Consider the following 288,358-nt stretch of genomic DNA (forward strand, 5'->3'; position numbering starts at 1 on the left):
CCTCTCCAGGTCCCCAGGACTTAAAAATTCTAAGACAGAAGAGGCATTTATGGAGGTGGTAGTATGGTGGTATCTCTCAATATTTATGAGACACAAACACTGCTTCATGTATTTTAATGATAAAGAAATAAAAATACAGGTAGTTAGGGAAAAAACCTTCTAAAGTCAGGTTTATATTTTACCCATATATTTTTTAAATAAAATATTTGCTTGGAATCATTTCATTTTGTAGAACTCAGAAAAAAACAAATCATCCAGTTTAATTCTTTAATTTCTAAAAGAGGATTCTAAGACAAATAAAGTTAAGTGACTTGCATATTTGACCTTAGTTCTGGCACTTTCTAGGCCATAAAAAATGTGAGATAGCTTCAGAGAGTGCTATGCTTATAGCCAAGTGTATGGAAAAGAAGAAGAAAAGAAAAAGGTTATGCCTCTGCCAGAAATGAGTATTATTTCACCTTTCCTTTGTGTCACACAGGAAGCAGGTATAGGACTGGGAAATAGAGCGACGGGCTCAGGGCAGCGTCAGTGTTCATTCACAGCCAGCTCCAAGCCAGCGGTTCCTAAAGATGCAGGGAAGCCAGTCAGGCACACTACCGATGGGTGGACTAGTTTTATTTAACAGTTTTGAACAGCTGGAGAGCGCAGAGCTAACGACCACTTGAGCTTGAAAGTGTCTGATGATTGCATATAAAATATGGCATGCAATGAGGAGAAAAGGTAATAACAATATACAACAGAACAAATGTGCAGTGACAGTTCAAAACATGTAAATTGCATAACAAATTTTAAAAGAGAACCCTCGTTGTGATGTGCATTCTTATAGTAGGATATTTCTTTCAAATCAGAAATAATTTAAACAATTAGAGAAAATCTCTCTTTTCAATCACCTCAGAGCTACGTGAATGGAAAATAATGCAAAGTTAGCAATAGAGAATCAGAAAACCCCAAACAGGGAGATTTGTAGGTCTGGCCGGAGTTTTTCAACAGCGTTTAAGCATCATGTGAACAAAAATATTTATGAGAAGAAACAACCCTCTGGTCAGAGTACCTCTTACCTTGCAGAAAGGGAAAGCTATCAGCAACAAAGCAAGCAGAAGGCAATGCTGAATTCCAAATGCTTTTGCAGGGTGAGCTGTACTTTTAAATAACCGCATATGTGTTTTTAGAGATTTGTCTCATGGCTCATGTCTTTTTTTTTTTCCTTCACACGACTGTCAACTATATCAATGATGAAAATGAAAAATGTATCACTCAAAACTATTTTTTTGCGTTTTCTGAACTGTACCTTATCTAGTGAGAATGAAAGTTCTCTCTCCCTTTTTTCCCTAAGAAATACATTTCTGTAACACTTCTTCACTATCAAAGTACAGCAACAAGTTGAAAGGAAAAAACGGGACATAGACAGATAACCACACAGCAACCATTTCTTTGGGAGCTCACTAGGTGCTCCAAAGTATAGTAAGGGACAAAATCCAACATAAAGAAGCAGCGTCCTGTTTTGAGAAGTAAATCACTTTTGGACAAATAACACCACCTTCTCTGCATTGTTTCCTCCATAGCACTTACTACAACCAGCCATATTAAATATTTCTGTTATTTAGATTTTTATTGTCTGATCCCCTCTCTAGAATGTAAACTCCATAAGGTCATAGATTTTAGTCTATCTTACATATGGATTTTTTCCCGCTGCTTCAATAATATTTAAATGGATCAATAAAAAATATCAAATATTGCTGAAATTTGTTTAATCAAATTGTGAGTAAACAACATAAACAAAGGGGGAGGAAAACATAAATTCTCTGAGACATTTAATGTCAGCTATGATGAGGTGGTCACAGAGGTATGAGGATCCTATGTCAGTACACAAAATTGCATCGGTATCTCCATATTAATCACCACACAAAGGCAAAGTCTAAATCAGTTCAGTGTATTCCTTGTCTCATTAACTACATCCAAAAGTTATTTTCTTTCTTCTTAAAAATAATAATTTTGTAATTTCATTTTTGAGATTCCATATTTGGAAAGGAACTTTTAGAAGTTATCTCTTCTAAATGCTTTTGATCAAAGCAAAATAAACTCAAGAGGTATTAAGATATGTGTTAAAAAGTCCTTGATTGATGAAAAGGGCAGGACTGGGACCCATATTCTGAAGGCTTACTTCTTCTATTATGAACTTCTATGAACCACTTGCTTGAATGTTCTCACACAATGCTGACTGCATTACCTCAAAGAAATACAGTAAAGCTAGAAAATGCTCACAGAAAGACAACTAAACTATCATTAAAGAAATGGAGCCACTTTGTATAGAAAGACCTTAAAGATTCGAATCTTCAGTCTGGAGACTCTGACATCTATTAAATCATGAAGAAGGTGGCTAGTGTGAAAGCCAACTTCTCCACACACTTCAATTATACCAGGTCTGAGGGCACTCTTTGAAGTTTAAAAGAGATAAATTTAGGACAAATAATGCAAAGTGTCATAGTACTTTATTTATTAGGTGGAGTGCTCATGGAAGTAACACAGGCGGAGAATATAATAGGTTCATAAAAGCTTTAGATAAAAAACATACAATAAATCAATTCTAGACTATTCAAGGGAAGTGGCCCAATATACCATTAATACTGCTTTTATCTTTGCCAAAGTACAGGGCTCTCCTTGTTCTGTAGTTATATCTGAAGTGATTGAGTTTGAATATTTTCAGACTGAAATTAAAGAACCAGGTGTCTTGGTAACATGGGCTAAATAGCAAGAGTTGATGAGGTGCCATGCTCTACACATAACAAGGTCCCAATGGCTGTTGAATAAATTAATTTCCTGAAGTCAGGGTATAACTTCCAAATGAGCATTATGAAAATGGGATTATATATATTCACAAACATGAAAACATACCAAAGGCTATCTCAACCAGAGAGGCATTCTAGATTTTGGTACACAGAGAGGTTTGTTTTGAAGCATCTTAGTCTTTTGGTTTTAGGGATCTATCTTCTCTCACATCATGATGTCCATCGCATTTTAAAACGTTAATCTTAGCTTTAGAATAAAATGCCATCATTATGTATTACTCTCCCTCAGTAATTTTTTAATTGCAACATTTTTACTAAGTATTGAAGGATCATCTCAAATTTATCATGGGCGTTTATGTTGAATCGTGTTCTCTTATGATAGTTGCTGCTTCATTGATGTGAATGACTTGCAGAATAATGTTATTGGAACATGTATAAACTAAGCATAAGAGCTTATATATATTTTTTGTAAAATGATAAATATTTGTGCCTATAATACAGCATAAAAAGTAATATCTGCAAGCAAAAATCTCAAAACTAATAGCATTCAAACTAATATTAATTTTATGTAAGAGATTCTTTTGGTTCACCAAAACTAAGTGCTTGATAAGTGTGAATATGGCACCAACAATTAAAATGAAAATTCTTTAGAGATTAATACACATAGAGCAAAGTAAACTCTTGGTTCACTTTTCTCTAGGTGGCAAAATTTTCAAATAGTTCACATAATTCATTGCAACATCATTTGAAGCTCATTTGGCAAAAACCTATAAGATATAAAATATTGCCACCTCTGTTCTTTTTGCAGAAACCTAAAGGTGGTATGAAAGCAACAATGATCACAATAGAAAAGTGGATCCTGAAATAACATGAGAGTTACTTGTTACAAGATAGCTATTCACCTTAAATATATGATTATGTGAAGTATATTCACATTATCATATGAAAGCGCACAGCTTTCAAATTCATATAACCTGAATCAGGTTTGAGAAAAACTGGGCATTGTCACAACCTCAACATGAACTTTTTAAAAAATATAAAATCCTTCTTATGATTAGAGCCACGTGGGGAAGAAATGTTATTGAGTGTTTTTCTCATAATAATTACTCAGTTTACTAAAACTCAGTGAGTAGTGTGTCTGCATATACAAGCACTTGTTAGTTGTTTTTTTTTTTTCCTTTATATAAAGGGACAATGAGTGGGTCATCTTATGCTATGAAGAAAAGTTTAAGAGTTTGGAATCTTTCATTTTTCATATGCTCAAGAGGATTCATGATGAGTGACAAGCTTTTTTAAAATTAAATTTTTTTTTTCAAAAATTAATCCATATTCATGATAATACTTTCTAACGAAATTATGTGTATACAATGAAAATGGTTCTCTGTCGACACATGAATCCCTTACTTCTGTTCCCAGAAGCAATCATTGTGACTATTTTCTTATGTATACTTGAAAAATATCTTAATGTACTTCAAAAATAGCATTATATGTTTATTTCTCCAACAGGGAGCATTAAGAAAAAAAAAAAAACTACTACATAATGCTAAGAGAATGATACGAAGTCCACTGAGGAATTTATGGCTACTTTGTAAGTTATGGTTTTTTTAAGTTGTTTTAGTGAACCTTTTCCTACCTACAAGGCAAGTCTTTCTTCATCATTCACAAATTTTGACAACTCAATTGTACATGTTACTAGAACAGTGTTTAAAATATGGCACATTTGTTGTACTTTTACATCCTAAAATCCTACTTATTTTTAGGCCAATGTTATCTCATTGAAAAAGAAATAATAAAAATAAGTCATTAATAAGTAGAAATTTTATAAAAGGGAAAACAGGAGTAGAAATAAATAGATGCTATATCTTCTCCTGTCAGGAATGCACATATGACTTACATAAATATGGGGTAGAGGTTAAGAACAGAAGGGCAGGGACAATATTATCAGAGTATGCATTCTGGGTCTCTCACTAGCTTTGTGATTTGTGAAAGTTATCTAACCTCTCTGTGCCTCAGTTCTCTCATTTATAAAATGGAGACAATAATATTACCCATTTCCTTTAACATGATGATTAAAAGAAATACTGGACAAATCATTCTGTATAGCGTCTAGCACTTAACAAGCTCTCAATAAATGATAGTTATCTTTATTATGTGTATTATCAATATTTAATCATTTGCTTAAAACTTTGTAATACCATAACTAACATCTCTTACAAATAATCACTATTAGTGAAAGCAAAATGATAGCTTTAATTATCATATTAAGAGTATGTACTGTACACCACACAGCACTAGCATATTTCACGTATTATCTCAGTTAATTACAAAAAAAAAAGTTATGAAGTTAATATTGTCTGAGTTTTCATTTTACAGTAAGGAAAGCTTTGATTATTCCTATAACGTTGTAATAATAACACAGGAATGGGAGTTTTAGGACATAAGTTCTACTTCGTATTTTGCCAATAACTAGCTATGAGATTAAGAGCAAGTTGTTTTCTCAGGAAAAAAACAAAACAGTATTTGAAATAAATAATCCCCAGTCACACAAATGAGCTTATACTAAAGGAGAATTTAAACAAAACTATCTGATACATCAAAGATGCTAATTCATTAGTGTGACCATCAGTAGTTTTAATAGCTTTGGACACCAGAACATTATGACCATGCACAGACCAGAGAAAATTACACTTTCATTGATGGGAGAAAATGCTAGACAGAAATCAATGTTGAGGAACTATATATGAAGTGGAGGAAAATGGCAGACATCAAATGGTAACTCACAGCATACATGTATTTGAAAGCACATATAAGAAAATTGCTAGGGATGGAGAATGGGCAGAATCAGACATGGTATTTATTAGGATAATTCCATTGGCACTCTCAGGTTGGTACTCGCGGAGACAAGAGTTTTGGGTTGACTTTGAAGCATTTGGATTTACATTAACCCCACCATTTGAGGCATATAAAATACTAAGAATAATGGTTGATTCTTTTTTTTAACCTTATTCATCCCAATGAGTTCGTGGTAAAATAAGACTTTTTAAATGGACTTTTAAAATGGTAACTTTTTATGAACTTTTTAATCATGTCTAAAACCCTTAGTATTCAAGTTTCTTCATAAATATAGTTTTCTCAGCATAAATCCAGCTTGGTTCCTTAGTGACCAACCAAATCCCCATGTTCATTCTTGTCTCTGCTCACAGTGACAGAAGCTCTGGAATACCTGCCCCTTGCATACACTCTATGTATCCTCCAAGCCAAGGTCAAGTAACAATTTCATCTCCCTCATTACTTCAGCTTTCTGACTTATACTAATGAATCCTAATACTTACTGGTTTAGAGTCATTTTAATGCTTAACTACATACCACAGCCTGTGCTATTTTGCTTCTCAATAACATAATGTTTCTTACTTGTTCTATTATACTCATCTTAGTGTACAACACGAAGCTCTGTACATATGTGCTTAAACCAATAAATGGCTATAAAGCAAGAGTCAAAAAAAGAATAACATAAGAATATGCATATTTCAAAATGAGTAATGTCCCCTTTAATGCACCTGCCTTCAAAAAAATAAATTTTAAATGTATTTATGAAACTTTCCTTTTAAAATTGATTTTAGAATCCGTTTGTGGGTTTAGACATTGAAAACAGCATAGTAATTTCTAGTTACAGTTATTTATCTGATGTGCACATTCAAATAACCCAGGAAAAAATTTTAAACATATACAGCCATTCCTTTAATAATTAGTGATGTTGAGCATATTTTCATGTGCCTCTCGGCCATCTGTATGTCTTCTTTGGAGAAATGTCTATTTAGATCTTCTGCCCATTTTTTGATTGGGTTGTTTGTTTTCTTCATATTGAGCTGTATGAACTCTTGGTATATTTTGGAGATTAATCCCTTGTCGGTCGCATCATTTGCAAATATTTTCTCTCATTCTATAGGTTGTCATTTCTTTTTGTTATGGTTTCCTTTGTCATGCAAAGGCTTTTAAGTTTAATTAGGTCCCATTTGTTTATTTTTATTTTTATTTCCATTACTCTAGGACACAGATCTAAAAAGATATTGCTGTGATTTATGTCAAAGAGTGTTCTGCCTATGTTTTCCTCTAGGAGTTTTAGACTATCTGGTCTTACGTTTAGGTCTTTAATCCATTTTGAGTTTATTTTTGTGTATGGTATTAGAGAATGTTCTAATTTCATTCTTTTACACGTAGCTGTTCAGTTTTCCTAGCACCACTTATCGAAGAGACTGTCTTCTCACCATAGTGTATTCTTGCCTCCTTTGTTGTAAATTAATTGACCTAGGTGTGTGTGTTTATTTCTGGGCTTTCTATCCTGTTCCATTGATCCATATTTCTGTTTTTGTGCCAGTACCATACTATTTTGATTACTGTAGCTTTGTGGTATAGCTCAACATTGTTAATTATTAAAGAAATGCAAATCAAAACTACAATGAGGTATCACCTCACACTGGTCAGAATGGCCTTCAACAAAAAGTCTACAAATAATTAATGCTGGAGAAGGTGTGGAGAAAAAGGAACCTTCCTACACTGTTGGTAGGAATGTAAATTGGTACAGCCACTATGGAGAACAGTATGGAGGTTCCTTAAAAAACTAAAAATAGAGCTACCATAAGATCCTGCAATCTCACTCCTGGGCATGTATAAAGAGAAAATCATAATTCAAAAAGATATATGCACTCCAATGTTCACTGCAGCACCATTTACAATAGGCAAGACATGGAAGCAACCTAAATGTCCATCAACAGATGAATGGGTAAGGAAGATGTGGTATATATGTTTTTATATGTGGTATATATGTTTTATATGTTTTATTTATTAGCCATAAAAAAGAATGAAATAATGCCATTTGCAGCAACATAGATGGACCTAGAGACTATCATACTAAGTCAAGTAAGCCAGACAAAGGCAAATATCATATGATACTGCTTGTATGTGGAATATAAAAAAAAATGACACAAATGAACTTATATGCAAAACAATAATAGACCCATAGACATAGAAAACAAACTTACGGTTACCAAATGGGAAAAGAGGGAGGATAAATTAGCAGTTTGGGATTAACAGATACACACTACTATATATAAAATAGATAAACAACAAGGATCTACTGTATAGCACAGGGAACTATACTTAATATTTTGTAATAACTTACAAGGGAAAAGAATCTGAAAAAGAATATATATATACAACACATATATATCAATATGTGTGTATATATATGCCATATAACTGAATCACTTTGCTGTATACCTGAAACTAACACATTGTAAATTAACTATACTTCCATAAAAAATAAATAAATAAAATAAAATATGTATGGCCATACCATAACTCCAAAAATTCTGATAAAGTAGGTCTGGGGTGGGCCAATTGTGAATGCTAAATGAATAAGATAATAATCAGTCAATCAATCAATCTGGATGAGAAAAAAGCTGCTTTAGAGTTTGTATTTGTAAAAAAAAAATTGCTTTAGGGTAAAGGAGAGATCCAGAATATTATCCAGTGAAAAGGAAGAGGCCTTTTGTGTTTTTAACGGTTGTTTAATCTTTCAATTACTCTATGGTAATATGTCTATAAAATGTAAACCATAATATATGTTGTACTTATCTGATGCATGAATTTCCTTATCACACATCTGCTACTATGTGGGAGTTACTGAGCTAAGTGCTGGAGTTGTAGATAAAAATCAACATAATCCTGGTTTTAAGAAAGTAATTATATATTAAAAAAAGAAATAAGACAAACACACAAAAAAAATTCAAGGCAGATGATTACCCATGGTAAAGAGAGGTATGAATAAAAGGTTGTGAGTTTTCTCAAAGCTAAAGAACCCTTCTAGCAGGAGAATGCAAGGAACAACTTAAGGAAAAAATAACTTTTGAAGCCTACCTGAGTAGTATGAGTTTTACCAGGCAGAGTCTAGGGCCAGAGTGACCAATATAAACAAAGCTAGAGAGATAAAAAATAATAATAATAAAATAATACATAAAATAAGGACAATTCACCTGAAACTGAGAGCTGGTGAACTTGTCTTTACTAAGAGGCAAATTACAGGGGTTTGGGCAGAGGGACTTACAATGATTTAAAAGAAGAAGGAAGAATTAGATCATATTAGGTTAAATAATTTGGATTTTACCCACAAGGAGTAATAATGCTGGGAATATTTATTAGGAATTTATTAATTACAAAACAAAAACAATTTACTAAGTGCTTTATAAGTATAGTTTCATTTAATCCTTTCAGCAGGTTTAAGAAGTAGCCATATTATCTCATCTTCCAGACAAGAAACTGAGGCTTAGCTAGATTAAATATCTTGGCCGAGATTCCCAAACTCCTTGGTGACAGAAGTAATACTCTATGTAGACCTGCCCAACTCTGGAGAACAATTTACCACTATGTAGCAATATCTCTCAAAATGGACTTGTGCAGAAAAATCTTTGAGCGTATGAGTGACACAAAGTGTCACAGCTTTAAGGGCTTAGCTTTAATCTCATCCCTGAAGGAGTCAGTTCTTGGACTCAAACATTGGCATATGCCCACATCTTTAACGTCATAGTACCCTGTGCTGACACTGTTCCTTGCAGTTATCAGACTATATTTTAACTTCTGTTTGATTGTCTCCTGTAAAGCACCAGAAGGCATTCAAGGTTTAAAAGTTTGAATATGACTTATTTTCCATCACATCTTGGTCCCTAACATACTGCCTTCTCCATAATGGAAAATCGGTAAGTATTATTGAATGAATAATTATATGAATAAATAAATTAAGAAAAATATATTTTAGGAAGGGTTAGAGGGGAAAGAGAGAAGATCAGCTAGGAGGATTTTGGATGTGCAGAAAGCTGTTTCTTTTCTTTTTTTTTTTTTTAAAGTTTGGGTTTATTTATTTATTTATTTATTTATGGCTGTGTTGGGTCTTCGCTTCTGTGCGAGGGCTTTCTCCAGTTGCGGCGAGCGGGGGCCACTCCTCATCGCGGTGCGCGGGCCTCTCACTATCGCGGCCTCTCCTGTTCCGGAGCACAGGCTCCAGACGCGCAGGCTCAGTAATTGTGGCTCACGGGCCCAGCTGCTCCGCGGCATGTGGGATCTTCCCAGACCAGGGCTCGAACCCGTGTCCCCTGCATTGGCAGGCAGACTCTCAACCACTGCGCCACCAGGGAAGCCCAGAAAGCTATTTCTTATTTCATTAATTTCATCTCTTAATAACCAATGAAATAACACTCACCTTTCAAGCCCCCCTTCAGCTCCCCCAGGATTAAATTGCCATGTTCCCCCACCTACATTCCCCTAAAATTTCATTCATCCTACAAGCAAAACACTAATTTACAATGTATTTACCTTTAAATGTTGCTCTTTCCTAATATATTTTCATTTCATTGAGGAAGGGACCATATTATCTACAACTGTATCTCAAGTTCCTAGCAAATTCTATAATATATATTAAGAACTCTAAAACATGATTGAACTGTGAAGGAAAGATGTAATTTTAATCTCTTCTGTAGTATTGAGTTGAAATTTTAAAAAGACCAATTTTATATTTGTTATACAGTTAGAAGTAAAAGGATTTATCAAATAAGCATATTTGGGGGGGGAGAGTTAGGATTAGAGACAATGCATTTTTAGCTCTAGGACAGTGAAGAAATTTTTAAGAAGTTTAAAAATGGTCTTAGGATGATGGTTAATTATGGAAATCTCCCTTACCACTTGAAGCTAAATTATCTTGGTCAAATAGGTATGCTACGTTTTAGACTAAAATTGAGAAGGAACTAGAAATTTCTAGGTAAAAGTGTCTTGAGTTATTTCTTGGCTTTTACTCACCAGAGGAGAGATTTCTATATGTTTCTTTCAATATCTATGATTATCCGTTTACTATTCATTCTGCAAAAAAAAAGACTTTGCCCTAAGCAATAGCACTAAATGTGAATATGACATCATTACAAGGTTTCTTCTAAATTTTAAACATTTCTAACCTCTTAAATACACCATTTCAATTTCTGTCTCCCTTTTGGAGTTGAAATATATACTTTACTTATTTGTTTAAATTACACAGTGTGCACCATTGCATAGAATGAAAACCCTAGCAGTCTTTTGAGAATAAAGACAAATCAATAGTAATATCTCTTAGAATAGAAGCACTTTTGTTGACAGAGGGAACATGGTTTAATGGGAAGCAAAGTAATCTTCATTTTCAGTGAGACTGTTGGGCTGTGCATGAGAAATGACGTGCTCTGACCACCTGTTTTACATCAAGAGCCAGCCTGGCAAGTTCAAAACAGAGAGAAAATGATTTGTTTTATAAAGATGGGAAACTCATGGCTTTAACACAGAACATACAGATAATCTTCACAAGACTTTTTGTTATTTTATAAATTTGTCTTCAGTTCCCATTAAGTTCCATTCTTTTAAAATTAATCATCCCAGTGCCCCAAAGAGAGGCAGTTCAGGAACTGTTGACACTGGAGCCTGTAAATATGACTAGGCGTTTTCATGTCCAGTCTTGGAACTGAAGTCTTACTCAGGTTTTAATGATAATGATGATGAATGGTAATATTTTAGGATGGTAACATAAGTGTGCCATCCTAATAGGTAGGTAGGTAGAGATAGAGAGAGAGAGAGCTATAGATATAGCAATAAATTAGAGAATTTCTTTTGCTCATCTATTGCTATGGGTGATGTACAAAGAAAATTCATTCTGATCAAATTTCTTTATTTTTACCCTCAGATAATAAACTAGATAATGAGGAAGAAAACCATGTAAGAAATCAGTGAGGGTTCCGGATTTAAAAATCTAGAAGTCTTATTTTTGGTTTCAAGAAAATAATAGTATTGTTTTATTTTTAAATGCAGGTACTTCCTTGTAAAATTGTAAGAGAAGCAAACAATGGGCCCTACTCTCATGAAAGTGTGTTGTTAGGTTACAAAAAACTTAGTAAAAGAGACAACATTTGGTGAATATGTATATTACACTATGCAAATTATAAATTACTCTAATATTTACGAAAAAAATGAAAGCAAACAATTTGTCTCTCTGAATTTCCAGTGAGCCCCCTGAAAAACACATTCAATGACCAGGGGTTACTGGCAGTCGTTTCATGCTTTTCATGCAGGCTGCATATTTACATTTAAGTTTTACAAAATGCAAAAATCACAATAATGCAGCCCCTGGTTTCTTTGTGCTGCACACCAGAGGATACTGGAAGGAATTTTGCCTTGAGAACATTAAATGTTTAAGGAGTCATTAGTGTAGACTTGCAGCTGCACAGTAAAAATATATTTTGGTTTAAAAATTATATCTTGCCTGAAAAGTGTTGTTTAAAATACTTTGTTTAGATTTTTGAAAAACAATATTTTTGTAATTCATATAGACATGTAAATATTAAACATGAACCATCTGTAATGCCATTGTATAGCCCTTAATATAAGTTCACATTGGTTTCAATGCTCCCAAGTGCAGCGTTCAGTTGGCAAAGAATCTGAAGGGAGGGAATTTTCCCTAATATACTATATGATGGCCACAAGGGGGCGCCAAACACCTAAGTATGTTTTACCTCTTGTCAAGTGAATAGAATTTTACCAGAAATGTTAGCAGCAATTTACCCTATAAATGGGTCAATACCTCAGAAACATAAACTCATTTCAACCTTCTGATTAAGTTTTGAAGTCGAATTTATATTATTTTAAAATGCAGACTTTCAAAACAACACATCAAATGGTTGAAAACCTTGAAGAATTTGATGGATTTTGAAAGGAAGTGATTTAGTCTGCATACTTACTCAACGTTTCATTTATTTAGGTTTTAAAATTAATTTCTCCTGTAGTTTCCCACAATTTTATTCTTACTTGATTCCCGGTTAAATGAAAGTAAATATATATGCGAGTGAATGAACTTTTTCTCTAGCATAATTAAAGAATTTTAAAACTAAAGAGAAAGCATGCCTAATTTTTAGCCCTCGGGAGGTCTAATTCTAAAAGTGCATGCCTTTAGAAAGTCAAGTAAAATGAAGTATATATTATTATTAGAATATTTTAAATTAGCCATTCTAATCAATCAGCCATAAAGTTAAATCACTTAGCCAAAATTATAGTGAAGCCATGACAAAAAAAGTATTATCAAATGATCACAGCATTAATAAACACGTTATGAAGAAGACTGTGACTTTGATTAAATAGTAAATAATTAAATAGATAATAAATGTAAATATATAGCTATGACCAAAAATGAGAATTATCTTTACTATGTTCACAAAATTATATTTGTTGGCTAGGATTAGTAGTCTCTATTTTGACTCACCTCACCTCTACATGTGGGTGGATAAGATAAAGGGCTAAGTATCCTTTAAATATGTGAATTTCTAAAACAAATATATTAATGAGTCCGGAATTATAAATAAAACTAGAAAATCAAAAATGTGATATAATTCTGGATTTTTAAAATGAAGTTTTAAAAAGAAAGGAATTTATAGACTTTACGTAATTCCATAGAATTCATTCCAGATGCTTTTTAATATATCATATAAATAGAGCCACAAAAAGGCAGAAAAAAACAGAAACAGTGATTTTTCATTGATTTTCATATTACCTTAATTGTGAAGAATGAAAAAATGAGTTATCTAAGTAAAATCTGTTAAAATTTTCACATTTTGCAGCAGATTCTGTCTCCATCAGACAGTTTCTTGGACCTAGGCTTTCAGCTTGTAATACTTTCTGACCCACTGACCTTTCAGCTTGTAATATAGACAGCAGAACTATTCTTGAGATTTATAGGTATCAAAACTTTAATGGGATTATTTCTGTTAATGCACTGACTCTGTTCATCATTCTTGTTCTAATTTTCATTACTCTGACCTCAAGAAGGAGAATCTGTGAAAGGAACCATTACTGCAGTATATTCAGAAATGGTTCATGTTTCACCTGAGTGAGCTTATGTGGCTTACAGACCTCACAACACTTAGTGTCCATCTTTCTAATGCTTTCTCCCTCCTCTGTCCCCTTTTTAGGTCTTTCACATCATTTTCAAAATTTGAATCCATTAATTCCCTAGTTCATGTGATTAACTATATGTGATTCTGAGAATGTAGTTTAAGTTTTCAGGTTACATTCTCGCTTTACGCAACTGACATCTTCACAATGGTTAGGGAATGATTATATTTTAACAGTAATATATTGAGTCCTTTCCAGTTACAATAATAGGTTGTATTAGCCCTTTCCAATTGGAACAATAGATAAACTGTGTCCTTGGAAATTATTTGGTTCAAGCTCCCATTTTCACAAACAAACAAAAAAATTTGGAATGAGAAATTTATGATGTTGGCAGTAGAATTAGTGACAAAATCAGACTTAAAACGCCATGTAGTTTTCATCTCAACACAAATTATTACATGATACAAATTAAATTTGAATTTGGTAGCCCAAGTTGCATCATATGCTTTGGTTAAAATAAAACACACTCAATATTAATGAAAAAGCATAGGTCACATTAATTTACAAATAATAATACCAAAAAACACCCAAGGTGACAATAACAATAATACATAGCACTAGAACACCTATTGTGCGTCAAGAATTGTTAGTACTTTACAGTTATGGTTTCTTTCAGTCATGGCAACTGCACTATCATATAAGTACAATTATTAACCCCGTTTTACAGATGAAAAAACTACCAGGAATATTAAATATTAAATATTTGGTAAGTGACACAGGATTTGAACCCAGTTTGGTGCCACCTTCCATGCTTGTATCCTTGTGAGTACACTTAGGTAAGAGTCACTACATTTATTAAGAAAGGCAATCTCAGTGCTTCTGGCATGTAGCCTTATCACTGTGTCATCTTCCTATTAAACATGACCTTTATCAGGTCTCCTCACGAAAATAATATTATATAGAAGAAACTTTTTGACGGAGTGACCAAGTTTGAAACTCAGCGGCTTCTATGCAGTGAATATTTTGATTGCTTGTTGGGGTGTGGAAGCTTCTGTTCATAAGAATTTTGAGCAATACAATTTGCCTGGTCTTCAGATATGTAGGCTTTTCATTTAGGCTTCTGGTTTGGGATTGGAATATTAGTCTCAAATTTGAGTCCTTGCTGCAGGATGACAATCGGTTACTGCACATGTGAAGTGCAAACATGGGTCACCAACCACCATGGCTGCTCCTAACTGAAGCACCAATTCAGAATCCACCCTCGGGCCCCCACTGACTGAACCTGAGGCTACACAAATATGCATCTTAAACTAATCTGCTAACTCATTTTGATAGGTTCTTGAAAGATGTCATGTGGCCTTGAATACAATAATACAGCTTATGAAAATAGGTGAAATTAGAACCTCATGTTATTCATTTTAAAAGCACCTGATGGGCTTCCCTGGTGGCACAGTGGTTGAGAATCTGCCTGCTAATGCAGGGGACACGGGTTCGAGCCCTGGTGTGGGAACATCCCACATGCCGCGGAGCAACTGGGCCCGTGAGCCACAACTACTGAGCCTGCGTGTCTGGAGGCTGTGCTCCGCAACAAGAGAGGCCACGATAGTGAAAGACCCGCGCACCGCGATGAAGAGTGGCCCCCGCCCGCCGCAACTAGAGAAAGCCCTCGCACAGTAAGGAAGACCCAACACAGCCAAAAATAAATAAAAAAATAAATAAATTTAATAAATAAATAAAAGCACCTGATACTCATCGTTCTTGTATTAATCAAAACTAGAATATAATAAAAAGTAACGTGATTAATTATTTAATGCCTCACTGCAGAAAGGGTTTTTGTTTTGTTTTGTCTTTCTCTCCCTTCATTCTTGTATCTGGCTGTTTGCACAGTGTCTGGCTCATGGTATGCATTTAAAGGACAGTGAATAGAAAAATGAAAGAATTAATTAAACAAGATAGTGAGAAGTTTCTTAGGTAGTTTACATAACAGAAAATCAAAACCGAAAAATCTGTGTTAGGCAGAGGAATAGGTAACTGTCCAATGACATTCTGCTAATTTAATACTTTTCCATGATAACTGAAATATTTAGAACATAACTACTAATATTTCTATTATAAATCATATGATATTTAATTGTGAATATCTCACATTAAAACCACTTCTCAAGCACAAAATTTATATTAGATACATCCTTATATCTCTGGGTGTAGCACTAAGGGAATGGCTCATAGGAACCTCCCCCTAAATGAATAAAATTAATTAGAAGCTAAGAAAAAATTGAGCAAGTGATTGTTTACATACCAGGAGATCATTTAAATTTATTGAGTAAAAGGCAAAAGAAAAATATAACACGTGCAATATAATAAATATGTAGCTATACATGATAGCTTAAAATCAAAACACAGTTAATGATTGTGAATTTTGCATTATCGTATCTTAATTTACTAGCACCATTAAAAGCCGAACATTTCCATAAGGATTTTTGGGGGGCAGTGGTTTATATTCAATGTTTCAGTTTGCTTCTAGAAAAGACGAGGCTCTTCTCATTCATACTTTGTTCATCTTGGACCTACCTAGAAACTGGTTTGATCCAACCCCTACCTATAAAGTGGTGAATTAATGCCTTTGCTCTGAAGTCAAAGACAAGTCTGTGGTCACCATTTCTCTGACTTCACATCTCCCCGGGTCTAGATGCCCAGCAGAGGTTGTATGCCTAACACTGACATATCTTTGCCCTAAAATAGAAAACATGTTTTTCATCTACTTTGTTCAGATTTCATACTCAATTATGGAGGATAATCCAACTCCAAGAAAAAAAAGTCTAGCTAAGAAACCATTTTTCTTAACTTAGATTTTAGGGATATTTCATTTCCCCAGTATTTTTTTTTTTTTTTTAGTATTGAAAATACTTACTAGTGTCTCTTCCCAAGAGAGTGACATTTTACAAATTGATAATAATAAAAAAAGATTATGTAGAAGTATCTAGTTAAATATTGAAAAATCGGGGCATATTTTAAAGGGCACAGTAGCCAGAAGAGAATCTTAGAAAAATGTAGTTCTCTTCTAGATGCATCCATCCAAAACCTTGGTCAGTATGTTAAAACGTTGAAATTTTAGGTCAGGAGGTCAAAATGTAGAAATTCTATAGAAAATCTCCGTTCTTCACTCAATCAGGGGGCAAAAAAAAAAAAAAAGAAGAAGGAAAAGAAGAGGAAAAAGGGAAGGGGTTTCTAAGTATTTGCCTGTGGTTGGCATTCAATTCTGAACAAATCTCCAAAAGACTAACTGAAGCCTTGTTGAAGGGAGTGGATAAAGAAATAAAGACTTTCCATAGGTACTTATTCACTGGGAAAGGATTTTACTCAAATTTAGGAAGCTAGACGCAGACAGAATAAATGTGCACTACACATTAAAAAGTCACTCTGGTGACAAAATACAGTTCAAGACTACAGAGCAGGAACAACCCCCAACTTAGAAGGCTTCAGAAAGAAGTAAAACAAAATATTATATTTTACTAGGCTATGGTTAGTCATTGTGTACTCAATTTCTGCTTATTTGATTAAATAAGTTGATATACACTTCATTTTATTCTAATGTTTCCTTTTCTTTTTATGTCATTGCAAAAGCAAATAAATATCACACTGTTGGTATGAAAAGATTAGTAATTCACAGTCTTTATTTTATTAGCAATAGATTGAAACCAATGAGTTTGAAGGAATAAAATTTTAATTTTTTGGTCTATTTAAAGCAAATATTTTAAATAAAATAATTAATATACTATACACTTAGATTTACATGGTAAACACAAAACCATTAAAGTCCCTCAGATAGTTCAAATGCTTTCAAGTCAACCTATATATGAGGCTATTAGTTTAAAGCTGGTACTTAGAAGTCAAATTATCCAGAAACATTATGGTACTTCATCTAAATTTGAAGTCTGATCCAAGAATTATGGAAACATTCTTTACTTTTAAAAATCCCAGAAGTTACCATGGTTTTCACATGGGATTGATTGAACTTGATTTTATTAGGAGTAGAGTTACATAAAAAAGGAGAATCAGTCACATTTTTGAAACTTATGATACTAGCATTATGCAAAAAATACACTGAATAACCTAGGCAAATATATTGATAGCCTTTGATCTATTCATCTAACTCTTCCAAATTTCAACTTCAATTCTTGTATTTATAACTACCATGTGAACATTGTAGAGAATTACCAGAATAACCCAAGTTAAAACATTGACTTTATTCAGTTTATTGGTTATTTAAATTCCCCACATGTTCTGCTTGACTTGATTATTGTTACGGTTTTTGTTTCCCAAATTTTCAACTGGAAGCAAGGTAGGAGCAATGTAATTCTTTACTCTACAATATCTAGAATAGACATCTGCTCATTTTAAATCAGTTTACATTTTTAGATTACACACTGGTAATATCTGTATTTTGCAATAAAGAAGAGTCAACAAGTCTAATGAAAGACTTCTTTCTGAAAACACACAATTTATGTTTAATATATGTTTAAAATCAGGGCTCTGTCAAACTATTTCAATATTCTCTGTTCCAGTAAATCCACAAAGATTCCCAATCAATAACTGATGTACTGAGTATAATAACTTATGCCTATGCATCCACACTCTGATACTTAGGAGAAGTCATTTCATTAATAAACACTGAATTCCCATACTTTGCTTGCTAGTGCAGTAAACTACTTTGGTGCCAATTTCAATTCCTTAAAAGCCTAGGTGTTATAATGTTTATAAAAATTGCTTTCATTTGAAAGGACACGCTCTAGTCAACTGAACTCTCATATACTTTATGGTATAATGCAAAGGATAATGTAATCAATCCAACGTACAATGTGGCAGATGATAGAATACTGGCCATAAACATCACAAGATTTACAGAAATATTATTTCATATAGGATAATATAAAAAAGCACAAGAGAAAACTCATTCAAAGACGTCTGTTATTGTCATAAATGAAGAAGAGGAGAAGGAAGGAAGGGAGAAGGAATGAGAGAGGGAGAAGGAGGTGGGGGGCGGTGGAGGCAGGGAAGGTCAGCAGGCCTCTGAAATGTTTAGACATGTCATTAATACTGAATTTCCTGTTATGAAGCAATGTTGTTGTATGATACCTTATGCCTATTGCTTAATCCTGCCCTGAAAGTAGAAATGTTATTTAACCTTATATTTCTGCATCATATAGAGTATGTAGTATCAAGGCTTCTTTCTAAAAAGAACAAAGCCGGGCGGGGGGGGGGGGGGGATTTAAAATTGAGATCACATAGTTTGGTTAAGTGCTTTATAATGTTACTGACAAACTCTCTAAGGACATAATGTCCTCTGCTATAAGGGATTGCTATAAGAAGGCACTTCAGCCTCCCACAGACAGTCATTATTTTCAAGGAACGCTACACTTTATTTTGTAAAATGAAGTACAGTGGAATTCTATTTTATTCGTTCTTACTCAATTTTCAGTTTTCCCTTTCTTTAAATCCACCACCAATAGGTAATATTTAACAAATGTCTCTTAGTGATACAGAGAAATTCACATACATTGCAGGAGAGAAAAAGGATAAAAGTAAAAAGACTGGTGAAAACAAAGTACCTTTATTCTTTAAAAAAAATCAAGTTACTTTTTTGTGAGAAGTTGTTTTGAGAATAAAGAGTTAATCAAAAGTTACACAAACATTTTTTTAAACTCAGATTACTTTAACCGATCAATGCCAATATTACATTAAAATAATGCATTCCCAGAAATCTACAACTTTTAATGTCATAGATATGATTTTCTTACAATGTTTGCCTCGAGTTAGTTGGACAAAGAAGGTATGGCAAAGGCAAAAATGGCCTCACATGTTTTAGATACCCTTATGAAAGACAGCACAACTGCATTATAAAAGGGCTTGCAGTCTCATACTAAAATATCAAGTGAGCTGAAGCCACTCTAGGACAAGAAAGGAAGAGGAGAGAGGTGACCCTGAGCTGATATTGTTATCTTAGAAAACAGGCATTCCTTGTAGACTTGTTTGAAATTTTCTCATTCAGATGAGTGATAAAAAAAAAATCTGTAATTTTGAGTGTGGAACTTACTGGAGGTAAAAGCAGGGATTGTTATATCCCTACTGCTCTGTAGACATAATTCAAATGTTTTAATTAGAAAAAAAAAAGGCAGATTTAAAAATGCTTAAATTCAGAACTTATTTTCTATCTGCATATTTTAGGTTATTGTAATTATGAAAAAATAAAACTTTCTCCATGAACTCATTGGTCCGAATTAAGTGTGAAGAAAAGGAAAATGATTTTTTTATGTTAACTTTCATTTCTCAACTATGAATTCATAATGCTATTCTTTGGACTCTGATTTTTTTTCAAAATATTCATAAGAGGGACCATACACACTTAGTACAAGGCTTAATCTATGGCACCATTGCTCAGTATAAGCCTAACAAGAATGAGGGCACCTTTCCTGCTACTTGGGTTTTAACTTTAGCCTATTTCAGACATGACTATTAAATATAATATGGTTAGTGACGTGACTTTTCTGAAACCCTATTCCAGATAATATTTTAGGTTAATCAGAAGTAGAGTTTTCAAAAATAGACCTGGAATCTGGAGACCAAATAGCTGCATAAAATTACTTACGACTGGCATAAATAAGTTTTATATTTCTCTACTTAATACTTTGTCGTTTCAGTATTTTACGAGAACTTCTTTGTGGCAACAGTATTAGAATGTAATTTGCATGGTAGAAATAAGAATATATTATGGTCAATGCTTTTGAAACCCAAGGGCTAGACTAGAGGTAGTTGGTTTTACAGCCCCGCTTTGGACTAATTGTTTACTCTGCAATGCTATTACTGATAATAACATTTAACAGAAATATGGTTTGCTTTGCTGCTGAATCAGCATCGTCAGAGCGAATACTGTTCCTGTGCTGCAGCCTAGCGGAATGATTTGGTATAAAAATAACATATTCCAGGAGCACTGGTTCTATCACTTGCTGCAAAGTAGGTTAGGAAACATATGAAATAAGTCATATGCCCAGAAACTCCCAGATCATATATACTCTGCCTCAGTCATTTGTTTAGATGTGAAATTAAATGAAGACCAAAAAACGCATCCTAGACTCTGAACACATATGTTGGAATTAACCTTTCAGTTTCAAATATTTTGTTTTTCAACAGGGGAAAAAAAAAAAAAAAAAACATACCTCTTTCAGATACACCAACTTTCTTAATATTGTCCCAGAAATGCGTATCTCTCTAAATAGAAAAACAATTTTCTATCCCTTTTTTCTTTAAGAAAATCTTCGTGTAGGTAAAAATCTAACAGAACAATATTAAATTCAATACCTGTATAGTACTGTTCTTATCAATAAACAGCTAGGTTCTGTAAACATCTAGGAATATCACCTGAAGCATTAATCAGGTACCAAGCAATCTAACCACACATATACACGTGCATATGGATGTCATACAGGTTATGTGCTCCTTTCCTATGTCCCTGGGGCTTTTTTTCTCTTTTTTTTTTTCTTTTTCAGGCATCTAAGTGTATGGAATTCTATTCTTTGATTGGAGTCAGGGAAGGCATACACATTCACAAGGGAAGTCAACATGTTAGCAGCAAGTATTTGAAACCAAATAAGTATCTGATTTAATGAAAGCAGACGTTGACTCACACTTTAAAAACACATCCAAAAAAAAAAAGTGAAAGCAAATGAAAGAAGCATTTCTTTGTTTTCATCATCAGAATGGATTTGCATTTGATGTGTCCCTAAGCCACAGACACACTCTGCTTAGATTTGCGCACTTTCTAACACCTTTGCTCCACACCCACCCACCAATAAACCACTATTTCCTTATGCATTACACATTGAATACGTATGTGCCACCTTTACTATGCTACAGGGAAGGGAGGCAAGCAGATTATCTATGCAATTTACCATGTACCTATTTCCCTATGACACAGACCTCTTCCTATTTTCTTCATACTTTAACTAAAAATGAACCTAGAGCTCTTGTCCATGACATAATGTTTTCCTGAAAGTTCTACTAATTAAAAATCCTCACCATACCAGACCTAAAAAATGAGCACACTCTTGCCAAGTGTTATTCACCACAGAGAAGCTCTTGTAGCCACATTTTAAAGCAGGATAGAGAGGGGGATGCTGTGGAGGGAGAAACTCTACTAACATATACATTGAAGTATACCAGTTGTCAGCATCAGAGGGACAGATTATTTTTAATATAGATCCTTCAAGAAAAACACAACAAGAAAAAAGCATGCAGCTCCAAACAGCTGAGAGTAATGCCTGTGCCGTTTTGGATAACAGAAGCTCTTACTGGAATGAAGAACAACAATTATAGGAAATAGATCTACTTTTTGGAAGCAAAAGACAAGAGGTCAATTCTAAAATGACGTTTGCCTGTGACTGCACCTGTAGACCCCCCTTTTTAATGATAAGAAGATGGTAGGTTTTTATTGCAGTGGCATAAAAACACTTTCAGACTACTGCTTTTCCCCATACTTACAGGGCTATCAATAGTTACTTGTTGGGGACATGCATTTAGTCTTGCAATGTGCTGCATTAATTTAACACCACATAAAATATGGATTTTATTGCAGCAGAGACAATAATGCTGCAACTGCTGACTACATGCATTTAATCTCCCCTCTTCATCTTTCCCCTCTCATACTTCTGACTCAGATACAAAATGTGAATCTAGGAATTATGCCTATTCTATTTCTGATAAATGCCAATCTATCTTATTTATGTAGATGCTTAGTGACCACTGACAGGTTCAAGGCATCTGTCTTCTGCCTGTCATTCCTCCTTATATTGAACCTACAATGAATTATGACTATAAATAAGTGCAGAGTGGACCCACTCATATGGAATGCAAAGTAATGTTCCATGATACAGTTCATAGCAACAATGCTCTTTTCAACGGATTTTTAAAATTAAGATGAACAAGTATGAGCGTGACAAATTACACTCCATAATATATTTTTAGCATTTGTTCACAGTGAATGAATCCACAAACTCTAACATAATGACCCACTGTTGAGCATAATATGTAATTTATCCAGTTTTAGATTACCTCTTCAGATATTCAAAGCAGTTGTTTCTAGAATCCAATATATAGTTTTATGCTTAGTAATTTTCTATGTATTAAAGATAATTATTTGGAAATAACTGCTGAATACAACTTAAAAACAAACATTTTCCCCCAGGGAAAGAAAATAAGAGACCTTAAGGGAGTTAGGGGGAAAAAAAGAGAGAGAGAGATTGACAGCGAGAGAGAGAGAGAGAGAGAGAGAGAGAGAGAGAGAGAGAGATGAAGTCTTCCTACCTTTTTTTTATCAGCTTCTGGATAATGGAAGTTGGTTCCAGCCAAAATAACCCTGGAGAAATTGTCACTATGTCCCCTTTTTGTTTGTTTTCGGCTGTTATTTTCTATCACTGATTCTACTTCAATCTAACTCAAGCTTTCTCTCAGCATCACTTTTAACTCTGGACGGCAGGGAACCTAAAAAAACGGGGGCGAGCTCTCTCTGATTGGCTTTCATTCAGTGCTTCTGATTAAGGGGGGAAAAAGAAAGAAAAGAAAAGAAAAGGAAGGAGGGGGGGAAAAACCCTTCCTCACTCGGAGAGAAAGGTTCTGCTGATAGAGCTGCTGCACTCGCCATGGGAAGGTTAGAAGTGCTGGCTTTTGCAAGCACACAGCGATTTGCAAGTGAATGCGAGGGGAGGGCGCAGCGCAGAGGAGAGCTTTGGATGAAAGGCGTCCCCTCCCCCGCAGGGCAGAAAGACTCTCTGTTTCAAGGCTAAGGTAATCAACCCAATCTAATCCGGCTGTGTCCGTAATACAATCTCAGGAACAGGACTGCTTCTTGCAATTCTTTTTAATAGATACTTCTTCATCTGATATATCTATTCCTGCACCATCCTTACGCCAGACTACCGAAATACATGAACCGAGTGCCAAGTCACATTGCAACCAGATCTGACACGTTACCAGAGTGATTTTTGGTGCGGTTTAAATGATTTATTTTTGCTTTCAGTGAACTTTCTTTCCTTGATTCTCCAAACACCTTATTTTTGTTGCTTATTTTCATACGAGGGCATACCTTGCTCATCGTTTGGGGATGTCCGTGAGCCAGTCTTGTCTGCTTAATCTTACCTGCTTTGCCTTTTTATATTTTATAGATAAAATTTTATTCATAATGTAAATATGCAATTAACGCTATTAAAATATTTAGATTTGGGGCGTAACAGCATCTTTGTTTTTTTCTTTTAACTTTTTTTCTCGGAAACTTAAGTGTCATGCCCAAACGTGTGGGGGGCGGGGGGAGGGGAGAGATAATAAATACATTTGGGTGGTTCTGTTTACTTAACCATCTAACTGTTCATCTCCCTATTTATCTCTACATTAAGTTGGAATGAACCAAAACCTTACCAAAGGATGTCAGTATAGCTCCACAAAATAATGAGCGTCCTTATATTTTTCTGGCTACATGTAGATTCCTTTTTAAATAAATAAATTACATAAACGTGCCATAAAATAATAATATACTATAAATATAATCGTAAAGCTGGAGGAGGAATTATGAAGACAGTAACTTTTTTAGAATGCATGATTCTGCTCAGAAATGTTAAATGATTTAATTAAGGTCACAGAGCTAACTAGAGTTAAAACTAGAGTGACAGAGTTAAAACTAGAATGAATTTATATTTTATCTTTATATAAACATGTTTATTAAATATATAACATATATACTTATGTATATTTGTAATTCCAGTTTAGTACTGTTTCTGAGATGTCATACTACCTCCTGGTAGACTATTTTATTATTCTAACATCAGTAGACCCCTTATGTAATCAGCATAATGGGACAGGAAGGCAACTCAATCTGGGGGAGAAAAAGGGTGTGGGGATCCTAAATTAGATTTCAAAAAAGTTTTAGTATATGCAAGGTTATTATATGACCAATGTCACCAGCTAGTTTAATATTTTAAAATATCAAATATTTCAGTTCAACAAAATGATATTTAGAGCCAAAAGGGACTTTTGAAACAATTTTACAGATGAGGGCATCTTGAAGATTGTGATGACCCTACTAAAGTTGTGTGATAATAGAGCAAGAACTCTTACACTTGTCTCTAGATCACTTACCCATAGTTTTTTTTTGTTTTTGTTTTTGCTTTTGAACAGAGGACCTTAACTTTAGAATCGGATAAAAATAAATATTCCATTTTTTTCTGTAATGTATTTGTGTTAATATGATGTATGTGTGTGTTCAATATAATACTGCCATTGACATATTAAAGTTGGTTGTCAAGAGAAATTATAGAATGTCATAGTCTATATATAAATTATATAGTGTTTAATTAAATGCAACAGGTCAGGTGCATACATGTATGATGGCATCATACTAGATTAACTATTTTTGTATGTTTGTTTGTTGTTAGTTTCAGAATAAATGGCTGCATAGTATGAGGAGTTGCTTATATTACATTTTCATTGGTCCAGTTGAGAAAATAAGCAAAGGCTGATCTCATATGTAAAATGCTGTTTTATTAATGAAAATACATGTTGCAATGATGTATTCTCCAAATACTGATAATAGTTTTCTTTAACAAGATAGAAGTTTATTCTTCTCTTGCATAAATTTCTGAGTTGATATGATTTCTGTGCTCTGTGTAGTCATCAGAAACTTGGGTTCCTTTTCTCTTGATGCTCAACTAGTCCTGAGGAGTTGAACTCACATATATGATATAATAGCAATCACCCCCACATCCGCTTTCTAGAAAGAGGAATAAAATAAAGAAGGAAAGGATGCCGTCTTTCATTGGAATCTTCTATGGTTTCCTTAGCTGGAAATGAGACACTTGGCCACAAATTGTTTCAAGGGAGGCTTGGAAATGTAGTATTTACTCTGGAAAGCTATTTGCCCAGCTAAAACCACTCATACTATTAGAGAAGATGACAGAATTGGATAAAAATAGCAGTAGTGCCACCATATCTATGTATCATATAGCAGCATATTTTATTAGCTTTAAGAGAAAAAACAAAATTTTGTTCTGTTTAAAATTAAAATTTTGTCATAATGTTACAGAATGGTATCCATGCAATATAAATTTTACTAGCATTTAAAAACTTTGAAGTATGAAACAGTGGTATCGCCAGTTATCGCATTTTCTGTTTTATGATCAGATATGTATTAAGTAAATAATATACAAAACATCCATGTATCCTAAAATTCAGAATGTGTAGATACAGATATGAGAGAGAGAGAGAGAGAGAATTTGAACGAGTGCATTAAAATGTATCCCATTTTTCTTAATACCCTCTTTGTGCAAGAGAGACTCGTATGGTATCCTATTGAATAAAAACTTTAGTAATAAAAATTAAAATAAAGTATAAATGAAACATTGGCTAAAAATTAAAACCTCTGATAATTTTTGTTTTATTAAGCAATATCATTTTTCAGTTCCCTGTTTGTTTCATTCTATACATGGTTTAACTTGGGATTCTGCAAATTTCTCTATTTCTTTTGTTTTCTCTGGAAATCTTATGTAAACTAGTCCTGCACATTAGGTAAAGCTTCCCTATGGTCACGAATGTTAGGAAATGTTACCCCATGGAAAGTCAGAAAAAGGAACAGTAAACTCTGTATAAATGGGGCAAATGGGTCAGTGCCTTACACAAGTGTCCCTCGATGTAAGGAAAGGCCACATGACCATTATAAGCAAATAAAAGCTGATGAAAACTTTAAAAAATATATTTCCATAATTTAAAAACTAAATGTGAAATTGCACAGAAAATGCCTTACTATAGTAATAAAACACTCAAGGAATTGAAGAGCATGCTGTCATTATAAGGGACCCTCTGAAGGCTGACCCTCTTCATTGCAAATGTAAAAGACCCAATTTGGTTAAAATCAGTTAAGTAAAACAACCTTCCATTCCATGTGGAATTATATGCCTAAAAGTTGTCTCACTGTTGCTAAACAATAAGCATCAATCCTTAAGGTGTCACCTGCTAAACAGCTACATACTTGTTTTAAAACAACAGCTTCTCAGCTACCTTTCCAGGGTTCCTTTTTCTTTTTTTTTTTTTTAGAAGCAAGTTAATTTCACATGCATTTTTTTCTTTTCTTTTTTCTTTTTTTGAATTTTATTTTATTTTTTTAGACAGCAGGTTCTCATTAGTTATCTATTTTATACATATTAGCGTATATATGTCAATCCCAATCTCCCAATTCATCCCACCACCACCACCCACCCTGCCACTTTCCTACCTTGGTGTCCATACATTTGTTTTTGTTTTATACGCTATTTGTTTTTCTCTTTCTGACTTACTCCACTCTATGACAGTCTCTATGTCCATCCATGTCTCTACAAATGACCCAATTTCATTCCTTGTTCTTGGCTGAGTAATATTCCATTGTATATATGTACCACATCTTCTTTATCCATTCATCTGTCGATGGGCATTTAGGTTTCTTCCATGACCTGGCTATTGTAAATAGTGCTGCAATGAACTAGGTTGCATGTGTCTTTTTGAATTATGGTTTTCTCTGGGTATATGCCCAGTAGTGGGATTGCTGGGTCATATGGTAATTCTAGTTTTAGTTTTTTAAGGAAAAATAAAAATCCAGGGTTTCTTTTAATGGTATTAGAGATTATATCAATTTCCACTATAACAGGAAGTTAATCAAACCTAGTTCTCTCTCTATGGCTATGAAATGAGAATAGAGAATGTCTACACTGCTTCACTCTCCACAAATACATTGGCAGAGAAATAATTTGGCATAGTTTGTTTGACGCATTTTTTCTAATCTCCTACCAGCCTGCCTTACTAGACTCTAGAGGCTGGAAAATTTTAAAGTACATTCTCCCGGCAGTGAGTGGTCTGGGAGGGGGTAGGGTGATTCATATTCCATTTTTTAGGTGTCCTCATCATGTTAGAATTAGAAATTGAATTAAATAAAGAGAAAGGCAAGGTGAGAGGCATTAATTTGGCCACCATGGATAATAGCTGAAGAAGCATGGTTTTGCAGGCACCCTTACCTGAGGCAGCTGTTCGGATCACAGCAATGGATGTGTGATTTCGGGGCTAGAAGTGCTCTTGATAGTCACCTAATCCTCTCTTTCTATTCATGTTGTAAACTACCATCTATCACTCAAAATGAAATAATAATTATTATTATTATTTTACTTATTTATTTTGCCTGAAGTAGCTGGAGTAGTTTCTGTTATCTGCAACTGAACTCTTACTAAAACCTGTTTGTAATGATAACCTCTGTTACTAATACTATTTAACCATATGTCAACATTTCTTAGATCATGCAGTTTGGGAGTGGGACAAGGGAGGCTTGAGCCAGGAAAAATTAAAGTATCAAATAGCCAGTTATGTTTCCAAAAATATAATTATTATGAAAAACAATCAAGAGTTAATGAAAGAACATGTGATTTTAAATTTATTTTGACCCTCCTGCCCCCTTCTCTTTATAAGCCACCATGTTCTGTGTACTTTACGTATAAAGGTCAGGGCTCATTTTCTTCCTTAGATCAAACCTGAATCACATTGTTTGACTTTTTTCCTACTATTTTTAATGTAAAAATTTTTGGTGACACATGAAAAGATTTACAAGTAACTTGAATCTTATTGTCTTAGCGAGACAGAAAAAAATAGATTGAATAATTCTCATGCTGATTGAAAAGTAAATTCTTACTCAATCTGACTGCTTCTATCTCTACCTGAATAAGGATAGTGGCTTATTTTAAATTTTGAAACACTGGTGAAGTGAAAGTAATCAGGACTGAATTTTCCACTGTTTGGTTATGACTTAAATTTATGCCTGAGAAAGTGAATAAAAGGAAAATCTTTCAAATAAAAAAAGTGGAAAACAATAAATCATAATTCTAATGTGTTTGCAATTGCATTTAATGGACAAAAATATAATCTCTTATGTTAGATTTTAAGTTGTACTGTTAATACAGAGACTAGGTCTGAGTGGTAAAAACATTTTAATTAATATTATCACTCTGAAAAGAATTCTAAGAATTCTTAGAATCTTTTTAAGAAAAGGCAATATTTTTAAATAAACTAAATATCTAAGACTAGAAAAGTCACAACTATTCTTTTACTTCTTCTCTCTTAAAATATTTCATTCCTCCTCTTCCTTTCCTTCACTTATTATTTGTCAATAAATGTTAATTTTGTGACATTTTACCCTACATGTAAGCTATCAAATTAGCTGTGAGCTTGATGGATGTTGGCAGAAGACACGAGACTCCTAAGTCAGAGACTAAGGGCAATGGAAGCAGCATGGCTATCATATCTGTGTCCATGTTCTTGGTCTCCACATCTCATTTGGGCGATGCCTGAGATGGGCAGGTGGATGTTGCACAGGCAGTGGGTTTGCATTGTAACTGAGGGGACACCAAGGTTAGGGAGCACTGCTTTTTATATAATGGATTGTGAACAAAACTGCCTGAACTCCAAAGGGAGATATTACGTTTACGTTACTGTAAAACATGCAAATCCTTCTACACTGGTGGAAACAATAACTCATCATTCAAGGGTGTTTCTATACAAATGTCTTTAAAGAGATAGTTTAAAGGAAAGGGAGTTTAGTACAAAAATCTGAGAGAAACACATGGAAAATTGTCTCCCCAGATTATTATTTGTTGTTCCAATGAGAAATGTCAGCTGGAAACTCACCTATTTGCAGCATGCGGTCACCCTAGTCTTTAGGAAAATTCTGCACATAACTGGGCATTCAACCTATAGAACCAAATATGTGGCCTGTGACAAAGACTCCCTCATTGATCAAACTTTACTCAGGCTTCCCTGAACTCTTTTACAACTAGGCCTGACATTTGGACTTCCATGTTCAACTCTGCATTGTTCAATTTTAGCAAGAATCCTGCTGAGTCAATTTAATTAAAATCCCCACCCTCAGTATCTGATCACCTTCAAGTTCCTCATGCTCCGTCATCCCCCAGGTGATGTCTGATTACTCTGTTCTGCCTTTAGCAAGAATCTGATTAGGTCAATTTAACCAGAATCCCCCCTTACCCCTGATGTTTCCTCTTAGTAATTTTCCATCCACTGGCCCCATCTTGCTCCTTGGCTATAATTCCCACTTAACCTATGCTGTATTCAGAGTTAAGCCCAACCTTTCTACTCCACAGCAGACCCCACTGCAGTGGTCCCTATACCCATCTCGATGACCCCTTTGAATAAAGACTGCCTTACCATGCTTTAGCAAGTATCACTGAATTTTTTTTTCTGTAAAAACTTTCATTTATAAGATAAATAAGTACTAGGGATATAATGTATAACATGATAAATATAATTAACACTGCTGTGTTATATATGAAAGTTAAGAGAGTAAATCCTGTGTTCTCATCACAAGAAAAAATACTTTTTCCTCTTTCTTTCATTTTGCATCTACATGAGATGATGGAGGTTCATCAGACTTAATATGGTAATCATTTCATGATGTATGTAAATCGCAGCATTATGCCCTACACCTTAAACTTAGACAGTGCTGTATGTCAATTATATCTCAATAGAACTGGAGGAAAAGTAGTAATTTTTTCTTTAAATGTGTGGAACAATGGTTCACAAATGCAGTCTATGGGCCAACAACATTAGCATCATCTGAAACCTTGCTATAAATGCAGATTCTCATCTTCTCAGACCTACTGACTCAGAAACTAAGGGGGTGGTCAGCACTCTGTGTTTTCAAATGTCTCAAATTGATTCTGAGAGCTGAAATTTGAGAATCACGGGCCTACAGTTGCTGTAAAGCAATCTAGGAAAGGAAGAAACCCCAACTTAAAACTCACGATTTACAATTGAGAGAATTGTTTATGCAGTCACTTATTATTTTCAACACATATATTATATGCAGAAGCAGTGCAAAACATTGCGCTATTTATGAGATTGTAGGGGAGAGCTATAATCATGGTCCCGGCTAAATAAGGATTTAACCGTCTAATGAGAGAGACAGAAATGAAGACAAGTGATACACGAAAGTAAATGAAGGGGAAGAAGGGGGAATTTGCCAAGTGTGTGATGAATGTAGAAGTAGTTACTCTCTAGATTCCAAAATATAGTATTACAACTGCTATAAATGTCAGTTTTGGTTTTAATTTCAGCAGTCGACATGCTAGAGGGAGGATGGCAGTGAAAGTGCCTGGTGATGATGCTCTGTCCTGGCAGCATCTTGATTAAACAGAGTCCCACCAGAATTACCAGGAGAACAAACAGAAGAAGGAGGGGTTCTGAACTCCTTTCTTACAAGCTCCAGTGATGATGGTAGCTTGCTTGGCATGCAAATGTCTCTTCCTACCCTATACCCTCTTGGGATTACACTCAGTCCTGTGTAATCCTTCACGTGATAATATGGAAGGGCTAGAGGTAATGAAACAAGGAGAGGAAACAGGGGAAGGAGGAGAAGTTTCATAAAGTCAGATTCCAAAACTAAAGGAAACTGAAAATATCTTCCTCCTTATAGACAGGGCTGGCTTTGGGGGTCTGCATCCTGTGTAGTCGCACAGGGCCCCATGCTCAGAAGGAGCCCACTCTTGGTTTAAGGTACTGCTGGTGCAGTCTTGAGTTTCTTAATAATTTTTGAACAAGGGGTTCCACATTTTCATTTTGCTCTGGAGCCCATGATTTTGTAGCTGAACTACTTATAATGCTAATGCATTATGATGTCATTCATAGGCTGAAAAGTTCCCACGATAGGTGAGTCTTTGAACAGTAATCAGTGTTGACATTTAACAAACACATCAATAAATCTATTTGTCAATAGTAAACAAGGACAATAAAGTGTATTTGACTCCTGTTAAGCTGGGCTTGACTCTATAACATCTGATCTCTAGTGTCAAGTCACTGGCATCAGGCCTCAATGATATCAGTAGGTAAAGTTTCATTCATCCGTGTATTCAGTTATCCATTTTCCAGCTACTTATTGAGCTGCTACAATGCATCATATATTTTGCTCATCACTGGGGATGTGATGTAATCAATAGGTCACTTAGCTCTCAACCGCACAGAGCTCACTCTCTAGTAGGAGAAAAGAATAATTATTTAATCTCATAAATGATTATATTACTATTCACCGTGATAAGTACTATGAAAGAAGACACCATTCTATTGCATCTTATAAGGGTCTTGACCTAACTGGGGAGGGGCTAGGAAGAGGGTCAAAGAAGTTTCCTAGATGAGGCTGAGGCTTGAGGTGAAATTAGAAACATGATGGAATGCCCTATACTCCGGTGACTGTTAGAAGAAATCATTGTGTATGTTGCCTGGTAACACTTAAATCATGCCCTCCTAGCACCTAATTGGCCAAAGTAGTTTCCTTACTGCAGATATATGTAACCACTACAACAATGGATGCCTAATTTACCAGACATATTATGCATATATGTATCCTTTTTGTTGCCCTAAGAACATCTTGCTCATGCTATAGGTCATTGGAATAGACCAAAACACACTTCAACTCCTACAACGTAGCCCCGCAAAAGTACTTTAATCTTTGCCAGCTTTTCAACCACTTTTCAGCACAAGCAAAACACATCAAAAACAAAAGCGAAACAACACAAAAACAAACGCAAAACAACAACACCTATTGAACCACATGTATTTTAGGAAAATCATGGAGAAAAAAAAATCTGTGTTGGTGCAATTCATTTATATAGTGACTACACCATTGTTTAATTTTATGTAAAGGTTTATTTATTTTTGATATCATGGTCCCTGCATCAAGATATCCTTTGGCTGAAAAGTCACCAAGATTTATCAAGTATTTAGATTTCCTTAAACACAATCTGATACAGCCGACAGTTAGACCAAGGGCCAAAATAAATGCACCCTCATGAGAAGAGTTTTATTTTTAGATAAAGGTTTATATTTCATAAATTTCTTCATTTAACTGATACTGCAGCTATTCAGCTAGATACAAGATCTCAAGCTAAGTACTGTTGCTTAACATTTTGCATTTTTTATCCTAACTTAATGAATGCAAATGATTCAAATTCGTTGCAAAAAATACAAAATCAAAAGCAATTTCTGGGTGATTTGTTAAAATTATTAGCAATTCAATTACTGCCTAGTTTAAATATTAAATTAAGAAACAGGGATTTCCCTGGTGGTGCAGTGGTTAAGAATCCGCCTGCCAATGCAGGGGACACGGGTTCGAGCCCTGGTCCAGGAAGATCCCACATGCCATGGAGCACCTAAGCCTGTGTGCCACAACTACTGAGCCCGCGTGCCACAGCTACTGAAGCCCGTGAGCCTAGAGCCCGTGCTCCACAACAAGAGAAGCCACCGCAAGGAGAAGCCCGAGCACCACAGAGAAGAGTAGCCCCCACTCACCACAACTAGAGAAAGCCCGCACGCAGCAGTGAAGACCCAATGCAGACAAAAATAAATAAATTTAAGAAACAAAATAAATCAAAGCAAAAGAATGATCACTTGTGAAATTCCTGAGTTGGTTTCTGTAAATACTGCTCCAGGAGTGGAAATTTTTTAAGTGTGTTCTATATCAACTTTATTTTTGTTATTTGTCATCATTCTAGTATAGTAAAAGGGCCTTTCTGAAAAGTACAAATAAAATAATCAGTATTTAAGAAAACAAGAAAACAACATCATTTAACAAAATAAGTAGTGCTAAACAAAGAATTCCAAAACAGGGGGAAAGATTTATGATGCAGAACTATCCGTGACTTTCAACATTAACTCATATCCAATAGCATCATAATAACCCAAAAAGTTTTAAAGTGTTTGTACAGACATGAGACTTATAGTATCATAATCATCAAAGTATGTTTAAACATTATTACTTTTTTTTATTTATCAAAAAGAATTCCTTCCTGTATCTTAATCCTGAGCTGCCTTTCCCTCTCTCTCGCAAACACCCCTCTTTGTAAGCCGTCCAGACCTATTGACATTTTTTTGAATAAGTTCCTGGTCAGTCCAATATTAATCAATCTAGATGTTTTCAGCTCCTATATCTTGCACTGGGGTTGGGAGGGGACAGCAGCAAGGAGAGAAGACCTGAACTGAGGAGCATATGCAGGGACCCAGAAGTGGGAAAGAACTGAGTTTGAATCAAAGTCCTAGGATAGGGAGGCCTCCAAGCTTGGCTTCATCACTGGAGGCTTCTGGTCCTAGCTTGGAACAGGTGGTTGTCACCACAACAGTGGACTGTTCCCCCTCATTAAACCAGGATGTAGGATAAAGTGGACTAAGCTAAAATAACGGTTTAATCCTAGCATTTAATCTTAAAATTCTATGTACATTCTTAAGTATCTCTGTCTTTGTCTCTCTGATCAATATATTCTGTCATTTAATTAATTCTCCTTTTCTTTTGTTGTTAAGGGAGAAAATTATACAAAAATAGAAGCCACTAAAAAATTTATGAAATTGATAACCACATACAGGTAAAAAATTTAAATCTTTATTATATTAGCAGTACTGACACAGCTAGGTGAACCATACATAATATGTGGATGTATTCAAATTTAGCACAATATACAGTCACATATAAATGGCTATTTGATATCATAAAGAGAAATACATTCCAGGTATTAATTATTAGAGCTCTGAAAATCTTTCTCATGATATTATTACCTTTTATCCTCTGTGTTCTTCTTATTAGCTTACCATGTACAGTGCAAATAAGATTACAAGTCCCCATTTTTGAAGCCCATAGAAATAAATATGTAGTTTTTGTTTACATGCAATCCCTCAAAAATATAACACTGTTTATATGCAATTCCTCAAAAATAAAATGTAATCAAAAGTTAAATGATAAAATTTGAGATAGATTTATGACCGTAGCCAAAGGGAATAACTTCAGATGATAATTATTTTAATAAGTGTTAACACTCTTCAAAGAAAAGACATTGATGTGCAGTACTCTTCGTATGAAATGTTTAGACTTCATTGTTTTCTCCAGTGACCCTACCACCTACCCACTTTGGAATCTTCGGGGTACCATCTAGCTTAGCATTTAATATGCTATTGTGTTTTGTTTTTTTTGCAGAATTAAAGTGTCATCTGATAACAAACTTTCAATACGAGATTTGTTCATTTTTCTATACTTAACCTACCATTCCTTGGATGGTCATGGAAGAAGTGGTCCTTTGCTGACAGACGGCTATGATGAAAACGTAAGACATATTATTTCACTATACCTGCAAATTCTGTTCTTATATTCAAATGAAACCACAGATTTGTTTAGTAATAGTTCTTAATTTCAAAATCAAATCTACTATTCCTGCTCGTAAGTATCTATTTTAGTTATTAAATGCACCTGACTTATTTATTCATTGAACAAATATTTCTCTAATGCCTCTAATATCCCAGGGACTATTCTAGTCCTATTCTAGGACTTAGGGATAGAGCAGTAAAGAAAATATAGAAAGGTTTGTCTCAAGAAACTTGCATTCAAGTAAGGGGAGAATGAAAGTAAGCAAATAAACAAGCATATACTAATGCCAAAGATGGTGATAAGTGCTATAGGTAAAAATAAAGCGGGTAAAGAGAGATGGTAGACAAAAGAATGGCACCCAAAGATGTCCACAATCCAATATTTGAAATTTGTGAATATATTACCTTACATAGTAAAAGGGACTTTGCAGATGTGTTTAAGTTAAAGATCTTGAAATGAAATGTTTATCTGAATGATTCTGGCAGACTCAATATAATTACACGAACCTTTAAAAGCAGAGAACATTTCTCATCTCAAAAAACGATGTGAAAATAGAAGAGAATCAGTGAGACGGTGGTATGAGAAGATGGAGGAGCCAAGGAATGTGGTCAGTCTCTGGAAGCTAGAAAACACAGGAGAACAGATTCTGTCCTAGAGAGAAAGGAACACAAACCTTGTTGACACCTTGATTTTAGCCTAGTGAGACTCGTGTGGGAATGCTGACCTACAGAACTGTAAGATAATAAATTTGTGTCATTTAAGTCACCAAATTTGATGGACTTAGTTCTAGGAGCGATAGAAACCTAATACAGGAGATCGAGAGAAACTGGTAAGTATGTGCCTTTTTGCATAACACTGTTAGAAAAGGAGTCTTTGATGATGTGATGCTTGAGCAGAATTGAATGAAGCGAAACCAGCCATCTGCCTACATGTGGGAAGAACTCACCAGGCAGAGGGAACAGCAAATGCAAATGCCCAGAGGCAGAAACTTGCTCAGTTATTTGAAGAATAGCATAGAGACCATCAGGACTGAAAAGCAGTAAATTGAAAGTAAATAATTCTGTAATGAGATGAGTGCTGGCATCAAGGAGTCAGCCTTGTGGGGCTGGTTACATCCAGGCATTTTATTCTAACTGAGATAGGGAGCTTTTGCAGGTTTGGGGCAGAGGAAAAACATCATCTGATTTAGATTTTAAAATGGGTCATTTTGATCACCCCATGGAGAACAGACTGAAGGAAGGGGAAGAGTAGGACTGGTCAAGCTGAGAGACCAAAAAAGAGACTTCGATGATGTCCAAGTAGAAGATGATGATATCATGGAGGAACAGTTATATTTGTATATACTATAAGGATAAATATGATAGGACTTGCTGATGAATTACATGTTAGTGTTAGGGAAAATAAGGGAGGGATGACTCTGGCTGCCAAATAGAATCGCCATCCTGAGATGAGAACTGAGGGAAAAGTAGATTTGGAACCAACCAAAGTATTGGTTGTCTGTTTTGTGATTTTTAAACATTTCTTCTCCACACCTCACATATGTCGTATTTACCTGTCTTTTTCTCTGCCTTCAGTATCACACATGACTATTATTGTTTTCATTAATTTAAAATTTTCAGAATAAATAATACTTTAGAAGAGACCATTAGTATTTTCATACTGGACGCACCACTTCTGTGTTGCTCACCTGGAAATTCATAGCTTCAGCGTTTTTTGCTTACCTATCTTCCTAACCATCCTGCAAATCATACATTTTTCATTTGAGTATTTTCTAGATAAAACCTAATTTGAAAATCTAAATAAAAATGATATTTTGAAGGTATATGCAAATTCATTGAGATGAAATTTCAGAATTACAAAGTTCTGCTCTTTGATTTTCTTAGCCATTGCAATTGGTTCCCAGGTGCTAGGATGTGGGAATGAGCACTTCTGTTCTATTAGGTGATAGGTTTCAAACATTAAAAATAACTACTATCATTTTCATGAATTCAAAAATGTCAGCATCATATATTACAAAAACATTGTACTAGGAATGGTAGGCGTAGATTTGTATACTTAATATTAAACAGCGAATTAAGAAGAATAAAGTTGAAAGTAATTTGTATTTAATTAAAACATCTACAAGAATTGCCAATTGTTGAAAAGTAGATTTCAATAATAAACTCTCTCCAGACCCATATGAAGTACCTAAACATGTAGACATGAAATTAAAAATTGTACACAAAATAAGATTTACTTTAATGTAACTGAAATGTGCATATCTCTTACTATATTTTAGCAAAGTAGTATTTTTAAACATTTACTGATCAACATAAACACCCATTAAATCATCAGTTGAGAAAATAATTTTAATGACAGGTAATGAAATTATTTTGATTATATATTTTGTAGCTTATCATCAAGTATCTGAAGTATTACCAAGAGTTTAGATATTCTTAAAGAAAAAAAAATATATATATATTCTTCCCTACCTGGGCATGTGAGCCTTCTTCAGGCTTGCATGTGTTCCTACATTCACTGAACTTTGATGATGTCATGTAGGCATACACATCTGGGTGAATTCTTATAAGTATATAGTGTGAAGAGCAACACATAGATGGAAAAAAAGAATACTCTATTAAATAACAAATAGTTTATAATAAATATTAGTACCAGCTGAGTCATGACCTAGGTACTGAATTAATAACATAATAATAAAATATGTTCACTAATTTATGTCTAAATATAAAAATATAATTTATACCAAAAATAATACCTCATTCTGTTTCATGATAAAACATAGATATTCTACAAAATTCAGAATTTTAAAAATAGTAGAATTAAGTTACTATTCTGCTAATTTATTGAAATAATCTAAAAATATACCAACCCAGAATAGCTTTCATTAATCTGATTGTTTTTTAAAAATTAATGTGAGATGTGATCAACAGCCATGCAAGGGAGACCACAACGTCATCCACCTTAAGATCATTGTTAGTCAACAGAATTTTTTTTTTTCCTTTTCCTGCAAATAAAATTTAGTGATGTCAAAATTAAAATGTCCAGGTTTGCTTTCCAAATGTTTAATTAATGATTGTTCTGTATAGGCCTTTTTTCTTCACCAAATTAAATCACAAAGTTACTAATTTTAATTTATTCCATACATTTGTTATAAGACCTTTTAATTATAAGTCAAATCACCAGTTTTTATCTTAGTATTTGTCTATCACTTTAACTCAACAAAATTTTTCTGATGTCTTTTGAGAATGGACTAATTGTGCTATTTAAATATTCTCTGATTTCCTGCATGATTACTTTTTCTCTTAACTTTTATTCTTTGACTACATTATATGACCTCTTTTGTAACATATTAATTGTCAGCTAACTCACTAATTCATAAAACCTTAGGTCGAGTGGCAAACTTGAGAGTGAGCCTCTCCAAAATCATTGTTCGAGAGTTGAGTAAGAGGAGTCAGAAAAATATTAATTCTTGCATGAGACTAAAATGCTGATTTTTAGCAAAATCAAGACCTGTCAAACAACTGGATACTTAAGCACTTATTTATTCCTGTGCATGCTACCACAGAATTAGAAGCACACTAAATCACATGTCCTTTGGGTCTAAGGCACTTGCCAGCTTGGAGTTGCATGTTTGAAGTAGAGGATTAAATCTTCAAGAACACATGTGTGTGCAAATAGTGCACTCTTATGTAGAGCCCTTTGAGTGACACTCCTCATCAACCCCCTTTGTAGACTTTGCAGTTTTATCTCTATCTTTTTTTTACATGAAAGACTGGTGATCTATTTGCACACTTAACGTTTACCTCATTCCCAAAATCTAAGAAAATAAATATTCACGTTTTCAAGCTCACTTTCCAAGGTTAGGGTACCAAACTATGGCTGATGGATGGAATTAATAGGACAGTAGAAATCAAACCAATGACCTCGGCGGTTTTGTTTTGATTTAATGTGACCTCGCCAATTGAAAAACCAGTTTTTATGTACTCTGTAGAATTATTGTGGCTCTGTAGGCTGTAACTTATTTGACAAAGGTTAAGGCACATGGGTCAATGTAGACTAGAAAGAAGCTTTCATCATGATAATTTTTCCCTGAAATAGAGTTTTGAAATATTATTTTTGGTGCAGGGTATGTTTCAATTCCCTAAAGAAGTTTTTATATTTTTATCTACAAAAAGTACAGTATGGCACAGAATAATAAGTCCATAAAGAAACAAAAATAATATAGAGTTTTATCTTAAGGTAACATATCTTCTTTTTTTTTTCCCAAAAAAACAAACTCACAAACAACAACAACAAAAACAAAGTGTTTAAGAGGCCAGTGGCCTCTATTTTTCATGTATAAACTGGAAAGCGGCCGAGGGTGTTTGATTCTAGTTTCTTTACTTGCACTGCTTCCCTAAGAAACCTCATCCAAATCTAGGTTCTGAAAGTTTCTAATGTGTTGGAGTGAATGAAAGTAGGAACTATAATTAAGACCTGTGGGAGATTATTAGTTCAAGCTTCGGGATGTTTGTTTTTGTTTGTTTGTTTGTTTGTTTTCCCTATGTTTCAGTTTTTAAAACCCACACAGAGTTAGGAATTAAAGAGACTTAACATGAAATTATTATTCAGTACCATATTCTTATAGCTGACCCATATTCAAGCATAGAGTTATTTCTAGGTGTTTGTGTACTCAATATTATTGTCATAATAAAAGTCCTACTCATTTTCTGAAGGGTTAATACCAATAAAATTTTTAAATATTTGTTCTGAATAAAGTTTTAACAAAGGCAATTTGAAAAATGCTCCATATGCATGCACTCAGGAAAAATTTCTTCTAAGATAACTCTTCCAAATATTGTTCCATTTATAGAACTTTACATGGAAAAATTCCACTATAAATTGATCACCATCTGACAACATTTTATATTTTTTCTCTTATTTAAATTTTCATTACTGGTCAATTATAAATGTAAAACTGCCAAACAACCACTTACTCACTCAATAACACTTTTAAGGGACTGAAGAGATTATATAAAATAACACAATATATAGAAAATGTAATGCTATATAAAGCTATGCTTTGCTGCTTTAAAATATACCAGCTTTTATATTTGGGGCTGTATCAACCAAAGAACACAACAACTACTTGAAATTTTTAAAAAAGCAGTCAACTTTTTTTTTCAAAATGTTAAATAACATTTTTAACAGCTTTTGAAAAAACTCCACAGGATTTTAGTCCTGAGTTACACAAATTTTGATTTAATGTAGACACTGACTGGGTCTGTCTGGTGGACTAAGCATGGTTTCATTTAGAAAGGCCTATTTTGATTGAAGCATTTATATGTGTCTTTGGTGCTTAATTGATAACGTCTGAACTGAGATATGTTTGGGAGATAAGATATCAATCTCAGTATATCTGGAAAGCTAACTACGTTATGCAGAGCCCTGTATGTTATTTTTCCATGTCTCTTTTTTCTCTCATCTTGGGATCAATGATAGTAATACAATGGTGGTGATTAGAGTTTATCTTATCGATGGGAAAACAGGTGAAATGTTTCACCATACTACCTTACATTAGAGGATGTGTGCAGTAGTTCTTAGTTTTAGGGCTCTGTCACTCAGTGGCTGTTTGATATTGTGCAAGTGACTTAAACTTCCTCTACCTCTGTTTCCTCATCTATAAAATAGAGGGGAAAAAATGTCCCTATCTCAATCTGTATTATTTCTGCAATGTTAATACTTTAAAAATAAAACAGCTGCTATGGAAAATAGTACGGAGGTTCCTCATAAGATTAAAAGTAGCAGTACCATATGAGCCAACAATCCCACTTCAGGGTATATATTCAAAAGAATTGAAATCAGGATACCAAAAAGATATCAGCATCCCCACATGCCATCACTATGCACCATAGCTAAGAAGTAGAAACAACCTAAATGTCCATCAACAAATGAATGGATACCAATAAAAATGGTATAAAGGTACAACGGAATATTATTCTGACTTCAAAAAGAAGAAAATTCTGCAAAATGTGCCACCATAGATGAACCTGGAGGGCGCTATGCTAAGTGAAATAAGCCTGTCACAGAAAGGTAAGTACTTATCTGAGGTATCTAGAATAGCCAAATACATAGAAGTACATGTAGAATGGTGGTTGACAGAGGCTAGAGGAGGGAGAAATGGGGAGTTTCTATTCAACAGAAATAAAGTTCCAGTTTTGCAAAATGAATAATCTCTAGAGATCTGCCATACTACGTTGTACCTATAGTCAACAATAGTGTATTACACACTTAAAAATTTGTTGAGTGTAGATCTTATGTTAAGTGTTCTTACCACAGTAAAATACAACTTAAAAAATTACAACAGCCTGACAACATATTTGAATCATTAAAAGTTTTATGGGAATGAGCCCGGTAATCTTCCTCATCAGTGCAAAACAGTGTTGCTTTCAGAATATGCTTGCTAATCTCAATCAGTCTTCCTGAAAATCAACTGCTTCAGTGGAATATAGCAAAACCTTTCTGAAATTTTGGCTTACTTTAAAATATCTTCAAATTCATTTCAAAAATCTTTGAAAATAAAACCTAGTATATTATTCTTTGAAAACACATACACACATAATTTTATTTCTGATTTCAAAAATGACGACATGAATATTAGCTATCAGTAAATCAAAGGTAACTTTAATCAATGAAAATGAGTTACCATTAGTATGTTAAAAGGATTTTAGATTTCCTTCATTTTATGAAGGATAGGTAGACCTATCTGAAATCATTATTTCATTTAAATAAAATTAAAGATTTAATTAAAAGATATATAACCGTAACAGTTTGTTTCTTAGAGTTCTTGGAGGAAAAACCCTTAAATATCCATGACTAAATTATTTAGATTTAAGAATACTGTATTCATATATATTTCCTTGAAAAATAATTTTTCTATATTTACTATATATTCAATTTATGTTTATGTATCAATATTGCCAAATATAATATTTTTAATGGTTAGTAATGCACTTCCTTCCATGGAAGGAGCGAATTTTGTTGGATGATTATCATTGTAAACTAGTTCAGAGAGGCTTCTCATATGGTGGTTCAACTGGGAACTAGGTCTGAAGAAGCTGAGCATGAGCTAAATTGTATAGAAAAAAAATAGGCAAGAACTCCCATTTAAATCTCTTTGGAGGAAGACTCCCTAGGCAGAGCTGGTATGAAGTGGATGTCTAATGAGATTTTAGATAGGAAATGCTCTCTTGTGTAGTAAAACTCCATTCCCAGATACCCAGCAACACATTCACTCAAATCAACATTTTTCAATAATGACATGTACAATGGGTTTCATTTAGGAAAATGCTAAAGATGTACACTCCAGTGTTGGCTTAAAGCAGAAATAGGGGTTTTTTGAGAGAGGATAGCCATATCTGGCTCTCAATGCGTGTGTGCGCATGTGTGTGTATGTGTGTTTTCCTCATACAGTTCAAAATCAGAGTGTATTTCTAAGATACAAAATAATTTATCAACAATTCTCTGCTTTTAAATATATGTATTAAAACTAAAATAAACCTATAGTTCACAGAAATGTTTCTTAAACTACTTTTTTCTCTCTCTTCCATGAACTGCCCTCATACTCTGTAGCTATTCCTATACGACCTCAATTACCCTCTTAATCCACCCTATCCAAAAACGTCTTTCTTATTCTTCAGTTGAATGTATTGCTAATGCATTTTCCCTTTCTTTATCCTTCTTCCTTATGTAAACTGTATATATTTTTTCACTTTAACTAGGGACATACCAGGTTAAAAAAAATTAGCCATGTATCTGTCTATCCTGGTGGTTAGGAGTTTTAGGCACACATAAACACATACAAAGGATCAAATAACATTATTTTCTTTCAATCACTTTAGCAGCCTGAAGTTTCCCAGGGCCTAATGAAAAAGGAAAGCAAGAGATTCTTCAATCCCACACATCACGGCCATTTCAACATTCAGCTTCCCGTCTGTTCATGCTTAGCCACCTGCACTTTTGGAGCTCCTGTCCATGAAAGGACCACTTACTCTTAGGAAGCATAATTAAATGCTTAAAAACATGGATCCAGCAGCCAAAATTCCAGAGTCCAAATATTTGCTTTGCATCAACCAGCTATAAGATGCTAAGAAAGTTATTTATCTTTTCGGCAACTCACTTTTCTCATCCGTAAAATGGGAGAACATAATAGTCCCTACTTCATAGCCTTGTTTTAAAAATTAAGAGTTAAATTATACTCAGAATTAGGTAATTAGTGGAAATAAAAAGGAAGTACGTAAATCCATTTTCACCACACACAAAATGTGAAAGAAAATTGCCTGTATATAGAAACAAAGATTAAAACCCAGCTTATGTGTTTTCAAATGCAACGTTAGTAATCTATTGTCCAAAGAATAACGACAAAAGAAAAACAGTCCTTTACATTGTTTCCCACTTATACCATAGTATAATGTAGCACTCTTCAAATAAACTAACTGATAAAAATCGTATTTATCACCATCATCATCATTGTCATCATTATCTTCCTTCGAAAAGGCCACTAAGCTCTTTCTGAGCTTAGAGAAAAGAAAAAATGGGAACAAGGAAAAAAGAAGACAAGAAAAAAAATTCAGTCAATTTTTTATGTTCAGTAACAAAATATACCTTTTTTCTTTAAAAGGAAAATAGAGGGAAAGTTTCTATATTTAATGATTTCAAATTAAAATGTGTTCTAACGTTATCAATTTCCCCCTACATGTTTTTTAATAGCTATGAATGCATTGATCGAAACCTAGTATATCTCCCTGAAGTTTTCATTTAGTTATACTCTGAATGCTTGCAAATCTCTGTGTTTGATTAGAATTTCACAGAATTACAGATGCACTAATCCAAAAAATATAATTTCATTATACCATTTCAGTAAGCACGAACATGATTATGAAAAATCTGTTTTATCTTTCCATAATTGTCAAGATATGGCCTACACATTTTTCCAGATTTGTTTTCACCTAAAAAAGATCAATAAGAAGGCTGCAATTAACAGAGAGCTATGGTAAAATATAGGAAGATATTATGACAACATAACTAAATCAATTGAATGTTTTAAACTTCTCATCTAAATCATAAGCTAAATGTAATATGGCATTTGTGCAAATTATTTCACACTTTTCAGATGCTGGGCAAGCCAGAGTCTAGGGATAAAGTGTATCATATATAAGCTTATTTATCATGGCAATATAAATAAAGCACCATTCCATTTTCTCTGACTTTAATTATTATAGTTAGAGATTTTACAATTTAAACGATTTGCATAATAATTGTTGTTTTGGAAAAAAAAAGAAGACTGGTTTTCTCTCCCCCCCTTCCAAGCAAAATTTTCCTAAGGGAAAATTTCTAAATTTTCTAGTGCTCAAACTGTTTACTAAAAGGCAAACATTTCCATATATTTGAGGTAAAGTAAAAAACTGATAAAGCCTGGTAGAATTTCAAATCAAATTTAAAGTTTTAGAAATTCTGTTTCTCACCATCCTACTCATTTCACATTGAAATTTTTCAGCCATGGCGATATATCCAATTTGGTTTCCTGTGCAGGTCTTAAAATAGCTATTCAATCTTTATTGTTGATATCAGGGGTATATCATTTAGGAATATTATTCAAAAAGTGTGAATCTTTGTTGTTTGAAAGTGTTGCAATAAATAGAAGCACACAAATCTTTTTAGCTTTTAGCACTCACAACACACTGAGAATAGAATTATCACTCAATCAGCAAAGATTATTGAAAGAAAAGTATGTTTGCAACATTAATACATGATCCTAGAAAAATAATAACGTAGATAGACCAACTTACAATCTGCAGAACACTCTCAAGTATATTTTTCAGAAGGAGAAACTGAGGCCAGAAAAGTTAGAAAATGTGTCAAAGTTACAAAGCCAAGCGTTAAGCCAGAATTGCAACTTATATCTGTTTGAGTATAAATCTTAACCTCTTTTAATTCCTTTATGAACTGTTTAAAAAATAGCCTTTAACTTTGTACTTATCATGAAGAAGTATGCTCTCAAGTTGAGGTAGCATGAGTAATATATGACTCAAAGAGTGAGAAAGCTAAGCCAGTACGAAAAGTAGCGCTAAATCATGTTTTAAATATCAGGAGTGTTAACAGTTGTTGAATTATTCTTTATTTAGCAGATAGAAATTGAATTAGATCTTAAAGGAACAAACAATTTGAACAGTTTAAAACGCATGATTAGGCAAGGACCAGCTGTACTTACTTTGAATAGTGCTAATTGAATGGCATATAATAATTTCAGTACTTCCTCCAAGTACAGTTGTATGACATTCCATTTCTACTAAAGAGGTGTGTGTGTATGTATGCATATGTACATATGAATACATATGCAAGTTTGTGTGTGTGTATAGTTTGTGTACAAAATTCAACAAAATTAAATGAATTTCCAAATTTAGGGACAAACCACAATTAAAGAGTTATGATTATTTCTATTATTATCATAATCATCTAAATATTTGTTAGCATTTTAAGTAAAATGTCAATAGGAGGTTGCTATCAGTAATAACAACACGGGTCAGTATCACCTGCTATCAGACAAATCTTCTCACAGAGAGAAATTATAACCTCTGGACAAAATATATTAAATGAGTAAACAGATAAAATTGAACTATTTGAAGGAAGGAAATAGAAAATCACTAAAAGGAAAGCACTGGAAGAGAAAGAAAATTAGATAGATGTTTGAGTAAATGCAACCCTTTGAAAAAAGGGAAACGTACAAAGTGAAATTCTTAAAATGCTTTAAATTTGAGTGAAATTCTCAGTCCATGGGACACAAACTGACTAGAACTCAAGCAGAAAGTTGCAGTCTTAGTAATTTAACATGTTAGAAGATAGAGTTCTCAGCTGCCAGATTGACTGGAAATTGAGAAAGGAAATCCTGTAAAGAAAGAAGCCACCCGAAAGGAGCAATTCCACAATTTCCATACAAGTCTCTTTAAATCCTTAAATGAATCCTGGCTTACACATGTAAAAGACAGACTTCAAGAAGCCCATCAGAAGGTAACCACTCGGGGACATCCCTGGTGGTCCAGTGGTTAAGAATCCGCCTTCCAATGCAGGGGACGTGGGTTCGATCCCTGGTCAGGGAGCTAAGATCCCACATGCCACAGGGCAACTAAGCCCGTGTGCTCTAGAGCCTGCGAGCCACAACTAGAGAGCCCATGTGCTGCAACTACTGAGCACACATGCTCTGGAGCCTGTGCACCACAACTAGAAGCCCACGCACCACAGCTACTGAGCCCACACACTCTAGAGCCCGTGCTCCACAACTGGAAAGCCCACATGCTGCAACTACTGAGCCTGTGCGCTCTGGAGCCCGCATGCCACAACCGCATGCCACAACTAGAGAGCCCATGCGCCACAACTACTGAGCCTGCACGCCGTAACTAGAGAGAAGCCCGTGTGCTGCAATGAAAGATCCCGCATGCCGCAACGAAGATCCTGCATGCCTCAACTAAGACCCAACGCAGTCAAATAAATAAATAAATATTAAGAAAAGAAAAAAGGAAGGTAATCACTGGAAGGCTAAAACTCTAAGCTGTAAGAGAGACAAAATATGGAGTGTGAGCCCCAAAACATTAGAAGGGACATGGTTAACATTTCAGATTTATTATTTAAGACCCAGAGTTCCCACACCTTAAAAGTAAGACTATATTGCAGGACTAAAGGAGTGGTCCTAAAAAAAAAGCTTAATACTGAACTTCCATAAGTTCAAGGTGACAGTCAGTAATTTAATTTCATACTAGAAAAAAAACAAAACAAAACATATGTTCAGAGAAGATAATAGAATTCAGAGTCTCTACACCTTATCATACATACTATCCAGGTTATAGTGAAAAGTAACTATACATGAAATAACAGGAAATGTGATCAAAGATCAATAGAAGAAGCAGTCAATATAAATAGAATTGAGATAACATGGGTTAGTTATAATGAACAGACAAGAACTTTAAATCATATAGTAGGTAGAATCCTAAAATGGCCCACCAAGATTTTCTGTCCTAATTCCTGAGAGTGTATATATGGTAAGATATGATAATATGATATGATATGATAAGATATCACAGCAATGATTATATCATGGCAAAAGAGATTAAACAGATAAAATTAAGGTTACTACTTGTGGTGATTAATATTATGTGTCAACTTAGAGGGGGTGTTTGGATGAGATTAACATTTCAATCAGTGAATTTTGAGTAAAGCAGATTATCCTCCATAATACGGGTGGGCGTTGTCCAATCAGTTGAAAGCCTGACTAGAATGAAAAGACAGGCCTCCAGGACAAAGGAGAATTATCCAGCAGACTGCCTTTGGACTTTATCCATACCACTGACTCTTCTTGGTTCCTAGGCTTCTGGCATTCATACTGATATAGCATCATCAACTCTACTGCAGGCCCACACTGCAGAATTGGACTTGCTAACCTCCATAATCATGTGAGACAGTTTCTTATAATGAATTTCTTCATGTTTGTGTGTTTACATCTATATATCCTATTGCTTGGACCTATTCTAAGCAAATTCACCCTTTAAAAGCAAGCAGTTGTCTCCTTGCTTGATTTGGAACACAAGAAGAATCTGACACATCATTGCTGGCTTTTAAGATGGAAGGGCCATATATAAGGACTGGACCAGCTTCCAGAATGTGAGAAGGGTCTCTAAAAGCTGAAAGTAGCCCTAGGCCAGGAGCTAGAAAAAAATGGGTACTTCAGTCCTACAACCACAAATAAATTTATTCTGCCAAAAACAGGAATGAACTTGGAAGTGAATTCTTTCCTAAAATCCTTGGATAAGAGCCCAGCTCAGCAGACACCTTGATTTCAACCTTGTAAGACCCTATGCATTTAGTAGAAACTAACAGAGTACACCCAGGTTGATGACCTACAAAACTGTGAGATAATGAATAGGTGTTAGTTAAAGCAGCTAAATTTGTAGTAATTTGTTATGGAGCAATAGAAAAATAATACAAAGCAGGTATTATAAATTCTTAAGTCATGGACTTAAATGAAAATATAGTAATAATAAACAAACAGACCATTTCATAAAAGAAGTAGAAATTATACCAAAGAATCAAATGAAAATTATAGAAATGAAAACTATAATAACTAAAATTTTTAAAAAATGCATGGACTCAACAGTAGATTGGAGATGGCAAAAGTGAGGAATATGAACTTGAATGAAGATCCACTATGAAATAAAAAGAGAAACTCAAAACAAAAAGTAAAAAATAGAAAGGATCAGAACCTCAATGAGTTGTGAGAACTATCAACTGGACTAACATAAATCTAATTGGAGTAACAGCATAAGTAGAGTAAAAGAATGGGAAAGAAAAAAAATATTTGAAAAAATAATAACTGAAAGTCCTGCAAATTTTATGAAAACGTTATATTAGAAATCTAAGAAGCTCAGTTAAACTCATATAGGATGATGAAAGGACCATATAAACAAGCTACTGAAAACCAAAGCTAGAAAAAAATTTGAAATTGACTTTTTAGAAAAAGCACATAATATACGAGAAGCAATGATAGGAAAGACAGTAGACTTTTTAAATCAGGAATAAACCAGTACATAATAGAACAAAACAAAAAAGTAACTGCCATCCCAGAACTTAAGATCCAATAAAGACATTCTTCAAAAATGAACACAATATAAAGACAATTTAGGAAAAACAAAGGTTGAGGAAATGCCTGCACTACAAAAAAACGCTAAAGAAAAATTTTCAGAATAAAAGGGAAATTGCACAAGATAGAAACTTGGATTTATAGAACTAAAATGAAGAACACCCAGAAAAGTAAATATATGGGTAAATATAAAAGACACTACTTTTTTTTTTAAGCATCTTTATTGGAGTATAATTGCTTTACAATGGTGTGTTAGTTTCTGCTTTATAACAAAGTGAATCAGGACTTGAGGACACGGGAAGGGGAAGGGTAAGCTGGGACGAAGTGAGAGAGTGGAATGGACATATATACACTACCAAATGTAAAAAGGACACTACTTTTGTTTCTTTTAAATTACTTTAAAAAATAAATGACTGTTAATGAAAATATTAAAACATTTTAAAGATTCTGTAATGACACTGCAGTACTGACCTAAGATTTGTAAACTTCATCAATGAAGCAGAAGACAGTCTAGAAATAGCCCACATTTATACAGACAATTGATTTTCAACAAAAGTGCAAGAAGTTCAGGATAAAAGAATGTCTTTTCAACAAATGATGCTTCATCAACTGTTGAAAAAAAGATGATCCTAAATCCTTGCCTAATTCCACACAGAGCAATTAATTTGACATAGGTGGCAAACTGCAATGTAAATGTTAAAACTATAAAACTTCTGAAAGAAAATGTAGGAAAGAATTTTCATGACCTTGGGATAGACAAAGATTTCTTAGGCTAAAAAGAAAAAGTGTATAAATTTGGTTTTATAAAAATTAAAGTATTCAGATTTTGGATTTAAGTCCCAATATGTAAAGAGCTTGGAAGTCATCATATCTGTGTTTATATCAATAATTAAATTAACAGGGCTTCCCTGGTGGCGCAGTGGTTGAGAATCTGCCTGCCAATGCAGGGGACACGGGTTCGAGCCCTGGTCTGGGAAGATCCCACATGCCGCGGAGCAACTAGGCCCGTGAGCCACAGCTACTGAGCCTGCGCGTCTGGAGCCTGTGCTCCGCAACGAGAGAGGCCGCGGTAGTGAGAGGCCCGCGCACCGCGATGAAGAGTGGCCCCCGCTTGCCGCAACTGGAGAAAGCCCTCGCACAGGAACTAAGACCCAACACAGTCATTCATTCATACATACATACATACATACATACATACATACATACATACATACATAAATAAATAAATAAAGAATTAAATTAACAAACTGAAAATAAATAACTTTTCTTGGACCCATCAGAGAACTGAGGTTGCAGCACAAACCATCCACTCTGAAATCTGGAAAAAGAGGCAAATCCAGAGATTCACAGCTGAGATCTGCTTACTTGGAGAACAGTCACTGTAGCCATAATCTTGAAGGACATTTAAAGGTAATTTTGATGAATTTTTGGAGTTTAAATGTGGACTATCTTGTGAGTGAGAAACACCTGGGGCTATGGTCTTGGGGGGTTTCCACAAGTTTGTGGACTTTATCTTCAGAAAATTCACTAGGTTCTCAAAGATTCCCTCATAACTCTGACAGTGGGAAAAGATTAGTCATTGTAAAATATGCCTAGAGCATTCTCCATTACAAAAAAATTCTCCAGGGTAAAAATGTTTTATCAGAGCCTTATTCCAGTGAGAGAAGAGCTTTTCTTTCCTCCAAGTCCATCTCCCATAGACTTCCTGTCTCAGATAAGGGAAGAAAAATGCTATACCACCTAAAAAGCCACTTGTTAAAGTCACTACCCAGACACAGAAGCCCATTAAAACGCTAAGATTTAATCATAAGATTTTAGAATGCTTCCCTTCCCCCACACTTGACCATCATACCATCAGGGCTCCAGAATAATAATAGTGTATTGTTGCTGAAAGAGGGGCAAAAAGCAGACTGCCTATGAGGAGGAATATTGAGGGAAGCCCAATGTTAAGATAGCAACAAAAACAACAAAAACACTAGAGGTGTTGGAATCTTCTGGCACCTACAGCTCTAGCAAACATTAAACACAGTAACTCCTAGCCAGCATACACAAATCCTCATATTCAAGGCCTATTACCTCAGTTCCTAGAACCCATTAAACATGTATGGCTTTCAATGAATATTAGAAAACCTGCCAAAAGGCAAGAAAACATAAAATCTGAAGACACAGAACAAGTATCAGAACAGACTTGGATATGACACAAATGTTGAAATTATCAGACAGGAAATTTAAAGTAACTATGAATAATATGTTAAAGGCTCTAATGGAAAAAATATAAAATCATGTAATAGATGGGTAATATAAGCAGAGAGATGGAAACTGAGAGAGAATCAGAAGGACATTCTAGAAACTACAAGCACTGTAATAGGTTGAAGAATGCTTTGGCGGTTCTCATTAGCAAACTGACTTAGCTAACGAAAGAATCAGTGAGTTTGAAGACAGTTCAGTAGAAACTTTCTAAACTGAGACGAAAGATAAAAAATGACAAAAAAGAAGAAAAAGAACAGAAGAGAACATCTAAGATATGTGGTCTAATTTAAAATGGTGGAACATGTAATTGAAATACTAAAAAGAGAAAAAAGAGATTGGAGCAGAAAAAATATTTGAGTTAATGATGGCCAAGAACTTTCTAAAATTAAAGCAGACACCAAATTACAGTTTTAGAAAGCTCAGGAAACATCAAGCAAAATAAATTCAAAACCAAATAATGAACCTAGGTAAGTATATTCAAACTGCAGAAAACTAATGACATAGAGAAAACCTTAAATGCCAGGGATAAAAAAACCTTACCTGAAAAGGAACATTACAATGACCTCTTATCAAAAACTAAGCAACTATGCAAGCAAGAATAGAATGAATTAATATATTTAAACTGTTGGAAGACAAAACAAAAACAAAAAACTGCCAACCAAGAATTCTGCCAAAATTTTTTTCTGTTCAAAAGTGAAGGAGAAATAGACTTTCTCAGACAAACAAAAACTCAGAGATTTCATGGAGACCAGACTTGTCATGCAAGAAGTGTTATAAAAGTTCTGTAGGGGGGAAAGAAAACAAAGTAAGTCAGAAACTCAAATTTTCATAAAGAAAAGTAGAATGTCAGGGAAGGGGCAAATGAAGATAAAATCTTTTATTTTTTTATTCTTAATCTAAAAGATATTTGTTTAAGAGAATAATATATAGTAACAATGTATTGGGTGATTACAGCATATATAAGTGAAATGAATGGCAGTAATGTCATAAGGGATTGGAGGAAGGAATTAAGAATTCCTGTTTTATTCTGTTATAAGGTACTTGTACTTTATATGAAGTGGAATAGTGCCAGTTGAAAGTATACTTATATTAGTTAAAAATGTATATTGGAAACTTTAGTGCAACTACTAAAATTAAATGGAACACTATAAAAAGCTCAATTAAATCCAGATAAGGCAGAAAATAAAGGGAAAAATGAACAAAATTAATGAACAGAAAGCAGTTACAACATGGTAGATATTAGTCCAACTATGTCAATAATTATTTTAAATGTGAATTTTCTGAACACACTAAATAAAAGACAAATTACCAAAACGCATAAAAATAATAAGACCCAATGATTTGTTGTTTGTCTGTAACTCATAAATAAGTTAAAGTAATGGGATAAAGATATACCATGTTAACTCTAATAAAAAAGCTGGAATAGAAGAATAGCTATATTAATTTCAGACAAAGCAGACTTCAGAAGAAAATTATCAATAAAACAATAAAAAAACACAAGACATTATATTATGATAAAGGGATCATTCTCCAAGATGGCATAACAGTCTTAAACATCTATGCAACTAAAAACAGGACACCAATAGCATGAGGCAAAAACTGATAGAACTGAGGGAGGCATAAAGAAATCTACTATTATAATCGGAGACTTCAACAGTCTTCTGCCAGTAATTGATATATAAAGTAGGCAGAACATCAATAAAGATATTGTTGACTTAACAGCACCATCAATCAACTATATGTAATTGACACTTATAGAATATTTCATCCAACAACATTAGAATACACATTCTTCTAACAAACTGTGGTATATCCATACAATGGACTGTTATTAGTGATAAGTATAAGCTATCAAACCACAAAAAGCTTGCCTATTGGTAAGTAAAAGAAGTCAGTCTGAAAAGACTGCATTGTAGCCTGTATTATTCCAATTCTATGACATTCTGGAAAAGGAAATAATATCAAGATAGTAAAAAGAACAACAGTTTCTAGGAGTTTGGAGTGGAAGTGAGGTGAATAACTGAAGCACAGGGGACTTTTTAGAGAAATGAAACTATTCTGTGTGATACTGTAATGGTGGGTACATGACAGGGTACATTTTTCAAAATCACAGAACTTTACAGCACAAAGAGTAAAACGTTTATATATGCAAATTTTACAATATTTTTTAGAAGGTCTGAGTATATGAGAATGGAAACCAGAATGTGACCAAACAATCTACTCGTATTACAAATATATGAGACAACCTCACTGAAGGGAGTCAGGGAAAAAAAGTACTAAGAAGTAATTCTGGAAATGAGTGAATTCTGTAAGACTAAAGGCAAAACCAACTGTGCATAAGCATTTCCCTCTAGCTGATAAAGTTGTTTCACATGGGAGTAATGGTTAATAATTCTGATACCCCCTATACAGTATACTGTAATTGAACAAATAAGTATACTATTGCAGATTGTGGGAGCCAGGTTTCCTACTGATGAAGTGGGAAGTTAGAGTTAAACAAGGGTAGGAGGATACAATAATCTATGAACTCATGTTTAGCTTAATATAGATACAGAAGATTACATATAGCAATAAATATGGATGTGAATCTATACAGGTTAGTATAGACATATAAATGTCCTTGTTCTGTCAGCTGCGATGGCTTAGAAACAGTGACACCAGTAGTAACAAGCATGTCGTACACCCAGAGTTTGGTTTCTAATACCATTCTCCATTGAAAAGAACCAGGGTTCCTTAGAGAAATGGCTGATTCTAGGACATAGACAGAAATATATAAGATAACCCTGAGACATTCTGTAGTACCAGAAAGTAAGGCAGTGCTCAAAAAATGCATACATAAACATACAAGAAGATGTTCAGCATCATATGTCATTTGGGAATTACAAATTAAAGCAACAGTGAAATACTACTACATACTTATTAGAATAACTAAAATCCAGAACACTTATAAAACCAAATGCTAGAAAGGATATAGAGCAACAGGAACTCTTATTCATTGCGGGTCAGAATGAAAAATGTTACAGCTACTTTAGAAGCAGTTTGCCATTTCTCACAAAGCTAAATATATAGGCTTAACATATGATACAGGCGTCATTCTTTCAGGTATTTATTCAAATGAATTGAAAATGTATGTCCACACAAAAACCTGCATTAAAAAAAAACTTATAACAGGTTTTTTCATAACTGCCAAAAGTTAGAAGCAACCAAGATGTTCTTCAATAAGTGAATGAATAAACAAACAGTTGTACACCCATACAATGGAATGCTATTCAGTGATAAAAAGGAAAGCGCTATCAAGTCAAAAAAGACACGAAGGAATCTTAAATGCATATTGGTAAGTGAGAGAAGAGCATCTAGAAAGGCTACGTACTGTATGATTCCAACTATATGATACTCTAGAAAGGGAAAAACTGTAGAGACAGGGGAACAATCTGCCAGGGGTTCAGGTCAGAGAAGGCGACAAATAAATAGTTGGAGCACAGTGGATATTTAGGGTAGTAAAACTACGAAACTGTAACGATGAATACATGACATTATGCATTTGTCAAAACACATGGAATATACAACACAAAAAATGAACTCTATTGTAAACTAGATTAAATTTAGTTAATAATGTATCAAGATTCTCTCATCAGTTATAACAATATACCTCAATAATGCTAAATATTAATAATAGAGGAGACTAGGTAAGGGAGGAAAAGAGAAATACAAGAACTCTCTATGCTTTCTGCACAATTTTTCTGTAACCCTAAAACTGCTCTAAAAATAAACTCTATTAATTTTAAATAAATAAATAATAGACCATAAACACACACACACACACACACACACACACATATACACACAAATAAGGGAGCATGTCAAAGGGAGACAGAAGTCAACTGAAAGAGTTTCTGATAGCCAATGTCAACATTTTGAGCAACTAAATACATAAAGTATTGTTGTATTATAATCAAAAGTATTAAATATATGCCATGAGTCCATACTAATAAAAATAAATTATTGAATCAATAAATAACGGGGGAGAAGGCACAAATCTCCAGTGCCAAAGAATGCCAAATAATTGATGTAGATACTCCACCCTCAGGGTGTTGCATAACTTTTCACCCCTTAAGTTTGGGCCGTGTATAGTGAGAGTCTTCCAAAAAATACAGTAAGGACTGAATAGGGGGAAGTGGTGTAACTTGACAGGGGGGAAACCTGAAGAATATCACCTCAGCCAGGTCATCAAGGTCACCATCAACAATAACAAGTCAGGTTGATACTATGTATCCTATGATGTGATAAAAATGGCACTTTATCTTCATGGTCTTCCTCTCACATATTCATAACTTCAGTCTATTTATGAGAAAAATACTAGACAAACCCCACTTGAGGAACATTCTACAAAATCCTTGACCAGTGCGTCTCAAAATAGTCATGGACATCAAAAACACTTGAGAAACTATTACAACCAAGAGGAGCTTAAGGAGACATAGCTACTACATGTACTGCACGGTATTTGGGAATAGAAAAAAAGATATTAGGAAAAAAAAACTAAGGAAATAATAGTGTATTGATATTGTTTCATTAATTTTAACAAATGGACCATACAAATATAAGATGTTATTAATAGGGGAAACTGGATGTGGAATGTACGGGAATTCTTGTACTATCTTTGCAGTTTTTCTGTATATCTAAAGTTATTCTAAAATAAAAAGCTTATTTTAAAAAATATTCACTGCTTTTCAAAACTCCTTTAAGTAAATGAATAAGCACACCAAGAATATATATGCCAGATATTTATAGTCAGGATATATAAAGACTTCCTATAAATGAATAATAATAATAGAAAACAATAAAGTTGTCCAAAAAACATAAAGGAAATTATATGAAAGGCCAGAAGATTACATGAAAGACCAATAAGCAACTGAAAAAGTATTCAACATCATTAGTCATCAGAGAAATGCATATTAAACTATCTCACACCCAATAAAAAGGGTAAAATTTAAAATACTGTATGTGCCAAATTTTTATGAGGCTTGGAGCAACTAAATCTCACAAACATTGCTGATGAGAATGTAAAATGTTGCAACAACTTTGGAAATGTTCAGCAATATCTTATAAAGTTAAAAGTGCACCTACCCCATAATGCAGCAAAAACCCTTCAAGGTATTTAACCAAGTGAAATAACACCTAGGTCCACCAAAATGACTTGTTCATGTGTATTTATAGCAGATTTATTAATAATGGACAAAAACTGACAGCTCAAAATTCCTTCAACATGGTAATGAATGAATAATTGGTGTATATTCATGACACAATGGAATAATCCTCTGCAATGAAAGGAATGGACCTTTGGAACATGTAAAGCATGGCTGAATCTCAAAACGTCATGGTGAACAAAAAATTAGAAACAAAATAATACATACTCTACTATTCAACTTATATGAAGTTCAGGAACAAGCAGTTTATTGTATGTAAAATTTACCTTAATATACCATTTGTCATATTGGATGAAGAGCTACTAGACTATGTGTTATTTATAGATAACTATGGTTAATATTGAGAAAGAGTTTATTTTTGCCGCACTTTATTTGATTCTTTTATAAGTAAGTTGATGACAGATTCCTTTTTTGTTTGAAGTTTGTAAGACATGGCATGCTCACTTTCATAAATCACGAATTCACAAGGGATGGCGTTTAAAATACCTATATATGTATACATTTCGGGTTTTGAATTATTACCCTCTATTTATGCAATAGCAGTACCTGAAATGTGCCATGCTTTTCCTAAAAAAATCTTGCAATTCACACTGAGAAACTGAAGGCACAAGTAAATAATGGGTGAGATGTTCTAAGTTCCCTATTCACAAGAATAGTGCTTGTTGCATTCTGGGGAAAGAAATGTCAAAGTATATACAATAGAAAAAAAAGGATTAAAAATGTACTATAGAAATAAGGGCAGCAAAAGGACAGAAGGTCTAGAATGACAAACACAATTTGTAGGTTGCAGTACAATCTACACATTAGTAAGGGCTTACCTGGGTGATATGGTTATGTCCCTCAGGCAAAGAGCTCCTATGGAGGGCAGATGGCATGCTATTTCCCTGGTGTCAGAATCTAGGAATGTCTGTTTTAATGAGTTTATTTTAAATAAACATTTCTCCTTCTACTGAAATATTATACTATATACTGAAGAAAGCAGAAGGGATGATGATGCAGCATAAAAATTTGAAACAGCAATAAGAAGCCAGGGCAGCAGGTGCACTTGGCTGAAGAATGCAAAAGACACAGTGTGGCACAGACAGCAGGATATTAGAGGAAATACACAGGCATTTTATAGGGAGAAAAAGTTGGTAACAAATAGGTTGGAAAAGAGAACACATCAATATGATCTTGGATTGGGGTGTGAGAACAGAAGTAATACAGAAGTAATATTTATGTATTTATGTAGGGTAGAAAATCAAGTGTACATCTCAGAAACAAAAGCAAAGCAAAAGATAAAAGAGTTGGAGATAGAATCTCATTATAATTATGCAATTACAGAAATAATTGTAACTACTGGTATACTAATGCAGAGGTGGGCCAACTATGACCTACAGGCCAAATCTGGCTAGTGACCTATTTAGTATGGCTTAGGAAATAGGAATGTTTGCTACATTTTTAAATGACTGTAAAAAAGCAAACAGAGAGACAAACAAGCAAAATCCAAAGAAGAATATACAGCAGAAAATGTGGCTGCAAAACCTAAAATATTTATTTCCTATCCCTTTACTGAAAAAATTGTTCTCCCTATGGACTAGTCAATTATTCAATATTTAATTAATCCAATCATTGCTTTGACTCATTTTCTTGGACTCATTAATAAATATTTTTAGTGCCTACCATGTGCCAGACAGATAGTATGTCACATGCTGGGGGAACCATAAGGAAGGTGACAGTCTAGAATGCTGTCCTCCTGCAGGTAAAAGGACCAAAAGTTAACAAATATTTAGAATATAAGTAATTACAATAATGACAAATTCTGGATAAAAGCATATACATTTTTTAGCAGGGAGCATGTGTCACAGGATTTTGCCTAAGCTAGAAAACCATCCATGGCTTCCATGAGAAAGTAATCACTAAATTGCTGGCTGATGGATAAATATCCTTCATCCTAGTAAGGATGAAGAGGATAGAAGAAGGAAGAACATTCCAGGTAGAGCAGCATGTGTAAAAGTGTTTTGGAGTGAATGAGCTTTGATGCATTTAGGAAAAAAATAAGGTCAATCTATTTGGAACACAGATCATGAGGAAATAGAAAGAGTTGAGGTGAAATGTGACCAGAGAAGAAAGTAGGAATGAGATTTTGCAGTGTCTTGTGACTATGAGTGGTTGACAGTGCTTGTTTGTTTTTTATTTTTTTTGTCTACCCAGCTTGTGGGTGGGGCTAATCTTACACTGACTTTCTGTCTCCAGCCCAGAGATCAGCAGGAGACCCAGGCTTAGCAGTCCAGGGGTTGGTTCAGGGATGTGCACATAAACTATATTGAGATCACCTTATTTCTCTTTGGACATTTATCAGCGTGATGTATTGGGAATATAATTTCTCTTTCTCTGAAAACTCAAGCTATAACGTCATGAAAGTCTGGAGATGTCACTGGCATCTTGAATCCATATGCAGAGGTCTGCCTGAGAATAAAGTCAGTGAAAAGAAAAATATTACTGAGAGGGAAAAAAAAAATTGACTCAGATCCCTGAGGACCTAATAGGAGCATCTATTCAACCATGTCTGAGAAATATATCATTGGGTTTTTGTCAGCTTTGTGAAACAATAATTTAGTTGCTTATTAAATCTTCTGAGTTGGATTTTTGTTACTGACAGCTGGAAGAATCCTTAAACATTCTGGATTTTATAAAGCCATAGTTGTGGTAATTTTACCCCATGTTTCCTAAAGTGTTCTTTTTAATTTTCTCATTTTGAGGCAATTGGGAAGAAATGAAACAAAGTGGAAATCTGTGCAAAAGAATTTTCTTCAGAATGCTGTTCAAACAACAATTTCTCCCTCTTCCTAATGGAAGAGGGAGAAAAGTACTTAGGTGTACTTGTTCACTCAACATACATTTATTAAACAACCATTATGTACCTGACATTTTTCTAGGTGCTAAGGATATAAAAGCAAGTAAATTAAAAAAATTCCCCTGCCCTCAGACTCCTTGTTTTAGAGAACTTAAGTTTAATTATTGATAAGAGCTTAATTTAAAATACAAAATAAATCAGGAATAACACAATATAGTTCAGTATATATTGAATATTAAAACACTATAATTTACTAACTTTGCCACTATAATTCAATTCCAATTTCTATGATTGGGATTTAGAAGGAAATGAGCCAATTCATGTGGGCTCTGGCTTCTGATATAACAACCTTTTCAAGACACAAACACTGAGGTGATTATTCTGCTCTGATTTTCCCAAACTTGAGCTCCTACAATTTATATAATATTGCAAGACCTGAATGAATTGATCTAATTCTCTTTGGACAAAAACTAAATGGGGACTTATATGGCTGAATCAGTTGTTGCAGAGGAGCCAGTGCCAATGTATCATTAGTTACCTCCTCCCTCAGGAACAATTCCTCCCCGAGCTGAATAATGGAGATATGGGTAGTTGGTGTCACTTCTTTCTTCATTCATAGAATTTTTCATAGTGGGTCTATGCTAGTGCACTAGTGCTCTGATTCAGGGCACTCGAACCCCTGTGAAGGTTCTGGAGATGAAAGATATTTTGACATTGATGAAAGTAATTGAAGACGATACCAATAAATGAGATAGTCCATGCTCATGGAATGGAAGAATTAATATTGTTAAAATGTCCTACTAGCCAAAGCAATCTACAGATTTTCATTGCAATCCCCATCAAAATATCATTGACAGTTTTGACAGAACTGGAACAAATAATCCTAAAATTTATATGGAATCACAAAGACCCCAAATAGCCAAAGCAGTTTTGAGAAAGAACAAAGTTGGAGGCATCATGTTCCTTGATTTCAAACTATACTACAAAGCTAGAGTAATCAAAACTGTACTGACTCAAAAACAGACACATAGATCAATACAGCAGAATAGAAATTCCAGAAATAAACCTATACTTATATGGTCATTTAATTTATGACAAAGGAATCATCAATAAACAGTGGGGAAAAGACAGCCTCTTTAATGAACAGTGTTGGAAAAACTTGACAGCTACATGCAAAAGAATGAAACTGAACCACTTTCTTACACTATATACAAAAATAAACTCAAAAGAGATTAAAAACTTAAATGTAAGATCTGAAACCATAAAAATCCTAGAAGAAAACATAGGTAGTATGTGCTTTGACATAGGTCTTGGAAATATTTTTTTTGTATCTATCTCCTCAGGCAAGGGCAAAAAAAAGCAAAAATAAACAAATGCAACTACATCAAACTAAACACTTTTGCATAGTGAAAAAAAAATTAACAAAACAAAAAGGCAACCTACTGAAAGGGAGAAGATATTTGCATATAATGTATCTGATAAGGCGTTAATATCCAGAATATATAAAGAACTCACATAATTCAATATAAAAAAATCCAATTGAAAAATGGCAGAAGACCTGAATAGACATTTTCCAAAAGAAAATATACAGATGGCACATGAAAAGATGCTCAATATCATTAATCATCAGGCAGATTTAAATCAAAACCATAATGAGATATAACCTCACACCTGTCAGAATGGCTATTATCAAAAAGACAACAAAAACAAGTGTTGGCCAGAATATGGAGAAAAGGGAACTGTTATGCACTGTTGTTGATGGGAATGTAAATTGGTGGAGCCACTATGGAAAACAGCATGGAGTTTCCTCAAAAAATTAAAAAATAGAACTACTGCACAATCCAGCAATTTCACTTCTGGGTATTTATCCAAAGAAAATGAAAATACTAATTTAAGAAGATATATGTGCCCCATGTTCATTATAGCATTATTTATAATAGCTAAAATATGGAAGTAACCTAAGTATCCATTGATAGATAAATTGGATAAAGAAGATGTGAGATATATAGATATAGATATAGATATATAGATATAGATATATATATACCACATGGTTGCAACAACACGGTTGGATCTCGAGGGTATTATGTTAAGTGAAATAAGCTAGACAGAGAAAGACAAATACCATATAATTTCCTTATATGTGGAAACTAAACAAACAAATAAACAAAACAAAAGAGAAACAGATTCATAGATACAAAGAACAAACTAGTGCTGGCCTGAGGGACTGGGGGTGGCAAGTTGTGCAAAATAGTTGAAATGAATTAATAGGTACAAACTTCCAGATATAAAATAAAAAAAGTCATGGGGATGTAATATACAGATAGGAAATATAATCAATAATATTTCAATAACTTAGTATGGTGAAAGAGGTTACCAGACTTATTGTGATCAATTCATAATGTATATAAATGTTGAATCACTATATTGTACACCTAAAACTAATACAATATTGTATGTCAACTATACTTCAATTTTTTAAAAAGGTGATTTTGAACTAGGTGAATATGAGATATGAATTGAGTTAGGAACACTGAAGTGGCCACACTAGTGCAATTTCCTTTGAATTTGTTTGACCCTGCCCCTTTATCCTCTACCCCCCAAACCATTCTTAATAGGTTATAAGCCCCTAAAAGAAAAAGATTGAAATTTGTCCACTAGATGATGCCTAGTGTTTGGAAACAAACTTAACACCTCGTAGGTAACAGATGTGTTTTTAAATTAAATGAATGAATGAATGAATGAATGAGACCACCAAATGAGTAAGATTTGAAGGATATATCCAGATATATAGTTGAATGTTTAATAACATTGTAATGTCTAATAAACATTCAACTATATATCTGAATACTTTGTTCTAGAAATAGTGTGTGTATGATTGCACCATTTTAGTTGGCAAATAATTGAAACCAGTAATCTTTTGTGGGAGTAGAATATGAATCCATGAATACAGTATGATCTGGCCTGGTATGGGAGGAGGAGATAGGAGTAGTACAAGGCCTTATATCCAGAAACACCTCCCACTACAAATACTTGAATATTAAAATAATCACAGTGTGTTAACACAGCAAAGGCAGAGGCCTGATGAGGTTCCCCTTAAAATGCACATCTATTATCTGTAGGAAAGGAGAGTAACAAAGACCAGTGTTTTCCACAAACATATCAGTGGTCCCTGACATACTATCACAAATTCATCTATTATGAAAGCTCATCACCAGCTTAAAATGAGTGGAGTTTGGGTGGGAAGATATGGAAGGAGATAGAACAACAACAACAACAACAAAACGAGTAAACATAATCCAAGTTCAAGAATTGTGAGAAAATACAAAAAGTTCAGCAAAAAGCCTAGTATGGGACCTAAGTAGCACAAAAGTGTTCACTAAGCATTTGTCACTCCACTGATATTCAAAAGTGCTAAAGTTAATAATGTATTTAACCCCCCAATTAAGTATACTTTGAGTATATCTGCTGGGATATTCCTAGATAGCCAATGGAGCTTGTATGTTTCCATGTAGAGCACTGACAATAGCAACAGTCTCAGTAGAGACTTGTCCCAGATCTTCCTCTGCTGAGCCAGTAAATGATCCAAAGCAGCAATGAAGAATACATGCACTGAAGATTGGATTGACCAGGAGAGTCAGCTCTGTCATGGAGGCCTGTGTGTCATGCTCAGAGGGGGCCAGGCATCGATCAGGAGCTACCACCAATGGTTTAATGATCTTTTCATTTATTTCACATGAGCTGGAGTGGGGTTTTGCTCAGTGATGGAGTATAAATGGAGAGTGTAGGTCCCAGGAGATGATCATGGTCCTGCTTCAGGGTAAGCTGAGGCATGCATACCCACTAGTTTAAAAGAATTCTATTTTGTTTCAAAATGGCTTTGCAAAGCGTTATAAATAATACACTCAGCAGATGTCTAATATTATATACAAAATTTAAAAGGAGATTTGGGTATATGAGACTCTGTATAAGAACAAGTAACTCTTTGTAAAGAACAAGTAACTCAGGCTCTTGGTGTGTCTATCAAAACACCACTTTACTGGCACAACACTGATTGTCAAATGTCTTTTCTTTAGAATTTATACTCTGTCCCCAACCAGGAATCATCACTGGAACCTATTTACTCTTTTCTCAGCTCTCACTCTGCCTCCTCCTGCTCCTTATTCTGTCTCTTTTCATTTGTGGATTTCATCAGTTTACAGGGACAAACGCAGAATCAGTGTTCTCCACAGGTTAACTAACAAGACTAAAAGCTTATGGATTTAAAACAGCAGAGCTATTATGTAAATACTTACATATATGAAAAATATCCCTCTATGAGAGGGAATAAGTTAAAAGCATACAGCTTAAGTGCAAGGTGACCCTCGTATACTGCAAATAATATATCAGGGGAAATGCCACTTTTTTACATTCGATTTCACTGCTTGTGAGCACAGATCAATTAAAGACAGGGACCAGTAAAAATTTTGTGTTGATAATCTAGGCTAAATGCTATGCTTGTGTACAGATCCTTTGTTGTATTAGCTACACTGAACTTTGTGCTTCCCCCTGACACCCCGTTGGTTTCCAGCATATGTGTGTGTATGTGACCTTTTACTATTTACCACTTAAATATCTGTTCCCTTGACTTTTGCCAGCTATACGAAGTGATGTTCCCAGGTATATTTTTGGTCCTGTCAGCAGGTTAAGTATCAGAAAGAACATAGCTGTGGATTTCTCAAAAAATTCTCCTCTTTTTCCCTTTGAGTTAACCAGCTGACACTTGAATATAATTGATTACAAGTCTAATGTACGCTCTTACAATTGTTTATACTTTCAATTTTTTCTTCAATTTAATTTCAGTATCCAAACCATATATCTTCAAAGGGGATAGATCCTTGCAAAGAAAAGGGAGAGATAAGATGCACATTAAATATTTGAGACAAATTGCTTTAAGATAGTGGCTTGGTAATTTCTTTGTTGTGTTTTCTGCTTATTTCTCACTTTGCCCAAAATAAAATAATCTGAACTAGCTGTAAAATGAGGTAAATGGTGACATTAATGGGATTTGGGGGCCCTCATCAGGATGGAAAGGAAAGTCAGAAGTTCTTAAAGCCTTAAGTATGTCTCCTGTAAAACTAATTTCCTTTGGAAGTTATTTTAACTCCTTCTGGCCACATGAGTGTTATTTACTCTTGAGTTTGTTACTGCTCTCTTTATATATCCCTCCAGTGGTCCTAAATAGTGATTGAAGCCTTGAAATTTGCCTAAGTTGTTAAAGTATAAAAAAGAGTAATTTAGCTATGTGAAGTATGTGGCCTTGAAAAAATTACAATAAGCATTTCTCGTCTTTCATGTTGAACTTTTTTTTTTTTTTCGAAGACATTTTCCTCTTCCTTGAACAGGATAAATTTCAACTGGCAGAGCCACTAATACTCTCACCCTCACTATCTAATGATAACTGTATTCAGATGCAATGGTCTTTGACAAACTGTATTCTGATGTTGAATGTATCCAGAACTTCTTTGTTCTGAATATGGGAAGATGAAATCATATCTAAGAACATTGTATACTGTGGTATTTTTATAGAAAACTATGTTTTTCTCTGTTTATTTTGGGCAGCATATTAACATTACCCATAGACTGACTTTGAAAACAATAATCCTAGAAATTCAGTAAGCTATGATTTGGGCTATTGTTGTAAAGTTCTCTGATATCAAGACTCATAGAGAATGATCATTTTGCTTGGCAAATAACCATTTAATTCTAAAGGGAATAAAACTTACCTCTAAAAAATCAGATTTATAATCCAGATAAGAAAAAGACAATGAAAAGAAATCCTTGGAGTATGTTCAAGTATGTTCATCTCACATATTTAAATTTTCCAGCTGAGCTATCATTGATTTCCTGAAATAAATTTTTACATACAGGGGTAAACCGGGTTAAGTTTTTTTAAACCATGAAAAGATGAAATTATAATTTAAAAAAATTACTTTTTAAATAGAACCAATTGCAAATTTTATTTCTGGAAGGAAAATTACCTCATCTCTAGTTTAACCTATTTCATCTATAGACAATGGTATAATCACTGTTTTTAATTATGTTAGTACTGGATATATATATATAAACACATATATTTGTTTATATTATATGTATATAATATGTATTTTGAAATAATATAAATAAGGATATTGAATATTTACACTGCTATATAGTGTATTTAAAGATATATTCATTAATGTTAAAAGAATATAGGTGTTTTCATGAGTGTTGAGTGAATTATACTCTTCTCATTAAATATTATCATATAGTAAACTAGTGACATTATGCAGATAGTTGTTTTATATATTTTCTCAGCAAGAAATTAGCACTAATTGAAGCAAAAATCTTATCCGTTGATTATGTTTTTAAAACACTGTAGATGAGAAGATCCAAGAATAAACTTAAAGTCATTTATATTTGATTTAGTGCTTTCATATATATTTCTTCCTAAAGTGGATAAGTGATAATTATTTAGAGATTTTGAGCCCACTGAAATACTTGCCCGCAGTGATATCAGGAGAACTCAAATAAAATATATTTTTGCCAAAACTTGTGCACTCCTCTTTATCCAGGATTAACTAAATTTGAATTTTTCCCCAACTTTTATCATTTAAGCTTAGGCCAATTGAATGAATGACTAATCTTCCTAGTTGAATAGAAGGTATGTAGAGCTTTAACCCTTTTATACTACAAATATAATCCAATAGGGTTTTTCACAATACTTGACAGGCACAAATTACTCTGCTTTGTTCTCTGAGTATCCAGTTTCTATAAATATGCTCTTCAAGTTCAGACTCATGTACTAATCAGATAACAAGTAATCCAATATTTTAGCCGTCCATTACATTTTTTCAAAGATTTGTGGAAATTTAATAAATATTTCAATTTTACCAATAAAAAATTTAAATGTCCTTTTTCCAAAATCACTAGAATTAATACAAATATCATTACATCAAAAGACAAAAAAGATTTTGACATTGCAATTAAGTGTTACTATGTTTTAATTGTTACTATGTTACAAATATATTTCTAAACTCTTATAAAACAATGAGTGTAACAGCTAAAATGTTTCAGAAGAATAAATTGTGAGACTTGTCTTCTCTAGTGTAAAACCATAGAAGACACAGAATCATAATAGTGTAGCACTGTTGAAAATAGTTATGAGGAATCTGTGGAATAAAACAGAGTGATATAATTTAAGAGTCATCATACATAAATGAGAGAGGGACAACTGTTTAAAAGTGGCTCTTGTTAAATTGACTCTTTTTGTAATGAGAAATGGAATATTGCCTGCCATATCAGTAAACAAAGGATGTCACAGTCATCAGTGACTGCAGCTACAGCCCACGGTGATCTGGTGAGCCCTGAGGGGACTCAGGAAGGAAAAGGGTACCTGCCATCCATCTAGCAGCCATCAGACTACAGCCACTCCCCACGGTGAGCCTGAGGAAACTCAGGATGAGAAAACACAGGATACTGGCCCCAGATAGCTGAGGGGCATATCAAAGGAATGATTTCAGTGAACCCAGACTCTTGCATCTTCCCATACATAGAGAAACGCTAAATTCCTTAACTTGAGATATCTGGTTTTCTTTAGTTAACAATAATCTCTTGATGTTCAGACTACCTGCCCTTTGTTGCAAAACTTCTATATATTCTGGCTCCCCGCCCCCCGCCGTCACCTCCTCGGAGCAGTTTTCTCAGGGTTACTTGAGATGCTGCCTCCCAGGCTTGAAGTCCTAAAAATTCCCGCTGAATAAAACGTTAACTCTCAGCTTTTCAGTTGTGAATAGTTTTTTAGTCGACAGTAGTATCATTTCTGTATTAAGCCTTCCCCAGTGTCTTAGCTCAGGCTCCTCTAACAAATACCATGGGGTGGATGGCTTGACCAGCAAACGTTTATTTCTCACAATTCTAGAGGCTGGAGTCCCAAGATCAAGGTGCCAGCCAATTTGGTTTCTAGTAAGAAACCTCTTCCCAGTTTGCAGACAGACACCTTCTTGCTGTATTCTCACATGCTGGAGAGAGAGATCATTTTTCTGCTGTTTTCTTATACGAACACTAATCCCATCATGAAGGCTCCAACCTCATCAATGAATTACTTCCCAAAGGCCCCACCTCTAAATGGGGATTTAGGATTCAACATATGAATTTTAGGAGGTCACAAATAGTCCAAAGCACCCAACATCAAGTTAATAAATAAATAAAGTTTATAAATGAACACTAAAGAGTTAAATGTAGCCAATGAAATGATAAAATATAATGTTCTGACCTCCATTAAAAATAAGTAAACTCTTCTAAACAGAACTTCAACAAACTCCCACTTGCCTGCAAAAAAGAGAAGCAAGACCAAGGGATAATTGTTGAATCTGACAATCTACAAAGGAAATACAACAACAGTGTTACATATAAAACTAGGAAAAAATTTGCAAGAAAATATGAAAGGCAAAGTGTTAAAATTCATAGTATATGATCATTTTAAACTACCATCACCTAGGGAAAATGTACAGTTAGTCAATTCCAAGAATAAGAATCAAAGATATTCAACAAAACTTTAACTAAAGTAAGACGTTAAAAAACTACCCTTTTTATAATTACGGCCTTTGGAAAGAATTTATTTTATATTTTAAAAATAAGATATAGCTTGGGCTTCCCTGGTGGCGCACTGGCTGAGAATCTGCCTGCCAATGCAGGGGACACGGGTTCGAGCCCTGGTCTGGGAAGATCCCACATGCCGCGGAGCAAGTGGGCCCGTGAGCCACAATTACTGAGCCTGCGCATCTGGAGCTTGTGCTCCACAACAAGAGAGGCCATGACAGTGAGAGGCCCACGCACCGCGATGAAGAATGGCCCCCACTTGCCACAACTAGAGAAAGCCCTCGCACAGAAACGAGGACCCAACACAGCCAAAAATAAATAAACTAAACTAAAAAAAAAAAATATATATATATATATATATAGCTTTAAGTTGGTGAAAGGTGAACATGGCAGTATTAAAAATAATGTAGTAGCCCATATTAATTGAGCATGCATTATGTGCAGGACATTTTTCTAGGACTTTAGTTATAATGTATTACCAATTATTCCTCCCAACATCTTAGAAACAGGCATCATCATTAACATTAAATAGAGGCACAGAGAGGTTCAAAACTTGTTTAATTTTCATAATCTGTGGAATGGAAGAACCAATATTCCGTTTCAAGCTGTCTGCCTCCAGAGGACAAGTTCTCAACCACAAAGTAGAGCTTGTAAGTTTCAACAATGTTTACCAGTTATGAGCACTACATTTTGCAAGACATTATGGTAATCACTTATACACAGCATGTCAAGAAATCTCTAGAGTTTATGTTCTTCTTGGACTAGACAAGGGAACTGAAGCTCAAATAGTTAACATAAATTTCCAAAGTTGACAGGGGTGCTAAACAACGCAACTGGGTGTGAAATCCCATACTCTTGCAGTTTCATGCCCTTTCCATTTTGGTATATGGTCTTTCAATTTTTCTCTAAAGCAGAAGTAGACTATAAATAATTTTAAAAAATCAGTAATTTAGACCATGTTACTTCATTTGTAGGAAACTCTACTAGGGAAATAATAAGAAATGGAAATAGCATTTTATATTCATAAACATATGGCAACCATGATTGCAAAAAGATAGAAGCAATTCAAATATCTAACTATAGAGAATTACTAAGTCAAAACACTAGCTAATATGTAGTTATTGAAAATCAGGTGTTCAAAGAATATTTAATGACATATACATGTATTTTCTCTCTACATGTATGCACCAAGAGACAGTAATGGAGGGAAGTTCATAAAAACTATTAGTAGTAATTTACATAATATTCTATCACGTAATTTAATTTTTTCTTTGTAATTTCTCTTTTTTTTAAACTTTCCTGCTTCCTGTTATTTATTTTGTTTATGTGACCTAAGAAAGGAGAGGAATGGCAAACATAATAGCAGTATGCCAAAAATAAAAGGAAAATAATTAAAGAAGTTAAAACTAAAAAGAAAAGGTGTATTTCTTCTCATATAATGAACATCTCAAGACAATTGGGCAATCCATTGAGTCTTTAAATTAGAGCAGATTTGGATGATTCTGACAGTGTTCAGACTTTGTTTTCATCCTGTGAGATATTGAGATTCACTAGGGAAACCTAGCATTCCAAATGTGTTAGAAAATACATAATGTGTCAACACATTGTGACGTGGGAGTAATACTAGTAAAAGCTGTTTGGGTCTATTAATAACAGAAAACCAGTTCATTCTAATAGCAGGAAAAATATGAGCACATTCCAGGTTTTAGTCTTTGTTTCTTTTTCTCATTTTTTTTTGTGCTTATTTGCATCTGTAGCATTATTTTATAAATTAGAAGGAATGGTATATATTTTTTAAGACAGCTATGATTTTTATGGAAATTTCTCCCTCATTTGAAGGGGGTTATTTCCAAATTATAGCCAGAATTATTTTATCTATACATTGGTTTTTTTCCCATTTATATTACCTCATTTTCTCTCTCTATTGCATCATCTCTAACACTACCATTCAAACAATAAATGAGAGAAGAATATTTTGCAAAATTCATGAATTGGCCTCATATTGGTTCATGAAATTTATTTGTTGACTGATTCACTATTTCTGACTCTACCTTTTCCCAAGTAATAGAAAAAGGAGGAAACAAGAGCAATAGGTGGGTGAATCTGACCTTACCAATATGTGTCCAAAGGAGGCAATATCTACAGAGGTAAGTAGATACATCTACATTCAGTAGGTTCCTTTTTTGGTTCACAGGTGAAATAATTGACCTGCCTCTTCCAACTTTACCTCCATTACCTATGGGGACAAATTGCACAGAAAATACGCTTAATGTTAGCTGTATTATATTAGTTATTATTAGTCACTTTTATTGCTATTTCTTAAGTTTAAATTTGCTTAGAAGCATCGAGTATATCTCTTTTTCTCTCTACTGATTGAACTCTGAAGGTTCTAATCTTGGCCAATACATTGATTAGCTTCCATTCTGTCAGTAAACATTTTGGACAGATGACAGTGAAACGTGTCTGGATGTACACTGATGATTGCAGTTTCTGCAGAACTGTGTGTAACTAATGTGATGTATGACAAGGTGACCCAGTGATAGTGATGGTAGTGATAACGAGTGGACCAGAGATCCCAGCACAGTTGTCACCTCAATTTAGTAAAGCAAAAGGAAGCTCTGCAGGACTTTTTTCCCTTGGGTATCTTGTTTTTCACTTAGTTTGCTCTTTCATTATCATTATAAATTGAGATTAACATTTCCTCAATCTCATCGTTAATATGCTAAGACATGTCAAATATGTCTAATTACAATGAACAATTTGAATACATTCTATTTTAATCTTATTGATTATATTGATCTGTTCTAATCCTCAAACAACACAGCCAAAAATGTGCCATCCATTTCAGCAAATGAAACCTCTAGGTGAAGGTTAATTACAAGGCTTCTAAATGAAACAACTGAAGAGAGACAATGATCAATTGAAAATAGACCCTAATAGAGGATGAGCATTTTTCCTTACAACATAAGGGTTGGAATTATAAGCCACAGATGCCGGTTCCCAGTTCCCTATGCCAGCTGGGGGTACATTTGATCCCACTCTTTCCCACTGGATCTGAAAACTGCTTAATTATCCTTGTATTCTAATGACTGTGTTTGAAGCAGGGCATCGAGATCTAAATCCTTTCTCTGATGCAAGGAAGGGTTCAGTTTATGTGGCTAAAGAGAAGATTTTTTTTTTTCTTATGCAGATACATATTAGATTTTGATATGGTAAAAAAGAAAGCATATTTACATTCTTCCAATTAAAAAAAATGCAGTAAATCTGCTGTGTGTGTGTATGTATGTTTGTGTAGGGGATGTTGGGGAGAGAGAAGCAAACTGGCGCTTTTTCAGGGACAGTCTAGCTATTTGCTATTCCACAGTTGCTTCAGGCGTCTGTGGTGGCAGAGCTGGTAGTGCTTCTCTGATGGCCATGCTTCCAGGAAACAGCAGAGAGCTAAGACTTAACCTAAAACAATAAACTCAATCCTATTAACAAATTACTACTCCTCCCCCTTTTATACTGATCCCTTTCCAGAAAACATCTGTCTTCTTGGTCTCCCTTTTGGATGCATAAAGTCACTTCTAAAGTTCACAGCTTCCTGAATATTTTTCTGTTCTCTATTTAAAACTGTGTTTTTTCCCACCATTATCCGACAACCTTTCGGCAGCAGAAGTTAGTGCCGAATAATAGTGCCTACTATTTAGTTTTACTGTCTCTGGCAAGAATACTCTGCTCACATACTAAGCAATGAAGAAGATGCATGACTAATGCGGAGCAAATGTTATTGGGGGAAATGCTATGAAATAAGCTAAAACCTTTAGAGAAATTTCACTTTAATAATCTCATCCACCTCCTAGAGCCCTTTTTCTAATTTCTTATTTTGTGCTAGGATAGTATTTTATTTTATTTTATTTTAGCTCCAGGGTATTACTAGTTTTTCTCTTCTGTATGTTTTTTCTTTTCCCTCAAGAACCCCACCTTGCACTTATATTGCACATTTATCCATTTACAGTTAACTAAATACATTTCAAGACTCATTGATCTCTACCACTGCTTCCCCTCTCCTTTTATTTTCCCTGTTGAAATCCATGTTCTTAATTCAGATATATTTTGAATATATTTCTTTGAGGATTTTCTTCAGATAGATACCAAAAAGGTGCATTCTTTTAATTTTTGTTATTGTTCTAGATGCCTTTCTTTTGTCTGACACGTTTGGTATTTTGGTTGGGGACACGATAGTTGGATCACAGTCTGAACTTCTCCATAGGCTGTAGATGTTTTTCCTTTGTCTTCCACCTTCTGTTGCACATGAGAATTCCATTTATTTCTTTAATTTTTGCTCATGTGTAATCAGTTGTTATTGCCTGGAAGACTTTTCTTTTTCTATTTTTCTTTTATTAGTTTGTAAAAGATAGGATTTTTACCAAGCTATTGCCTCTCTTTTCTCTGTTCATTCTCCAGTAACAGCTTGATACATAGTAGGTACATGAGAAACACTCAGAGTACATAAACAAATAATTGCTGAGTGCTTGCTAATGCTAGCTACTCTGCTAGTTAACAAAATAGGTAACCTCACCCCCGGCTCATTGAGTTTGGACTCTGATAAGGAAAAGTGAAGTTAATCATTTAATTATGGTAAGAAATACCTAGTTGGAGCTCTTTAGGGATTCAGTTAAGTTTTCTCTGTAGAAGTAAATAAATGATTGTTTTAATGGATTGCGTAAAGTCATCTGGGCTTTTCCAAAAAACCTACAGTATTCTTTTCTCTGTTTACTTAAATCGTCGTAACCACCAAATAAGAAAGAAGGTGCTATTCTCCTATTTTGCATCCTTGTTTCCTTCATCATTTGGGCATCTAGTTGGTTAGTTATGCTAATACACACAGAAAGTGATTTTGCTGAACCTAAGCCAGGATTCGTGTCAATCTCCAATCTAGGAAAGATTTTAGGGTTCATCCAGCTCATGTGAGGAGCTAGAAAGTTATTAGATTTAGGGGTGGGGAGGAGTCAGAGACACCTGTAGACAGAAGAAAGAACATATGTGTAAGACTAGAAACAAAAAAGAATGAAAAGCAGGTAAGATATCAGGAAGTACATACAGTCATATTAAAAGTATGAACTTGAATGCAAGGAAGAGGGGCTGAAATGGATTCATGATGTGAACCGACCTGAAAAATCACTCTAGGAGGTTCTATGGACAAAAGCGATGCTGGACTGATCTGTTGTTACCTGATACACACACATGGAAAACATACAACCCTTATTTTTATGAAATGCTTTCCACTTAATCCAAAACAATAGCAATAAGGACAACTGTCTAAAAAATAGTCTAATAGTTATAATGGAGCCACTCACTTTTTGGAATGAAGGGAAATGTTCTCATATATTTTTGTACTTGATTCATATCTTGGCTGTCATAAAACATATTAGCCTTTGTTTAAGGTTTAGCTGCTTCTTCACTTTTGCAAGAATCTCTTTGGAAAACAGTTGGGTGTGGGAGGTTTCCTGAGACTTGCAGGGTATCTGCTGACGTTCTAACTGATATTTCCTTAAAAAATAAAATAAACCATGAGAACACTGGCCTGACCAAAATGGACAAATGTTCCTAACAAAATAGAAAAGCAGCTTTTTTTATTGATACACTTTAGCACAGTTGGCTAGGAAGAGGAGTATAATCAAAATACATCTTATTTGAGTATTTGTGAAACTTGAAAAGCTAATATTTTCAGGTTATTTAGAAATTATCACTTAGAGTAGTAATTTAAATGTTTGTATTCACATCTTCTAAATGTCAATTAATATTAAGATGTGTAATTTAAAAATATACAGCTGTTCCACAGAAAGCTTTTGGGGTTCTCTTTTCTTCATTGAGAAGATCACAGTCAAAAGCTAGTGCAACACATCTGAGTCTCTTCAAGCAATATACTCGTAAAGGCCAGAAAGTATATTCAACTTGTATGTGGTTTGTGAGGATATGTGTGTATGTGTTTGTATGTGTGCATGTGTTTGTATGTGTGTAGGCATATGTCCTACTGGGTTAGGTTGAAAGCTTCTTCAATAAAAAATTCTACAACACATAATTTTGGTATGCTCTTTTTCTTTTAACATGGACCCTTGAAAATAAAGGACAGCTGCTACTTTAATGATTGATTAGCTGACTGGCATATCTCCTAGTTCTAGTATCATCTAGCTTTTTATTTTTTTCAGTTTTACTGGAATCCTGTTTCACTGTTTTCTTTAATTTTAAAATAATATAGGCACTTTTTTTTTTCCAGAAAAAAAGGCAACTATCCTAGAATGGCTTAAAAATAATTTCAAAGTTCTTTCTCTTCAAATACACAACACTCCCCAGAGGCAAAAACATTCAACGGTTTGTTATTAATTCTTATAGATGTTATTTCGATTACTCTTGAATTATTAATTTTAGGCATTACTTGCTATTTGACTCTTTCATCCAATATGTGATTAAATAGAATATTATTTCTAGTTCTTCTCTCCTCAAAATATAAGATTCTATTTTTTAAAAAATTTTGTCCTTATCAAGATAATTTCTTTTGACTTGAAACTATGTAAGATGAGGACATTTGTTGCTCAGACTTCTATTCACCTCTCCTTTTCCCCTTAAACCTCCAAACCTGCATCAGCGACATCTTCAGTTTTATTGTTTATTTAAACCTGTTTGCACTTCTAATCAGAGTTATGCATTCTCCCTCCCAGAGAACACTATCCTCAAAATCTGTGGGGAGTCACTCTTAACTGTATTAAATTGTTTTCATCTACATTATTCCATCTCCCCAATTCAATTCTTTTTCTGTCACAGCCACCCATACTTATATATATAATGCATGTTTTTCCAAAACTTATCTGAATTTTTCCGCTTTAATGTTCTTCATTTGGTTTTTATATCAGAGTAATGTTGTCCTCCTAAAATTAATTTGGAAGTATTTCTTCCTCCTCCATTTTCTCAAAATATTTGCATAGGACTTGTAGTATTTCTTCTTTAAATGTTTGATCAAATTCATAAGCAAAGCCATCTGTAGAAAACTACACATTTCTTCCTGTAGGAAGAAAGTGTTTTATCATGTTTAATTTTTTAATAAACACAGGACTATTCAGATTTACTGTTTCATCTGGAGTCAATTTTGATAATTTGTGTGGTCAAGGAATGCAACCATTTATTCTAAGTTTCTAATTTATTGGCATTAACATTTTCATAATATTCCCATGTTATCTTTTTGTATCTCCAGTATTTGTAAAGATGTTTCCTTTTTCACTCCTGCTATTACTAATTTATGTTTTTCTCTTTTTTCCCATGATGAATGTATCTACAGATTTATAAATTTTATTAATACAAAAAATAAACTTGTTGTTTCATTGATTTTCTCTTGCTTCCTTTTTGTCTTGTCTTTATTATTTCCTTTCTCCTACTTATTTGAATTTAATTTGATTTTTTATTTTGTATTTCTTCTTCTGTATGTCAGTAGGGAAAAAAATTCTCTGAGCTTTCACTCATCTGAAATATAATTAATTTAAACAAAGTTTTTGTGATACAGAATTCTAGACTGACTGACACTTTTTCCACTTTAAAGATGTTATCCCATTGTCTTCTAATCTGTTTCTGATTAAAATGAAGCTATCATTAAAATTGCTGTTCCCCTATATTTAGTAAGCCTTATTCATTGTCTGCCTTTTCTTTTTTTTAAAGTTGACTTCCAACATGTTAATTATTATATACCTAAGTATCATTTTTTTAAAAAAATTATCCTTAGCAATTTGTCAAGCTTTTGGATATGTAGGTTTATATTTTTTCAAAAAATGTGTGAAGTTTTCAGCTAATATTTAAAAAAAATTTTTTTCTGCACAATTTTATTTCTGGGATTCCACTTCTGTTATAAAGCTTAATATTGTCCAAAATGAAACATTGTTCATTGCTTTCAAAAAATTTTATTTCTTGATTATGCTTCAGATTTGATAATTTCTATCAATCTAAATTTATTTTTTCTTCTGTAGTCTCCAATTTGCTATTATGCTCATTCAGTAAATGTTTCATATTCTACATTGTCATCTTCAATTTTGAAATTTTCAGTTGGTTCACTCATATTGATTCAGTTGCTCTGCTGAGATGGCCTTCATTCATTATGTCAGTCATTTTCTTCATATAATTGAACATGTTCACAACAGTTTTTTAAAGTCCTTGTCTGCTAATTCCAGTATCACACAGTTTGTTTTTTGAATTGATTATAATTTTTCTTACTTCTTCACATGAAAAATTATTTTTTCAACTTTATGCCGGACATTTATTATGACATGTTGGAAGTTATCTGAATAATGTGGTATCTCTATAAAAGGTGTTAAGTTTTGTTCTGGCAAAGAGTTAAATAACTGGTAAATTATTTTATTCTTCCACACTTGATTTTATTATTTGTTTGAAAATCCTATTTCTGTTTTGACCTTATTGTTAGGATCTGACCTTTATCTAGCACATGGACTTTATTTCTAAGGCATGGATTACTGTGGTGCAAATTAATTTATCCTCAGCCAGGGTTCCAACTTCTCCTAGCACTGTATGACCTTTGGTATCTTTATTCAGCTTGCAGCTCCAGTAGCAGTCCCTCTCTGTTAGCCTCATAAGGGTTTGGCACATAAAACCACAGATCAGCCTTAGGCAAAGATTCATAGAAATCTCCATGTAGACAGCTGGTGCTCACCTCTGTGTATCTTTCTCCTCTCTTTCCTCTTCAGCGTTCTGCCCTGAAAGTTTCTACCATTTCAATTTCTGCCTCTTCATGTCAGCAAGAGCACTGTGCTCTGCTTTACCTCTTTTTCCCTGTGCCCTATTCTAGGAAGCACTCCGAAGTAGAAAAATGGAGGACAGATGAACTTCAACTTGAATGTTTCTCTTCTCTCAAGGATAGCACTCCTTTTGTCCAATATCTAAAAATAGTGTCCTTTCATTTTTAGCAAGGCTGGTACCAGTTATTCCATCACCACTGGAAGTTGAATTTGAGCTCTCATTAGATAATTTGGTTAATACCAAAGTTTTAGCATTTGATGTTGTTCTAATAATGGAAGCTACAATCATAAATGTAACTGATCCTTCAGATTAAATCTTTGTTTTCTGTTTTTAAATTTTCACTCTTCAAATCTGACAATGCTATAAGCTATCCAAAGACATTTCCTGGGTCTTTTTTTATTGCTAGATTTCTCTAATTTAAACTATAACTATAATAGATGCGTCATATTTTATATAGAGTAGAAATTAATTAAACATATTGTTAAATTACTTATTGCATTTTAATATTCCTTATATCTATCTACTTCTCTCCATCTGTACTAACACCACCATACTTCACACCACATTTAGGTATGACTTTTTCTTGATTGCAATTTTATTTTCACTACAGTTGACTTTTCAACCAGGCTAGTTCATCAATAATGTATTCTTCACATTATAGTCATAGTGATTCTTTAAAATGTGTATATAATTATGCCATGTCCCCATTAGAAAACATTCAGTAATTATCTACTGTTTCTAATATAACATTCTATGACCTAGCATAACATTATAAATGATTATGAAATAATATCTCTTTAAAATCTCTTTTTTAAAATATATCCGATTTCCTCTCTTATCATTTCTCTATTTCCTATCCAATTCACATTCTATGGAATAGGCATACTTGAATATTGGCAGTGATCCTTAAAGCTCTGTTCTTTCTTATTAAACTTATTTATCCTGTATTACTTTAACATACTATTATTTCACTGTTTTAAATGCTTGTTTATTCACATTTCTTTACTCATTGTATTCTAACCCATTTGAGGACAAGGGAAGAACAATACTTAGTATGATTATTAGTCAATAAAACTTTATCAGTGAATAAAATCTATTGCATCATCAAATAATGTTATTTAAAGCTTGTTGAATTCATTCAGAAGGTAAATGGGATGAATTAAAGGTTCATATTTTAAGATATTTATAATTTTCAAATTACTAATAAATAGCACCCAAGCACATTTAAAAAATATAAGAGATAGAATGGGAAGTCATTAACCTTTAAGCACTGAATGAAATTGTTTAGTACAATAATTAAAAATAAAATTAATGTTAACATCTTGGTGAACTTCATTGCAAGAAGTAAATGTCTGCTTTCATAGTGTAATATCTTCTATATTTTTTTACTGAATCTTATTTTTTAGTTATAGAAAGCATGAATACTGATGGTTAATTACACAGAACTAAAAGAAATATTGGTGAATTACTGATCCTTACTTGTGGATAAACACTGCATTTTAATAAGAGAAAATGAGAACAATAAAATTTCAGTTAGTTAGATATAGATAACTATAAGTACTAAAGTATTTTTGTTGAATGAATCAGATAATAAACCAGTGCATAAAGGTACTTATAAGATTTCTTCTCCAACATGAATCCTGACAAATGGATTTGAAGTACAGATAATTTGGAGTGCTGTTTTCAGAAGGGACCCAGAAAAATATTGTTCAATTTGAGATCCAGGCAGTATAGATTCTGATAAAAGCAATAAAGTGACCTTCAATCAACACTATCTCTGTTTTCCTGTCTGATATTGTCAAAAATGTTGTGAGCAATAAGGGCAGAATGATCACACGAACAGATAAGAAATAGTAAGTTCTTAAAATAAACAACCATATGCTCCAGTTTTTGAGAAAGGAAGTAGCGTTTCCAGACAAAAATGGAGAAAATCTTTAAGGAAGTAGGCCAGGACAGAAAGAGATAAATAAAGAAAGAGGTATGGAAATATAAAAGCAAGTTTTTAAGAAGTTTGATTAAAATAGTGGCATAATGAAAAAAGAAAAATTATGCATTATTATACAACATAATAAAATTTTGTTATCATCTCATACTCTGTGCAGAACAGTACTGTCTTAGCCAGCTCTGGATACCATAACAAAATGCCATACACTGTGTAGCTTAAACAACAGAAATTTATTTCCTTATCGTTCTGAAGGCTGGAATTCCAAGATCAAGGTGTCAGTATGATCAGGTTCTGGTGAGATCTCTCTTCTTGGCTTGCAGAGGGCAGATTTTTTATTGAGTGCTCCCATGGCAGAAGAAAGATAGGAAGCAAGTTCTTTGGTATCTCTTGTTATAAAGGCTCTAAAACGCAATGAATTGTTTAACCCTCTGGAGTCCAAAAATTACTGAGGTCAGGGTTCTTAGAGAAATAAAAGGAGCAGGTAGTTGTGGAATGGAATTCTTAATTTTGAGGTTGTGGAGGATTATCAGTTATTGGTAACAAAGGTCCAGCTGTGACCATGCATAATGTGGATGGCAGATAAATTTATGTGATAATTCATTGGAGTAGAGAATATCAACTCCAGGATATTAGAAAGATCATCCATGGGGATATTAAAATCATCATGGTTCAGGACAGAAATATTGGAAAGGATGTCAGCAAACTAAGGGTCAAAATCTTCAAGAAATAAGGGCAAATGCAGATGACTCCAACATGATCAGGTAGTAAATGGAATAATCTGATAGCATTAGCTTCGAATATGGCTTTCATATTATGCTTAATCAGTGCTATATTTTATGTTGGGCATTATCAAACAGCAAGTGTCCAGAGAAATGTACTGAATAACATAAAGTACCTAGAGACACATTCTTTCACTTATTTCATATATCCTCAGGGAGAAGAACTAGTTATAATGGATATAAGTTATAAGGTAAATGTCAGCTCTAAAAATTCAACATTTTAAACAATGGTTTAGTTTAAAAAGAATGAGCCACAAGTCACCGAATGTTCAAACAAAGTCTGTATGACCATCTGTCAAGGATTCTATAGAGATTACTTATTTTCATGGGAAGTATTTTTTACCACTTCAGTATTTTACCCTTGTAATAGAAATAGTAGGAAAATACCACACATTGATCAAATAACACACACACTCTCTCTCCCTCCCTCCCCATCTCCTACCCTCCCTTCTTTCTTTCTTTTCATCAAGTTCCCGGTAGTGTTCTAGCTGCAGTGGATAAAGAGTTAAAAATACATTGTCATTCTAGGTACTATAATTTGAATGTAGGACCAGGAAATCAAAAAATGGGTATGCGTATCTTCAAATAGAGTTCTGTATATGGTACATGAAAGTACAGTCAAGGATGACTTTACAGAAGAGAAAATTCTAGAGCTGGCTCTATAGAATGAGGAAGATTTTGATGGTTTGAGAAAAGGAAAAGCAAATTATAGGAACCAGAAAAAGGATTTGCATAGATGTAGAGGCACGAAAGAGTAGATGCTAGGAAAAGGCCACGTTAACTTTGATGGGGGATATTTGGGGTGGAGGAGGAGAGTCATGAGGATGAGTGGAAGGAGATGAGGCAGGGACTTAGGCAGGAGCTTGATCATGAAGATCCTTACAGTTATATTCTGTAACCAGAAAGTTTATGCTTTGTTGGTTGGTTGATTGCTTGCTTATTTTTCTTAAAAATGCAAATGTCTTTAGTGGGACAGTGGGGTCCACCAAGCTCTTGTCCCAGTAATCCTCCTAAATTCCATCTGTACCGACTCTTCCTTATCCTTTTTAATGAAGGTAAAATCCTTGTGCTCCACCCCCCCATCAGGTTCTTCTAAAGCTATATGTTCTCTTTTGTCTCAGAGTCTGGTTAATGCTGTTCCCTCTATTTGGGACGATCATTTCACTCAACATTCTCCATGATCTACTGCCTTTTTTCTTGTCATCCTCAATTGGAAAATTCATATGCAAGTTTCAAATTATGGTTGATTACAAAGCCTTTGCCTGACTGAAGCATTGCTGGGTCCTCAATTTATGGACCTATATAGGAACTTTGCTTCCATTTTTATGGTACACATTCATTCCACATGTCATTGTGAGCTAAACTTCAGTGTTCCATCTTTGACTATAAACTCCAGGAGCTCTGTATTCTCTTTACTGTTGGAACTCAGCCTAATGAATGGATGTATGAATGGGTGGGTGGCTGAATGGAAATACAAATCAATGCTATGAGAGTGTGGATTCTTTTCTGCAGGTGATTCAAGAACAGTGGATCAAACAGGGAAGTGACTCCATCCAATGCGTGTTTTAGAAAATTGTCTTTAGTGAGCCTGGGGAGGAAATTTGGACAGAGACAGGATTAGAGGGCAACTATCAGTATATGAGTTAAGAAGATAGTTTAATAGTTTAGGAAAGGAGATTTTCAAGAAATAGCAGAGAGCATGAAGTGAAAGACATAGATTACAGAGATATTTGATGGTGTACAATAACTAATTGGATGTATAGAATGAGAGAAGAGTGATGGTGGTGGTGATGATGAGGATGACACAATCCTGGCTGATTAACTAAGTAGATGATGGTGTATTTCATTGGAACAAGTATTGAAATAAGAATATTGGTTCAAGGCAATAGGTCCAGTTTTCAATAGGCTTAAGCTATTCATGTAGACAGAAAATTGACTTTACAATAGATCTCTCTACATAAGTTTGGACAGGAAATCTAAATTATAGAATCAGTATATAAGAGATAATTTTTAAGTAATGAAATGAGTAAGGTTTTATCAGGCAGAAGTATAAAATAAGAAGGGAACTGGGTAGGACATTACATTGGGGAGCCTCAACCTAAAAGGATTGAAAAAAAAAAAGCTGAGATAACAAATTTTTTTTTTTTTTTAAATTATTTATTTGTTTATTTATTTATTAGTTATGGCTGTGTTGGGTCTTCGCTTCTGTGCGAGGGCTTTCTCTAGTTGCGGCAAGTGGGGACCACTCTTCATCGCGGTGCGCGGGCCTCTCACTATCGCGGCCTCTCTTGTTGCGGAGCACAGGCTCCGGACGCGCAGGCTCAGTAATTGTGGCTCACGGGCTTAGTTGCTCCGCGGCATGTGGGATCCTCCCAGACCAGGGCTCGAACCCGTGTCCCCTGCATTGGCAGGCAGATTCTCAACCACTGCGCCACCAGGGAAGCCCCTGAGATAACAAATTTATAGGACAACAAGGAGAAAATAAAATCTCCTGGAGCAACTGATCAAAAATATCAGATGTGGCAGGGAAGTCAAATAAAATAGAGACTGAAAAGTGCCCATTAGATTTCATCACACACAGGTTATTGCTGCCTATTGTCAGAGAGGTTTCAGTCAAATGGTAGGGCCAGCAACCAGACCACAAAGGCTGAGGAGTGATTGTGAGGAAAAAAGTTAATAAGAGGATTGGTTCCTCCATAAAGAAATGTACCTGTGTTAGGAAAGAGAAGGAAAACACCATAAGGCATTCAAGCTGGTGAAAGGGTGTTTGTTAAAATGGTATTAGCCTCAATTGCAGTGATATTCCAGAGCAAAAACAATTGTTTTGCATAATGGAACAATATCCACCAAATTCTATTACCTACAAAACGCAAAGTGCTCATTCTAAAAATATTAATGCTTGCCCTGTTAAAATGTATATAGCATCCATATTTTTGTTTCAGTATGAATGTACCAGTGTTTGTTATCTAATATTTTAATCTGAACCTTAAGGTGATAAAATCAGTTTGATAGGTACTAAAAAGTATTTTGTGATGTTGAATGGATGTTGAAATCTAAAACATCTCTGATACTCTTTCATCAACAACTAGTTTGGGGTGCTGAATAGATAACGCGTGTGTATGGGAGTTTACTTTTAAATGTCTACATACCATTAGGAGACAGGATTTCTGTCTTGGTTCCTCAGTAGACAATTTATCATTGACAGTCACTTCCGTTAAGACAGCAGTCTAATTTTTAAACACTCCTTTCCTCACCTTCAACTAGTTACAATGTCACTTTGTGTATTGTCATAAATATTTCAGGTTGGAAATGTGTCAGGAAGAGAAAAAAAGCAATATGCACATGGTTATTCCCCAAGGTCTATTCTCTAATACCTAAAGTCTCTTACAATAAAGAAATTAAGTAAATTATAGTACACTAACTTGGTAACATATTATTGTCTTTAAGATTATCGTGAAAAATTTTGTGACATATAAACATGATATAAAATTCCATTAAAAAGACTATACAATGATTTGGTCATTACTATTTCAGCCATAAAATATGCATATCCCTATTGACAATATTTGAAAGATAATATGCAAGTATAAAAATAGTTGAGACGTTTTTGATTTACAGGATATTTTATTTTCTTCAGAATTCACTTTGTTTTTCAATAAAAGACTTTGTCTTAAGCTCTGTTGCTGCTATTCTCCCAATTTATCCAACTGCATGTAAGAAAGCTAGGCAAAAATTGTCAGCAATTAATCTACAACACCAGTAATCAAGAGGTTTCTTAGTTTTTTCTAAATGATATTAAGGTAACACCTTAATATTATTTTCTCCACAGTATATTCATCAAAGAGTCACCTTTCTCTACATGTAAATGGGCCATACAAATCTCTTTTTCCCTAGGATTCCACAAGTGATCTCAATGATTCTTTATCTACGACAGAAAATCCAAAGACATTTTGGCTTTCTTGAAGATTGCATTCTGCTCTTGGGTTAAAGAATTGTTGGGCACAAAGTTCCAACTTCACAGATGGTTATTAGACTTGAGTTGCCCTGAGACAGAATCCTTATGTTGTTCTGTGTTATTCTATATTTGGAACTAATTGTATTTTCACTCAACAAGGGGTTCAAACACATGCAATTAAAAACAAAGTGCTATTCTTCCTTTGATCTAAATAGAACTAAAAGTCATGAATTTTTTTTGTTGTTGCTAGCTTTTAGAAATTTATTATTTAATTAATAGGCCTATAATTGGGCATCAAGCTAACATATATGAAAGTGAATTGAGAGAGAAACATGCAGCCCATGTCCTGGGTGAACTCATGGAGGCAGGCATGCATCAACGTCAGGTCCAGAGTGCCTTCAGACTGGTCCAGGCTGGTGGCCAGCAGGTGCGGGACTACAGGGTAGTCATGGTAGAATAGAGTCAGCAGGATGCCACTCACACTTCAGCTGGTTGCCCAGTAAGAGTTTCACCACTTGTATGTAATGGGACTTTTCTCACATGTTCACTTCTTTTAGCCTTTTGATTGCCGTCCTCAATATTCTTCCAAAGGAATTCTGGAATAAACACATTATGAAAAACTGGACCTTTTTTTATTCCAGGATTCCCAAAGTCAACCTAGCAGCATATTAGGACTAGATGTGATTTCAAGCAAATCCTTTGAAGGGTAGATAACATTGCCTCAGCCTTGCAGGGAAGCTGTGAAGACAGTGGAGGTTGCAGCATAGGAAACAAAGGAGCAGTGGTATTTACAGATACTGGTTAAAAGCCACCATGGGGTATGTAAATTCCAAGATACTTCTGGGATATACATATTCTCTGTGCATGTAGATAAACCAGGTTTTGGCAGACTGGGGGCAGCTGTCTGACAGAGATGCAAGTGCTGGCTGCTGGGAGAGCAAAGGGGCTGTGATAGTATCTGTTATGCCACAGTTTATATAACTGTAAGTATACATGCTTTTTTTTTCAGTTGTCTTTTCAATAAATATATTTCCTTATTTAAAAAAATGGGCCACGGTGACTTTGCTTGAAGAGCTATATACCGTGGTGACATTAATATGGCCTTCTTACGCTACTACCTTTCTCTGTAGTCCTTCTTGATCTCACATTCATAATATTGAGAAACATATCTCAGGAGGCCTGATGATGTTTTTTGATTTACTAGAAGATATCTTCCAATAACCCCGGGGACAAATACTGAACTAACATCTGGATGGATGGATGAGTTAACTTTTTTTTGACTAAAAGATCCAAAAGATAGGGCAGGATCAATGAGATAGGCTGATCATATCTAAGAGAGGCCCAGTGGTTTATCAACATCATTTTCTTTCTTGGCAAATCTCACTAAGCTCTGATACAAATTACTTAAGGTTTAATACAATATCAAATTTATGATTCTCCTCTAGAATATTAATTTATATGAAGTCACTGAATCATATAGTTTTGAAGTTAGAAGAAACTATGATGTTACTTAACTCACTCTTCTCATTTTAAAATTGAAGAAGCCATAGTTGAAGAGATAAAATATCTTCCCAGGAAAGTGTAGATTTAAAAATACGAAGGATGTTACTTTTGACTCTGCTCAATTATTTCCCTGACCCTTCTTCTTTACATGCTATTCAATTTTAATAGTGTTCCCCTCTGTCTTTCTGCAATGTGAATATGTTTTTATATGGTAGGCACTTATGGCTATATCAAAAAGAAAGTTCAAATCACGTTTCAAGTGGATGTGCCTTATGTTGTAGCTTATACAGCTTTCTATAGTATATTTTAAAAATTCCTTCTTATTCCATAATTAGCTCATATGGTAGTATAAGATTGATCGTTTGATTTTCTAAGTGGGTATAAAATTTTAAACATATACAGTGTTCTAAGGAAAAGTACCTTTTTTTTCCCCCTTCAAAATTGTTCTTCATAGTGATATGTGATCAGGAAGGCAAAAAATCTCAATTTTCTAAACAGCGTACATGCACAAGAGGTCACAGTTAAGGTTACCTTGGGAGCTCTAATTCTGAATTTCCTGAATTTTGTGGGTTTAAATCATAATTTTAATGTTCCATTAATGCAATGTGCTTTTTTTCTTACACTGAATTGTTCTATGTCTTTTATTCTGCACTAATGGACATTGTGTTGATTTCTGTGAATATCAAGGCGAGTTCAATATTCTGGTAAAACTCTGTTTAGTTCATGTTTTATTTTTTAAATCCTTTTAGTCGAGTTTGACTAAGACAATTTAAAAGCTGTTCTATCAATAACTATTTTTTTATTTTATAGAAAAAGACCGAGCAATATGGTTTTGTATATTTAAAATTAAAATGTGCCTTCTGAAAACTTTGAAAAATTTATGATTTATTTTATTGCTTTAGTAGGTTTAAAATACCATTAAATCATTAGACCAGTATCTTTGTCATTCAAATTTAAAACCATCAGACTGTCCATCATAAAAAAAACCAACAAATAACAAAAACTTCAACTGAACATGAATATGAATTACACTTACACTCACAGGGCAGCTCTTTAATTCTGAGATACTCTGTGAATTTCTTATAGGAGCGATCATGTTTTAATATAGTTTTGTATAATCAATCAGAGTTCTGAGTTAATTGCTCAATAAGTATTTATTGAACTATAGTTCTCAAGTTCCTAAACTTATTATGTTTATCTCTATTCTCTATCCAAAAATATGCCTCTTTATTTTAAGTCAGAGGTGGTACACACCAATTCCAGTTAGCTCAATGATAGTTCTAGTACTGGGCATTATTCTGCAGCAAATTAAAAGGGAAGAAAGATGTAACTTGGTAATTATCTATAAACTTATTACAAGAAGACAGACTCTCAGCTTCGTGAAAGCAAGGACTGTGTTTTGTTTACCACTCTGAGCCAGCAGCTAAAATGTAACGCTATTTGAAATTGGCTCCCGAGATCTCAAAATGGTGTGTTTACTACATATGACAAATCTAAGGTATTTCCTATACATATTTCACTTATAATTTTTTCTTAGAATGCAAATACTCGACATATAAAGTATATGAGTTTTTGATGCATTAGAATTAATAGCAACAGACAGAATCATCAAAATAATTAATGTTGTATGAAAAATATGGAGAAAATCTAAATAGGTAAGCTACTTTCAAAGGGCTACATACTTCCAATGGGCCAAATATAGATGACTCTTAATGTGCCACAGTATTTAATTCTCATGTTCACAAGGTTATTCTTTGTTTTTTCAGATGTGAAACAATATTTTGATAGGTTAAATATCTTGGCAAAGGATAAAGTGGGGAATCCAGGACATGGTAACATAAAAAACTAAAATGCACAGCAAAAAAAATACAGTTTTTGGCATTATCAAAGTTGAACATCTGTATATTCCTTGACCGACAGTTTTATTCCTAAGTGTACATTCAACAGAAATGTGTACTAATATTCACCAAAATTTATGTGCAAAAATGTCCATAGCCTTACTCATGATATCCAAAACTAAACTGCAAAATCTGCATATATATATACATATATATATATATATGTGTGTGTGTGTGTATATATATATATATATATATATATATATATATATATATATATATAAACTGGGTAGGTTCATACATGGAATATTATACAGTAATGCTAATGAACAAACTACACTTACATGCAATAAAAGAGAGAGATCTCAGAAACATAATGATGCACTGAAGAACGCAGATATAATTTTTTGCTATATGATTCCATTTACATAAATTTCAGAAACAAAGAAAACTAGTTTGTGATTTTGAAGTTAGGCAGTGACTGGAAGGGGAACTCTTCAGGGTAATTTTGACTGGTAATTTTGTTTCTTGCTCTGAGTTTTGGTTATACAATGTGATCAGTTTGTAAAATTCATTGAACTGTACATTTATGATTTGTGAATTTTCTTATAAAAATCTACACTAAAATTTCAGTTAACCAAAAAAATGCTAAAATGAAAGTGAAATATATTCTGGGGTCATGTAGATTTAGGTCCAAATATATCTCTAGTTTTACTTTAAGTTGCTTTCCGATTTCAAGTGGGGAAATGAGGGTGGACCACCTACATTATAAAATTGCTTTAAAGATTAAGACCAATGATTATACTACTCATGGCATAAAATAAATATTTAGGTAATAACTATTAGGTATTTGTTTTTATGTAAAAGTTCAAATGCATAGTGAGCACAGAGCTGGAAATCATATTTACATCTGATTCTAAAGCCCACAGTTTTTCCTTAGGTCATATTATCTCTCCTACTATGACTTTTCTCTTAAGGAAGAATTACACGTTACAGAAATTAAGGAAAATCATTATAGCCTGGTATTTTTAAAAGCATGAATAGAAAAAGAAATTCAACTATTACCAATCACTTTCAGCCTAAACTTTTTTTTTTTTTTCAAGTCTAGGATGAAAGAGAAACATATTTCAAATTTAATTTGTTTGAAATCTCAGTGGCCTCAAAATGACTAGTCATGCCAGTACCAGACATTCTCAACAGTGATTTTGATTTACCAGTTAGTATTTTCTTTCATGAGAGTTCAGGATCTGATGACTTGCAACTTAACTAAAAAAAAAAAAAAAAAAAAAAAGAAAAACAATTAAAGAGAGAAAACTTGAAAACGGTCTACATAGATCCCTTTATAATCTTGTCATTCTGTCACTGCACTCCCAGGTAACGTTGAGTTCTCTTGTATAGCAGCTTGTATATTTCTCTGTCTTCTGACAAAACAGAAAGATGCTGACAATTTTTTTAGGGTACACTTTCTCATCTGTGCAAAATGTCATGATTTCTTGTTTGACTCACCAGGTCTCTTGCAGGTGGCTTTTGAATGACTCCAATTTCTCCTCTACCAACTGATTTGTTGAAATTCAAAATAAGTGAGGTTCATTGAAGCTAGAATACAGAATATCTGCCTGTCCTCATTTTAAGAAAGTGTAAACTTCCTTGGCATATCTTGGATGTAAGTTAAAACATACAAATTTAACTGCATAGCAATGAGGGAAGACAGGTCAGGAGACAAATATGGAACCTAGTTCGAGAGCTGCCCACTAGTTCCCAGAAGGTTCTGAAAGGATTAATACAGATGTAGACACTGACCAATTAAAATAGTTTTGTGGGGATGAAGATTTCTCGCACATAATTCATTGCAATGCCTACCAGAGAAACCAGGGTAGTGATGGTGGGGTGTCAGGATTATAAGCACTGTGTGCGTTTACTACCCTGGGCCATAAATGGTTGTCCACTGATGAAGGTGAGTATTTGACATTTAGGACATGTATCCGTGAGAAAAAGAGACCTATTCTCTTACAGCTGTTCATCCATGAAGGTAAGGATGTGACATTTAGGACATATATCCATTTAAAAAGAGAAACCTAGTTCCTCACATTGATTCCACCTAGAATTTGTCATATAGTGAAGCCTTGGGATTGTGGATAAGACAGAATTAATGAATAAGAATAAAGTCCAACCAGGGTTGAGTGAAAAATTAACAACTGCAGGGAAAATAGATGCCTAGAAGATGTTTTTGTGACACTGGAACCATGTCTGATAAGCAGCAATGGAACACTGTAGAAATAAAATTTCAACTCTTTGTAGCCTAGTGCTGATAGTAAGACTATTCTAAGCAACAACAAACGAGGCCAGGCTCTTACAACACTTAGCATGCTTGTAAACTTTTTCTTTTCTGGGAATATAGGCAGGGCTGCTTCTCATGAAAGTTCAGATATTTGGAATTCTGGGCAACAGAATCAGGAATATGAAGTTCAGTCGACACTTTCCTAAAATATTTTTTAAAACATAATTGTATTCATTTTTGGAATAGATTTTTTTCCCCAGAAAAGTCAAGCCTATAGAATAAGAGAGTAAATTAATGGTTGCCTGGAGTTGAGTGTGGAAATAGGGAATGATTGAAAATGAACACAAGGCAGCTTTTGGAGTGAGGGAATTTTCTAAACCTGGTCTGTGATGATGGTTGCACAACTCTGTAAATTTACTTAAATTATTAAATTGTACAATTAAATGGATTTTAATGGTATGTAGATGGTACCTCAATAAACCTGTGTAAAACAATCTTTTAATTTAGACTTCTTTGGTTAACAAACTTCACTCCTCACTGTCTTTTCTTTATAATACACCATTTTCTTTACTTTTTCATTTTGTGTGATCCCTTATACTTAATAAAGACCCTCAAGAAAAAAAAATCCCAAACTAGACTTAAGATTCCTTGACATCACTAAAATTATCATTTTTTCCCTCTTTTCACGGAAAGCAGAATAGAAAGACAGATTAAATCAGTGTCTGTTTGTCTTAAGCAAGACACAAAAGGTCTCTGGGCTTTTACCATATATATAAGCCTGTATTCTATAATGAAAGTGAGACTATGCAGTGCCTGCCAATATCCTTTTATAATCCTTTTTTATGTTAAAATCATACTAGCCTGTTTTTTCACAGTTCCATAAAAGAACAGGAAAAAAGCCACCCTTTTTTGCCTTTTGTGTATGAGAGAATTGATATGGAATGACTAACCTTGAAGGAAAATAGAAAAAGTGTCAGAACAACACTCACTCTCACTTGAAAGCTTTCCTTGGAAATAAGTTTCACAATATGCTTTCCCAAAACTCCACCGTAGCCCACAGACGTAACTTTAACTTCTGCTCTACTTTTTCAAGTAAGCAAGGCCAATTCTTTGGGTCAAAACTATTTGATGATTGGACAATCCCACTTTCAGGCAGAGGGCTTAAAGCAGAGAAGATGACATTTGCATATACCATGCCCCTGAACTTGATAATATAGGAAAAGCCTATGGTAAAACACATGACACATCTTTATCTCTAAGATTTCTGCTTTTTTCTTGTTACCAAGAGCAATAGAATTTAAATTATGGCCTGGATTTTGTGTGGGATGAAGCTCTAAATTTGGAAAAAATCAAGGGCAATTTGAAATATTCAAGAAACATTTTCCAAGAAGAGCTACATGAGTGAAACTTTGACAGAACAATTGCATAATTGCAAAAGCTTTTGGAGACACTTTCAAGATGGTGGAGGAGTAAGACATAGAGATCACCTTCCTCCCCACAAGTACATCAGAAATACATCTACATGTGGAACAACTCCTACAGAACACCTACTGAACGCTGACAGAAGACCTCAGACTTCCCAAAAGGCAAGAAACTCCTCACGTACCTGGGTAGAGCAAAAGAAAAAAGAAAAAACAGAGACAAAAGAATAGGGATGGGACCTGCACCTGTGGGAGGGAGCTGTGAAGAAGGAAAAGTTTCAACACACTAGGAAGCCCCATCGCGGGCGGAGACGGGGGTTGGACGGGGGGAAGCTTCTGAGCCACGGAGGAGGAGGAGAGCGCTGTAACAGGGGTGCGGAGGGCAAAGCAGAGAGATTCCCGCACAGAGGATCGGTGCCAACCAGCACTCACCAGCCTGAAAGGCTTTTCTGCTCACCCGCTGGGGAAGGTGGGGGCTGGGAGCTGAGGCTCGGGCTTCGGAGGTCAGATTCCAGAGAGAGGACTGGGGTTGGCTGCGTGAACACAGCCTGAAGGGGGCTAGTACGCCACAGCTAGCCAGCTAGCCAGCAGGGAGTACAGGAAAAAGTCTGGAACTGCCTAAGAGACAAGAGACCATTGTTTCGGGGTGTGCAAGGAGAGGGGATTCAGAGCACCACCTGCCTAAATGAGCTACAGAGATGGGTGCGAGCTGCAGCTATCAGCATGGACCCCAGAGACAGGCATGAAATGCTAAGGCTGCTGCTGCAGCCACCAAGAAGCCTGTGTGCAAGCACAGGTCACTCTCCACATCTCCCCTCCCGGGAGCCTCTGCAGCCCACCACAGCCAGGGTCCTGTGACCCAGGGACAACTTCCCCGGGAGAACACACAGCGTGCCTCAGGCTGGTGCAATGCCACGCTGGCCTCTGCTGCCGCAGGCTCGCCCCACATTCCGTACCCCTCCCTCCCCCTGCCTGAGTGAGCCAGAGCCCCCTAATCAGCTGCTCCTTTAACCCCATCCTGTATGGGTGAAGAACAGACGCCCTCAGGTGACCTACACGCAAAGGCGGGGCCAAATCCAAAGCTGAACCCCAGGCCTCTGCGAACAAAGAAGAGAAAAGGAAATCTCTCCCAGCAGCCTCAGGAGCAGTGGATTACATCTCCACAATCAACTTGACGTAGCCTGCATCTGTGGAATACCTGAATAGACAACGAAACATCCAAAAATTGAGGCAGTGGACTTTGGGAGCAACTATAGACTTGGGGTTTGCTTTCTGCATCTAATTTGTTTCTGGTTTTATGTTTATCTTAGTTTAGTATTTAGAGATAATTATCATTGGTAGATTTGTTTATTGATTTCGTTGCTCTCTTCCTCCTTTTTCTTTTTATATAGATATATACATTTTTTTCTTTTTATTTTTTTATGAGTGTGTATGGATATGCTTCTTTGTGTGCTTTTGTCTGTATAGCTTTGCTTTTACCATTTGTCCTAGGGTTCTGCCTGTCCATTTTTTTTTTTTTTTTATAAAGTATAGTTTTTAGCTCTTGTTATCATTGGTGGATTTGTTTTTTTGGTTTGGTTGCTCTCTTCTTTCTTTCTTTTTTATTACTTTTTAACTTTTTTTATTTTTAATAATTTTTTTACTTTTTATTTTAATAACTTCTATTGTATTTTATTTTACTTTATTTTCTTCTTTCTTTCTTTCATTTTTTTCTCCCTTTTCTTCTGAGCCATGTGGCTGACAGACTCTTGGGGCTCTGGCCGGGTGTCAGGCCTGGGCCTCTGAGGTGGGAGAGCTGAGTTCAGGACATTGGTCCACCAGAGATCTCTCAGCTCCATGTAATATCAAATGGTGAAAGCTCTCCCAGAGATCTCCATCTCAACGCTAAGACCCAGCTCCACTCAACAATGAGCAAGCTACAGTGCTGGACACCTTACGCCAAACAACTAGCAAAACAGGAACACAACCCAACCCATTAGCAGAGAGGCTACCTAAAATCATAAAAAGGTCACAGACACCCCAAAAACACCACCAGACATGGTCCTGCCCACCAGAAAGACAGGATCCAGCTTCATCCACCAGAACAGAGGCACTAGTCCCCTCCACCAGGAAGCCTACACAACACACTGAACCAATCTTAGCCACTGGGGGCAGACACCAAAAACAACAGGAACTACAAACCTGCAGCCTGCGAAAAGGAGACCCCAAACACAGTAAGTTAAGCAAAATGAGAAGACAGAGAAATATACAGTAGATGAAGGAGCAAGGTAAAAACCCACCAGACCAAACAAATGAAGAGGAAATAGGCAGTCTACCTGGAAAAGAATTCAGAGAAATGATAGTAAAGATGATCCAAAATCTTAGAAATAAAATGGAGAAAATAAAAGAAACATTTAACAAGGACCTAGAAGAACTAAAGAGCAAACAAACAATGATGAACAACACAATAAATGAAATTAAAAATTCTCTAGAAGGAATCAATAGCAGAATAACTGAGGCAGAAGAACGGATAAGTGACCTGGAAGATAAAATAGTGGAAATTGCTACTGCAGAGCAGAATAAAGAAAAAAGAGTGAAAGGAATTGAGGACAGTCTTAGAGACATCTGGGACAATATTGAACGCACCAACATTCGAATTATAGGGGTCCCATAAGAAGAAGAGAAAAAGAAAGGGACTGAGAAAATATTTGAAGAGATTATAGTTGAAAACTTCCCTAATATGGGCAAGGAAATAGTCAAACAAATCCAGGAAATGCAGAGAGTCCCATACAGGATAAACCCAAGGAGAAACACGCCAAGACACATATTTATCAAACTAACAAACATTAAATACAAAGAAAAAATATTAAAAGCAGCAAGGGAAAAACAACAAATAATATACAAGGGAATCCCCATAAGGTTAACAGCTGATCTTTCAGCAGAAATTCTGCAAGCCAGAAGGGAGTGGCAGGAAATATTTAAAGTGATGAAGGCGAAAAACCTAGAACCAAGATTACTCTTTGCAGCAAGGATCTCATTCAGATTCGATGGAGAAATTAAAACCATTACAGACAAGCAAAAATTAAGAGAATTCAGCACCACTAAACCAGCTTTACAACAAATGCTAAAGGAACTTCTCTAGGCAGGAAATACAAGAGAAGGAAAAGATCTATAAAAACAAACTGAAACAATTAAGAAAATGGTAATAGGAGCATACATATCAATAATTACCTTAAATGTAAATGGATTACATACTCCAACCAAAAGACATAGACTGGCTGAATGGATACAAAAACAAGACCCATATATATATGCTGTCTACAAGAGACCCAGTTCAGGCCTAGAGACACATATGGACTGAAAGTGAGGGGATGGAAAAAGATATTCCAGGCAAATGGAAATCAAAAGAAAGCTGGAGTGACAATTCTCATATCAGACAAAATAGACTTTAAAACAAAGACTATTACAAGAGCCAAAGAAGGACACTACATAATGATCAAGGGATCAATCCAAGAAGAATCTGTAACAATTGTAAATATTTATGCACCCAACATTGGAGCAGCTCAATACATAAGGCAAATGTTAACAGCCATAAAAGGGGAAATCGACAGTAACACAATCATAGTAGGGGACTTCAACACCCCACTTTCACCAATGGACAGATCACCAAAATGAAAATAAGTAAGGAAATACAAGCTTTAAATGACACATTAAACAAGGTGGACTTAATTGATATTTATAGGACATTCCATCCAAAAACAACAGAATACACTTTCTTCTCAAGTGCTCATGGAACATTCTCCAGGATAGATCATATCTTGGGTCACAAATCAAACCTTGGTAAATTTAAGAAAATTGAAATCGTATCAAGTATCTTTTCTGACCACAATGCTATGAAACTAGATATCAATTACAGGAAAAAATCTGTAAAAAATACAAACATATGGAGGCTAAACAATACAGTACTAAATAACCAAGAGATCACTGAAGAAGTCAAAGAGGAAATCAAAAAATACCTAGAAACAAATGACAATGGAGACACGACGACCCAAAACCCATGGGATGCAGCAAAAGCAGTTCTAAGAGGGAAGTTTATAGCAATACAAGCCTACATCAAGAAACAGGAAACATCTCGAATAAACAACCTAACCTTGCACCTAAAACAATTAGAGAAAGAAGAACAAAAAACCCCCAAAGCTAGCAGAAGGAAAGAAATCATAAAGATCAGATCAGAAATAAATGAAAAAGAAATGAAGGAAACAATAGCAAAAATCAATGAAACTAAAAGCTGGCTCTTGGAGAAGGTAAACAAAATTGATAAACAATTAGCCAAACTCATCAAAAAAAAAAAAAAAAAGGGAGAAGGCTCAAATCAATAGAATTAGAAATGAAAGAGGAGAATTAACAAGTGACACGGCAGAAATACAAAGGATCATGAGAGATTACTACAAGCAAGTATATGCCAATAAAATGGACAATCTGGAAAAAATGGACAAATTCTTAGAAAAGCACAACCTTCCGAGACTGAACCAGGAAGAAATAGAAAATATAAACAGACTAATCACAAGCACTGAAATTGAGACTGTGATTAAAAATCTTCCAACAAACAAAAGCCCAGGACCAGGTGGCTTCACAGGCGAATTCTATCAAACATTTAGAGAAGAGCTAACACCTATCCTTCTCAAACTCTTCCAAAATATAGCAGAGGGAGGAACACTCCCAAATTCATTCTACGAGGCCACCATCACCCTGATACCAAAACCAGACAAAGATGTCACAAAGAAAGGAAACTACAGACCAGTATCACTGATGAACATAGATGCAAAAATCATCAACAGAATACTAGCAAACAGAATCCAACAGCACATTAAATGGATCATACACCATGATCAAGTGGGGTTTATCCCAGGAATGCAAGGATTCTTCAATATACATGAATCAATCAATGTGATAAACCATATTAACAAATTGAAGGAGAAAAACCATATGATCATCTCAATAGATGCAGAGAAAGCTTTTGACAAAATTCAGCACCCATTTATGATAAAAACCCTCCAGAAAGTAGGCATAGAGGGAACTAACCTCAACATAATAAAGGCCATATATGACAAACCCACAGCCAACATAGTTCTCAATGGTGAAAAACTGAAACCATTTCCTCCAAGATCAGGAACAAGACAAGGTTATCCACTCTCACCATGATTATTCAACATAGTTTTGGAAGTTTTAGCCACAGCAATTAGAGAAGAAAAATAAATAAAAGGAATCCAAATTGGAAAAGAGGAAGTAAAGCTGTTACTGTTTGCAGCTTACATGATACTACACATAGAGAATCCTAAAGATGCTACCAGAAAACTACTAGAGCTAATCAATGAATTTGGTAAAGTAGCAGGATACAAAATTAATGAAGAGAAATATCTTGCATTTCTATACACGAATGATGAAAAATCTGAAAGAGAAGTTAAGGAAACACTCTCATTTACCATTGCAACAAAAAGAATAAAATACCTAGGAATAAACCTACCTAAGGAGACAAAAGACCTGTATGCAGAAAATTCTGGACACTGATGAAAGAAATTAAAGATGATACAAACAGATGGAGAGATATACCATGTTCTTAGATTGGAAGAATCAACATTGTGAAAATGACTATACTACCCAAAGCAATTGACAGATTCAATCCCTATCAAACTACCAATGGCATTTTTCACAGAACTAGAACAAAAAATTTCACAGTTTGTATGGAAACACAAAAGACCCCAAATAGCCAAAGAAATCTTGAGAAAGAAAAACGGAGCTGGAGGAATCAGGCTCCCGGTTTTCAGACTACACTACAAAGCTACAGTATTCAAGACAGTATGGTACTGGCACAGAAACAGAAATATAGATCAATGGAACAGGATAGAAAGCCCAGAGATAAACCCATGCACATATGGTCACCTTATTTTTGATAAAGGAGGCAAGAATATACAATGGAGAAAAGACAGCCTCTTCAACAAGTGGTGCTGGGAAAACTGGACAGCCACACGTAAAAGAATGAAATTAGAACGCTTCCTAACACCATACCAAAAAATAAACTCAAAATGGAGTAAAGACCTAAATGTAAGGCCAGACACTATAAAACTCTTAGAGGAAAACATACGGAGAACTCTCTATGACATAAATCACAGCAAGATCCTTTTTGACCCACCTCCTAGAGAAATGGAAAAACAAAAATAAACAAATGGGACCTAATGAAACTTAAATGCTTTTGCACAGCAAAGGAAACCATAAACAAGATGAAAAGACATCCTTCAGAATGGGAGAATATATTTGCAAATGAAGCAACTGACAAAGGATTAATCTCCAAAATTTACAAGCAGCACATGCAGCTCAATATCCAAATAACAAATAACCCAATCCAAAAATGGGCAGAAGACCTAAATAGACATTTCTCCAAAGAAGATATACAGATTGCCAACAAACACATGAAAGGATCAACATCACTAATCATTAGAGAAATGCAAATCAAAACTACAATGAGGTATTACCTCACACCAGTCAGAATGGCCATCATCAAAAAATCTACAAACAATAAATGCTGGAGAGGGTGTGGAGAAAAGGGAACCCTCTTGCACTGTCTGTGAGAATGTAAATTGATACAGCCACTATGGAGAACAGTATGGAGGTTCCTTAAAAAACTAAAAATAGAACTACCATATGACACAGCAATCCCACTACTGGGCCTATACCCTGAGAAAACCATAATTCAAAAAGAGTCATGTACCACAATGTTCATTGCAGCTCTATTTACAATAGCCAGGACACGGAAGCAACCTAAGTGTCCATCGACAGATGAATGGATAAAGAAGATGTGGCACATATATACAATGGAATGTTACTCAGCCATAAAAAGAAACAAAATCGAGTTATTTGTAGTGAGGTGGATGGACCTAGAGTCTGTCATACAGAGTGAAGTAAGTCAGAAAGAGAAAAACAAATACCGTATGCTAACACATATATATGGAATCTAAAAAATAACAAAAAAAACTGTTTCTGAAGAACCTAGGGCCAGGACAGGAATAAAGACGCAGACGTAGAGAATGGACTTGAGGACACAAGGAGGGGGAAGGGTAAGCTGGGACGAAATGAGAGAGTGGCATGGACTTACATATACCACCAAATGTAAAATAGATAGCTAGTGGGAAGCAGCCGCATAGCACAGGGAGATCAGCTGGGGGCTTTGTGACCACCTAGAGGGGTGGGATAGGGAGGGTGGGAAGGAGATGCAAGGTGGAGGAGATATGGGGTTATAGGTATATGTATAGCTGATTCTCTTTGTTATAAAGCATAAACTAACACACCATTGTAAAGCAATTACGCTCTAATAAAGATGTTTTTTAAAAAAAGAAAGAAAATAAAAAGAAAAGAAAAAAAAAAGCTTTTATTTAACCTTCATATAGGAAAGCAACCTGAACAGGTATACAATTCCTCAAATATAGTTTTTATTCTATACGCCCAGTACATGTGAGAAAGCACAAGTTTGAAACCCCAAATTTTTATTTCTTCTCAGGTTTCCTAAGAGATTTTAAAAATTCTATTATTGTCACAATAATTTGTAGTTATTTCTAAGCTATGACCCTCTTTTACTTATTTTCTAGAAATTTTCATATACTGGGTTTGTCACAGGAAAATATTTCTTCATGAAAACTTTAATTTTAGGCTCTGTTTTTCTCTTTCATTTCATTTTTTTTAAATTAGTATCAATTATCTGAACGCTAGCTCTCTATTCTCTGTCCTCCATCATGTTATCCTTTTATTTAATCTTGTACATCCCTTTGGCCTTCTCGTCTGTAATCTGAGAAGGTTTCTCCCTCTTTTTTCCCCACATCTGATTCCATTTTCTACAAAATAAATCCTGCATTTACTTCCTCCAATGTATGTTTATTTTTAGTTTTGTATTTTTAGTTTTGTGGTAAACATTCCCATATCACTAATTTTCTTTAATCTCATGCTATTGTATATATATAAATATATTAATCTGTTGGCTCCTCATGGTCTTCTGCCTCTTCAAGGAGACCATGCTTTTTTTTTTATTGTAGTTAAAAAAACATATAAAATTCACCACCTTGGGACTTCCCTGGTGGTGCAGTGGTTAAGAATCTGCCTGTCAATGCAGGGGACACGGGTTTGATCCCTGGTCCAGGAAGATCCCACATGCCGCGGAGCAACTAAGCCCGTGCACCACAACTACTGAGCCTGCACTCTAGAGCCCACGAGTTACAATTACTGAAGCCCGTGTGCTGCAACTACTGAAGCCCGTGGGCCTAGAGCTTGTGCTCTGCAACAAGAGAAGACACTGAAATGAAAAACCCACGCACCGCAACGAAGAGTAGGCCCCGCTCGCCACAACTAGAGAAAGCCTGCGCAGCAACGAAGACTCCACGCAGTCAAAAAAAAAAAAAAATTCACCATCTTTACCATTTAAAATGTACAATTCAGTAATGTTAAATATATTCACACTGTTATGAAACAGATCTCCAGAAATTTTTCATCTTGCAAATCTAAAACCCTGAACCCATTAAACAACTACTGCTTTCCCCCTCCCCCCAGGCCCTGGTAACTACCATTCTGCCTTTTATTTCTATGAATTTGACTCCTTTATTTACCTCATATAAGTGGAATCAGACAGTATTTGTCTTTTTGTAACTGGCTTATTTCACTTAGCCTAATGTCTTCCAGGTTCCTCCATGGTGTAGGATGTAACAGGACTTCCTCCTTTTTTTTCCCCCTCAGCTTTATTGAGGTATAACTGACAAAACTGTAAGATATTTAAAGTGTGAAGTGTGATAATTTGATATACATAAACTTTGTGAAATAATTCTTTGCATTGAATATTTAAAGACATCCTATCACCTTTCATTTACCTTTTTTTTTTTTTTTTTGGTAAGAACATTAAAGTTTTACTCAGCAAATTTCAATTATACGATACGCTGTTATCAACTACGGTCACCATGTTATGCATTAGATCCTCATACCTTATCCATCTTATAACTGGAAGTTTGTATCCTTTTATCAATCTCTCCCTGGCTTTTTTTCACTTAGTATAATGCCCTCCAGGGTCATCCATGTTGTTGCAAATGACAGGATTTTTTTTTTTTTTTAAGGCTGAGTAAAATGGCTATAGTGAATAGTGCTACTATACACATGGGAGTGCAGATATCTCTTAGAGATTCTGATTTCAATTATTTTGGATATACCCAGAAGTGGGATTGCTGGATCATACAGTAGTTCCATTTTTAACGTTTTGAGGAACCTCCATGCTGTTTTCTATTAAAGTTGCACCGGTCTACAATTCTGCCAACAGTGCACAGGGATTCCCTTGTTTCCACATCCTTACCAACACTTGTTATTGGTAGAAGTGTTGGTAGAAGCCATCCTCATGGGTGTGAGGTGATATCTCATTGTAGTTTTGATTTGTGTTTCCCTGATGATTAGTGATGTTGTGCATCTTTACATATGCTTATTGGCCATCTGTATATCATTTTTGGAGAAATGCCTACTCAAGTCCTTAGCCCATTTTCTTAATTGGGTTATTTGATTTTTTTGTTCTTAACTTGTAGTAGTTCTTTATGTATCTTGGGTATTAACTCTTCATTACATACCTGATTTGTAAATATTTTCTCCCATTCCATAGGTTGTCTTTTCACTTTATTGATTTTGTTCTTTGATGCACAAAAGTTTTTTTTTTTTTAAACATCTTTATTGAAGTATAATTGCTTTACAATGGTGTGTTAGTTTCTGCTTTATAACAAAGTGAATCAGTTATACCTATACATATGTTCCCATATCTCTTCCCTCTTGCATCTCCCTCCCTCCCACCCTCCCTATCCCACCCCTCTAGGTGGTCACAAATCACCGAGCTGATCTCCCTGTGCTATGCGGCTGCTTCCCACTAGCTATCTATTTTACATTTGGTAGTGTATATATGTCCATGCCACTCTCTCACCCTGTCACATCTCACCCCTCCCCCTCCCCATATCCTCAAGTCCATTCTCTAGTAGGTCTGTGTCTTTACTCCCGTCTTGCCACTAGGTTCTTCATGACCTTTTTTTTTTTCCTTAGATTCCATCTATATGTGTTAGCATACTGTATTTGTTTTTCTCTTTCTGACCACAAAAGTTTTTAATTTTAATGTAATCTTATTTACCCATTTTGCTTTTGTTTCCTATGCTTTTGGAATCGTATCCAAGAGATCATTGCCAAGTCCAATGTCATGAAGATTTTTCCCTGTGTTTATTTCTAGGAGTTTTATAATTTTAGGTCTTATGTTTAGGTCTTTAATCTATTTTGAGTTAATTTTTGTATATGGTGTACTCAGTGTTAGTCTTTTGCATATGGATATCCAGTTTGCCTAACACCATTCATTGAAAGAGACTGACCCTTCCCCATTGAGTGGTTTTGGTACCCCTCTTGAAGATATTTTGACCATGTATGCAAGTGTTTATTTCTGAGGTCTCTATTACATTTACTGCTACCTATACCCTTTAATTCACAGGATGAATTTATGATTGAATTGGACACCTGAGAGAGAAGACTGTATTCTGGAAGCAGCAAAAATACTCTGTACCTGGTAGAGATGACCTGCATCAGCAGGGAGTTTCTCTTCTATCACAAGGTCTGTGCTTTGGTCTAGTCCTTGGCAATCTTAAAGTCACAGCCAGAGTATATTTTTTCTTAATTCTTTTTCATCAGCCTTATCATTATAAAGTGATACTTTAAATAAAGTGATCATTTAAAGTGTACATATTCCTCTAACTGCCTGGCATATTAATTTTGCATACATATTTATGTGAGTTGTAACCTAGTTTTGTAGTCCTATAGGCATTTTAACCAAGAAAATGTGGAACTTAATCAGCGGACACTTACAAATTTCCAGGTAAGCAGTGATGGTTTAAAACATCTTCAATTAGAATACTTAAAAATGACTAATACATGGTTACTTTATAGATTATTTTATAATCTGATGTACAGTGAATCAACAACTCATTATCAGGAAACCAATCTTCTATTTCTTTTAAAGATGTCTTAAGTTTTTTCCTAGCTAACTATAAACATTAGGTCCTATTCAGTTATATTCCTAAGAAGATTAAAATTTGTATGACTCAGCCCAGTCCAGATCTAGATCTAGATTGGAATACACATCCCATTTTAGGAAAATGTCATGGTTTGTATCTCCATATGGCAAACACCTTTCCAGCTTCATCATCCTTCTGATCCTGCCTACATTCACTCTGGTATAACTCATTTTCTCTTTAAAATTTTTTTCTACAAGTTGCTCGTCAATCCCTTCACGTTCCTCTTATCTAATCATTCATAAAACAAGTTCATCATGATCCTCTACTCTTCTTATGAAAATGAGTCTCTAGGCCTTGGGGCTTGTTCAACTGCTTGATGAACTACACTTATATGATTTTCCCCTGTAACATGATTGAATTTCTAATGACCTTGTACATAGTCCACCTCTTCCTCAGTGCTATCACAACCCTGACCACCCAGAAAGAATTTATCATCGCAATAGGTTTAGTGTTGTCTTCTATGTCTACATACATGGATTCTGGTCTTTTTATTCTAATGCTATATAATAACATTAATATTGATTTTGAAAAAGAATTTCAGATTGTCTTTTATAAAAATTGTCTGATCTTTAAGGTATGTAAAGACAGAAAGGTTAGATCCCAAATAAAAGTAATTACATTTCTCCAAATTTTCTCAATTCCTTTATATTCTTCACCTAAAACCACATATTAATAGTTAAGGAACTAACCAAGGAAGAAATATAACTCTTTATTATAATTTTTGCCTGTACTTTTTTTTATAAAGAAATGCTTCTAAACTCAATAAAAGAAAATTTCTTCACAAATATTGTTTAATATGCTAAAAATTTCACAACCATTTTGATGGTTCTACACAATTTAATGCCATGTATTAGGTGATAGGAATAGAAAATTAATGTACTATGACTTCAGTTGGCTTCTAATTTTGTGAAAACAGAAGATAAGTTCATAAAAATATGAGTAAAATATATGCTAAAAGGTGAGTAGTGAAACAGGCAATAATAAAAGCTAATTATCTGGATTACTTTTGCTTTGAAATAAAACATGGCCATTTATAGCACTGACTATAATTAAACAATTTCAGATAAAAATGTTATTCCTGTATCCATTAATCAACAATATTGCATTATGATTTTAAATTAATTTAAGTATTATTGCAGTCTCTATAGATTACTGTAATTCATTAACTTAAAGTGAAGTCTCCTCTTGAAGCATCAAGGTTAAACGAAAGTGTCCAAAAATACGCCTCTATTTTCATAATTTACTGTTCATTATAATTTAAGAATTATCTGAATTGTATTTAGGCCCAAATTAATATTTATAATTCAATGATAGGTTATGGTATGAAGAAATACAGTAAGGTTATAAGGTTAGTGAATTTAAATACATATTTTGATTTAGTAGTTTAGGGAATGGTTTTGGAAAATGCATTCTAGTAAGCGTCTTAGGGAATTCTGATGTGGGTGGTCAAAATCCTCACTTTTCAAAATTCTGACCTAGCAACTCATGGAAATAAAATTATAACAAAAGGTGTAGACTTTAGACGATTTGCCCGAATATCACTTAGCATTTCCAATAACTGCTAAGCATCTTTGATCCGGGTGTTTTCATAGCATATAGATACAACATGCCCAAAATGGAGTCATCCATCTCCCAAGCATTCTATTTGTCCCTATTTCTTATGTCATTCGTAACACATTTATATTCACTGTACTCTTTCTTCTCCTCCAGCCTTATAGCCAATGCTCAGTTTCAACTGTCCTGAAACTCATTCCACTTCCCTGGACTACTGGATTAAATTTCCAGTGACTTCTTAACCCCCTGTTCTAATCCACATAGCAAAATGGTGTCAGACTAATTTTCCTTAAGCCACCCCAATCATGATACATTTTGAATAAAATCTTTTAAAGAGTCTTCATTATATACCAAATGAAATATACCTTAATTTTTTATGTGAAACCTAGAATTATCTCTCCCCAAGCTGACTTTTCAGTTTTATCTATTCATATTTCTTGTTACATGATCTGTTTTATTTTGCTTCAAACTAGAAACCAATTGAACTGTTCACTATACACTACTTGAGTTACTCCACTTTCCCATTTTATGTTTATGAAAGCCCCAGGTCAGAACACTTCCTGATTTACCCACCTGAAAGCAGGTCTTCTAAAACCACATAATAACTTTTGTTCTTTTCCCATTAATCTTATATTTAATATTATGTTAAATAATGACTTACATATAAGTCTAATTTTCTTTTTTAGAGCATTTTTCTAAGAGTGTGGCATCTATTTCAACTTCATACACCCGCAGAACCTATTTAAAGCTCTCTACAGAATAGCCACTAAAATTTTCAACAAATTTTTCTGGGTTCCCTATTTCAGCTTTTACTTCTTTTGAACCAGTGCCCACAAGCTATTACGTATTATTTCAAATCAATAGAATGTATAGAAATGCAGTCATTGCATTTAATGTTTAATAAACACTTGCATAGAACTTACTTTTTCCCGACATTCTTTGAATTATTAAAGATATTGCATATATTCCATGGGAAATTCTTAATGTTATTTTATACATAAGGTGACTACGTAAATCACAATATATTTTATTCAAAGCAATATTGAATATATCAGTACAATATAGAAAACTGAGCTTTATGTAAATTAGAAATATTCTTCCATCCTATTAACTATAAAATAAAGCATGGGAATTTAAATCAACTGTAAAAACTAACATTTACTTTACAATGAAAATAGGTATAATATAGGTAATTTAAAGAGATATGTTTAGGTTATGAACTCTTGAGGTTTCCATGAGCTCTTTATGCAGATACATTAGCTTTCTATACCTGGTCATGAAGAATTATATAATAGTCTATGTACTGCTAATTGATTTAAAATTATCATCTAATATAGCTTTTCCTTTAGAAAGTCCCCTAAGTGTAAAAATAACTATGTGATGGGAATGATTATAATGATTATAATTTCTTGAACATCTATGGAATTTAATTTGCATGTAGATTCTCATTTTGAACTAAAACTAGGCTTTCTTTATCTATGGAGGATCATCAGTGTGAATTAGTCCTGTATTTATACTAGAACACTTTCATTCATACTTCTGATGCATACACAGAATTGGCAAAAAAAAAAAATTTTTAAAGAAAAGAAAGTTTATAATTGCAAATTTCAAACTAAATATCCCCCAAATCAGGTGGTAGAGAACATAATTAGTTAAAATTTGGATGGGGGGGTGGGTGGGTGGCAAAGGAATGTGAAAAATATTAAAATAACTTTTCCTCTGTAATTATTTTGTTTTATGAAATTGGTTTTAAAATATTTTTTTTCATTTAATGTTACTTTGACTCTTAGGTTTTAACAGTTTTAATAAGCTATTAGAAAATTTTGTGTAGATGTCATGTAGGTAATTAATAGTATGTGTCAGCTGTTTTTTAATAGAGTTCATTGTCATATAGATAGTGTATAAAGACACGGGACTGGAAGTTATTCTGAAGGTGAGGACAGTAGAGAAGAGCTGAGGCACCTTGTTCATTCTTGGGGCATTCCAACCTTTAGGGGTAAAGCAGTCAATCATTTCCTCCTCCATGACTTTATTTGCCTCAGGCAGATAAGACTTGGTACCTTAATCATATTTTTAATGAAAACATGTTATGGATGTCCTTACAGCTATCTTACTTAATGGAGAAAGGTAAAAAAAGAAAGAAAGAAAGAAAAGAAGTCAGAGAAATAGGAAAATATCAAGTAGAGTATGTGGTTAAAAGAATTAAAAAGAGAAGTCCAACCCTCCATGCCAGCTCTAGGCACATGGAGGTACCTCCTAGGTACCTGCAATAATAAACAGAATAATACATGCATTGATTACTATGTTCCAGGCACTGTTTTGAACAGTTTATTCATGTTCATATCCTTTCATCTTCACAAAAATGCCTTGAGGTGGGAACTACTATTAGTTTTACATTATAGATGAGGAAATCGCAATGCAGGGAGGTTGAGTAGTTGCTAAACACCACAGAGCCCTGTAAGTAGTGGGAGTGAGGAGTCAACCCAGGTAGTGAGAGACCAACTCAGGAAGGGTAGAAGCAACTCAGCTAGTTCAGCTCCAGCATCAGCATCCAGGATTTTTCAATTCTCTTTTTGCTATGGGTTGAATCATGCCCCCTAAAAAGATATGTTGAAATCCTAACTCTCAATACCTCAGAATGTAATCTTTTTTGGAAAAAGGGTTATTGCAGATATAATTAGTAAAGTTAAGATGGGGTCATACTGAGTACAGTGGGCCCTTAATCCAATATGACTGGTGTCCTTTTAAGAAGAGGAAAGAGAGACAAAGGAGAACGCCAAGTGAAGACACAAGACACACAGGGAGAAGACATCCATGTGACAACAATGGATGAAGAAATTAGAGTGATGTATCTATAAGCCAAGGAAAACCACCAGAAGCTAGGACAGAATCATGGAACAGCCTCTCTCACAAAGTCCTCCAGGAGCAACCAACCTTGTTAGCATCTTGATTTTTGACTTCTAGCCTCTATAACTGTGAGAGAACACATTTCTGTTCTTTTAAGTCACCCAGTTTGTGGTACTTGTTACATCAGCCCTAAAAAAACTAGCACACTTTACAGACATTCTCTTTCTCAGAATTTTATTTTGACATTCAGTCCTTATTTTGCATTTTATTGTAACCCTTGCTTTCATTCAATATAAATAGCTGTCTACTATATGCAAGAAAAACTGTTGAAAAATTGTGAGAAATGGCATAAGGTTGGAAATGATAGAATATTTATTGGAAATAGTAATAGTTCATAAGGATGTAAGTAAAGAAGACACACATGTACTGGTTTCTGAAGTAGGCTGTTATTGAGTGATAGAATAGGAAATTTGGACTTTGTTTTGCTTCAGAGTGTCATTGTAAGTGTCCGGCCTGAGGCATAATGTGACAAGAAGTGTGCTTTAGGAAGATCAACATAACAGCAAAAATTAGATCTTATGGAGTAGGAACAACTGGAGGCAGCATGAATAGTTCGGAGACTGCAAGTCCAGGAGGTAGTAGTGTAGGTAAGACACATGGAGACAACTAGTATTTGAGAATAACCTTTGAAAAGGATTCTGGGGAAGGAGAACACAGAGGATATAATAATTGCATATGTAGAAACAGGGAAGACAAAGATAATTTCATGTTCCCATCCTGGGTGAGTGAGACTCTAGCTGTGGCATTACAAAGACAGTCTGTGGCAGAGATGTATTTTGTTTTATTCTGTACTTAATGTTGATCTTTTAAAGTTTGCATTACTGGTGACACAACTTAAATTATAATATCTTAAAGGTAGCTAGAAATGCATAACCTAATGTAGAAGAGAAACAGAAATAATAGCAGCTACCATCATTTGGCTGACTGTGTAGTCTGGGCCAATACTTCTGTCAACTGCAACCAATATTACACATACTTAACAGATAAGGAAAAATGAGGCAGAGGAAGGTAAAAATAATTTACCAGTGCTGCACTATTAGTAAGTGAAGAGCCAAGACTGGAACTCAGGTTACCATACTTTGGACTTTGGAGTCATCCTCATTTTAAAAATGATAGCTAAATTAGATAATTAGATGAGATTCATGGAAACTTAGAGAGTCAGGAGGGCCAGAATCATAGTGTTCAAGATATATGAAGTAACACACTCCAAAGGGAATATTTTCAAGCTACTTAGAAGAGAGTGAAATCTTCCCTGCCTAGCCTTGGGTGTTTTTCTTTTTAAACCAGAGATTATTTTAGTTGAAATGACCATCAAATGGCTCTAGTATCCATTTTACATCCATTAGATTATATATATATATCTTGAACTATTATTTATATTTAAAAATTTAAGAATTTTAAATAGAAAAGACATAAAGTTCTTACGCTACAAGGTTAGTCAGAAATGTACACATAAGGCTCAAGTTATTTAAAAGTGTGTTATTCTTTTCCAGGATAGATGAGAAAAAAGTTTCAGTAAAATGTAAATAAAATAATAGTAGCAGTGTGCCAGAAGGGATATAGTGTTCCATGCATGTTATATTTCCCTGGAGATTTTGACTGAATGGATTACCTTTTCTACTCCTCCCCTTAACCAGCTTTGACATGAGTGTGGTAGACTGTTAAGTTTCTATATTTAGCCTACAGCTGAGTGAATTTCACTGAAGTGTGAAGTAATTTTAAATATGTTTTGTACAAAAAATTTGCTGAATTTTAAAGCGCTTTGACATCACAGTGAATAAAAATTGCTCAAAACAGCATCAGTGAAGTTAAATACACTGGCCATGTGTGCTTTTTAAAATATGGAATTATGCTATTATTTTGGGCCCATATGGGAAGCAACATTTTTTTAATTATAGTCAAAGCTAAATAATTTGCATAAAAAAGAAATATTTGGCATAGTAATAGATAGTATTTAAAATAAGTCTCGTCACCATAACCTTAATAGATTCAATAGATAAACAACGGTATAACGGTTAACTAAATGCTTTTTGAGCTTTCAGCTTTTGCAGAAAGCAATGGTGGTCTTCAGTTCACTGAGAGTAAATTGACCTGATTTCTCTGCAAGGCTTAGTCTATCACAGGTACTTTAACTAAGCCAGTTTCTGTGAGAAATATACCATCATAATCTACTTTAGAATATTATTTGGTAAGGATTATAGCAGAAATATAAATTATTTATAAAAGAAGGAAAATATTACTGCTGTGCTTCTATGACAATGATGGTTATTTAACTTTCTTTTTAGCTATCTGCAAACCCAAAGATAATAACCAAGCACTAATGTTAAGACATGTCCATTAGAAAAAGGAAATTATATCTTGAGCAGTAAGTAGTTAATGAACAATGGAAATAATAACCTACTTCATTTGTGATTTGACTCTTCAATAACTAGCAATATACTGGAGAACATTATAGTGGAATCTCACTAAAAATGTTTGTATTGATCATTTTTTCAGCTTTACTGAGGTAAAATTGATACATAGGAATTGTATATATTCAAGGTGCACAACTTTGTTCATGTATTGCTCTCCTGACCTCAGTGAGCATCTTTATGACAGTTAATATTAATTCTCCAGCTAGTAAATCACATACCTGCATATCATCAGGGTCAGTTTCTGAAGATTTATCTTATTCTTTTATTTGGAGCATATTTACTTGTTTCATTATTTTCCTTGACTCTCTCTCTGTGTTGGTTTCTGCACATTAGATAAAACAGCCACTTCTCTCAGTCTCCACAGCCTGCCATTGGAGAGGAGATGACCCCCACCAATCAGATTGGCCAGAGATTCCGGGTGCATCTGAAATATTTGTGCTCATCCAAACCACTGTCTTTGTTCTTACCGGTTCCCAGGAGACTAGAGTATGACAAGTCTTGTCAGTCCCTGAGACATGTGAGATAGCAGCCCATTCCTCAACAGAAGCCAGAAAACTTGGGGTGCTAGATATATGGTCCAATTCCTTCTCTCCTAAGGGAGAAGCAGGAAAGTGGAGTTTATCACCTGCTTACTCTTCACTGAACTGGGAAGAAGAGCTGTGGCTTATGCCTGCACGCCCATTCAGACTACATGATCTTCCGAACTGTTGCCCTACTCTGTCACACTTAGGGGCCTAGTGAATGCTGAGCCCCATCAGCTCTCAGGGACAGGTGTAGTAGAAGCCAGTCTTTGGGTAGCAGCCAGAAAAGTTGAGGGTCTCTATGTATAGTCCAAATCCCTGCAGGGAGAAGCTAGAGCCCTGGTTTTATTGCTGGAGCAAACCAGGGAGGGGAGCCTTGGGATGTACCCACATACCTGTTTAAACTACCAAAGGACTTGTGATTGTCTGTCCGTCATCTCCCAGTGATGGATAAGTTAGAAGCCAGTCCCTTGGGCAGCAGCCAGAGAAACTGGAGCGCTAGATGTGCAGTCTGACTCCTTCCAGGAAGAAGCTGGGAGCTGGGCTTTATTGTGACAGTGAGTGGGGAGAGGGGTCACAGGAAAAACCCACATGGCTGTTCAAAACCACTGCTTTGTTTTCTTTAGACCCCAGGAGACTAGTGAGTGCCAGGCCTCATCAGCTCCCAGAGACAGTAGAGTTAGAAGCCAGAAACCTCAGGCAAAAGCTGGAAAAGTAAGAGTGCTGGATGCGTAGTCTAACTCCTTCCAAGGAGAAACTGGAGTCTTAGTTTTATTGCTGGAGTGAGCTGGGGGAAGAAGCCACAGAGAGTACCCACAAGTTCCTTCAAACTAGGGAACTAGTTCCAGGGAACTAGTGATCAACTGCCTCATCAGCTCCGGAGGATAGGTGAGTTCGATGTTGGACTCTTGGACAGCCACTGGAGAGTTGGGATTTTTGATGTGTCGTCTAATTCCTTTCAGGAAGCACTTGGGAACTGGGTTTATTGCCTCCTTGCTCTGCACTGACCAGAGTGAGGAGCCACAGGAACTGCTGATGCACCCAATAAAAACCACCCTTTTCTCTCTGCAGTCCCAAGGGACTAGTGAATACTGGGCCACTAGCTTCCAGAGTCAGGAGAGATAGGAGTCAGTCCCTTGGGTAGCAGTCAAAAAAGTTAGGGCAAAAAAATTTCTCAAGGTTTGAGGGAAAAGGAGGCTACTTGGAATGTAGGCCACTTGAAGAGTTAGAAGAAGGTATACTGGCTACCCTTTCCTCACCCTGGGAATCCCCATGATCCAAAGAAGGCATTGAGGGGGATGGTGCTGGGGCAAGGGGGTGGACCTCTTATTGCAGCAAACTTGTGGATTAACCAGGTAAGTTTTCAAGATAACTGACAGGTTTTTCTACGGTGACTATATAATTTATAATCGAAATTATCCCACTTTTTTAAAAAAATTTATCTATTTATTTATTTATGGCTGTGTTGGGTCTTCGTTTCTGTGCAAGGGCTTTCTCTAGCTGCGGCAAGTGGGGGCCACTCTTCATCGCGGTGCGCGGGCCTCTCACTATCGCGGCCTCTCTTCTTGTGGAGCACAGGCTCCAGACGCACAGGCTCAGCAATTGTGGCCCATGGGCCCAGTCTCTCCGCAGCACGTGGGATCCTCCCAGACCAGGGCTCGAACCCGTGTCCCCTGCATTGGCAGGCAGACTCTCAACCCCTGCGCCACCAGGGAAGCCCCAAAATTATCCCACTTTTGAGAGTGAAGAGAGCTAAACCTTCACACCAGAACAACAGATGTAAACCAGGATTGACCTGGAAAAATTGGGATGTAATGTCACCCAAGTTATGACCTAGCTATTAGAGAGCTCTGTTGTAAACATTTATTTTCTAAAACGTTCTAAGCCATTAAAGGGGAATAAGAAATAATGCACATTTTGAACCCCTGTTTGTGTCATGTCTACTATATCCCCTTGGTCAAAGGAAGTCATATGGCCAAGCCCAAAATCAAGAGGCAGGGAAATATACTCTGCTCACAATGAAGCCATGGCAAGAGTGAGGATGCAGGAAGGGATGAAGGGTTGTGGCCAATAGTTCAATCTACTAAATCTTCTGTCACCTGGAATTCTAGATGCTTTAGCCACCAAACTTAAATACAATGGTAGTTAAAGCTGAAAGAGACCTTACACCTGGTTCCTCATTTTGAAGATTCCAAATCTGAAGCTCAGAGAGTAGAAATGACTTGCCCAAGATCATATAGAAGCTGTGACTGTGTCCAGACTTAAATCCAGAGTGTGACTCCTAGGCCAGTGTTCTTTCCACTGTAGTTTTTGGCATGCTCTATGTTTATCAGTATGAACAAGAGGGCATAGATCAAGGAAAGTGGAGTAAAGTCTGATTGTGTATGAATATTCCTGACCCAGTCTTCTTCTGGAGTCATATTCTAGCCCCTCAGCTCATTTTTTACTTGAATTCATGTAAAATCCTTGAAAGGATAGAAACTAAATTTTAGCAGTAGGAAAGCTAGAATCTTCTTCAGGCTTATTCTAGCTAATTGTTCCATATTAAATTTCTTCTTGAATTTTGAAAACAGATTTAAGAATATATTTAGCATTATTCTTAGTAAGGGGAATAAGCAATCCATATTCACTATTATTCAAAGATAGACTAATTCTAGAAAATTGAAGTTATTCGTCTGGTGTAGCTTAGTGCATATGGTACATTTTTTAAAACTTACACCATATCTCTATGCTGCCCTTCTTAAAAACAAAAAACAAAAAGTGTAAGATCATCACTCCTTCCTATACTGGAAAAATAAATTATCTTCATACCCCCAAAAAAAGTTAGGGCCCTATATGTGTGGTCCAAAACCTTTTTTCCTTGGGGAAAAGCGGAGAGTTCGGTGTTCCCTCCTGATTGTATGGCATTGTGCCTGGAGAGGAGTTTATGGCAAGATTATGTGCCAACTTTTCCTACCCATTTTGTTGTGGATAATTTCTCAACTACTAAGCGTGCAGGAGTCTCTCAACTGGTTGCTGAATTTCTTACAGATGAAATTGATCCATGTGTTTATTCAGTGTGTCCATACTGATAAATTTAATTTTAAAAATCTGGCAGCCATATAATTGTATTTTTATTCCACAGAAATATATAAATTAGCATTCCTCCTTTCAGTCCAATGTTAAATATATGACTGGAGTATGTACTCAATAAATATGTGTTCACTGAATGAATGCATGAGCATGAAATATTACTTAAGCATGCTTTCCACTTATAGTAACTCTGATTTGACCTTTATTTTTCTTAAAAATAAAACAAAATTACTGAAAGAGGAAAAGAAAACAAATAATTGTATGATCTCTAAGATTCTCAAAACATCTTCTGGCTATAGATCTAAACTCTTAGTCTCAGTATAACTCTCTCGATATGCATAAATATGTTTGAATTTCACATAGAAATTCCTTTCTACTCTTGTGCTTCTTTTCTAGTATAATTTTAAAATGTAGATATGTGCTACGACTGATGACATATGAGATACTTCCTTCTAGTGCATAAATCATTTCTAAAAGAGAAGTCATCAAGCTTCTAACGCACTGTGCTCAATATTTCCTTTTCAATTGAAGATCAACAAATTCTCAGTAATGCGTAAATGAAGCAGACAGTTCTCCCGCTTGCCAGTAGAGACTTCAAACTCTGCAATTATATATGAAAGAAAGTCACTGGATAGTCTAACTAAAATATGGTTTAAAATTAGAAATGGAATTTTCTTTTCCAAACTTTTTTTTTTATTAAAAGAGAAAATGGAGGCAAGTAGAGAGCTGTGTTTTTATCTTAGAGGTCCCATCTGCAGCCAGAGTAGATTATTAATAGAGTTCCATGAACTTAATAATATTTTAAAATGTTCACAGCTACTATTTATTTATCTGTGATCTCTCTAGCTTCATATTACATTTGTGATAAAATAATGTGCTTCAGTAAATTGAAATTGATTATTTGCAACATTCTCTTTGCATTTGCTTTGATGAAATATATATTAGCAATGCAAACTTTTGACTGTGCCTGTCTTGTATAGAGCTACTAGTACAAATCATTCTAATCTGGTACAAATAATCCTAATTCTAACCTTTTGGAGACTTACTACTTTGAAAATTATGTGTTAGATAATTGTAGAGAAAACAATTGGTTCTAAAAATGGACTAGTATTTCTATAAATACAGTTATTGTTTGTATCTCCATTTCAATAATCAAATAAATTCTAATCATAATTGCATTGTACATAGACCCTCAGGTTGCACTGTTTTCCTGAATTTTCCTTTTCCCCCAAGGTCTTCATTTTGTTTGCTACAAGTGAAGCACGTTATATATTTTTTAAATCTGCAATCAGAAAACTTGAGTTGGCAGGAATCTTTTGGATGATTTAGTCCAAATAATAACATTTCATAGGTGAGTGGGAAAAAAAACACAAGTAGAAAAAGAGGAAATTTTTCTAAAATTATTTAAGTAGTTAGAATAGAACTCAGTTCTGCTTTCTTAACAAAAACTCACCTCTTTTATTTTCATTATGTTGTTGTTTGATGAGCAGATATTAAAAAGTACATCTTCTACTGTGGTAGGTAGGATATACTTATTGATAATATCAAGCAAGTAATTTTGCAGTGTAGGAATAATAAACCATCTTTAAAATCTCATTTAACTCACTTTCATAAGCAAAAATAATTCTAAGAAATTTTAACTGGGCAGAACAACTAAGCAACCAATACAACTATAGAATACTTGAAATATAGTACATACCAATGCATGGATTATATTTTTTGAGCTCTATGTATAAGTAAAGATAAAAACATTAAAATGTTATACATGAAAATGGAATTCTCATTTAAAAAGTTCCTTAGGGGTGTGTGTGTGTGTGTGTGTGTGTGTGTGTGTGTGTGTGTGTGTGTTTGAGAGAGAGAGAGAGACAGAGACACAGAGAGAGAGAGGTTTATTTTAATAGGAAATGGCTCACACAATCATGGAGGATGAGGTGACCCAAGACCTGCAGTTGGCAAGCTGGAAGCCTAAGATGGTCAGTGTGTAGTTCTAATCCAAGTCTGAAGGCCTGAGAACCAGGAGAGCCAATGGTGTAAATTCTAGTCCAGAAGCCTTCAGTCTGGATATCTAAGAACAGATGTTTCATACTGAATCCAAAGGCCAGAAAAGACCATCATCCCAGCTCAAGCAATAAAGCAGGAGTTCCCTCTTAGCCATTTGCTCTATTCAGGTCTTCAACTAATTGCATGAGACCCACATACATTAGGGAGAGCAATTAGCTTTACTGAGTCTACTGATTCAAATGTTAATTTCATCCACTAAAACCCTCACAGACACGCCCAGAATAACGTTTGACCAAATGAATGGGCACCCTGTGGTATAGTCAAGTTGACACATAAAATTAAGCATTACACCAGGAGAATAATAAGGGTGGTTTGAACTCGGTTATTGTCATTGCACTGTAATTGGTGAAAGTGGGCAAATGACATTGAAGTCATGCAAGTGGATGGCAACACTTACAGAGAATACAGAGTGAGGGAAAAGTGAGCCCTTGATAGAATCCTAAGGGCTTTCAATATTAAAGTGTAAGAAAGAGGAGGAGAGGCCACAGGGAAGACTGACCTGGAGAAAGACAAATAGAAAAAAGGAAAACAAGGAAAGCATCAATTGTAGAAGCTACTCAAGACAGAATCTGTAAAGGATAAAATGGTTAATGGTGTCAAATGTTTGTTTGGGTTAGGCAAAAAAAGGACTGAAATATATTCCTCAGGTTTAACTGCAAGAGAGTCACTGGAGACCTTATCAAGAAGAATTTTAGTGGAGTGGTGGAGCCAAAATCCAGATTGGAGTATGTTGAGCTGTAAATGGGATTTGATTAAAAAAAAATAGAGAGTGAGAGAAAGGTGTTCATGGACTTTAGCAGTGATGTAAAGATGAGACAACACATTTCAGTTTGAAAGAGCCATGGGGCGAAGGGGACAGTTAAAAGAGATGCAACTTTTAAGGAAGGAAATGCTGATTTTGACTGTACCCTGAATTTTTCAAAAGTAATCAGTTATCAGTTACCTGCATTTAAAATGAAGGTGCTACAGTTGAAATAAAATAAATATATAAACGTTTCTAGAAGAGTCAGTCTGCATAAATTGCCCCCACAATTTCATCTATTGGGCTTTTCACTTCTGGGTTTCAAACCCAGAATGTACAGAAATTGTTCCTTAATTGGGAAAAATGTTGATATAATTGTGCCAAATCTCACCCTGTGTCATAGCATTGCTGGTTTTCTGTAATACAACTACAGGACCTTCATTCACTTTCTATAGCTCAGAAAACTCCTTCAGGTAATTTGCCCAAGATGTTCCCTCTTCCAGAAATAGTTTCCAGAACTCCGTTCCATTTTATCCTATCTTTTTAATCTAATTAATGCCTAGAGGTCTCAGATCAATCACCATTTACTTAGAGATAGTTTTAATGACCTCCCTTACTAAAACAGCTTTCTCTAATAAACACTGTTACCTCAATAAATGCCTCTTCTTTTGGAAATTTCCTGAGTTTTATTTTTATATTTATTTGGTAGGTCTTCAATTAATATATATCCAGCCACTAGAACATAATCTTTATTAAAATAGGGCCAACTGTATTTTTTCCTTAATTGTGTTCACAGCTCCTATGAGCCCCCCATAAGCATGAGATGCTCAATAAGTACGCGTAGAATGATTGAATATACAAAACCAAGCTAAGTGCATTTGGCTAAAACTTGGAAATATGTGTGAATAAGCAAACTAACATAATCTGTAACAGTCTTGACATGTAGCAACTATCAATATTGCATTTAAAAGATGAAAATCATTTTTTTCTAAAGTGGGACACAAAACTTTTTTATATTTTATTTATTATTATATCAAATATAATATCAAATTTATATTTGATACTTATTTGGGTGATAACAACTTATACAAGTTTTCCTTCCTATGACCTTTTCTAAAGCATTTTAGAGCCATTAAAATTCTTTTGTGAGGAAAGTTGAATGAAAGACTCCCAGCTATAAAATGACATATAACCTGTAATACTTAATAATTCGTTTCAAGTGGTTTGAATCAATCTAATATATGGGGTGTATACTTATCTCTGAATTTATCAAGTTGCATGCATTACATATGTGCAGCTTTTTATTTGTCAATCGTACCTCAATAAAGTGGTTTAAAAATTGTGATAACCATTGGTTATAACCATGGTTTTATATATATATCATATATAATAACCATATATATGGTCATATATGATATATATATGACCATATATATGATAATAAAAAATATGATTTAAGGATACTCTGTTAACATTTTTTTTAACTTCTAAAACCCTGTTAACAACTAATAATTTATTAAGTGCCTACTAAGTTCAAAGCAGGCAGTGCCCCTTGTGCTTTACATGCATGAAATAATTTTATCCTCACAACAACCCTGTGATTTGATGATGATGATGATGATGATAATGATGATGATGATGATGATGATGATAATGATAATAATAAACTACCATAGTTTACAGATGAGGAAACCAGAAAAAGACTATATGCCATGTTTATGTAGGCTAGGTTTTACCATAAGGCAGGACATGATCATTTGGAACTTCCAGAAGTCTGTGAAATGGAGAAAAATTGCTTAAGTGAGTACTACTGTCTCTGTCACAAGTAGGAAGAGTCAGAAATTGAGCCCAGCTCTCTGGTTCTTGAGTCCCATTAGCTGAGCTCTCATACTCATTCCAAAAATAATTTTACCATGTATAGTGTGTGTGTGTGTGTGTGTGTGTGTGCGCGCGCACAAGAGAGAGAGAAAAAAAGAAAGAGAGAGAGGGAGACAGAGCACGCTGTAGTTATTGCCAATAATATATTTACTCTTCTTGAGCACACATTGAGGGTCCAGTTCTTTCCAATGAAATGTGAGAGGTGGTATGTGCTGCTTCTGGGCTAAAGCTTACAACAAGCATGTATGCTCCTTCATGCCTTCTTTCCCCTTCAGAGCACAGGATGCATCCCACAATGAAGCAGTACAAGAGAGATCTACAGAATAGAAGCAGCTATGTTCCTGGTTCTTGAGGCATCACACAAAGCACAGGAGATGAGGGACAGCCAAGTTGGACTCTTTTTTGAAAACCTCTTATGAGTACTTATTTACATTTGAAACATTTCAAATTTGGATCTATTTGTCTCACTAATTTGCATACCATGAGTGTTTTGTTGAACCATTTAAAATTGTTGATATTTGACTATTTTTAACATACAAAAGTAAAAATTCACAAAGTTTAACCTAATAATGTCACTGTCAAACTTTTTTATTAAATAAATCTATTATTTTCTAATTAAAAGGTGGTATAATTTAATTTCTGCATTTTTAAATGCTATCTACTAATGTCATAATTATATTGACTATGTAAAATGTTTCTTTCTTTTATTAAATTCAATTCCAGGAGTACATTTTCCCATTCTTCCCAGGCTTTCTGTATGTCTAAATCAATAACTATTTCTTACTTTTTCATTAGATTTTAGTTCAGAACAGCAGTTTCTCTCAGTACCTCCCTTACATGTGAATTTAAACCAAGAAAGTACTAAGCCATACCTCCCTCCACACTTATTGTCTAGTCAGTAGAATATTAATGCTCCACGTTTGTTTCATTTTTCCCCAAAATTCTTTCCATCATCCATATATCTATTCTTACGTTTATGATTTATTTTTCCAAATAGGTGGATACTTTTTTGGTATATGCAAATATATGGTTTCCTTCTTATTATTAGATATGGTTCTTTGAATAAAATTTATTTTAATACTCTGTGAAGTTATTATTTCCACACTATACAATTTTGGTATTATCCATGTGATATTTACATCCTGTGCTAAAATTTCACGTTAATTTTGTTTATTACTCATAATCTGTCACTATTTACATCCAAAAACACATTTTGTTGCAAAACCTGTAATATTTTCCTTGTGAATTATTAAAGAATGTTTTACTTTAATTTTATCAATCATCTTTTGGTTCCACATTTGTTGTCTTCATTTATACTGTTTTAGAATTCTCCTGGGGTATGTTCTTTTTCCCCATCATGTTCATGTTAAAGTTCTGATTAGAATGAAGGTTGCCATGCCAAAAGAGTGAGCTAACTTTATGCCATGGAACTTCTGGTTGTAGGCACAATTTCATAAAAACTGTTATTTGGCATATTAAATATAGCAAGCTGTTCATTTTCCTTACTTCCTTTAATTTTTTTCAAATCAGACCTTTAACTGGAAGGAAAGAAAAAAACTCAACTTAAGCCTTCTGGTCCTTCAGTCTCATTTCTACATTAAATAAAATAATTTTCTTTCCAAGGCAAAAATACAACCTCTTAGATAAAATTTTATTTGGTTACTCTTAAAAAGATACTTAATTTTTTCTCAAAAGAATCTTTGTTCAAGAGAACATTGACTATGGCCTCTTCTTTTAAGTTTCTGTAATTATTCCTCATAGAAGTATGGTACAGGCATCAAGCAATACAAAGTATCTCTAATTTAATTTATTATGTGATTTTTTTCCTTGTTTATTAAGCTTTCATTAAATAAATAAAATGAAAATTCTCAGAAGCTTGTTTCATAAACCCAGATGGCCAGGGAGAGGATCTTACCAAAGGGAGGCATCTAGACGTTCTTCTACAGATTGCACACGTAATCATGATTACCCTTTAATCAACCATATCAGTGGGAGAACATTCTCAAAATGGCTACACAAATCTAGCTCCTGAAGTATATTTTCTGAAATGAACTTGCCAAACTAATCCATTTTCCCCTCAATGAAACCAGTTTTCATGTCCATCCATACCATCTGTTCCTCATGAAAATGGAAAATTAGCTTTGTATTGACTGGAATCAGTTAGTTCCATTGTCACCAACTGGTTCATTAAAAAATACTGGGGTTTCTTTTACCAGAAAATAACACTTTTATTTTTATTTTTAATTCAAAATAATTATAATCACTATATTATATTTGTGCTTCACCATGTTACTTCTCTTTTCAATATTTTATGAGATCAACTTGTTCAATTTTATGGTCTTATTTAATACTTGCTATACTGGTGACATTACAAACCCTAATTCCTGCTTTCTGGTAACTATGGACTCAACTTCCATCAAGCCACATTCAGTGAAAGCCCAACACATTCTTTTTATGTTAGAATTAGTTTACTGTCTAGGTATAGAGCATTACATTTAAAACAATTTAAGTTTGAAAATGGTTTCTAATTTTTTTCATAAAGTTAACTTAGGGAAAGCTACCCCCAAAATATAACAGATTGTAACAAAATATCTAACATTTGTGAATGAATTAAATTATTTTTTCAGCTGCATCTGATCACTTAAAACTGAGTTTTAATTACCAGTCATGAGGCTCCTGACAAGATGGCAGAGTAGAAGGACATGAGCCCACCTCTTCTTATAGATACACCAAAATCACAACAACTGCTGAACAACCATCAACAAAAAACACTAGAACCTACCACAAAAAAGATACCCTACATCCAAAGACAAAGAAGAAGCCACAATGAGACAGTAGGAGGGGCACAATCGCAATAAAATCAAATCCCATACCCACCGGGCAGGTGGCCCATAAACTGGAAAATAATTATACCACAAAAGTTCTCCCACAGGAATGAAAGTTCTGAGTCCCACGTCAGGCTCCCCAGCCTGGGGGTGTCTGGCAATGGGAGGAGGAACCCCCAGAGAATATGGCTTTGAAGGCCAGCAGGGTTTGATCGCAGGAATTCCACAAGACTGGGGGAAACAAAAACTCCACTCTTAGAGGGTGTATGTAGGGTCTCGTGTGCACCAGGACCTGGAGAAAAAAGCGGTGACCTCATAAGAGACTGGGCCAGACTTACCTGCTAGTATTGGAGGGTCTCTTGCAGAGGCGGGGGGTGGCGGTGGTTCACTGCGGGGACAAAGACAATGGTGGCGGTAGTTCTGTTGAGTACTCATTGGTGTAAGCCCTCTTGGAGACGCTGTTTTCTCACCAAGACCTGGCCCCACCAAACAGCCTGTAGGCTCCAGTGCTGGAATACCTCAGGGCAAACAACCAAGAGGGTGGAAACACAGCCCCACCATCAGCAGACAGTCTACTTAAAGTCTTCCTGAGCACACAGCTGCCTGATAAACACACTCCCAGACGTGGCCCTGCCCACTAGAGGGACAAGACCCAGCTCCACCCACCAGTGGGCAGGTACCAGTGCCTCCCACCCGGAAGCCTGCACAAGCCTCATAGACAGCCTCATCCACCAGGGGGCAGACAGCGGAAGCAAGAAGAACTACAGCCATGCAGCCTGCGGAAGGGAAACCACAATCACCGAAATTCAGACAAAAGTGAGATGGCAGAGGAATATGTCCCAGATGAAGGAACAAGATAAAACCCCAGAAGAACAACTAAGTGAAGTGGAGATAGGCAATCTACATGAAAAAGAATTCAGAGTAATCATAATAAAGGCAATCCAAGATCTTAGGAAAAGAATGGAGGCACAGATCGAGAAGGTACAAGAAATGTTTAACCAAGACCTAGAAGAACTAAAGAACAAACAAAGAGATGAACAATACAATAACTGAAATGAAAAATACTCTAGAACGAAACAATAATAACCAGTCATACTAGAATGGGGAAATTGATGACTCAAATAAAATATAAAACGCGTAATTCTGGGAAAATATAAATAAAGCATCGAGTATACAAAGGGATTACTAGCACTTTAGTAGGAATTCCCACTATTTTTAATGATCTTTCAATAATGCATTTAAAATTATTTATTTTAGAAGAAATATATCTACACTATTCTTACTAATTCTCAATAAATACTTGTTAAATATTTGGGGAATTTAAAAGAAAATTCTAAATGGCATGAGGACAGCAATGAAACATATATAATCTATATTGAAATGGTCATGTCCGAAAAGGTGAAAGAATTGTCGCTTATGGAAAAAGGGGAATTTATACCAAGTTTATTCATAATTGTTGAAACTTGGAAGCACGCAAGATGTCCTTCAGTAGGTGAATGGATAAATAAACTGTGGTACATCTAGACAATGGAATTTTGTTCAACAATAAAAAGAAATGCGCTATCAAGCTATAAAAAGACATGCAGGAAGCTTAAATTTATACTACTAAGTGAAAGAAACCAATCTGAAATGCTACATACTATATGATTCCACCTATATGACATTCTGGAAAAGGCAAAACTATGGATGCAGTAAAACAGATCAGTGGTTGCCAGGGTCTGGGGCTAGGGAGAAGGAAGAGATAAATAGGCAGAGCACAGAGGATTTTTAGGGTAGTAAGTGTTCTATATAATAATAATGGATATAAGTCATCATACATCATACATTTGTTCAAACTTGTAGAATGTACAACACCATGAGTGAAACACCATAATGTAAACTACGGACTCTGGGTGATCATGATGTGTCAAGCAGGTGCATCAATTTTAACAAATGTACCACTCTGATGAGTGATGTTGATAATGGGGAAGTTTGTAGATGTATAAAGGTAGGGGGTATATGGGAAATCTCTGTACTTTCTTCTCAATTTTGTTGGAAACCTAAAGGTGCTCTTAAAAATTAGTTTTCAAACAAAACCAAACCAAAAAGTAAAGGGAGGGATGGGAGTTCACACTAGATCCATTTCTTAAGATGGAATTCATACTGACAGGAGATGTTTAGTCAGCAAAGTCAAGAACACAGGTGCCCAGGTAAGCAATCTCCATACATGTCTATCAACATTGTCATCAACATCAACAGCTCTGAGAATAAATAGCACATCTCAGAAATGCGCAGAGCTTGACAGCAAGAGGCCGAGGCTAGCTCCTAGGATATACAGGCATACAGCGTCTCAAGTGCACGGGAAGACATACACTGTAGGTGTGGGAAGGTCACAGGTGAGGGGCAGGTGGAATGCAGCTCAGGAGCCTGTGTTTTCAGAACAAAAGCACCAAGATTGTGATGAGAAGTGGAAAGGAAAATTTATAGCGTTTTATTTGCCACTTGGAGAGCAGAGCAAGAGATAAGAATGTCCTGATTGTAAGTCATTCCACCTGTAATGATTGATTACTGGGTGCATGCCAGTTCTCTTAGGGTGGTTTTTCTTTTTTCCTACTTAGCCTGTCACAAATGTTTGAAGTCCCCTGATTTTTGTGATTTTATTTTTTAATCACAAAAGTAGTATCTACTCAATTTAGGACACTTAATTCAGAGAAGTTTAAATGAGCTTCATTATTTTCAAGCAATGACTATTCCAGAAAAAAAAAAAAAAAAAAATCAGAGGAAAAAACACCTCCCTTTAAAGATAATTTTATTTATATCCTTTTTTTTGTTCTCTGCAAATGCCTTACCAACAGGGCATTACCACTCTATCTCTATAGATATTTATATTTTTGTATTTTTGTATTTTATTTATATTTTTATATCTTTGTATTTATCTGGTTTGACATCTATTCAACTAAGCATGTGGCTGGGAGAATACTCCTATCTTTTCTCAGCTGGGCTTTCTTTTTTGAGATAACCTACTTTATAGACTATTGAAGTACTAGGAAAATATTTTGAAATGTCAATGTATTAAACATGTTTTTCATTGAGCACTTTTTCATGCTACAAACTAATTTGATTGTTATCAGAAGAAATGTGTTATTAACAGATATGACTGTTTGTATTTCTCTGATGACTTGATGGTTTTGGATAATACTCCGACATCATTAAATATGTGAAGAGTAAAATAGTAACTATTCTGACATCGTTAAAAAGTGAAAAGTAAAATATTGTCATTATGGAAATGAAACCTTGTGTTCAAGAAAAAATTGAAGTTGGTTCATATCTACTAATTTCTCAGCAGAGGTGACAACGTCTTTGCTTCCTTGAATTCCCAAGCTTGCTGGTACATCTAAGATTACATTCCAATCCAAGTCAAAAGTTTACTCTCATAGACACCTATCATAATACACCATGCCAGACTGAAGTTAATCTCTAAAATTTGTAATCATGTGTATTAGTTTGTTATTGTTGTTCTAATAAATCACCACAAATTTAGTGGCTTAATACAACACAAATTTCTTCTCTTATAGTTGTGGAAGTCAGAAAAAGCCCTGTTGGCAAGGCTTTGTTTCTTCTGGAAAATTCAAAGGAGATCCCTTTCCTTACATTTTCCAGCTACCAGAGGCCACCTGCATTTCTTGGCTTGTGGCCCCTTTCTCCATCTTCAAAGTGCATCACTGCAACCTATGCTTCTACCACCACAACTCTTTTTAATCTCTGAACTTGACTGCCTCCATTTTATAAGAACCCTCTAGTTATATTAGACTCATTCAGATAATGCAGAATAACTTCCCCACTTCATGGTCCTTAACTTAATTACATCTAGAAAGACCTTTTTGCCATGTAAAATCACATATTCACAAGTTCCACTGATTAGGATGAGGCATCTTTGGGGGACTTTATTCATTTTACCACAATGTGGAATATGCAGATTTTTTCACCAGATTTTTTTTTTTTTTTTGGCTGCACATAACTACTTGACCAACAGGGAATTCCCTATCACCAAATATTTTTAAAACACAAATTAAATGTGTGAAGTGGAATAAGATTGGAACTGAAAAATCCACAACCCACACCTAAAATTACTTAAAAGTCTTTACAATTTTAGCATTTTAGATTATTTTTTGCCTTTAACACTGGTTAAAAATATTTATAGCACTAATCACAATAATTGACACAATCTATATTACAAGGTTATTAAACTGTACTTTTTCCTGAGGATAAAATAATCCTTGTGGAGAAAATAAATCTCTGAAAAATAATAATACGTAATAAATGTATCTACATTAAAATTATTCACTAAATGCAAAAAAATTGAAAACAATTTGTTTCATTTCAATTTAACAGAAATACTATATCATCTTTCAATTACAAACAAAATGAGAAACACAAAAAGCTGAAACTCTGCCCCAAATCATGTAAAAAATATGTAAATGGAATGTCATGTATAGACATAAAAAGAGACTCAAAGGATATTTAAATATTAGAATCAATAAAACATATTTACTATAGGAATTAGAAGTAGGGGGAAACACTACTGGGCATATACCTTGAGAAAACCATAATTCAAAAAGAGTCATGTACCACAATGTTCATTGCAGCTCTATTTACAATAGCCAGGACATGGAAGCAACCTAAGTGTCCATCAACAGATGAATGGATAAAGAAGATGTGGCACATATATACAATGGAATATTACTCAGCCATAAAAAGAAATGAAATTGAGTTATTTGTAGTGAGGTGGATGGACCTAGAGTCTGTGAAGTAAGACTAAAGTACAGAGTGAAGTAAGTCAGAAAGAGAAAAACAAATACCATATGCTAACACATATATATGGAATCTAAAAAACAAACAAAAAAAATGGTCATGAAGAACCTAGGGGCAAGATGGGAATAAAGATGCAGACCTACTAGAGAATGGACTTGAGGATACGGGGAGGGAGAAGGGTAAGCCGGGACAAAGTGAGAGAGTGGCATGGACATACATACACTACCAAATGTAAAATAGATAGCTAGTGGGAAGCAGCCGCATAGCACAGGGAGATCAGCTCGGTGATTTGTGACCACCTAGAGGGGTGGGATAGGGAGGGTTGGAGGGAGGGAGATGCAAGAGGGAAGAGATGTGGGGATATATGTATATGTATAACTGATTCACTTTGTTATAAAGCAGAAACTAACACATAATTGTAAAGCAACTATACTCCAATAAAGATGTTAAAAAAAAAAAAAGAAAACATAAGAAGTAGGGGGAAAGAAGAATAAATAAATATTTCTAGGTAGTGCTTTTAACCAGGATGAAGGGTTTAAGATAGAAAGCAGTTTAACAGGCAAAAATGTCTGTTTTCCATTTTGATGTTGAATTACCATGGAGTATAAGGCTGATATGTTCAAGGGGTGATCATGAATGATTCCCACTCAGCATTCCAGCTTACCTCCTTGTACCCATCTACCTCTATTCAGAAGCTGCATGAGCTGAACAGCTTTTCTAAAACCCTTTGTTTCCACCATTTTGATACAAATTAGTTTCCTCCAATTACATGTAGTTATGCAACACTTGGAATGCAGAAAAGAGTTTATTTGATTGGCTCTTCCTTCTATCGGGTACAGTTATGAGGGCATTGGGTTTTTCTACAGCAATCTAGTCCCTAGCTTCCCTGGGTCAACAGGTTGGGGTGCAGGTCTGGGTGATATTATGGTATGTGGATCATAGCTACAGTGTGTATTCATTAACTTAACAATTCCTGCTGTTGATTCTAGGGTCCTAGCCTTGAGCTTGCACTTACAGTTGTTCCAAAAATTCTTAAAGCATCTGATCATTGCATTCAATCCCTTTGTGTCTGAAATAGCTAGAATGGATTCTGTTCCTGTAACTGGTCCATAACGGATTACATTTGGATGGAAGTTAGTCCATAAATCTTGATTTTAAAGCAAAGGATAGAATTGACATACACATTTGGAAATCATTAGAGTTTAGGGCTTGATGGACATATACGATAGACATGAAATTGAAGTCATCTGGGAACTGTTACATGCATAGAAACATTGGGGAATATCAATGCCATAAGAAGGCGTTGGAAGAGAAGCCAATCAGAGAAGTTGGAAGAGAATATAAGTTCTTAAAGGAGATTTCAAATCTGTGTTAACATTTCCCTTTCCACTACTTGACTAAATTTCCTCTTCATTGTCCCTGTGTGTTTTCCAAATCCTCATTATCTCTTGATGTTGTCACCCTATTTTTAGCTTCATTTGCCTATGGTGGGGCCAATGGTAAACCAGTTCAAATACGTGTAATCTATGATCATAAAATTATTCTTTTATTCAGTGCTCATAATCATTTCTTGTCAAACTCTAAGCTGAGGCATTTTCAGATATTATATTTCTCTATTCTTGATTTTAGGCAGCTGAGCAATTATGTAGAAATTTACAAAATTAAACTCATCTAGTTCTCTACAAATTCATGTTATGTAATATAAAATGTTCCCTCAGCAGTGCTTGATAATCCTCGTGCTAAGATTATAACCTGTGTTATTTCCTGTTTACACACACATAAACACACACACATGCATGCACACACAGAGACCTTTATTATTTTGCCTTTACCTCTGAAAATAGTGTGTTCATTCTTTACAAGCTAATCCTTCTGTTATTTATCATGCCTCTTTACATTTTATCCTGGATTCATTTTCTTCATACAAAATTTTTATTTAAAGACCATAAGCCAGGCAATGATTCATGGGCTAGGATATAAGAGTGAGCTAAATATAGAGTCCCCAGTACCGGCCCTCCTAGAACTTGCAGAGAATATACAGTGAAAATCAGACTAAGCTGGTTAGAGAGATTTTCAGGATGTTCTTTTTTGTGGGGTTGTCAGGCAAGACCTATTTGATAAGAAAATATTTACCCAGAGACCTGAAGGAAAGCCCTCTGTCTTTCTGCAGCTGGTCTTTTATTTTGGTTTGTATGAGCTTTAAATACATTTAAACTTACATCTATTTCTTATGTATGATACATATTTGCCTTTTAACTTGGCTTATGGTATGTTGGATATAAATTAGTTGTCCAACTATATAGCCTAATTATCAAATTTTAGGACTTCTGAACTTTATATGAGGGCTAAAAATAGTTTCTAATCAATAATGAAAAAGATTAATATTTTATTTAGTATTTACATTGAACTTTTACTATTTATTTGTTTTTATACTTAGAACTTGGATCCACTTGGAATTTATTTTTTTATGAGGTGTAAAATACTGATCCATATATACAAAATGGCTGATAAGATAGATGGATACATAGATGGATACATAGAGAAATCTCCAACTGTTTCTACAGCATTCTTTGCATAATCAATTCTTTCCATACTGACTTGAGATGTCATCTTAATTTTAAACTAAATTTCTCTATATATTTGAGTCCATTTTGGGCTTCCTAGTTTGATCCATTGAACTGTAGGATTATTGTTACTAAATGTTAAGTTAAATAATATTTAAATACAATACATTACTTCAGTAAAAGATTGTCAATCCAGTGAAAATATAAAGTAATGTAATATATAATTAACTTGGCTATACAAACCTTAGATTAGATCTAGGAAGATAATTTTATTAAAAAGTTGTATTGATCAATAAGTATCAAAAATGCTTCCTCATGACAGATTATTATTTTTGTATTTTCTCTATCCTAGTAGAGTTCTTATAACCTTTCCAGGTATAATGAGGTCCAGCAAACACAGTCTGAATAATTTGCTGCATGCTTCTTTTTTTGAAGTAGCATTTATGCATAAAACTTTTGTACTGTTTCAGTAAGGCACTTTAGCATATGCTGGTTAAATTTTGTCTTCTTGTTACAGCCTAAATCTGTTTTCATTCAGGTTGGTTGCTTTATGCCTCCAAGCTAAAAAAAGGTTATTTAAAATCTTGAGAGAAATGATTCACACTCTCTTTGGCAGCTAAATACAATCTTTGTCTTTTGCTCAGTCCTTGGAATTTGATGAAGTAAAAGATTAAGACCGTCATACCACATGTATAAACCAAATGCTTTTAGTTCTCATTCTGACAACACAATTGCTTGTGACTTCTCAGAGAAAAGTCACTCTTCTCTGTTGTTACTGTTTTCATAGACTCCAAGTGTTAGAAACCTGTCTTAAGAATTCTTTGTTTCTTTTTTTTAAAGCAATGCAGGACTTTTTTTTTTTCTATTAATGGAAATGAAAAATGTCAATTCTCAGTGGCAAGTGTAAAACCTATAGCATGCACAATTTGTTGCCTGGCTTCTTTGGAGTCTCCCTGCTAGGACCCATAAAACGTGATAAAGTTTGGTAATGTCAAGGAAGGTTAATCGTGAGTCGAGGAGACACTGTGACAAAATCTATGGATCTAAAACAAATCTTTCCTAAAAGGAAGTGAAATAAAGGTAGTTTGGATTTTATTATATGGAAATTACTTTTAAAATTTACTGAATTTTTTTCACTCTGTGGAAAAAAATGTGATATGCTCTATGGAAAACATAGAAATTAGAAATAAGAATAAGACTAAGATTTAGTAGATGGATTCATTAGCCCATGAATTTTAGATGTGTTATTTTATTTTAATAATTAACCTCGCTGTGATGTGTTATAAGTTTGATATAAATTACAATCTCATGTTTTAAGTATGAAAAGGAAATCCCAGAGAATTTGCATCTGCTTCCAAAAGATGCTACATGGAGTAAAAGAACAGTTACAGTATAAAAGAAGGATCTGTAGAATTCTGGACCCTTTGTCAAAATAGTTTTGTAAAATAATACAATCACAGTCTCTAGCTTCAGGGGATAGAATCCTATTAACGTAACTCGCAAGCTAATTGAGCTTGGGCAAGATACTTAGCCACTTTGGGCTGATAGAATCTGCTTCATGTGCTTTTGAGGTGGTATATAGAAGAAAGAATAAGATATCTTGGAGTGTAAATATTCAATAATATTTAGCTGTTTTTATTATTATTATGACATTCTTATTCATACAGTTAATGTACTTTCAAAGAAGACCCACTCCTGTCCTTAAGGATCTTACAATTTAGGATTCGAACAACTTATCTAATAACCACAACACAAGGTGGCATCTTATGCAATGATAAGACAAAGATGAATAACAAAGATAGGAAAAGAAAGTATTCTACAGAGACTAACAAAGAGAAAGACTAAGAAAAAGTTCTAGCCTGATAATAGGTCAGAAAGCTATTTAAGAAAGAAATAGCCTTGAGATGAGCATTCCAAGATTGAAAAAGAAAAGTTCAGTGGGTGATGATGAAGGGGTGATGAAGGAAAACTCTAGGTAGGAGAGATCCATAGTATAGAAATAGCTTTTTAAAAATTATTGGGGAAATGTGTGTTGAGCAGAATGCATAAAATTCCACTGGTATTTGTTAAATGATTAGTGAAAAACAAGTTTGGAAATATTAATTGGGACAGTACGAGAGAAGCCTCTGTCAGTCTGGGCTGTGGCAGGCTCGCAGTATCATCATGAATATCATGTGCTAGATGAAGTGCAGTTTGGCATTAAGAATTACTTCAAGGTTGATTGCTTTCAGATTTATATTTTATGTTTTTAATGTTTGTTTGTTGCCAAGTATATGACAGTAACTAATATTAACACACTAAAATAGCACCCCTTAATTCAACAATACTATCCTAGACATATGCCACTTATTATGGGTATATTACACAAATCATTTTCTTTATGAGCTTATGTCTGCTTTTGATAAGCATTTTGTACAAGGCGATTTTTGCCAATTTATTCACATTTGTGGTAACATTATGTGGCCGAGAAAAACCTGAATTATGGAACACTTTTTAAAAATCACAACTTAATTATCTTCAAGAGTTCAGTGTTCCTTTATTCTAGCCCGAGTCTCCCTCTAACTAGCTACATGACCCTGCATCTGTTATGCAGACTCCAAAGGCCTTTGTTTCAATATCTCTAGACAAATTCTGGACTAACTGACATGCCTGGTCATTTGTGGCCAAATCATTATATGACTGCAGTTACATTAAATACACTTCTGTCAGGAATAAGAGAATCAGAAATTAGATTACACAAATCAGAGAAATTGAAGGAGGGACAAAACAGGGGTATAAAATTAATTTCTTAGACATTTTGATTAAAGCAGATATTTTAACTTTATGGAAGGGCTATAGCATCAATTTTCCTGTAAAAAAAAGTAACAGCAAATTTTCAATAACTTTCCTCCAGATTAAAAATAATATATGACCCATAAATGTTTCCACTATTTTCTAGGAAAGTTTAAAAAATAATTTTCCACTTTTGCCAATTTTATGCTTCCCTCTTATACTCTGATATAACATGTTACTTAAGCTCCCTAAATATTAACATACATATAAATCACCTGGGGATCTTGTGAAAATGGGGATTCTGATTTAGTAGGTTGGACATAGGACTGAGATTTTGCATTTCTAACAAGCTTTTAGGTGACTCCTATGCTGTTATCTTAGGACCGCATTCCACACAGTAAGGCGCTGAAAGGCTCCTCAGGATTCCCTCTTTGAATGCTTTTTTCCTGCTGGCTTTGTTGCCCTCTTAAGTGGCTGTTGCTATTCATGTCCTTTGAAAACCCTGATTGAGACTCATCTGATTCAGTTGTTTGGGCCACAAAGCCAGGATTATCCCTTCTTTTAGATCCAATGTCCACTCTTGTTGGAACTACCTTGATACATTCAGAATATGACCACTTCTACCATCTAGCAGTACTTCTAACCACACCGTATGCTACCATGTTGGTCAAAGCCCTTTCAAATTCTCCCTGGATTATTATAATAGTTTCCTATCTGCCTCCATGCACGTATCCTTGCCCTCCAAAGTCTATTCTCAATATAGAATCCTGGATGATACTTCTATAACCCAATTCAGATCATGCTATTCTTTTGCTCAAAAGTATTACAGCATCCATCTCACTTAGAATGAATGAAGGTCATTTACCTTACAATGTCCTACAAGGTCATACATAATCTTGTTTTCCGTTACTTCTGTGAACATATCTTCTGCTATGCCCGACCTTGCTCTAGCAGTACTGACCCCTTTGATGTTCCTTGAACTTATTGTGCACGATCCCTTTGCTATTCATATAGCTATTTTCTTTACTTTTTTTCAGTATCACTTTCTCAATAAAGTCAATTATGACCAATCAATTAAAAAATATGATTAACCTTCCAGGCCAGTCCTGAGCCCCCTTACCATAGTCTTCTTCTTTTTTCACATTTCATTCTTTAAACACACACACACACACACACACACACACACACAATCACTCACCAACTCCTCACATACAACATAATGTGTCTATTGAGTATGTTCATTGGTTTTTTTTTTTTTACTCTATTTAACCCAGTAGAATACAAACTGCCATGTTTCCTTTATTCTTCTCACCACTGATTTAATCCGAGCAATTCAACAGTGCCTGGCACATATTAGTTGTTCATCAACTATATGTTGAATGAAGTAAGCAATATACAATTTGGGAACCTAGCCAGGACTTTCCTTGACTTCGCTGAGGCAGATGTTAGATAGTAGTAGATTGTGAAAGAAATGGGAGGTGAAGAAATCAAAATACATTATGATTAGAAAAAACATGCCTGGAAAAGAAGCAATATGTGGGAATCTGAGTAAGATATTTATTTTCCTTTTATTTAAAAAAAGTGAGACGTAATCATAATTACAGAGTGAGGGAAACAAGCTTCAGATATAAAGATAATAACTGATGAAGCCATGCTTCAGAATACTATTTGAAAAAAAACCAAAAACCAAAAAACAAGAGCTCAAGTAAAGAAGTTACCCTCAAACAGGAAGAAAAATTGTTTTCTTTCAGGAGTAAAATGAAATAAAGATATTTTCATAGATTCAAAGTCAGTACTTGGAAAAAATCCACTCCAGCTTAACCCAATGTTATTAATTAATGGTGGTTTTACAGGGGTTGTGAGAAGAGAAATGAAAGGGAAGGGTAACTGAGCATGTCAAAGAATCGCTGCTTAGCATGGAGAGAAAGACTAAAACATTACGAGTGTTAAAGGTATCAGTCCTGTACAGTTACACGATGATCACTCAGCAAAGTGTGGACATCTACATCCCTGGAATGATGCTGAGTTGGGGCTTTATTGAGCAAGTGCAGCAGAAGAATAGAAATGGTTCAGGAGAACAAATACTAGGTCTATACTAAGGGGGGAGCTGCTAAAGTCAAGGTAAAGCTTAACAACTATCTCTGGTATTGGAATCAAAAACAGAAAGACTAAGGGATTGCATTCAGATCTGGGTTGTTACAGTTTAAAACAGCTAGAGTGGATTAGATAAGAGGCATAATATTATCAAAGTGATGGCCATACATATGGGTGGCAAAGAGGGTTGGAGGTGAAGAGGATTAAATAATTAAGGGGATTAAGAAAGCAATGTGAGGATGGTGTTGGTTTATCATTTACAAGTAGGTTAACCATGCATCCTGATCTGCCCAGGACAGTTTTGTACTATGACTGTCTTTCCGTCTTAGATGTTAATAAAGCCTCCTTTATACTCAAATCAGCTCCAGTTTGAATGATAAACAGTTTGGTAAACCTATATATATGATGTACCAATTTTTGAGGTGGATGGCAAATTCTTTAACAGTCTTTAAAATAGTATCAGTGACTCAATAAATCATGGTTAGGAGGACTAGGTTGATAAATCAATAGTGCAAGAGATAGAGATTCACATACTTTAGATTAATGTAATTATTTAGATCAATATTCCTAGTAGTGCAGTATTGTATTTAATATGTACTCCTCATAAATATACCCTCAAATTTTACTCAAGGCAAAGCAAAATATTAAAAAGCAAATATTGCAACCACTGTGATACTATTTATTTAAGCTAAGTATGCTCAGTTTCTTCCAGGGTTTTCATTTAAATAATTTTTAACTCTTCACTGCATTGATCATTTTTAAAAGGTAGTGATCAAAAATAAATATGATACTTTGCCCTGTCTGATAAATGAAGACTAGAATAGGATTGTCATAGCTTTTTCTCAGTGTTAATATTCCTACTTATAAAGCTCATATATGAATTAATTTTGGGTGCTTTTTGTTTTTGTTTTGTTTTGGGCTGCCATAATACAATTCTAACCCACATTTCCATTGTTTTCGTCTAGCTCTCCTAGAGTTAATTTTGTATCTCCTTAGAGTTTCAGGCTCATATACATATATGACTGCCTTTTTGATAGGTCAACTTGGATGTTGATAAAGTATATTAGCAGGGCCCAAACTTAATCTTTTATTTTATTTTAAAAAATGAAACCAAAACCCACTTACTTCTCTCTTTCTTCTTTGTTAAAATCCTTTTCCAAGATATTATTGTTTCTTGCCTGCGTTACAATGAATATCACTAACTGCTATTTATACTCCCAACTTCCATGTTTGTCTACACGTTAATATGTGTAGTATAAAACAATAATATTTAGAAAATACATAGCATTTGTCAGTGGTTTCTACTTATGAAAAAATACAAATTCTTTGCCATGGCTTTTTAGTCTCTCCATGAACTTGCCTATCCCTCCAACGTTATCATACCCCACTATTTCCTTCATCACTTTCCACCATGCTGGCTTTCAGGCAGTTCTAAAAGTATGCCAAGTTCATGCATACTTTAGAGCCTTCACACTTCAATCCGCCTAAAATGCACTCTCCTGGATATTCACATGGTTGGTCTCAGTAAGAATGTCAATATTTCAGATAGTTATATTCTGAACACTAAATCTAAAGTAGTACTTCCAAGTCACTATGTATCACACCAGGCCATTTTACTTTCTTCCTCACACTCGCTACAATCACAAATATTTTGTGTGTGTGTGGGGGGGTGGCTATTAGACTATATTTAGCATCCCAGCCAAAATAAAAGCTCCATAAAATAAGGATATTATCTTTATTGTTAACATTGTATTCACAATATCTAGAACTGTGTCTGGGACAAGGTAGCTGTTTAGTAAATATTTATGAGAATATGCTTTATTTTTACATAGGGAGAATGCTTGAAACATTCAAAGTTTCAGACGATTGTGTAAATCTAGCATAAGATAACCATTTTTATCATGTTTCTTTAAAAGAAAATGAAAAAACAAGTTGGATTTTTCACTGATATTTAGTAGAAGAGGTATTAAGTAACCTAGCATAAATAACAGAAATCTGTTCCTTAGTATTCGAGATGGATTTATAATTCATTTGAATCTTTGTAGGTTTATGAGAAAAGCACAAAGATGAGAATTATGAAGAGATTTTCCTATTAAAATCAACAAGGATTAAACATAGCAATATTCTAAAGAGCTTAGGTAAGTTATAATTTTGGAATTTCTCCATTTGGAAGACCTCTGACCATTTCTTAATGTATTTTATCTAGGATCAAGAATTAAATAGATCTGCTATGCAAAGATAGACCATATGCCTTTTACCATGGTCCAAATTGCTGAACTCAGTAATTATGTTCATGGAACATAACATCCTATAGTGAGTAATTAAATTTAATATACATATTTATATTTTTTATTTATGTGATTATACTTAAAAGTTTATCTTTATCAAACCTATTTAATTACATTCTTTTTTTGGGGGGGGGCTTCTCTTTTCTTTTGTATCACACATGTGTGGAATTAGACTAATCACATTTGGTTCATGGTACAAATAATCATCAACCTATAGAAGCAGTTTTTTTTTTTTTTGGTTATTGTTGTTGTCTATGTAGAGTTCTCATATTTGATAATGACTTTTATCTTTACTACTGGATATCCTGAAACACTTTTTAAATGTCTGTGTGTCTGTGTGTCTGTGTGTGTGTGTGTGTTAGAAATAAGTAAAATATCCTCTCACTCTGATGATCATAAAGTTATTCACTATTAATCTGGTACCTTTGTACCCTAAAATTAATCCAATTATCATAAGAAACTCAATATGTATATTTAAGGGTTCAGAAACTTCAGACACAATTGTGAAAGGATTTCCAACCTTTCTAATGTTTCTGTATCGCATTGCATTTCAGTCTGCCAAAACAAGATCAATCTTCCTCACTTTCCCGTCCAACCATCCTTCCTCTTTCCTTCCTTCCTTCCTTCCTCCCTCTCTTCCTTCCTTCCTTTTTCCTTCTTTTCTGTCTATCATCTCTCATCTCTCTGTATCATTACATATAAACTGCCATTAAGCAGGATTCCTTAAATCACAATTTTAAGGAGAAAAATATTTTTTGAGAATTACTGAACTTATACTTTTTAATCAGAATTATTTTGGATGAAACATTAAACAAATATAGTGAATTCTGATCAATATCAAGTTTACAAAGGAATCTGCAAAGCCTAAGGAATAAAAAATAAATGTATGATCATCTGAGATGATTTCACTTTAGGGATATTATAAATAAAGTTGGTATCATTTTTTTTAAAAAGTCACTTTGTGGATATATATATGCATTTCTCTTCTGTAAATAGCTAGAATTATAAAATTATAACTGGTGGATCAAATGAGAGGAATATGCTTATTTTTATCAGTAACTCAGAACTTTTGTTTATATCCTTTTACACTCTCATCCGCAATGTTTGAGAATTCTGGTTGCTGCACATCCTCACCAATTTTGGTGTCTTCAGTTTTTATTTATCTATTATTTTTTTAAATTAAGCTTTAATTGGCATATAACATTGTGTAAGTTTAAGACGTACAACTTGTTGAGTTGATACATTTGTATATTGCAATATGATTACCACCATTGCCTTAGTTAGCACCTCTATCATGTCACATAATTATCATTTCTTCTTTGTGGTGAAAACAATTAAGACCTAGTCTCTTAGCAAATTTGAAGTTTACAATACAGTAGTGTTGACTGTAATCATTATGCTGTGCATTAGATCTCCAGGACTTATTTACCTACTAGTTGCAAGTTTGTATCCTTAAACCACATCTCTTCAATTTCCCACCCTCTAGCCCCTGATAACCACCATTCTACTCTCTGTTCTAACAAGTTTAGCCTTTTTAGATTCCACATTTAAATGATGTCATACTTATTTGTCTTTCTCTGTCTAATTTACCTTACTTAGCATAATGCCCTCAAGGTCTATCAATGTTGTTGTAAATAGCAAGATTTCCTTCTTTCTCATGGCTCAATAGTATCACATTTTCTGTATACTACATCTTCTTTACTCATTCCTCTGCTGATGGACACTGAAGCTGTTTCCACATTTTGGCTATTGTGAATGAATAATGCTGCATTAAACATGGAGTGCAGATAATATTTTTGATATCTTGTTTTCATTTCCTGTAGATATACACTCAGAAGTGGGATTGCTGGATCATAAGGCAGTTCTCTTTTTAATTTTGAGGAACCTCCATACTGCTTTCCACAGTTGCTAAAATAATTTATATTTCTACCAACAGTGCACAAGAGTTCCCTTTTCTCCACACGTGCTTCTGCAGCAGATTAACACACAAGTATTGGTTAAAGAGGCACAAAAGTTATCTTACTATATGTAGTTTAAAAAGTCTAACAGAGGTCTAATTGGACTAAAGCCAATGAACTAAATTCAGGGTGTCTTCGGGGTCATATTCGTTCCTGGATCCTCTAAGGGATAATCTGTTTTCTTTCCTCTTCTAGTTTCTAGAGGCCACTTCCATTTTTTGGCTTATGATCACCTTCCTCAATCTTCAAAGCCAGCAAAAGTGAGTGGAGTCATTGTATCTCCCTGACATCCTATAGTAATGTCCTCCTCTCTGATTTTCTCTTCTCCTTTCCTTTTCCACTTAAATATCCTTGCGATTACAATGAGACAATCAAATAATCCACGAGAACCTCTCCATTTCAAGGTCCGTTCTCTTAATCACATTTGCAAGCTTCCTTTAGCCATGTAAAATACCATATTCATAGTTCCTGGAGAATGGTACATGAAGATCTTTAGAGGGTGTCTACCACATCCAATCAGTGAAAAGTTTACTTCAGATATTTAATCTTCTGGCTCTGAAATTTCCATTTGTATTTTTATCATGGTTCATTTTTTTTCTGCTGGAATTTCTTACATTTTCACTCATTATGAATATATTTTCCTTTTCATCAATAATCATAGTTATGATAACTGCTTTAAAATTCTTATCTGCTAATTCTAGTGCCTGTGGTTAGTCTCTGCATATTGTCTTTCCTCTTGAAATCCAGTCAAAATTTCCTTCTTCTCCATATGTTTAATAATTTTAAGATGTATCTTGCACATTTTGAAGGTTATGTTTGGAGACTCTGGATTCTGTTACATTCCTCCAAACAGTATGATTATTTGTGTTGGTTTGTTTTAACAGACCATTAACCTGATTTACTTAAACTGCAATCTTTATCTCTTGGACATAGGCTCAGAATTCAGTACAGTGATTTTAGCCTTTGTTGTGTCCCTTAGAGTATGGTCTGTACATGTGGTTAATGGGTCAGGTAGCAATTTGAGTATACATTATACACATAATTTATCACTTCTCCCCTCTTGTTCTCTCCTTTCTTAGGATCCTTCATCACTTTAAAGCATGGTTTTATTATTTGGGTGCCCCAAATTCTATTCTCTGTTTCTTGTAAGGAAGAAATACTGCAGTTTTTCTATAAGAGTTTGATTTGCCTCCTAGTCTTAAAGACCAAATATATAAATAGCTCATCCAGGTTCATTCCCTTCTTCAATATGTCATTCCTTCATCCAAATGTTGACTCCCCATCAAAAACAACTTCTTCCTCCTCCTCCTCCTCCTTCTCCTTCTCTTTCTTTTTTGTGTATTTTCTTTTTTGTTTGTCTGCAAGAGGGTTGGTACTATGGGAGCATACTTTTAAACTAAGAATGTGTAAGGAATGCTGAAACTCTATCTTTCTAAATATTAGGCTCACAGCTTGCATTTTTCTTACTACCACGTTTCTTATTGAAATTCATCAGAGTTTAGAAAGGAAGCATCTTTTTCTTTTTTTCTCAAAGCCTAATTGAAAATAGATTTTTACTTTATAATACCTTAAAACATTTTTAAAGACATAATCAAACAGAAATTGTAATAGCTCAACTCATGTCCAATAATCTTTTTGTTAGACACTGATCCTGGTACAAATAAAACCTACTTTACTCCTTTATTCATTCATCCACTTAACTGATATTTATTCAACTCTAGCTATGAGCAACAGGCTTTTTAAGTGATGAAAATATAAAGGTGACCAAAAATGGCGTAGCCTTGCCGCTTAGCAAGAAAGAATAACATTCAACAGAGTGTCACACAAACAAAAAAAAATTTGAATAGGGTGAAAGATATGAAGGAGAGGGGCATGCTGATAAAGTATACATTAGGTGAAAATCACCTAAGTATGGAGGCTAGTGTAGGCTTTCCTGAGGAAGTGGCTATTGAACTAAGATCTGACAGAAAGTAAGATTCAACTAGATAAGGATTGAATGCAGTGGATGAGCAGGGGAAGAAAATTTCAGGCAAGCTAAGTAGCCTGGAATGTTCAAGATGGAACTGAAAAGAGGTCAGAATAGCTGGAGCATAGAGCATGAGGTGAGAGCATAATGCTAAATGAGACTTGTGAGGCAGATGAAGAACAGATGATCTAGGGTTTGTGGGCCAGGCTAAATTTCAGTCTTTGTCCTTAGAGCAATGAATATCAACATAATCTTTGTTGTTAGCTTTCACAACATTTGCAGGCTGACAGCATGAGTTTCTTGTGTTTTCATGTAATTAAGAATGTCTTTCCCTCATGTAATTCATGTCTGTATTCTAACAGGAACTTTAATATTATGCACAATAAAATAGAACAAAATAAACATAGAATTCTGCATGAAAAACATAAAACAAAGGAAAATATTTGGGTATGTCTTTTATTTAATAAACTAAATGTATTTAATGTTAATGAAAGGATGGTTCATGTTACATATATGAAGTCTTATTTCTTTTGGATAATATTTGAAGCATACTGATTAAGCACATATCTGAACATAACTATGACATACCTAAAAGAAACTCTAAGTGGCTGCAATGTTTTTCAAAATCACAGTTTATGAACTCACTGGAGTATGGTCATATCTTTTCTAATCTTGTAAGAAATATGAATTAAGCACACTGTTTTGGTTGGACCTCAGAGGAGTAATCACATAGTCACACACAAGCAAGTTTGAACCTGTTACAAACAGTATTTAGCAATGTATTTCTTATTTCTGAAATGCCAGCTTAGATACATAAAAATTATCAATATTTGTATTCAAAGAAAAGCAATAAAATTTATGATTAATGAATAGTCTAATGCTTCAAACTCATCCAGATACTTCTTTTAAGTCTGAGAGAAATGTGTCCTATTGAGAAGTATCAGATGAAATCCAGCTGTATTTTAATCTCATTTCAATCTATCATCACAGAACATATTGACTATTTTCTCCCTCAGACATGCAGCTGTCAACTATCCAACTATGGGCCTAGATTTACATTATAGTTTTATTTCCTACCTATTCATTTTCATCTAAAACACTTGTTCCATGAAACAGCTTTTGCTGTCTGAAAAAGGAAAACAGGATATGCGGCCTCATCAAACCTGTCAATGAATGTTCATGGGCACAGAAAATAATATTCGTTAAATTCAAGGGAATATATTGCTACCTGAAGAAGTGGTAAAATCACTGTACATCTATGTGCATTATTAATATCACATTTATCATTCCATAAAAAGATTTCCAGTGTGTGCCAATAGTTATAAGAATCCCTGCCCTTCCATCTCCCAACCCAAGAGCCACATTCAAATACCTGCAAAGTGTGTCTGCTCACTTGGAAAGTAGGTCAAGTTACAAAAGCCCCTGGATAGTTGTGTAGACTTTAAGATCTTTGGAAAACTTAACGAGGCTTTGTAATTAGTAACAGAGGGAGGATTTATTAGTGAAGATAGGCAAGAATGCAGTGGTAAATCCAAATACAATGACTCAAAAGAATAAAATAAAAATATTTCTTTCTCATAAAACAATTCTTGGTGATTGGTTAGGCTGATGGGACCATTCTCTTCTATGTGGTTTTGCAAGAATCCTAGTTCCTTCTGTCTCACAGCTCAACTATCCCATAGGATATCATTTGCAATAGATTCAGTCATTGGATTGAGAAAAAGACAGCATGGAAGAGACATATTGGTTTCTTAAAAGCCTTGGTTTAGAAGTAACATATGTCAGTTCCATTCACTTTCTACTGGGAGGGACTAATAATATAATTACCCATAACTGCAAGGGAACTGGAAAATATAGTTCTTGCCTAAGTATTCAGTTTTAAGCTACGACTCTATATTATGGATAGGAGAAAAGATTTTGGTAGGTAGCTTCTTTTCTCTGCCACAGAAGTGTTTCTCTTCAATTGTTCTGGACATAAGAGGGTATTTTGCTTGTTTGTTTTATCTTATTGCTTGTTCATTTTTCTGGCCACCTAGGTATATATGAAGTTCACACAGGCTAAGTGACTTATACGAGCAACTATAGCTAGGAATAAATCTACAAGAAACAAAAGTCAGCACAGAGCTCAGATAAACAGAGGAAGGAATTGTAACTCAATATTCCATATCCACCTAGAAAAATAATAGAACATGAATTTCTGTGAGTAAGGTGAGTGGGCCTTAGAGTTTGAGATTAAGGTGGCATTCCCAGTGATGATATAATAAAATATTTTTTATTATTTTACTGTACATTTATAAAAGCCCATTATATTACTGTGTACTAGGAATATTGTTCTATATTGTGAATATTCTGAGAAATTCCATGAAAAGGGATATGCCCCAAGAAATCATGCATGAAATGAGTTATCTTCAGAAAGTAAATGCAAAATTTAGGTTAACATTGTTGCAATAAAGTATGACTAAATAAGATGATTTTAAAATTAGAAATGTTAATGTCCACCTGCTCTACTCTTCTAATCTTTTTTCTGTCAGCAGATATACTCATTAAGTTCATAGTAGATTATTTTTGAACAATAAACACTTTTATTTCATCAGCTAAGAAGAGATGAAGGAGGGTTTATTTGCATCTCTGGACCAGATTTTCCTCAGATGGGCACCAGCAATGTGTACAAAGCCATCCGCTCAGCCACACTGGCCAGGCCTCAATACCAAAAACTTTTCCTGCTGAGCTTCATCCTTCAGAAAATCGATGATCTTGGTTATTATTTTCTTTTCATTCTATTTTTTATTCTGGATTTTTTTTCACTTTAAATAAAATTTTAAAATCTTATCTTCCTCAAAGTTCATCTTGGTCCCTTTCTGAAGGAGTGAAGCCAATGGTAAGAGGGATTCTGACATCTACAGGTACAGTGTGCTGTTGATTACCATGATGCAGATCATACCCATGGTTCTAGTTTTGTACTGCCTTTGGAACCCCAAGATACCCACTCCAGGACCACAGTACTTTAATATATCCCTTCCATGGACTGTGTGCAGAAAAGACCCAACTTATATTTTCTGGAAGGCATCTCAGCACATACCTCAGTTTCTTGTGGTGGAGCTTTCTCTTGCCTCCCTCTTATGGTACCTAGGACACGTCCATTCTTCAGTTCTGGATGAAAAGAGAAATTTGATTAATAATGAAAGCTGTCTTTACTGTCATATGTCTATAAACTTGCACTTACTTAGAGTAAACCTAAAAGTTCACTAAGACATTTGTATTTTCCTATAAAAATTGATTTCAGGATATCATGGTCTGCAAGCATCTTCCAGGAAAATTGAAGGATGTGCTGTTTTTAGGAATAAATGGGAAATGTTTAAATCATAGAGTACTCTATGTGTATTTATTGTCATTTAAATGGCAATATATGGAACATCAATCTACATATAAATTCAAATTTTTATTTATGATATTTTACCCTTCCATATAAACCAAAATAGTCTGTGGCTGTTATTTTTTCTTCAAGGTCCAGTAGACCTAAGTGGTGAAGAATGTGGTCATTCCAATAGCTCAAGTTCAAACCCAAGTTCTGCTACTTACCTTCTATAGAGTTTGGGCATATTACTTTTCTCTTTTTTTTCAGATTCCCTATCTGTAAAATGCAGGTAACGATAAAAATAGCACATGACCCTTGGATCAAGTGAAATTAAATGTATTCCTACAAGGAATCCAAAAGTTTGCCATAAACATAGTAAACTTTATATATTATTATTCTTTGTTTATTTGCCTAACATTTGTATTAAAGTCAAAAGTACATAAGGAATTGTCACATTTGCTTAAAAAGCAAGAATATAAAACTGGTGTATATTTATAAAAACAGACATTACCAATACATAGTAATAAAATGTTCTTTCAAATTATTGGAGATCAACTCAACTTCCAGGTAGCTTTTGAAAGTAAAACATTACTAACGCAGATATAAAAATCCATCACTTTTCATCTTTACAGTGTTCAAAAGATAGTACAATTACAGGTATATGTGGGATCTGAGGCAATTAAACCAAGGATGAGGTGAAGAAAAAATGGTCCCTGTAAATAAAATCTAAAATAGCCATTTTATACATAGTAACAAGCAAGTAGGTATAATTATAGTAATAATATAGTCTATTATCCAGGCTCTAAGATTTCACATTTAACTAAAATTTTCTCATTTCTTCCATATTCTAACATTCAGCACTACCAGCTTTCAGTTATAAGAACTTTTTAAGAAAGAAACTTCCATTTAAAGATGATTTTTCTCTAATTAAGTAGACATTTTTGTCAGCTTTGTCTTGTTTCGTGGCTGAATGTGTATGAGATTCCCAGGATCACTAGACTTCTGAGAACAGAAGCCACCATAAGACTACAAATAAAATGAACAGAAACAAAGGAACTCAGATGAAATAGGTAAAGTGCAAAAAAAAGATGGGAATTTATTTTAAAAGTAATAGTCTGAAAATAGAATAAAATCTAAGATGCTATAAAAAGGAAAAATCAGAAAATTAAAGGAGCTCTTAGGAATTAAAAGTAAGATAAATTTAAAAAATCAAAACTTCAGTATAAGGTAGGAAAGTAGAAGGATAAAGATAATGAAGTTCCCTTGCAAGTAAAAGACAAGTAAAAAAGAGAATAGCAGGAGAGAAAATATAAGAAAATTGAGAATCAATATAGGAATTCAAACATGCACCTTATAGAAATTCCATAAAGAAAAGAAAAACTAAAAAAAAGATATCACAGAAATAATGTAACAGTTATCCCAGCATAAATTTGCATAAATTTCTATATGCATAAGTGCTCAGCATAATGGATGCAAAAAGTCCTCAGTATGGCATATAGCTGTTAAATTAAAAGTAGGGAGGGAGAGAGAAAGAGAGAGAAAGCTTTAATAGTGAGAAAAAAACGCAGGAGGGGTGATCACAAAAATTTTTGAACATAAGAATCCTAACAGCAACATTGAAAGCTAAAAGAAAATGGAAAAAATGTCTCAAAATTTTGAGGGACAATTAATTTCAATCGTGTGTTATATACTTAAATAGTTCATCAACTTTGACAGTGGAATAAAGAAATTTTTAGATAAGCAAGTCGCCAAAAATTTCACTCCTCTGACCTCTTTTTTAGGATGGTGAAACCTACAAAAACCAGTACTTAAACCTCGGAAAAGGAAAATTTCAGATTCTGAAAACAAAGCATTTGACAAAGGAAAATGGTAAGGAGATTCATCAGAATGAGATTCAAGGGAACTGGAGCATCCTTGCGTGCATAGTTGGCCCAGATTTGAGCAAGAAAACAAAAGGCTCACAAGGAGGGGGAAAAACGTGCATGTAGTGAACAGAGTATGAGGAGGGTTTTTAGTTTAGAGTACTGTATTGAGAGGCTATTTGAAACTCTTGGACAGTGTGAAGAATTAGCAATAGGTACATAGAGAAATGAACATATAAATGAGAGGTAATTGATTCTAGAAAAATGAAAACATTATAGAACTGAGCAAATGTAAATGTAAATATAGTGAATCACTTGACTCCAAGTAAATGATATTTATTTGGTCATAATATTATAAATGTTAAATATCAATTTAGCCAAAAACTGCAATATATTAGGCAGAAGCAGGGGACAGTGTTGTATTTGAGCTGATTAAACCATAATAGCAAGTCAAGAGATTATGCTCAGCGATGTTAAATAAAATAGCAAGGCAAGCATTACCATTAAAAAGTGGAATACCAGATAAAAAAATAAAATAATAATCTAATACAAAAATAATATAATAATCAGGACTTCAGTGTAGGTGGATAGTTCACTTACATCTTATTAGGATCTTTTTACTTTTTAAACTTGGTGCACGTTATTAGTTTTAAAATATGTATATATTTAAGATCATGTACATTTCTCCTTTATATCTGGCTTAAATAAAAGCAGACCTCCCATTCCTCATTGGTTCCAAGAAGGGCACTGTCAAACTTGCTTGCTATTCTGAGTCTTAGTTAATTATCCCCTCTATGGAATATGGAATAAGTGAACACTAGCAGATTCTCCAACTGTGGCTAAGAAAGCATGCAGAGAGCCATTGCCTTGACAGGAGGGATAAAGAATGAAGGAAAATCACATCCAAGTTGTCAGGGACCTGAATTAGAACTGGAACAGATTTTTGAAGTGTGAGCCAAGGAGCTTCGTGGATTTTTAGCCTGGGGTTGACAGAGCAGAGTGGCCAGTTCCCACTTATTCCATCAGTGCTTTCTGCTTATGGGCAGAGGAGAAAAAAAGATTGAACTTTTGACTATGAGTATTTTCTAAAATATATCTTGAAGTTTATATACTTTAGCAAAGGTCAGAAAACTATACCCTGTTGGCCAAATCTCACCGTCTGCCCATTTGTGTATGGCAATTTACACTGTCAAATGGTTGGAAAAAAAATTCAGAAAAAGAATATTTTGTAATACATGAAAACTATTTGAAATTCAAAGTTTAATGTCCACAGTTAAAACTGTATTGGAACACGGCCATTTCCAACCATTCACATATTGCTTCTAGCTGTTTTTGAACTCCAGCACACTTTGAGCCCTCGCCCAAGAGACGGTAAGGCCCACAAGGTCTAAAATATTGACTATCTGACCCTTTACAAAAAATGTTTGCTGACCCCTGTACTAAAAGAACATATATCTCATTAAGATGTTTAACTTTTTGATCTCTTCCATACATATTCCATGAAAGAAAGCTGAGCAATTCTGATGAACAGTGAAGTTGCTGAATAAGTTATGAAAATTAGTTGCAACAAGGCTTCTTAGTTTAAGCTCTCATTGTCATTTGATAAGTCTAATCAATAATGGGCAGTTAGATCTCACCCAGAACCAAGTATCATAGTTAGATTTTGGAGATAGTTCAAGCTTCACTCTTTCTAGACCAAATTAGCTACCTAGGAACTGCAGATTTGTGTGAACTAGCAGATTTAGAGTGCTCTTGTGGGCTGTGGTAAGGATCTTTGGTACTTGAAGAGGAGAAATTTGAGAACCAAGGTTATAAAAACTACCACTTTGTCAGTGTGGATGTCCTGTGCAATTGGTCATTGTACAATTAACTAGTTTGTATTAGTGTCTTCCAAGTGGAGAAAGTGACTTATTCAATTGATGACTCCAAATACGCAAACAGTAATTTAATTGGGGAAGAACCCCAGGAAATAGCAAAAAGATGATGTGAGCCATAGATACTCTGAACTTCTCAGTTACTTTTCCCCTGTCATGTGGGGGTCATTTGAAAGCCAGGGAGTCAGATAAGCTAAACTGAAGCAACATTGTGACAAAGTCCTCTTGGAGAGGAGTGAGGCTCATGGTTGAAGTTTAAAATGACTATACAAGTTTCTTTTTTATGTTCAATAATTTTGAGTGGGTCTTGATAAGAATCCTTTCAGATCAGCCCAACCTTTCAGTAGTCATATCACATCTTTTCAAAATATTAGACTTATTCATAACTCTAGCAAGTGCCCGCTTTTTCTTCATAGACATGCAAAGAAATGGAGGAGAACCCACCAGGAAATAGTTGCAGTCCTGCAGACAAAGGATGTACACCAAAACAGAAGTGAGCATATTAGAGGATGGCTGCTTGACAATTGTTGCTGGAAGCCTGAGTAAACAGTCTGTAATCTGCCTCCTCCCATGAACATCTGCTAGATGTTTCAAAACTAAGTTGTTCCTCAATAAACCCCAGGTAGTGCCTAGAAGAGGATGACTCAAATGAAATAACTACACAGCTAGCATGGCCTCCAGCAATTAAGCACACGGATCCCAGGCCTTTCTCTCCACCACCTCATTCTGTAGTTATAAATCTGGAGACTATGCCACTTAGAAAACAAATCTTCATAAGGAAAATACATGGTGTTTGACAGGAAGACAAACACATATGCACACCCACACACATATTGGTTTGTTAATTCATTCAACAAATGTTTTTTTTAATACCACTATGTACAAGGTAACATAATAATTTAGAAGTGAAGGCACATCAGTTGGGTACTATTATAATTGGAGAGGTACTGTTGGAACAGATGAGGAAGAAAATCTTTAGGCATTTTTTATAATTGTGGACTCAGCCTCCTCCAAGGCTGTCAGCTCTGGAACCTACATTTCCTGAGTGTAACTATACAAATTATGAAGTAAGAGAAAATGGAATTCAAGGAAAAAATATAGTAAAATTTAAATAATAAAACTTTAAAATTCTAAAGATAAGAAGACAAAGATCTTAATAATTATATTTATAGAATTATGAGCAGAAATTAATGGGGCAGAGTTATGAAAATATCCCATAGCAGGCAAAAAAGAAGATGCATTTTATATTTGTAGGGTAAATAAAGTTAATACACTCACAAAAATTACAATGATTACATTTTTTCAGATTTCTGTATACTTGTTATTATGAATCACTTTGATATTTAAAGGACAGAGTTGGTTTATGTATGTTTAACATCATATTATATTCCTATCAGTAACTGTGAGTTTCAAACAATTTTACATACATCTATATATCTATGTATTGTTCCACCAATACTCACAACTTCACTGTAGTTTGCTCCTGAAATCATTTTAAAGAAATCTCACATGTACTTTTAATTTTAATTGAAATTTATCTGAAATAAGTATTGTAATGTCAGATTTTTAAGGTTTTTATTTGCCTAAATCTGTTGATGTTTTTCTTAATTTTAACTTTATAGAGTCCTTTAGTTTTTGATGTGGGATGTGTAGTCAAACTTATTTTTGGTCTCCTAAAGTGAGTCTTTTTCCTCTTAAGAGATAAGTTTATCCTATACAATGTAAAATGTGTTTGTTTGACTTTTTTTTATGTTTCATGTCTCTGAATATTTTCTATGTATTTCCCATGTTACTAAATCTTACTTTCACCTTTTATAACTTAAGAGTTATAAAGTCAGTTTTCTATTAAGAGAACTGACATATATAAATAAGTTATAATTGTTTTTTAACTTTCCATGTCCAGAAATAAACATTAATAATTGGCATTCTTAAGTGAAATAGGAACACATATTTCATATTCTTTCTTCTCCAACTCATCCAAAATCATTCTTTTTTGGGGGGGGGGGTCATAGTCTTGGGCTTTATTTTCAGTCCAAAAATGTTAATTAATTTTTTATTAAAAATTATTGTGTTGTGAAACCATAAAATTGTAGATTATTTAAAATTGATTTTATTTCTAAATTCATTGACTTCTCTAAGTTGTTTCACCATTTTATGTTTTCATTATTGAGATATATACCTACTTATTGACTGGCGTAACTTTCCCAATTGACTTTTTAGGAATCAAAGGTATTCCTAAATTTTTATGCCTGTTTTCTTCAGTCACAAATACGACTTGCCTTAATATATAATTAATTAATCTCAATCTTTCCTTCCTCAGAAATCTGCAGGCTCTGGTCCTTTGAGTTCTGCATTTAATACCTCCATTAGAAGGTTGAAGAAAGGCATGATTTTATGTTTTGCTTTACAGGTGACCAGGTTCTTCTGAAATGATCTCTGAATTTTTAAAGATTCTTTCTAAAGTTTAAGTTTGGTAACTTTACCAAGTTTATTTTTCTATCTATCTGTCTACCTATCTATCTATCATCTATCTATCTATCTACTATTTATCTAACTATATCTATCTACCTATTTATTTCTCTATCATCTATCTACCCTTTTTTCTCTTTGCTTTTTGTTTTTCTCAGAAGAAGTTTAATACTCATGGTTTCATTCAAATTAGAAAAGGTTCCTTAAAATTTTGATTTGCTGTTTTTGTTGTTATTTCTCTTGGTCAGGAACACCAATAATCTCTATGTTTTCCACTGGTTATGCTCCTTAATTATAATTTTGTTTTTATGACTTTAATTAATTTGTATTTTTTTCTCAAACCTTTGAAAGATATTTCTCAGACAGGTTCTCAATGTGATCTGTTTTGGTGGTTCAATTCTGGTCTTTGCTGTTCCTGATCAGGTTCACAAATTGTGAAATAGCATTCCCATCTTAATTCCTTTCATAAATTCTCTTTTCATTGCATTATATTACTTTATCACTCCTTGTTTGAAAGAGTGGTACTTTTTTTGAGAATTCCTGAGAGGATGAGTCATTTTAGCCTGCAATTTCATTTTATTTCTGTTGCAATATATCCAACACATGTTATTCATCTCTATAGTGTCTGACATTTCCCTTTTCCCATTTTTTTCTGCACTTGAAAAAGAATTATGTAAGATTCATTTTTTTGTCTGTGTGTTCTCTTCAGTTTACTTATCTTCGAAGAGACGCAGTTCTTTCTGGGCCTAATCTTTTATCAAAACTATTCTGAGTGGAATTGCATTTATTTTTCTCTGTATTTATATGGGCGATTTTTGATAATTCTCATACATATTGTGTGTGGTCTCAGGGCTGATATTTTATATACTGTATTCAGTACTTGGAATGTTTTAGAATTGGGGGAAGAGGAAATTAGGGTGAAAAGAAAATGAACACCCTGGAACACTGTATTCTAGAATATGTAAATTTTATGCAATTCATAAATTTTATGAAATTTGCATACTGTAGTTCCCTTAAGCCCAAGGCACACTCTGTCCAATTGTGACAGCACTCTGAATATGACCTAACCTTCATTAGCACTTTTTTAATGGAATTTATTTTCTCACAAGGCCTGCGTCCTTGGTCAGAAGTTATTACCTTTATGCTCTCCTATAGACTGCAGTTTACAGATGATGTGAACATCAACAGAGTTCCCTGCCCTATTTTTGTTCCTTAGAAACCAGCAAAAAACAATGTGGAATCAATTTCAAGACAACGAGGAAGTTAAATACCAGTCATTTCTAGTTAATTACTCATTATTCCATTTTCAATAAAATATCACACAACTTATAGGCATTATGAAAATGTTATCCTTTTGTTTTAGTGTTAAGATTTCTTTCTCCCTATTACAGGTAAAATATAATGTGAACCCACAATGTTAAATAGAAGAGAAGATTTCTGTATTTTCTCTAACTAGACATATGCTTCAAAGTAGGGGAATTATTTCCTTTTATAACATTATGACTTGCCCTTTCATGACATTACAGTATCTGTTTTAGAAATGATTGAACATGGAGATCCAATCATACATCAATCACTTTTTTATTTGAAGTAGTTTTAGTAGTCAGACATCTCTTCATTATATGGTATTAATGTAAAGAGCAAACAAACATTTTTAAAAAGAAAGCTATTTTAAGAAATTGGAAATCATGTTATCCTAGCAAATTTTTACAATAAAATGAAATTTTCCTATTTAAAAATTTAAGATCTTTTATCAGTTAATTTTTTACTTTTATTTCCAAAGAAAGGAAATGAACAATCATCAGAAATATGGAGTATAAAGGGGTTGCTGTTTTTACATGTAACTGGAATAAATAAATTTTGGACCATGGATGGGAAAGGCAATGATTAAATAAGCAAACTATAATTTTTGATAGAGAAGCATCCTCGGAAGAGTAATAGAATAGAGATTGAGAAGCTAGTGGAGTTTCAGAAAGGAAACCTCTGAGGAGGTCACATTTTATCTGAGTTTGTCAGTAGATATTTAGTAGATTCACATCTTTGGTACAGGAGTGTCTGTGAAATGTAGTCTTTAATATACAGACTTTGTAAATCATTGAATCATCACAGTCGAGCAAATTATAAATGTACATATCAAACTTAATTTTCTTAAGTTTCATAGCCATTTGCATTACCACTTATGAAGGAAAATAAATTTGGGAGCTCGACTGAACTATAAAAGGAGATATTTAAAATCAATCAATCACAATCTTACTGTTTAATTTTGCTAATTTTGCTAAGGGTAGTTCCCATGATAGTCTTAAAAGGGAGGGAGATACCTTTGGGTATTGGCATGTACCTTTATCTCCTAACCCCTTTACCCCTCCCTTCTTTCTACCTGAAGTTAAAGATGGATCAGCCATCATGTGACTAGGAAGAACAAGCATTTGCCAAGGCAGGCTAAGCAGAAAGATTTATATGTAAATCTGAAAATACAGAGATATTTTGTGGAAATAAAGTAAAATGAAGTTTGTTTTCAGAGGCAAAAACAAGAGAATATTCCTCTGGTATGGTGAGTAGAATAATAGCTCCCCAAGATGTCCAAGTTCTGATCCCCAGAACCTGTGAATACTACATTACATGGCTAAAGGACTTTGCAGATTTGATTGTTAGGATCTTTGAGATCATCTTGGATTAGCTGGGTGGGCCTAGTCTAATCACCTGGGACTTTCCTAGCGATAGACAGAAGGAGATCTGACTGTGGAAAAGTAATCAGAGATGCAACATTGCTGGCTGTGAAGGTGGAGGAAAAGGGCTATGAGTCAAGGAATCCAATTGACTTACAGAAGCTAGAAAAGACAAGAAACCTGATTCTCCCCTAGAGCCCTCAGAAAGGAATGCAATCATGCCGACACCTTTTTTTGACCCCACTAAGACCTGCGACTGACTTGTGCCTTAGAGAAGTGTAAGATAATAAATTTGTGCCATTAGAAGCCAGTAAGTGTGTGGCAATTTTTTACAGCAGCTACAGAAAGCTAATACACCTGGTAAAACTTCCAAATGAAGAGCAGATGCAGTACTTCTGCTCAAACACAAAGAGAACTAAAAAAAGAAAGCGTCATCGTGTAGGCATTCCAGACATATGCCATTTCCATCTCCTGCTCTGTCCTCCACTATATTCTCCAGGAGGTTTGGAGGTAAGAAATCTGATATTCACACTTGTTGGGAAAAGAAGAAAATGGCAAGGCTAAATTCCATGCAGATGATTTCAGGGGAGAGGGGACATCTAGCTCGATAGGATCAGATGACATATATTTCATAGGGCTCTTCTTGGGACTGTCATAAATAGGTAATAGTTGGCTTATCTTGGAAGAAGAGACACATCCATGCAGTGAAATTGTTATAAACATTTGGCGCTGTGTTCCAGCACCTGCTCTTCTCTTCCATAAGATTTGTTACACAGCTGCAAAGATAGCTCATCTCCAGGCCTCATTCCTCCAAGGTAGGAAGCGAGATATGAGCCATGTTTTTCATGTCCATTTTGACAGGATGGTGTTTATTATGGCTTGTTCCCTACTGCTGATAACAGTAGAGTATCCTGCCCGCACTCTCTGCAGCTTGGGCCTGCTTCTAACCCATACTCCACCAAGCCACAAGATAGATGGATGTAGTGTGCTTCGAATTCTGGGCCACATCCTAATACTTTGCACTTTCATTTGTTATAGAAAAATTATGGGTTGATCTGAAATCCTTTTTATTTCATTTTTCTTATATTATATTGCAAATAGCAGATGCTGTTTAATGTTTATAATATAATAAATTTCTGAGTTTCCTTGTAAATAATATTTCCTTCTTTTTGCTTCTCTTTTGAAGTGAGTTGCAGGTAAGGGGATTTTTAAGAATGATTTTTAAAACCACCATCTTTTCCAGAAATTCAAGCAAGCTTGTCAAATTGTGCCTATAATAGAAAAAGCAATTCCTTCTGTACTGACAGTCGTGACTTCCCAAATTATCCGAACCTCTCACCAGTTCTGTAGGGAAAGGTGAAAATATCTGGACCAATGGATATTCAGAAATCATTAAGGAATATGTAACTGGGTCAACATGATAACCACGGTGAACAAAAATTTAGGTGGGAAAATAAAATGTGAAGGACAATGAAATGACACAAATGTCACATGTCTTTTTTATGATGTATCTAAAAGGTTGACCAAGATTCAGATGACCTCTTATATGCATAATTACATAATCAAAATTAAATTTTTGTTATTTTCATGCTTCCTAACATTTTACTTTTAGTCACACTAAAAGCATGTAAGTTAATAAATTTTAGATATTTTGTAAATGTAAAAAGTACTCTAAAACATTATGCTGGGAATAAGATTATGCTGCATGTGCCTATAGATAAATATGAAGCATCGCCTGTACTATACCTTGCAAAGCTTCTGAAATGGATGTTATCATTGCCCCTGACACAAGCAACTTAATAAAATTCCAATATAGGTTCAAGTGAAATAAACATTGTACAAAAAAAAAAAAGAAAAAAAGAAAAAAAGAACTGTCTAAAACAATAGCTGCATTTCTAAAAACAGAAGATTATTGTCATCAGGTTTCACTGGTGATTAACGCTGAACAAGTTGTGGGGAGCATGTCTGTTTCAAATCCCACCCTGGTGTAGAGAATTTGACACCAGATGGTTTCATACTAACAAGGAATTTACAATTTGTGGGTTAATTGTTTCATTATAAAAGTACACTAGTGAAGTAAATAAGAAATACATTTCCATGGCATACAGCTAAAGACACAACTGGAGAATAAAAGCTTCAGTAATGGCTGACATGTGAGGGAAAAGGCACTGCACTGTTTTATTTAAATAACTGCTTTTTGCTTTTGTTATTTTCCTCTTTGGATTTTTTTTCAAATTATAATCACTACCACCATAATTTAAATACATATAAAATATTAATAAAATAATGCACTATTTTATTAAACTTACCCTCTTCCCCATTTTAAGTCTCATCAATTTTACTTTTTGACATGTATTGAACAGTTATCCTGTGTTGTGCCTATTTGACGACACCGTAAATATTAGGCATTGCATTTGACGACGATGACAGAGACGAGAATCTGACTTCAAGTATTTTAAAAACATGCTGAAGATTTTTGTTATAATTACTTTTTATAAAAAAGTGCATAAATTACAGGAAGTAGAACCCTTAATGAAAGGCTAGGAGAGACTTTCTCGAATTTGTTTTGTTTCAGGACACTTCTGTACTCTTAAAATTTGTTGAGGACCACAAATAATTTTGTATTATGGTTTGTAGCTTAATATTTAGTGCATGAGAAATTAACACAGAGATTTAAAAATATTGATCGATTCATTTTTAAAAAGCAACATTAACACAATATATACTAACCTAAATAACATAACTTGCAAAGGCCACTGTTTAATAAAATTAATCATTTTTTTGCTGCTTCAACAATAACAATTCTTTTCTCCCTCTGATTGTGTGGAGGTGAATAAGACTGGTAGTACAATTTGGTCTTCACTACTTGGTTTGTATGAAGGCACTAGCAGTTTTACCCACTATTGCTTCTGCACTATGAAACAAAATGTCAGAACAGTAAATAAAGCAAATACCAGTGTAGTATCATTGTGGAAATAGTTTTACCTCAAAGATCTCCTGAAAGCATCTTGGGCACGCCAAGTGTACTTGGTCCAACTCTTGAGAACTGTTGTGCTACAGGAAATGAGATCTGAGCTCTAGCCTTGGTTCCATGTTCTATTTCCCAAGGTTATTGGGAAAATAAAATGTGAAGTTAACTAATGTTATATTAATTGCAAATGATTATATAAATGCAAGTTAGCAGTGGTGGTAGTAATAATACTGATTAGTTATTATGGATGACTGTATTGACTTGACACATGAAAGTTCTCTGTATTATGATTGTAATAAAATCTTAAAACTAATTGGTTTTGGTAAATGTGCCAGATTTCCATTACAGTTTCTATTTTTTCAATAAATTTGGAACACCTTATCATGTTTTGGAATTATGCAAGCATATGAGCACTTTCTCCTCAAAGGAGACCCCCAAAATGTTCTTCTACTGCTTCCTTTGCATGCTGGTCACAGGCACATGATCTAGGTTTAACCAATCAGATTTACTCAGGTAAAGATTTAGTTCAAACTTGAGCTTCTTGGGGAAGGCACCTCCATGTTAATCAACTTCGTCAACAAAGGTAACTGTAGAAGCTTGTGGATCATGAAGAACTCATTGGTCGCATCATGAGGTTCCTGAAGAAGCAGCAGTGGTGTGAATGCTGACAGCATCACAGATTGCAAATCAAGTTAAAATCCTGGTAGCAGTACACCCCGCGGACCTGTGGTGGTCCTGGTTGCGGTGGTGATTTCTTCAAGCAGATCTGCCTGTGGTTCTCGACATTGTTTCTGAACGTTTACACTTAAACATTTTCTGGCAGTCATTCCGAAGATATTTTGAACTCCCCAATATTCTTTTAAATTATTTTATACTTAATTATCTAAAATCAAATTCCTCTTTCAACAAAGTATCCTGTCTGAAACATAATGCTTTGTGTTGGGTCATTCTTGTATTAGCTGTACTCTGAGAAACATTTCACACAAAATGTCTCTTTAGTGATAATAAAACCTTATAATCAACACAAAGAAATGCTCATATCTTACTACTTTCTGTGGCCAAGTTTCATGGGCCCAAGTCATAAAAAATAAAATTGCTTTCAAGGTATATTATTTTTTAAGTTGTATTAAATACAGCATGCTTGCTTCATTTGATACTTTGATCTTATCTGTCAAGAGACTCTCCTAAGCCTCAATGTAATATTTAAATGTACGTTGGATAAAATGCATTTCATAGTTGAGGTTTGCCTGGTCTCATAGGAGGAATTCTGCTTAAAATTTAAAGGCTGATGGGAACTCCATGAAAGCTACAGGAACTCCTGTGGTTTATTTGTTTGCTGATTTAGGAGTTTTCAAAAAAATGAAAATATATAAATAATTGATAAATAGTACTACAGTTTGTGCCAGGCATCGGCTTGCTGTACTTAGAAGGTATTTATTGGACAGAGACTGACAAGCGCTTCATTAAAGAAAGTCTCCTCAGTACTCAGAGATTATTGTTCAAAGGTATGAGCCTGCAGTTTTAATCAGGTTGAGCCTTGTTCTTTTTAAATTCTCTTTGTGCATAGCATTTATTAATTCATTTTTTATTGATCTAACAAATTGCATTAGAGCACTTTCTATGTGTCTGAAATCAGAGTCCTTGTTATTTTGGAAACTGTGGGAAAGAGGTTCCCACTCCCACTTATTGAATTGCTAAATCTTCCCTCTCATTCCTTTCCAATTTCCTGTCTTTGGGGAAATCGGAGGGTGCTTTGAAGTATAATTTTGAACCAGTGTCAAGTTTTGTTAAGAGCATCTTTGTTCTAATCACATGTTGTTTTTTGGGGGTAGGAGTAATAAAATAGTTTGGAATTAAAGTGAGTGGGCTTAAATCTCACACACAGTTCATAGATATTCCTTCACTACATTCATAAAGTTGTATCAATAAGAGGCAGTATGAAATAAAAAAATAATTGAATAAGGTCTTGAGAGCTGAAGTTATATAAGTATTAATTATTTTTATTACTAGTAAATTCCTTTGAGGGATTGTTATTTAAATAAAATAGCAAAGTTGCAATGATACATTCTAAATCCACCAGTGATGAAGCTTATTTGTCAGAGTATGTGCCTTACTGGAACTCTGGACAGGATTTTGAGCCTCATTTTACCTAGTATAAGAAAGAAAACTCTGTAACTCCTTAAAAGTACAACCAAAAAAGAGGGATTTTCTCTACTTTCTTCCTGTGTGTGTGTGTGTGTGTGTGTGTCTGTCACCTGTGTGAAAGATGACAGAAGCAGATAAAGCTACTGGAGTTTTCTAAAAATAAAATGTACTGCAGAAAAGCTCTGTGATTTTACTGGGAGTGCCAAAATATCAGTGCATCAGTAGGCAAGGGGATAAAAAGGGTATAAAAATTTCATTTCCTTAAACTCCACACTTTCCTGGAACAATGTAAAGAAGAGAGCAGTACTGCCAAATAAGACCTAAACTTGAAATGCCAAAGTCTCTCGAAAGCAGTTTCTCAAAGATGATATTTTAGGGCGAAAGATTGGCAAACCTTCACTTCCTAGTGTTTCTTTATCTTATTTATGTGACTGCTAAAGCTGAAAATAATAATTTGGAAATTGGATTCAAACATAAGAAAGTAGGGTATTTTAATTTGAAATATCAGACCCAAGTCACCTTGTGTTTTTCTCCTTAAACCTGCTTTTAGGCATCTGTCAGTTTATACATTCTAATTCAAACCTGTTCCTCTATACAGTCATCATCAGCTCAGCAGAACAACTCCCTCTTTATCACAGGAATTCCAGGAGCATTTATTTGTGGCAATTCTCACATGGCTGCTTTATAGAGCCCTGAATAACTAGAATAACGGTTTGGAGTCTAGGCCTCGCTTTGTCAGGAAGAATTAGCAGAATGCTGGACAGCTCTTTACAGAATTTAATCTGAGATAAAGAATGTGACCAATAATTAGAACTTAAATCCTTTCCAACACGTTCTCTTTCTTGATATTACATTTAACTCAATAGCTGTACCTTGTGGCTCTTCTTCAACCTCACTATTTAGTCTCATCCAGCTATTGTATCCTCCATCTCAGTGCTTCCTAGTCTTTTTCTTTAGGAGTCAGGGAATTATGTGCCTGATCAGGCAGGTTTCCCCTGGAGAAAGACTACTGCCATTGGAGAAAGATATGTCAGTGGTAACTTGCAACAGCTATGATACATTGGTCAAGTAACTCGAATTCTTCATGCCGACGTGATCTGCAGATCAAAGCTTTCACTAAATCATGAGAGTGTGGTGCATGTGTGTGTGTGTTTCTGTGTATACATATATAACATAAATATAAAAATTTGCATGTAAAAATTCCATAATGTACACATAATATACACAATTTTATGTATGTATACATAAAATTTTAATTTTATGGGTTCTAGGGCACACAATAACCATGTGTGTAAAGTTTAATTAATTTCCAAATAATTAAAAATGGTTTTCATATTTGTGGTATTAATTGTTCACTACCCCCGAATCTCTCATGTTTGACAGTTAGATGAGCCATCCCCTTCTGATACACACCCTAAGAAAAACTTCTCATAGTGTTTGACACTGCACTGTAATACTTGGTTCACTGTCTGCCTTCCCACTAGATATAGAGTTTTGAGGTCAGAGTCTACATCATTTATTTCTATTGTCTTGCAACTAGAATTTAACCTGATATATATACAGATGCCAAAGTTTAATAAAAGTAATGATTTTGCTATACATTTTGCTTAGGTATTAGTTTGCTAATTATAGCAATGAGAGAAAGAGAGACAAAGAGAGAGAGAGAACAAACAAATCCCTCTAGAGATTTATTTTGAAATAAAATTTTGACTTATTATTAAGGTTTTCCCGGTATTTGTCTTTTATTTAGGGTATCATCAGAATTTTTTTTTTACTGAAAGGAGATAATCTGTGATATGTGTTTACCCTGTACAACATTTAGTAGAGTCAGCAGGAATCAGGCATATGAGACCTCACACTGAGACTTTATCATTTCTTTTTCTCACTCAAGGGGGAGTTCAAATAAGACAGGCTACCTTTGTGGACATTTAATCATCAGTCACACTTCCTTTACATTTTCAGAATAAAACCAATTCTGTTAAATAATTTTTATCCCAATTATAAAACTCAACTGACCCTGCTCAACATAAATTATGAGTATCTCTAACTGTGGAAATCTCCAAAAATAGGTTCACCATTGCTTTCCCTCTCTACCTCCAGTTATTCTGTTTCCAGTTGCCTTCTGAACATCCCTGTGAATTTTTACATTTGAACAACTAATTGTACATATTTTAAAAAGAAAAAAACCTTCCCTCCCAGATCAGCTATGTTTCTTCTCTTTTATCCATGCGTCTTAATGCCAACTCTGTTCTCTTCACTCCACATGTTCCCCTCCCAAGCCCCACATCAATTGTTCTGGCTTAAGGCCATCTCTGAGTGACCTTTACTTCTCTTTGTCTTGATCACCCCTCTCTAGGCCAACAGTTGCCAGGTACCTCCTTTCTGGATAAAAATCATTATAATTACTTTTCTCTTCATTACCTCTGCCAGTGTTCTTGCACAAGATCTAATTATATTCTTAAAATATTGAATTAATATATGTTAATTCTGAAGAAATTAGTCATTTTACTTTAAAAATTCATTGCAGTGAAAGGCTTGCCTTTTCTAATATATAGTTATAATTAACATCTAGAATTTTATTGTTATACCTGAACACTCCTCCATTTTTGAGTTCTCTATGTTTTAAAAATAACAATATTAATAACTTGAGTATCAACATTATTAATGCCATCATGATTGACTGTAAAATGCCTTTAGACCCATTTTTTTTTCCTTTTCTATTTTATCAGCAGAAATTGTACAAATAAAATCCTGAATGAACCTCAACATGTATAAGAGATGAAGCCCTGAAAAATGGAGTAGAAGATACAGAGACTGCACTGCTATGATCTCCCTCCCTTGTTCCACAGGAAGGTGCCTACTGAGGGACCACCATAAAACATTCGGGCTCCGAGGAATACGTTTCAGAAACTGTTGTAAAAAACTGACATTTCACTAAAAGAGTTTTGGGTAACCTATAAAACTATTTAGAGATTACGTAGAAACTATTTGGAAACTAGCTAAAACAGTCAATTGTTATTTGTAGCAGTTAAGTTCTATAAATTACCCACAAACACTGAATTGGCAAATACTGAACCATTGCTCCTAGGGGAAATACAAGCTTGGTTCCTGTGAGCATCTGGTCACAATATTTTCATCAACCAGTCAAACATAACCTTATTTCATGTGTGCTTCTGTTCAAAGACAACTTTTTAAATACACAGTTGACACTTGAACAACATGGATTTGAACTGTGTGGGTCCATTTATATGCACAGTTTTTTTTCAATAGTAAACACTACAGTAATTGGCTTTTGAAATAGTAAATACTACTACTGTAAATACTACTATTTACTATTGTAAATCCTATATGATCTATGGTTGGTTGAGTCCTTGGATACAGAACCATGGATTTGGAGGGTCAACTAAAAGTTATATGTGGATTTTTTACTGCACTGAGTGTGGGTGTTTCTAGCCTCTGCTTTGGTCAAGGGTCAGCCATATATTGTTGGCTCATTAACACTGAACTCACAGCCAACAGCACTTTAACTCAGGGCTGAACAAATCTTATTTAACACATGCATTTTCTTTGTAAGGAACATCACAGCATTTTCAAGCTTTAGAACACTAGTTAGCACATCAGCTCTATGCTTGGGGGGACATTTTATACAACGAAATCACCTAAAAAAAGTACAAAGATGAAAAAAATGTAAATGTCGCTCAAAATAGACCATGAAAAGGACCCTTATTTACTATGAGAGCTAACAAAAGAAGGCAGAGGCTCATTTTGTTCAACTTCAACAGGGACTCAAATTTTTCACTGATATTGTGCATGTTCTCAAATGATGGAGAAAGAACCATGATTACTGATTTGGGGGTTCCAAATATATTTTGGTGAGTAGGCAAATTTGTAAATACAAATTCATGAATAATAAAGATAGACTGTAGTCAATTTCTTGTAACAGGAATGAAAGACAACATAATCGATGCTGACATATCTTCAACGTGACTCCACCTTAATGAATATTATCCAGCTCCTTAAGAGGATGCAAAGATAGCCATTTGCAGAGGAAGTAGAAAAAAATTTCTTGCATGCTCTCACTAGCATTACCTTGAAGTTTTTCCTTTAACTAATATTGTTTAACAACATAGAATTAAATATGTTTTTTGAAAAAAATGAGAAATACAAAAAATTAATTCATGATAACCTGTAATCCAGAAATTAGAAAAATCAATGATAGAAACTTTATTCTACTTGCTAATTTAAGGCTATTATAAAATTTGGATAATTTTTTTTTCACCAAACTTCATGAACAGAACAACTTTCCAAAACATAAGAACTTTAAAACAGAATTTTTGGTAGCTACACTGTATTGCCTAATATGAATAAACATTATATTTAACTAGTCAACTACTTGTGGATATTTAAATGCTTCCTATGTTTTGCTGTTTCAAAGGGCTGTGATGAGCAATCTTGAAGCCAGATGTTTACTGTATTTTGTCTCTAGGATGCAGTCCTACAGGTAGAATTCATGCTATATCAATCAAGCTCCCATCAGTAAAACAAAATTCATGCCAAGTGTTTCTATTACAAATCTACTTTCAATAACCTATTTGAAAGACAAATGGAGGGAGATCAACTCGGGTGCTTTGCGATGACCTAAAGGGGTGGGATAGGGAGGGTGGGAGGGAGGGAGGCTCAAGAGGCAGGGGAAATGGGGATATATGTATGTATATGGCTGATTCACTTTGTTGTACAACAGAAATTAACACAGCATTGTGAAGCAATTATACTCTAATAAAGATGTATAAAAAAAAAAGACAAATCGAACAGTGAAGCAACTCAGAAATTAGCAACATCTTGAAGCTGCTACCCACCAGAGTTTAAAGGATAAAAGAAGAGATAGTATGGCTGCCACCCAAGAACTGAGGCTGGCTGCTGGGTACCAGTTAGAATCACCACCTGACCAACACAATGGTGATCTGAAGCCACAGATATTTTCAGCCAGATACACTTGCTACTCTCTTTGTCTGCCTGCAATCTCCCATCAATGTTTCTCTTTGGTTCAACCTCCCTGAGTGAAGTCAGGGAAGAATGAGGGACTAGATTGACCAGAAAACAGGTGAGTGACTTCACACCGCTTCAAAAGTTTTGAAAAACCTGAAGGATTTTTATATTATGCATTTAATCTTATTACAGAATTACTCAAATGAATAGTTAAACCAATTCATAAAATCCCTTAAGTAGTGTAAGAGAGTCCATTGCTCCATACACTTACATTAATTGTAAATATTACTTTGTGATTTAATTTCCAAATTGGTGGACAAAAAGCCAATCTCATTTTTATTTTCATATTTGTTTGTGATTACTATTGTAGTTTAATACTTTCTCTAATTTTTTTAGACTATTATCTCTCCTAGTAAAGTCTTTCTAGTTATCTTCATATGGGCCCTGAAAATTATTGTTAAATTTGTTCTTAGATTGCTGTTATGAGTAGGAAATTGCATTTCATTTCTATTTTCTAGAGACTTATTATTTTTAATTATATTTTTAATTTGAAGAACATCAGACCTTCATAAAATTTGCAAAAATATTTCAAATAGCTTTTATAATTCCTTTACCTAAGTTCACATATTTTTCCTATATTTCACCTATACTTTGCACATTTACTTTATTATTTTTTTCTGAAAAAATTAGCAAGTAATTTGCAGAGATCAGGCACTGTTTTCTTGAATTCTTGTGCATGCTTTTCCTAATAATAAGGACATTCTGATACATAGCTGCAGAACAATGATCAAATTCAGGAAATTTAACATTGTTTAAAACTATCCAGATTAAAATCATGCTCATTTTAAAATACTGTCTTTTATAGCACCCCATTTTTTTCCATTCAGAATCATGCATTTTATTTGGTTGGAATGTCCTTCAAGACAACAATGTTTGTGAAGTGGAGAGGCCACTGCTTTGTAATATATCCCTCAATTTCTCTTTATCTCATTTCTCATGATTATAATTTCATTTTATTTTAATTTTGCAGCATGCTCAAACATACAGGAATATTTAATGATAGTATAAAGAACTTCTTTCCTGAACTATTAGAGAATAAATTATCCACATGATGCCCTATTACCACCCAATACTTGAGTGTGGAGTTTTCATAACAAAGATATTCTCCTATAGAACCACAATACAGAAATCAAAATCAGTAAATTAATATTAATACATCTCTACCATCTAATCTTCAGAATATATTCATTTTTTGCTAATTGTGATTACAGAAACAGATCCAGTTCAGAATACTGTGTTGCATTTTATTGTTTGTTTGTTTTATTCTCTATCTGAAATAATTCCTCAATCTTTCTTTGACTTTCAGGACCTTGACATTTTCAAGGGTTAATGGTCAAATATTTCACATAATGTCCTTCATTTGGATTTTTCTGATGTTCTTATGATTAAATACAGCAGAAGTGGTGATGGTGTGTTTTCTTTGTGTTCTATCAGGTGGCACATCAAATATGACCCATATCTGGTGATGGGCACTTTGACTACGTGATTAGGGAGGTGTTAGGTTTCTATACTATGTAAATATCAAATATCACTTTATTCATTAATTTATTTATATTAGTGTGGGCTCATGGATTCCCATTTATCAACAGATTATAATTGGTAACTATTATTAGTTATTTTGCTGCCCATTTTCTCCCAGATTTGGCTGACAGTGGGAACACCTTTATGTTAGCTTCTGTGCCTTTTTGATTTGCTCCCGTCATTCTCATCTAACCCCTGAAGACCTTCAGAGCAAAAATTGAAAACACAAGTTAGAAAAGGAAATAGCCTCATTACCTGAAATCCTGAAATACAACACCTGGCAGAACATTTTGAAAGGCCTTTAGGAAAAAAAAAAAAGACACAACCCAAACCCAAAGTAAACTATGACTCTGAAGATCAAACATTCAGGTGGCCCACTTCCTATCCACCTGTTGGCAATGGTACTTGTAGAAACTATAAGGGACACTGTAAAAAAAACTTAGTCCCATTTTACAAAAGGAAAATCAAGACACAGGAAAAGCCATTAATTCAGATCAAGGAAAGTTCTCCAAGGAAGGAAAAAGCATCCAATATCAAACTTTATCCTTGAACACTCAAGGTGAATTAACTAAATGTAGAAAGTCAATCCCATTAATTCCTAGAGGATATGAGCACTACTCTTTCTACATTAATCAACTTTAATCAACTTCTTCCTAAGAGTACACATACCATACAGGAGGTAGGTATTTCAAATAACCCACAGATTTTTATCTATCTCCAAGACCTTAACTTTAAATCTTGGTCATTAACTGAAAAAAAAAAAAAAAAAAAGTCCTCCTGTTCTGTTATTCCACCCCTGCAAACTTAATGAGGAAAGACTTTGTAAATGGAGTTGCAGTGTTAAATGCATATTAGGGAGAAATTTTTTTCAAAATTCCAAAGGACACCTCTAAACATGATTAAGTTGTGTATGCTCTGATGTATACCTTAGCCTTCTCCATTATATTTGATGCAAACTCCAGATAAAGATTTAATACCATACCCGACACTCTATGGGCTAAAAATCCCATTGACTTAGGAAAAATAATTGGAGCAGAACATTTTAATGTTCAGACTTATTCTACCAAACCATTACACAAAATTTCCCAATATCCCTTAAAGCCAGAAGCAAAAGAAGAACTCAAACCTATAGTTGGCGGGTTTATATCTAAAGACTTTCTAACACTCTGCACAGACCCATATAACCTCTCCCATCCTACCAGTAAAGAAATCAAATGGACAAAGATATATATAAATTTGTTCAAGACCTCTGAGTCATCAACAAAATTGCTATCCCTCATGTCACAGTAGAATCTAACCCAAATCCATCCTGTCATCAACTCTTCCTGGGGATTCACTATACTGGATCTTTGACCTTTCTTCAATGTGACTCAAATTAGGACAGTCAACATGTTTTGCCTTCACCTGGGGAGGATAGAAATATACCTGAACAGTCATGCTTCCAGGAATTCACTGAAGCCCTCTCTTATTTTTCCAAGATCCTCAATCAAGATTTAAAAGATTTAAATTATATTTTTGATTGAGTTCTGATTTTACATATATACACATACATATATACATATATATATATATATATATATATACACATATACACATAAAATCTCCTACTTTATTTAGAAACAAAGTGACCTGAAAAATCATTTACTTGCCCTGAGCCTTGGAAGAAAGTTACATAAATCACAATTTTGCTGAAACAGTTTATTATTTAGGAAATTATCTACCTAAAGAAAGAAGACTAATCTCTCCTGTTAATTTAAATACTATCCAAACTTATTAGAGACTCCTCACAAAATGACATTTGACAGGATTTCTAAGTTTAACTGAGTATTTCAGACAATGGGTATCAAATTTTTCTGAGATTGGGGCACTTCTTTATGAAATGACTAAGTCCTTAGTAAGAATTTCCTGGGAGCCCAAACATGGCTTACCCTCTCATATGGGAGCCCAAACATGGCCCAGTTCACTCTCTCAGGGACACATCATATATCCTCTTATGAATTAATAACTGGAAGACCCATGTGTTTAGGGATTTCACTTCCAATACTAGACTCTGCCCTGCTGAATGCAGACATGGTAAAAAATTGCAAGTGACTTATATACTATTCCCAGTTATATCACCAACAGGTTGCCTTCCCACATACTCTTAAGTACTTATGATGAAGTACTTTGAAGATCATGATCTTCAAAGAGGAGATTTTGTTTATTTGAAGAAACATCCAAGAAAATCTGATGGAACCTCATTAGAAGGTACTTTATCAGGTACCGTTAACAGATAGAGCAATGAATTTCCGAGGAGCCAATCCTTGGGTTCATATTTCACAATTAATGAAGCAATTCAGAATTCCATGCAATAGAAAGGCCAATCTAATAGGTGACCTCAAACTTAAGATTCTCAGGGATCCTCTAAAAGCAGCCAATCTTTAGAAGTAGATAACTGACCCAAGACTTGGAAAAAGCTGTTGACCTTGGATAGTAGACAGACTCTATCAAAGACACAAGACGAAAAATTCTATCTAATTCCTGTTTTTGTTTTTCATCTGCTTTCTTATGATCACTCTTCTCTATATTTTCTATAGCCCTTGATATTTGTCCACTCCTAACATCCTTTTCCTCCTTTCTTCCCTCTTTAATAATTAGGTCAGAAAATGCCCCTTCTAGTAGCATCGTTAGACTTCCCAAAGAGTAGTCACTGTCTTCATCTTACTCACTGCTTTATATGCTATCCATAGTTATACCTCCATGATAAAAACCTCTGCACTTCCAGTCCTATCAAACAAGACTATAGGAAACTACAGCCAACGGTGGTCCCACTTGCACCTCCATGGACAAATGATCTCAAACAAATTATCCCTTGATATCTCTAGTATCTCCCTCTTCCAGAAAAAAGAACAAATCATTACAATCTGTTGATCAGAATCCAAGTAATTCTAAATTTTAATTCAACAACTTTCATAGGATGATGGATAAATTACCTTCTATCTGGAAGAAACTATTCGAGATCCAAATATGTAACACTGCTAATCTAAAGTCCTGGATCAAACCTTGTGTATTAACTCCTTTTTCCTGGATTCCCATGTGCCCCTGCCAGAAACTACTTCCTTTGCAGTCAGGCTGCAGAGTCTTGTTTGCCTCAGCATAACACCTAATACACTTTAGGAATAGTATTTGAGACCCTTCTGTGTATAGAGACACAAATTTTATAAATCACCTATACTGGAAATTCTGACTCACAAGATAGCTCCAAAATGAGTCCACTCTTGATTATTCAGGTACAAAACTTGGAGGAATTATTGACTCATTATTTATACAAATAATAAGAGAAGTGTTTCCAAGGATAGATTATAAGACACTTGTCACTAACTCCGGCAGAAGTTATTACTGACACCACCTCTTTCTTGGATGGAATACAAATCAGTATCATGGCCACAAGTAGTGACAGACAATGCATTCCTCTAGATATCTGTTGGCTAGGCATGATGATATCCACGCAATTGCTAATAATTCTTACATCAGTGAAACAAGCATGTTAGAAAAGGGTATACATTGCCTTAAGGAAAAAGCTATTTGACCCTCTTAAGTTTTATACTCAGGGCCTATGTAACATATAGTCTTGGCCTGGATTGGGCAACTGGGCTCCTCTTTCCAAACTATCTTACAGATTCCTACAATGGTGTCTCCTTCTCTTAAATCAGTTTCTGATTCACCTCACTGAGCTGCCTCCCCAATTCTGCTTGAACTTCTAGATCCTATTCCAGGTGCTTGCTTACCTGTGGGCATTCTTCTAATCAACCTTGGGCCTCAAACAGCTAGCTCCAGGCTGCTGTGGCCTTTCTCTACACCTGACTTAATCCTATGTAGAGGCTTAAGAACTGAATTTTTCAGAAGGAAAGGGAAGTAAAAAGAAGAAAGTGACTAAAGAAGAGGAGATGGAAGATCCAAGTTATTCGTTTATACTAAGAATGTGTAATACTGTGTGATACTGTGACCTTCCCGTTCCCAGACGCTGATAAATCTTAGGGACATGGGGAGTTCACTTTCTTTTATAGTCCAGTCACCAGCTTTCTGAGCCTCAAGAAATGTCTCTACACCTATAAACCTGACCCTAGTTTATTTTGCAGGGTGTTTCATCACTCTGTGAGTACCCAGAATTCCTCAGAAGAATTTCTTTATGCTTCCTTGCCCTATCTCCTTCCAGCCTAAGCAAACTAAATGTCTGGAATGCTCAGCTCTCCATTTTTCTCAGGGACTTTTGTAGCTGAAAACCCAAACTGCCCCAGATAGAGGTTTCTCAGGTCTCCTGATGTGCCCCTAGTCTTTGGCCTACTATCCATGTTCTCAATGAAGGACCAGAGGAAAGAGTAGGTGGATAAGGGGACATTCACTCTGTTGCTGGGGCCTCTCAGAAATTTAATCTACCCCATCAGCCTTTATACAGTCACATCACATGTCACCATTACATTTTATGGTAGGCATGACTAGTTTCTCTGTACTACCAAATATAGTAGAGTCCTCCTCCTCCTGTAGCTCTACCAAGAAAGAATCTTCTTACTCTCTCTGTGGTCTCCTCTCTCTTATGAAGAGTTTGTCACTTGATAGAATTTAATTTATTTATGTTTCTTTGCATCTTCAGTTCTTTGACATGTGAAAAACATATTATTTTCCACCTCATTGGATTTGTATTGGTGATTAGAATTAGAGCAACAACCTCTTATATCTTCTATAGCCTGCATAGGTAGAAAAGGAAGTTCTCATTATGTTTTTCTTGACTATAAATGGATTTGTAACTGGTTGCCAAACTCAAGTTTGTTTGGCAGATTCATAGCCCTAGTGCTCAGCATTGACACTAGCATTTCTTTGCACTGTAACCTTCTTGGTTTTCTACTGCCTGGTGAATAAATTCATTCAATTCAGCCTTGCATTCTTTGCCCTTTATGATCACACACCAGTTCTCTTACATACTATTCTTCAAGCATTTTCTATTCATATTGCAGTTTTTGCTGTCCTACAAAAACATTTACACCATTATCTGAAATGTTCTTTATCTTAATCTTACAAGCTTAAATTCCATATGTCATTCAAGAACCAATTCAAATGGCAGCTTCTCCAACCAGCCTACCTCGATCACATACACACAAACAACAAATTATCTTGCATCTCAATTTTTATTAAACTATATTTCCAGATCTAATACATATATAATTTGCCTTTTGAAAATTATTACACTTTTATGTTTACCAGCTTTATTTTCCTTATTAGACCTTACATTTTTAGGAGAAAAATCTGCCACCTCTACTTTTCTATCTTCAAATGTTCCTTGAATATAATGAGTAAAACAATATTATTGAGTGCATACATGAGAGAAAGAATATTTGAATAAACCAATAATTTATCTCCTTACTAATCTTTTATGAACTGTCCACCATCTGTCACTTATTTAATGTTAGTTTGCTACATAAGTATATATCTATTTATAGTTGTTTTCTGTACACTTTTTATTATATCCTCATCAAGAGTGAATAATGCTTTATTTCATTTGTATGTGTTCACAAAGTAGACTACAATAAATGTTCTATAAATAGCAAGAGGTCAAAGTAGCATTTATAATGTCCTAAGTTAAAAAGAAATCTATATTTAAGGATATTCATTATAGTCATCTATCCAAAGCTGTGTGGAGCGTTAAGACTATTATCTAGAACTTAATTATTTTTTAACGCATGCAATAGCGTGAGTACCTACACATGCTGAAAATGTATTTGTGAAATAAAAAATGGGAACCACAAATTATTGTAAAGGAAATAATCCTGGCCAGTAAAATATACCTTCTTTACATAATTTTAAAAAATCACTATTAATAAAAATGCTAAATAGACACATCATAAGGGCAGATTTGGAAGTAAAGTATTATTGAAATAAATTATCTGTGTTTTCTAAACTGTATTTTGGGGTTATAATTTGCACGATACTTCTATTTTTCATTTTTAAATAAATATATCTCTATATATAGCTAAATTTCAGTAGCATGCATTAACTAATATAAAAGAAAGGAGTTAAATACAACTGTTCATTCGAAAAACCAATTCTATAAAGTTTTGTGACACACATCTAAAAACACAATATTTTATAGACAAACACTGACACAACCCATAACTTTCTCTACCCAGAGATATTTCTTCAGATGCCAGATCACATGTGAAATATGCATGTAGTGGAGATAACTACTCTTATAGCTTCAAAAGTTGACTAAACATTTTACTTCTGCAAGGTAAGGTTTGTTTAACATATAGGATTATTAAATCTCACTAACATTTAGATTAGTGAGATTTTATTTGCTTTTATTTACTGTTGGCTACTATATGTAACTTTGTAATGGCTATTTTTTATTCAAATTACTGCCTACATTTTGTATTAGGCAAATACAAAATGTATTTGCTGATTACATCCGAATAACAGATTCCTAGACATAGAATTATATTTTTTAAAGATTCTTGATGCATTTTCCAAAATTTCTCTCTGGAAAAGATGCATTGATTTAAACTTCTGACAAAAGCTTTCAAAGTGTTCAACTCACTGGCTATAGTCAATTTTAATAATTAGTGTTTACTCATAATTACTGTAAATTTAATGAAAATTTATGACATATTTGAAAATTTAAAAATTAAAAATGATACAGCTAAATATTTTCAATGTTTATAGAACATGTGTCTACTTTTATAAATTAAGTGTTTATAATTTTTCCAACTTTTCTAATAGAGTTTCTTAATTTCTTATTTAACAATTCTCCAGGAGGTACAGAACATATGTTCATTGCAAAAATTAAATTTTTTTTTTTGCTTTAATGGAAGTTCAATATTTTGACTAAAATAAATTCCTGTCACCTCCCCATTCCAGTCTCTTGAAAATTGCACACTCTGAGAGATAACATAACAAGTCAGCAAAAGCAGGCTTTTATCTGTGTCTTTGTATTTTGCAAATTACGTATCATATAGCTCAGTGTCTTTTGCCAGCAATACTTTTCTACTCAGAGAGTTGCTGATGATGTTGATTTTGCTGCTACTTCTTGAGAGAAACAGAAAAGAATTCTTAATCTTAAATACTTATACTAAGTTTTCTTACTCTTGCAGAGACCCTAACCAAGGCTCCTTTTCTTTTAGAAATACTTTGACATAACTGACGAATACTTACCATTTTTAGAAGATTCCCTTCAAACTCGCTTCTTTTCAGCATGGGTTTGCTCAATCCTTGGTCATTTATTTGATTTATAATAGTTGCCTTACTCAACTCTCATATCTCTATATACACTAAGGGTTGCCCATTACTTTGGCTAATTCCTAATTTTCTCTAATATTTCCTGAAAACAAATAAAATTATTGACTTATGTAAAAATTATTATTAAGCAAAAAAGTAAATGAAGGTATATCAGTGAGGAAAACTAGGATTAAGCATAATGTAACTCTGGTCTTTCTAGTTAAAATTTATACTATATATACTTGTTTAGTGTGTCAGCACACCATGTCACTCCTAACAGCCTAAATTTATGCATGTGATAGCATAAAATTATCTTCTTACCTTGTATATATTCTATAATATATCTGTAAGGTAAGAATGTTTTTTACATTTTAAAACTTTTTTATGGAAAAAGAATATATGACAGAGGTTCTATGTGACCTGCAAAGCCTAAACTAATTAATATCTGGCCTTTTACAGAAAAAGTTTTCCAACTCTGGTAGATAGTATATGTGGGGCTTTTAATCAAGTCATGATGGCATTGTACCTTCATGATTTAATTTCCTTCAACTCTGCACCAAAAATGCACATACAATAAATGAAATATTAACAGAGGATTTAAATAGAATTCTCTAAAGTCCAATATATCTATGGAACGATAACAAAACATAAGGTTAAGAAAGGCTGTCTACACAAAGGCAGTCAAATATTTAGCTCCTGCTGGCTAACAGACTACTGTATGTGAGTCAATAGACTGCAACCAGGCTCATGGTTTGAAATCAAGGAATAGCATAATGCAGCCCAGATCATAGAATGCAGCTCAAGAAATATCCTCTGACTATTGCCTACACTATGGATTTGATAAAGGTTCGTAACTAGGTAGAGGAGAGGAAATAGCAATTCATTGCAAAGAACTGGGCCAAGCTGCCATCTTATTCAGTGTCTAAGGATTAACTATGAAATATCTTGACAATTTTGGGGGATAAGAAGACAGCCCCACCAGTATAAGACTATCTTCTGACTTGGTAATTCTGGATAGAAGAAACCACTGGACAGTCAGACTGAATATAAAGACAGAGAAAAAAATATAAAGAAATTAAACTTCCAGTAAAGGTGAAAGCGAATGAAAAACTTTTCAACACAATTCAAAACAATGCATGCTAAAAGGGAGCACTGACAAAATAAAAGATTAATTATTAATGAAATGAAAAAAATATATAGCAATTTAAATGATTTTCAAATAAGTCTGTTGGAAATCTTCAAATTCATAAAAGATAAACTGTAAATATTGAAAAAATTAAGGATTATGAACCAAAAAGAAGAAATGAGATGAGAACAGATTTATTTTAAATAGAAAGAAAAGAGGAACCCAATTAAGTAATCTGAAATAATAAATAAGTGTAGAGAAAAATAAACTCAATATATGGGATAAAATCTAACTTGAGAATAGTAGAGAGATAAATTAACTTATTGAAAGATGATTTTTTAAAGAAATTATATCATAATGCTGTCCAAAGCAATAGAAAAAAATATGAAAAACTATTAACAGCCATGGAGAAAAAAAATGGCAAGTTTACACCACAGAACTTTGAGAAGAATCTATAAATAGATGAATATTTGAGAAACAATATTTTATAAAATAATGACTGAAAAATATTCCAAAACTGAACACTCGACACATCACAATTGAAAAGGACATCAAGTGCCAAGTAGCATGAATAGATGAATGAATGAATAAATTAGAAATAAGAATTCTATCATGGTTCATTCAAACAAGGAGAACCATGGTTAGTGATACAGATTAAGAGATTTATTATAGGTGCTAGAATGTACATCTTGTGGGAGCTGGTTAAGAAATCTGTGCCATCTCTGCTTTTATGTATGGGTTTAATGCTATGGGCCACACAGGGCAAGGGTCAAGAAAAGGATCTGGACCTCAATTGTGAAAGAGCAAGAAAAAAAAGATAAACTATAACCTGTGAGGTTAAACTGGACTCCATATCTGACTTATACCACCTCCAACCATAATTATTTGGGTGACATGCAGGACAACCTAGCATCCTTTTCCATGGAACTGCACATTCATATGCATTTGACCCAAGCCAACAGAGAGACCCTATAGAAGGCAGAGCCCTGAGGGCCTGGGTACTGCCCAAGCCGGTAAGGTAAACTGCCAGATCCACAACTGCACAGGGCTTGGTCCCCTACCCTGACTTTCACACAACAAAAATGGCTGTCTCTTTACTGCCTTTCAAATTGCACTGAAATTTATCTTGTAACTAATCCCAACCTAGCACAAAACAGGGAAGTATGCTCTGGCAAACGTAGTTTCAGCTTGGCTAGGTTGACAGTGCCACCTCACCACACTGCACCCTTAAAAAATTTAAAGTCAAACTACAGGATATCAGAGACGTAAGAAATCTTAAGATCTGCCAGTTACATGATAGACAATTTAAAAATGTATGAATAGTATAATGACAGCAGAGATATCGTCATAGACATATAATGTCAATAGGTTATGGAATAATATCTTCATGGAGGTGAAAAATTATTTGCCTGAAATCTCAGAAGTCAACCAATCTATCAAGAGAAAATCATGAAAAAAACATGTTTCAGGATACTCAAATGATAAGAGAATTTATGACCCACATACCCTCTCTGAAATAATGAGTCAAACATGTATTTCAGCTAAGAGAGAAGTGAATACAGAAGAAAAGTATATGCGGAAAAAATAATGGCGAGCATAAAATGTAGGAAAGAATGTCTTCCTTTTAATGAACTATTGAGTATAAATACAAGAAGCACAGTCAGAATTATAACAAATAATAATGAAATAATGAGTTTTCCAGTTAACCATTCTTAACTGGTTCAGGAGAAAACTAGATATACAGATTAACCTTAGATTTTTAAATGTAATTTAATTAATTTAAAATTAAAAATAGTTACTGCAACTTATACCTTTCAGTTTCAAAGTAGCAAACCAAATATACCAATCCAATAGAAAGCAGGCATAGAAAATAAGAAGTAAAGCAAAATTAAATACAAGAATTTCATTTGCAGTACAATTACATAGGTAATCAAAATAAATTAAATGGATAAAATGAATTCATTAAAGACACTGAAATATCCATTTTAATTTTACAAATCCAACTATATATTGCTTATAAAAAAAGCTCAAATAAAGTAATAGTTGAGAGTAAATGGATGAAAAATATCTTAGTCAAATGTTAGGTCTAAGAAAATTATGTATTGTTATTCATATAAAAGAAAATAGAAGTTCAGTGAAAATAAAATTTGTTGTTTTAAAGATGGCTTCTGAATAGTAAGATTATAAAAGAAACAATCCAACAAGAGGGCAGTCACCTAACATTACATTGTGAAAGCATATATAAGAAGAAAAGAAGTGACAGAATTAAACTTTCAGGAAAGTTATTTAGATAGACTGGGCTGTAGTTTCTTTTGACTCTTGGTGTGTCTCACATTTCCTAAAGGTAAAGAGCATCTTGATGGTGCACCAGCATACTTCAAATTTGAGCACAAAACACCTTAAAGATGGAGGTGCATCAGTGTAGAAGGACCCTGGCTCTCCTTGATGCCTTTGGGGGGCTGCTCTGACTACCTATGGACTACACATTTCGTGGTAAAAATAAACTATATTTGTTTTTGTTACCCTTAACCAGGTTTTCTTTTGCTTATATGCAAAATATTTCTAGAAGTTAGAAAAAATAATTAGAGTCACTACAGTCAAATGGTTGAGGAAAGCCTAATTGTACCTGAAGTGAAAAATCACAGGGAAAGGTGTGAAAAACTTTATTATCCACATTTGCAACAAATGTTGTGGTAAAATTAAGGAGAGAAACAAAATAATTACTGGCCAGAGGGTGATGCTGAAGATTTCATTTTCTTTTAAGATGAAAGGAACTTTTAAAAAAGTTCAGAGTGGGGAGTTGATGTAGAAAAAAGAAATACAGGTTAAAAATTTATAATTGATATTATGCAGACTTGTAGGAGGCAGGAGGTATACTGACAGAGAATACAGGGAGCATGTCAGTTTTGGGTTTGAAGAATTCCTGCTCTAAAAAGAAAATATGAGACAATTATTAAAGAATGGTCTAAGCAGAAATAAGTTAAAGGAATGATTAGTAATAATTTTGCTGTTAATTCATTTATATATTTATATTTTCCCATTAACATTATTCAAAAAGTTTGGCTAAGTTTCTCCACACTTCTAAGCACAATTTTATGCCTTCAGTAGACAGATTTCCTATACATAGAGATTTGCATATAAAATTACCTTTAATGTATTTTGATAAACAATCAGTTAAATATATGAAAAAAGTATTAAAGGAGGACAAGAAGAGAATAATCAATTCTATTCTAGTAAGTGATCTTGTAAAATAATGAAAAAGAGGGACCAGAGAAGGACAGGTATCTTAGAGGGTGTTACATTAAGAAAGAGTCTTGCATGGTGACTATTTTTATTCCTGATAGAGAGCAAAAGAGAGAATGTGGTAGTTTTGCAATGTGTCAACTGGGAATCTATATTTCCCAGAATTCCTTCCCCTGCATGTTTCAGATTAGCCAAGACCACGATAGAGTTTCTTAAATGAGATTTGGAGGGTGGAAGTGAAGCAGCAGCTTTTTTGTAGCTAACATGAGTTGTTGCTGATGTGCTCACTCATGTGACTGATGTGATATACCAGCTGTCCTGCAACTTCTCCAACTTCCCTTAAATCTCCCTTCAGCTTCTCCACCTCTCAGCCGGGAGTGGATTTTTCACTTCAAGATAAAGGATCCTGTTTCCAGGGGACACCCACATCACCAAGGTAGAGGCAAGAGTCTATCTTTGTGAGGTTCAAGCTCATGCTTGTGGGGTCCAGCTTCATCTTGCTGTCCCCCACTTTACACCCATCTTCCTCTCCTGACAGCCTGTCCTGTGGACTTTGTCAAGGCAAGAATTATACTGAACAAAATTAACAGGCAAGTAGAACTTCATGCAAGGCAATAGCTGGGGAGAGGAGATGATGGTAGGCCATCTGTGTTTGCTAATTGGCTTTACCCGGTGGAAAAGTAAACTTTCTCCTATCTTCATGACAGGAGTTAGTTTTATAACTTGGAACAAGGTGGCTGGCTGAAGCGAGGGCCTATCATTCCTCAGAAACTAGGAAATAAGGCCTTATTTTCCCTGACTATTACACTTCAAAGGCATGGTCCCCAGACGCTTGAGAAAGAGATTACTGGGTTATAAATCTGGCAAGGTTTTTAAAATGTTTTCATGTTTTAAAAGGTTTTAAGAAGATTTATATGTCAAAGGACAGATAAAGAATTCAGGATTACAAATTTTCTAAAGTAAATGTTATTAAAAAAAGGAAAGAAGGAAGGAAGGAAAGAGAAAAAAAGAAAAGAAAAGAAAAGAAAGAAAGAGAGAGAAAGAAAAAAAGGAAGAAAAAAAGAAAGAAAGTAAAGAGAGGTCAGGGGCCTAGAGTCTGGAAGAAATTAGCTAATGGTAAGTCAATCTACGGGGAACTTTAAGACCATCTAGGTAATTTCATGGTATAGCCTCAGAGGCAAAGACAACAAACAGCCTGAAAGAAACTGCTTAACCTGCTTAAATAGCTCCTATGTTTTTGAAGGTCAAGTTCAGTAACCAATCCAAATATGTGTGTGTCTATCTCCTAGTAGTTGTACTTCACTGATTGAACCTTAACTGATAGAGTATTCAGGTACAAGGAAAAAACTGCATGAATAAAATGTACAGAAGTATAAATTGTGTGAAGTGACATAGGTAGATAAGCAAAGGAAAAGCTGTATGAATGGGACTTCCCTGGTGGTGCAGCGGTTAAGAATCCACCTGCCAATGCAGGGACACAGGTTCGAGCCCTGGTCCAGGAAGATCCCACATGCCGCGGAGCAACTAAGCCTGTGTGTCACAACTACTGAGCCTGCGCTCTAGAGCCCGCGAGCCACAACTACTGAGCCCGTGCCACAACTACTAAAGCCCACGTGCCACAACTACTAAAGCCCACGTGCTACAACTACTAAAGCCCACGCGCCTTGAGCCCGTGCTCAGCAACAAAAGAAGCCACTGCAATAAGAAGTTCGTGCACCACAATGAAGAGTAGCCCCCGCTTGACACAACTACAGAAAGCCCGTGCACAGCAATGAAGACCCAACACAGCCAAAAATAAAATTAATTAATTAATTTAAAAAAAAGCTGTATGAATTTTTAAGAAGCACTTGAGTTGAGACTCCTACCAGCTATGCTTCTCTAGACCAGAAACACCGTGCGGGGAGAGGTAGATACTGAATGCTTGATTTCGTGTTTGAGACAGCTGATTTAGAGGTGACTCATCACATTCCTACAAGCAGGGTACAACTTCCAGACACATGTACGGTGAGAGCAGTTCACAGGGTAGAGCACTGGGATGCTGAAAGGCACAGCCAATGGACAGGAAGTCTCACAGTGAATAGGAATAAAGACACCTACTGAGCCTGATATAGTTAAAAAAAAAACTGAATAATTACGAAGATCTACCAACTCCAAGGTTTAAAAAGAATTGGGTTTATTGCTGTATAACTTAAGTGCAGTAAATGTCATTTTTTTTTACATTTAGAGTTCTATGAATTCTTTAAAATGCAAATACAATCTTGTAGATGCCACTATAGTCAAGATGTATAGCCTTTCCATCACCCTAAGTAGCTCCTTCAGGTCCCTTTTTAGTCAGTCCTTCCCCTGTCTCCAGTCCCTGGAAACTACTGATTTTTTCTGTCCCTATGGATTGTTTCTTGTCTGTTTTGCTACATCATTTTTTAAAATTAAGGTTATATTTACATACAAAATTTACCTATTTAAGTGTACAATTTGATGAATTCTGGTTTAGCTTTCAGAGTCTGTGGACTGTACATGAAACTTTAAGCCAGCCACAAGCAATTCTGACTTTAAAGAAAAACTATGGCAGATGGAGACTCAGTCTACAGACAAAGGGTTCTTTCTGTAGGTTAGACACCTAAGCTGAAACATCTGCAGCCTGCACTTCAGCAAGAACCACAATGGAGCACATGAGTAGAGTCACAAGAAATATGTGACCTCAACGGAGGATAGTAGGCCACTGAGACTGTAGTTGCCAGGCTAATTTAAGGCAGAAATTTGATCCTAAGGTCCATATTGCTGGCTTTACCCATTTCTGGTACATAGCAGACATGGGCAAGCAAAGTCATGAGTCTGGGGAGTTTTTTAGTAGGTGTGGTCAGCCTCAGAATATGGGTTCCTGGAGCTGAGCAAGAAAGGACTTCTTTCAAGCATGTATGTGAGAGGCCGACACTGGATTCTAAAGGGCAGAGGGCTTTTTGTGCATTGGGAGTGGGTCTGGGGGCTGAACAATGTTAACTGCTTTCCAATTGCAAGACAGCTAAGTTCTGATGTGATCATGTGTCCTGCTGAGGTTTCAGATGTAAACTATTAGTGCTAGGCTAGCTAAAAAGTTTGAGATCACCAGCTATGGGTTGTGTCCTCTATTCAAGGAACCTCCATGTAGGAAAATGAGGGCACTAACTTGAGTTTTATGCTTGCTTCTGCCTACCCTGAAGTGCCATCTCTCGGTGCATGGTCTGAAGTTGATCTTGAATGCTTGAGTACAAATGACAGAGAAACCTTTCCTTAAGGCAGGTTTCTTAGTCCTAAGGAAATCCACTGCCACACAGGACTAAATAGACTGGTCAAAAAATAGGAGTAATGCTATGTCACTTCATAGAATTTAGTACTGTTAATCTAGTACTGTCATGTTAGAAATAGGGCTCAAAGGGAAATGAGAATTATAGGATCAAGCATAGGTGGAAATATCCCCAGAGGTAGGTATGAATATTGCATTTGCACTAGGAATTTCCCCCAACTGAATTTAAAATCCACAGAAGGTGGATTCAGGACAGTGTGTATCCACTACCTGATTTGGTGAACCAGAAACCAAATTTTCTTATTCTTTTCTCATGATTTTCTTATTCTTTTCTCATCCCCTCATGTTCAGGTGATTTTATTCTAAAGCCTTAGGCAATATTAAGTGCTAGCTCCTGGCAACATAATTGTATCTGTGATAATTGGATTAGGTACTGTGTACTCTGTGGCTTGCTAGATGTGGAAAATATAAGGCCAGGGTAGTAATGCTTTTGTGTGACCTACTAATTTCTTGGATACTTTGAAAGTGAAGTACATCAGAGACTGACATGGAAATTAAACACTTTCTGAGGCCCTTAAGGAAACACTCATATTTCTGTGAGAGCCTGGTGTAAGGATACTGAAAAGGCCAAATTCTACATGTACACTGAGGACTCCAAGACCTGAGATGGAGCAAAGATGGGGAAGATAGATTGTGGATTTCCATTTCTTTGGAGTGGTAACCCATAGATGCAAGAGAAACTGATTTTGTACTTTCTTCCTTTGTTTTGTGATTTAACTTGAAAGAGGATTTAACATTTAAAATTTAATTTCACCATAGCATGTGATATTAGGGCTTATACATTCAAATGAAGTATATCTATTTACTGGAGTTTCTTTTTAATCACTTGATTACCGTTATCCATCTGGTTTTTAGACCACCATAATATTTCCATTATTGCAGAATCTTTGTTGACCTTTCACGGAAAGTGTAGCTGGACATAATTTGGGAAGAGAAGTGGAACAGCAAGTAAATTTTCAGCCTTTTAGACAATGGCTTTGGAGTATATATGATCACTATACTGTTCTTCTATTTCAGAAACTTTTACGGGCAAATATCCAGGCTGTCTCACATTGTCCCAGGAAGGTGCACAGAAGTGTAGCAGAAATGTTCTCGTAAATATTGATCCAGGTCGGCCCTCCTACTAGCCAGCTCTACCCCTAAGCAGGTTAACCACGTGTCTATTCAACCGTAGGCTTACTGCTGAAGCTCAGTGGTTTTAGAGAATGGAAAGTTGGGAACAATAATTGAGGAACACTTTTCTCCACTACTGGTTTCCATAAGGAGGAACGTCATTTTCTAAACACATGCCTGTCCTCTCGCGGACAACTTATTTACCCCTAACATAGGGAAGTGGAGTGACTTATGATTGACATATCCGAGTACACCCAAGCATATATACATGTCACTTCCCCATTCCTTTTGTTATGGGGAGAAAGCATTCAAGATGATTTTGATTTCAGTGAAAGCATTTTCCCATTGCTCTTTCACCAAAAGTTTTCACCGTGTGCATAAGGGTGCTCAATTCTGAAGGTGTGTGTTACGAAGTGAACTTGCCCAATTATAGAATTCTTGAAAACCAACTTGGCAATTACTAGTTATTAACATGAAATTGTGCACTTAATTTGCGACTCCTTTGTTCTCTTTACTCAAAAGGGAAGAAAGTATTCTTTATCAAACCCCTCTGGTAATCCTAACAAACATCAGCCTGCTCTAACATGTAACATAAATGTTACTTCCATCCTTATAGAAATAATCACAGGAGGGAGGAAGAAAGCAACGAAGGTAGAGAATATATACGTGATATTTTAAAATTTTAACTCATTAAAGAAATACTTAACCTAAGATAGATATTTTTAAACTAAAGTACTAAAGCTTATTTGCAATGAGATATTAAACAAAGCTATTTCCCTTTCTCAGTTTTGTTAAATGGTATAAGCAATAAAAGAGAAAAGAATTATTACTACACAATCTGAAAATGGGAAGTATTGTACATGCCTGATTTTAATAAAGTCTAAAAATGGGTTCCTGATGAAAAGCTCTGTAAAGTTAAGAAAAGTACTTACAAAGATAAATAGGATACTTGAGGACAACCAGTGAAGAAAGTGTAATTGGAAAGACTATAATATGTCAGCGAATCTCTCCAACATTAGATGTTCTGTGGACAACTATGTTTTTTTTATGAATGTTGTGAGTTGCTAAATCAAGAAAAGGCCAGTGAGGAATGAATGAAGAGGCACAATGAAGAAACAAATGTGTAGAGAATTAAACAAATGAGTAAGAAAACAAACTGCTTTAGGGTCAAATGAATAAACAAATTAAAACTATTGAATAAATGTAAACTAGTCAATGTTAATGAACTCTTTAGGCAGAATATAGGGAAGAGGGGAGGGGCAATAGAGAGGTATGAGATTAAGAGGTACAAACTATTATGTATCAAAATAAGCTACAAGGATATATTGTACAGCACAGGGAATATAGCCAATATTTTATAATAACTATAAGTGGAGTATAACTTTTAAAAATTGTGAATCACTATGTTGTACACCTGTAACTTATATAATATTGTACATCACAGAAAAAAATTAACCACCACCAATTCTCTGTAAAAATAAACAAATATATATGTGTGTGTGTATATACACACACACATATATAGATGCTTTAAAAAATTATAGGGGTCAGTCTACATTATCCTGATCCAAAGCATGAAAAAAATGTACATAAGCAAAAAATTGCCAGAGCACTCAAGGCTGCAAAGAAAATATTGATTCGATAGAATTAAGATTAGAAAAAAATAAGTAAATTCAATCTCAAAATAATTTCGTGCTTTGCATCCCTTCAATGAAAACAAAAAAAAGAAATAAGGAACAAGAATATAAGAAGTGTAAATTTGAATTTAAGTAGTGACCAACCACTTTGGAACAGTTCTCAAATTTATAAGGAGGTTGACATTATTTCTGATGCCAAAATTAATTCACTTCTAGGACTTGTGAGTAGGAATTAAAAAACATAATAAAATAATTGTATCACTTAATTTTTCTTCATTTAAAAGCACTATTAATGACAAATTTAACTCTAAATTTGTATGCTTGTGTCCTTATCTATTCATAATGATAAAGATATAATTTGAATGTAACAAAAATGTATAAGCAACATTTTCACTACACTACTGAAAAACAAAAACAAAAGAGAAACAATAAATTAACATGAATCAACAATTGAGAAAAAGAATTTTATCAATTTTAAAATTCAGCTGTGAATAAGCAGAGTAGCAGATACGGTTAACATTTTGCTCATCTCTACAAAGCAAATGTAAAAAGAAAACAAGACAGGACATTTTTTGTATCAGAATAGTGAGTATGTGGATGCATGGTATGCAGTTTCTGAGAAAATAACACATGAAAGTTGTGGTAGATGCCTTACTTCTCACTTAACTAAAACTGAAGAGTTCTATTTGCACATTTTCAAAAAGAAAGTAAAGAAAACGTTGCTGTTTGTAATTTTACATCTAAGAATTCTGTACCCACCTACCATATCACAACAGTTTGGGCAACTATTTCCAGATGAAAAAAAGTTTTAAATCCTTAACTACTGCAGAATTAGCCATTTATTTCATCAATATAGGATAACACTCTCTGGTAATATATAATGTGATTTCTTCCTATTAACATTTGATTCTAAGAAGTTATATTTTAAAGTTGCTTATATATCTAAGGAGTAAATCTAAATGCATTTACATGTAACAAAACTTTATTTAAAATCAATTTTGTATGAAATCTATGCCAGAATATTAGGCAAATTATGGGATAATATGAAGAGTAATATGTAAATACTCAGTGACTTAAGTTTACAATAAAAATATTAAATCCACTGATAACATCTAATTATTTTGCAAGATGGTTCGTAGAATATTATAGCATAAACAAGTACTGTGGAGAATTAACCAGGAGAAAATTTATTTATCTCAGTGGATAATCAGATAATCTCAGCGGATTTTATATTAATACACACATATGTAATTTGAAACAAGCAGAAAAAATCTTTGATCTTTTCCATTGAAGGCAAAGAGAGAAGAAAGAAAAAAGAGTATAAAGGACTGAATAACTTATTTGGGAGAAATAAGTCCCAATATAACAGTAACTAGAGTAAACATAAATGAGTTAAATTCACTAATAAGGACAGATTCTCAGATTGGATTTTAATATTAAGTAATATGTTGTATACAAGAAACATAACTGAAAACTATGACATAGAAATGTTGAAATTAGAAGGAAGAATAATTACAAAAGACAACTGTGTAACAAAAGAATCCCAATGGTAGTATATTCTCTGTTAAACAAAATTTAAGGTAAAAAACTATATAAGCCACAGAGTTTTAATACAAATGCTTAAAAGAAATTAAAATGCACAGATAATAAAATAGGTACCAAAAGAACAATAAAAATTCAAAACTTTATAAAGAAACAACTGATAGAATCAAGTAACCCACAGAACAAGGAATAATAGGTAAAAGGATAAATGGAATTTTACTACATCTCTCTCTAAAATTCCAATAAAACTTATGGTTTTTAATGAATGAGTGATTGAGTTTGAATTTTACAAGGAAGAATTTTACAGAGAAGAAAATAATTTTTGAGACCTAATATGATGTTTTGAAAAATTGTATGTTAAAAAGATCATAAATCAGGATCCAATAAGTTCTAATGAAGTAGTACCATTCTGATTATATTCTGGTAACATAATAAGTCATTAAAAATCAAAAGAAGATATAAAAATGAATATGACTGTAAAAAGCCCACATATTTTAAATAAGAATTGAGTTTAAAATTCATTAGGAGGACTTCCCTGGTGGCACAGTGGTTAAGAATCCGCCTGCCAATGCAGGGGACACGGGATCAATCCCTGGTCCAGGAAGATCCCACATGCCATGGAGCAACTAAGCCCTTGCACCACAACTACTGAGCCCGCACGCTCTAGGGCCCGCATGCCGCAGCTACTGAGCCCACGTGCTGCCCATGCTCCGCACCAAGAGAAGCCAACACAATGAGAAGCCCACACACCGCAACGAAGAGTAGCCCCAGCTCGTTGCAACTAGAGAAAGCTGAAGTGCAGCAATGAAGACCCATCACAGCCAAAAAAAAGAAAAAAAAAAAAAAATTCATTAGGAAAATTAATAAACACTAAAGGCAAATGGCATTGAAGCACAACATTTCAAAATTTCTGAGACACAGCAATAGCAGTATTTAAAAACAAAATAGATATATATTTTAAAATTTGGTTACCATATTATATTTAATTTGTCAAGTTATTCAAGTTTGCAGAGGCCACTTCCAAACTCTGGTTTCTAATACAAAGTGGTCAATTTAATAGATCCAAGGAAATTAGATTTACAGCATAAATGAAGTCCTAAAATCATCTTTACATTTTTGTCCTTTTTAAGTGCTTCATCTGTCAATCTTCCTTTGTTAAAAAATGTGTTGTCAAGCAGGTTATTAAAAAAAATAGCTGAAACTGGTTATTTTTAAAAAGCAAAATAGAATCAAAAGATGTTCAACTTCTTGAAATTTTTGGTAGTCAAAACATAAATTGAATTCTATATATTTACAATGTAAAATCCACTGAGATTATCTGTGAATGTATCCTTTACACTTAAAGTATTAAATTTTAAAAGACTAGTTTTTAAAAAATGTCTTCATTTAAATTTTTACGAATTTTAACAGAGGTCTTTGAGTTATAAAATTTTGAACATGGAAATATATGCAATACATAATATTCAATTTAAATTGACTTTTATTTAATGTTAAAGTAATATAATCCTGACAAAAATGTAGTTACTAATTTCCTTTTCTAGTATTTTTTAAATGGAAACAAATAACTTCATGAATCTTCTATTTTAGTTAAAAATTTGCATACATTAAAGTGCACCTATGTTAAGTGTATAATTCAATGAGTTCAGATAAATGTAATCAAAACCCAATTAAGATTTAGATTTCCGTCGACCCAGATATTTCCCTTACATGCATTTCCAGTCAATTCCCATCATCACAAGCAATCTGGGGCCTGAGTTTTTGTTTTTGTTTTTTTAACACCACGGTATAATTTTATCTCTTCTTCATCTCAAAGGAATGCAATCATATAGTATATGCTCTTTTGTGTTTGTTCTCACTTAATGTAATTGTATGCACCAAAATGCATTCTATTTTATTGCTAGATAGTATTCCATTGCATATTCAAATCATAATTTATTTAGGTAATAAACTATTAGTAGACATTTGGCTTATTTCATAGTTTTGTCTATTTTGAATAAAACTGCAATCCTAGATTATGTTTCTGGTGTTTCCATCCAGTATAATTTCTTTTTCCATTTTCCTTTTGCTGGGTATTTGGTTTGTTTCCCATTTTTGGCTATAGGAACATCTGCAACATTCTGTAGTAGTAGTTCTGGATTTGTTTTTTATTTGGGGCTGTATACTTAGGGATGGGAATACTAGATCATAGAATAGGTTTATCTTAACTTTATTTTTTAAAAACATACTGCCAGATTAATCCACAGTGTTCCAGCCATATTATACTCTTATGAGAAAAATGGGAAGTTTCAGTCATTTTCCAGCATTTCCAACTTATCTTGCCAGTATCTTTTACTTTATTTAGCATCTTAGTGTGTGGTGATATCTCACTGTGTTTGCACTTTCTTCATGATTAATGATGTTGCATATCTTGTAACTTTCTTATTGACCATCCTTTCATTTTCTTTTGTGAAGTGTCCATTTTCTTGGCCTATTTGGGATCAATACTTGACTTTTAATTATTGATTTCTGAGAGTTCATTATAAATCTTATGTAATAGTTCTTGCTCAGATATATATGCTATGAGTATTTCCTTGACTTCATGGCTGGTACTTCATTTTATTAATGGTGTCTTCTGACAATAAGATGTTTTAATATTAATGAAGTCAATTTAGCAAATTTTCTTTATATTTAATGATTTAGGTATTCTCATTAAAAATTCTTACCATGAAGATATTCTTTGATATATTCTTCTAGAACTTTCATAGTTCCAGTGTTTGGGTTTTAGCATATGATCCATCTTTAATTTTAGAGTCTGACATATAGTAGGATTTGAGATTTGTTTATTTTCTTTAGCATTCAAACACCAACTGAACTGCCTTGGCATCTTTGTTGAAAATAAATGTAGGATTATCTCTGGGTTTTGTTTTTTATTTCATTGATCTATGTGATTTTCCTAACACAGATACCACACTCTAGTGGTTACTGTAGCTTCACAGTAATTCTTAGAATCAAGTTTATTCATCATTTCAAGATTGATTAGCTATTCAAAAAAATTATTATATAAAAATATATAATTTTTCATATATATTATAATCAACTTGTCCATTTATATAAAAAAAGAATTTGGGGTTTCTATTGTGACTGCATTAAACCTATAGATCAATTTGTTGAGAACTGACATGTAAACAATATTGAATTTTCCATTTCATTTGCCTTTTCCATCTCTCCATTTATTTAGGTCTTCCTAAATACTTCCTCTTAATAAAGTGTCCTGGGAAGGTTTTTGCATGTCCTTTGCTTAACATATTATTAAACATTTTATATTTTTGGATGCTATTTTTAATTTATTTTTAAAGTACCTTCTATTCTGGAAATAATTTCTAAGTTTTGCTTCTAGTATCTAAAACGTAATTTTTTTTTTATATATTGACCTCATATCCTGCAACCTTGCTAAACTCACTATTGATTCTAGTGGTGTTTGCAGATTCCATAGAAATTTCTTTGTAAATAATCATGTCATGTGTCAAAAAGGGAGTTATACATCTTTCTAACTGTTCTGACTGATTTCTTCTTTTTGCCTTATGGAAATGTCTAGGACCTTTAGTATTATACTGTATAGAACCAATTATAGTGGCTATTCCTTGCCTTGTTTCTTACCATAGGACTAAAAAGTTCAATATTTGACCCATACGTATAATGTTAGTAAGTTTCACGTAGTCAGTGGTCCCCAACCTTTTTGGCACCAGGGACCTATTTCATGGAAGACAATTTTTCCATGGACAGGGTTGTGGCAGGGGACGGTTCAGGTGATAATGCGAGTGATGGGGAGTGGCAGGTGAAGCTTCGCTCGCTCACCCCCTGCCGCTCACCTCCTGCTGTGCGGCCTGGTTTCTAACAGGCCATAGACCAGTACTGATCCATGGACCCGGGGTTGGGGACCCCTGATGTAGACAACCTTTTCAATATTAAGGTATTTTTCCTAGTTTGTTCAGCATTTTTATCAAGAATGTTATCAATTTTTGTCAAATGCTTGTTCTGTTGTAATGTGAAATTTTGTTAATGTGGGTATTCATTACATGATTATTTTCAAAGTTAACTGGCTTTGCATTTGTTGGCTAGAATGCAGCTGGTCATGATATATTATCAGTTTGATATATTGCTGTGTTTGATTGGCTAATATTTGGTTAAGGATTTTTCTGTCTACTTTTATAAGGTTTATTTACCTCTGATCACTGCCCCTGCCCCAGACTTTTCCTCTAAATATCACTCTGAGGTTTAGGTACTAGAGCTAGGATGACCTCATAAAAAACATTGAGGATATTCTATTCTCTTGTATTTTCTGGAAAAGTTTATATGAGATTGGTATTAATTATTCCTTAAACATATGATAAAATTCACCAGTGAACCCAGCTGGGGCTGAAGTTCTGAGAAGTATTGTCATTACAAATTTAATAATTAATAGACATAGGGGTCTTCAGTTTTCCATTTCCCTTACTTCAATATTACTAGGTTATATCTTTAAAAAATGTCCCTTGATAAGATGTCAAATTTGTTCCATAAAGTTTATTGTAACATTCCCTTTTTATCTTTGTAATGACTCTAGCACCTAGGATATCTTCTCTTTCATTCTAAATATTGGAAATTTATATTCTCATCCCTTTTATAGAGACCAGATTTGCCAGGGGATTATGAGTTTTATTAAACTTTTTAAATAATAAAACTTTTCTTTGTTCATTTTATTTATTTTAATTTTATAGCTAGCTATTTATATTTACTTCTACTTATCTTGGGTTTAATTTCCATGTTTTGTCTTACCCTCTAAAGATGAAGATTTAAGTTGCTAATTTTTAAACTTTCTTTTTCAGTTCCTTCTAATTTGTCCCCTGTTTTAGTAGATTTTAGAGAAAAGTCTAATAAGAATAACTTGGTCATGGCCGTAGGTATAAAATGTTTCTCTCTCAATAGATAGATACATAGATAGATAGATACATAGATAGATAGATACATAGATAGATCTCCCTCCCTTTCTTTCTCTCTCTCTCTATATTTGCTCTCCCTTTCTTTATTTCTCTTTCTTTCTTAAACTACTTTAATAGCTATAATAAATTATTTCTCAAGTGCCAAAAAATCCTACTGAAAATTCAATTATGAAATATTTTGGTAATCAAAAATTTAGCTACAATATACATATCTGTAAACCTGAAATATTCTTCTATTAACATAGGTTTTTGACTTGTGTGGATTAAGCCAAATATTAATTCAGTAAGAAAAAGATTACTCTGTTCTATATTATTTTTGAAACCTTTAGTGTTATATTTGTTGTGCAAGTAATCTAAGCCAAGGGATGTTCTAAATTAAAAATGCAAATGAGAATTCATAATGTTTTATAATTCTTTATGCTGGTAAAAACTTTGTTGATAAATAGATAAATCTGCCCACCAAATGAATAAGTTCAGTGCTTTAATTTGCTGTGTTAGTAATAAAACCATATCATCATAATATAGTACCACATATTAATAACATTTCTTAGCTAGAATCTTAAAATATTTAAATGAATTTTAAAAGTAATCTAGGTTTCTCTAAGGAAAGAACACAAAATATGACTAATCTGGACATATTCAACTCTAATTAAGAACATTTGTCACCAGTAACCTGATTCCTTTTCTTATAATTGCCACTGCATAAAAATGTCTGATCCACATAAATGTTCCATTAGTAAAACATTTTATTACTTACAAAAATGCATATCATAATTGGCTCTGTATTGTAGAAGACAGTGTTTTTAGTGAGTACTATAGTTATATAGTGAAATGTTAAAGCGGAAGTAGTAAACTGTTCCAAGTCCAATTACTTAATTATGGAATTAACACAATATAAAGCTAAATAATTTGCCACTTTCACTCTCACTGGTATTATAAAATGATATCCAAATGATTTCCAAAATAATTAATCTGGCTCTAACAGTCATGAACTGTAAGTTGCCAAGTTACTGAATTCTCGAAACAGCTCATAACTATTTTTTTAAATTCCCCATAGTGATAGTCAGTGCACCAGTGCAACACAGCAACATAGGAAAGCACAGATTTTAGAAACATTAGAATGGAAAAGGTCATTGTCTTCCTTTCATTCAAAAATTGCTGCTGTAATGACACAAATCTTTGAGATTTATTTATTTTGGTTTGCTTCAGAATTGACCTTATCAACTCATAAAGATTACACCATGTAGGATACTTTAGAATAATGCTTTGAAGAGTAGATCGGGATTACATTGGTTACGGGAAATTTCAGTTCAGAATTTACTGCTTTCAATCACTGTTTTGAACAGTGTTTGTAAAAAATTATATTTAAAACAAGCATATCTTTTTCTGCCCAAAGCAGTGTGATTCTTCTACTGAATTACTATTATGTTGTAAAAAAAATAATTAAATGGTATGTATTTCAATAGTAAAATAATTATATAGCTGACAATATCAAGAAACAAGACCCATTCAATTACACATGTAATTCAAAAAACTTTGCCTTGTCTAGTGTAATGGAACAACAATAACAACAAAACCAAACAGTTAATCTAAAAATGTTTACCCTATGTCTCTGTTTACCTCATATGTACTACTAGGCTACCTTTAAATGGAGGATATTTTACATAAAATTTCATTGAATAGATAAAATGGACTATCAATGACTTTAGAATGTGGATAGGAGAAATAATTGTTAGTGTCTTGGTGTTGTCTTACTATCAAGTTCTGGAATAATGTAGTGGTTTTAGTGGGTGTTGCCTATCTTTTTATGTCTTGAGGTTAGAAGAGCTCTCAGCAATATATGGGTGGTGACTGTACACATTCCAAAAGGACTGTTCATACTTTAAGGAGAATGAGTTGCTGCAGTATCCATCCTTCAGGATGACCTCTACTGATATTCACCTCCTGGTATTTATAACCTTGTAGTTTTCTCCCAATTTGTACCAGGGTTGGTCTGTGTGACCAATAGAATATGGGAGAAAATGATGATCTGCCACTTTTGAGATTAGGTTATAAAAGACTGGATTCCATCTTGGGCTCTTTCTTGCTCACCTGCTCCCTCTTTCACTTGGATTAGTCACTCTGGGGAAACCTGATTGGGAACAGCCTGATGGAGAGACCAGCATGGCAAGGAATGAAAGCCTCCTGCTAACAGTCAAGTGAGTGAGCTTAGAAGTGAATTCTCCAGCTATTGCTGAACCTTGAGATGAGCATAGCTCCATCAGCAGCTTAACTTCATCCTTGGGAGAGATCCTGAGCCAGATCACGCAGCTAAGCCACTCTAGTCCCTGACTCTCAGAAAATGTATGAGATAAGAAATGTTTGTTATTTCAAGTTACTAAATTGTGAGGTAATTTGTTAATTTGTTACACAGCAATATATAACCAATATAGTAGGGGAAAAACCAACAAAGTTCAAATAATTCATTACAAACAATTTTAATGTTTATGAATTAAATAAACTTTTATTGCTTTCCCCTCATGCTCTGTGTCAGGAAAGTCAGGCACTGTTGTAATTATAATGTTGTGCTTGACTCCATGGGATTTTGCACTTGAGGGTCTTCCTGGCAAATTGTATTTTTAGGGACATATTTGATAATAATGTAAAAACATTAATATAAATGACATTACTAACACACAAGCAATATTTTATTTTAAAATGTTCTTATATTCTATCTAATAACCCAAACTGCTCATTGATACCACATTCTCTGAAGATAAAACATCTGCCATTGCTAAAATATTTGGTCTCTCTCTCGTCATTTTTGTCATGACTACTTATGAGGTTATTAAGTTTTTACGTGTAAAGCATTATAAGAGTATTAGATTAATCCTGTTCAGCCATTAGTAATATATTTTGGGAGTTTTTAGAGTCATTTCAAGTTTAAATTATTCACTCACACACTCATCTGACGTGTTTTCAAATTATGTGGAAGCAAAGCAAATCTACTTGACTTAACAAGTGCTGACTGTGCATATGATGGGGAGGGACATGCTAAGATGAGAAAAATAAATTAATATTCTTTAAGTATTTTTGCTTCTGACTTATTAACACTAGTTTCATGCTTTTAACATACTCTTATTTCTGGTCATCCCATCAAGTGCTATAATTAATGTAGAAAATATTAAGATACACAAAGTGCTATTATTTCTGTAGAAAATATAAAGACATTTATGTTCTAAGGCAATATTAAAAATGATCATTGTTTAAAATCTAAGAGAATTAGATTATTTTATTATCTTGACTTAAAATTTGTTAACTAGTTCATCTTGCCATAAAATGATAGATTATATAGAGAAAAGTATTCTTTACAAATGAAGTACCTTAAATATCGCCGAGAAACTGGTAACATATGAGTAATTGATTTGGGGATTACAAATTTGTTGCTCTCTTTTCATTAAAGTGTCAATCTTAAGAGCCTCTTTGAGGAATCAATTTATGAACCAACTTGTTAGATTAGTTTAAGTTACTGTACATACTTTAAAAAAATAACCATTTTTCTTGAAGAAATAACTCAATTATTTACTTAATCTGACTTTCTGTCAGAGTCTAAATAACTGTTATTTTACTACAACACAGGTTGAATGTTCATGTACAAAAGTTATTATTGTCATTAATTTTTTTAAATTCACTTTTATATTTTATTTTGCTTAAGATTTAGAGCTTTCTAAATTGATGTTTTGTTTTGTCAGTAAAAATCCATATATATATATATAAAATTTTACTGCTTAATAAATATAAATCCCAAATTAGTGCTGGCTGATTTAGTGAATTTGTGCTGTGCTTATTATAGTATAGCTTAAGATCAAGAAGGAATTAATTCTAAATTATTTCGTTAAAAGTCATTCATTTTATTACAAATTTTATACTTTTTAGTGGTTTGGGAAAAATTTGTATTTCAGCCATGAGCTTCAAGATTAAAATTCATTTTTAATGACACCTTTTTTTTAGAATAGTTTTAGATTTACAGAAATGTTTCAAGACAAGAGTTTCCATACACCCCTTGCTCATGTTCTCCTATTATTAACATCTTATGTTATATTGGTATATTTGGTATGTTAACTGTGGTATATTTGTCACGATGAAAGAATCAACATTGGTACATTACCCTTAACATCAGAGTTTATTTGGCTTTCTTTTTTTCCCCATAATGATTTGTTTTGTTTTGTTTTTCCTGTGGCAGTATATCATGGAGGACACTACGTTACATTTAGTTGTCATGTTTTTTAAGCTCCTCTGGATGGTTACATTTTCTCTTACTTTCCTTTGGATGACTTTTGACACAGTTTTGGGGAGGGTTGGTAAGACATTTTGTAGAATGCCCCTCAATTGAGATTTGTCTGTTTTTCTGGTGATTAGACCAGGGTAATGCATTTCTGGGAGGTAATATTAAATTTTAAATAAAATTTTCTAACTATACCGTATGTGAAAATATGATAATACAAATTACAGAATATAAGATTTATCATATCCAATGATAGTTATATATTATATTGAAGCCATTGATTTATCACTCATTTATTTAGTTTACAAAATACTGGTTTTTATAAAGAATATGGTGCTATATATGCAGCTATGAAGGGACGGTTATATCCATACTAGCATTGAAACCAAGACTATTCATTTTAATGTGATGGGCTTTGCTTGTAATTGGTAATACAAAGGCCTCATTAACCAGTACATTAGGACATTTTGATTCACCTCTCTAGATTTCCAGCTTAAGAGGCCATTACATTCTTAATGACCCTAACCCATGGAGGAAGTAGTTTTCCTCTCAAAGGAGAGTCCCTGAGTAGAGTTGTTTTCTTTGATTTATATGCTAACTGGATATAGTTAATTACAAAGTTCAAATATAAATCCAGAAAAACATTATAGATATTGCTTTTTGATTGGGCAATGATTCCTGAAGACGAGCTCAGTACAATTTCAATTGTCAATCCCTATGAGAAAGATTTAACTGCTACAACTTTCTATATTTCAAAGAGAAAAAAAAAAAAACTTACTCTGGTGATGAGATATAAAAATTGAATTGTCCAAGATGTTCTCTATGTCTGAGGATAGAGAAAACGTAAAAACTTAGAGGCAGATTATTCATTGTACAGATTAGCCACGGCTTCAGTTCCCCTGCTGTTGAGCTAGCCAAGAACTCTGGACTCCAGAGGAAGTTTGATTGTCCAAATTTGTGCGCTCCACAAACTTGATGTGATTGCCCTTTAAATGCCAAAATCTATTATTAGGTTATTCATTTGTTTGGTGTGAACACACTCCTACTTGGTTTAACCAGCAAGAACAAAACTAACTGGGATTGTTTGTAGCTTGACTGCAAACTAGGGAACTTTAAATTTCCATTATTCTCTTTTACTCAACAGTCTTGGTTTATTTGCTGTTTCTCTTTTCATTTTATAACAACTTTCCACATGGTTTCTATTTGTCCTTAATTATTTTTATAACTCTGCTTTATTGAAAAGGCTTAAAAGCAGCATTATCAGGGCCCTGAAAAGCAAAAATGCTCCCTCCACTCTGTTCTGTTATTTCATGCTATTTTGAACCAGGAGCAAACCAATTCAAAGACTCTTGTCAAGGGAGATCAAGATGGCAGAGTAGAAGGACACGGAGCTCACCTTCCCCCACAAACACATCAAAAATACATCTACATGTGGACCAATTCTCACAGAAAACTAACTGAAAACTGGCAGAAGATCTCATATAATCAAAGCTGCAAGAAAGATCCCCATGTAACTGGGTAGGATGAAAAAGACAAAAAAGGAATTGGGATGGGAGTGGTGCCCCTGGGACAGAGCTGTGGAAGAGGAAAGGTTCCCTTGCCCTGGGAACCCCCTTTGCTGGCTGGGAGGTCCATCAGGACAGAAAGAGAGCTAGAAGGGCCTGGTCTCTACTCACCAGGAGTGTGCACATGCTGGCTTGCTAGCAATCAGGGCAGAGAGAGACTGGCACTGACTGCTGCCATGTCACTGCGCTTCCCAGACTGAAACACATGCTGGGTGGGGCTTCTAGCATGTTCAGCAGCTAGGTGCTGGAACTCAGGCTTCAGAGGACAGACCCTGGTAGAGGACTTGGTCCAGTGGCACGGAGACAGCCCAGAGGGTCTGGAGCGTGGTCTGGGCCTCCACTGTTAGTGTGCACAGAGAGGGCCACAGGTCTGCCCTAGAAGCCCCATTATCAGTGCATGCAAGGCAGGGAGCAGATCCACCATAAGAGCCCCACTGTCATCGTGCATGCTCACCGTGGGGCATGACTCTGGTGGTGTGGGCTTTGTGAGGGCCCACACAGCAGGGGTGGGGCTGGTATCAGAGCACAGTATCAGTGCTCCCATAGCGGGGGCAGATCCAGGAGCAGGTCCAGCAGCAGGAGACTTTGTTGGTGGGCACCATGAGTGGTGACCAGTGTCACAGAATCATGGTTCCCAGTGGATAGTCCCTGAGGAGGAGTAAGAAGCAGTCCCTTTCCCGGCAGGAGTGCTCCAGTCCTGCCTACCTCACACCACAGCTTGAAGTTGGATCTGGGGCGGACAGGCCCTGGGAGAGTCCTATCATGGAGGCAGCCCAAGTTCTAGCTGGCAGCACAAGCCCCTTGAGTCATGCAGCCACAACACCCCAGCCCCCAGCACCAGCCTAGCACTAGGTCTGGGACCAGCACAATGGAGAAAGGGATGCGACCTTAGGCTGCTTCTGGGCAGAACTGAGGATGCCTGCAAGAGTGGTGCATAGGTTCAATGTGACTACATGGGCCTCATTTGCTTCAGTGCTCACTTCCTTTTGGACAGAGCACACACTTAAGGGCAACAGAACCTCCTAGAACCTGATCCTCAGGGGTTCTACTCCAACAACTGGGGAGCAGACCCTGCACCCAACAGGTCTATGGCAGCCACAGATCAAAGAGGAGGCCCTGCCCAACTTCCAGTGCAGGTGCTGGTCACCACAACACCAATCACACCCAATATCACAGGGATAATGGCCAGCAACTCTGAGGGAAGACGTGGTAGGAATCCACACCAAAAACAGCCCTGGCACCAAAAATATGGACTCACAGAGTCTACACAGGGACATTCTCACATAAAAATACCCCTTTAAGACCACAGGAGATAACTGTTTCTCCTAAATTCATAGAGGCAGAGAAATTTAAGTAAAATGAAAAAGCAAAGGAACTACTCCCAAATTAAAAAAAAAAAGAGAGAGAGAGAGAGAGAAATCCCCTAAAAGAGCAAACAATGGAACAGACCTCTCCAGTCTACTAGACCTCCAGTTCAAAAAGGAGGTAATAAAAATGCTAGAGGAATTAAAGATTATCAATAGAAATGTAGATCACTGTACCAAGGAACTAGAAACTATAAAGAGAAACCAATCAAAATTAGACAACTCAATTGCTGAGATAAAATCTGAGCTAAAAGTAATGAATAGCAGACTAAATAATGCATTATGAATAAGTGATCTAAAAGATAGAATCATGAAAATCAACCAATCAGAACAGCAGACAGAAAGATAAATGAAAAAATTTGGAAGCAACATATGAGGTCTATGGGATAATATTAAGTATGTCAATCTATACATATTAGGGGTTCCAGAAGAAGAAGAAAGACAAAAGGGGATCAAAAATGTATTTAAGAAATTATGGCTGAAAACTTCCCTAACCTAAAGAAAGAAACATATCCAGGTACAGGAAGCACAGAAGGTACCAAATAAGATGAACCCAAACAGACCCACACCAAGACATATCATAATTAAAATGGCAAAAGTTAAAGAGAAGAATCTGAAGGCAGCAGTTACAAGGGAACCCCTATATGGTTATGAGCTGATTTCTGTACAGAAACTTTTCAGGCCCGAAGGGAGTGGCAAAATATATTCAAATTCCTGAAAGGGAATAACCTGCAACAAAAGTCCAGGACCAGATGGCTTTACTGGGGAATTCTACCAAACATACAAAGAAGAACTTATACCTAACCTTCTCAAACTCTTCCAAAAGATTGAAGAAGGAACACTCCCAAAGTCATTCTATGAAGCCATCATCACCCTGATAATACGACCAGACAGAGACAGTACAAAAAAAGAAAATTACAGACCAATATCTTTGATGAATATAGATGCAAAAAACCTCAATAAATTTTTTGCAAACCAAATCCAACAATATATAAAAAGGGTCATACACCATGATCAGGTTGGACTCATTCCAGGGTTGCAAGGATGGTTCAATATATGCAAATGAATCAATGTGATATACCACATTAACAGAAGAAACGGCAAAAACCACATGATCATCTCAATAGATGAAAAAAAAAACTGAAAAAATTCAACATCCATTCATGATAAAAACTCTCACCAAAGTGGTTATAGAGGAAACATAGCTCAACATAATAAAAGCCATTTATGACAAAACCACAGCCAACATAATACTCAACCGTGAAAAGCTGAAAGCCTTCCTGCTAAATTCTGGAACAAGACAAGGATGCTTACTCTCACCACTTCTATTCAACACAGTATTGGAAGTCCTACCCATAGTAATGAGACAAGAAAAAGAAATAAAATGTATCCAAATTGGAAGGGAAGAGGTAAAATCGTCATCATATGCAGTCGACATGATACTCTATATAGAAAACCCTGAAGACTCCACACAAAAACTATTAGCACTGATAAACAAATTCAGCAAAGTAGCAGGATACAATATTAATATACAGAAATCTGTTGCATTTCTTTACACTGACAATAAAATATCAGAAAGAAAATGTAAAAAAAAAAAAAAAATCCCATTTAAAATATAATTAAAAAAAAAAACAAACCTAGGAATAAAACTGACCAAAGAGGTGAAAGACTTATACATTGAGAACTATAAAACACTGATAAAGGAAATCAAAGATGATTCAAGGAAATGGAAAGATATCCCATGCTCTTGCATTAGAAGAATTAATATTGTTAAAATGGCCACACTACTCAAAGCAATCTACAGATTTAATGTGAACCCTATCAAATTACCCATGACGTTTTTCACAGAACTAGAACAAATCATCTTAAAATGTGTATGGAACCACAAAAGACCCAGAATTGCCAAAGCAATCGTGAGGGAAAAGAACAAAGTTCGAGACATAACCCTCCCAGACTTCAGACAATACTACAAAACTACAGTAATCCAAACAGCATGGTATTGGCACAAAATCAGACATACGGATCAATGGAAAAGAATAGAGAGCCCCAGAATAAACCCACACACCTACAGTCAATTAATCTTCAACAAAGGAGGCAAGAATACACAATAGAGAAAAGACAGTCTCATCAGCAAGCGGTGCTGGGAAAGCTGGACAGGGGCATGTAAATCAATAAAATTAGAATCCTCCCACACACCATATACAAAAATAAACTTAAAATGGTTTAAAGACCTAAATATAAGACATGACACCATAAAACCCCTAGGAGAGAACATAGGCAAAACATTCTTGGACATAAATCGTAACAATCTTTTCTTAGATCAGTCTCCCAAGCAAAGAAAGAAAAGCAACAATAAACAAATGGGACCTAATCAAACTTAAAAATTTTTGCACAGCAAAGGAAACCATCAGCAAAATGAAAAGACAATCCATGGACTGGGAGAAAATATTTGCAAATGATGTGACTGACAAGGGCTTAATTCCAAAATATGCAAACACCTCATATAGCTCAATATCAAAAAAGCAAACAACCCAATCAAAAAATGGGCAGAAGACCTAAATAGACATTTCTCCAAAGAAGACATACAGATGGCCAGCAGGCACATGAAAAGATGATCAACATCGCTAATTATTGGAGAAATGCAAATCAAAACTATAATGAGGTATCACCTTACACCAGTCAGAATGGCCATCATCAAAAAGTCTACAATAGTAAATGCTGGAAGGGTGTAGAGAAAAGAGAACTCTCCTACACTGTTGGTGAAAATGTAAATGTAAATTGGTGGAGCACTATGAAAAACAGTATGGAGTTTCCTTAAAAAACTAAAAATAGTTACAATATGATCCAGCAATCCCACTCCTGGGCATATATCCAGAAAAGATGAAAACTCTAATTTGAAAAGATACATGTACCCCTATGTTGGTAGCAGCACTATTTACAATAGTCAAGACATGGAAGCAACCTAAATGTCCATCAACAGAAAAATGGCTAAAGAAGATGTGGTGTATATATGAAATGGAATATTGCCTTATCTATCATCATGATAATTTGTGTGTGTGTATATAAATATATACATATATAGGTATATATATATATGTATATCAGAACCAATAAGAAATATATATATATATACGAGTAAACCCATCTTAAAGGTATCTACATAGTTTATTTAACCTTCTTCTATTAAATATATTAAATTATTTTGAAGATGAGTTTTTAAAATTTAAGACTATGTTTTACTTTTTATTGTTTAGGTCTAGCCAAAAGCTTCTCAAATACTTAACTGCCTTACCCAATTTAAATAATCTTTGATGTAGTTTCAGCTGTATTTTTCTCATTTTGTATACGTTGTTTTACAATACTTCCATTATAAAAGCAAAATAAAAGCTAAAATTTGGTAGCATTTTTCTGTAAAGGGGAGATCATAAATACTTTCAGCTTTATGGACCACATGGTCTCTGTTGCCACTACTTAAGTCTGTCATTTTGGTCCAAATGCAGCCACAGACAATATGTAAACAAATTAGTGTGACTGCCTTTCAATAAAACTTTATTTGCAAAAACAGTTGTAGGACTAGATTTGGCCTGTAGGCTGAAGTTTCCTAACCCTTGTCCTAGATCATTTAAGAATGTCTTGCCCATAAGCCTCCAAATCAGGAACTTCAAAGATTAATTCTTTCCAGAGCCACAGACTCTAATACGACAACTGCATGTTTGATTTTCTACAATAGTGGTATACATTGACACCTCATGCTATGTAATCCTCATATTACAAAGCATTCCTTTCAAATTTCTTGATGTTTAAAGTACATGCCTTATTTTGGAGTTAACCATGTTAACAGCATAGCAGCATCCTGGAGTGGATGGAACTGAAGGGACATATTACAGGAGTAATTTTTCACATAATGCCCTAGGGTTATCCATGGGAAGGTGGTAATGACTAAATTTCCAAACATCGGTGGGAGACAGCACATCACAGGATAAGTAAATTGTTCTTGGCACCTGGACTGTTTACTCCCTGACTGGGAGAATCATTGCACTAGTAATGCTTTTCCAGCAGGCAGGTTGAAACTTCACGGAGGACTGCAGAAGTTGGTGATTGCATTCAGCTGTGAGAAACAAAAAACTTGTTCATCATTGGCTTAAAGAATTATGTGCTTATTTTTCTTTAAACAATTAGGAGACTAAAATAATTTCAATGGCTCATGAGGGTCAGAACTGAGATTTCTGCAGTTTTCTTAGTTTTCCTCTCAGCTTCCTAGTGCTCAGGTTGCCTGAGCTCCAGCCACCAGGTTTGCATCCTAAGCAGGAAGAAAGTGTGAACAATAAGGAGCAAAAAGGGTGCTTATATTAAGAAAGCAATTTTTACCCCATTTATACATTGCAAATTTTTGTCATATGTCCTTGCATAGAACATTGGAAAGTGTGTCTGTAAGCCTGGTGCAGGAGACTGCTATAAAGGAAATTGATCCAATTGACCACTGATTTGTAAGGCATCTAGCAGGGGCTGCTAACAGTACAGCACACAGGTGTCACCACTCCTCATGTAATAGAGGCATAGCCAAGTAGGAGGCCAAGTTTCTTTTGGATCATTTCTTTTTCTTGTATCTTTTCTTCGTTTTGCACCTCCTCTTGTCATGTTCATCATCGTCCTCCTTCTTCTCTTTCTCCTTTCAAATCTCTGGTTGGGGAAACATTTTCAAGCTTAAGGACAAAAGAATCAACTGTAAAATGAAAACCTGGGGGAATTTATTATATTACATAATACTATATATGTGTTACACAAATATTTTAAAATTTTTAAACACATTGAAAGTAAAGTGACACCAGTAATACTCAGAAGGTTTAGTAGAAAAGAAAAAATCCCTTTCATTGTAGTACTATATATTATAATGTTCCTGGGGGGAAAAAAACCAAAAAACTAAGTACTACATACAAAAAGGGAAATTTATCATGCAATTTAGAGAAAAAAATCACAATAAGATTTCTCATGAAACATGTAATTCATATGAAGGGTTAAATGCCAAATATTGGCCAATATAAGTAGATGACAGTTATCTTAACAGCTATCAAGACCATGTAATTAAGGTTGAACAAATAGATACATACATGTCCTCTACATTGCTATTATTCAAGCATAGAACAGAAGTTGTAGTCTATGCAATCAGCCATGAAAAGGAAATGAAAGAAAATAAAATGACAATGTTTATTATGTGCAAGTGTGCTATCTAGGAGAAAATTATGAAAGAAAAAAAATGGATACCAAAAAGTTGGCCAAATAACTAAATAAATAGAGGAAAAAATGTTTCTTTTTTTTTCTGATATGGTTCCATAGCTGCTGTGTCTTTTTTTATAGTCATAAATGTAAACATTTAAAATTTTATTATATTTGTTATAATTTTTTATTGGTTAAAATTTCCAAGACAAGCCAATCGTCCAAATATCAAACTATTTAATCTAGATACTGACTCTTTCTCAATTACAGTTTTTCATTCAATCAGTCACATTTATATTTGATATTTTCTCTTGATTTTTTCTGGGGGCCCTCTCATCTGAAGTCAATTCTAAGCAATGGAAAGCTGCGAGAACAACTTCATGTTGTTGAGAAGGACTAAATCCACTTCTTGGTCAGTTCTCTCCTTGTCTGTAAGTTTGTTATCTCCTGCTGGGGTCCAGTTTCTTGCCTCTTATAGGGTTTCTCCACTTCATGACATGACGTGTTCAAAAAGTCTTTTCAATGCCAAACTTTGTGGTATGTATGTATAGGAGAGAAAAACTTTTCACTTCTTCCTCTCAGCATTTTTTGGCTGGTTTAATAAGTAAATTGGCATAAGACAGATTAACAGGAAAGAATACAAATTTAATTTCATACATATGCGAGTCCCAAAGACAAGAGACTTGAAGAAGTGACCAAAGCAGGTAATTTTTATGTCTTTTAGACAAAGAAACAATAATTTGTGAAGATTTGACAAAATAAAGGGGTTTGCGCTTGGAGTACCAAATTAATGGAGTAATGAACTTTGTTTATACAGCCTTCTTGGCCTTGAATTCTCTATCTCTGGTGATAAGAATGTCTCCTATCCTCCTGGTTGAGCGAGAATACCTCCACATGGAAGATTTATTTCCCCCTTTCAAGAGGGGGCAAAGTAGGGTAAGAGTGTCCTTCTTGCACTGGCACTTAAATAATTTTAATCCAATAATATGCCCAAGCAGCATATTTTGGAGTGGCATATTTTCCTCCCCCTTATACATGTGTATTATGTATTTAATAAACTGTAATATATATTTTACATTAATAAGTAGTGTTATGGTATATAATATAATATATACTATATATTATACATAATAAAATTTCTTTTCTTTGCTTTTAGCTTATTTATATTTCTGGACTTAAATTTTTGTGATATGAATTCAAGTACACTTTTCTAAAATTCTAGTCAGTTTTCTCCATAATTACTGTCTTTACAATTTTATTTTTATTTTAGTGAATTGAGAGATGGACTATTCTCTAAGAATTCCAATCAAAAAATGGAAGTCTCTGTGTCAGTCTTTTCAAACTGCCAGTAATACTTCCAAGGGCATTATTCTGATTTAAGTTTGTGTTTCTTCTGATTTTTCTTTGTGTGTTTCTAAATATTACAATTATACAATTTATTATTAGTCACATTTAGCTATCCTATTTTTTTCTTTTTATTAAGGGTATTTAGCATTCTTATATCTCTAGCCCCAATTTTACTTCCCACTTGCTCATATTATGGGCACAGCACAAATTTTTGATAACAGTCATTATTCCAACTCTACATATTTATGGTGTTATTAATGTTGTCCACTGGTGAATTTTTCTAGTATAAGTCTGATTTTATTCCAATTAACAATTGTCACTTCCGGTTTGCTTATTTTTCTATGCATTTATTACTAATTGCTTCCCACACTCTACATAATCACTATGAAAACTATTTTGATTCCAGTTTGTTGAAGGTTTTGTTGAATCTTTTCTCCTGGTGATTTCTGCTTACCACTTCTACATAATAGTCCTAGAAATTCTCAGAATTCTGGTGCTTGCTATTTATGTTTATATTCACCTGTTTCCTGGATTACGTGTTCATACTTACTGTTTTGTTTGTTCTGTTATTTTTAGTAAAGCATATCCTTATGTTGCTTCTTTTTTTTTTTTTTTAATTTATTTATTTATTTTTGGCTGCGTTGGGTCTTCATTGCTGCGTGCGGGCTTTCTCTAGTTGCGGGGAGCGGGGTCTCTTCCTCGTTGCGGTGCACGGGTTTCTCATTGCGGTGGCTTCTCTTGTTGCGGAGCACGGGCTCTAGGAGCGCGGGCTTCAGTAGTTGTGGCTCGTTGGCTCTAGAGCCCAGGCTCAGTAGTTGTGGCGCACGGGCTTAGTTGCTCCATGACATGTGGGATCTTCCTGGACCAGGGCTTGAACCCGTGTGCCCTGCACTGGCAGGCAGGTTCTTAACCACTGCGCCACCAGGGAAGCCCCTTATGTTGCTTCTTTACAAAAGGTGCACATATTAATTGACAGCACACAAGACTGCAAAAGTCTTTTTTCTACCTGCAGACTAGATGTAGGTCTTTTGTTGTTTACTTGTTTGGTTATTTGTGGATGCTCATTACCAGTCTGAGGAAATTTCCTTATATTTCTAGATTCCTTTCAATTTTTATTATGAATGGATGGTGAATTTTATCTAATTATTTTTTAAATCTACTGAGATGGTCATATGTTGTTGTTTTTTCTGTTATTCTGTACACGTGATAAATTATATTGCTTTTTAAAAAAAATTTTTAAGTAAAAAAAGATACCTGCATTTATTGCAGAGTTCAGTGAGTTTCAAAAAGGATGTATCTGTGTAACTACTACTATAATCAAGAAATAAAACATTTACAACTTCATAAAAATTGCTGTGCCTCACTGCAGTCAAAATCACTTACACTTATCTGCTTTCCATATTTTTTATTTAGTTTTACCTTTTTAGAATTTAATACCATTGAATTATATTTAGTCTTTTTATATCACTTCTTTCCCTCAACATAATGTTAAGTTTTACTCCGGTTGCTGGGTTTATTTGTAGTGTGTTCCTTTCTATCAATGAATAATATATTATTTAATGAATATATCACACCTCATTTATCCATTCACCTCTTGATGGACATATAGTTTGTTTTCATTTTTGTCTATTAAGAATAAACTTTGCTATGTACATTTGTTTACAAGTCTTTGTGTGGCATTGTTTTTATTTCTCTTGGGTAAATACCTATGAGTGGAATTGCTGAGTCATAGAGGAAATGTGTATTTAACTTAACCAAAAAATGCAAACTGTTTGCCAAAGTTTTTATGCCCACCACAAAAGCAGTTGCGATCCCACCAGCAGCATAAACAAGAGTTCGTTTGTCCTCCTTCATGTCAAAACTTGATAATACCATGTTTTAATTGAAGCCCTTTGAGTATGTCTTTAGTTGCACTAACCGTGGTTTTAATTTGCACTTTCCTTATGGCTAAGGATGTGGAATATATTTTTTGTGGTTATTGAATGAACGTTTGTATGTTTTCTTTTTGGAAGTGTGTGTTCAAAACTCTTTGATTTTATTTTTATTAGGGATGTTTGTTATTTACTATTCATTTGTAATTGTACATTATGTATATTACAGAAAAATAAGTACTAGTCTCTTTTTTTTTCAGATACATGTACTGTAAATACTTTCCCCCAGGCTATGGGTTGCCTTTACCTTATAATAATGATTTATTTTGAAAAGCAGAACATTTTAATTTTGATGAAGTTGAATTATTAATATTTTTAATGTTTTTGCTACTTCTGTCCTAAGAAATCTTTTCTAACCTAGTCACAAAGATTTGGTTATTATTTTTTTTTCCAGAACATTTAATTTTAGTGTTTATATTTATTTGATATAATTTATATTTTTATATCACAATTCATCTTATTTAATGTGCATGATATGATGAAATTCATTTAATCTACAGGGTCTATTGGCCCAGAGTATATAAATAATGTGCATAAAGTTGATCATTTGGACTAATAGAACATTTCACAGAAGGAAATCTCATAAGATTATGAAAATACCTACCAGACAAAACATATGAATAGTCACAAAGCAAGGTCACTTCCTAGTTTAGGCAGATATGCAATTAATGTACTCCTAAATAATAATGATAAATTGATAATTGCATAATTGGTGTGCTTTTCATCAGCTCTGCAAGTACTATTAAAAAGTTTAATGCTTACAGAACTTTAATTAAAATATGACAAAATGAGCAAATAAATAGAAATATGATTTACAAAGTCTAAGTGATTCAGACTTTGGACACAGTACAGGACTCCTGTCTCCTAGACTAGTCAATACCATACCACATTGTACTTAGAGGGACCGTTTAATGTTGTTTGGCTCAAAAACATATTTAAAATACAGCTTTAAAATACTTCAATAAATTTTTTAACAAATTAAACATTTAACAAATTTTGAATTTGAGTATTTTTAAATCTCATTTGCAATAATGAGTCCTTCCATAAATTATTTCTGAAGTACACATCAATAAATTATTAAAGAGAAAAAAATGATTGGAGCTAGTGAAATTTTTGTTGTTGTTACTTTTCTAGGTATATAGAACAGTCTATTCTTCATTTCCTCAAAGACCAGCATCTCTCATTTTGAAATAATTCAGTGACTAAAACAGTATTTTTCTGCAATAGATTAATGGTAAATCCTTCATTTTTGATTATACTTTCTACAACTGAATACATTTTCCATCAAAAGGGGGAAAAAATAAAACAGCTATACCACCATTCAAAATATTTATATTTGAGTCAGGCAATAATTTTCTTCTCTGTTCTTTACAGAAAATAAAAACAAAAACAAAAACTCCACATTATGATTAATGATGAGGTTCATATATAGCTTTTTAAATTCTTTTTTCAAAATCTAAATGGCATTTTCTACTTAACAGTTTATTGCATCAAAAGAAAAGACTTAGGCATGAGTCCTATTTCTACTCACAACTTTCAGTTGTACAATGCATAAATTCATCCTTAGGACTCCATGGCCAACTCAACGAGGCAAGAACATTCCATGGTACTATGTGATGTGAAATCACGTGTGCACTCACACTAAACGTATGCACACATAAGTGCGTGAGTATTTATGTATTGTGAGTGCTCCCTACTATGAGTATAGCTAAAAGAAAAACATGTAAAAGACTACATAAGTATATGAGAATTCTTTTCTTTAACTTATCTCAAAAAATATGTTCCAATTTCCTAGAACACACTTATAAAAGAAACTGGGTGTGCATTAAGTTCATCTTGATGATATGAACTTGAATTACTGACAAGATAGTTATGAGGTTCTCAATTACAATGTGGATACATAGAACCTACATATTCCATAACCAAAGGTCAAAGACTTTTAAGTTTATATCTAAGAATCTCCTGTATTTCTCAGCAACTGGGTCTAACTTCTAAAACTGATTCTATGATAGTGATGGCTTAGAGCTTAGACAAATCATAAATTTTTAAAAGTAAATTTACAAAGTAACAAAACTTACTTCAGAGATTCTTGAAGCGTCCTCCTGAGACCAGCAGCATCAGCAGCTCTTGGATACCCGTTTAAAGTACTAATTCTCGGGCCCAATCCCAAAACGTAACAAATCCGAAAAACCTGGGGATGAGGCCCAAGCATCTGTTTTAATAAATTCTCCATGTGATTCTGATGCATACCTAATTGCAAATCACTGCTTAATTGATTGATTCTTTATGTCTATGTAATACAACACAAATGTCTAGTTAGGAGATCATAGATAGTTATTTTCTCTTGTACATACCTCACTTAGCAAGTTATGTAAAATTTCCAACTGCAAATTGTCCACCATATTTATAACGTAGACTGTTATTAAATCCTCTTTGAACTATAGATCATTTTCCTTCTCTTTTCTACACATAGCCTAAGTCATTTCCAGTGCTTCTGGCTTTGTCTTGTGTTTTAAATTACCTCTAATTGCTTGTTATTGCAAACTTCTTCCCACACCCACTTTACATATTTTTACCACTCAGTATATCTGTATATTCTTCAGATTTTCACAGACTCTTCAGACCAAGTTATCTCTTCAGTTGTCAGTTCCTAAGACTCTTCGTCTTATCTTTCCTGCCCTCTCCTCTCAAGTTGGATTACATTGCTTTTTAAGGAGAGACAGGTGCTAGAAGCATACCTGCCTAAGGCTGCTGTCATTTCTTTCACCTGGAAAATGATACCATCTAAACTTTTAAAGAGTTCAAGACTTTATTCCTTCTTTCCATACATTTTCATTCAAATAAATATATTTAGAAACTTAAAAATATTTCTCTGTGAAAATTTTAACAGCTGAAGAAAGGACTGACTTTGGAATCAGAACCCTGGTTCAAATTCTAAGCTGGACAATAATTAATTATATTGCCTTTGGAAAGTCCATTAACATTTCTGAGACTCTGTGTCCTCATATGTAAAGTGGAATAATCATTTCTGACTTTCTAGTTTGTTGTGAAGTTTAGGATAAATCTAGATGAAGCATGCTGTTCCAGACATCAGACATGGCTCTTGACAGGAATCAAGAAATGGTCACTCTGTATATGTATAACTTTGTGAGAAAGGCTACAAAATTAAGAAGAGTCTCTTAAGCTATATTTTACCATAGATAAGCATTTCTTTTCACACTGATTACCAAATGATATGCTATTTTGCCACAAACTCTTTTAGTTAAAATAACATTCTAAAGGATAACTTGGTACACAGATTTGTGAGAAAAAACCAAAATTCCCATTACAATATAAATTATTGCAGCATTTGCCTACATAACCTATACACAAAATAACAAATACAAAGCTGATAATTGGGTTCATAACAATAGTTAAGACACATTGGGCACCTCCATAAAGGACTTGTGCTGTTTTATTTTATTCTCAAAACAGACCTATGGATAGATAGTATTTGCACCACTTTTACAGATAGGAAACTTGATTCAGGGACTTTAAGTAATTTGTCTAAGGACACAAAGCTAGTCATTGTCAGCCAGGGTTTAAATGACAGCAGTTGGTCTCTGGAACCTAAGCTCTAAACCAAAGTGCTCCGCTGTATCTCCAAGTGAAATGCTCCAAAGTTAACCAATTTAGTTATAAAGGCTGTCACTATTGTGATTTGTAAACATATGAAGTATAGGACCTTTGTTATATTACCTTATCATAATCTCCTAGAGAGCAGTTTTGCAAAGTGTTAAACAAACACACACACACACACACACACACACACACACACACAGAGAAATGAAAAGAAGGGCTGGAAACAGAAGTAGCCCATGATTGAGATGTGGTGAGGAACTTGAGGTGAGAGAGGACATCTCTTTGTTTCTTTTGACACTTCCATACCAATTTGTGAGCACTGGTTACAGGATCACAGTATTCATGTTTTGTAGGAAAAGTCAGTGAATCATAAACTACCAATGATGGGACAGCTCGAAACCCTGGTGTTTTTGGTTTCTTTTGCCAAAACCTTTTGGATGTTAAAGGTTACGACCAATCCTGGTATACAGACTTATTTTTCCAAACAAATTTATTGAGATATAATTTATATACTTTGACTTAAAGCTAGAAAAATAGATGCTAGGAAATAAGACCCTGGTTTTCTCTAGACTTTTGGCTCAAAGGAAAGAAGAAAAGGAGACATGCTTATTTACTTCCAAACTGTCTAATCTATTTTCTCAGGAAAAGAAAATAGACAAAGAAATGGATGACTGCTTTGTCAGGAGATATAAATGGACTATTTGGCTGCAGTTTCTTCTTTTAAAAATCTCATAGGTATCTGCTAACAGGGAGCAGGGCATTGATAGACCCAAATAAAAAGTAACCTAATGATTGACAATTTTTTCAGATTTACATTCTGCCTTAAGTTTTGCTTCTCTTACGCTATATCAATTCTGACACCAATGTCTTTTCTTATGAACCTATCACTGCATTAGCACTTCAAGGTCTGTGGCAGAATATATCTTCACATTAATTTATGGGTCTGAACACTCTTTGGAATTACTATCATTTCCAAACCTGTTTAAAATGCCTGTGTGACATTTTCCATGAGAAGACTGACATTGGGATCAGCCTGATTGATTGGGGGGGGAGGGGATAGTTTCATTATCACATCTATGAATCACATTTGAAGCTGGTTTAGAAAGTGCAACAGATAATTTAAAATAGCATAATAGAAGGAGGACCAGACTGAAAATTGAAAGCTGAGTCCCACTTTTATATCTGTTATTTAACCTCAATATCTTTACATGTAATAACATATAAGAAATATGAAACAAATAACATCTATAGATAAACCACAAATAAACAGCCAGTCTCCCTGCAAAGTAATTCATTACATCTTAAATTCAAGGTAAGTTAAACATCAGTAAACACCTACCCTAGCCATTTATCTTCATTTCCCACTATGTTTTTCCTACCAAGTCTTCTTTATTCACTGATTTCTTCCAGAGTACCCCACCCCAAAGCCATCAAGATAATGTTGACACATTCCAAATAAAGGTTTGCCATTTTGCAGAATTTTTTGCAGTTTCCGAACATTAACATTTGCCTCCTGGACCGTCATGTAAGAAGATATACTCTCATCTTGCTATAACTCTGTCCTCAGGGTCCTCGTATCCGGGCAGCCTTGTAAGATTTGCAACAAGGTCCTTTGGCATAACAGGACTTGGCTGTGATTCAAGATGCATTTGCCTTACAACAAAATAGCTTCTGGAGTGTTGGAAAAGGATTTCAAAGCTTTTTGGACTCATTTTTGGACACACTTATTTATTTTTTACCATGGTTTCAGTTTTAGAAACTTAGAGACATTTTACAATGCTCTCTGGAGGTTAAATATTTTTTCCATTTACGTCTATTCATGTGACAAAAGAAATCCTTTTCTGCATTTCTAATTTTCATGATAATTAGTGTTACAATACCAACTGTTTTTTTACAGTCCTTGAGTTACTGAGTCTGTTTGTTGTACTCCCAGTGAATATATGACCTGTCAGATTCCCAAATCCTAACAATTCAATTCAATTCTCACACTAACTATCCAAAGTGAACATCAGAGTCCACAGGCTTAGGGGCTCAGTTCTACAAGACAGCCCCACGCTTCACATGTCAGCTGCAAATGCGTGCTCAGGCTGCCCGCACTTCTCTCCAGCTGACTACAAATTCAGGGATTGCCATGACCTCTTTCCCTCAGGTTTGATATTTCTCTAGAAGGGCTCACAGAACTCAGGAAAACACCTTACTTACCTTTACTTGAAAGGATACAACTCAGGATAAGCCAAATGGAAGAGACGCGTAGGGCAAGGTGTGGGGTGGGGGTGGATGGCACCTGAGCTTCCTTCCCCGCCCTCTTCCTGCCAGCACATCACTGTGTTTACCAACTCAGAAGCTCTCCCATTCTTATTGTTCAAGAGTTTTCACAGAGCTCAAACTCCAGCTCTCCTCTCTTCCCTGGAGATCATGGGTGGGACTGAAAGTTCCTGCCCTCTAATCATTTGGTCTTTCTGGAGACTAGTCCCATCCTGAAGCTGTCTAGAGTCCCTGAGTCACCTTAGTGGCGTTAACTCAGGTGTGACGGAAAGTGGCTTGTTATAAAAAAGAAAGATCCTCTTATGAGTTAGGAAACTACAAGGTTTTCAGGAGCTCTGCGGTAGAAACCAGGGATAAAGACCAACTATATTTTTTATTATATCAGAAGACCAAAATTTGATGTTACCTATTCACTTTGATAGAAGTTCTCCCAATTACTTATATAAATACCTTAAAGTTGATACCATGGAATTCACTGATTTTTTTCATTATTTCCTTCTTTATGACTTTTATTTTCACACTGTTAAATTAATTAAACAAGGAGACCTTTAGACCGAGGTGACTCCAATTCCATGGTAGCCTACATAAGCAAACCAAAATATGTCTGCAAATGCCTTAAGGTTACAAAATTGAAACCAAAGAACAAACATCCAATCACAGTCAACTAGGCTTTAAGCTATAGCCAGTCAATAATTTCCTTGGTTTGCTCCAGGCTTTTCGCTATAAAGGCTCTCCCTGAGTTTCTATTAGTGGAGCACTTTTAACAGCTTTCGGTTTGGCCCTGTACCATTACAATTAATTTTTGCTCAAATAAACTCTGAAAATTTTAATATGCCTCTGATTATCTTTTAACAGTACTTATCTCTTTCTGGCTTATTTATAAAATAAATAATTGTCATTTCTTTATGGCTTATTTATAAAATTAAAAATATGATTAATTCAAAGTTGCTATATTAAGAATTTTATCATAAAGAACAATGAAAACCAAAAAATATTGATTTGGAGAATGTTCTCTCATTTCTCAAATCTCTCTGTCTCTGTCTCTCTGTCTGTAGCTCATCTGAGTCTGCTCTCATTGCACTGTATCATTCCTTTTTTATTGCTTACATCTCATTCCTCTCTGAATAATTTTATTATGGTCCACTGGTTTCAGGACTAGCTCAAAAAATATTCAGTTAGCTGAAATAATCACTGGAACCAGAGAATACGTCTCACCCTACTTTGCTAAAACAAATTACACATTACTTTAGAGAATTTGGTATTGACTTTTAAGCAATAAGAATAAAGAAAATCAAGAGTCAGCAAACTCCCTTATGTTCAAAATACCCCTTTCTGATTTCTCAACCCTTCTTCAGTTGGAGGTTTTTTAATTCCCTGGAAATCTTTATATCTGAGACTGTTGGTTGATATCTTTGTTGCTCCACAATGCCTCTTTTAGGTAATTATACATCCTCTTCTTCTTCCACACTGTCATACTCAACTATCCCCATCCTGGTCATACTCCCTAACCTATTGACATTTTCAGAACATGGATTTCCGTTCTCCTTTTGGTCCAATACTTGTTACCTTTCAAAGTGGCTTCCACATCCGACATGTCCAACATCTAGGATTTGATTCTATTTTTCTTCATTACAATGACATTTTCCTTAGTTTAGTTTAAACCATTACTGATGCAATTGAGAAATTGTATCATCTTTAAAATTACTACTTCAAACATCCCAAACTCCACCTAAAAGCTCAACATATAGTTCACTTACTCAAGCATTACTGTTGAAACAGTTCTTCAACTCATCAAAATCCAACAGCATTCCCTCTCTTTTCTCTATATTAGTCACTTCCTATCTTTAATCCCCTGCTTTTCCACCTTAGTTTATACAGTCTTCCATGTTAATCACTCTCTGCAAATACCAAGAACACCTTTAATCCTTTCTTCTTCCAGGTGTCTTTCTGGTTCTTCCTCTCTGCCAACCCTAAATCTTCAATTTATTCTGCTCTCTGTCCTTTTCAATGGTCTGGCATACAATTTATTTGTCAATGATTAATCTTTTAAATCTCTAGCTCAGATTTTCTCATCTTTAGAGTCATCTGTCCATCGGCCTGCTGGTATTACTACATTATACATTATCCATGTCAAAATTTAAATGTTTAACTGAAATCTAGATGTTCTTCTCAAGTGTTGTCCAAATCAGCAAGGGATACTTCCATGTACCCATTGTTTATGGCAGAGATCTGTCATGTTACTCATTGGTGCTATTTCCAATACCGATCTACCATCATGTCCTGTGAATTTATAACTCCAAAACCTATTTCAAATATTTCCACTCTTCCCATATCCACAGTTACCATCTTCATGTTTACAAAATAAAAAATAAAAATAATAAGTTATGTCACTTCAGAGCTTTATACCCTTCAGTGGTTTCCCATTTTCCTTAGAAAAATTCCAAAAAATTACCATGGTCTGTGAAACCCTAGGTAATCTATTCTTCTGAAAGAATATTTAATTACTTTAGCCTCTTTTTCACTGTGAAATAACCCTAATACCATCTTCTAACCTTTACAATTGTCCTGCCTTCCTGCTAACAAAATTTCATCCGTATATATTACTCACAATAGAATATTCCTTTTTCATCACTCACTTGGCTGTTTCCTACTTATCCCTCTGGCCAAGGCTTAAATTAATTTCTTCAGATAAGTCTTCATAAATTTTGATTAGTCAAGTTTAGATTTCTGTATTATTATCTCCGAATATGTTCATTTCCTTCATGGTACTTATTTTAATGATTCTGTATTTTTTATGTTTGTTTTGTCTGCTGTTCCATTTAACTTAAATTTGACAAATAGTTTATTACTATATGGTTAACCTTTTACATATTGCTTGCTTCATAGTAGGCACTCAACAAACATTTTAAAATAAGTGAAAGAGTGAATCTTAAATAAAATCTCATGTATTCTTGAAGCTCTTGGTAGTATATTCTTATGAAATAACCTTTAGTAAAATTAGTGTAAAGTTATTGGTTCTAATTTTAGGTAACTATAATAAACCTTCATTTTGGTATTCTGATGTCATCTAAATCAGAATGCTCTGGTAAAAATCAAACAAACAAACAAACAAACAAAAGCCCACTACAAACAAAATCAACTGACAAAAAACAAAATGGGAAAGGGTACTTGCAAATGATATCACATATAAACGTATAATAACTATGGTCTATAAAGAACTGTTAAAATCTGAGGGCAAAGGAGCAACATTGTAAATCAACTATACTCCAATATAAAATAAAAAATTTTTCGAAAAGAAAGAAAAACCTCAAAGCTAAGAAAAAGGGAAAAAAAATAAAATCTATTAGAAACATGGAAAAAAAAAAGAACAGATATAAATATACTGAAATATACAAAAGGATGGCATGGTGTTCAACCTTACACATAATTAGAGAAATGTAAAGAAAAACTACACAGAGATACCATTTCTTACCTATCATCTGTAAGAATGTTTACCTTTAAAGAGCACACAATATATTTTTGGCAAGCCTGTGGAGAAACAGGCACTCTAATAACTGGCTGGTGGAACTCAGATTGTAAAACCCTTTTGGGGAATGCACTGCCAATGTATACTAAAGTTATATGTGCATTTACCTTTGACCCAGCAAATCCACTTCTAGATATTTACCCCGACAATTCATGTCCAATACTATGAAAACATGTATTCACATTTTTCCCATAAAAATTACCTCTAATTGCAAAATATTGAAAATTATCTACGTGCACAGATAATGTAGAGGAGTAAAACTTGTCACCCCAAAATGTCTCTTTGGCATATGTATTATTTCAAGCGGAAAACAATCAAGGCCCAAAAGACTCAAGAAGTCTTTCTTTGTACCTCCTCCTTAACTGTCTAATGTAGATAGAGGACCTCTTCCAGAAAGGGAGCTTTCACCATAGATAATAGGATGAATTAGGTGGGTAGACAAGAAGGAATTTAGCAAAGTCCATTTGTTAAAATTCCTGTCTGTGTTCCATTGTCTCTGCATGGGCAAGCTTTTGTTTACCAAACATTTGCTTTTCCATCTCCATGTGAATTGCCTTCTTCCCCTCTGAAGTCCCAAAGGACTACCCCCAACATCCTCTTCTGTCTTTAGCTAAAGATGGTATATAAGGTGAGGGCTTCAGCCATTTTGGTGAGTTACTCAGTTTTTCTGGGTCTCTCCCATGTATACCTATTTATTAAAATTTGATTTTCTCCTGTTAATCTGTCTCATGTCAACTTAAGTCCTAGTCCAGCCAGAATAACCTAGAAGAGTAGAGGAAAATTTCTTCCTCCTCAACAATAAGGAAAAATAGTTGAAAAATTATGGTCAACACATACATTGGAATAGTATACAGTTGGGAAAATGAATGAGAAAAATTTCTCTGAAGTCATGGGGAGGGATTAAAAATGAGGAATGGGAATGGGAATTTTACATGGGAATGTATCATGGGAATGATAAAGAAATGATATGGAAATAAGACTTCTATGATTAGAACTTTTTGCATAATTTTTATTTTTAGAAAGTTGTTAATGTTTCATATACAAAATAAGTTAAGCAAATAATAAATATTGGAGAAAAAATTTTTTAAATGAAATAGAATATAAACAACTAAATAAACAAACAAATAAACCTAACTGTATTTCAGATGAACAACATACACACACTGAAGGGGGAAGAAAAAAACTCAGTAATTTTTTACCATAAATTAATTTTGAATATATACCCTAAGACTAAACATAAAAATAACCATAACTAAATATTATATTCCAGTTTGCAGTTTTATTTTGTCAGAGTATGTCATACCCAAATTACTAGTTAGATAGATTTATGAAGATTATCCATCTATTTATCAACCCCTCATCTCTAACTCCTAGGACTGAGTAAATAAGTAAATATACTGTGATTAATGGGAACCAGGTTTTCCACTGTGAAGAAAAGAGTTACAAATCCAGAAAGTGGAGGAATTAAAATGAAGCCTGTGGAGATGGGTTACAATCAGAAGTGTCAGGTAAGGTCTGGTTTCTATATATTTTTTAATTAGGGAAACTCCCTGAGAGACTTTTTAATTGGTAGGATAATGCAGATAATGCCTTCCAAGAACTTGTGCCAGCAAGCAACTGCTGATTTTCATGTTGGGTGTTTATAACACTTCTTCTGGTATCAGTTTCTTCCACTGCTGATCCTTCTGACTCTACATTATGGAGGAATAAAAATGTGTTACCTGCCTCCTTCCAAGATCCTAAAGTAGCCAGTTGTCTCAAATGCTTCCTCTAAATTCCTGCAGTTCATCTGCATCAACTGCCGTGCTGCACAAGAACCGAAGCTGAGGAAGTTGCTGGGGATGTAACAAAGGCACTTGAGACGAAGGTCCAAGTTCTTTCCATAATCACCCAGTTGAAGATTAAGTTTCATAGTCACAGGTGTGTGGAAATTAACAGATGCAATAAAAAGTGGAAGTTTCTCAAAGGAGGAAAATGTGTCTTATTCACAGATGTATTTATTGATTCCAATTTTATTGTTTAACACGTGATTAGTGACTGCATAGTTAGTTGAGGAATTAGTTAATAAATTGGATAAATAAAACAGAAGAAAAAAAGTGACTTTGTATGCTATGCATATTATTAACTCAAAATAAGAAAACTAAACTCTTTCTGAGAGAAGAAGGCTGGACAGAGAATGTCAACAATCCATGGCAGGTGATGGTAAAAAGTACCAAAGTATGCTAAGAAGATTGCCCACAAGAATAACATTGTCTTCCTTCACTCAGCTCCAAACTTTCATTCTTTTGTTTGGGATATCGCTAGCCAAAATTAGTTTTCCATAAATAAACTCCTGGCTGAATAGGATAAAGGGGATATTGACTTCAACTAAGAGATTAAGGAACCCCTATTATATGAGGACACAGTGCTGCCTCAAATATATGTGTATAAATGAGATGCACTTCTTATAGTTGAGTCAGGTGGTTTGATAGAATGATTTGGTGATCATGAGTTTATTTTGAATTAGAACTGTTGGTGGCTTGATTTTTTTCTTCAGTGATCTGTAGCTCAGTTATAGACTTCAAGTAGGAAGACACGTTTCTGTAGGTTTGAATTTTTTCACCTGCTTTTAAGACCAATGAAAATAAAATAGTCAAAATAGTTTATCATATAGACAAAGTATATTTTAGATAAAGATATCTGAAATCTAAGCTGTTTAGAGATAAAAATAATATTGGAAGTAGAAGAAGGGATAAGTTAAAAGTGTCAAAATGATATGAGGCTTATAATATTGTGTCAAGAGTAACTGAGTAAGAAATCTAAAAAGGCAGGAAATTGTTATGAGAGAAAAGCAAGACTAAGTTTGTGGTTTGGGATACAAAGCAATTTGTGAGGACAAGGCTGTGGGACTAGAGAGCAGAAGTGTGTGAAAGGATCATAATAGATGAATAAACCAAGTCGTCAGAGGCCATCATATTCCTTAGAGAAGGAACATCCATACCAATAAGAATTCACACATGTTGATGGGGTTTGCAAAGAAAAATGGAACACTGCAAATTATATGTGAAGCCATTACTGAATATTATAGAATGACCAGAAATTAGGTAGATAAAAAGAGGCTAAGCCACCACTGCTACTTCCTAAGGATGAAATTTTTATATGAAAGCCTAGAGATTATCAGGTAAAGCAAAAGAGAATATTAATAAATATCCCTACATCATCTGTCATTGTCACCATATTTGAACATGTAATTGGGATTTATGGGATAAAGATTCTTGAGGTATGATTGAACACATATTTTATAATGGTCTGGGATGCATTTTCTTATTGTCAAAAAGTGGAGGCCCAACAGTTTGATAACTAATATGTCATTTGAGATTCTAATTTTTTGTACTTACTTCTGAGGCATTTTACAACTAATTTTGTTGCATTAAAAACCCGAATAGAGCTTCCCTGGTGGCGCAGTGGTTGAGAATCTGCCTGCCAATGCAGGGGACACGGGTTCGAGCCCTGGTCTGGGAAGATCCCACATGCCACGGAGCAACTGGGCCCATGAGCCACAATTACTGAGCCTGCGTGTCTGGAGCCTGTGCTCCGCAACAAGAGAGGCCGCGATAGTGAGAGGCCCGCGCACCGCGATGAAGAGTGGCCCCCACTTGCCGCAACTAGAGAAAGCCCTCGCACAGAAACGAAGACCCAACACAGCCAAAAATAAATAAATTAATTAATTTAAAAAACAAAACAAAACCCGAATAACCCAATTAAAAAATGCACAGTGGTTCTGAACAGACATTTTTCCAAAGACATACAAATGGCCAACAGATATATGAAAAGGTACCCAATATCACTAATCATCAGGGAAATGCAAATCAAAACCACAATGGTATATCACCTTATATCTGTCAGAATTTCTATTACAAAAAAGACAAGAGATAACAAATTGCTCTCTAGGATGTGGAGGAAAGGGAATTCTTGTACACTGTTAGTGGAAATGTAAACTGTGGAAAACAGTATGGAGGTTCTTCAAGAAACCCCACTTCTGGGAATATATCTGAAAGAGGAAAATCATTATCTCAAAGAACTATCTATACTCTCATGTCCATTGCAGCATTATTCACAACAGCCAAAGTATCAAAATAATCTAAGTGTCTGTTGATGGATGAACAGATAAAGAAAATATGACATATACATATTATATATTGGAATATTATATAGCCTTAAAAAAGAAGGGGATCCTGTCTTTTGCAACAACATTGGTAAAACTGGAGGGGGATTTGCTAAGTGAAATAAACCAGATAGAGAAAGATAAATATTTCATTGTATTATTTGTATGGGGAATCTTAAAAAAGGATCACTTCATTGTCATAGAAACAGAGTAGAAAAGTGGTTGTTGCGAGGGACTAAGTAGTGGGGGAAATAGGAAGAGGCTGGTAGAAGGGTACAAACTTCCAGTTATAAAATGAATAAGGTCTAATACATAACATGGCAATTATAGTTGATGAAACTGTATTTTATAAGTGAAATTTGCTAAGAGAGTAGACCTTAAATGTTCCTACCCTGAAAAGAAAAGAGTTAAATATGTGAGATGAATGTGTTAATTAACTCAGTTAACTAAATGGGGATAATCTTTTCACAATACATATATATCAAATTATCATGTTGTACACTTCAAATATCTTACAATTTTGTCAATTATACTTTAATAAAACTAGAAAAATAAAGAAAAAAATTCATGGAGCAGTTTGGACTTCAGCTGGGTCTAGATAGATGAGAAAAAGACCAATGGGAAAAACTGGAGAAAAAAACAGAGATATTTACATGATTTGAGATTTAATTATATTTTTTTGACTGGAAAATATGGGTCATGTATAGGAATGTGCAGATCTAGTTCAGAGACTTACATAAAGTAAGTTTGCCTTTATTTCTGTGACAATGAAAAGCCAACAATATGGAGAACAATATCATCAAACACTTGTGTTGTGAAATTCTTATGGACAATCATATTTTTGTATTATTTTTTCAATTGTTTAAAAAATTTCTTATATGTTCGCAAGCATTTGGAATCCCATACCAGATAAGTGTCTGAAATTTCAGTCACAACTGGATAACACTTCTACTTGTTTTGGGTAATAAAAAATATGGTGAGTTATTATTTCAGCCAACTGTAGTTTAGATAACTGTATTGAATAATACATTTTAAAAAGCTGTAGAAAAGATATATTTGGTACCCACAATCAACTCTGAAGTAGGTAAGACAAAAAAACCCAAAAACACGTAAGTACTGGATATCTCCTGTTTGACCCACCATATTGACTCTCCATTTTTTCTACATGCTGTGCCTGGGAGAGTGGCCCCTATACACTGCATCTTGGGCTACCTTGACTTAGGGTTTACAGTTAGGTTCAGTCAATGTGTGACATTGATCAAAGAGTAACAGGTTGAAGGAGGAATTATCAGGTTACTTATTCCTACAGGCACTCCTTTCTGCAGGATTCAATGACTAGATTGCAACATTCATGCCAGACATCCTTCGCCATGCAACCTCCATCTCTGATTTGGAAAAACTTCTAACACCCCTTGTCTTTGCTGGCCTAATGGTGGTAATGCCCTCCTGCTGTTACTAGCCTCAGGCAGTGGTGTGGGTGTGCCAGAGCTGGAGATGGCTCTTACCAGCTCAAGAGATCCAATTGTGGACATCACTTCCCATTCTGTCTTCACTGAGGTCATATTGACAGCTTAAAATGAGCCATGGTGAGAGTATTTACATGATGGAGCTAGCATACCTACAAATTAGGGTGTTTTGGGGGTTTTTTTGTTTTTCTGGAAAACCAGTTATTAAAAATGTCTGAACTTATCATAGGCTCAACGTTTCTGTGTTAGTCCCCTCCACTTCTTATTTTTATTTCCTAAACCATGCACACATTTTTGTAAAAAGATTTGCTTTATTAAACGTTCCACAAAGCACCAACTTTAATGTGCCATCTTTTTCCTGGTGAGCCTTAACTGAAATAGTAATTGGTACATAAAATGGCTCCAGGAAACCTTAGAAATAGGATTCCAAGATTGAATTGCACACATATTGAAAATGGTTTCCAGGAGAAATTGGACACGGGTAAGTTGTGGGAAGTAGTGGCATTGAGATTCTCAAAATGTTACAGGTACTAGCATGGGAAGAAACACGATTAAAGACTAAGCTTGGGAGATAAAGTGTCTTTGAAATTTCATCTTTTTGCTGACAATAATAAGAATAAAGATTTTTATTTTACTTGGCAACTCCTAAGAGCGCTAGAAAGCATATTCAAGTAAAAGCACAAAATAAAGGCTGTGAATGTCTGACTCAGATAACAAATGGAAGATTAGAAATTCTCAGCGACAGAGTTAAGGAGTTCCTTATCTTCTTCAGCTACAGAGATGAAGCTGAAGAAATATGGCTGAGGACCAACAACAAGAACCTGCTGTAAGAATTGCAGAATTGAAGTGCCAGTAAAATACTCAAATAAGAGCACTGATGGGAAAGGAACAGGTCTCTCAGATGTGGGATAGGGGAAATTAGGAAGATACAGACACAACTGAGAAATTTAGACTCTTTCTTCCCCACATACTTCTAGATTTCCCTTGCTAGTGGAGGCAAAACTTCTAACTCTTTCTGAGGGAACCTTCATGAAAGATTTTCCTTATATGGACTTGGGAATGTTTACCCTGCAGAAGTCGTGCTAAATGCCCTTCATTACTTTCAGTGCCATAGGAGTTGTTCCAGTACACCAAATGAGAATGAAGTTGACTCCAGAAGGAGATAGGCTATACACAGAAAAGTTACAGAATTTTACCAGCATTAATTGACATGAATCTGGCAACCATGTATGGGAATGTTAGACAAAGGAAGATGAAATTTTAAAAAAGACAGATGCTACCCAATCTATTTACAAGGTGTCCTTCCTTGAAATTTAGGATATATGCTTGGACCCAGCGCCTGAGAAGCATATTAATAGTTAGCAGCTACTTTGACTCATTGAAGTCTATACAAAACAGGGAGCTGTAGCAATTAACAATGTGCTTGAACTATCAGAAGTTTCTTGGGTATATGTATAGAAAGGAGTCAGAAGTTTCATCTGGATTGTAATATTAGAAGTAATATTACTTATTATTAATTATTAGAAGTAACGTTAATGTTGAAATATCAGAAGTAACGTGATCAGACAGTCTTTAAACATGAGCTCTCCAAGAGTCTAAAGATTACTTCTTTTTAGGTGTTAAGAAAGGCCTTGGTAAGAAGGGCATCGTCATTTTTAAAAGCCTATGTGTGGCCATCACCTGTTTGCTTAAAGACTGTGACAAAGGATGCTGTAGGTAGGCTTAGGTTCCCTAAGTCCCAATGGAAATACTGGGATCCAAGAGTGCTAGAGGCAGTTAGTGGTGCTTGACCTTCAGAGACAAGGTGGATGCAAATATCTCAATAAATCTCAAGACAATAGTAATAATAAAATTGTTTTAATGTGCAGAGATCTGTAGTGATGGTTAACAAAACATAGGGTCCCCCGGGATAATATAGACTGACAACCTACTAAGGGGTTGCATGACATATTTAACAGAAAAATTCTGTGGCTACAGGACAAAAAACTAACTCAGGTGCCAAACCTATGCCAGTTCCTAGACTCACTTGTCCTCAATTGAGAGAGAAATCTGGGTGTTTTGAAGAAGGTCTCAACAAAATGACACATGGATCTAACACAAATCATCCCCCAAAATTTTCACAGAAATTTCAGGCATTTAACAGGATAACAGATACTCAAGAAAAGAAAAAAAATTAAAAGTATCCAAACATTTTGGGAGTTTATGGTACTGCTTCTGAATTGACACTAATATCTGGACTTTTGCATTTTACCAGGTCTGCATAGAATGGAGGTTTTGATGACTGAAGGAGTCTTGGTTTGATTCTTTCAGTGGGTCGAATGGGGCCACAGATTCATTCCACGGTTATTGTTTCATATCCAGAACGTACAGTGGGAATAGACATATTTAATAACTGGCAGAACCTCTACAGTGTCTTCTACACCAGAACCAAATGGAAATCCCTGTATCTGTCTCCACACAATATAATAAAATGGTGTTTATCTTACCTCTGCCTTCACTGATTTGCCTAGAGCTAAGACAACTATCTTTTCCTTGTCATAATTGGCTTTGGATTTCCTTAAATTGTCTTGATATCCTTCCAACCATTTTTCTGGTCCTTTGTATTACACTTTAGGCATTATGCTATTTGGACTTGGTGAGAAGGAAGTAACAAGCTACCTGTGTTGAGGATGCAAGTTTTTCACCTGGGTAAAAGACAGGAGCAGATGCTCATGGGAGGATGGGAGAAAGGTGTTCTCTCACCTGAAAATCTTTGGTTTGCCTATCTAAAGACATTCTATAACCTTCCATACACTGCCATGTGCTTTAGGAAGCTGATATACATAAACTACCTCACTGACTTCTCTAGACCTCACCATTTGGTTGTGTACACCCAGGAGAAAGTCATTGGCAAGAGATCTGAGTTCTGGAGGAGTGTGAACTTTGGATATTTATTTTGCTGGATTCCTTAAAGGCACGATGCTATCTGTTGGCTGTGTTGGGCTGGTCCCCATCCTCTGGACAACTGATACCTTTCCGTGATCCTTCAGGATTAGGAAAGTGAATGTTTTTTTCTTGTTACTAATTCCAGAGTATTTAATTATTCCTTTGGTATTTCCTCAATACTATCCAAACTTCTGTAAATAGTTAACTTTATAACCTTCTCCTCTAATTACCTCATTGAATTTCCAGTGTCTTGGAGGGAAGGTGACTGGTAGACTGTGTCTCAATTATCTCTAGGTGTCACAATTTGCTCAAGATGCCACAATTACTTAACTGCTTCATGCTAAGACTCTGGTTTACTTCTTTATTTTTTCCCTTTCACTTATAGTATTTATCTATACTATGTCACATCTTTAGAATACAGCATCAGTAGTGTGGATTCTTGAATCTAAATCAAATTTTTCTTGTGTTTAGAGAGCTACTTTATTATTGAGCTATAATTATAAAATTCTCAATTGTGTTAAATATATTTAGAAAAAACATTTTTGACAACACAAAGAAAACATAATATCCTATCCATAAAGTGGTGTACTGACAGTAATCTTCAAATTTTGTACTTTCTATGTATATACTGGAACTTTCCTACTTTAATTATTAATTTATTATAAATTTTCCACACTAATGGGGACATCTGTATGAATTAGACTTCCTACAGAAGCAAAGAGCAGAAAGCTACTTCAATGGAGACTCTAAGATTATTTTTAATTGGTTAGTCATTAGTGTTTGCCATAACTGTTAATCCAAAAGAGAAATTTATTCTGGTTATTTATTGGGAAAATAAATTTTTATAATATTACCCACACATGTTTGAAGAGTAATACAAATAAAAATGGTATTTATTAGATGCTTTCTTTTTCACTCTTAGCCTTTTTGAGATAAATACTATAAGATTACTGAACCCTCAAGCTTTGTCTTCCCAGTCATTTGTTTGGAGAGTTCACTATTCAATCTATTATTAGAAAATCATTTTTTTTTCCTCTCACTATTCCACTTTGAATTTATGCTGCAGGAATACTAAATGATCTATGTTCTTCTGAGTGCATCAGTCTGTTCATATCTCCCTGACTTTGCTCAAGTTCCCTCAGCCTTGGAAAGGCTTTCTATTACTATCTTTCAAGTTAAATATTTTCTACTTTTAAAACTTTTTTTTTGACCTACTTGCCTACCTCAGTCGGAAGTAATCATTTCCTCCTTTTCCTACTGTGTACTCAGTGAATACTTCTTCTATTTCAATGACAGTATAAGATTATTCAGAAAATAGATTCAGCACACCAGTCAAGCAAGTACCTCAAAAAGAAAAAGATGAAAATGCTGATGTTTATTACATTTAAAAAATGAAAGTTGCCTCATTTTATCAACTCTTATTTGCACATTTTTGTAACATTTTAACATATCTAAAATGGATATATGTTATAATTTCACTGGCATAAAATTTTCTTTGTGGTGTCTGAGATAATGTTGTCTTATAATTGATAGAGGAGTTACTATGAGAAATTTTAGAAATAGTTTTTGATTTTCTTACTTCATGGCTTGATGTTTCCCTCTTTCCCTCTCTCTCTCTCTCTCTCCCTAAAATAAGGGTGAGCTTTTTCCCCCTAATTTTGTGATAATGTACACAAGGAGATTTATCTCATTTTATGCTGGTCAGCTCAATAGTGCAATGTGGTGTGATTAATTGTCTGATTTATTTCAAAGTGCTTACAGAGCAAACCAACCATATGAATGAGAAGAATTTGGAATGTTTAAATATAATTTACATGATCATGGCAAGTAAATTTAAAGTGTCTTCAGATTTTTTTTTTTTGTATGAGAGGAATCAACATATGTGTTCACAGAGAGATCTGAGGCTTGCGGTTAGGAGAAGAAAGCTAATGTTAATGCAATATACAAAAACGATTCTTAGTAGAGCTTCTAAAACTGTTAATCTGCTGCCTCATAAGACAATGAAATGGATTTCTCTATGACCAGAAGTCTCTAGATAGACTTACTGACTACTTGTAAAGGAAAAAAAAAATACAAGCAATTAGGCTTAAACTCATTGAAGACGAAATTGAATTCCCTACTGGAACTCTCAGAGTACAAAACAATGTCAGACCCATAATAGGCAGTCAGTGCTGACTGTAGAAGTGAAACAGCAGAAAAGCATTGAGAATTCAGATATCTTTCTTTATGTTGTCTTTCCCAAAATAAAACTTGATTATCTGTTAAAAAGCCATAAGCATCTCCTGGAATGTTTTTTTGGCTTTAGGTGGAAGAATGCCAGTTGCCTCCTTTGCTATGCTTCCCTCTGATGTTAGCCTTTCCCAGGAGTTCATGGTGACTTTTACTTCTTCTTCTTCTTCTTCTTTTTTAACTGGGATATAATTAATATCCCACAATTTATCTTTTTAGAGAGCAAAATTCAGTGGTTCTTAGTATATGTACAAAGTTCACAACCATCACTACAATTAACTGTAGAACTTTTTTTTTTTTTAATCACTGCACAAAGAAATTTTGTACCAACAGGAGTCACTCCCCATTCCTCCCACCCTTCCCAACCCATGGAAACTACTACTCTACTCTGCTTCTATGGATTTACCTCTTCTGACGGTTTCATATAAATGAAATCATATAACAAATGGCTTTTATTTCTGGCTTCTTTCACCTGGAATAGTGTCTTCGAAGTTTATCCATAGCATATATTAACACTTTATTACATCTTAGTGGATGAAAATATTCCATTATATAAAATATGCTTTATTTTTATTGTATTTCAGACATTGTTCAAATCACTTTACTTAGGAGGAAGTTTACGGACTGTTTGACATGTTTCCTCATACTGCGAAGTTCAGTTACAACTGATGAAGTTTGGAATTGGAAAAACAATGAGCACATAGAACCCAAGCAAGCAAATAAGTGAAGCAATTATTAACTCAAAAATAATTTTTTTTCAGAAATTAAAAATACTTATAGTATGCTACGTGGCTGGGGTGTAATTGGCATTTATAATACTTAACCATAGTAAAGTGTTAAGTACCTTTCTTAAAAAATCAAGAAGAAGCAATATAGTATGCTATTTAGATATGGGGAGGTAAATACTAAAAGAGCCAAATAAAAAAAAGTTAAATTTTGTTTAGATCATCATTAGTGTATAAACTATTATGGCTAAGTTTTATGGGAGGAAGGACAAGATAAAAAAAGTTATTTTAATTTTCAACATATTTTAGCTATACCTAGAGTGCCCAATGGTATGTTTTAAGATAATAAATTATACATATATTCCCAACAGCTAAATGAGCACACTCAATCTTTTATCTCCTGGTAGATAAAAAGTCTAGGTGATGCTACTTAATTATGAGATGCTAATAAGATTTATTATGGGTTTTTAATTACATCAATGTTCCAAGTCATTACATAATAATCCCAGGATACTTTCTTAAATAATGCTGACCATACAAAGTAAAAAAAAAAAAAATAGAAATAACACCATTCCTGAGAAAAACAGTATGATTTAACCAGATTAAAACACTAGGAAAGAGAAGGTATTAAAGCTGTATATCATAGTAAGAGAAAATTAACTATTAAAATAAAAAAGATGGCACAGATGAATGATCACTGGCTAAGATTTGGATTTCACTGGACTACACAACTAGGTGTTAGGTTCAGTTCAATAATCAATGAACAGCTGTCATCAAAAAGTCTACAGATAAATGTTGGAGAGGGTATGAAGAAAAGGGAACCCTCCTACACCGTTGGTGGGAATGTAAGTTGGTACTGCCACAATGAAAAACAGTTTGGAGGTTCCTTAAAAAACTAAAAATATGACTACCATATCATCCACCAATTCTATTCCTGAGTATATATAAGGAAAAAATGAAAACACTAATTCAAAAAGGTACATGCACCCCAGTGTTCATAGGAGCACTATTTACAATAGTCAAGACATGGAAGCAACCCGAGTGCCCAACAGATGATTGGGTTAAGAAGATGTGGTATACACACACACACACGTGTGCGCACACACACACACAATGAAATATTACTCAGCCATAAAAAAGAATGAAATACTTCCATTTGCAGTAATGTGGATGGACCTAGAGAATATTATGCTTAATGAAATAAGTTGGACAAAGACAAATACTATATGATATCACTTATATGTGAAATCTAAAAAATAATACAAATGAATGTATATGCAAAATATAAACCAACTTAGATACAGAAAACAAACTTGTGGTTATCAAAGGAGACAGGGAACGGGGGAGGGACATTTTACCATATGCAAAATAGGTAAGCAACAAGGATATACTGCATAGTACAGGGAATTATGCCAATTATAATAACCTATAATGGAATATAATCTGCAAAAATATTGAATCACTATGCTGTATACCTGAAACTAACATAATATTGTAAATCAACTACACTTCAATTAAAAAAAATAATGTCACCCACACAGGTCTTGCAGATTTCTCCAGTCTGATATGGATTTGTTTTCTCTATTTGCACCACATAGATTATCATAAACAGAGGAAACTTTTGAAAGAATATCAGAATAAATTACAAAAATTCTGTGGTGTGAACCCAGGGCAAGGAAAACAGGAAATCAAAAATCCTAATTTAGATTCAATGTAGCAAAATTTTGAAACTCAGTTTTTATAAAAGTGTGATAATTTGTTTTATAATCGCTGTAGTAAATCAAAGGTTTTCATATGGGTTTATAATATCTAAAGTATTCGATGTAATCTGACTTATTAGATTTTTAATTTTATTTTGATGTTTGGAAAAATAAATTGAACACATCGTTAATCAATCTTTAAGTATTTAGTGAAAAAAATCATATTATACTGTTGAGTTTTGCTTTATTGATTGTATAAATCATCTGTTAATAATTAGAAGCCTGATGAATAATGTTTAAAATAATTATATAATGTTATAAAGAGCAATAAATTTTCTTTTAAATTAAATACTTCTGTATGCCCCTCTTTGTGCGCAAAGTTCTTTCTGATATTAAAGGAACTACCATTGTATTTTAAGCTCTGAAAATGTAATAACGTCTTTTACAAATGATGCATTATTTTGGAACCATGGGGAAAGAAAAAGATCTTATGATAATTACTTCCCAGTTATGAGTTCACTCATAAGAATTTAAAGAAAATGCTTATGTAGTCTTTAAACACTATTTAGCAAATAATGGAATATCAGTTTGACTGTGGGGAAAAGATAAAACTTTTTTCAGTGTAAATAAAAAGGTAAGGAACGCACTTCAAATAGGCAAATATGATTCACTTATTTTCTGCTTTATTTACAATCCAGAAATATTTACTTATCACCACTCAATGTGGATCATTGTTATAGATTTTTGGAAAATAAAAATGAATAAAACATGCATGATTCCTATACAGTACTCATGGAACTTAAAATCCAGTAGAAGAGACAAGCGAGCAAAGAGAAAAATATTTGTATAAAGTAATTGTAGTTGTTTCGAAAACCAGGAAGGAAACAAACAAAGTGCTAGGATAAATAACAGGTAGAACCTATTTTTGATAGGGACAGGGAGAAAATTTCCCTGATTTGACTTTGAAGGTTATCCTTACCCAGTGGGAAGGAAAGGCAGATGTGGGAACTGGTCTGGTTGTAATGTCATTGTATTATTACATGTAGTGGGCAAGGAGGAGTGGCAGAATGTGTAGTGAGGGCACTGAATGAAAACCAAATCACCAATATCCTTGTAGGTCAGGTTAAGCAATTAGCTATTATTCCATGTACAATGGTAAACCTGTGAGTGGTTTAATTACCATTAATAACAGTAACAGTTAATGTTTCTTGAGAGCTTACTCTTACTGTGTGTCAGATACCATCCTAAATCTGTTACATGTGCTGTCTCAGAAGTCTGCAAACAGCCCAGTGGTCAAATTCTGCCCTCCACCTGTGTTTGTAAAGCCCCAGGTACAGCTCCCCGGAGATGGCACTGGGAGCCATGGAGACCTAGCTGGGTGTTACCCTCCACTCACTTCTTCTTGATCTGATTACTACCTGCCTCTTGGGGATGTGCTGTTAGCAACTGCTGTGCACGTGAAGTAGTGGAACCTCAGTCTTGGAGTCAGCCACTAACTTTGCCTTGGGCCAGCTCCGAAGTGGGGAAGGCCAGGTCTCTGAGAGGTGGCCAGATGTGTGTGTCACTGGGAAAGAGTGAGAAGGACTGTGTGATCTCCTGCACCCAGCCCTCGGATCTGTGGTTCTAACAAGCACCTCAGAATGTCTCCAGGTGAGGGCAACTGGGCACAGGATGTACCCCGGCCCGGACTACCCACTCTAGGCCTGCAGGGCTTGTGGGAACAAGTGTCCTCTCCTTGTCCAAGCAACTTTGTAATATCCTTGTTTTTGCCTCTTGGTCCAAGAAAGCTGAACTATTTATGAATTGGCTGTTTACTTTCCTACTCTCCCCATAATACTCATATCCTCATCCCACAGATGTGGAATTAAAGTTCAGCAAGGCCTCTTGACTCCACAGCCTGAGGCTGATAGGGGAGGCTGTTGTAGGATTCCAGAAAGCAGACAAGCAAGGCCTGGATGAGGTCCAAAGCAGTGGAGGTGGAGTAAAGGAAGAGATTGGAAGTATATTTCAAAAGCAAAATTGGCAAAATTGGCAAAGCTTACTTTTGGATCTCATGTTAGGGTGAGCTAAAGGTAGACACGCTGATTGTGAAGTTTCTTCTTTTAATCAGGATAGTAGTATAATTGGAAGATGGGGGCAAACTGGAGATGAGACAAGGGGTAAGGAGGAAGAGTGGGTATCACGAGTTTTTGTCCTGATGAACAGGAGATATCTGTGAGACTCCCAAGAGGATCTGTGAATAGGAAGTGGGTAAAATGTTCTAGAGCTTATAGTAACTCAACAGAGCATTCAACTTACATGTGGAAGGGAAGCTGAGTGCTTTTGTGTTTTGCTTTGTTTTTCTCTCTACTTTCCTTTCTCTCTTTGCTTTTAACAGGAAAAAGACTAAGTTAGAACTGAAAAGCAAGTCATGGTTACCCCCACAACCAGCACTGGAGGAGCAAAGGGGGTAGACTGAGAAGAACTGAATATTCACTTCATGAAAGAAGAATACAGTTTATCTGACAATTGCATACTGTGTGGTTAAGTTACAGAATCTGAAGCACTTTATATTTATTTCAAAATTCAAGTTGGCACTTTGTGGTTCTTTATATATGAGTTTGTCTAGGTGCTACATCCCAATTCATATGACTATATATTTTATTTCTGCTGGTTAACATATTTCTACTGCCTTGGACTCATAAAATATTTGGCAGTATAAAACAGCTTTAAAAACCAAAATGAAAGAGTCATGTTAGTAAGTTAACTTAATGTAAAACAAAATTAGTTGCCGTAACTTGAGCATGGGGCATTCAACCTACCCTTCACTTTGTTCTATGAAATTCTCTGGCTATATATGTTTAACTTAGCTTTTGAAAGATAAATAGAGGATCTTTCATTGAGTTCTTTGATATCATAGCATGCTTTATGTGTTTCACTCATTCCTTTTGAGACATCCAAAGGGTATGTAAGAACCAATCATGTTTACTCTGAAACCAACAATTCTGCTGAGTATATCCTCGTTGTTATCTAAAGGTCGATAGAGAAACATGTTAACAAATTAGAACCTGATAAGAAATTGGATAAAATAGATTTATCTCAAAATCCTTTTTTCTACTTTAAAATGTTTAGAGCAGTTAGATAATTTAATTATATCAGAAATCTCATCCATCTTCTATACGAAAAGATACTAAAATCTTCATACTTCAGTATGTTGCAAAGGATGCATACATTAGCATAACAGATGTCAAAGAAGTTTTGGGAAACAATTAGAATCTCGCGCTCAAAATATGTGAAATCAAGAAGAAATCTGTTAGAGACAAACCAGCAGTAACTGAACAAGCAAAAGGATAAAGTTAGTTATGTTTTTGAGTGTCATGAAGGAAACAATGACATTAATGGGACCAGACAGAACTTTTCACTTTTTTCCACTTTCTTCAAACATTGGAATAGTTCTTTGATGCAGAGAAAGGCCCAGGGTTATATGGTGAGTTTGGTGGGGGATGGGAAATAGTAAGTTCTGTGGGCGGTTTACATTCTGCTGTTTAGAACTTTTGATGCTTTGCCTCTGAAGCCTCCAGAAGTTTCCTCTGTCTCCTGATATCACCTAGAAAGAAACTGAAACTGAATATATTTGGTATCCTTGCTTTGGTAAGAGTTAATATTTCTAATTCCTGTTTGGTTAAGGACTGCCTTCAAACTAAAGAAAAATATCTGCCATATTTGAAAGGCAATTTGTAAAAGCTGAAATCTTATAAAATTAGAATCATAAAATAAATTATTAAACTAATTTCTTACAGATAAAGAGTATAAAGGGCAAAGAGAGACAGAGGGTAGTAGGGAATACAAAATAAGGGAGAAGAAAAATCTCAAACCTAGTTACTTGTTCTGTTATATGACAGTTGAAACTTATGAGTTCTCCAAATCAATATTACAGGAGATTAGAGAATCCCAATCCCATTTGTGTAAAAATAAATTATATACTTAAGCTGTACAGCAAGCACTACATATTTTCCACAGGGGGGATTTTCCATATTGCAACTCTGTGATACTAGCCTGTTAAATAACTCATAATAAAAAATATAAACATAGGGGCTTCCCTGGTGGCGCAGCGGTTGAGAGTCTGCCTGCCAATGCCGGGGACACGGGTTCGAGCCCTGGTCTGGGAAGATCCCACATGCCGCGGAGCGACTAGGCCCGTGAGCCACAATTGCTGAGCCTGCGCGTCTGGAGTCTGTGCTCCGCAACAAGAGAGGCCGCGATAGTGAGAGGCCCGCGCACCGCGATGAAGAGTGGCCCCCGCTTGCCACAACTAGAGAAAGCCCTCGCACAGAAACGAAGACCCAACACAGCCATAAATAAATAAATAAATAAATAAAATTAATAAAATATATATATATAAACATAAAGAAAAAATAAACTGTATGGCAAACTGAAAGCATAATATAATTAAATATTTGCATTGATCTCCTGTTATTCAAATTCAGTATTGCTTTCCACTTCCTCATGTGTAAACATTTTTATCAAAATCTATTTTGAGTAGTTTTAATATAATCCTGTGGTTATCAATTTTTGCTATTTTTATTTAACACTTCCTCTCTTTTTCTTCATTGTTAATAGCATACTATATACATTTAATAAACATTCAAAAAACAGTCATATTTGGAAATAGAAAATCATCTATACTTTAATCTTAATACTAATTTTAGTAAAGTTTTCAGTTGCATTTGCCTAATATATTATATGTGTGTGTGTGTGTGTGTGTGTGTGTGTGTGTATCCTTGTGTTTCAGAAAACACAAACTTCTACCCCAAATACCTCTTAGGTACTTAAAGTAAATTAATTTGGGAAAATTAATGATTTAAAAATATAAACAGATAAAGATACATTTTGCTACATTATCTGGGATATTAATATCTCAGTTACAGAAAAGAATGTTTCAGAAATGAATGAACGATTAATAAAAAAAGAGAGACTTTAATCCATTTGAGGAAAACCCTGGCCATCTTGATTTAAAAAAGTAAGACTGCCTTACTATTGGAAAGCTAGGACAAAGGACTTATAAAATAAAACTTGATTGGATATTGGAGGCTGAATAGAATTACCTCATCTGAGGAAACTCCACAAGGTATATATCAGCTAAAATCTATGTACTGCATGGACCTGCTGGCTCTCAGTTTAAATAGGATTTCCATTATTATTATTACTAATTGTCTTATTTTTAGCTTAAAAATCCCTTTATAATCTATACACTGTCACTAATATATTTTATGTCCAGCCCTAATTATTGCACATACATGAAAATAATGATGTTGCATTACTTAAATTATAGTTTGTATTTCAGACACTGCAGCAAGTATGTTGAGTCCTTTTTAAAATCAATATTAGTGAAGTTTTAAAGTACATAATCCTTGGTTGACTATTATATGAATTATAGTAGTCTATGGGGCTAAAGGTATACTAAATTCCTGTTGGGTTAAAAGCCATAATATGCTTTGTGAGATTCTCTAAGAGTAAAGAGTTAGTAATCAATTATTTGACCTCATTTACTAGAATGTTATTGAAACTATACATTTTTAAGTCTAGGATTATTTTTATGAACACAAGTAAGTTGTAATGCATTTTGCTTAAAAAAATTAGTCAGGTAAGCTATAGCATTTTTTATTGTTTTTATTTCTTGAATTTGGATGGCATTAAAGTGTTGCTCTATGAAAATTTTAATCTATAGCTTTTGGTACATGAAGATTAGACTAGACTATACATAGATTAGACTATGTATTAAAAGTGAATTTTTTTAATAGCCTGACTGCATTACATGACCAGAAAAAATTTAAATGCATTAAACCTGCAGGTATGCTATAAATCTATTTAAGTTCTTAAGAAAATTTAAATTTAAATTTTAGAGAAGGCTTGTAATAGTACATTAATATCAAGGAAATTTCTATTAAACTAAAAAATTGTCTCCTTCAAATATAAAAAAATAAATAATATGCTATGATTTTGAAGAATTACATATATTTTAAAAATAATAATTGGACTTTTGTGTCAAATAATAGAAGTCATAACATCCTCCTCTTCCCCATACCTTAAAAAGAAGAGGAAAAAAATAGAAAATATAATAAAAATCCAGATAGACACACACTAGTAGAAACTAAAGAAGAAAAGGGGAAGAGCATGCCATAATCCTTGAAATATAGATACACATGGATTAATGAGAACTGTGTACACAGTATAGTGAGGCTTCTAAAAGTGGCCCACCCCTCAAAAAGCATACTTTTGAGTCTCAGTATCCATAAAATTCTTATTGATGTCCCTGAAACTGGAGAGAGGTCATCAGATATTGCATTTTCCTCCTATGCTAGGGAGTCAAGTGAAGTTAGGGTGAACAGTCGTGAAAATAATGGCTGTGGAGAAAGGAATGAAAACAGGAATTGGAAAGCAAGGCGACTCACTCTGACACAAGTAAATTTTCCTGTCATACACACTGACTTTGTAATGTATCTTATGCCTCTAAGCACGTCCACTTCGGATTGGGTTACACTGTCAAAATACACGGAGGGAATGAAGTAAACCTGAGAAGTAAAAGCAGAAAATCTTCTCAAACAAACACTGAGCGCTGCCTCAGTGAGCTCTAACTTCTCTTAGACTACATACAAATAATGGGCAGAAAAGACTGTATCTTATCTGGAGACACAAAATGGTTTTCACTGTGGTAGGAAAGAGGTAAAGCAATCTTTAACAGCCTAAAAACGAATTGGAAAGTCCCCAAGAGGCCAGAATATGAGAAAGATGAAAAAGGTACAGAAATTGAGGAAATACACTTTGGAAGGGAAAACCAAAATGAAAACCAAATAACAACAAAAAGGAGGCATAGTAAGAAGGAGATGAAGAACCCAGGTTTAGTAGTAAGCTTAACCCAAGACACAGAAGGAAGTCTGTCCGAGTGATGTAAGGAATAAAGAAATTTACTAGGCATGCTAATTCAATAAAATCAGGGCCCAAATTAAAAAAAAGAGAATTAGAAAATTTAAGGAAAAATTATTGAACAGTAAAACATCAGAAATGAACTCATAAATAAATTGGTAGTACCAAGGGATAAAGGAGAAAGAGAATTACTGACATAGAGAAAAGGCTTAAGATAATTGGGGAGGATCACAAATGGAAAAAAAAAAAAAAAGCAGTGAGACAGAAAGACATTCAAAATAAGGATGATTCACTTTCTTGAAAAATAAATCTCAAAAACTAAAAATAAAAAGATTATTTAACACAATAATAAAACCAAAATTTCTCCCCCGCAAAAGACCAAAAAGGCTACTTTGGTATATAGAGCACTTTGGTTTCTAGATAACATCACGGTGACTTTTAGTTAAATAGATCTTCAAGGATATGGAAAGAATACTTCAGACTACAGGGCAGAAGGCGGCAAGTCGCTTATAAGGATGGGGGTTTCATGCTAGCATCAGACTTTTTAACAGTAACATCAATGCCAAGATTACAAAGTTTAAAGGAAAGAATATGAGCCAAAAGATACAGTTATTTTCAAATCAATTGTGGACTACAAAACTCCAATTTCTTGAACAAATATTATTGATGATTAACTGTATCCAGTTAAGAAAGTTAATCCTAATAAATACTCTCCAAAATAGGAAAATCATGATCACAAAAGCAGATACATTCAAATATAGAACAAATATTTTAAAATTTAGGGTCTAATAGTTAAGGAATAAATTGTAAAGTAATAAACTTTAGCAGATTAAAGTAGTAGTCTATATATCAAATATTAGAATGTAGGAGAAAATGAGAGTGCTAATGACTTCCTCCTTTATAGCAAAGACTCAATAAAAATAGTTTAAGAATACATGTAGTCACAAAATAACAGTATGTCCAACCTGTTAGTGGCTTTCATAATATCCTTGTTTAATCTTAAAAATCTTTAAGGAAATAATATATTTGGGGTAAAATAATATAATTCCTTAAATTTAGTATCTTTTCATGTTCACCTCTATGTCATTTTTTTCTGGTAATTCAAGTAAAATTTTTATTGTATAAAATAACATGTTTATTTGCTTATCATGTTCGGGGAACTATGTGGAAAGATTTCCATCTAAAAATCATTATGCATGTAATTGAAAATGCTATGTTGTATGATTTTCATTACCTTTTCTGTACTTACTAATATTACAAGTTTTTTCAATAGTTTTGACATTAAACAAAAACTATGTGTACTTATTATTTCTATACTAATTATATGGTAATAATGCTATGATTTTAAAAATTAGTAACTGAAAAGAGTGAATAAAATTCAAATCCATCCTGGTGAATAACATATGTCCAAATCTGGAGAACATAAGTCCCAGATTCATATATGAATAATAAAGTTTACAATGTCAGCTGTGATTAAATAAAAGACATGAACACAGGGCAAACTGAATATTGCTTCCCCTATGGAAACATGTAGTTAAAAATTGGATAATTTAACTTAAGTACTTAAGTGTCAACAATGCTGTAAGGAACTAATGCCTGTGTGAGCCAATGCCTCTGAAAACATAAGGATAGAAACTATGTACATAAATACCTTGAAGAATGTAATATTCTCTCCTAAATGGGCCTGAGACATTAAACTTAACTTTTAGATTATTACATCAAAGTTGTTAATGTTCTTCCTGGTCTTTCCATTGATTTGTTCAGGATAATGTTTAAAAATTGACTTTTTCTAGCCCTAGATATTTAAAATAGTGACCAGCTAACCAGTAAGACCCAGGAGTACTAAATAAGCCCAGGGAAAAGAGGCAGAAAGACAATGGAATTGTGAAAACAAAAGTCACTGGAGGATTTCATCTACAAGCACAATTAAAGCATTTTTTACTTTTAATCCTTTTATTTTCTTCATGGTTATACACTTATTCTGTAACTATATCTTCTATCAAAACTACACGGAGTAAATCCCATGGAAGGGGGGTACAATAGGAAGAAGCTTAAGCTGGAATAGCAGCATCACAGCCATAGTGTTAGAATGTCAATGACCACTGTTCATTCTTCACAATAACATGAAATGAGAGTGAAACCAGGGTATCACTCTCTTCACAGGCTATTGAATCCACTCAAATAAATGCAAATAAGGGCATATGAAAACCTGGTTTACGTGAACAAATTGATGAGAAATGAAATTGTAAATCCACAGACCCTCTCTGCTTTGTGCCCTCTCATCCATCTCCTCTACCTTCTCCTCCTTAGCCAAAGTCAGGGCACCCTGGCCATTGTCAAGGTCACTAGTGACACGTCCCACAGAGCGCTACTCTCTCTTACTAAATCTAACAAGATTATTTCCTTCATCCTGGAGATGAATTGGTCAAGTTTCTAGGTCTGTAGATTGTTGGGCAAAATGATCCTGAAGGACTTCACATTTTTTTCATTAAAAACATGTCTCAGTAGCTCACTGCAGGCTGTCCTTTGGCATCAGTGACCTGCTTAGAGCCAATAAAGTCACAGAGTATAATTCTGTGTGTGGGATCTTTGATGAATTTTGGTCCCGTCACTGCAGAACAGTAAGCGGTAGCCAGGAAATTGCCTCCCTGGCTTTGTTAAAGCCTCTTTGTTGGACCTCTAATTTGAGCCCCTCTCCATTCCAAGGAGCACCTTGACTGTATCTCCCTGTGAGACTGCAGTGCATTGGCTGTGCACCAAGTCTGGGGTAGGGGTGGGAGACAGCTATCCCTTGTGAGGCCCTCCAGGTAAAGCCTTTGTAATTGCCTATGATTATGCCTGAAAGACCACAAATAGGTTCTGACCAGGAGCTATGCTCCTCAACCATTATTTGAATTGTTCATAGCACACACATTTAATTTTCTTTAATTGAGATACCCCCAGTAGAGTAAATAGTGTGTTGATTTTACTGCACTGTTCAATTATTTTTTGCATATAAATATCATGTAATCACTGCCCAGATCAAGATTTAGAACATTTATGGCACCCATGACAGTTTCTTTTTTTTTATTTGAACTATAGTTGATTTACAATATTGTAAATTGTAATTTATAGGTGTACCACAAAGTGATTCAGTTTTTTATGTATATGTACATATATATATATATTTTTTTTTTTTTAGATGATTTTCCATTACAAGATACTGAATATTGTTCCTTGTGTTATACGGTAAGTCCTTGTTGTTTATCTATTTTATATATAGTAGTGTGTATCTATTAGTCCCATACTCCTAGTTTATCCCTTCCCACCTCCCTTTCCCCTTTGGTAACCATAAGTTTGTTTTCATGCCCATGACAGGTTATGATTCTTCTCAGACGAAACCCCCACCCCCACCCAGTATTCACACTGCTATCACCTCAGGGTAGTTTGCTTGTTTGTGTTTTTGTTTTATTGTCATAAAAATGGATAATAAAGTATGTTCTCTTTTGCAACTAACTTCCTTCATTCAGCATACTGTCTTTGAAATGTACCCATGTTGTTGCAGTTTATTTTTTTTTATTATAGGATAGTAAAACAGGGCATGAATATAGCACATTTTATCTGTTCATTCTACTGTTGTTGAGCACTTGATAGTTTTCAATTTGTGGCTATGTGAATGAAACTGCTATGAACATACTCAAGGCATACATGAGTGTAGTCATAACTGTCATTTGGAAGATGTAGGCACTCATTTCTCTTATGTACATGCAAAGAAGTAGGACTGCTGAAGTGTAGAGCAAGTACATATTTCATTTTAGGAGATACTGCCAAACAGTCCTTGAAAGTAGTTTCACTCCTGCCTGCAGTGTATGAGCAAATGCATTCTACATCTTTGAAAATCCTTGTCACTCTTTTTTATTCTGAGGCATTTGATAGATGTGTATGATATCTTTTTGCGGATATAATTTGCATTTCCATGATGAGTGATTTTATATGATTATTGGCCTTTTGGATATTCTCTTTTAGGAAGTCCCTGTTCACATCTTTTACACAACTTATATTGCATTGTCATTCTTTACCTTAGATTTGTAAGCATTCTTCATATAATATGGAACCAAAAATGAGGTTCTATCTGTCATCTCTGAGACTGATAGAACATGAAGACTAAAAGAAATATATCAAGTGTTTATGGAGTGGGCAAACTGAATGACTCTGAGAAGATCACCAGTGATATACACTAAGCACCTTGTTCATACTCACCTATAACCTTCACTTCAGCTGAGTAGAAGCTAAGTGAAATGGTATTGCCATAGCAGAGTCTGAATGTGGGACCTGTGCTCATTAGATAAGAGTGCAGAAACTGCAAAGCCAGCAGAAAGCACGGAGCATTAAATCATTTTGTCATTTAATAGAGCTACTCAATGGGACAGTTCCCTTCTCCAGCATAGATACTTTCGCTCTAATTTCCCAGAGGCAGCTGGAACTTGAAACTAACAAGGACAGCCTGAATTTCAGAGTAACAGACTGAAGGTGAAGGTGGATAATGATGCACTTTTAGAAGAGTTTGACTACTGGGGTTTAACAGTGCCTAAGTGGCATGGTAAAAACAAAAACAAAAACCCAGCCTGCCGCTGGAAAAGATGGCCACGTGGGTTAACTGCCAAGCCAGCCTCCTAATAATGGTAGTTGGGTTAATTAGATAGGAGAGAAAGTTCCCACCTAGTTTCAGAAAGCCAAAACAAAGAGAAAAATGCTGCAAGAAACAAATAAACCAAGTCATTTGGCTATTGCCAGCTACATCACAATTTAACTGTTATGGTGATAGAAAGCTGATAAAATGCTAAAAAAAATTTCAATAAGCAGTATAAATGTTGGAAAAATAGAGACAGAATTGTCAATTGAAGATGCTATTGTATACTTGAAACTTAAAAGAGGCTAAAATAATATATGTGTGTGCATATGCACATGTCTCTATACATGTATTATAACTATATAATACTATAATTTATTAAAGTTTCTGGATATATACATATATATCCTGTATGATAATTTAAACATTACTAATATAAATGGAGAGAAATTTCATTTATAATGAGGGCAATAACTGACAACAAATAAAATTAATTTTAAATTAATATACAATATTTTAATGAGTAAAGCAAATCATTTTGTTTAAAGAACATACTGAATAAATGGAGAAACTAAGTGTCCACAGTAATTCTAAATTACTATGTAATTGTAATGCAATTTCATTTAGAATTCCAATGTATTGAGTTTTGTTACTAATTTTGTTTTATAATTTTACTTGGAAAAGCATTTTTTAAATATTTACTGAAGAACATTTGTGATAAAATTATAAGGTCTATTTTATAGAAAAATATAGTGGTAGAAGATTTTCCCTATGAGATAGTAAAGCTTACAATAATGTTACCATATTTAGAAAAGATAGCTTTGATCTTAGAATAAACAAATAAATTAATGGAAAATAATAGAACAAAAGTATATCCAAGAATATACAGGAACTCAATATTTAATAAAGGTAGCATTTAAACTCAGTGGTAAATGGATGGGGTTATTTAATAAACGGTTTGGTGATATTAGAAGATTCTAGGAGGAAAAAATTGACATCAGACATGATTTCCCATGAATAAATTCAAGTTTTATTGAAAATCTTAAATTAGGATAATTATCTCAATATTAAAAGTAAATAGAAAGACTTTGCTTGTATAAATTGCAGGCGTAGAAAACCATTCTATGCTAGAATGAAAACCAAGAAGCCATAAAGATAAAACACTTGACTATGTTAAAATGTTTAAAATATGTGTAGTACAAAAATTATCATAAAGTGTCAAAATGACAAATAATGAAATGAGAAATATTTGTAAATCCGTATTCTAAAGTTGTCTGACTTCTCAGCATGCTCCTACATTCTCTTCAAAACTACTTGATACTCAGTTAAGCAAAAGTAGAAGCTCACATTTGGCCTTTGAATGTAGGTAAGAAACAAAATTTCTAAAATAATACTTTTGAAAGGAGAAGACATATTGAAATATTTTGAGCAGATAATAAAATTAGGACATGGTATCGTGAAGTAGCTCTAGCTGCTACTAGATTTAAAGGAGGCAAGAAAGAGATGTGGGAGATCAATAGTTAGATTATTGACATAATCCTGATATAATGATGACTGTGGTTAGCCTTTTCAGAGTGTGTATACATAGTTGCACAGGTCGTTCACTATTCAACCAGAATTGTTGTTGCCATACAAACTTCAAAAAAACAGTGCCACTGTGATTTAGTGATGGCAGTGTGTATGAAGACAATGAAGATGATAAATAGATAGATGATAAACACATGTTATAGACATACATACATACACATTATCTATTTATCTATATCTATCTATAATATTTAGACGGTAAAAACAAGTCATATTAAGAGAATGAAATGGATATGGTGTGATTAATGAGTAGAGTGAATAAAAGTCATTGCTCAGTATTCCAGCATGTGCAACTAGCTGAGCAATTTCTTCAATTATTTTCTAAACATTAACGGATTCTGAAATTCTAATTCAAATCTGATTTTCATCTACAAGCACTAGATATATAATGGTAACTACTTATTCAAAATCTCCATTTTATCATTTCAAAGACGTATTCAATATAATATATCTAGGAGAGATATGACCATCCCTCTATGTTCAATCTACAGTTTTATCACCATTTCAATGACTATCACATTCTGTTAAATTGTTGATTAAAAAATATTCTCTCTCTATATATACATAATGAGTCTTCCATCAATAGTTCTCTGCAATTCTTGCCCTTCTGCTTGAATTGCTGCTGCTACTCACCATCCTTGTTCATTAAACCTTCTTAGCCTAGATTTTCAATTCATCATTTAGGGTTTCTTCTAATGCTTCTTATACTAAACATGAGTTCCTCTGAGCCTCTAGTTTGGTTTCTTTTGTTCTCTCCAGTACATTCTTACAGAGGTATTTTATTAAGAACCTCATCTCAATGAATATTGAAACTTCAATAAGTGCTACTATTTGTTATTTGTATTTCCTTCTTGACTAATATTCATGAAATCAAGAGCAACTTACTTTCACTTACCATTCTATTCTCAAAATCTAGCAATAAACCAATAAATATTTATTGAATGAGTGAATTAATGTATAATAGTATTTACTGAAATGGGGAAAGACCAATAAACTTTCACTATCAGAAAAAGTCTGATAGTTAAAGATGAGTAGGATTAGGAAAATGGGCCAATATTAGAAATTTTAGTCTTCAGAAGTCTATGACATCTATCCGTATTGAAGATGTCAAATAGGCTGCTGTCTATAAGCATTGTCAGTGGAAAAAAATGTTTGGGCTGAACACATGAATCTGGTAGTTATCTTTCTACAGATAAATGTAGTGCTTAGAGATGTGATTCAGTGTGTCTGAACAAGCTAACAACAGCATGTAGCAAGAAAAGATTTAGGTCTTTATACAAGCTCTGAAGGATTTTAACTTTCATATGTTGATGTGGTATGCTTGGCTTCAAGGGTAGTGTGTGATTGGTGGTATTAGGGGAGAAATTCAGATCTTGAACACAGAGCATCTTCAGAATAACCAAATTTTTATAGAAAACCAAAAGGGAATATATTTTTTTTTCTGTCAATTACACTACATTTTTTAGTATAACAAAGAATTGTAGGAATTTTGATAGTTGGTAAAGATAGCAAATCAATGGAATTCAGAAACACAGACAATCCTCTACACATATGAAAATGTTTTTTTGCTTGTTTGTTTTGTTTTCTGTTTTTCCTATTAAGCCTCAGGAGTTTTTAAGAATATCTAATGCATGTAATTAAGGTAGCCAACACCAGTTGCCTATGATATTTATGTCATGAATTGTGTTCATATCTACTCTTGTGTGCCTACTTCCATATTCCAAATTTAGAGAGGCTGTGTTAATAGTCTACCCCCAAAATCTCACTGGTACAGGTAAACATATAGACAAACATGGAATGATATAATACTGTATAGGTGGCACATAAATTACTTTTAACTCTAATATAAAAGTTAAATGACAAAGTACTAAGAATAATTACAACCACAAAAATGTGTTAATGGATAAACAATATAACAAGTAAACTCTGACAAAAGTATGTTTGGGGGACAAATAAAAGTGTAGAGTTGTCATCAGCTTAAGATAGACTGTTACAACTCTTAAGAGGTTCAATGCAAGGCTCTTGGTAACCACAAAGATAAAACCTATCATAGAGGGCTTCCCTGGTGGCACAGTGGTTAAGAATCTGCCTGCCAATGCAGGGGACACGGGTTCGAGCCCTGGTCTGGGAGGATCCCACGTGCCGCAGAGCAACTAGGCCCATGCGCCACAACTACTGAGCCTGTGCTCTAGAGCCCACGAGCCACAACTACTGAAGCCCACGCGCCTAGAGCCTGTGCTCCACAACGAGAGAAGCCACTGCAATGAGAAGCTTGCGCACCACAACGAAGAGTAGCCCCGCTCGCCGCAACTAGAGAAAGCCCACGTGAAGCAACGAAGACCCAACGCAGCCAAAAATAAAATAATTTATTAAAAAAAAAAACCTATCATAGATACTAATATACAAAGAGAAAAGAATCAAAGCATACCACAACAAAATATCGTAAAACCACAAAGAAAGATAGCAAGAGAAGAAGAGAGAATAAAAAGAGAACTACAAAACAGACAGAAAACAATGAATAAAATAGGAATAGAAAGTCCTTACCTATCAATAATTACTTTTAATGTAAATGGATGAAACATCATTCAAAAGACATCAGCAACATGGCTGAATAAGGCATCCCTCATCACAGCTCTCCTCAGCAACAACAATTTGGTATCCATTCATGGACAAAAGTACCTTTGTGGGATCCATCACTATACTTCAAGAGACCCTTATATATCATGCCTAAGAGTTAATTTACTTGTCATATAAGTAGCTCCTACAAGTTAATAACCAGAACTTTACCAAACCTGAACAGAAAAGTAGTAAACAACATACATAGGGAGTTCACAGAAGAAGAAATAAAAGTATTAATAGATAAAGTCCATTTGCTATTTATATGGCATAATTCAGAGTGCGCCAAACCCTCACCTTTTGGCAATTTATCCTGGGAGATAATGTCTTTTCTCTTTGTGATTCAAATTTCTTTTAGTTGTGGATTTTCTACTGGAATTATATCAATAAATGTCTTCCCCCTGTTCAAGTTGTTCATTTTGCCCCCTTACGTGCACACATTATGTATATACTAGAGTTGTATCCATCTTTCTATCATCTATCTATATACAATGATGTACCTATATAATTCTCTTTATAATAATTTTTTAAACTCTGTTCATTTTCACTTTTTTGTCCCAGTTTTCTCAAGCCAGTAGTCTATGTCCTTAATATTTTTGGCACTATTTTCCTTTTTAATTGTTTAGAATGTGATAATTTAATTTTCTTTTTAAATTTCTCTTGAGTTCTTCTAACCTATAACCTCAACTTCAGACGCTTTGATAGGTCTTCCTTAGCTTTTGTATATCTCATTTAAGCTTTTGGGTACATTTTGGGGGGGCAAGTATTTTTATATTCCATTTTTGGTTTCTATTTCTTTCTTCTTATGTTCTTATGGTTTTTTTTTTAATATCTTGTGCAAGTTACTTTTTAACTATAAAACATTGTTTAATGATATGAGTTCTTTTCTAACCAGCTGTTTGCAGGAAATATGTGTGGATGTGTGGAGGTGTTATTCAAGGCAGAAAATTTCACGTGTTCAAATGATTTATTTTAGCTCTTTACTTTCTCTAAGCTAAGACGGTTTGCCAACTGCAAATATGTTCCCAATTAGAGATTCCCTAAATAACAGACTTGCAAGAATTTGTGTATTTCCACATTCACCTGCACTATCCCTAACTCTTCTGTGTTGTATCAAAAAGGAGTTCATGGAAACTGTCACCACCAGCCCCTACAAGTCATTGTTCTTGTCTTAAAGAAGGCCGTTTGTTTGTTTATTGTCTCTCTTAGTGTGTGCCACTTATTTTGAAGAATTATTCTCTTCAGGCTTAGACTGAGAATTGTTCTTGAAATAATGCTCTTTAGGCATCTTTCCAAGACCTTATTGGGCATCAACTGAATTCTGTAGCTCTTCCTCATATGTAATGGTGGGGGGGTCTCCTGCTTATGCTGAAGCTCAAGTTTTCATTTCCTTTTCTGGTTGCCATTGCATCATTTATTTGATTTATATGATACAAAAGAGTCATGGTTTTTGTCCCATTTATAACATAAAATCTTTTTTTTTAATTCGATGTTTTCATTTTTTTTTTTTAACATCTTTATTGGAATATAATTGCTTTACAATGGTGTGTTAGTTTCTGCTGTATAACAAAGTGAATCAGTTATACATATACATATATCCCCATATCTCTTCCCTCTTGCGTCGCCCTCCCACCCTCCCTCTCTATCCCACCCCTCTAGGTGGTCACAAAGTACCGAGCTGATCTCCCTGTGCTATGCGGCTGCTTCCCACTAGCTATCTATTTTACATTTGGTAGTGTATATATGTCCATGCCACTCTCTCACTTCTTCCCAGCTTACCCTTCCCCCTCCCTGTGTCCTCAAGTCCATTCTCTACCTCTGCATCTTTATTCCTGTCCTGCCCCTAGGTTCTTCAGAACCAATAAAATCTTTTTTAATGTTTATCGCAGGGCTCATACCTACAGTGCAGGGCTTATTCCACTGCACTGAGGTGCCTAACACTATGTTACCAGAGATAACATATGTTTCAGGGCAATTTTATATATGGCATTCAAATTATTTTTTAATGTACTACAGGAACCCTGGTATAGTTAAAAAGAAGGTCATATTTATTTTAATTTTATTGACCTTGAGACATCATTTTCAAATTGTAAAATTTAGAGGCTTTTATACTTGGTGCATCTTAAACTTTATGCTGTCTGATGGTTGTATACATGCTTTGCTGATTATTAAATCTGATAAAGAAAGCGATCTCAATTACTTTACTTACAGAACTATGCAATCTGTTTTAAAATGATACACTTCAGAGAGTGCTCTGAGGAATCCACTGTGATAAAAATATGTATTGACCATATAATACACATCTTCACCATAGCCTCATTTGAGAATCTAATAAAAGCTATAGATATTCTACCCACGGGTGAAATTAAATGTATGAATCACATATACACAAAACTATTTTACTTTTGAATTCATATGATTTGCAAACTTCCTGAATACTAACCATGGGCAAGGAATTTTTGTATCTAAGATTATGATCTCTTTAGAATAAAATATAAAATGTATAAACAGGTTCAAAATTAAGTATCTTTCTTAGTGACCTTGGAATCTAACAATTGGCCTCTAATTTAACTCTGGTTTTATGGCTGAAATTAAGTTGGATCCACCCTGTATATCTGTTTCCATTCATGGCTTTCAACTAAATTAAATGGCCTTGCCTTACTTTTAATAAGGTGAAATAATTTTAAATGTCAGACAATGTCATTTTTGATAGTTACCATAAAATGGGATAGTTGCCAAGCAATCTATATTTTTGGCAAAATATCTGTGTTAAAGTCATTAGTAAATATCACAGATGAAAAATTTTGTCTAGGAAAAATAACTCTTTTAAGATATAATTAAGTTTCAGAAAACAAAGTTAGGAATATAATTGTGTTCAAGCATTTAAAATTAAAAGTAAAGTAAATGTATCCTATTTTAATTCAAACTGCTCTTTTATTTACTTAATATTCATGCTCATATTACTTTAATTTATTGAATAATTGTCTCATTATTATAATAGGATCTGTACCACTCCCTCTAATCTTTATACAAAAGTACTTTTTATATATTACTTCTTAATGTATTATACAGAATTTGGGTTTGAGAGCTGTTAATTTATCTATGATAGCTCTAGGCTAAACATTATATTTTTTTCACCATCCAGACAGTTCTTTTTTTTTCTGAACAGGAATAGAGTTGAGACATTATTTTATTTCCTTCCAAAGTCTGGGATAAATAAAAACTAATAGATCAATCAATCATTCAAACAAACATTAAATAACATATTTCTTGTGCCTAAGGGTGAGGTCCACAAAATCATAATCTAGCATAAGACCATTCAGTCTTCAAGTAGTGTAAGTTTTTGTTCTTAGTGAACATATATGCATATGGCTATATATGTACTTGTGCACATAAGGGCTTGGCCTACAGCCCATATCTCCGAACTTGTATTTGTACATTTTTTTTTAGTGTTTTATTTTTACTTAATTTCACCCAAATAAAACTTGCATATTAGTACAAAGTATCTCCATGTACCCTTCACACAGAATCACTAAATGTTAACTGTTTCCCACATTTGCTTCTTAACATTTTCTCTCTCTGTGTCTCTTTCTGGGATATTGAAATATTTGAGAGTATGTTGCAGGTATAATTCCCCTTTATTTCTAATTGTTTCAATAAGTATACTGTAAAAGCAATAATATTATCTTACCTAAGTACAGTGTAATTGTAAAAACCAGGAAATTCATAACAATACAATGTGATTATTTCTTGGCCAGCCATTCAAATTTTATCAATTGTTTATGAATTTCTTTGGTAGCAAAAGAAAATTCCATCCATGGATTCAATCCATGAACATAGGCTGCATTCATTCATCATTAATTTTTAATTTGATCTGGAATGGCCCTTCAGTCTGTCTTTGTATTTCATAGTCTTGACATTTTCTAAGAGTACCAGCCAGTAAGGAAGTGGTCAAAGAACGGTAAAGATATGCGAAATGAAAATGGGAGTCAACCTGAAGTACTCACATTAGCCAAACTGGGGACTATTTGAGCATCACACAAATAATGACAGTAACAAATTATAACCCATAAATAAAATAAGAATCTATGAGTCCATACTGATATAAATAAATAAATAGTCATAGAAAGGAAAGCTTCTTCTTATAGTATAATTCCAAACTAAGTATGCTGGAAAGTAGTGCTGGATATAAAACATCACAGTTTGGCAACTACAGTAGTTACAAAAGATTCTTCTGATAAAAATCATCAATGGATGCAAAAACTAACCATCAAAAATATGATGAAAAATAAGATTTTTACAAAGTCCCAATTTATTTCCTGCAGGTACCTATTGGTGAAAAAGAGTAAAACAGCAAACTTATAATGGAAAGTCTTAAGAGACACTACCTTATCCAAGAGAAAAATGTTAACATCAGCAATAATGAGATGTCAAATGTCCTTTAATGTATTGCACTGAGAAGGACACGGCAGCATTTCTGTGAAATTCCAGCCAAAAATGGATTACCAGAATCGAAGGATGAAGAAACATGAGGTAAAACCAAGCTAAGGAATATTCTACAAAATAATGAGACTATCTTCAAAAATAGTCAGTGTTTTGTTTTATTTTGTTTTGTTTTGCCCCTTTCTCCGATGGTAGAGTATTTCTTTATTCTAGCTTACAGGTTCTTCTCTGTTTTTTTTTTTTTTTCATTATATAAGACTGCTGCACATAACATAATGATGCACTCTAGATGTCACTGCATAATGGACTCCAATCTCAACCCAGTTCAAAAAGTATTTATTGTGTGAGTACCCAGAGTACAGACATAATTCATCTTTTCTCTATCCATATAACAAAATCTTTCTTTTTGGCCCATCCATCCTGCTCTCTTTTATAATATTATGATTGTGATGATTAATTTACCTTACTGAATTCTTTCAGGGGACGGTCCATGGCATACTCACCTTTGTATCCCTAGCAGTGTACATACTTGGAAAGTAAATATAATCTGAACTCTGTGTTGCATTTTGAGTCTTTTTATGCCCACCGAGACAGGCTATAAGTCCCTCTACACCTTTAGTTCAGCTCATGTTTCCATATTACATCAACTTCACTTAAATAGATTTACGTGCAGAGGTCACCATTTCTTTCTAGCAGTTACAAACTCAGCTCTTTAAGGGAAATTTATTTGTATCTGTCTTTCTATAGGTAATGAAGGCATGTATGTAAATACAGGTCAAAGAAGAACCCCATGTCACTCTTACATACTGTGTTATATATATATTTTTAATCAGTTTCACTGTTTTATTTATTTATTTATTTATTGGAGATAGTCGTTTTACAATGTTTAGTTTCTACTGTACAGCAAGGTGAATCAGCTATATGTATACATATATCCCCTCTTTTTTGGATTTCCTTCCTATTTAGGTCACCACAGTGCATTGAGTAGGGTTCCCTGTGCTATACAGTAGGTTCTCATTAGTTATTTATTTTATACATAGTATCAATAGTGTATATATGTCAATCCCAATATCCCAATTCATCTTATTCCCCCTTCCACCTTGTTCTCTACGTCTGTGTCCCTATTTCTGTTTGGTAAATAAGATCGTCTATACCAGTTTTTCAGATTCCACACATACGCGTTAGTATGCGATATTTGTTTTTCTCTTTCTGACTTCACTCAATATTTTAAAGTGATGTTCAAAAGCAAACTGTTTTAGAAATATAGCGAGCCTTACCTTTTACATAATGTCTCTAGAACATGTCCTTATTTCTGAGACGCATTTCTTGCTCTAACAGGTTGAAATCTCTTTAGCCTTTATTCTCCCAAATCATTTATGTGAAACACTTTTTACTGTTGTGTGATTTTTCACTCTTTTAACCAGTGATCAGACCAAATATGTAGCTAACCAATTTTTTTTTTTTTTCTGCTTGCAGGTAGGATACATTGATTCATATTTCTTAAGGTGTTAAAAAAAAAGTCTAAGAGATTTAGATTTGAGAATTTCTCATATTGTGATATTTTTCAGTAAGGAAATGCATAATTAGGAGAAAAATGTGGTAATACAGATTCTCATGTAATTCTCCATACAGAAAGGTGATAATTAAGCTCAACGTTGGTTACAGCTCACCTTTTTCAAAACCAAGTTTCCAATACAAAAGAGACAATTTCTGAAGTACCACTTTTACACTTGAAGATAATAAACCTATGCTCTAAAAATTTAAATGCCACCGAGTGGTCTATAACTAGTGTTAGACCTTATTATTTGCATTCACATGGTTTGTTGGTTGCCTTATTCTCATTTCAGGTTTAAATAACCAAATGAAACTTCTAAAAGTTCAAAAATATTCTAATTTTTTTCATCAAACTTAAACAATTAGAATAAAATGTGTTGCATTTTATAGAGATCAGTATGGATACAATTACAGAGGGGTTTCATAAAATTAGGAAAATAATATATTGATACTTAATTGACTTAAGAGTTGATTTTGTGTAGGAAATAGCTAACACAGTATCCACAGAAATACTTTTCAATATTGCATGCCCTACTGAATTAAAATGGATCAGCAAGCTACAACCTGTGGGCCAAATCCAGCCAAAAGTCCAAATCTGGCCCGTAACTTGTTGTTGTAAATAAAGCTTTATTGGAAAAGAGCTGCACTCATTCTTTATGAAAGGTTTATGGCTGCTTTCATACTACAAGACAGAATTGAGGAGTTGCTACATAGACCAACTGGCCCACAAAACCTAAACTATTTACAGGAAAAGTTTGCTGACTCCTGTAGTACAAGGAAATTTCCAAGCAAAATAGTGTTTGATACCTGAGAATAGGTTATGTGTATTTATTCACGGTTAGGGAATGCTTGAAATAAATGTCCTTTGACTTGCGCTTGCATTGAAGAGGGAAAAAAAGGAATTTTAGATTCAGTGAAATTTAGGAATGAGTATTAAATTAAATAATTTCCTATTTGATAGTGCAACCTATAAAATATTGTCAAACGTGCCCTGCATATTATATATCTTCTAAAGGCTTGACTTTGTAAGCATATATTTTGCCTTATTTTTGTATTATAGAGAGCATGATTGTTTAAATCGCTGTAAAAGTTCTAGTGTATTGTTATTTCTTTGTATGCTTTTATATAGATTCACCTATATATCTTTTTAGTCACTGATGTACATGCTTATTTAACAAAATCATTTTCTCTTTCCCTTGACAATGAAGAGTAATATTCAGTTTAGTATACCACAAAGTGATATTCCTGAAGAAATATTTGAAACATAAGGTCACTACTGAGAAAATTCATTGGCAAGTTGAACCAATATTTTTTTCAGTTACGGTCATTGATTTTTATACTGAGAGTTAATTAAAGCTAATTTTTCTTTTTATGTCTATGATGAAACATCTACATATGAAAAGCAGTATTGAGCATTCCATTTCAGGAATAAAATACTTTTTATTCATCGACTACGTTCAGTAGTTGTAGTTGAAATGTTAGAAAATAGATTCAATTTTCTAATTCACTTTTAAAAGCAGATGTAACAATTTGTAAACTTCATGTGCTATTTAGTCATCTTGAATACCTTAGTGGAATCACATTTTAGGAATTGCTAATCAAACTTAATAGTTTCTTTAATCACTCTGGACACTGAAGCTAGAGGGTATAAGTGACTTGCTCACCTTCGCCCAACTTATTGCCAGGTTTCTTCTTGTATCTTAACCTGCTTCTACTAGTTATACAGTATTTGTAAAAATGGTAACTGAAATAATAATTCCATTTTACTATAAATATTGGTGGGAGTTTCCAAACCAATCAAGCTTGTATACATTAAGTCATGGAAAAGTATTTAAGAATAGAAAATTTAAGATCTCTCTTATCAACCTGGTACATCAGGACTACCCATAAAAATTCACTGCTACCTTTGTTTCTAGGTCAGCTCCCTACTCCCCCATATTTAAAGTATCACAATGACTTCCCTGAATATTTGAATAGCAAAAGTAGTTTAGGGTGTGTAATCACAAACTTACTCAACTAATCCAGTTAAATGAATTGACATTCATTAGACACTGAGTATATATTAGCCTGCTTTTTAAAAATCAAATTACTTGTTTCTTGCTTTTGTTCAATTTAAGTTACAGAATGTGGACTGAATATCTAGCATTATTGATCTCATATGTAAGAATAGCCACATGTTAACAGTGGGAAAGTGACTCATAATTAAATCACATGAGATTTTTTTCTTGGCCTCCTTAGGTATTAATAAAAGGCCTTGCAGGCAAACACATTAATGTAATGTTTAAACACCGTTTGTTGGAATTTATAATTTTATTCTAGCTTTAAATTATTGCCCCATTTCAGCCCTAAGATTTTTCTTCCTTAGAGGCATAATTAACCAATTAAAACTATTATTTCTCAGAAAGTAAAAATAAATATAATATTTGCATACAAATGAGAAAATATGAAGTCAATATATTTAATAGAAATAATGGTTTTAGATTATTTATATGAAGGGCAGCTTTATATATAGAACTTTAGAGACAAAAAACAAGAGTTAATCATTGTTTAAAGGTATATAAAAATATATAAACAATTTTAACTGTAGAAAGTAGTTTTTATTATGATTAACATTATTTTTGTTATGACTCCAAATATTCCTTTTAATTATTTCTTAGGGCTAATGTAAGTGTATTTTTTTATCATCAATTTTCTTTTCTTATTTTAGCAATATGAACTTTTCTAGTCTTACCTTCCACTAATCTCTGTTCCTTTATTACAAAGAACACTGTTTTTTACCAACTCCTTTAAAATGGAAGTAATTACACTTGACAAAATGTTAATACCTTTCTTAATCTTTCCTTCTTCCTGAATTACATCATCTATTCATCTTGTAAACACTGGAACAAGCAACACACATTTGGACATTGTAAAGTAGTCAAAGGTGAAGAGAGAAAAAATAATTCAGTTTGTATTAATGGAAAAACACAGTGATCTTTAAATGTTTTTTCCATGTATGTTTCAATTTGGTGAACACATATGTAAAATGATGTGATGGTTAATTTTATGTGTAAAGTTGGCTAAGCTACAGTGGTCATTTGGGTCAAATGATAGTTTAGATATTGCTGTGAGGGAATTTTGTGATTAATATCTACAATAAGTAGATTTTAAGCAAAGGAAATTGCCCTTGATAACGTGGGAGGCCTCATCCAATCACTTGAAGGCCTTAGGAGCAGAAACTGAGGATTTCCTGAGAAGAATGAATTCTGCTTCAAGACTGTAACATAGAAATCCTGCCCAGTTTCCTTTCTGCTCACACAATTGTAGAGTCTGGCAAGTCTGAAATCTACAGGGCAGGCCAGCCAACTGGAAACCCAGGTGAGAGTTGAAGTAACAGCCATGAGTCTGAAATTTATAGGGTAAGACAGAAGGCTGGAAACTCAGGTGGGAAATCTATGTTAGCTTCATAGAAACTTTTGTAATCGGAAAGAGTGAATTTTTCTACTCTGTAATTATCATGACTGTTGTGATTACTATGGATTACTTGAATTTGTATTTTAATTTTAGGATCAGCCTATAAATTCTGCAAAAAAGCCAGCTGGGATTTTGATGGTGATTGCATTGAATCTGTAGATCATTTGTGGAGATTATTTATTCAAGAACTTGAGATGCCTTTCCATTTATTTAGGTCATCTTTAATGTCTTTAAGTAATGTTCTGTAATTTTCAGTGTACAAGTCTTGCAATTCTTTTGTTAAACTTACTCCCAAGTATTTTTTCTTTGTTATGCTACCATAAGTAGAATTGATTTCCTATTATCATATTTGGATATTTATTCCTAGCGGGTGGAAATGCAATTGATTTTTGTATATTGATATTGTATCCTGCAAACTTGTAGAAGTTGTTTATTGGCTCTAATAGGTATTTTGGATTCCTTAGGATTTTTTACACATGATATCATGTTGTGTGCAAATAGAGATAGTTTCTTTCTCTTTCTAATCTGGATGCATTTTATTTCATTTTCTTGCCTAATTGCCCTCTATATCACCTGCAGTATAGAAGTGATGAGAGTGAACTTATTTGTCTTATTCAGACATTAGTGGGAAAGCATTCAATCTTTCATGATTCAACATTTTGTGAGCAGTGAGTTTTCTGTAGTTCTTTTCATGTTTGAAGAAAATCCCGTCTATTCCTAATTTTTTTAATGTTTCATCAAGAAAAGGCATTGAATTTTGTCAAATGCTTTTTTTGTGTGTCTGTTAAGATGATAATATCCTTTGTTCTATTAATATGGCATGTTACGAATGATAATTTTATGTTGAGTCAACTTTGCATTCCTGAGATCAATTCCACAGTCATAGTGTATAAATCTTCTAATGTACCACTGGATTTGTTTTGCCGATATTTTATTGATGACATTTTACATCTATCTTAAGAGATACTAACCTTAATTATTTTTTCTTATGAAAACTCTTCTAGTTTTTGAAAGAATTTCTTAAGGACAAATGTTAAATATTCATGATATATAATCTTTTTAATATGTTGCTGGATGCATAATTTGTTGAAAATTTTTGCATCTATATTCACATGGAATATTTGTCTGTTTTCTTTACTTGTGAATTATGTCTGGTTTTGTTATCAAGCTAGGGTGATGTTGGCCTCATGTTATAAGCTAGGAAGTGTTTCCTCCTCTTCTACTTTTTCAGAAGAATTTGGTTGATGGTTGTTTGATAAAGATGATAAAGATAGTTGTTAATTTGATAAAGATGGTTGTTAATTCTTCAAATATTGGGTAGAATTCACCAGGGAAGCCATCTGGTCCAGGGCATTTCTTTGCTGGGAGGTGTTTGATTATTGATTCAATCTCTTCACTCATTGTATGTGTGCTATTATTTTTTATATTTTTGACTTAGTTTTGGTGGTTTATGTGTTTTTAGGAATTTGTTCATTTCATCTAGTCTGTCTAATTTGTTAATGTGCAATTGTTCACAGTTCTCTTTTAATTGTTTTTGTTTCTGTAAGGTTTGCAGTATTGTCCCCACTTTCATTTCTTACTTTAGCAATTTAAATCTTTCTCTTTTTTTCATGGTCATTTTGGCTAAAGTTTTTCAATTTTATTAATCTTTTTACAAAATCAACTTTTGTTTTATTGATTCTCTCTATTGTTTATCTATTGCCTATTTGGTTTATCTCTAGTCTTCCTTCTTCTAGCTTTCGGTTTACTTACTTTCCTTTTTTTCTTTAATTTTTAATTTATTTTTAATTTTTTTAGGCCACACCATGCAGCATGTGGAATCTTAGTTCCCCGACCAGGGATCGAACCCACACCCTCTCCATTGGGAGCGTGGAGTCTTTTTCTTTCTGCATGCTTCCCAGAATTTGGTGTTTTCATATTTCTTTCTTTTTTTTTTAAATTTTAGTCATTCTAGTAGTAGTGTAATAATATCTCATTGTGGTTTTAATTTACATTTCCTTTATGGTTAATGATATGATCTTTTCATATGTTTATTTTCCATCTGTATATCCTTTCCATTGAAATATCTATGCATATATTTTGCCCTTCTTCCACTGCATTGTTATTCTTTTACTATTGAGTTTTAAGAGTTCTTTATTCTAGATACAAGTCCTTTGTCAGATATGCTGTTTACAAATATTTTCTCCCAGATCTGTAGCTTCTCTGTCCATTCTTTTAACTTTCAGCATAGCAACCATTCTTAACTTTGGTGAGGTCCAATTTATGTTTTTTCTCTTTTCAGTTGTACTTTTGATATAAAATCTAACAACTATTTATTTAGCCCTAGATCTTAAATATTTCTCTTTATTTTTTTTTAGAAGTTTTATAATTCAGCATTTGAGTCCATTATGCACTTTGGTTTAGTTCTTATATAAAGTGTGTGAGATTTAGGTCATAGGTTTAGGTTCTGTTTATTTGTTTGCTTTGTTTTGTTTTGTTTTGTTTTCCAGGGATGCCCAATTGCTCAAGCATGATTTGTTGAAAAGGCTATCTTCCTCAATTGAATTGTCTTTATACCTTTGTCAAAACACAGTTGGGCATATTTATTTGTGTGGATCTATTTCTGGGTTCTCAATTTTGTTCTATTGATCTATATATCTATCCCTTTGCCAATACCATACTCTCTTAGTTATTGTAGCTATGTAGTTGGCCTTACTATCAGGTAAAGTAATCTATCCCACTTTCTTCTTACTTTTCAGTTCTGTTATAGATATTCTAAGGTCTATGAATTTCCATAAAGTTTAGAATACCTTGTCTATATCTATAAGAAAGAAACTTTACTTGGATTTTGATGTGGGTTTCATTAAACATTGATACCTTTTTTATGTTAAGCCTTCCAATCCTCCATTTATTTAAGGCCTCATTGACTAATTTGGGCAAGTAATTTGTCATTTTCAGCATATAGATTTTGTACATGTTTTGTTACGTGTATACCTAAGTATTTCATTTTTTGGAGCAATGGTAAAAGATATTAACTTCTAAATTTTGGTTTCCACATGCTTATTATTAGTACATACAAATGTGACTTTTTTGTGTATTGGCAACCTTGCTGAACTCACTTATCAATTCTAAGAGTTTTTTTTTTTTTTTTTTAATACAGACGATCATGCTATTGTCAAACAGGGAGAATTTTATTTCTTCCTTTCAATCTGTATGACTTTTATTTCTTTTTTTTCTCACTCATTACAGTGGGTGCAATTTCCAGTACTACACTGTCCCCGAACTACAGGGAAAGCATACAGTCATTCAGTGTTAAGCATGATGTTACTTATAGATATTTTGTAGGTGTTCTTTATCAAATTGAGAAAGATTCCCTCTATTCCAAGTTTGCTAAGAGTATTGATCATGAGTGAGTGTTGATTTTTAAAATGCTTTTTCTGGATTCAATGATATGATCATATGATTTTCATCTTTAGCCTATTGATGTGGTGTATTACATTGACTGATCTTCAAATGAGGAACCATCCTTGCATATGTGGAATAAATCCCAGTTAGTCATACAATATAATTACTTTTAAACATTGCTGGATGTGACTTGCTAATATTTTATGGAGAACATTTCCTTAACCATTTGAGTTTGCCTACCTTCTTTTAGCATAATGCATTTGAGAGTCATTCTTATTGCATGTAGCTGTAATTCATTCCTTTTTATTACTTTCATTTTATGGATGAATAGAGTTTGTCCATTTCCTGGTTGAGGGACATTTGGGTTGTTTATACTTTTTAGTGGTTATGAATAAAACTATGATAAATATTTGCATAAAAGTTGGGTACAAACATAAGTTTTTATTTCTCTTGAATAAATACCTGAGAGGGATCTGAAGTTCATATTGTTAGTGTATGTTTAAGTTTATAAGAAACTGCTAGCCTATTTTCCTGAGTGGTTATATAATTTTACAGTCCTTCCAGCAATGTATGCAATTTCCAGTTGCTCTCCCATCTTCATCAAATATTAGTATGGTCAGTTTTGTTTGTTTTTTGTTTGTTCGCTTGTGTCAATTTTATCTGTTCTTTGTGGTATGTAGTAGCATTTCATTTTTGTATTAATTGGTATTTCCCTTATGCCTAATAATGATGAACATATTTAAAGTACTTATTTTCTCTCTGTAATTCTACTTTGTTGTTATATAGTTCAAATATTTTGACCTCTTTTTTTAATTGGCTTGTTTTGCTTTCTTATTATTGAAATTTGAAATTTTTTCATATATTTCAGATATTCATTTATCGACTATTTTCTCTCAGTCTGTAACATCTTCTCATCTTCTTAATCTTTGAGTATCAGTAGCTATTAATTTTTACGTAAACTGATCTATCAATTTGTTTTTTATACATCATTCTTTGGTTTTCTAAGAAGTTTTTGCCTTAGTCAAGGTTCCGAATATATTCTGATGCATTTCATTATAGAAGTTTTATAATTTTGTTTTATGTTTAAGTCTAAGATTCATTTTGTGTAAATGTTTGTGTATGTTATGAAGAATGGATTGAGGTTAATTTTGATGTGCACAAAATTTTTGTTTATTTAATTCCCCAAATGCATCATATATATTGTGTACTAGTTTTTAATATAGAAAATAATAACATTACTTATAATTTTACCCCTCCAAAGCCAATTACTTGCTCTTGACTTAACCTTTTCCAAAGTATCTGCACAGTACTTCTAATAGCAGGGCTTCTGATCCATATTTTCTTACATGCTGAGCCCTGCCAGATTGTTCCCTGATGCAGCTGGACCAATGTGTTTAAAAGATCTCAGGACTCACATTTCAGAGAACTTCTGTTTTATTTTCATAATGGTCTAGGGTTTACTGCTATGTTACTAAAGTTTTAAGCATGGTTTTTAAGCTTGATGTGTGCATCTCCGTACTTATGTACTATGTTTTAAAAAGCAGTGGGGACTTAAGATAGCATCTATTTTTTGTAGACTTTATATTTGAAATTTCAAACAATTAGTATGTTCTAGATTTCTAAGTCCATGGCTTTCTCCTTCTTTTAGGGGATTGTTTATATCCCTAATAATTTAAAAAGAAGTGTCTTTAAAATTCTGAGGGGAGGAAAGTCAAGATCATGAAAGATATTTTATACAAAGTAGAGATGTGTATATTCATAATACAGCTATTTAACATATTCTAATACTTAAACATAAAACTAAAAGTAAAGAAATATTTAATATGAAATATTTAAAGAGACAATAGAAGCTGTTAATATTCAAAAGTATATTACAACATTCAAATTGGGCAAAAGGCTTAGAATAATCAAAAGAAATACACTGTAATTAAAACTGTAGTTTTACTGTTACATGCCTAGAAAGACTTCTAGAAAAGAAATTTCCAAAATAACAGAAAAGATTCTAGGTATTCAGAACTGGGGCATATCACAATTTCAAAGGAAAGTTCACAGATCGGAAATAGCAATTGTATTATTAGCAATTGTAAATCATGCCATTCACTGAATAATCCACATTTTGTCCCTCTTATTTGAAATGCCAGTTTTACCTAACAAAGTTCTTCTTTAATTAATAACTTGTCTTCTTTTCATTGATATGCATATCTGTTTCTAGGCCAGCATCACAATTATTGAATCAATGAAGTTTTACAATACTTTTATATATTTTATGACAGCTCTATTTTATGCATTTCATTTTCCATGTAAACTTTAAAGCAAAATTTTTAAGTTTATAGGAAAATCTAACATTTCAAATAAAATAATGCTATATGACTACATAAATTGAAGAAATCTGATTTTTCTTCCACTTATTTTACAATTTAAGAATTATTCATTAATCTCCATTTATTGAAATACAATATTGGTGTATACTCTAGATTCTTTTAAACTCTATAGCCCTTGTTTATTTGTTGTTAATTTATAATTTTGAGCACTATTTTTAAAAGTATCTTTAACTTTCTCCCGAGAAATCGTTATTAGTATTGACAAAATCTTTTAATTCTGAATAGTAAACTCGTAAATGGCCAAATGACCATACTCTGTCCATTTATTTTTAATTATTCTTAATTAACAAAAATAATGTAAAATTATGATATATTTCTGTGAGAAGAGTTTAACCATAACCCACAGATTTTTATATTATTTTTCCAAATACTCTCTAGAAACTAAATACTTTTCAATTTGAGCAAATAGGTATTTGGAAGTTGACCTAATTTTCAAGTGGTAAGGTAATTTTAAATATTTTGTGTATACTTTATTGTTTTATTGTATTGTGAAAATGCCAATTTTATTAACAATCCAAGAGAAATTATTTTTTCAACATGGTTTATGAAACACTGTGACCTGTTTATTTCACCCATTAACTCATGACACCTTTTTGTTTGCTTGTTCATTTTTCAGTTCCCAAAGTCATGTTAGGTTTTCAAAATTTTGTGCTGAAATATATCTCATAATACAGGCACAATGGAAGAACCTTTATATCTTTCCACTGAGAAATAAAACAGGAATAGAACTCTTTAGTTCTTTTGTGTTCTATAAAGATACATGTGCTTCTGTCTTTGTTTTGCTCTGTTACATTTCAAATTAAACTCTTCATTATACAAAGAGCAGAATTACTGTGTATGTTATGCTTGACATATGCATTTTCCCTTGCCTTTTTATAGGTTTCATTTTAGGATGCCAGTGAACTGTCAAAGTGACCTTCCTCAGACTTAAATTATCACAACTTATGTCTGATTTCTTTCCCCATGCCCAAAATAAAAATTTGCCTTACATAATTTTCTAGATTTAAATGAACATACTAGTGAGTTTCCTACCAAATCGTTACTTTATTTGCACTATTACTCATCTAAAAGCCATTTTATAAAAAGTTCAGTGTAATTATGAAATCAAATGTTCTGAGAGTATATATAAATTTATAAAATCATAGAATGAAAGAAAATGTGTACTGCATTCAAATTTATTGTCTACACATAATTGTTCTTAAGACAATTGTCTTTATATTGTATTTCTTGAATATATAAAAAAACGTAACTGAAAAGACATGGGTTATAAATACATACATTTGTGTACATGTGTTTATATGCCTATTTTATGTATTAATAAACCTAAATATAACACTAGCAGCTTAACACTTTTTTGTACTTTAATTGTTGAACTATATCCTAAGCTGAATTTTGCTTTTTCTGTATCTGTAGATTATTTTACAATCAAAATGTTGGTATGCACAAATTGTCCCAAAGGTCCTAGTAACAAGTCAAAGATAGTAACTTACTTAGTATCAAAAGAATGTTAAGACAGAAATTGTATCATAATGTGGTACAAAGGGTTAGGGCAATGGCTAAAAAATGGTTAGAGGTAATGAATAATAAGTTAAAAGCCACAGAAGTACCTTTGTGTTTTGTTTAATTTTAACAAAAATATGAAACTGTTATGGAAAGATTCGGATGCAATGAGTACAATCTGCTCTTATTTTGTTATATAACAATTTGTGTAAAATCTATTAAGTTTGCTGTATTGCATGCTTCAGGAATTTAATAACCCAGAATTATGGATGATATATAGCACTTGGCAACAAATGTTAATAAACAGAAATTGTATTCCAGCTAGAAATGCATACAGAAACTAATATGTAATTTTAGGGAAAATGAAGCTATTGCAAAGTGTTTTCATCATTTTTAGTAATTAATTTGTTCTAACTAAGAAGGTGTGATTAGTATTTCTATGCTTCTGATTCTTTAGAGTCTTAAAGAAAATGAAGTTTCATCATTAACTTGGTTGCCCATTATTTGCATCCTTAGTCTCTCTTCTTTTTCTCTCACTCACTTTTTCTTTATAAAGTAATGAGTTCACATGAAATTCTCTATTAGCTGTAAAATGAAAAGGTTTGCTCAAAAGATTTGTTATCTGTGTAAACATGATACCTCCAAAGGCCTTGGGTACAAGATGATGATTGCTTTTTATTCTTTTAGAAAAATTACTACTCTCCTCCAATCTGAATTATTCCTAGGTTTAGCCTCCTCTGGGGCAAAGAATACTTAAGACATATTCTTACATCAGAATAATCTTTTAGCATAATACTTATATTTCAGGTACATCCATTCCCTTCCTATACTCTGCTAAAGCCAAGGTTATTACACAATGCAAATGTATTCAGCCTTTTATTGAGGTCCTCTATTATAAATTGCAAGGGTTTAAAGAGTCTATGCAGGTTTTTCTGTACCATTAGGACAGTTGTATGCAACTACTAATATAAACACATAAGCTTTGGGTTCATAGATCCCTATATCCAAGTTTGGATTTCACCTCGTATAAGTTGAGGGACTTTATGCAGAGTTATTTTCTAATCGTAAGTTTCTTTCCAAGACATACAGAAACCCAGTAGTAATTATTATACTGGATTAATGTGTAGATTAAATGGAATGGAAAATATGTAGTCAGTGCCTGGCTCACAGAAATAACACAATAAATACTAGCATTTTAAAAAGCTATTCATTTTGGTGTCTGTTCAAAACCGTGAAGCATTTGGTCTTTGTAAACTATAATTTGTGGAACCAAACAAATAGAAGTCTTTACAATATCCCTGACACATTTACAATTTTACAATATTTGAAGAATTTATTTTGTCAAACAACGGCACAAGTGAGAGTGTGGTGTGTGTGTGTGTGTATTCTCTCCTTTGCATCTCTCAACTTAATTGGCAATACATAAAGTTTCAGTGACAACAATAAAATGTTTATGGTGAATTCTTGTGGCCTCAAGTCAAACAAAACCCATTATTTGAACTCATTAACCTTTGCCAATATTGTTATTTTTGGAGGGCGGTAAAAATAATTTTGCTTTCCTTTTTAAGATTTTCTCTTAATTCCTCATGTTTTATTCACCTTGAGAAAAATGGCCTCAGCCAGCTAGCTAGCCAGCCAATCAACAACTGAATATTGAGTATGTATTATGTGCCAGACACAGATGATAGGCCTTCAAGAAACAACAGTCAAAGAGTCTTTTGAACATTTCCTACATCAAGAAGGTTTCAGTTTAATCAAAGATAGACAAGTACAGTGCAATGAAATGTGTTTCATATAACAAGTATAGAAAAGATACCAAAAGAACAGAGAGAGTGATTGATCGTAATTACAGGCTTAGTAAAAATATAATAGTCAATATAATCCTTGAGATAATTCTGAAGTATGAATAGAAATTTACATTGGTAAGGGGAAAATATGTCATTTTTACAATAACAATAAAAACAAAGACCTGACAGGATTAGAAACAGGATAATGCTCAAATAATTATAACTCTTAATATCTCTATTCAGTATTTTTCCAAAATAATTATATATTACTCCAATATAAATCAGTATAATGTTGTTTAGAATGATTGTTTAGAGTAATAAATTGAGAATAATAAACTATATACAATAACTATTATTTTATAATGTTATCAAAAACTACTAAATATTGAGAGCCCTCTTTTAGAATTTGATAACATTGTTGCTATTGTTTCCCTAATTTACACATAAACATATTGTAGTAGAAGAGGATAAAAATTTTGCCTGCGGTCACGTAACTGATAAATGGATGCAGTTGTACATAAACTAACATCCAGCTTACTAAAACTTGTGCATTTTCCTCTAGAATGTATTACTTCTGACTCTTCTCATTTTAAAATACTTTTATTTTATCCAATTTTATTTTCATAGGATAACTAGTTTGGTGGCTTGGAGAGGGCTATATATCCATGATCATATTCACCTCACTCAAAACACAGGCAGTGACTGCCTGTTATTTGCTGAATACTCTCCTAGTCATGAAAGATATAGTAGAAAACTAGATCACTCCTGCCTAAAAACCTGTTGCTGGGAAAACTAGTAAAGTAGTCTTGTTCAGGCTTCAGAGGCAGAAGTAGGCCTCTGACCGACTTGCAACCCTCCTGGACTGCATGCCTGCTTGCACACCTACTAACAACTGTTATTAACAAGTCAAGCAGTGTTTAAGATAAGAAAGGGAGTGGGTCTTGGAATTTCTTGAGCTCTGGGGACCTGGCCGTTCCCCAGGGTCTGGAAAATCTTGTGACTCACATGGTGAAATCAACAGCATTTTTACAATTGGACCAGAGCTGCATTTTTGCGGGCAAACTGATGATACCAGTATTCGGCCTGGGGTTATAAACGGGAGCCCCCAGAACTACAATTGGAAGTCTCACCCGTGGGATGGACGCACCGCCTAGGACCCTTCCCAACTGGGACTCCTGATTGCTGTTACTCAGGACATCCCAGCTGCTGTTTGAATCTGGATGAAGGTGTTGGCCCAATCTGGTGATGTGTACTCTGTTATGTCTCTCTAATACTTTTATTCATCCCCTTCCAATGACTGTATATTGAAATTAAGATAAATAATCTTATATTTAGAAATTAATTAAATCTGTTCAGTTGTGTGAGACGAGTGGTTATTTTGCCAGCGAATCCAACGAAACTTGAAACCGAAAGCAGGCTTTCGGCAAAACACTTGTCCAATGGTTAAGATCCATTAGTACACAGATAACTGTCATGTGTAACCTGGACAAACAAGTCTACCATGCCTGGAGCATAATTAGTCACATTCTTTCTATTTCTCTAAATTAAGTTTAAAATGTTGAAACCCACTGTCAAAGCAAAAACTGCCTTGAACAAAGTTAAATCGTCAACGAAGACTTTAATCAAGGCTATTGCAATAGGGGAGAGGGGATAGAATTCACTCTGAACTTAACTCTGAAGAGTGGAGGGTTTTTCAGCACTGGGGTAAGCTAGTAGAAAAGTACCAGAGGGCTTTAGGGGCAAGATTGATCTATGGGATATCTCAGGTCCATTCAGTTATTCCTGAGTTTCTTCTCTTTGATTAAGGCCATTTGTGTTTGCTAATTGGTGCCCATCACAGTTAGTCTTCTACTTTCTTACAAAGACAGACATAAAGGTGTTATTTTCCTTGATGTTTACATTTCAAAAGGATGGCTCCCAGGTTCTTTAGAAAGACATTCTTGGGTTGTAAAAGACTTTTTAGCAGATTTACATCTCAAAGGGGCAGAGAAAGAGTTTAGAAGTTTTCTAGAGTAAATCCTCTAAGAAAACAGAGGTCAGGGTCTGAAGTCAGGAAGAAGCCAGTCTAAAATTTAGTCAAACTGAGGGAAACATTAGGCCTTCTTGATCACAAAACATCTCCCCTGTATTATTCAAGACCCTTGGGCACTTTAAATCATGCTCTGGCTACTCATGTGGTAGAAAAGTCTTGTATTTTATTTAGACTGCAAATTGTTTCTAAAATTAATATAGACAACATTTTCAGTTTAGGTTAGCCCATAAATTTTAGTTCATTTGTTTTGTGACTCTACTTCCTGAAATAGCTAATTACACTTATTTAACTGATACTATTCAGACATGAGGATGAAATGTAACAATCCTCCTCTTAACATACATTAGTGAAATATTCCAGAAGTGTTGAGTTCAGTCTGCAGTCAACCTTTTATGAGTGAGATCAATAGTTTACAGTAAATCCAGTAGCTGTATATAATTATTAAATCAATCAATAAATGAATGAATATAGAAACGTTGTTATGAGAGGTCTGGAAAACTCATGATTCAAAAAACAAAGCTAAAACTCTTAGTCGATAATAAGATTATAGTTGCAGAAAATCAGCCTATATTTTTTAATGTTCTCCTTAAATTATGTGCTTCTCTAGAGAATATTATTTTTATTTCATATTTTAATATTCTGTAGAATAGTGTTTTACATCTCAGTATGTAAACCAATGTTGGGGACCCATAATAATAATAATAGAGGAAATATGCCATAATATTGGGACCAACTGATTTGTGATTTAACACACAAAAAATTAAGTCTTAAATACAGCCCACTAAATTAAAATAAGACATCTATGATTCACATTCACATAGATAATCCTAAATATAAATCATCTCTTAGAGTTTCCATATACAGGACAAAATTCTCCTGTAGTGTTTTTATAACAGCCATTTTTAAAGCTGTGTCTGCAAAAATCAATAAGAATAAGATTCAGGAAGTTTTGTAGTTTAATTTTAACCTGGAGCTTATAAGATTTAGCCTAATAAAATTGGGAAAACAAGAAAAATTAAGTTTGTAAAATTGATTTTTAAACAGCAGAGGTTTTCTAGAGCTCAGCAGGTATGTGATGGGATTACGATATTTTCATAGCTAAAAATATGATTCAAAAAACAAAGATGTGCTCAACACAAGCCATGGGTATTATGATTGTCTAGGGCATCAGGATTTAACTACTGTTTCTAAATCATACTTTTAAAAGTGATAATATAAGTGTAAATGTGTGTGTTTGTACAGTTTAACACAAAATATGATGATGAACAGAAGCTATCCAGAGGTTAATTTCAATTAAGCTGCACCAAGAAGCAAAACACAAAATTATTTCAGGATCAGAATCATACTCTCTGGTGAGATTTAAAAAAGAAGCCCTACTATTCATTATCATTTCTGTATTCACAGAGTAAATCAATCAAATGGGGGTCTGTGTTCAAAGGTCAAAATATGCGTATAGCAAGTTTGTAGAAAACATTGAAAATTCTGTGGCTATTATCAATCTTAGCTCTTAAAAATGTAAATGACAGAAAACATATTGGCTTAAGAAAAAAAAAAAAAGGAATTTATTTGCTTAAGTAACTGAAATGTTCCAATATGGCTACAGATGAATATTCAGAAGGTCAAATAAAATCAGCTGGCTCTTCCCACCATACAAGTTGACCTCCAGCATGACTAAGCCTACATTCTACTATTCTGGCAATATCAGTAGAAACAGATGGTTATATTTACAATAGCTTTAACAACAATTCTAGACTGTCTTATTGACCTAGGGTTGCATACCCATCTCTGCTGGTCAGACTAGGTAAGGCTTGCTGTAGTCATAAATACACAGCTATTCACGGTAGTTTAACACAAGAAAGTGCTATTTGTTGCTCAAGCCATGACTGATGCAGGTCAAGGGGCTCTCTTTCATCTTGTAGTCTTGCCATCTTTAAATCATGCCTTAAATGTTTCCACAGCAGGGGACGAGAGAGGAAAAATAGGGAAAGCACTCTGAACTGGCTTGCCAAGAATTCAATCACATGGACCCACCTGAACGAAGGGGAGGCTAGAAAATGTGTTTTCCTGTATGCCAGGAAAGAAGGAAACAAAACAGGATTTGTTTTTGCCATGTCTTTCTTTTTCCAATCATTTTTCACAGAGTTTTGGCACTCTAATGGACCAGGCTGGGGTAATATATTCACTCCTAAATTTGTGGGAAATTAGGGAGGTCAACACCACCCAATTACAGTGAGAATGGGGCTGGGATATTTTCTCAAAAAATACAGAATTGCTTTTATAGCCAAATGAGGAAATGGAGACAAAGATGCTAAATAGGCTCAAGAAACAAACTGACCAGATGTATAAACAGTTATTCTTTACAAGGTGAAAATAGAGGAATATATCCCCTTTCAATCTTACCAAATAATGATACAGTCATTCACATCCAAGTTACTTTTTAAAAAAAATCATCCTTATCTTCCCCAACCAAATATATATAATTAAATTGATAGGCCAAATCATCAATAAATATGTGATTGTCAACTGAAAAGAATTGCACTATGTGAGAGTTGTGAGTTAAGTTTATTTGGGGCCAAATGAGGACTATATCCCAGGAGACAGCATCTCAGATAGTTCTGAGGGGAGGCCAGTATACATACGATTTTCGTGAAGGGGGAATATGTGAAACCAGAAAAATGCATAAAAGTCATCTAATTCAACAAGAATCTTACGTGCAATTGGCATCTCTATGACTCCATGCAACATGTATTGACTATTTGGTGACTAGTCTTTTTTATATTTGGATTTAAGCCATATACTAAAATATTAATAGCTATCACATTTTATTCATGAAACTATTATCAGAGTTTAATGAAAATCAAGTTTCAATCAAAAGTTTTAGTGAGATTAATAGAATGTTCAATTGTCACCTAATGAATGTGTTTGTACAGACAGGAAACAGAGGTTCTAAACAGTATTGTATGCAAAGCTAAAATCACTGGTTCATTTCTGTCAGGCCTATTATCTTGGCATTTTATTCTTCAGGTACAAGGTTGAATTGATCTGCTGTCTCTATCAATCAGAAAAAAAAAAATCATCTTAATGTATTATGTAAATGAATTGCTAATCCATCATAGTCTCATTTAGTTCTTTAAAATACTATACAACAGGCTTAAATTAAAAACATGTGCAGCTACATTCAGTCTGGACTTGCCAAATATTATCACTTTCTCCATGCCTCTGAAAAACATCTGTGTAGAAATGGGCTATCTGGGAACCTGGAAAGGGAGACATTATTTAGGGCCACCTGGGAAGAGATCCTGCTGCCCCTGCTGTGAGGACATAGCCTAGCTGAGGCTGTGTTGCTTTAGTTACCAGAGAACAACAATATTTATAAGTACTTATTTTAAGAGAAGTGCAGAGCTTAGTAATCTTTTAGGAAGATGCTACAACTTGGAATACAAAAAGATTATTGAAAGACAATAATGTGGCTGTGTTTTCAATTCTAACAAGACATAATCTGCATGTAGAGTGTCCCCAGAGAGAAAGAGGAAGACAAGGAAAGCCACACTCATTTATATTCATTTACTTGTGCTCTGTGCAGTCAAGTACTGCATCCTTGGTTAAAAAAATCAAAAATAAATATGTTTAGTGTCTCTTCCCACCAATCCATATTGCATTTGAAAATTTTCAAAGAATATTCAACGTTTCCAACTCCTGTAAGGTAATGAATGCAATACCCCATTCTTGCCTTGTCTGAATAACTCAAAATGACCTCACCAGAATTTATCATCTCAAAATCTAACTTCCCATTACCAGAAAATCTAGGAAATAGAAGAATATGTTAAATGACACAATGAGGATGAAATAATCTAAATCTAGAAAGTGGGAAATTCTAAGTACAAGTGACCATAGTTAAATAATGAGTAAATAAATAATTGGCATGAAAAGATAAACTGAGGAAGATGCTGTAATAAATTATAAAATGGACCATATTTAGATCTTGATTCAAACAGCAACAAAAAAATTGCACACATATATCTTTGGTACTCTGGGGAAAATGAATATGGACTGTTATTACATAGTATGAATGATTTTTATTTTTATTTTATTTTATTTTATTTTATTTTATATTTTATTGGGGCATAGTTGCTTTACAATGCTGTGTTAGTTTCTGCTGTACAACAAAGTGAATCAGCTATATGTATACATATATCCCCATATCTCCTCCCTATTGGACCCCCCTCCCATGCTCCCGCACATCCCACCCATCTAGGTCGTCACCGAGCACTGAGCTGAGCTCCCTGTGCTATACAGCAGGCTTCCACTAGCTATCTGTTTTACACGTAGTAGTGTATATATGTCAAGCCCAATCTCTCAATAATAATCCAATGAATGGGTTATTTTTAAACTGTTAGATATGAAAAAAGTATTATAGCAAAATCCTTATATACTTGTGATACATAGTAATGTACTTATGGGGAAAAAAGTGTTATATAGTCTTTCGTCTTAGTGCTGAAGATGAATTTGGGAGATAATGTTATTTAAATGAGTTTCCTAATATCATTTACGATGAGGTATTCTAGAGTGATAGAGCCATGTGTCAGTAGCTAACTGAGAAAGAAATAACGTTATGCTTAATATATCAGGCAATATCACCACTCTGGCAATCAGAGTGGTTTGACAAGTTCAGTTACTAGCGACAGACCTCACTACTTTTCATACCCATGTGTAATATATGTTAACATATGCATATATATATACAAGTATATACCTATACAAACATATACATAGACATACACATTTAATTAGTTCTTCTGATTTTGAACTTGAATATTTCTCAAAATTGAAGAGAAACCAAAATCACTTACATTGGTTATTTAAGAAGTTCTAGTATGAGTCTAAAGGGAGAAAACTGAACTTTGGAGTTTTGTCCCTGCTTAGAAAATTTTAATTCCTTAGAGTTTGAGAGGGATGTAGGCCACATTAAAAAAAAAGAAAAGAAAATGAATTTTTCAATGGAAATTGAATTTTCACAACTTTTAAGATTCCTTCATATTTTTATCAAGTTGAATATGTTTTATTTGAGATCTAGTTTTAATATAACTATTGACATATAATACCATTAAAATTCCTTAATAATTGGACATTAAAAAACCCAAAATATTTTCGTATTTTAATACAAATTCAATAAACACTCTATATGTAGGTACTTTTGTACCCCTAACAAGAGCTTTAAATAAATGTTTAGACATTATGGGCAAGACTGTACCAAATGCTGTGATTAATGTTACTAAACAGTTTCTATTATAAACTTCTGTTTTCAGAACCTGACATGATTCTGAAAAAGTCTCGGTTTGCACTAAAGTGTCGCATGTTTTGCCTCTTTCCCAAGGTGATTTTTTTCTCACATGTGGGAGAAAAATCTGTTTCCTTTTTCCACAAGTAGAATGTGGAAAATATATTTTTTCATTGTAAAAATAATTTGCTACCTATTTGTATTCGAAGTAGTTCAATGACATGCTTATATAACTATTATAAATAATTTTGCACTTTTTATTTTGATTATAAATATTACACATAATCATTATAGAACCATTTAGAAATACAAAAGCATTTAAAGAAATACAAAAACCCACACATAGAGATCACCACAGGTCATATATTTCCTACTTCTTTGCCACCTTTAAAAAATATACATACTGAATATTTTAAAATTAGAATAATACATAAATATATAGCAGCAAGCCATATTTTTAAACATTCTAAATTGTAATTCCAAATGACTTTATAATAATTCATGAATGCAGGAGCTATAATCAATTAACTAATCATTGATATTAGAGCCACTATTTTGCCTCCAATTTCCTATAATAAAAATTACAATATGATATATAACCTGTACATGTGTATTTATGTGACAAAATTTTTTTAAGAAACTTTCTTGAGTTGGAGAACACTGCTTTCCATCAACCGATATATGTTCTCCCATTTATTGAGGACAACACTAAATTATTTTTCCCATTGTCCTTTACAACTAGGGATGGCTATGTGGTTAATTTTTCTCCAGTCAAAGGTTAGCTGAATCAATGGACATCACTTCCAGATCTTCCTAATAAAATCTCCCGGCATGATCTTCCATGTTTTTTTGCATTCTTTTTTCTTTTTTATTAAATTGAAGTATAGGTGGTTTAAACTATTGTATTAGTTTCAGGTGTACAGCGTGGTGACTCAGTATTGACTAGCATGGTGACAACAAAGGTGACCTTGGAAATATTTGTTAAATATAACATCTACTATGGCCTTAGCTTCTTAATGTCTATGTGGCAGAAAAGTGTCCGGCAAGCCTGCACACCTGCTCGGGACTGTTACTTGATAAGCAAACTTCTTATTCTTTAAGCTGCTAAATTTGAAGTACCATTTATACCACAGTTTAGCCTACCTTAACTAATAATCTTTTCAAGAGTTTTAGTACATATGATCAAACTGCCTTCTGAAAACTTTGTGGTAATTTATAGCTAAAACAATACTTCTAATATTACCAACTCAGCACTCTTGAAAATATTGGGTAGCTATCAAACAGAGTAGGAAAGAAATGGAAAGCTTATATTCTCATAATTTGCTGAGAGTGAATTGAAAAGACTATTTGTAAGGGTGTGGACCATGTGTAAGGAAACTACAAGGGGTAGAATACTGGGAGAGGTAATAAATGGGCTCCACTACCACCTTAGTCCTGAAAGGTAAAGTGAGGGAGGAATTACCTCAATCTGAGACAGATTAGACTGTGCTGAGCCACTGCTTGACAGGAAGCCAGAAAGCAGAAAGAGCGAATTTTGATTTTGTCCACATAGCCCAGTCCCTTAGGGCACAGAAAACAAGGTCAGAGCATGGCTTTGTGGAGAAAACAGACAGAGTGGGCACAATGCACCCAGTTTGCCCCCTCGGTGTATATTTTTGTTCTTTCTGTGCCTTTCTAAAAGGCACACAAATCTCTTCAGCCTCTCTATCGTCAAGAGTTGGTGACAATTCGATCATAGTTATATATGCAGCCTAAGAGGTGAGTTGCTAATGTTCTTCACACAAGATAGTGTATAACAAAGGAAGAATAAGCAAATACAACATTGCTGCTTCACTCCCTGCTTCTGTAGCTGTTCCTAAAGCCTAAGTAATGTTTCCTATACATTGGGCTGGCAGCTTGACTGATGGGATTCTTTGCTTACCTAGGTGAAACTTCACTTTTGTGGAACCTGAGTTCTTGGTAATCATGTCTCTAGTACTTATTGGATTATTGCAGTATACCATTGACCCAAATTTGACAAGAGTCATAAAAGACATTCCAGTCAGTTCCCTGGGTTCTGAACATATTCATCATTGTTCTGCTTGTATGGCAGCACCCCAGTGTGCCTGGTAATTTACCCTAGCCAATAGAGGGCCCACGTATCTGACTGCTGGTTAAACTATGTATCTAAAATGACCAAATGAAAATCTAGGTCTGCGTGAAGAGAGCTGGAGGAAATAAATAACCTAAACATCACTATCTTCTCTTTCTAGAAAACTAGCAATGCCGTGAGCTGGCCAAATACCTAGAAGACAAAGGGCAAAGGTACACTTTAATATAGACCATACAGGTTAGCATTAGTGGACACAAAGAACAAAAAGGAAGGTGCAGCACAGATCAGAAGGAAGAAATAATGATAGCCAGAACTGGCAAAATTATTCTTAATATCTAATTTTAAATGGTGTTCATAATTCAACATGCATTTCTTAAATGTTCAAGTCGCCCAAATTTTTTCATGCATTTATTCATCATTGTCTTTATATCTTTCAAAATTATTATTTATTATTTCTCCATTTTTTTATTTGCAGAAAAATCATGCTAAGGAATTTTTAATTTTGATCCATCTTTAGTTGACTGATCCATGCTGTCAGATATATCATGAAATCAGAAGCAAAACTTATTTTTCATGCTTATACCTTGCTGCTTAACATAGTGTTTCTGGTGTTTTGATAAGACATTTCTATCTTATAAATCAATATGCTTTAGCTTAGATTTCAGAAATTATACTAGGAATCTGTGGGATATCATAGGCAATCAAATGAATTCAAAATAAATAAATGAGTAGATGTTTTTAGTAACTTGACAGGCCCTAAAATTGGGGACTAAAGACTACCTCCAGCTTAATGAAATGTTCCTCATTTTGCTTCTTTCCTATTTCTATATGGCAGATGAAATATCATATTTCCCACTTGCCTACAAACTAATTGAAGCAGAAATTATGTCCTTCAACTTCAGCTTTTATCACATGATGGGTGCTTGATAATTTATTATTTAATTTTTAACTTAATCTATAATTTATCATAATATAAATAGAAACATCACTTTATTTCCTAACAGAAGACATGTAGAGTTCATTGAGCCTAAAAAAAAAAAAATAGGGTCAATATTTTAGGATTTATGAGTATGGTTTTAGCACTACACAGTGTTCTGTATTTGAGAAAAAAATTTGTCTGTCTAGAGAAAATATGGTTAATGTAGAATAGTATTATTTATTCCCCTTCGATATTTTCATGGCAAAAAAAAATCCCTTGAAAGATCTCATTCTAGGCCTACTGGCTAATAACCTAATTTATAGTTTAATCTCCTGACATACACAGTGCTTTGAAACAATGACTGGCAAAATTCAGCATTTGAGATGCATAAGTCATTTCAAATCACTAAACTGACATTTTTGTTTTATATTAGTTTTATATTAATCTTTTTTAAGTTTGTGTGATTTTGAATGATATAGTCTTGTCACTTCTTGTTTAATGTGAGAAGCTGAAGGCAGACATAAGTTCTTCAAAACAAGTAGCCCATTGCATAAAGTAAACTGCATCTGCCCAAGGACATTATAAGGAAATTCTAGAAACCTGGGACCACTGATTTTCTCACTCTCCTTTGCATGTTTTGTTTTCTTTATCCTTTTGATTATGACTTTTCTCAATATTAGTTTACATTTGAATTCTTATATCAAATGCCTTTAGTGTACCACAAACTGATTTAAATTTTAGGCAATTAGCTGCAGAATATTAAAAAAGCTTGGGGGTTTTGTTTTGTTTTGTTTTTGGCTTACCAAGAGGGAGGATACATTGCTGCTAACAACCTGTTTCATAATGACATTATAATCTAAAAGAAAGGTAGCTTGCCTATCTAAGGTAGATTTAGAATCATTAAAAGTTGTTTTCTTGGTTAGGTCTGGACAATAGTAGGTCATGGCTGCAGAGTGTATTCTGTCCCTTCCTAGAATGCTTTCCCTTATTTTTATTTGCCTCCCATTATCTGTTGTCCAGAATTTTAAATGTCTCTAGGCAGCAGAGAATTCAACAAATGATTCAAAAATTAAAATAAAATGAAATAATATTGATCAACCTTCAAAATACATATAGGACCTCCACAATCTAGTCTTCATGAAGAATCAACACACAGTTGAAAATCTGGACAACTGATGATGACCTTTCCTACAGGAAGGACTGAGAAGGAAAAATAAATAAATACTGTTGCTAAACCAAACTTGGCTCTTCTCACCTTCAAAGTAAAGCCAATCTACTGACACTGAGTTATGGTGAAGGAAAGTACAGCATTTACTGCAAGACACCCAACATGGGGCCAAGCAAGGAGAATGAGCAGCTCATGCTCAAAAGACCTGAACTCCCTCATGTCTTTCAGGAAAGGGTTTTTAAAGACTGTGTAAGGGAGAGCATCACAGGGTGTGTGATCAGCTCATGCACAGTTCTCTGGTTGGTTGATGGTGAGGTAACCAACCAGAGAGGTTGAGGTGAGGTGATGTTCCCAGAATCTCAGTCATCAACCTTCTGGTTCCAACTAGTCCAGGGTCTATGTGCTGGTAGTCAGCATGTGGTTAACTTCTTCCACCTGGTGAGGGTTTTATATCTGCAAAACAACTCAAGGATATGGCTTAGGATATTATCTATAGACCTTAAGGAGGAACTAAAGGTCCTTGACTTTGTTTTATGGCTAAACAATTATTATTTTGTCTTGCTTGACTGTATTCCTTTGTTTCTGTATTTTCTCACTTCTCTGATTAAATTTGCTCTTTGGAACTCAGGGAAGGCCTAGGAGGCTAAAGCTTTTACACAAAGAAGAGGTAGGGAAAAAGGGGGTCTGTCCCTGGGAAGGCCCCACAGTGACCTGCTCAGTTTCAATCCTATTCTTTTAGAAAATGCTGAGTATTATTTGCACATAGTAATTAATAACCATAAAAACAAGTTTAAAGCCCTACCTGGTTATGTTAGTCAGCTACAGCTGCTATAACAGAATAATACTACAGACTGGGTGGCTTAAATAATAGAAATAAATTTTCTCACTGCTCTGCAGGCTGAAAATCCAAGATCAAGACACCAGCAGGGGTAGTTTATGGTGAGACCTCTCTCATTGACTTGCAGATGACCACCTTCCCAGTGCATCCTCACATTGTCTTTTCTTTGTGCGTGCACACTCCTGGTGTCTCTTTCTCTTCTTATAAGGACAACGTTCTCATTGGATTAGGTCCCAATCTTCATGATATCATTTAACCTTAATTACCTCCTTAAAGGCCCGATCTCCAAATACAATCACTTTGAGAATTAAGGCTTCAACATATGAATTTGCTGGAGGAGGGGTCAGACACAATTCAGTTGATATCATCTATAAATCAAATCAACCTTCATTAGTAACCAGATTCTGAAAGTCAGTGAAATAGCGATATCCCTGTCCTTCAGGACTTGATGCAGTAAGCCATAGCCTCACTCTAGTAATGATGCATCTGAAAGCCAATCAGCAATATCCAAACTCCAGTAAACATTCTTCTTTAGCTAAAGCTCAACATCTCTAAATGCACCTACTTCTGAAAGAGCACCAATCCGTGATTCCATGCCATTCCAAACCTTACCAGCAGGTTGATTTGTTAGCAATGTAGCACCATATAATAGAGCTCCTTCTTAATCAGCAAGCAATAAATTCAGCTTTTTCCCCCCCAGATATTAGGTAATTTTTTTTCTTTCAACAAGGGTAGAAAATGCAATTTCTAGGGACTTCCCTGGTGTCGCAGTGGTTAAGAATCTGCCTGCCAATGCAGGGGCACGGGTTCAATCCCTGGTCTGGGAAGATCCCACATGACGCAGAGCCCGTGTGTCACAACTACTGAGCCTGTGCTCTAGAGCCCGCGAGCCACAACTACTAAGCCCACGTGCCACAACTACTGAAGCCCGTGCACTCTAGGGCCCGTGTGCCGCAACCACTGAGCCCGCGTGCTGCAACTCCTGAAGCCCACGTGCCTAGAGCCTGTGCTCCGCAAGAGAAGCCCACGCATGACAATGAAAAATAGCCCCCACTCGCTGCAAATAGAGAAAGCCTGCATGTAGCAACAAAAACCCAATGCAGCCAAAATAAATAAATTAATTAATTAATAATAAATTAAAAACTTTAAAAAATGCAATTTCTAGATTTAAAAAATATAGCAAAGACCAAATTTAAAGGTGTGTGTTTTACATAAATTATATGGTGACTTCTCACCTAAATATCTAGCACATCTCCTTTCTTGGACTCATCATTGCTGCGACAAGAGCTGCAAAGCTTTCTTTTCATTGTTTGCTCTTCCACACTTTTTTCCTTTTATTCTTCTTTCAAATCACTTAGAATCACTCAGTTTTCTTCAATCTTTCATCTACTTGGACAATTTCTAGTGACATTGGTCACTAGGTGTAGTTTTCATTACTCAGTCTCATATTTATAGAATTATAGAATAGCTAAAAATTAAGAGAATGTGCTAAGTCCTTTGGATGGTGTTTTATATGTATTTGCTTTACCATCTCGGAGTTTGTAAAAGTTATATGACAAGTGTTCTTAGAGAAAAACAACTAGATAGTTCTTAGTTTTCTGTCTTCTTGTTTTCTCTGTGTCTGGAGGAAATCAATTTTGGATACTTTCTTTAAAGGTGTTAATTAATGTAGATGATTGAGGCAGTATGGGGTACAATCATTAAAAAAATATAAAAATATGTTCATAATGACAAGTATATTTTATATAGTTTTCAAGAGAATTTTGTAGTTCATTAAGATGTCATATTTAATATTATATATTTATATTGTTTTATTTAATATCCTGATAACAGTAGCTTTATTTTAAAGCTAAGCTATGATCTGTAATCTATTTGCATACTTATAATAGTTTACATTACAGTATTTTATATTGCATTATCTACATGACAATAATTTATACACCAAATACAACATATTGTTTATATTCATATGTATAAGATATATGTGAAGATACCTTAAACTGGATTAAAAAAACAAACATAATAAAAGGCAATATTTCATAAAATGATGGAATCATAATTTTGCTTTCTTTGTGACTTTTGGCCATAATTTAATTATGTCTTTTTTTTTCTAAGTCTCTAATTATTGGAAAAGAAATATTAAAGGTTTCTAGTAATCATTGATGTTTATTTCTAAGGTTAAAATATTGCCTGTAACTATTTCTTACATATAAATATTTATTATTTCTGTTCATATCTTATCCTTTCTGAAAATTCTCTTTTATTTTGCCTTTTCCAGATTCAGGCTTGAAATTCAGATTAATAAAACTGTTTAGATGTTAGGATAAATAAAACTGTTAAGATTTTATGGCCACAGGTAAAGCAAAGATATTCTTCTTCACCTTAAAAATATAATGGGGATAGTTTGGTTTGTTTGACATCCTTTAGATGTTACTCCTCATTTACTGTGAGAGCTTCTTTGTTTACGAAATCTAGGATATAAAATGAATATGCTAAAAGAGAAGTGAAGTCATTCTAGGTTAATTATGTATAATTAAAACATACTAATATGAGTATGTTTTAATGACTGCATACTTTTCAGGTTAAAAGAAGCATACTAAAGTTTTATGCATGGACTGATATAATAACTGCCAGCAAATCCATTTTTAAATGAACAAAATAATTGAGTAATACCCTTGTCAATCACTGACATCCACAATACACTTCACAGGATAAATTAAAGTCTTTGGAGATTTGCTAATGCCTTCATTGTCACTATCCTCTCATATCACTATCCATCACTGTAACACCCTGAACCCACTGACTCCATTAGGGAAATATTCATGCCTAGTGTATACCTTATAAAAACTCCTTTGAATAACCCTGATTTAATGTTGTGTGTCAATGATTCATACCAAACAGGTATAAAGCTCACTACAGTATCATAGACATAAATTCATCATTAAAGAACAAACATCTCTCAGAAGTTAAATCAACTCAAATGACTAAATTGCTCATCCTTATGCAAGCTTTCTAGCTAACAAAAGATAAAAACACAAATATTTATATAGATGGTAGGTATGCTTTTAGGGTGGGCTTCCATCATTTTGGATCATTTTAAATGCTTTGACGAAAGAGGCTTCCTAACCTCTATACGATCTCCCATGAAAATGTGACAAACCAATTAAAATGTGTTTTAGATGACTTGTTGCTACATAGGTAGCCATAATTAAAGTTGATTGTCAATCAAAACACCAGTTTAAAATCCCAGAATGTCCTAGCCGATGACCATTCCAAAAAACACTGTTAACCAAACCATTTGCCCTTAGGAATGGACTATAAATATGATCTGGTCTTTGTTAGCTTATTTTCAGGGTGGACTGAGGTTTTTCCTTAACCAGAGAGCTACTGTTTTACAATAGTTAAAAAAAAAAAAGAGCTTAATTTTGTTTCTCACCTAGGGAATTCCAACTTACCTTTCCAGTGTCAAGGATACAAATTTCACTGGGACTATCATTAAAGAACTTTGCATAGCTTTGCTTTTACTCAAAATATCCATTGTTCGTGTCATACTCAATATATAGGAGTAAGGATACCCAGAGAACTCCAAAATAAGGCAAGTGTGCTATTTAAGTGAGCTCTCTGGAGGAATCATAATCTACTCCCTCCTCATGTATGCTGTATGAGCTGAATCCAGTTGTGGAATAATGCAACTAAAAAAGAGTTCTGAATTCTGTTTCTGACCTGTTTTAATCATAAATGGCCACAAGTCTGTTCTGGAGTCTCAAGCAAGTAGTTTATATCCAAAAGCCCGTGTTGCCTTAGACAATCACTTGGGCCTTGATTTTCCCTTGGCTAGTCAAGAGGAACTTGTACTATAGCAAACACTTCCTGTTGTACCTATAAACAAAACACTATGATCAGATAGAACAATAAATGAATAGTCTAATGAAAATGACCACTTTACTCCCTAGAACTGGCCTGGCTGTTCTTTGAGATATGCTTTCCTGGTCCGTGTTTGTTAATCTATGTCTCTGCTTTCAGGGTTTATTATTAGGACTCATAATTACTTTGCAGTTGGAAATTACTTGTATTGCAATTGGCCAATACATTCTGTCCAGAGACTTAAATGCTACTGTGTAGGCATTGTCACAGAACATGATTAAACAATACATCCTGCAGTCACAAACACATGAGGTACTTATTCTAGTCCAACTTCTCATCAGCACAATTCTGAAAATGTATAGAATTAGGCATCTTATAATGTATAGAATAAAATATGAGCCGACCCAGCCTTGGCCACCAGCAGCAGGCAGCTAGGCCATTACAAACAACACTCATAGAATATACTAAAAGATCAAACAAGGTCTTTCTGTAACCACTTTGTGACAATTTCTGAAATAAGACTGATATTTAGACACTAAAAATTCAAAAGAAGACTATGCAGTCTTCATTTTCTGTTTCTTTTTAAACTGACAACACTAGCCAAGCTTCCTCTTGTACTCTAGATAAAATCTAACAAGCTACCCAATAACCTAATTATCCCTGCTTCCTGCCAGGAGTATCTTTGGTTTCCTTAACCCTCACTTAGAATCATCCAGCTCAATCCCAATTCCTATAAAAAGCCCCTAGTAACTTCCCCTTACCAAGACAGCCCAGGTTCTCATATTCTTTTGCTACCAAAATCCATATAGGCCTAGCCGTGAATTTGGAAGTGTTCTTGATGATCTTTGACTGGTAAGTTCCAATATTTCTTAGGACCTTTCAAGGAATTTTTAAGTTTTAGTTATGCTTTTATTTACTATTCAAAAAATTAGAAAACAAGTGGTATATCACTGAAGAGAAAAAACCATTAAGTTTCATTGGGATAAATATGCACCTCAACAAACTCCTTCAGCTATCAATTGTCAAATATCTCAAATATAATAATTTCTGATCATTTTTCCTCTCTGTCAAGATCTGCAATGCCAGTAAATCTCCAAGTTTGTTTGCCTCTACTCTCCAATATCACCATCTGAAGAATCAGTGCAGTTCTTCACTGTTTACTCAGTTTTGTCAAAGTCCCCTGAGTCCATGGACAGGCAGGACACGTGAGTGAGTTAGACGTCATTTGACCTTCAGGGAGCACAGAAAATTATTCACAACAATAAAGTTCATATGCTATGTTTGTTAAAAGGAAAAATATGTTCTTTTTAATTTTACTCAACACACGTGTCTTTTATATGAAGTTAGAAAAATTTATTTTTCAATATACCACATATATACATGGTATATATGTATGCATATTTTATATTTATATATATATATATTTTCTTTTTTTTTTGGCCACACCACGTGGCATGTGAGATCTTAGTCAGGATCAAACCCGAACCCGTGCCCCGTGCAGCAGAAGCATGGAGTCTTAACCACTGGACCACCAGGGAAGTCCCTCCATATACCTTTTACTAAAGGTATATTGAAAAACTACTGTGAGATTTGAATACATTTCATGAATATAAATTATATTCAGCAATAAAACTTTGGAATATGTTTCTCACAGTGTCATTTTTGCTAGGGATTACTTCTCCGTGTGGAATGCCTTGTGCTCCATCCTCCCTTCAAGCTGATGGCTAATTTGCTGCACTCTCTTTGGCTCATGTGTCATCTCCTCCAGAAAACTATCCTTAACCTGTTTAGACTGAATTAGTCAGCCCTTTTCTGTGATTCCATGATACTCTGTACAAATCTATCATCCCATATACTTAAATTATTTTTTCTGAGTATGTTTCTCTCATAGACCCTGGGTTTCTTGAGAGACCTCATATTCATTTTGAATCTACAATGATTGTGCAATAACCTCCTGGTAAAAGTGTGAAAGATAAATCAGTAGTTATAAGCTCTTCCTATTTAAGAAGTAAAACCTAGCAGAGACAACCAGGTGCTTCTTATTTAAAATACAACATTTTGAAAACCTAACAAATACCCCCATATTTGCTATTATGACTGTGTTCTCTGCAGTGTATAATGAAATGACTTTCTTTGTATTGAAAGAGATTCTATTGCACTATTGAAAAAATATCAGTTAGCTACTAATTAGTCTTGCTTTCTGCTTGTGGAGGGCTTGAGGTGAATGGCTGTGGAAGAGAATGGGAGCAATAATTAAGTAAACATTTAGACAATTAAAACCTTTTGCTCCTTGCAGATAAAAATGCAAATCAGGTTTGCAATATAACCTCCATGCAGACAACCAGGGCAGATGCTAATGAATCTAACATGTTTGTCATGAGTAGTTTAGTTTTAAAACCATTGATTTCTTTACAAAGAGGAACAGTGAAACATAAAGTTGTTATGCTGCACCAAACCTGAAAAATTAAAGGCTGCTAATGGTCTTTAGTAATACATTGTGAGGATGATTCTGAAAAAGCTCAGCAGTTTTGATGAATCACTCTCATCTGGCAAGAGGTCTTGACTTATTTGACAGAAGGTGCCTTGCATAGATCAGCATAGAAAAGTGAGAGATAACAGCTATTGTGTTACATAATAGTGTAATAATACAACATTTACAGGGTTTTAAGTGCAAGTGAGAAACAATAAAAGTGAAGAATTTCACAGTTAAGGAGGAAACTTACCCGTCTGCCCTTTAGCACAAAGTCACAACCCAGAATTAAGGGACCCGTGATTCAGGGCGAATGGTGTGGCTGCTTGCTTAAAGAAACAGTCTGCACCAATTATTCAAGTCTTATATTATTTCATGTTTTTTTTTTTTTTCTTTACACCAAGGGATATACAAATTTCCTTATAAGTCCAGCATAACCCTTCTTAAACCTCATGATTTTATTTCCCTACTCAAAAAACTACATTGGCTACTAATTACCAATTTTATGAAATTTAAGTATTCTGGCAATGCTCTCTTGTATATCCAAATCAGGGATACTTCACTTCTCCAAATTTGTTTCCCTCTCCTCCCTAGTTATACATTCTACTGGAATTACTGTCTCCTTGGTTTGCAATAGTCCTTGAGTGCTTTTATTTTTGCATAAGCCAATTTCTTTCTGAAACTGAGCGGGACACTGTGGGGCTCCTGGATACAAATCCTTTCCGTGTCCCCTATTTCTTGATTGTAGAAAATAGGCTTCATTCAGCCTCCCTGACCTGCCCTGAGTTCCAAAGGGCAGATTCAAACAGTTGTTAATCAGGGAAGGGAGGGAACACAGAAACAAGGGAGGAGCAATCAAGAAAAAATAGCTCAGCCTTGGGGCAGGGTCCTGGTTCCTCCTCAAGAAATATATGTAACAATATCTTTGAGCTCTTCTGAAGAACCAAGGCCCCCACCCAGGTGGAAGATGGCAACTTCAGGCTGAGCACAACATTACTGGAGCACTGCCCTGTTACCTCACCACCAACCAATCATAAGGTCACACACCCTGCAGCCCTCCCCCCAAATTTTGCCTATAAAAACTTTTCCCTCAAAACCATCAGGGAGTTTGGGGTTTTTGAGCATGAGCCACCCGTTCTCCTTGCTTGGCCCTTTGATAAACTTTCTCTGCTCCAAACTTCAACGTTATAGTTTATTTGGTCTCACTGGACACAGCAACTTTGTTTGGTAACACTTCCTTGAAGTTCCCTCTCTCTTCCTTACATCTAACCCATAATAATTCATACCCATATTTTTAAAGTCCACCACAAGTCCCAACTTCTGTAAGAATAACACTTAATTTTTACTGAATGCTTATTATGTGTCAAAATGGGCTGAATCGTTTATGTGCAGTATCTTATTTATGTGCAGTATCTTATCTTCATCAAATCCTTGAGGAGGTCATAATAATTATACCTAATTTACAGATGAGGAAACTAACATTGAAAGAGGTTATGTAATGTCTCCTAGGTCTGATGTCTAGCAAATAACAGGATTTGAACTTGGCTCTGATGGACTGACTATACAAGGATTCCTTTCTGTGTTCCTCATGAACTTATTATCATTAACTCAGAAATTTGCTATCAATTATCTTATTATTATTTTCACATGAATTAATTATGTACCTAAGTCTAGACTATAAGATTAAAAAAAAATAAGTTTTTTCTTTCTGAACTCCTAAAATAAAATGTTATGAATATTTTCCCAGAAAATATTCCCAGAATAAGTGTTAAAATGTTTACTAAGAAACTTATTACTCAGTACACAGTGATAGGTAGACACACAAAAATCTTATCAACCCTGATTTGAAAGGACATACATCACTCTGAAACATAACATATTTATTAAAAGGGAAAACTAATAATCAAGATAAAAATAACAATAATTTAAAAGATAAGGTGTAGCTATTTGATAGAAGTAGAGAAAATAGCACCAGGAAAGAGAGTTTTATTGAATGTCTCTGAGATTCCATGTTGAGGTGGGAACTGTGCAATCCCCCATGAACTTACAAATGATAGATCAGTAAGCCAGTGAGTAAAATGTAGAAAAACAAGGACTGTGAGAAATATGCATCAAGAGTTATTGTACACATAGAAGCAATGCATAGTTCTCATAAGAATGTCATCCTACACACTTGGATGCCTGAGCTGATCTGGGATGACTGACTTAGCCAGGGAAATGAAGTGGAGAAAGACATTCCAGACAGAAGATAAAAAGAAATAAATGGGTACCGAGGTAGAGAGAGTTCATAGCACATTAACAGAAATCCAAATGATTCAATGAAACTGTACTCAAAAGTGCAAAGGAGGCAGTGGCTAGTAATGAAGCCAAACAAGGTAAACACACACTGTGTCCCTGATTGTCGTTCCTGTCTCACTAAAAAGCTTTGAGTTTTTCCCGAGGACTTTGGCAACCCAATAGAACTTTTAACAAAGAGAGGTATGCACTTAAATTTCTCATTTATAAAATCACGGTGGTAGAAAAGCTGAAGGTGATTAGAGGGGTTAAACAGTGAATTCTGAGATATGTTGTTACAAATCAAGAATGAAATAACAGAGCATCAGGGAAGGATTTCAAAAGATACTCAGAAACCAGAAGCAATGGAACTAGGTGAAAGATTGGTTTGAAAGACTAAGAAAGAGGGAATTACAAAGAAAGAAATCCAGTATATAACTTAAAAAACTGGATAGTTGTGGAATGGACTGAAATGGCACAAGAAACATACTGATAGCACACTGTGAAGATAAGATCAATTTGAATATTTATATTTGTAATGCCAAGAGGAGACTTTCAACTGACAGTCTTGACCTCATAGTGAGATTTCACATGAGATAAAGATAAAAGGGAGTAGTCAGTATTTAGTACACCCAGGGTGTACATATATAGCACAGAAAAGTAAGCCAGTAGTTGATCCCCGATGAAAGCAAACATTTAGAAGATAAGAAATAGAAGAGAAAGCAGAATAGAAAGTGGGCCAACTCATGTAAGAAGGATGAAGTAGAAACAGGGATGAGAAGTCTAGCAGTTAAAGTTGGTTCTAGAAAACAGAACCACTCTATGTATTTCAAATGGGAGTATTTGAAACAGAGAATTGATTACAAGTGTATCATAAGAACTGAGAGAGCAAAATTCAAAAGCTGAGATTATTCTGAGATTAATAATTTCAATAACACCTACTACCTCTAGGCTGAAAGAGCAAAAATATGTTGCCCTTATCACATAATTCCTCTGCCTCTGAAATTGCAAGAGATCCTGCAGCTGTCTTGGCTGCCTTAGAATATCCCTACTACACTCTCATAGCCTTCCAAAAATCCAGGGGCGCACATTATGTATTATGCTATCGTAGTAGGGAAACGTAAAGGCACTCACTGATGTTGCTTCCACCAAAACCAGAGCCCTTGATCAAGTTTTGCTACCAAGACTGCTGCAGGACCCAAGAGCTCTGTGCTTCAAGGGTGACAGCCACCCTCTGCTTGTCAGTGCTGGAAACACATAGCCTGAGCAGGAACTGCACTTGGTCCTAATATTGTTGGAGGCGCATCCAGAAGCCAAAGGACAGAGGCACATGAGTTCTTTTTTTCTCCCATTTCCCAAAGGCAGTGCCTTCCATTGGGAAAAACTATTGGAAAATTCATTTTCAGGCTTCCAAAAGAGCAGAGAAGCATGGAAGTAGAGTTGCAACAACAACAACAAAATGATGGGTATACAAAATTTCCAGAAGGATGGATGGCCAGTATAAGATCTATGGACTGAGGGATTCTGGTCGGGTTCCCAACCACCCACCAAAATGCTTTGCTAAAATGATGCAACAACTTATTCTCTTTCTAGAAGTTTATGAGGGTGTTTTTACCCATTTCCCAGTACTAGATACTATCAAATTTTTTATTTTTGTAAATTTGTTGATGAAAATAGACGTCAAAGCACTGCTTTCTATTTGCATTCCAATAGTTAGGAGGACTGTCCACTGGTTCTGGTTGTTTCTCCAAAAAGAGCTCAGCGCATTTTAGTGATAATTCAGCTGCATGCTGTAGCTGTCCAGAAAGATACTTCTAGAAAAGCCATGACCTCATATCTCTGCTGATCTCACAAAACAAAAAGAATGGTATTGTGATCATGGCCATAATTCCATTTTCCAGCTAAGCTTTCTGCCACCTTATGTTTACTCTGAGTCCCTCAAGGCAGATCTTGATACAAGAATTTGATTACAAGTATTTTATTTAGTGAAGGAACCCAAGAAATATCAAAAGGATAGAAAGGAATATGTGTCAAACTTAGGGGATTTGCTAGAGTGCTTCATGATGCTTCCTTGCCCAACTGTAACATGGTGATGGTGTGACAAAGTGTGAAAAGGAAGGGAAGGAAGTCAATAAAGCATGTGTTAATAAATTGGTTATAGCTATAAGGTATAAGAACCTGGCACTAAATCCCACAGTGGTTCATTTCAGAGACTATAGAGAACACCCCTTAAAATTGTCATCTCACAGCAAAGGAATCTGAGGTATTTTTCAACTCCTAGTTCTCATGACATTTTCCCTATGTGCATATCTATGTACAAATTTCCCCCTTTTTATAAGGGCAGCAGTCATATTGGATTAGGGGCCCATCCCACTCCAGTATGATTTCATCTTGACTAATAACATACATAACAAATCGATTTCCAAAAAGGTCACATTCTGAAGTACTAGGAGTTAAGACTTCAACATATGAATATTTACTGGACACAATTCAACCCATAACACCATCCATAGTTACTTGGAGTTCATCCTCCCTCATTGTAAAGTGTAGACTGTGTGCGTATGTGTGTGTGTGTGTGTGTGCATGTGTGCTTTCCACACTTGACTGAGGCTGTTCCTAAATGTACACATGATTGTAGTTGTGTTCACCCAAATCAATGCCCTGTTGGTCTGTCCAGCTTATGGTAGATGACTGCTGGTCACATAATTTCTTGATATAAACAAGATTAGGATCAGTAGCCTATCAGACATTCCTTTTTGTTTCTTTCTGCTTGTTTGTTTGGCCACTCCGCGTGCGCGGCTTGTGGGATCTTAGTTCCCTCACCAGGGATTGAAGCCAGGCCCTTGGCAGAGAAAGAACCAAGTCCTAACCACTGGACCGCCAGGGAATTCCCTCAGACATTCCTTTTTGAATGGGCAAATGTTATATGCTGCAGATGATCTTGTTCCAGAACCCTAGGGATCTGTATAATGTCTCTCATATTGGAGCTTGCCACAGACACCGTATGCCATTCCTATCTGCCACAGATAACACAAGCACTATAGAGTCTGCGGGGTCAGATTGCTGAATGCAGAGCAGCTTGTACCAAAGCCTGAACCTGCTGAAGAGCTCTCCCTTTCTCTGGACCCCACTCAAATATGGCAGCCTTCTGAGTCACTCAGTTGGAGCAATATTTTCAATTGTACTATATGTTGTCTGCAAAATACAAAGTGATTGTCATCATGTACTGTGCCTCTCTCTTCATGGTAATAATTGCCACATTCAATAACTCATCCTATATCTTGGAGGTGATGTCTCCAAACCATTAGATATTAAAAATGTCCCTATAGTGCAAGTCCCTGAAATTGTGTAGGGTTTATTTCTCACCATTTTCCAGGGCTTGCAGAATACTTTCCAGTTTTGACTTTAAGGGTAACATTAATCTTTGCTATATAATCTGATGTGTTTTTTAATTTCTCTAACTGACTTTCTTGACTAAAGAGGAAGAAGTTTCTAGGTCTTCAACTTGGCTTCTATTACCATAATCCCACTTACTAAGTCCTAGAACTACTGTGAGTATGTGATTATTCTGCCCAGTATATTTCTACATTATGTAGTAAAAGACCAGGGAAAAGACAACAGGAAGGGTCCATGGAATCACTGGACCTATTGTGAGATGAACTGAGTCCATAACATAGTGGACACTAGAGAATACACCCTACTTGGTAACTGAACAATTCTGTTAGCATGCTTTCTGTAGATAGAAAGTCAGGACCTAAAAGTATTTTTACTTTCAAACAGCCACCAGTCTCCTTTAATTCAAGCTGGTGCCACTTTTCCCACATAGATTTTGGTTACCACCAATGAGATGTTGAGTAATGTTGATGCTTCCTTTGTATTCTTTTAATCACCTTAATGGAGGTAGTGTCCTCTGGCCCCTTCTGGGGAATATATTCATCTGATGTTTCTCTGTTTTTATGTAATAAATATATCCTTCAATGCATGCCTTTCTGAGTCTTTTCAATCCTGCCTCAAAACTCTACTGGTAGTTCCACATCTTTATCTCTTCTGGCTTGGGTGTCATTCTAGCAGCATAATAGGTCAGGTTCCTGAGTTATAGGACAACGATCTCATATCAGTAAATCTCCGTTATCCAGCCTCCCATGTCACATAGTTCACTCTTAAGATCGACACCAACATATATTCTTCTGGTTCCTATTGGTAACTGGTAGCCTGATTCTGCTGCTTTTCGTTTCCTTTAATTTATATTTTCTCCCTTCCTTCCTTCTTTCCTTCCTTCCTCCCTCCCTCCTTCCTTTCTTTCTTTCACTTTCTCTCTCCCCCACCCACCCTTTCTTATTTATTTAGGTAAAAATCCATTTCCCGGTATTGCAGAGAATGTTTCTTCATTGCTCAGGCTATGCTTACACCCACTTAATTTTTGGTCTGGAAGCAATATGGAGGTAAAGCTATGTTTTGAGGAGGATAAAATAATCTTTTGAGACCTTTTCATGGTTTATAGGCAGTGGGAGAATGCTTTGCTATAGCAAGGTGAAAAGGACCCCTTTTACCGGCCAATAGTCTAGGCTCTAACCTAGGGGAAACTGGAGGTTCAGATGTTCCTATCTCAGTTCTCAGGGTCCCATACCTTCCTTGTCAGAACTTTAACTCTACCAAAGTGTGAATTTAGTCAACTTTTAAAATGAGTCAATTCTCTCAAACCTTGGATTTTACCCTTTTATCTGTCGTCCTTAAAATATAACCTCACTTATCAGCATCAACTATTTTAGGTTGGGATCCTTCCAAAGAAGATCCTGAAACAACTGTACACATAGTTTATTTAGGAGGTAATCCCAGGAAGAATAATGGGTGAGGCGAGAAGTGAGAAAGTTAAGAAAATTATGAAAAAGAGGTTAATGCTATGGGCAAGTAGGACTCAACTTCACTTTAAAATCTCTGAGAGACTGTATAAAATCTCAACTTAGAATTGTTCTGTAAAGTGACAAACGTTGTGTCCACAGGCACGCGTCCCTCATTGGTTGATACATTAATACTTCTCACCTACCTTTTGTATGGGCTGAGGATACTCTTATAAATAGAGATACCCTGCAGCTGAGCAATAGAGAAAGCCACTCCCATGTAAGGAAACTGTTCGAAGATGGCTTTCTAGGTAGGTGGAGGGCTTTGGGCTTGTTTATCCAACAGAGGCAACGTTGGCTTATAACAAGCCAAGATAGTAGAAATATAAATACAGATTGAAATATATTTGTTTATTTTACATTGTTGAGTTCATCTGTAACATTATGGAAGACAGAGCCAATAGTGTAATTTGTGTAAGGACAGATTACATTGCTTTAAAGAATGTGTTTTAAGTTTTAGAAATAGAGCCTGAATTAGTTAGCTAACTCTAAATAATACTGCATAAAATCTATCCCAAAGTCAGTGTCTTGGAAAACAAATTATGCATTCTCATGAAGTTTGAGGTTGGCAGAGGGTCAGAGTGTATCTTTCAGGCTGGGACTTCTGGGAAGCTCTGCTTCATGTTATAAGTCTTCAGGGCTAGCCCTGCCTCACATGTCTGTCATCCTCCTGGGAGCAATAGACTGTCTAGGGTATGCTCTTCTCATGGTAACAGCATAGGTACAAGAGGGCAAGCAGCACCACAAGAGGTCTCTGAATGCCTAGGCCCACTGCCATATTAATCAACATTTGTAAGAGAGAATAAACCTGACTCCATATTGGATCTATTCCTTTAGCTCTAACCCTTGTGCTCTGTTGCTTGTGCCTAGTCAGGCTGGCTCTGCACCTTTGTAAAAGGATGTTGCTTATAGCCTGAAATATATATGATAGCCCATTCTCAAGACCCTGACCTTTAAAGGTATAACAATTTTTCATTCATATAGAGATAAAAAGTTGCAGAACAGAGAATAACTCTTAGAACACTGTGACCAGACCTACATGGACAACTGCAAGAACAAAGGATTCCAGAACCAAGAAATGTGCAACAACCAGCCACACACCCTCTCCTTTTAGCATAAAAGAAGCCTCAATTCTAACTCTGGTAAGATTGTTCTTTGAGACACCAGTCCACCATCTTCTTGGTCTGCTGGCTTTCCAAATAAAATTGCTATTCCTTGCCCCAACACCTCGTCTCTCAATTTATTGGCTTGTCAGCAGTGAGCAGTACAAGCTTCGACTTGGTAACACATTCAGAAGACCAAAACTTGACTACCACTAAGGTGAGGTAACTGAGACTCTCACTTGGGGCACAAAAGTTGAGGGGTTGCCAAAAACCTTAACGGGCAAGATGAAAAATATTTTAATGCAATATTTTAAAAATGCAAAAAGTTCCACAAAGAACAAAATATCAAACAAACAAACTATTTTATAGAGGTATGATTAACATACAAAAAGTTATACATACTTATGCATACAACATAATGAATTCAGAGATAAATATATATCTGTGAACTATCACCATAATCTATACCATAAACATATCCATCACCTACAAAAGTTTCCTCTCACCGTATTTTATTTATTTATTTATTTATCATAATTATTATTATTTTAATCTGGCCTTGAATGTGCATGGCCTTGCTTCGCCTTCCTTACCTTAATCCCACCTGGCAAGTCACATAGCCAAGCTTAAGTTGACAGGGTGATAAATGTACTCTACCTATGGAGGTAGGATTTGAGGAATAAAGTATTTTGAACAATAATTTAAAAAATAAACAATATGTCTAAATGTTTCAATGAAGAACTTATGTCTGAGGGAAACAGGACTGATAGAGTGATAAATCTATTAATGAGAAGATGCTGTAGGATGAAGTAAACATGCTTATACACATAATAACATGCATAAAAGCCCCATTATAAAGACTTTAAGATGTATTATTAGACAAAGTGACTTAACTAGTTTGGTAGAAGAGACAACATAAAGTAGATAAAGAAATAAAGATTTTCTGGAATAATTTTTGTATAATAGCCAAAATCTGCAAAGATTGTTATTTAGGAATAGAGAAGATCCATTTGGTGAAGCTACACAATTCTTGTGTTGATGAACTGTCTAATGAAGAGATTTTTGTTAAATATGCTCTTTTGGAAGCATATTTACATACATATTTTCATATATACGTACGTATATTATGTATACTTATAAACATAATCTTTTTCATATATTCTCAGTGAATATTCTGAAGCATTTTATTCAACACTGATGAAATTGTGTCTTGTTACCAGCAATTTCTTGCTTCTGTACTATTTCTTGGAGATATTTTCCCTAATGTATTATATGAAGATAGTGAATTATATTGTGCATAAATCCAAGCTTAGTATTTTTTTAAAACAAATTAAGACTTTTGAGCCCTTTGGAAAAGTTGGAAATACCAGGGATATGTAAAAAACAAAAACGATAATTTTGATTTGCAAGTATTTATATAATGAAATAGATTTTTGCTTTAGTTTTCTTTTTTTTATTTTAAAGTCAGTACTTTCTTGTGGTTTTTTTTTTATTATTAATTTATTTATTTTTGGCTGTGTTGGGTGTTCACGTCTGTGCGAGGGCTTTCTCTAGTTGTGGCAAGCGGGGGCCACTCTCCATCGCGGTGCACGGGCCTCTCACTATCGCGGCCTCTCTTGTTGCGGAGCACAGGCTCCAGACGCGCAGGCTCAGTAGTTGTGGCTCACGGGCCCAGTCGCTCCGCGGCATGTGGGATCTTCCCAGACCAGGGCTCGAACCCGTGTCCCCTGCATTGGCAGGCGGATTCTCAACCACTGCGCCACCAGGGAAGCCCCTTTCTTGTGGTTTTTAATGTATTTTGTTTGCATCTTGCAAAATTGAGATGGAGATAATTACCTTAATAACATTTTAAGCAATATGTGTTGAGCTATAGATAACATTTCTAAAATATATTAAAATTTTAGATTTTATAAAATATATAAAATTTTTTCAGCTGAAGTTTTAAGTGTCTGAAATTTTCATGTAATTTGTTTTTGGAGGAAGAATTATAGAAATTTCATATAATTTTTCCATATAGCTCAATATTTATAGGTTCACTGTGGTCATCTACCTACTAAATTAGTAGATTGTTTTGGGGGAGAGGAATTGGTTAATTTGTATCTTTAATGACATTACAGATCTACAATTAAAAACACAACAACAAAAATATAAGGTATTTTAGTGAGAGAACTTATTGTCATTTAAAACACAAAAATTATATGTTCATCAGAATTTGTACCTATTCTATATTTTTTTACTTGATCTCAGTTGCTAACTTTGGTTATTACTTGGAATCCAAAAGTTGTATATGAATTTTTATGATATCCTATAATTTCCAATAGAGTAAGTCTATACTTTCTAAACATAAAATAATTGAAAAATACATATTATCTTACTGCTTTTGCTTACAGCCATGTTCTGTATTATAACCCTTCTTCTGAACAACCTTAACAAACATAATTGCAATGCATTTACTTATAAAGCCTTCAGCTACCCTAAAGTATAAAAGGGATACTTACAGCTGATACTCAGCAGAAGCTTTACCTAGTTTTCATTAAAATAGTTTAACTTTATTGGTCAGAGTTGTCATTTACATGCAATTGTGCTACATAAGATGACAACATTTATTATGTTGAAGAACAACTTTTAAATAGCTGACACAATTTTTTAGCGATAAATTACCAATAGAAAAATAGGTCTTCCATTTATAAACTTTAGAGAAGATATTTACAAAGCCCTAAAACTATTTTCACCCCATATATGTGTTACATTTGACAACACTAAAAATATATATTCTACTTAGATGGATATGGTATAAAGTGTTATTGCAATTTGAAATTAAAAAGAATACAGTACAATGTTGATGATATATTTTCCAAACTCATATGCTTCATCTTTAATATTTAGCATTCTTGTTCTATAAACTAAAAATCATTATTTAAAGTAGTACATTGGGATTTCTTTATATGATAAAAATATGGATATCTTTATTTCTATCAAATGACCACCTTATTTACTATATTAAAAAAGTCATATAGTTAAGTTATAACTTCAAAATCCACAGTAACAGTGACAAGCATCTGATAAGGTAGACCAATATAAAAGTGGAAACTTTAAAGAGTTGAAGTCAACTCTAATAGATAGGAGCAAATAACCCTAAAAAACAATTCATTAAAATGAAACATAGATTGCTAGATTGTAAGCAAAGAGAAATACTGATATTTCTATTATTATATTTATTATGTATTTACATTTGTTATATATTTATT

The sequence above is a fragment of the Eubalaena glacialis genome, chromosome 4 (assembly GCF_028564815.1).
Source record: "Eubalaena glacialis isolate mEubGla1 chromosome 4, mEubGla1.1.hap2.+ XY, whole genome shotgun sequence".
NCBI classification, from domain to species: domain Eukaryota; kingdom Metazoa; phylum Chordata; class Mammalia; order Artiodactyla; family Balaenidae; genus Eubalaena; species Eubalaena glacialis.